The 231,319-nt window shown below is 37.6% G+C and overlaps 4 protein-coding genes across 6 annotated transcripts; 2 read left to right on the forward strand and 2 right to left on the reverse strand.

Annotated features, from left to right (window-relative positions):
* Positions 1–294: 294 nt before the first annotated feature.
* On the reverse strand, positions 295–137,078 carry LOC306878460 (RNA-binding motif, single-stranded-interacting protein 3-like). Its single transcript, XM_079430844.1, has 14 exons — positions 136,107–137,078; positions 102,371–102,528; positions 90,040–90,098; positions 86,218–86,309; positions 45,555–45,712; positions 44,184–44,263; positions 22,262–22,368; positions 20,893–20,936; positions 17,900–17,996; positions 16,029–16,079; positions 6,958–7,068; positions 5,493–5,576; positions 5,084–5,205; positions 295–3,941 (listed from the first exon to the last, which is right to left on the reverse strand). Exons 1-14 carry the CDS (start codon positions 136,179–136,181, stop codon positions 3,938–3,940), a joined length of 1,242 nt encoding a protein of 413 aa, XP_079286970.1. The 5' UTR covers positions 136,182–137,078; the 3' UTR covers positions 295–3,937.
* A 57,771-nt stretch (positions 137,079–194,849) lies between these two features.
* On the forward strand, positions 194,850–197,571 carry LOC306878335 (adenosine 5'-monophosphoramidase HINT3-like; the record flags this gene model as incomplete). Its single annotated transcript, XM_079430615.1, has 5 exons — positions 194,850–194,981; positions 196,509–196,626; positions 196,803–196,872; positions 196,982–197,108; positions 197,533–197,571. The coding sequence occupies exons 1-5, from the start codon at positions 194,853–194,855 to the stop codon at positions 197,569–197,571; spliced, it is 483 nt and encodes a 160-aa protein (XP_079286741.1). The 5' UTR covers positions 194,850–194,852.
* Positions 197,572–198,589: 1,018 nt separating this feature from the next.
* On the reverse strand, positions 198,590–200,268 carry LOC306878461 (actin-binding Rho-activating protein-like). The gene is made up of 2 exons (XM_079430845.1): positions 200,185–200,268; positions 198,590–199,331 (listed from the first exon to the last, which is right to left on the reverse strand). Exon 2 carries the CDS (start codon positions 199,283–199,285, stop codon positions 198,812–198,814), a length of 474 nt encoding a protein of 157 aa, XP_079286971.1. The 5' UTR covers positions 199,286–199,331; positions 200,185–200,268; the 3' UTR covers positions 198,590–198,811.
* A 316-nt stretch (positions 200,269–200,584) lies between these two features.
* Positions 200,585–213,579, forward strand: LOC306877927 (tRNA (guanine(10)-N(2))-methyltransferase homolog). 3 transcript variants are annotated; one of them, XM_079429974.1, is made up of 13 exons: positions 200,585–200,696; positions 200,884–200,949; positions 201,029–201,102; positions 201,639–201,720; positions 201,809–201,901; positions 202,066–202,200; positions 202,374–202,530; positions 203,862–203,942; positions 204,060–204,224; positions 204,463–204,535; positions 206,647–206,781; positions 210,018–210,138; positions 213,340–213,579. In XM_079429974.1, exons 1-13 carry the CDS (start codon positions 200,619–200,621, stop codon positions 213,478–213,480), a joined length of 1,401 nt encoding a protein of 466 aa, XP_079286100.1. In that variant the 5' UTR covers positions 200,585–200,618; the 3' UTR covers positions 213,481–213,579. The 3 variants fall into 3 exon arrangements, with proteins under 3 accessions (XP_079286100.1, XP_079286101.1, XP_079286102.1); XM_079429975.1 differs by having other exon boundaries at positions 200,609–200,696; positions 201,677–201,720; XM_079429976.1 differs by lacking the exon at positions 201,639–201,720 and having other exon boundaries at positions 200,611–200,696.
* The last annotated feature ends 17,740 nt before the right edge of the window (positions 213,580–231,319 follow it).

The following is a 231,319-nucleotide window of genomic DNA, read 5'->3' on the forward strand; positions in this document are numbered from 1 at the left end:
TAATAATTTATTTGTGAATCGGACATCATGGCTTGGCTGTGTTTGCTGTTGCATGCAGAAATCACTGGCGAGCATTTATGTTTTCCCAACTAGATTTCAAATAATTTTCCTAAATATGTATTTTATTGTCACATCTAGAGCCCTGTTAAAGAGTGAGCAATTTTTCAACATAAAATATGTCCTATCCCAGCTTAATGTGCAGCGACTGCTATAGGCCACTTATAACATTGATTAGCTCTTTCAACAAACTGCATAAAAGTCACAAAAAAGAAAGCTCAACCAGAATCAAAAAGTGGTGTGATTTTGTAGATTTTTTTTATTGAAAGCTTCATCAAAAGAAAAAATAAACAGAAGTTTAAACCTAACATCCACTGGTCTACAGACACTCTCAGGATCACAGCTCGAGCACATGGGAGGCAAGAAAGTGAAGCAACTCAAGAAATCAACGTAGCATCGTAAAACTGTCCCGCTTTCATATTTCAACTACACCTGTACAAAAAACATTTCCATAAATATTTCTCTATTTCATCTGCCAGTACGTTAGTGTCTAATTGAGGTTTTTCCGTTTGGGTTGAATTTGGTTGAACGTAGTAAGCTGTTTCCTGACAGTCCAACGAACGAACGAACGAACGAAAGAACATTCGCCATTCAATGACCTCAACCGTGACAGCCAATCAGATGTACAGATAACAATGCATGGCTTGGACCTCACATCCAATGAATGGGAGCACAGAGTTTCTAGCCAGCGAAAACCTTTGAGTGGATGAAAGGTGTTTAGCTTACTAAATTACAGTTGGGATGAGAACCCCATCTTACAGTTAGAAAAACCTTTAGCTTACTTGGACACATTTATTCACTCTTTAATGAAAAGCATGAAGGCTGCAGAGTGTATAACGCTCACGACGCCATCACACACCTCTCCTATGAGACACCAGCCCAAATTTCCTCTCTATTCCCAAAGCCCTGTCCACTTAAATACTGAATGCTTGATAGCAGCGAGCACATGATAAAAAGAACTCTCCAAAAAGACAGTGGATGACAGACACAAAACACAGTGACTTTTTTTTTTTTTTTTTTTTTACTTTTTGTTGTTGTTGTTTAAACAGGTGAAAATGAAAAGCTAGCTTGTTGTCCTTATTGAAGCAGTGCTGTCTTGGTCATTGCGAACTTGGCATCGCTTTAATCCACAGTGTCATATCTCACTGCAATGGTCATCACAGAGGATAAAGTACACCATCTTTGCTTTAATACTGTCCCCTAGTGGCTAATTGAGATCATTCCTTAGTCGTATAGAGGTCATGTTGTAGGAATACAGGGGGAAAAAAGACCAAAGCGTTCATGATGATGTTCAAAGTCTCTCGTTGGCCCTTTAATGACAGATGAATTTATTCCCAGAGCACCTCGACAACTCTAATTACCCGACTGTAAAACTAGGAGGCGTATTTATGAGCCGTATGACCATGAAGGCAGCAAAGACAGTCCATAATTCACCATGTGTATTGAAACTCTTTTGCAGATGTTTTAATATAGCGCTTTCCTATCAGATTGCATCAAAATAACATCTACTTCATGGTAAATAAAGGACAGCAGCCTTGTTTTTATATTAAAGTATAGTCTGTCCAAAAATGAAAATTTTGTCATTTACTCATGTTGTTCCAAACATGACTTACTTTCTTCTGCGGAATATAAAAGAAAACAGTGCAAGTCAATGGGAACCGAAAATGTTTGGTTAACATTGTTCCTCATTTTGACAGAATTTTTATTTTTGGATGGACTATCCCATTCATTTTTTGAAATGTTTCCCCTCTCTACCCTTCTGTTTGCTAGTTTCCCCCCTCTGGAATGGGCAGCCTGATAAAAAGAAAGCAGATTTCAGATATGGAAGGTCGAAATGTCACGCGTGATATTTCTAACCCTAATTCCGAGCTGTGAAGGCACCTGAGCAACCGCCGAATCCCACGATGATGGGAACCTTAGGCTCTGTCCCAAATGTGTCTTCGCGATGGTCATCCTGCATCCATGAGACCTTAATGTGTCGCGTTTGAGATTTTAGGATTACTAACTGGAATTATGCCACCAAAATGTGGCCTCAACCGCATGGGCTTTGGGACAGAGCCTTTGTTTTTCAAGTAAAGACCGTCATTATCATGAGAGATTTCCTATGGCATCCGGTTGATTAAGGAAACCTTGCATATAATATGAGGCATTTCGATCGACGCGACTGCAAATACGGACGGGAGTGCTCAGAACATGTTATGCTAATGCTGCTAATTGCGAACGTTTCTCAGCGCCCCTGAAGCAAAGCTTGTGTTTCATGACCTGCAACACATTCTCCTGTGTTTCCTCATGGTAAAATTGCTTTCGATGAGGTAGTGATCTGTACACAGAGTTTAAATACACACTAGTGAGTGCTCTGATTCCTTCCTGTTGAGCTGAAATGATGAAAACGGCCTGGAACTGGACAGACGTGCGACGTGTTTAATAGCGACCGACCGTTGGTCGGCGACCGAGAAGGTGCTGCGATAGAGGTATAGTTCATTCAGCCGGGCAGACGGGAGATGATTGATGATTCTGCCGCTCTCAGACGCTCTCTGCTGGGGAGATCACACTCATGAGAATCAGTGATGGTGGTTTTCTGCCTCTCAACTGAACGATTGACATAGATTCTGCAACAGTGGAAGGAAGTTTAAACCCTAAAGTACCAATTTGGCCATCAAGGTCCAATGGATACTTCTGAAACCAAACGATTACGCCAAAAAATCTCAAATAGAAAAAAAGAAACGAAAAAAATCGATCCACTCCACTGTCTTGAGGGGGGTTTCTTCATCTTTGGTATAAAATATGCCATCCATGGGCTGCATTTGATCCACAGCTAAGAAAGACTAAAGAAATTGTCAACAATTTCCTATTACTATTGCTTTTTGCACACATTTGCTTTTTTTTTTCGTTTTGATTTAATCCATAAGCTCTTATCTATTTAGATTTGCACTGCCATTTTTTTGACTGTTTTAGTTTTTTTTTTTTTTTTTCCGCAATGAAACAAGCAAAGCAGGCTAAAAACACCTTAAAGCTCATAAAAAATATTGCAGATAAAAACAATAATGCCATTAAAAATGATCTGCACTACACAATAAACTGCATTTCCCATGATGCAGTGGATTAACATTTTTTTCCTCTGTTTCTAAAAAATTCAACTCTCTTTAATCATCATCATCATGACCACAATATTTTTTTTTGTCTGTCCTCTCTTTTAAACAAAAACGTCACCACTGATAATTTAAAACGTCTCCAGGAGACCTCTCTCTCTCTTTCTTTCTATGCTTTATACAGGTAATTTCCATTCTTTGTCAGGTAATTTTCACTGCATTCGTAAATCTGTTCAGTTCAAACAGGAAAAAGTCATAGATGTTTCTTGAAATTAAGGCAACAAAGATGAAAAACATTGATATTCTCTAGAAAACTAAAATCTAACTCATAAAAAAAGAAATGTAATAGTAGCTTAGAATCCGAGGAAGACTTCTTTTGCTCCTTCTCTCATTGTTTTACAAGAACGTGCTTCCTCGTCTAATAGAAAAACCCACTGTTTCTGAAAACCTACCTGCACATTCAAAAAAAGAATAGGAAAACTTGTACTTGTTTGAATTCGTTCACTTCATGAAGGTAAAGTTTTTCGGGTAGCCGATTAACAGTAGGTTCGATCTCCCAGACTGCATTTCTCTCGTTTCCGGTCTGGTTGTGAGTTCTCCAAAGGTCCTCCGGTGTGGGCCAGGTGTTAAATAAATTGTTTGTTTGTTGTAGTTGTTTTTTTTAGATGCTTGTGCAAAAGTAGACACAAATGTGTTTTCCTATCTCTTGCGCTCTGTCTTCAATGTTCCCTCGTTGCAGTCCCCCAGTCTCAAGGCAACGTAGTCACCTCAACGCCCCCCTCCTCCTCTGGTTATCTGAACCAATGAGAAAGTCAGTTTGAAAAGCATATTATATGGATCATGCATTTTCACTTACTCCTGTTGGCCCATTGCATTTTTTGAGCTAAATATAATGCCATGAATATATCCTGAATTCTGCTTGCCCCGAGTTAGCACAGCTAACAAACAATACAAAAGATGTGCATTTTTTAGTATTTTTATAATGTTGCAGAATACTGTTATGAAGTTGCTAGCATTGAAACATATTAGGAACCTCGCGACTGAGCTGTGGCCTGGTTGTGTTCTGGTGTTTTCACTTCATCTAATTCAAATGTACAGATTACGTTATTTTTATGTTATTTTATATATATATATATATATATAAAAAAGTAGTAGATATGGATGTTTTGTGTTTTTACAACATTTCTAAAATGTTTATTTTGTTAGTATAAAATAAAATTTTATACTAATATATTTCATATTTATATTCAAATTCAATCTTTTTGAACAAAGTCTCACTAAGGCAGCATTTATTTGATCAAATATACAGTAAAAAAAGTAATACTGTGAAATATTATTAGAATTTTAAATGACAGTTTTCTATTTTAGTATATATTAAAATACAATATATTCATGTGATGGCAAAGCTGAATTTTCAGAAGCAATTACTCCAGTCTTCAGTGTCATATGATCCTTTAGAATTCATTCATTTGGTACTCAAAAAACATTTATTATTATGACCGTTGAAAATAGTCATGCAGCTTAATATTTTTGTATAAACTGTGATACATTTTTTAGAAAGTTTAAAAGCAAAGCATTCATTTGAAAAGTATTTCAGAAATAAATTAACTAACAATTTAATGTATTACCTTACTGAATAGCAGTATTTATTTCTTCTTAAAAACTGGAATTAGTTGTTTTTGGCCATTTACTGCAAAAACAAACAAACTGCACGTCCAGTTTGCACATTTAAATGATTTACAATCATTTTTGTTCATATAGATATATATATTTTATACATATGCTTTCGTTTCAATATGTTGCACTGCAACATTTCACCTAACTGCAACCAAAATGCAATGCTGTAAAAACGTTGTGTACTTGCGTAGTCGTGCATGAGAAAACAAGACGCATTGTCTCCATTTGTCTTATCAATGTGAAGTGTTTCTCAAACTCACTTAGCGGGCTGAAAAGTGTAGGTGGACGCGTGATCGCTGGTGTTGTCCACGCCCAGAGGTTGTTGCTGACCATCCTGCGATGAGGGTGGAACGCTCTGTGGAGAAGCCTCCGTCACCACTCCCTAGAAGGATATGATGTCATAATTACAGGATGTCCCCTCACACAAAACAGAAATACATTTTAACCTCCTTCAAAAAGAGGCCTTAGGGCTGCATTTGGTACTCAGACCAGAATGAACTTAAAGACATGCTCCAGACTGGAGTCAGGCCTTTAAAGCTGAAATAAACGGCACTAAGGAAGTTGTGGGTGGAGTTTGACCCGAGGCGACTGATCTCCACATTTTCAATTAGCAGGGCTCATCTAATCAGTTGGACCAGTGAATGGATTTGCAGTCACCCAGAAACTCACCTCCACTGAGACAGCTGAGGCAGGCACCGCAGTGTACTGGGGAATGTAGGTCCCCTGCATAGGAGCAGCAGCCGCAGTCATATACTGCAACGAAACGGACACACTTTATTCACATATAGCAAACTAAACTATGCATAGTATGGAATTTAAATTGTGACCAAATGTCGGCCGAGCTGCTGCTGCATCTTACAGTGCAATTGGAGGCACAAAAACATCAAAAGCTATTTTGCTAAGTGACCACTACAGAAATACAGAGCCCCTAGAGGGACATGGGAGAACAAAATGATATATTTCCATGCATTTGCGCACAAAAGACTTGCATTTTTGCAGAGAAACTTTTGTTGACTGGAGATGGAAATAATATGAGATGTAATGCTTATGATAAGGAGGGGGAACTCAAAACTTTTTCAAGTGAACACAAAAGCATTGAAGTATAATTTATCCTCCCATCTCATATTTTTTTCCCATCATCATGTCCCTTTAAGGGCTCCATACAGGAAGAAGAATCTTTTCCTTCAATTTAGGCACTGCTAGAAATGAATGATTGTACTTTTACTTTAATGATTTACAAGTTCATTTGGACCTTAAAAAAAAATATAGAGTACATATTTCACTACTCATAATGATGTAACTCTATCCTCTTATTAAACATTTATATATTTATAAACATTTAAATTTCTACAACTTGCCATGAAAACACAATAGTGACTAAACCTAAAATATATATATATTTTTTTATTTTATTAAAAAACAATGATGAATAAAAGATTGAGTGCAAACAGGTTCAGTAATCAGTTTACAAACTAGTGGCATTTTAGTATTTATAGAATTTATAGTTCTATACTATACAGGAAATATTTTGAATTTAGTTTTAATTTTAATTTTAGTTTGAGTTTATGCCATATCTATTCAGCTGTAATTTATTGTTATTTCAGTTTTAGTCATTTTAGTACTTCAACTTGAACTTGTTTCAGTTGGTTACTGACTCAATAGTTCGAATTTTCATTATATCTAATATTTTAGTTTTAGTTTTAACACTGCTACAAACAACTGTATTCAAAAGACCAACAGCTATTAAATCAAATTGGGCAGTGTCAGGTAAAAGGTTTCAGGATATTTAGTTCTTTTAATTAAGTTCACAGAATAAAAGTTTCACCTTTTTAAATTACATTTTACTTTTAAATACCTAAGTACAAATCAATGTGCAAGCTTTGTTTACTTTCACTCAGGTATTTGGTATTTTTGGCTAGATGCAGTACTTTTAATTGAGTACAATACTGACACAGTATCCATATTTTATTTCCCAGTCCTTTTACACCCCTGAGTAGAGCTAAACTTCTTTATTCTTTTTCCATAACAGTTTGCAAACTTTTAATTAGCATGTAAATTTCTTCTTCGGCTCCTCTGCGATTCAGACCACCAGAAGGTGAACAGGCTGTGTGATGAAGGCAGCGGACACACTCACAGTGCCAGAGGTACCCATGGACAGGTGGTTCATCTGCTGGGTGAGGGGTCCCATCATGTTAGAGGGCTGCATGGAGATGGTGTGGTCCATGGCTGGCGTTATCACAGCACCCTACACACGTGTACAAACACAAACACACACCGTTACAGGTCAAACCGCATGAAGGACGGGAGAGGAAATGAGCTACCATTCAACAATACATCTGGATGACTTCATTAGAGTCAATGTCCTGATCACACAGCCATGCTCTCCACAAAAAACCCTCTCCTTCTTTTAATCATATCATTGGCCCGTACAGCCGCAGCTGGGCCCTATTATGAGGGCCAGACGTGAGCTGTTCCACTTCAACAAGTGAAATAATGTGATCCAAATGCGAGTCATGCATACTTCTGCAGAGATGGTGCATCGCTCACTTAACAGCAGAGCTGCTCCACACCGCAGGTGTGTTTACGTTTCAGGCACACTGGGATGAGAGTGCTAACACATGTGAGGTACAGACAAAAGAGAGAGAGAAGTCTGCAATTTGCAACCGCTGACCTGAGCTATCATCTGATGCCGTCACATGACCACTTCCACAGAACTAGGCCAGAAATGTACGCACACGCTCATTCTCACATGCCAGCTTGATTAGGATTAATCTTTCCGAGGAGACCCTCCGTCAAACAGTTTGTCAGAAAGTTCAATTCTTCTCAGATGGTTTGGCTGAGGCCAGGATGATGAGAAACCATTGTGCCGTGTACAACTCTGCTTACAGTTTATGAGGGACTCTTTAGTTTAAGACTTATCGGTATAAGTAGTGATTGTCTCACGGCAGTTTGAATTCATCTATCCTGACTGCAGAGTTACTTTAAGTCAACATGAAATCAAAATGAACCCATTTACTTTCCCAACGCACATTCTTGACCTTTTTGCGAATGATTCATTAGAACACAATGTCCTACATTAAATGTTTGTCTTCAGGATTTTCATTTTAATTCACTTTTGTCCAACAAGGATACATTAAACTGACCAATAGTGACTAAAGAGATTTAGTTACAAACATTTCCATTTCAAATAAATGCTGTTCTTTTGAATTTTGTAATCAGAATCCTGAAAAAATATCTAAAATATATTAAGCAACACAGCTATTTCAACATTGCAATAACAATAAGAAATGTTTCTTAAGCAGCAAATCAGTGTATTAAAATGATTTCTGAAGCATCATGTGACACTGAAGACTGGCGTAAAGGCTGCTGAAATGCGGTGCAATCACAAGAACATATGACAATGCATTAAAATAGAAAACAGTTATTTTAAATTCTAATAACATTTCACAATATTACTGTTTTTATTGTACTTTTGATCAAATGAAGTCTTGGTGAACATAAGAGACTCCAAACTTCTAATCTGCATCACTTTAGCCAAGTGACCTGTTGAAGATGGTTTTAACAAACTTTAAGGCTTTATTATGGTATGTAACACCACCTTTTTACCATACACTGCAATCAATATTATATGAATAAAATCGGATTCTATCCTACATTTTTTTCTCATTCAATATACTTTGAAACCTGGAAACATGGCATATCATGCAATTAAAATGGGTTGCAAATGGCAAACCATGTTAACTTAAGCCCATTGCTTTTCAAGATTTCAATCTATCTGTGGTCATTATCTACTCTAGATATTGGTTTATCAGTGTGTGAATAAAATTCATGATTTTATAATTATTCTTTTTGCAGAAGTATATATTTATGACTAAATGTCTGAAAACCTTGTCTTCCCACTGGCACTTCAGTGTCTCACACTGCTATAGTGCTCTTCTTCTCACTCTGTGTCTCATCGTTGTCATGACAATCAGTGTGTCTTCAGAGTTTTTCAGCTGTGGAAGAGCATCAGCTTTCAAGCATGTGACACTTGTGTTGAGACTCCTGACTAAGTGAATTTATGCAGCACAGAAAACCTGGGACTCAAAATCTAAATAAAACCTGAAAATGAGCAGTTTAAGAATGTGACATTATGATGTAACATGGATAAGCAATTTTATAATAAGGATTCTGCATTATTTCCACTCTAGGTCCCTAATCAAACAAGTCATTGTTCATGTGACCTTTGCACAATCTAGTCACATATTCTTGTTCCTCTGAAATCATGCCGGTTTTGCACAAATGACACGCTACGATGATACACCAGTATTGCATGCAAACTCTTGATTGTTCGTCATTCGAGCATTCGTCAATGTACCAGTTTCTGAAGAACTCTGAAAGAGACATTCTCTCTGAGTGCGCCAACAGTAGAAAAAATGCATTTACACACACAAACATGCAAGCTTCAGTCTGTCTCTCAGCTAGCACAGCTTGGTGCTGTTGGTTCTTGCCTGCGCTTGAAGAATAAACTGTACAGGCACTTGGTGTCAGAAGAACTCTGTCTCTATTCAAGCTTTCAGAGGTAAACGGTTCAGCCACCACGTCTTAGCTTTCAGACGCGAAAGCCTCGAGCTAACAGTTCCCCCGCCCCGCGACAAGCTTTCATAATGAGCGAAGGAAAAAAGAAATCCATGCTGAATAATTCTCCACTCTAATTTACAGCCGTATCAGTGTGAGACTTAGACAGATGATTAAAGCCGCACTTGTGTGTATGTGTGCACGCGTGTGTTTTTTTCCTTCATTTCCCTGAGGGGAAGTATTCGGAAAGCAAGTAACATTCTGAGAGGGATTTCTGAGACAGCCAATGACATTTCCCTCTTCAGCAGCCTGTATACTAATTTCCAACCTAGACCAAATATACATTCATCTAAAGCCAGAGATTTCCGACGTAAACTAGACAAGCAGAAATCTCCCGTGACATCAGAGGAAGGAAAGTTTTTTGCCAAGACATCTAAGTTTAAATAGAGACAGGAAAAGGAAGTCTATCTTTTTGTCTCTCTCAGGTACCGGTGCTTTAAAAAAAGCAGGCTGCCAGGGAGGATGTTTGATATTAATCTTAAACGAAATGTGCCAAGGCATAACCACCGATTCCCACCAAACACACTTAAGAAAAACATATACCATGCATTTTTCTTTCTCACGCACACACACAACACCCTGCCAATTCCCACCGTTCAAACAGAGCACTGTGATGGGGTCGAGATAAACTCAAATCTTTACTCAAACATGGGCTTCTTTGTTTCTGCAAATGGCCATGACTAGTAGGGGCTTAGAGAAGCGTTTCATTTCTTTTCTCTCCTCTTGCGTGGCGGTACCTCTTTAAGCGGCTTTGCCGTAATGCACTGCGGTCTTGATTCATTAATGTTCATTTCCAGGATGTGATTTGGTTAGGGTGGCTGGGGATTCTTCTCTGCACTAAGATGGAAAGTAACAGGTACAGTTGAGTGATGGTCCCCTGGGTGGTGCATTGTGGGTAAGTGTGTGCTTGCTGGTTGGTGTGTGTGTGCCCTGCTGACAACATCTGTGCAGTTACCCTGCTGAAAAGACTACACCAGCATGAATTTCAACGCTGGTTTATTCTAGTTAATAAACTGGCTTTTATTTCTGAAGATGGTTGATCAAGATAGGCTACTGTTGATAATTATGCTATACTGAAAAAATATAATTTTTGTCATGTTATATAGTAATACATAAAACAACAAATACAGACATCAAACATAAAGATAAAACAAATAACATTTATTTGAGAAAGTACTATTAATTTGAAGCTAAATTAGTGGATGCATTTCAGATGAGTGAATTTTAGTTTTCATATGAAAACAGAATTGATTTCACAAAAATAATAAAATATAAAAAACTGGAAAACTAAACTTTTATGCATAATTTACTGTTTTTATAATAGTACCCATAACGTGTAACAAGGACACCTTTAAAAAAAAAAAAAGTGTTAACGAATAAACAAACATACTACATGAAGCAGGCTGAAATTGATCTATTCTTGGCCATTTTGTTGCTGTGCTGAACTAATGAAACTCCTTTGTTGTGTGACGTGAACTGGAATTTCTTTTGAATTGCATTTCAGTAAATTTCTCTTCCTGTCATTCCAATTTAAATTCCAATTCAGCATCCTGGGGTCAATTCAAATTTGTGATTTGAAAGGAAGCCAATTTCTAATTTCTGAATTTTACTCAACCTTTATAAGTACACACACACACACACACACACAGCGGTCATCTGGCTAGGATAGTAATGCATAAGTCAGCTTTATGGCCAACAAAAGGTCACGATAGCAGGTGCACTTAAGGTACTGATGTATACTAAAACACACACACACACACTGCACTGCGGAGAGGGAGCTCAGAGCGCTTCCATTGTCTGCTGATCTGCTTAAACCCTCATCGCCGGCTCTGGTCGCTATGGTCACGTGTCTCCACGGTAACAAGGTGCCAAATGCAGCGGCGTTCTCCAATAACAATGCTTCCCTTTCTCAGTGACTTTTAATTGCTTGCCTTCTCTCTTCGCAGGACACATGAAAAAAAGAAAACCACATGATTTCTTCCGCCTTTGTTTTCTTTCCAGGATTTTCAAATTAGGCAGAGATCAGCTCACAGACTCCCACTGCCCCTCTCTCTCTCTCTCTCCCAGGCAGCTGAGGTCTTTTTTGATGGGTTGCCAGATCATTAGATATGAGGGTTTGGTTTCAAACACATTTACACAACATAATCATGATCATCAAACCTCCCATCCGACTACACATGCACACATGCACTCACACAACAAGTCTGGAATATAATTATCTAGACAGACAGACATCTGTCTCCTTTTCTATAACCCCGTTTCACTTCTCGAGTTGCTTAGGATCGTATGAAGCCCTGCTGCGGATCTGGAAACAGCTGACTGAAGCCTTTTTTCAGGCGCTGCCAAAGAAAAAGCCCTGATCCCAGACTACCTTTGGCCATTTCCACGGTGGAATGCAGACCCCTGGCTTACAGTAAATCCAAGTTCAGGTGAGAGCCAAAGAGATGGCGTGCAGACCTTCAGACAGCGGCCAAGGGGTTACTTTCTTATACAAGACTTCAGAAAAAGAACACAAAAGAGGTAGTTTGTACCTGTGTATTTGTGCAATGAGACAGAGAAAGAGAAAAAAAAAGTGTCTCCAGGTTGACAAAGTTGTGTCGATGGAGCTCAGACAAGGGATCTATTTATCTGATCCAGACTGCGGACTGACTGGAGGAACAGATCATTGAGTCGTCTGCCCTTAAAGGAACAGTTCACCCAAAAATGACAATTCAGTCATCATTTGCTTATACACATGTGGTTCCAAAGCCCTATAACTTATTTTTCTAAAAAAAACAAAAAAACATATAGTTAAAAAAAAAAATCTGAGACGTCGAGCTCCAAAATGACAAAAAGCACCATAACGGTTTCATAAAAGAGGTCAGAGGTTTTAGACCTGGGGAACTGCAAGAATGTGCTAGGAGGTTTGCAGGAGAGTTCAAAGAAAAAGAAGTGTAAAATGTAATAAAAATATAAATAATAATAAAAAAAATAAATAAAATAAATTATATATATATATATATATATATATATATATATATATATATATATATATATATATATATATATACACACACACGGAAGAGGATTAGGGCCAAGCAATAATAAAAAAAATAAAACCATCCCGAGATTAAAGTCGTTAGATTTCGAGAAAAAAACTCGTTAAGCAATTGATTTCCACTTTTCCGATGTGATATGTGATGAGAAAAGAAAGATTTGCAAGTTTGGCAGAAAAGACAGACTCGAACCCAGTCAACTGTATCCCACGCTACTCCCCAGCGCATTACTCTCCAACCCACCCCACTGTAGACGCTGGATAACACTGTCCAAAGAGATGAAATGAACATGACACAAGTGTGTTATTCTCAAATTTTAAATTTTTTTATTTAACAACATTTTTCTCATGATTTAACAAGTTTATTTTCAACATTTTATTTAGACTTTTTTCTTGAAATTTAATGACTTTTTTCTTGAAATTTATTCAACATTTTATTTATTTTGTTAACAACTGTTTATTAAGTTTTATTTATCAAAAAGGTGAGAGAGAGGGGCACTCCCAGAAAAAAAGCCAAAACGTGCCTAAAACTCCTTGGGAACAGAGATTACGCGTAGGAGAAGATGACAGATTCATATAAAAACGTTTCACTGGAGTCAAGTAAACCCTATGCAGCAATTTTCAATGAATCATTTGGTCATTAGGGTTTTTAGAAGACAATTTAAACATACCCCATACCTGATCAGAAAATATAACATGCACATCCTCATTAAGATCCTTAGCCCAAACAGTTGCAATAGATAAAGGTTTGTATGAATGCTCAAGAAGAAAGAGATAGATGACTGAAGCAGAGGAGGGAGATTCCTCAGAAGGAATGATTAGTTTGCGCAAAGGGTGAACAGGCATTTGAGAGATCCAAGGCACCCCATACGCCCGTAGGGCCGATCCAATGCGCAAATACATAAAAAAGGAGGTGCCTGGCAGATTATATTGAGCTTTAAGAGTATTTTAAACCACTATCATCATAGATATCTCCCAGAGTGTTTACTTTATTATGAGTCCATTGCGGACAATGAAATGGAGTACTGCCTGACAAAAGGTTATTATTGTGGAAAATAGGCGAATGCCTATGCCATTTTGTAACTAGTTGTGAATGTCTTTCAACATCCCTCCATGTGGGAGGGATTTACAAACCGAGATTTACACTGCCTAAGCGGAAGATTTATATGGATAAACAATAGATTCCTCAATTGCTCTCCAAGACACAGAAGCGTCAGGATCAAACCAAACTGCTAAAGGGCGGAGGGAGAAGGCTTGAGCATACAGTCTAAAATTAGGGAAAGAAAGTATCCATGTAATCTACATCGTTGTAAGGTAGTCAGTTTAATACGAGGACGTTTCCCATCCCATATATACCGTGAAGCACACGCATCTAGTTTATTCCAGTAGCCAACCGGTGGAGCGAGAGGAATCATGGAAGAAAATAAATTAATATGTGGGAGAACATTAATTTTAATTACCGATATACAGGCCTGAAAAGAAGTAGGAAGACGAGACCAATTTTCCAAACCTGAGGATACTTTGGCTAGAATACCATTATAGTTTTTTTAGATGATTTCCTGCAGGGAAGGAGAAACATCTATCCCCAAGTACTTAAAGTTTTGAACCAATGGAATAGATATAGAAAGGGACATGGAATCAATTTTAGAATATATATATATATATATATATATATATATATATATTCATTAGGGATGTAACAGTATTATCAATTTTATGGTATCGCGATAGCAAAATTGTCTCCATATCATCGTGGTCACATGATGGTATGAAACGATAGGTCTTCTGGACAAAAAGTGTAGTTTTTTCAAATATATTTAAACTTCTTATTCTAACATAAAAGGTCTTTAAAGTTGTGTTTTGGGCCATTATGCTTTGGCAAAGTATCTGTCAAACAAACTAAACTGAAAGCACAATCCCTTCATCTGCGTGTTTCAAAGTAAAGCACGCACTTCGTTCAGGCGATCAGCTCATGATCCAGTGTTTTAATTGCCTCAGAACGGCTCAGTTCACAGTAAATGCAGTGAACTCGCTTATTGCATGTGCTGTGAGTTCAGCTCGCGTTTGGGAACACAACGGCCACCAGTTATACTTTTTTTTCACATTCGTGGAATTCCCAACATTTTATTGGGGAGATGATTACAGCATTTCACTACAGATTTGTAGTGAGACACATTTTTGGAGGACTGTTTTCACTGAATCGGAGTTTTCTGTCAAAATAAGAGCAAACATAATAAGAACAAAATATTTTCCATATAACATTTGTATTTTTAACAGTAATAAAGTTATTAATCAGTTTAAAGGGGTCATATGATGTTGTTAAAAAGAACAAGGTGTGCTCTGATTGGCCAGCATTGTAATTGGCAGAATACCTCAAGCGTGTGACAGAAATGTTACGCCCCCATGTTGTGATGCTGTGTCCTGGCCTTTTTACAGTCTATGGTCCCGGCGTGACGAGACTAAAACAATAAAACCCGCTATAAACGAGACATTTGTTGCATTCAGTGAGGACATAATTACTGATTATAATGACTCATATGGTCTTGTTTCGCGTTGCGCTGCGCCATGTAAACATTACACAATGTCTGCATTTGTGATCATAGAAACGCCAAACAAGCACTGACTATTCAAAACTCGCGTTTGAATAGTCAGTAGCAAATTCTTTAAATATCGAAAAATACTTAATTGGCTGTGAGTTAGAAGCACCGGACTGTCTTTGCGACGTTGGAATTGCTCCACTTTATAGTGATCACAGCCATTCATAGTGTTCACATCATAGGCTACTTTCTCCCACGATCAGGAAATAGTCCTCCGTTAAATGCGCTGCACACACTCAAATATTTGTGTTGTACTGTTCTGAAACAGTGTTGTAAATATAACTTAACCACTGATTTCTAGTTGTGTACTCATTTGGAAGCCCGAAAAAAGTACTTTCGGTTTCACAACGGAACACACAGGGTCTCCACGACATGGCGGCGGCAACAACAATACTATAGCGAGAATAAAAGTTACACCTTTCATTGCGTGTACGTTTGGGGGGTGTTATGTAAATCTTCCCACACCGTGACGTACATATGTGGGGGCATGTTTGAATGAGCCGTTTTATGAAGGAGTGGAAGAGTCTTAACTTTTATAAAGTTACATCTCTACATGAGGCAGGCAAGAAATGTTTGCAAAAAATAACAACTTAAATCCTATCTGTTATTGTAAAACACTTTTATTATGTCATTTTGGAGCCTTTTCCTTTTAAGTTCCACATACTGTAAAAACTTGATTTGGACTGACAAGAAGGTGATCAAAAATGTAAATATTTGGGTGAACTATCCTTTTGAACACAACACCAGTCCCACGCTTACTTGCTCGGCCACAAGAGGGCAATGGGGGTAAAGAGTCACTGCATTTTTTTTTTTTATATCACAGAACAGTCTTTCACAAAGATAAACGAAATCACTCTCACCTCTCCTCATTCCTCTCTATCTCTCTGTTTCCTCACTTCCCCAACACACACGCACACACACACCAAGATAAATGAACACCTCCTCAGCAGCACTTACCGTAGGTTGCATAACGTACTGTTGGTGAGGCATCCACGACGTACTCTGGACCTGTGGGCGGAAACCAGCATTTCTTAATTTCACTCCTCACCCCCCCTCCTATGCCTCCTCGAAGCCCCGGTTCCCACAGAACAGCCAAGGCAGGAGCAAGTAATACAAGTGTGATAATTACACAGAGATCAGAATTCTACAGACAGCGATATTGCCTCCTAATTACAGCGCTGCGGCAGCAATTTCATCATCTAAGGCCGACTTGGACCCCAAAAAATTTCTCCTTTCATCTCGACGCCATAGTAATTCTCGCACCAACAATTACTACATTTAGGACAGGGTTACTATAATTAACTATAACTGTAAAAACATTTACTAAAATAAAATAAAATGAACATATTTTATATTTATCAGCTAGCAGGTAACTTGGCAAGGCAGCATTTCTTCTTTTCATTTAGTTTAACTTAACAAAATAAATAAAATTAAAAACTAAACGAAATGATACTAAAATAACACTGATATAAAAATACTGGAAAAATAAAAATAAATAAATAAAAGCAACTTAAATTAAAACGAAAACAGAAAATGAGAATAATAAATGATACTAAAATAACAATGTTAAGCTCAAGTATTATTTTTACAGTACACCACGCAAACTGAGAATAAGTGGCCACTTCCTGTCTGAGAGGATGGATGTATGCATTTAGTTTCGTGAAAGTGTGTTTGAACGGCTGTAGGTGTCTACATTTATATGAGGTGTCCTTTTATGTTGTTCTAGGAAGAAAAGCCTTTGGGATTTGTTCATCACTGTGATCCGCCTCCGGCGTCTCTCTCTCTCTCTCTCTCTCTCTAAACACACTAAGTCCACTAAGATGTGTAAGCGCACACCTTGTCTCTCTCTCCCCAACTGTTAAAAGATTCATGCTCTCGCTCTCCCTCTTTCTCTCCTTCTCTCTGTCCTTTCACCGGAGAGGGAAACAGTTGTCTCTTGTTCCATTCTCGAAGTTCTAGGGGAGAAATAAAGGTAGCAGCGCATTGATTTCCCGTCAGCTTGGCTTTGAACTCATTTTGGCGAGTTCAGCGCAGTTTGCAATTTAAAATTAATTCGCCGGCCAGCAGGGCGCTTTTGCACATTTGATTAAGAGATAACCTGGCTGGCGTGCAGAATTTATCATAACAAACGTGTGGCCGAGAGCGTAAACGAAGACTAGGGCGCCGCTCCGGTCAGCGTGGGTGGTTTGTATATGTGCGCTCGTGATTGCATATGTGTGTGTCGGCGTGTTTGTGCGAGGATGAGGTTCTCGTGAGGACGGGAGGTACATGATCTCAAGGGCTTAGCTATTCTCTACGCTCAGCAATGTTTTGTTTAGTTTAGCTTAAGCCAAATCAATCAAGGATGCTCACGGTCACTGTTTGCTCACTCCGTCTGACTGCAGTGCTGGAGAACAGCACTAATAAGCTTTCCTAACATATCAGCAAACATGGAGAGTGATGGAAAACACGCTATAGTGCAACATGCTCTCCTCGTATGTGTGACACAAACTGCGTTTGCATGTAATTGTGTTTGTATAGAGTGGCCCCAAAAACATTTGGACACTCAAATTTCACTTGAAAAACCTAGACATCATTGTGTTAGATATCAAACATCTGAGGTAATTACACTTTAATTACATTATTGCAATTATTTTTAACCAGAAAGTGATAAATTAATTTAACACACAGCATTTTTGCATAACTGTGCTATCTTTCTTGCATATTTTAAATATGACATCCTGATGGTCCAAATATTTCAAAGGGCCACTGTATGAATGTAAATGTGCGAGTTGGTTTGCTTGCAGCATGTGTTTGTTCTGAATGCTGCGTATATGCTGTGATCTTACCTGATATGTGGAGACAGGAGAGGCAGCGATGAATGGAGTGATTGACGTTTGAGCGATCATGCGGTTTGTGGAGATGCTGTATGGTGAGGAGTAGAACCTGCAAGATACACAAAACACTATTAGTACCCTTTTCTGTTTGTAAAAGACAAGGGTTTTTAAACTGGGCTCAAGGAACACCCAGTTGGTCTACAGAAAATTTAAGAGGAAAAGAAAAAAGTCACACCAGCACACTGTGAAATGTGCTTCACATGTCTTTTAAACTGAATTGAAAGTTTGTACATGTAACATTAATAGTGTTAACACACTTTATACTGTCATATAAATATATATTTACTTTAGCTTTAGTTTAAAGTCAATTATAGAATATTATACAAACTTTCACATTTTAGGGTCATTAAGAATGTTCAATGTTCTTGAAATAGTTGACTTATACGCTGGCCAAGGCTGCATTTATTTAATAAACAAATATATAAAACAGTAATATTGTAAAAAAAATAAAAAAATAAAAAAATAATAATAATTAATTTAAATAAACAATTTTTTATTTTAAATAAACAATTTTTATATTAATAAAAAAATTATAATTAAAAACTGAATTTTCAGCAGCCATTACTCCAGCCTTATTAAGGATATTTTTATGTTTTAGAAATAATTTTCTTGCTCTGACCAAGGCTGCATTCATTTTATCAAAAATATAGTAAAAACAGTAATTTTGTAAAAAAAAAAATGTAATGAATTTAAATAAATTACTTTCTATTTTAATATATTATAAAATAGAATTAAAAATAAATAAAAAAGATGAATTAACAGCAGTCATAACTCCAGTCTTCAAAAATCATAATAGAAAAAATAAATAACAATGATTTAATGCTGAAGAATGGTCTCTTATTATCAGTGATGAAAACACTGAATCAAAGAATATATATATATTCTATATGTATATATATGTATATATATTCTTGCCGTAGTTCCCCGGTATATTAATGTACAAAATAAAATAAGTATTTATATATACAGATTAATACAATAATCATGTATTGTGTTTATGTGTATTGTTGTGTGCTTGTGTCACAACAGTTCATTTGTTGACTTCTCTGTGTTACCCGAGCAACAGCATTTTCCAATAGCTACAGTTCTTGGGCAGGACTTTATTTATCATTGTGTACCTACTGCGGACATGTTTCATCTGCAAGCTCCGTTGCTAGGCTTTATTGATTGGCTTGTCTGGCAGCTGAGAAATGGAGCGTGGGGAGAGAAACACTGTCTGCCCCAGAGAGCTCATGCTCCCTTATGTCACAGTCACACAAGACGACCTGAGTGAGAGCATGTTCAGGAAGAAAGTAACAAGATCTTTGAAGCAGGGCTAAAATGTGAAGCTTTAAACACTAGTTTAACGTTAGTGCACAATCCTTTTTTTAGCCTAGAACTATGCTGTTATTTATGCTGGCTATTAGCTTCAGCCCGTTGACATTGAGACGGCATGCACCATTAAACAATTAAGAAGACTGTATGAACTCAGTATATATATATATATATATATATATATATATACTAATGTGATGGAAATGAGAAAGGAAACAAATAAAGCATTTCTCTTCCGCTGCCCTTTCTAGTCGCACTATTATTTACAATTCAGAATCTGCTTCTTTTTACCCTGATTGCATATTTTTGTCATTCCTTATTTTGTTCCCTTTCCCGCAGACAGCAAGTGCTGAGTCAGGGGTGCATAAGGAGCCGGAGCTGGTAACCGAGGTACGACTATGACTGTTTCCCCAGAGTGCTGGATCAGAAACAGAGCCCTGGAGCGGACAGATAGAAAGGGTCCTATTTCCCTTAGTCCAGCACCCATCTTCCTGCCCTGCAACCAGCACCTGATGAAACACTTACACTCTTCCGTGCAACAATAGCACAAAATGCAGATTGATTATGACAGTATTTGTGTGTGTGTGTGTGTGTGTGCCAGTGTACAACACAGCTCTGTAGGGTTCAGTATTACTCACTGCAGCTCAGACGTTGTTAACACTGCTGAAAAGACCAGATTAAACCTGCATGAACCAGCTGTTTTGTCAAGGAAGTCTTTGTGGTTAAGCTAATTGACTCTTTAAAACTGTATGTCTCATTATCATGATCAATACCTTCCTAAAAAACCCTTTGTATATGATGTACCAAATGACTTCTGCCCCCTGCTGGATTATTCATATTCTTCAGGAAGTAGAAGGACTTTTTTTGGTTACCATTTTTTAAAATGTCCACCTTTGTGTTTTGTAAAATGTTTTGATTGTGTAACATTTTGTTAAATGTTTGCTACTGTTGATAAATTAACAAATTTTTAACTTTTATTTAGTTATTGATAATTGTAAATGCATATTTAAATATTTACATTATTAATAGAAAATGTTTTAATTATGAAATACCAAGCATGAACTTCAGATATATTTATATAAGATATATTTAGAGTTGGAATTCATATTTATATGTATTTTTATATATGCATCTTTACCATTATATATGCATGAATTACAATTCAAAATTTGGGGTTGGTAAGATAAAAAAAAAAAAAAATTAATACTTTTATTAGGCAAGGACTTTATTAATGATTTTTATTTCAAATAAATGCTGTTCTTTTGAACTTTCTATTTATCAAAAAATAAAAAAGAGCTGATTACCAATTCAGTATATTAGAACGATTGCTGAAGGATCATGTGACACTGAAGACTGGAGAAATAGAAAACAGCTATTTTAAATTGTAATAATATTTCACAATATTACAGCTAATATTGTATTTTTGATAAAATAAATAAAGCATTAGAGACTTTTTCAAAAAAATCAAGATATTTTATGATGTCAGACTAGCATAATAATAATAGCATCTAAAACACAAAATAATGTACTTTATGTTGTATTGCTTGGATTTCTATGCTAAAGCTAAAGCAAGTTTACCCTCGGACAACCTTAACAAGCACCGAAAACTGAAAACAACAAATGACTCTTACCCATTCTGCATTGCAGTGGGGTCATAGGTCAGCGCCATGCCACTCTGAAACACAAGACAGACAGGACAACGAATGAAAGATCGTTCTGGTGAAGCAAGTATCCTATAAAGTCTATTGAGTAATGCTGGCAATAGAACAGGGTCATCTAATAGGGGCCGGCCAAGTGCTCTTTATATCTTTAAAAGCACATGGCCGAGACTTGTAGCTGTGGATCTATTACCTCAGAGCGCTGGGCTGTAATACCAGACGGGCTCGGGTTCGATACAGCACAAAGTTATTTGGTATTTACAAGGCTGCAGAAAGCATAGCTCATGTTGACAGAGCCACACTAGCTAAGTGAATAAGGGGGGAAAGCTAGCCGCTTAGACCCGTATTGGACTGGAGCAGATAAACAACGCTCATATACTGCAGCTTGTCAGGCGCCAAGTTTTCCTCAGCGGGGGAGAAAACCTGGAGACTGGTGGGAAAACCATCGACCTAACCTACATGTGACTGGACACTCTATCTAGTTAATGTAGACCCCTGGGGTTGCATATTGAAATACGCCTTCATGAGAGAGTGCAGCCAAAGTCATGGCGGCTGCCAGCTCCCCATAATGGGCGCTCACTGTCTGGTCGGTATCTGGGCATGCTTCCCTGAACCGTCGCGTCATGCCAGCAGCTGGGGCTGCCCAGAAAATGCCAGTTGTTCACCCTGCCGCCATTTTTCCATCAGCCAACCCAGACGGAGACTTGCTTTGCGGGAATAAAAACAGGAGAGGAGAGATTAAAGGACTTGAGCGAAAGACTGGGAATTTAAACATGGCCAGATGACTCCATCAATCAAATGTTTTCTCCCGCCTCCCTTTCTTTCACTGCTTTTTTCTATCCGATGTTTGAAACAAAGGGTTTGCTTCCGACTCCTTCCCTTCTTCGGGGTTGGGTACTCTGGGAAAGGGAATGCGTGGGGAAAATGGGGTAGAAGCTGGCGTGGAAAAGGTAAGTACAAACGATCAGGTTGTGTGTGTCATTTGGAACTGAATTCAGGTTGAATTCCAATGGCTGCATTTGAAATGAATTTGAACAGATGAAGCAAACAGGATGTTAGGAAGTAGAATTAAAATATTTTAAATGTAATGAAATTAATATAAATGTAATTTTTTATTAGAAAATCCAAGTTATGAACTACCTTCTGAATAGATGAGCTTAGACAGACAGACAGACAGAAAGATAGAAAGATAGACAGATAGACAGATAGACAGATAGATAGATAGATAGATAGATAGATAGATAGATAGATAGATAGATAGATAGATAGATAGAATTTGTTTCAGAATTTTTGCAGCCGTTTCGAGGATGTTTGGTAGGTCTTTAAGGTCGCCAGCGCTCACCTCTCCTTCCCGAGGCCACGGTCGGCCGTTTTGAGGGTACTTGCTCTGACTCTGCCTCTTCTTCTGTCCTCCGTCTGCAAACTTGCACAGCAGCGGCTCCGCCGGGGCTGTGGAGGAGAGGGAACAAACACAGAAGAATATAAAAGATCAGTCAGCTAGTCAGCAGGGCGTGAGAGGGAGGAGTGGACGGATACCTCCATAGGTCAACCGCAGTACGATTGATGGAAAGGTCATGACCTCAGCAAAGAAAGTGGAGTGTGTTTTGAACAGAGAGGGAAATGTTACACCGCAGGTATCACACCCACACCGAGCCCACAGAGAAGCGGAGGAATATCCAATGACCTTTTGAAGTTCAACAGCCCTCGACTATCTCCCCTCGACTTCCTGCACGCCCCCCTCCCCCCACTTCCATTATGTCCTCGACACTCAGACCATTGGCTCCACATTTGGCGCAGGCGTCCTCTCAAATCCCCACCATCAAAACTATTTCCTTGGCAGGTCTTCAAAGCACCTTGTTTAATATTTGCACAATAATAAATTACCTGATTGCGACAGTACATAACTTAAATGCTGTTGACTGCGCCAACTGAAAAGTTTCAAAACATTGTTTGTTTGCTTTTGGTGTTCACTGAAGTGTGCATCTCGCTTACTATCTCTTACCACATAAACAAAACAAAAAAAAAACGTGGAAAGCAAAGCGAGAAGGCTCCTCCATGTCCCAGAGGGGCGGGTTCACACGAAAGGCGAGCGGAGGGTTCAAAAGAGTTCTCTTCCAAAAGTGCAAAGCAGGATGGCAGCAACACTTCAATGTTCTCGCTCAGTAATGACGGCAATATGAATTGCAGGGTGTGGAACACCTCTTTGAAGTCAACGAAATGCACTTGAGGAGCCGGAAATTTTGCTCTCCAGTTGAACAAATTCCTGTACGCCACAGCTAAGCTAAACTTAATTTGGTTTCCTCGGCAACCAGAAAAACTCATTTAAAGCAAGCGCAAACTTCTTGGATGATGGGATCTGGCAGAGAGCGATGATAGAGGCAGGAGGAGGAGTTTTGCAGACAACTATTCTGAGTAATCCTGCCCTCCGGCGATATGACTCTACAGTCACCTCTGAAAGTATGTTAGTTTGGCAGAGAAAAATGAACACTTGCTCTTCCGCACGCTCTCACCTGCACTGCTATATTTCAGCTGCTCTGTGGAACAATGGAATGCTGTTGTATCACAGACCGCAGAGGATGCTTTGTGCGTAAATAAGCGCATATATTGCATAGAACCAGATAAACAAATTCAAAACAAGCAGCTGTATAATGTATTCTGTAGCCAAATATAATATTTAATGACTGTTATTTGTTCTATTTTGTCTATTGTTTAGAATGAGACATCAAACAAGGGATCAAGTCTTCAAAACAAAGATTTCAGAATATAACAGTCATTCCGAGTCCGAGATCGTAATTATTCAGAAAAACACTGATGCCAGAGAGAAAAGATTTGATGAAAGAAGATGACAGAAAAACAAAAAACAAAACAAGAGATGAAAAGAAAAGAGACAATTGAGATAAACAGAGAAAATATGCATATACTGTATGTATGTATGTATGTGTATATATATATATATATATTGTTACGTGTTTAAAGATGTAAACGGGATGATTGCGCAACATTTACGTGAGATACTGTTGTTATGTGTGCGGGTAGAAAAAAAACAACCAGGAATACCAGACTCAACGTTCAAAACGTTTAATTATGAGTGAAGAGTTACCAGGACAAAGAAACATTATAAAGAGAAAAAGTAACAAACAAGCAAAAATAATGAAGATTCAAATACAAGAGTGTTGCCAAATCAAGGAAATAATCAAAACATAACTGCCACAGCTAGTTTACCCAAAACCTCTAAAACTAACTAATCAAAGAAAAATGTAAAAAGAAACCCGAAATCTTCAGCGGATTCGCCGCCGTAAATAAACTACTCTAACTAAAAACAAAAACACAATAGTGACAATCACTCTTCAACTAACTAACAGAAATATTCTGTCTACCGTTGGTTTTAGATATATATATATATCTATATATATATATATATATATATATATATATATATCTATATATAGATATATATATCTATATATATATATATATATATATATATATATAGATATATATATATATATATATATATATATGTACAACCTGAATTCCGAAAATGTTGGGCCTTTTTTTTTTTTTATAAAATGAAAACTAAAAGACTTTCAAATCACGTGAGCCAATATTTTATTCACAGTAGAATATAGAGAACATAGCAAATGCTTAAACTGAGAAATGTTACACTTTTGTCCACTAAATGAGCTCATTTCAAATTTGATGCCTGCTACAGCTCTCAAAAAAGTTGGCACGGGGGCAACAAAGGGCTGAAAATGCAAGACATTTTGAAAAGATTCAGCTGGGAGAACATCTAGCAACTAATTAAGTTAATTGACATCAGGTCTGTAACATGATTAGCTATAAAAGGGATGTCTTAGAGAGGCAGAGTCTCTCAGAAGTAGGCTCTCCAATCTGTGAAAGAGTGCGTAAAAAGATTGTGGAATGCTTTAAAAACAACATTCCTCAACGTCAAATTGCAAAGGCTTTGCAAATCTCATCTACAGTGCATAGCATCATCAAAATATTCAGAGAAACTGGAGAAATCTCTGTGCGTAAGGGACAAGGCCGGAAACCTTTGTTGGATACCCGTGGTCTTTGGGCCCTCAGATAACACTGCATCACTCATCGGCATGTTCTGTCATTGACATTATTAAATGGGCCCAGGAATACTTCCAGAAACCACTGTCAGTAAACACAATCTGCCGTGCCATCTGCAGATGCCAACTAAAGCTCTATCATGCAAAAAGGAGGCGCCGTCGTGTCCTGTGGGTCAAGACTAATTTAAAATGGACTGTTTCAAAGTGGAAAAGTGCTCTATGGTCAGAAGAGTCCAAATTGGACATTCTTGTTGGAAATCATGGACGCTGTGTCCTCCAGGCTAAAGAGGAGGGAGACCTTCCAGCGTGTTTTCAGCGTTCAGTTCAAAAGCCAGCATCTCTGATGGAATGGGTGTGCATATGTGCATACGGTATGGGCAGCTTGCATGTTTTGGAAGGCTCTATGAATGCTGAAAGGTATATAAAGGTTTTAGAGCAACATATGCTCCCCTTCAGACGACGTGTATTTCAGCAGGACAATGCAAAACCACATACTGCAGCTATTACAACAGCATGGCTTCGTAGTAGAAGAGTCCAGGTGCTGAATTGGCCTACCTGCAGTCCAGATCTTTCACCTATAGAGAACATTTGGTGCATCAATAAACGAAAAATACGTCAAAGATGACCACAAACTCTTCAGCAGCTGGAAACCTATATCAGGCAAAAATGGGACCAAATTCCAACACCAAAACTCCAGAAACTCATAACCTCGATGCCCAGATGTCTTCAAACTGTTTTGAAAAGAAGAGATGCTACACCATGGTAAACATGGCCCCATTCCAACTATTTTGAGACCAGTAGCAGGCATCAAATTTGAAATGAGCTAATTTTGTGCATAAAACTAAAATTTCTCAATTTAAACATTTATTATGTCATCTATGTTCTATTGTGAATAAAATATTGGCTCATGTGATTTGAAATTCTTTTAGTTTTCATTTTATTCAAATTTAAAAACATTTAAAAACCCAAACATTTCCGGAATTCAGGTTGCAAACACACACACACACACACACACACACACACACACAGACATATAATTTTCTTTAAAATATATCAAATCTTTAACCAAACCATAAATTGTTCAATTATTGTTTAGAGAGGAGGAAAAATAAGACAAGAAAAGAAAAAAGAAATAAAGAGAACAAGAGATATCAAATAGAAAGAAAAAAGAGACAAGATGAGACAAGAAAATAGAAGACATCTGAATGAGACTCCCTCTAATAAATTATTTAAAATTATTAAAAAAAAAGAAATTAAATATTGAAATATTTTAAATAAAATTCTATCTATCTATCTATCTATCTATCTATCTATCTATCTATCTATCTATCTATCTATCTATCTATCTATCTATCTATCTATCTATCTATCTATCTATCTATCTATCTGTTTGTGTAAAACAAGCTGTTCTTCATCAATACAAGCTGTTCTCAATAACACCAATTTTCTCTAAATTATATAAAATCTCTTGCCAAATCATAAATGATTCATTAAAGATTACATAAGAAAAACAAAAGGAGAAGAGAAGAGAAGAGAAGAGAAGAGAAGAGAAGAGAAGAGAAGAGAAGAGAAGAGAAGAGAAGAGAAGAGAAGAGAAGAGAAGAGAAGAGTTTTCCGGCCCCTGTGATCTCTGTGTGCTTTGAGCTGAAGTAAGGTGGGGTAAAAGTGTCTCTCCTCCACCTGCAGAGGAGGTAGGGTCTACACCTGCAGCCTTGTCATCACCCTCCTATTATACACACATGCACACGCTGGCCAGCGCTGATAACAGCAGCACAACACAAGCGGCTCCATTGTGAAGGACAGACAGAAAACCAGGCGGCAGAAAAGATCACAGCTTTTGCGGCAGACTCGAAATGTTTGAGCAAGCAGCTCTCCCTTGCCCTATCTCAAAAACAATGAGTCTGTGTGTGTGTGTGTGTGTGTGTGTGTGTGTGTGTTTCAGCTGAGACAGTGGGAAACGCCCTGCATTAAACCCCCTCAGAGTTTAGGTCGATCTCTAAAATAACAACCAGCGCCATCATAAAACAGCGAAGCCAAATAACGTTGGGAGTTTTTGTGCTGCTTTTGGAGCGTGCTGGAAAATCCATGCTGATTTTATGAGCAGACTCTGCTTGGCATTAGCTCTGTTTGTTTTGCTAGTCAGGTTGCCCTGAACTCAAAGTGCTGAATCTCACTCATGCGAGGAAAGTTTTGAGCCTTTGTTAAGAATGACTGATTTTTGATTCAGGCCCGGAATGCATCCAGGGAAATCATACTGCACGCACACAAAAACAAATACCTCCAGCAACAACCTCAATTGCCATGTGTCTACATTAGACACAATCAGATAAGACAAGCTATTGCGTATATAAATTTAACTCTTCAAACTGTAATTAATACCATTTGTGCTATGAACAAATGAAACCTGAAATCAAATCATGAGTATTTTTCATGGAATTTTAACCAGTTTAAAACTCTAATATCCTAATAAATTATGTATCTCTTTCAAATGCTTTCTGAAGGTTTCTGTCATTTGATTGTGGTGTCTAATATCAAATTACACACAGGTTTATTGTAGACACAGCTGTAGTATTTTGGTGGAAACTATGGTTACTATGATAAATTTTGGCAAGGGAGGTTTGCAGGCCGGCTTCAAACCTATCAACACAAACAGAAACATTATGCACATGTACACACACACACACACACACTAGCTGTTAAAGTATCTCAATCTGACACTTTATCACACTTAATGAGCTAAAGCATGACGCTATTCCTTAAACCAGCACCACAGGGCAAACCACAAACACTCACATAGTCTCACTCAAACATCTGCAGCACTGCACGCATGTCAGTGCACCAATATTTTAATCAGTCTCCTTGGAACTTCAAGCACCATTACAGTAAGTGTCCCAACATGACATGTGTTTTAAATGTAACACAAACTAGTGCAGGGAAAATTCATAATTCATTGACTCATTTTAATTTTTTTTCTTTCTCATGGGGCATATATGGATTATTGTTGGGCCACTTCTCATTGCTTTGGGAGTTTTCCCAAAAAAACCTCATTCTCCTTCATCTTGTAGAGAAAAACACAAAAATGAAATCGTCATTTAACGAAATACAATATGTTAATGGAACTTGTTTTGTATTGAATTATTCAATTGCATTGTATTTTGATTGTGTGTCCGTAAGTGTTTCCATAACATTTACCCAAGAAGACAGCTCTAACCACATGCATTTCCAAGCTGTTTATTAACTTTGGGTCACGGCACTGCAGATATTCAGTCAAGGAGGGAATGTGAAGGAGGGGAGGGGGGGTGCTCCGTCAATAAGATAGACATGTGTTTCTAATCCATGGCTGTCGTCTGGCGTGCCAACTCCTGCTGGGCTCCCACAGACCTCCAGTTTTCACTGTGGGCGGCAGGCATTCCTGAAGCCACACCCGAGTTTCCCACCCTCAGCCCGACGATGGCCCTCAAGTTCACAGATTTCTCCGTTACTTCACTCATACCTGCAATTCTTTAATTCCCAATGACCTCAAATTAGCTGTAGGTCCCTATTTCATCGGTTTTATTTTTTCACAAAATCTGGTTTAATTTATCCCAAAATCTGTGTTTTCTGTTAATTTGAGATAGGTTTAGATTTAATGGTATGATTCAAATAATCAAAAAAAAAAAAAAAATGCTAATCAGTTGAAATCATAAAACTTTACCAATTTAATAATTTATTAATTAAAATGAATAAATAATACATAATAGTGCTGTCAAATGACTAATTGTGATTAATCACATCCAAAATAAAAGTTTTTTTCACATAATATATATCTGTGTACTGTGTCTATTTATTATATACTGTAAATATATACTTTATGTGTTTGTATTTATATATACATAATAAATATACACAGCACACACACACATATATTATATAAACAAAAACTTATATTTTGGATGAAATTAATCACGATTAATTGTTTGACAGCACTAAATAATAATAAAAATAAATAATCACAGTCCTATATATTTATTAATTTAATTTTTTTACATCTAAGTTTTCTGGATTTTGTGTTTTATATTTAATACAAGATTGTTATCAAAAATGGTAATCAAATCAATTGATAAAATGCTTATTTAATGAATCTATTAAAATGTAATCAAATGAAATATGAATAAATCTTTCCATTTTTTGGCAAACAAAATGCTTCAAATCAAACATTTACTTTTGAGGTTTATTTAAATACTTGATGAAAAATGTAATTGCTAAATTAATATGAAAAACTGTGTGACATTTACAATGTATACTTTGTGATATATTCCTTAAGAATTAATCATTTAAATTATTTTTAAACTACTGTATTGTTACTTTACATTACTTTGAGAAGTGCATTGTACTGTACAATAGTAGTATTTTTTTTATAATTTTAAGTTAAAACTTTTATTTTGGTGGGTTGTAGCAAAGGCCTTTATATTTCTGTGTGTATATATGGTGATAGGTATATATGGTATTTATCAAATGAAATGGTGAAATGCTCATGAGGTGAACTCTCTGGTAATGAAGTATTCGTGTACTCTCACTCAATGTGAGACGGCAGATGCTGAAAACACCACGAATTTCATGTAGTATAGTAGACAAAGCTTTAATATATGGATTTCGTGATTATGATTCCACATCGTGGAAATCATACAGCCCTACAGCGAAGATGCACCAAAACTAACCATTGGGTTAGTCAGGGTTTTCTTACTCAAAGATGACGATTTAACTGGAAGATTGGTTTGACACGGATGGCCTTCAAACACATGGGCGTCCCTGTTCTAGAACACGCAGAGAGGAAAGAAAGAATGGTGTTTACCAATAGGAAGAGCACTGTTTGCCCTGGAACGGTGTGCACTGAGTGGGTAGGAGGAGCGTGTGACCCTGACAAAGCTGGTGTCTACACATCGCCCACGCTCTAATAGCAGCCTACCGCACAGATCCGTTACGCTGCCAGCTTGGCACTGTGGCTTTCAGGTCCAGGAACGACGGTGTACTCTGGTTTCACATTCAGCCACCGCTGTATGATACATACAGAGAGAAAACCGAGAAAAACACAGCCCACAGTTGAGCACTGCTGTGAGGTAAGCCCACACGCTCGGTGAGACATGAGAATTCACTGAACGCAATAACACCACAACCCTGGTATTATACATGTGGGACGTTTGTTTGCGAGATGGGAAGCCCGGCCTTTCCATGAAGCCACGGGCGCCAAGCCTTATCCTGAAGTTTTACACATAGAAAATCTCCTGCATTATACAATACAGCGCTCCTACATTAAGAAGCCTCCCAAATACGTCATTTCAATTCCCCGTAGAAACCTTGCCCGCTGTGCAGAGACACACATTCATGGTAGAAGAAGGTTTGAGCACAGAATGAAATTCTGGCTCCTCATTGCTCACCCACCTCCAACCAATTTAATAATTTTTCAAACAAAACAGACATGGAAAGAAACAATTCATTCATGTTTAAGACACATGCTACACTGTAAAAAAGATTTGTAGTTCTAAAGCAAAAAGAATGTAAAAATACTAAAGTAAAACATGTAAATAATAGAGAAAATCTCTATTACTAGATGTAACAAAACAATACGTGCAATTTCATTGTGAAATACTGTAAAAAATTACGTCACACATCATGAATTTAAAATGATCTTATAATTTATGGTGAAAATGTGACCCAAAAAAAGACAAATGTCTGGTTACAATAAAATATAAAAATTTATAAGAATGCTTGTAAGAAAAAAATTACTGTGGAAAAACACAGAGGTCTCTGTGTAATGCATTGAATTTCATGATATTATTTTAAAATGTATATTTTTTTTATTGTTATGAAGTTATGTGCATACTGTATGGTCAAAACGATTTTTTTATGTTTTTGAAAGAAGTCTCTTATGCTCACCAAAGCTGCATTTATTTGGTCAAAAATATTGTGAAACATATTTTTTACAATTTAAAATGACTATTTACTGCATCAATGTGTTTTAAAATGAAATGTATCCTCAGCAGCCATGATTTCAGTCTTCGGTGTCACATGATCCTTCAGAAATCATTCTAATATGCTGAGTTGGTGCTCAGGAAACATTTAAAATCTTAATATTTTCGCACAAACCATAATCCAAGATTCTATGAAGAACGGTATGATCAAAAGAACAGCATTTATTTAAAATATAATTTTTTTGTAATATTAGAAATACCTTTAATACATGTGTCCTTTTATGTAAAAAGAATACATAACATTTTAACCTTCATGCTAATACTAATAGTAATGACAACAAATAAAGTGTGAAACAACCGCTTCTCATCGTGATACCCTGATCTTAGATCAGTGTTGGGAGAGCAGTTTACTCTGAGCACTGGTTTGTTTGTTTTGTCTATAGCAGGTAAATATCACTGGCCTGTTTGACATCTCCCCTCAGTGGAAAGAGAACAGGAGGAAAGAGACAATTCAAGGAGACAGACAGCGAGAGAGAGACATGCACTGAGTAGAATACAAACATTGCATAATCAGCTTAGCCTCCCCACTTCCTGCCTTTTAATGGGCCTGTCTGACTTTAGTTTGGTGGATGCTGCTCTGCACAGCCCGTCCTGAGAGCAGGTAACTGGAGAGAGAGGGAGACAGACTATTGTCTCGGTTCTCTAATAAAACACTGCAGAATGCAAGGTCAGGAGCCAGTTCACTGCATGCTCGTTTAAAGGTTGAAGTTCATGTTTCATTTGGAAGAAATGTACTTGCCGCATGAAAACAGAAAATAACATTAAGTTGTCTCTCTGTGAGGTGAATTCACTAAGCAGTTGCACCACTTTTGTAAAAAATAACCACTCGCAATCCAGTTTAAGCATGGGCAGTCTGCATTATATATATTTAAATTATATAATTGCCATTTTTTTAGCGGAAACACTTTCTATGAGAATTATATCTCAATGGACAGCTACTGGAAATAAACTTGTTTGAAAGTAATCATTTCATAATTTAGTTAGATAATAAAATAATTATATATTATATATTATTTAATTTTTGTTTTTATGAATTTGGAGTTTGTAATATTTTATTTTAATATAATATGTTTTTGAGTCTTTTATGATCCTTCAGAAAGCATTCTAATATTCTGATTTGGTGCTGAAGAAACATTATCATCAACGTTGAAAACATTTGTGCAGCATAATATTTTTTGTTGAAACAGTTTTTTATCCAAAACCTTTGACGAATAGACAGTTCAAAAGAACAGCATTTATTAGTAACAGAAATCTTTTGTAACATTACAAATGTCTCATTGACACTTTTTATTAATTTAAGGGGGAAAAAAACTAAAAGCGAACATTTTCCTGTGAAGCGAACCATTTCGGGTTTATTTAGATCTAGTTTTTCTGTGCTCACGCGGAAGTGTCTCATGTGCATGTAAAAGTGTTTTGCAAACGTCTCAGGGGTTTTTTAGACTTCAGACGCGCTGTAAAATTAGGCTCGTAATAGATTTATTCACAAAAGTCAGCACTATTTGCCTGCCGCAATGAACTATTAGCACTCGTGGAAAGCAGGTGGTACACAGAACTTAGGTGAAAAAAGATGCTTATGTAGCAGTAATTTATCGTATGATACATACAGACAGCGCACGCAGATAACCCACTCCCCCGTGTTTGCTGGTTAAAAATGCAGGAAAATGTTTCCCTCATTTCAGGTAATTGAAAAGCATTTGCTTGCGTTTCTGCCTGTGTGTGTGCGTATGAAATCAAATCTGTCTGATTTGGATATGCATGACTCATCCCAGCAGCCCTAATGAATGCTTGATAAAGAAGAAGAAGGAAAAAAATACATGCAATATTGCTTCCTAATGGGCTCTCCGCTGAAATCACTAGCCCACCGTGGGTCTGACTGCTGTCCTCTCTCGGGTCAGAGGCAGACAGAGCTATTAGAGAATGCCCCAGATCAGATAGATTTCACTGAAAGATCATTTCTCCCCCTCATTAGAATTCTATCTTGTGTAAACGCGATTATCTGGGCCCGGCTTTGTTTGTGTCAGAACAGTGCTAAATCAATCACGACACCGTCGAGGATGAACAAAGCACGAATAAATCAAAATATAATGCGGTTTAGAAAATTTGGTTTGGGGAATTCTCCAGATAGCGCTGGTGTGAAATGACAGAGGTTTCGTGCACTTGCCGCAGTTTGAAGACCCGCTGGGCATGTCACCTTATTTTACTGATAATATTAGCTCCACATTTATTGATTTGTTAAGAACTGGGCATCCGATTTGGTGTTCGCATTGGCACACGGCTCTTTGACTGATGGTCAAGCTGTTCACATGTTGATATCACGCTCAAAAGCTTCATCCAAACTGAACGCATGGAAGCCAAATGCAGGTAATCTGATGCTAATTCTACTGTCACTTGGTATCGTGATGAAAGTCAATTGTTTATTTAGTCAGCGTCTAACTTGTATTAACCAAGAACATTCCTTTTTTCTGACTACACATATGTGCATATTTTTCACGTAATTCATATGCAATGGATGAAGGCATGAAAATGCAAAAGTAAGTGTAAAAATATGAATAATTTTCACTCTGTTAAGCCATAAGCAACAAGCCAAGACCTTTATAGCAGCTCCACTGAAGATATTATTTTCACACCTCAACCGCTAACACATATTCAAGCTGTTTTCCAAAACACCTGATCCCTTTACCACACCTGCGCTTGGAGACCCGGTTACCAGGTGCACACGTGTGCATGTGTCTGTGTGTGAGAGAGAACCAGAATCATTTTCCATATGGATCTAATGTCAGTCACATAACCATGAATGATTGTGAGTTGTGGGTCAAAGAGCAAAACTGGGCCAAACAGAGCATAAACGTGTTTTACGAGTGCAAAATTAATATGAATAATTTAAGATTTTGCACTATTTCTAGGTCACTAATCAAACAAGAAAATTTGTGACACTGATCATGTGCATTTATTTGCTTTATTTATATGCTGACAATGTAATTGTCATAAAGACAAAATATGAAAAAATTATGAAAAAAAAAAGATTTTGATAATGTAACGAGGAGTAATTTTTATGATTGAAAAGATTAAATTTAAAAACTTAATTTATATTGGAAGCATATGTCTGATTTTATATGTAGGCGAAATATTCACGTTTTTGAGTGAATGTTTTGCTGTTTTACACATCAATAAATCCAGAGAGTGCCTAAAGAGTCATCTTCTCCCTGGCCCTCTAAGCAGAATAAAAAAAAACTGTTATCAGATTCTGAATAAATTATACACCGAAAGCAAGCAAAGCGTCAATAATAGAATGCTCCCATCTTGCTATGATCAATAAAGCTGTCAATGCAAGTTTACACAGTATCATGAAACCTGCAGTTCAGCACATAGCTCACTGAATATTAAATCACTGCAGCCATAATCATAATTTTTTACTCCTTTAATTGTGCAGCTCAAATATATATAAAGAAATGGGAATTATTTACTATGTCAGCTCAAGTTTAGGACCCAGTGTTCTTTCGTCTTTCTCAAAAACATTACAAAGATTTAAATGCACATGCTGACATGATGGGGCACTGGAGGAATCATGAGAGCCTGTAGCATTTCCGGTATCCGAGGTTACGGGCGTCATGTTTGCATGTTTACGAGCGTTTTAAAAGCCATCCATCTGACTTAGTGTTCAGCTCTGCAGAGCAGGCCTCAACGCAGATAGTGGAGTTTTCACACTGCCCTCCACCACATTAACCACTGCCTTTCCCTCTAAAGACTACAGCTGAATCTAAACACCTTTTGTACACTAAAGCTGCGTTTAAACTTGGCATTATGCAATCACCGCGATCCGAACAAGCAGATCGGATCATTAGTCAATCAGAACACGGCATGTTCACACTTGGTAACATCAGCTGACTTCTCTATCTGGATAACCGATCGGATCTGTCTTTCCCGCGCAATATTTAAATAAATCTGCAGAGAATGGCCCTGTGCAAAGTCACCCTGAAGCGGTGGGTTTTCTTTTGAAAAGCATTTTATGTCACGGGACATTTTACAACTCAAAGATAAGTGTACGAGTCTCATTAGTGCTCCACACAGGTGTTCTCCATCTTTTTTCTGACAGTTCGCGAGAGAGGGGGCGGCGTATTGCGTGATGTCGACTTGCGAATGCAGACACGATGGCTGGATTGCGTTTACATTACACTGAGATCCTATCACAATGGGTCCTCGACTACCTCTGGAGCAGTCGCTTGTCGCGTCCCTGCAGAGAAAAATAGACAGGTTCATGCTTATTCAAAGGTTATGGGAAAAGGAAAGAAAAGGCTGAGTGAGTTTTGTGGAAGTGAAGAGCAGAGAACTGGAAATGGAGCAGTTTTTAAAATTGACGTGGACAAATGCAGGGAGTTTTTGGGAAAATGTGAGAGACAGGAAATGCCACATTTACAGTTTTAGTAGAAAATATGAGTGCTGCTTGCTTGTACAGAATTCACCACCAGTGTAGATTGGGTTTTGCTATGCAGTTACTAGGGTGTAAGTAATGAGATTTTTCCCACCAATTTTACCGTCAAAATTATCTTAAAATATGGTGACAAATATTTCTTGATGTAATTAAATATTCAAGAAACCACATACATAAAGACATAATTCAAATGATCCCTAAATGGTTTGGCACAACATTGTTCTGTACATTTAAACTAAATTACACTACTGTTAAAATTATGTCTTTTTCAAATTAATGCTGTTCTTTTTGAACTTTCTATTCATCAAAGAATCATGGTTTCCGCAAAAAAACCCCAAAAAACTACAACATTGATTATAATAAGAAATGTTTCTTGAGCGGCAAATCAGCATATTAGAATGAAGGATCTTGTGACACTGAAGACTGGAGTAATGATGCTGAAAATTCAGCTTTGCCATCACAGGAATAAATTATATTTGAACATATATGCAAACAGAAAACAGTTCATTTAATTTTTTCACAATATTACAATATACTACTATTCATTTATTTATTTATTGGATCAAATAAATGCAGTTTTGGTGAGCTTAATAGATTTCTTTCATAAACATTAAAAAAAAATATTCAAACATTTGAATTGTATTGTATTTTTTAAGTATACTGTACATAATTCAATAATTTTAAAAATTAAAATAAAAAGCTACATAACACGTTTTTATTATAAAATTAAATAAAGGATTAATGAAATAATATTTTATTAAAATCCTTAATTATTAGCCTTTATTGAAAAGATCATTTTTTGATTGAGATTGTCACCATATTTTAAGAATTATCCAACACAAAGAATGAGCAAAATAATAGCAATGCATGCCTTTGCAAGTGGCACTATATATAGAGATTGAGACAGACACATCCAGTAAAAGAGAAGAAAGAAAGGAGACAGAGAGAAAGAGGCACACAGAGAATGTGAGAGAACGATATGCGCCAGCACCTATTATGTTCACCAGTAAGTCCAGGGAAAATAAACAGCTTCATTAGCACGTCCTTTATAGAATTTCTCCCTCTCTCTCTCCCACACATAGCGTGTGAGAGCCTTGTCTGAAGCACAAACTATCCAAACATAAGACGTCAGTCAGAAGCCAGCTCAGCGCTCATTAATACATCAGAATGTTCCAGATCCCTCCACGCCTCAGCACCGTCCCGCCAAACCCTTACCTGAGACCCCTCCAGTATGACCTCACCACTGGAACACAAACACAGCAAGAACTGAACCCAAAACAGTCCAAAAATAACGTCACACCATATCATCAGATTACAGGCAGATTCATCTTGAAAGGGGGAGTGACAGCTTACATTTCATTTCGATGGTGTAGTATGTAAACAGACAGAGCGCTTCGTAACAGATTAAGGATATGTTCAAACTGTGGAACAATATGGTTCCACAATATATTGTTCCACCATCTTGAAAATAAAAATAAAAAATAAATAAAAATTAAATACAATAAAAATGAAATATATAAATAAATAAAAAATGAAAAATGTTTATTTATTTATTTCCAGATTTTTAACTAGGTCTGTCCCTTAGTGATTTCTGGCCTCTGCACATGCCCCATTCAACTCTGCAAGCAAACAAACCCTCAGAGAGTGTATTGCTCCGTGGCAGCTTGATTTCCCAGTCTCACATGCATTAACGAGTCAAGTGGAACCAAATTTGATGGGTCACCCCAATGTCGCACACACACACACACACACACATGAATACACACATCAGCCTGGCCTCACACTGACAGGCCCTATAATTTAACCTCCCCTTCCATCAGCACAGACAGTGGGGTGTAAGTACTATATCTCTCAAAAGTACTTCAGTACAGGCCCACTTTTCTCTCAGTCTCAGTTAACACACAGACACACACACACACACACACACATACAGTAATTTAACAAGTCACTTTACTAATCAGTCTGTGGGAAAACATACACACGACTCTAGTCGTAAGTACTTTTTTGGCATGGCTGAATAAAAAAATTAAATCTAAAATAAATTAAAATAAAAAAAATAGGGAATTAATTAAAAACCAAAATACAAAAAATATTTAATAATAATTATAATAATAATAATATTACAACAAAATAACATTTTATTCAATTTTAACTACAGGGCAAAAGTCCTGTCACTTTGCATAAAAGCATCTGCTAAATGAATAAATGTAAATGTATTTTTTATTTAAATAAATAATAATAAAAAGCAGACAGGAAAAAAGTAAGACCATTTCATGCTTTCAAAAGCCTTTTGAAACAAATATAGAACTGGTGAAAAATTTACTATACTACACTGAAATTTTACTGACATATAAGTTGCTTCTATATTTATATTATCACAATAAACAGCTGCTTTTGTACAGCCATCAACTGAAAAAAAAGAAAAAGAAACAGCTTTTTGGAGCAAGATTGTGTAGTTACTGCATCTACCAGCAGGGGCTCACAGGGTCAAACTAACCAACCAGACCTTGACCCCTTGCCACATATACCCATTCCCCTTTCAATTAGTTATTTTTCAGTTTTGTGTAGAGTAGTGCTTCTTTCTTGTGTCACAGTAAATAAGAAATATGCGCCTATATCTAAACCTTCTTCTCTTTACCTTCAATTACCATCAGCTAAAATGTTCCAGAATGAATGCATATGTGTGTGTGTAGTGTTATGCCTCGATTCCCAAACCCACACCATTAAGACTTCCCTCAGGCCACTTTGCTCATGAATAGGGTGAGACAGAGAGAAGAAGGGAGGGAGAAAAAAAGAAACGGATTAAGGTCGAGATCAGGATGCCGGCCAAATTGCCTGGAACGCACTCCAAGATCTAACAAAGCCCACAGGCTTGAGCTGGGCATGTAGAAAAGATCAGCAGAATGGAAGGAACACTGGACGTCCCATGACAGAGAGATTGTGCGTGATGGAGGGGTCACGGTATTACACGGTCGTCATCATTATCTACCCCAGCATCAGCAAGTTGCCTAAGAGCCTTTGTAATTATGAGAGCATGCAGGCCTGATGGCCCCGTCGTGGCCTGTTAGAAAAGCCTGAGTAAGCTGGATCAGGACAACACACGAGCAAACACACATCTACAGCAGATGGAGGCAAGAGGAGAACAACAGAGCAAGTGATAGCAAGCGCTTCATGAAAGATATACGGGTATGGAACAACATAAGGGTGAGTAAATGATGAAAGAGCTTTTATTTTAGGGTGAACTGTCCCTTTAAGAGACAAACAAGGAGGTTCTTTTCTTTCTTTTTGCTATCGAATAACATACGTGCATAGAAATTTCAACTATCAATCTGTGTAAAAAGAAAAATAGGTGCGATGCAGGTGCGTAACACTATTCTATAAAAGCATACAGCAGATTTGATCCCTTTTATATCTGATGATTTAATAACGCTACACCTGTTTGAGAGAATCTTCAGTGCACAGCAAGTTTCGAGAGGACCCACTTGTGCAAAACACAGTTATTCCACAGGCTCGTATGATCCACTTACTACATAGTAAGTACAGAGAGAGAGAGATAGAAAGATGGAATAGAGGAGGGGAGGGAGAGAAAATCGATGAGGCGCTATTTTTGAGCTTTAAACCTGGATATCAATACATGCATGGCTCCTTTTCAAGGCTGAATGCATTATCAGACGGCTGGCTAAGACTGTAGCAATATTCCTGACTTTAGAAAGCGCAATATCACCTCATTCTCACTCTCTGCCTGCCTTTCATTTCTCAGAAGAAGCTTTTTCTTTTTCAAAATGGCTTTTTAAAGGTATATGTAACCCAAAAATGAAATTTCAGTCAATTTACTTTCATTTGTGTTGCCCCAAACTTATATGCCTTTCATGGAACACAAAAAGAGAAGGTTTAAAGAATGTTCACACTGTTTTTTCTATATAGTGGATGGGGACCACTATATAAAGCAAGGAAAATTTTGTCATCATTTACTCACCCTCATGTCGTTCCAAACCTGTATACGTTTCTTTTTGTGTTGAACACAAAACAATATAATTTGAAGAATTTTGAATAGCCAAACAGTTGTTGGTCCCTATTGACTTGCATAGTAGGGAAGGAAATACTATGGAAGTCAATGGGTACCATCAACTGTTTGATTACCAGCATTCTTCAAAATATCTTCTTTTATGTTCAGCATAGGATCAGATTTGGAATGACATGATGACAAAACTATCCCTTTAAGTCTTTACTCTCCTTGGTGTGTTAGTAATATATAAAATAGCAATATACAATGTAATTTGTGATTGAGTCATTCTTTTGAGTAGAATCTTTTTGAAGCATTGATTGATTGTCTGACTCATTCTTGACTTCAACTCAGTTTATTGAGTACAGTCCTCTGAATTTCTTCTTTTGTGTTTCAAGGAAGAAAGTAAGTCATATGAGTTTTATTAGTAAGCAATGACTGTATTTTCATTTTTGAATAAACTGTTTCCTCAAGCATCAATCTGTAATTTGTTTATCCATACTTACAGCAAAAATGCCATGTCTGACATGTAAAATACACTATCATTTAAAAGTTTAGGTTCGGTAAGATTTTTTCCATTCCTTTTTGAAAGAAATAAATATTTTTATTCAATCAAATTCAATGAAATTACGTGACCAGAAAAGTGATATTACAAAATATTTCGATTTCAAATAAATGCTGCTCTTTTGAACTTTCTAAGAATCCTGAAAATGTACACAAAAATAGTAAGCAGCACATCTGTTTTTTAAAAATTGATAATAATAAGCACTAAATCAGAATATTAGAATGATTTCTGAAGGAAATTATGTGACACTAAAAAACTGCTGACAATTCAGCTTTGCATCACAAAAATGATTTACATTTAAAAATATATTCAAATAGAAAACAGTTATCCTTAATTGTAATAATATTTCACAATATTACTCTTTTGATCAAATAAATGCAGAAAATACTTTTTTCAAAAGCATTAAAAAACCCCAAACTTTTAAACGGTAGTCTATATTAATATAACATACATTATTCTATATTTTATTTAGACCAGTGAGATTTCAGTGTGGATGAGGCCAGGAAAACGCTTCAGAAATAGAAACCAAGTCACTGAAAAAAATGCTCATTGCTTGTCGCAGTCGCAGCTGGTTAGTAGCAACAACTCAGATTTACATGGAAGACATTTTTTACCACTTGTCGCTTTATCATGTCGCACCGGGTTAAGACACAGTGTGAAGGTAACAATAAAACTGAGTTGGCCAGGAGTCTGTTAGTACCGAGAAAAGAGAGAGTGAGACTTTAAAAGAGAGAGAGAGAGAGGTATAGATGAAGTCATCCATCATCCCTCTGTCTTTGGGTCTGACACCGAGCCGCACGCTACACCCCACAAATCACACAGCAACTGCCAGAGTTGCAGGTTGCCCTCTCCAATCTCTCTCTTCCTATTCTCTCTCTCTGTCTTGTCAGTTGCTTTTGCACCCCCCAAGCCCTCTTCCTATGCCTCTCTCAAACAGAAAACAGACACACACACACACACACACACACACACACACCTATTGCATCCAACAGGAATCGCATATTCTCTATCTCTCATGCACCCCTAACCTCTGCAGCTCGGTTTCTGTTGCTAGTGAAAAGCTCTGCAACAGCAGGGGAATGAACACCAAGCACATTACTGAGGAAAATACCCTGAGCTTTGCAAAACTACACCATTAAATAAAACTGTTTACACATTTGGATGTGCGTCTGTCGTTGTTACAGGCAACAGAATTTACTTCCTTAATAAATGTCTCTGGTCTTTTTAAAGCATGACTGCTGAGTGTTTGTTACTTTAAAGGATTAGTTCACTTTTAAAAAAACTTTTGCTGATACTTTACTCACCCCCATGTTATCCAAGATGTCCATGTCTTTCTTTCTTCAGTCGAAAAGAAATTAAGGTTTTTGATGAAAACATTTCTCCATATAATGGACTTCATTGGGACGCAAACGGTTCAAGGTCCAAATGACAGTTTCAGTGCAGCTTCAAAGGGCTTTAAACGATACCAGACGATGAATAAGGGTCTTATCTAGCGAAACGATCGATCATTTCAAAAATAAATAAAACAGTTTAAGTTTTATAAGCACAAATGCTCGCCTTGCTCTGTTCTGTGATGCGCGTTCGTGACGTCACGTAATTGCGTATTACGTGACGTATTACGTTGACTTAGGCGGAAGTACCGAGTCAGTGTTTACAAATGTGCGGAAGGAGGACCATATACACATATTCAAATGTCTTTGTGTCAGTTTATCGTTTAAAATGCCCATTTCGTGTGCGTATCCTGGGTGTTTTAATATTAAAAAGCCTACTGACTCGGTACTTCCGCCTACCTCAACCGTGACCTTTTCAACGTCATTGCGTATTATGTGACGTCACGAACGCATTTGGGTCCCAATGAAGTCCATTATATGGAGAAATGTTTTCATCAAAACCTTAATTTCTTTTCGACTGAAGAAAGAAAGACATGGACATCTTGGATGACATGGGGGTGAGTAAATTATCAGCAAAAGTTTTTTTTAAAAGTGAACTAATCCTTTAAAGGAATGTTGTGAGTTCAATACAAGTTAAACTCAATCAGCATAATGCTGATGACAATGGGAAGTAATTTTGAATTATTTCCCACCATTTTCTTTAAAATAAGCAAAAATGGAATTACAGTCTTTACAGGCACTTACGGTGGAAGTGAATGGACAAATTTTTGGGGATATAAAGCAGAAATGCGAAGGTTTTAGTTTTATAAAAGCACTTATATTAATTCATTTTTACATTTGTTTTATTGTTTATGACATTATGTTTTCATGGAAACAAAGTTGGATTGGATTGAAATGGTTGGTAAACAAATTCTTCATCTTAAAATCATGTAAACATTCATATGGTTTATGTCTTGTGGCTATACTTATATTGTTATATTGTATATTATATCACTTACCCAGCCATTCAGAAGTTTGGGATCAGTAAGATTTTTGTTGTTTTTTAAAGTTTTTCTGAAATATTATTACAATTTAAAATAACAGTTTTCTATTTTAATATACTTTAAAATATAATTTATTCATGTGAAGCTGAATTCTCAGCATCATTACTCCAGTCTTCAGTGTAATATGATCCTTCAGAAATAATTCTAATATGCTGATTTGATTTATAATCAATGTTTGAAATAGTTGTGCTCCTTAATATTTTTTTGGGGACCTGTGATACTTTTTTTCAGGATTCTTTGATAAATAAAAAGGTAAAAACAACAGTGTTTATTCAAAATATAAAATTTGTGTTACAATATACACTACTATTCAAAAGTTTGGGGTCAGTAATTTTATGTAATTTTTTCTAAAGAAATTACTTTTATTCCACAAGGATGTGTTAAATGGATAAAAAAGTGACAGTAAACACTTATATTGTCAGAAAAGACTTCTATTTTGAATAAATGCTGTTCTTTTTCAATTTTGTATTCATCAAAGAATCAAAAGTAAAAAGTATATCACAGGTTCCAAAAAAATATTAAGCAGCACAACAGATTCAACACTGATAATAAATCAGCATATAAGAATGATTTCTGAAGGATCATGTGACACTGAAGTAATGGTTGCTGAAAATTCAGCACAGCATCACAAAAATAAATTTTATTTTAAAGCATATTAAAATAGGAAACCAATAATAGAAACTGCAATAATATTTCACAAAATTACATTTTTTTCTGTATTTTTTTAATCAAATAAATACAGCCTTGCTAAGCATTAAAAAAGATTAAAAACATTAAAAATCTACTGATCCCAAAGTTTTGAACAGCAGTGTATATTGTAACTTAAATTTTTACTTTTTTTAAGATAAGGAGAGACAAGTGGAACTTGATTTCTGTTGTAATCAGCAAAATGCCACAAATGCCCTCATTTAAGATTATAATCACAATTTTCCTTTAAAGAAAAATCTATCAGCAAAATCTAATAACACATTTGGCCTTTGAAATAATTTTGGAACAAGGCCAAAAAATAATGCCAACCAATAATATCACAACCCGCGTCTTCCAATCCAATTTAATACATATTGATAAAATTAAGTCCCATCCTACATCATATCTCACTAATATTCCTTTTCGCTCTGAAATACATCACGTAATGTAAGTTAAATGCGTTCTAAATGCATGTAAATGTTCTTCAGTATAAATGTTTGTCTCTAGTATATGCAGCACATTCTGCTGCCCTCTGGGAACTGTTTTCCTCAGGCACACCAGGCTTAAATTAAACCTTAATCAACCTATAAATCAGATCCTGTCATATGAAGCTGATGAGCAGAGCGACTCAAAGTGGGGGACGTGTGCTTCCTCACACGAGAGCTTTGGATCACACTGAGCTTAGGGGTTTCGTATATATATAAACCTTGACATAGTGAGCAATAAAGGTGTAATATTGATGTCAAAATCAGCAAATCAAGAGCATATTTAATATTTAAAAGGACAGTTGATAAAAAAAGAGATTTCTGTCATCATTTACTCACAAAAACATATGGCTTTGGAACAACACGAGAGTGAGTAAGGGACGACAGAACTGTCATTTTTGGCTGAACTATTCCTTTAATATACAGCTATACGGAGAGGGCCTTCATAGCAATGAGATTTTACCGTGGACAGAGCTGTGAAAATAGACAACAAAATGTCAAGTTGATTGTCACTTTATCGCTTTGCACCTGGTTAGGACGCAATATTGTTAGAACACACTGTGTTGTTGACACTTGCCTGGTACTCCTGGTGGGGTTTTGAGGAACTTTCCGTTGAAATGTTGAATTACCACGTCACATTTCTCGGTGGACTCCATTCTGTGACAGAAAGAGAAGCGAAGAGAAACACACAGCATGAGGCAATCAGAATTAAAGCAATCGGTCATGACTGCAGTGAAAACACATTGCAAACTGAACACATTTAGCTTTTTAAAACGTCACTTTATGGCTGTTTCTTCAGCTATTTCTTCAAATATTTTTGTCCCTGTGGACTTGCCGAAAATGAACTCTATTAAAACACACTTTTTATACATTCACTAGTTTAATTGGTTTACAACAATGTCCAACAGTGGATATAAATTCATCACAGCCTCAACAAATGCAATTTCCACCATATTTAAAATAATGTGTTTTAATTTGGTTTGATAACATTATGCCGTTGAAATGAAATAATTGACTCCTTTAGGAGGCTAATCTCATAGCTAGCATTTTATGCATAATAAATTTGAATAAAGTGAAAAATGCACAGCGACAACATTATTAGAAATTATGCAAAATAACAACAATCAACAATCAAATCCACATATTTCATATAAACCTGCTCTTCACTGACACATCTCTTTAAATAAATAAATAAATATTATTTAAGCTTATTTCACTATGTTTATGTTTTAAACTATATAAAATTCTATATTATTTTAAATCAATGATTCATAATTTTCTATAGGATTTTTTTTTTTCTATTATGATTGCAAATCTGTGTCTAGGTTCAAGGGTAAAGCAATTAAAACTGAATAAATTGATACATAAATCTAATTTTAAAAGGAGCCAAAATAAATGATGAAGGCATGACAAAAAGTTCCCAGTTCGAATGTGTTCTTCATATACCAAAAATAAGTTGAAATCTATTAGTTTTAACCTCTGGGACATTAAAGTTCCTGTAATTGAAGAAACATCCTTATATGTTAATTTAGAGAATGAGAGGAGAGGGGAAGAGAGAGCGTAAGAGGGAAAATAAAAAGCGGCAGGGGTGTTATATGTTTGTTTTCGGGCTGCTGGGAGTCTTGATTTAGTCTGTGCTCTCTGGAGTGGCTCCTCTCCTTTGTGCGGCCCCATTCAGCTCTGCTCACCCAATCATGGCTGAACGGCTAATTGCCTGGCTGGCACACTTGTACACACACACACACACACACACACAGCCTCTGCTTGGATCTCTTACACAGCCAGTGACCCTGAAAACCAGCCAACCCACCCCACACGCGCCACACGAGAGAGGGGGAGAAAAGCAAGAAAAGAAAGAAACTAAGGGAAGTTTTTATAGGTGCCCTCCAGAACAAACGCTCCGGCTAGTCTTGCATGGTCCAAAAAGAGTGTCGGGTGTCAAGGTTACCTGGCAAAGCCGACCCCTCGGCTGACCCCGTTGGCGTCTCGGAGTATCCGTGTGGAGATAACATGTCCGAAGGGCTTCAGCATGTTCTCCAGCTCTTGTTCATCCATTGAAACCGGGAGGTTCGAGATATACAGGTTAGTGGGGTCCTGCTCCTGTTGCTGTGAGAGAACACACACAGTCGAACATCAGAAATGTCAATCATCATGTAGTCACACATATTTAGACTTCAAATGATCTGTATAATCTCTGTTTGCAAAAAAACACCCATTTAGATGGGACATGGCCTTCTGAGTGATATAGAAACTGACCAGGAGTGTGCAAGACTCACAGCCAGGTGAGGATACCTTGTTTACAAAGAGTCTCAGACAAAACTTTCTGAGATTACAACCGTCTTAGGGGTATTTTGGTCTGATCTTCCATGCTGCTTTTGCGATTGGCAACATGAGAAACCCAGGATGGACAGGAGACTGAAAGAGTGAGTTGTTAAAGTTGAAAGCTGTGTAAATGAAGACTACCAAATACTGGAGGGCCTTAGCTTGGTACATCTCTACCTGTCTCTCATTCACGCACTGGTGGAATCCATTGTTGTGTTAATGGTGTCTTCTAGAGACACTGTGAGGCTGGCTAATGGGGGTCTGAGAGCATAGCGCACACGATACAGACACTGTATGCTGGTTGTTGAAGGGGTTTAGATGTGTGTGTGCAAAGACCAAAATGAGCAGCATTATAGCACTGCACACTAAGAGAATATACTGCATCTGTCTCTTTGAAGCCCAGGTTAAAATACACAGAGGAAAAGCATACACTGTAAAGCAAAAAAATGTTTCATGTTTGTTTTCTACAACGACAATTTTAATTTTTATAAATGTTTATATTTTTATAAAATCTCAAATAATGTTTGATAGCATTATGTGGTGGAAATGGCATTCAAAACATTTCTGGAACAAAACTGGAAACTTTTGCAAAGAAAAACTTCACACCAAATTTTTGCATAAATTTACTAAATTAAAGCTTGAAATAAAAATGTAATGTCTTAAATTTGATCACAAACTTGTAAAACGTTTGATATTTCAATACACGTTGATATAATTTTAAGTATTATATTATTTGATATAAGGATATTTTAGACAGCACATTATGAATCAAAAGTGATCTATTTCAAATAAATGCAATTCTTTTAATACAGTAAGCATTTTGTTTATTACAGTTCTTTTAATACAGTACAATAAGTGCAATTCTTAGCACAGTTTGTACAAAAATATTAAGCAGTTTTAACTGGTTTTAACACTGATAATAATAAGCATTTTTGGGGCACCAAATCTGCAAATTCGAATGCTTTCTGAAGGATCATGTGACACTAAAGACTGGTTCAGCTTTTCCATCACAGGAATAAATTACATTCTGAAATATATTAAAATAGAAATCAATAAATAAGTAATTTGTCATTATTAGCTAATATGCATTTAATTAAACAAGCAAACATTCTATGAATAAGACATTTTTAAAGGTGTACTATCCACTGCATCGGCTGGGCTTTGAATTTCTAACAGAAACAGAGTGAGAGAAATAGAAGTGAAAACTGAAAGTGTTGGTGGGCTAGCTGAGAATGATGGCGACCTGCTGGTGAGTAACGGAATTATCTGACAAGTGTGCGTGTGTGCAAATATACCATTTGTGATGTGTGAGGCCTGACCCTGCAGGAGACCATCACTCTTTTATTAAGTGAAAGTGATTAAAAGTGTAGCTGCTTTATGATATCTCCTCACACACCAGATGTTCTCTACGCTCTCATTCACTGGCTGAGATCCAAACGGGTTATTGAACACCCCACGCAGGGCAATTCAAGTGGCAAAATCATCAAACGCTGTTTGTAAGGATGTTCTTAAAGCTGCTTAAAATGACAGCTATATAAAACTGGCTTTAAATTAATTATTTAAAAAATAAGAAGAAATAATAAAATATTTAATCATAAAAAAGTTTAAACAAACAACAGCATATAAAGCCCTATTCAGAAGGTAATTGCTTCTCAGGGTGACATCCATAAAAGAACAATTTGTAAGGCTCCTCTGTGATAAAACTCATGCATTTGGATGACTATCATGCAGGGGACAGGTACAGAAACATTTGCAGGTATTTGTATGAAAGCGCACACTTGTGTTTTTAACATGTAGATAGACTTGAAATCAATAACCTGTGATGCAAACGTTCTGGTTCAATTTCTTTCTTCCTTTTTGAAAATTAACACTTTTATACAGTAAAGATGCATTAAATTGATCAAAAGTGAACTTTCTGTTCATCAACCAATCTTGAAAAAGAAAAAATTTAAGCAACTGTTTTATACCTGTTACATTTGTAATGAAAATGTTCCTTGACCAAATCAGCATATTAGAATGATTTCTGAAGGATCGTGTGACACTGAAGACTGGAGTAATTATGCTCAAAATGTAGCTTTGCATCACAGGAATGAATTAATTTAAAACAAAATAGTTATTTTAAATAGTAACAGTATTTCACAATATTACTGTTTTTACTGTATCTGCAGTACTTGAGACAGTTTTTTGAGACATACCCCAAACTCTCCATTAAAATGTAAAAAACAAAAAGCAAAAAAACACCTACGAATATTAAAATGACAAAACTTTGGAATCAGCCTATAATTTTCTCCTGGGAAAAAAAAAATATTGACATTTCCATTTCAATTGTCAATAAAATGACAGAGTAACACCAGTACATGTTGAAATGACCTCACATCTCTATGTAAAGCACTTACAGTTTAATTAAGGTTTCTAAATTAAATTCTAAAAACAAGTTTAATCTGGAAATCCCTTCAGTGCCGCCACTTTAAAGGGGCTGCCCGCTTCCCAGAGGCCGAGGGGTTAACATTTCAGTTTGGACTCCACCCTCATTCTCAATCTGAAACATCTATTTAATTGTATTAGAGAGCCGAAGCCTCAGAAATACAAAAGAATAAGAGCTCAGTGAAAATATCTCATAAATGTGTCACTCTCGTCAAAGTTGAGAGCTAGGAAAGACTGACAGGCAGGGGGATTACGTTTGTGATGTGGATGGGAAAACACATTTGGAATCTCAATATAAAGACGAGGGGCTGATTTTCTAAAGGACGGACGTGGTGAGATGTATGAATGATTTATGAATATGAAATGAAAACACCAGCCCTTCCTTCGGGCCCCTGAACAAGACTGAAAACAGAGTTGGGTGTGTGTGTGATATATACCTTGAAGTATCAGTATGCTTCCAAAATGATTCAGTGTGGAGGACAAGGCCATGTTTTTGTTCCTCGGGTTGTGTTTTGAAACGTTAGATGAACATATGAATGAACATATGTCATAACCTGAGGACACAATGTCTCCAGTGCTTTTTTTCTCTCTATGTAAGCTCTTATGCCTTTCACCTTACAGTATATGAAAAGTGGTTTGTCTAGGCCATGGAGAAGAGGGCAACTGAATTGATCAAATTATGCTCTTTAGAGTCTGCCTTTGAAATCCAAAATGAGACCATTTACTGGTTGTGGATGATGGGCAACAACAAATTAAAGATTTGATTTCAAAAACAGTATCATAGCTATTAAACTATTTCTTGTTATGATTTTAAATCTGTATTTAACCTCAGAATGATTTTAAAGTAAGTCTGATTTTGTGGTGGCTGTGTTTCAAAGGGGACATCGGATGCCCATTTTCCATAAGTTGGTATGATTCTTTAGGGTATTCTTGAAACGGTCTCAGTGGTCACGTAAAACACCCTTTTTACCTTGACAAAAACAGCTCTGTTCACAGCGTCTCGTTTCGGTGCATATCTCTTTACATGCTAATGAGCTCTGCTCACCCCGCCCCTCTCTTCTGTGGAAGAGCAAACGCGATTCGCAAATAATCATAAAAAATAAAAAGTTAAACTTACTTCTTCTGGAGGAGCAGCTGGATCATGAACACCCATTGTTCATGATCCAGCTGCTCCTCCAGAAGAAGTAAGTTTAACTTTCCATCCTTGAGTTTTAACTTTTTAACAAAACCTGCCTTGAATTGTCCCTCATTGAATGAATGAATGAATGAATGATGCATTTATATAGCGCTTTATTGTGTATTGCTGTACACCCAAAGCGCTTTACAATCATTCAGAAAGCATGATTTGCGCAGCCAGACATAAACGAATTTAGTGAAAGTGACGTGTGGCCAAGTATGGTAACCCTTACTCGGAATTTGTGCTCTGCGTTTAGCCTATCCAAGTGCACACACACAGCAGTGAACACACACACACACACACACACCGTAAACACACACCCGGCGCAGTGGGTAGCATATATTGCTGTGGCGCCCGGGGAACAATTGGGGGTTTGGTGCCTTGCTCAAGGGTCTCACCTCAGTCATGGTATTGAAAAAAAAAAAATTCATCATTGTAGGGTGGTTGTGTCCACACACTGCTAAGACACATTTATATGCAAATGAAGATATTTTACATCCAATGTCTCCTTTAAAATTTTAATATTATAATCTTAATTCAAGTGATGAAGGATTTCGAAGTCTGACAGTTATCAGTGTTGAGTACTACTGTAAGGTTGAAAACATTAGAAATTTAGAAAAGCAATCAGAAAGTAATCAAATGTAATCAGTTACATTACTTTAATAAAGTAATTGAAAAGTTACACAACTTATTACATTTTAAGTAGGGTAACTTGTAATCTGTAGTAACCTTCCCAACACTTCTGGTGTGTACTATAAGTATTTGATTCACTCTAATGAGTCAAATCACAGACCTAGTTCTCCGTTTCTAGCACTTATGTTTAGGCATCATAATGATTTCATTGTTATTTAAAAAAAGTGTGTGTATAAACACACACACAAATAAAAACAATATATATATATATATATATATATAGTGACAATTTATATATTTATTATTATTATTTATAAATATTTATAAATGTATTATGTATAAACTACATTATTATTATTTTGTACTAGTTTTATAATATATACAAATATATAATGTTTTTTATTTTTATTATATGAAAATATACATTTATATTTTTATTATTATCATTTATAAATTATGTTATTATTTTAATTTATTTATTTTTATATAAAACCTGTTCTGAATAAGACCCAGTTCTCAGTTTCTGGCTATGTTTAGGCATCGTGTAAAGGCATCATTTCAAGAGAGGGAATAAGATGGAAATTGATCACCTGGCTGGTTTAGTGACGAATGACTCTTTATATGGCCCCATGGTGTTAATCGAAAGATGGTATCGATTTTATCATTCGTTTTTAAACAACCGTCATTGTAACATCCTAATGGTTCTTCTAGGCCTTATATTCTTTCCCAACCCTCCCTTTGGCCTTCGCTGGCAGAGCTCCAACTAGAGCACTCTGTCCCTATGGGCTAATCAGCTGAGCACAGGCCCGTTGGCTGGGCTGTTAGTTCTGGTTGTAATGCAGGCGGTGGGAATGTGTGTGCGCTTCCCAGCCCTGTTTAATCTCTCCTCTCTGGAATGCTGAAACTCTGAAGTGCTGCTTCAGCAACACGGACCATTCCAAGCACAGAAATATTGAGAGTAGAGCATCAACAGCACGGGGAACCTTGGACACCTGTCTCAGATGTACTATAGACAGTCCAGGCAGATGTATTAGTTTGCATGAAAGGTTCCGCCCTTGACTTCGCTTCTCCTGCAGATAAAGTTCGTAACGAGACTCCTGGGCTCCAAATGGTTTAGATATTATTAAATATTTATGTTACGTTCATTAAGCATTTAAAAACTATTTATAGGTCCATCAGCGAGAGTGGCATGTTCCTCTGTCAGTAGCTGTGAGAATGTAGCGTGGTCTTTTTTCGATGAGCTCCTGTTAGAGAGAATTAAACAGAGCGTGCTGACTGCTTCGTGACGTTTTGAGCGGGGCCAGAGCTGTCCGAAAGGAGACACAGAGGTCTAGGTGAGATGTGGATTGGTATGACATTCACAGATGCTTGCTGAAATCCCCATCGCTCAGTTCTGGGAAAGACGGCAACGGACAGAACGAACAATAGCGTTCGTACATCTTTCACTACAAAACTGCCCTACACCACATGCACCACAAAAGCCAGCATGTCAAATGACGGCCACCCTACAGCAACCTACTCTCTATTCTCTGACCAATCAGAGTAATTTGCAGGCCTGAGTGACAGGCTTCTGTCACCATTGGGTGGCTAACAGGGCTGGTAAAAGATGAAACCTCACTAATGCTATAGATTGCCACTAAATTGATGCCTGCAGTCTTAATTGGAGTTGCCATCAACAGCTGTTGCAATTTAGAGTTAATCACCGCATCAGGGCTGCTGCTCCTCATTTTAAGAGGATGGAGAGAAAAAAAAATGGGCAGCGATAATTGCATCTGCAAGTGGAAATTATGAGTTTTTACCAGAAGAAGAGACAAGAGCGGATTTTAAGTGGGCACATCCTTCAACATGCATAGATATGGATTAAAAAAAGCATGTGTGTGCGCCAGGTGAGGTCTTATTGTTCCTGAAGGTGCAAAGGTGCTGAGACTGTCAGTGTCTTCAGTGCAAACGCAGCTGAATCCCAAAATGGAAAACGCAAGTCTCCTCTAGCATCGTAGTCGCTGCGGTGGGATATCACACTTTCCAGCCTTGTTATTCTCCGTCTCCTGCTGTTTTTCTGGCAGGGTTTTTTTTTTTATTCCCTCACTCTCAAAGGTCTCTCCACAGCTAAATGACCACCATAAAGATTAGCAGTCCATGACCTGAAAACATGTGTATGACTCAATGTCGGTACAATCATCCACAATATAGTACTTCAAGCGCCGTTTTAAACCCTAGTGAGCTGCCTACTGCCTATATAGACAGCTGCCTTATAAGGCAGCAGTCTAAATGAAACTGAAGCCTTATAAGTGATTTGGAACGCTCTAAATAGGCAACATCTGTTAGAAAATAGCACTTCATAAGCGGAGTGCACAGAAAACTCAATGCAGTAAGAGGAATGGTGCAATAATCTGAAAAGCATAATTATATTAATCAAAAATTTGTCAGTTTTATACATGCTCTATAAACTAGTCAGGATAAAACGGTCATTTTTATGGATTCATTTCTGTATTAAATGAGTAAAAATAATCAATTTATTTTGCTTTGTCTGCCATATTGGATATTTTTCCTGGGCTCATTGCAATGCATTTTGGGATTGATTTAATCACATACTGACTTACTGTGGCGGAAACAAAAAAGGTATGTCCCATTTTGCACACTTCTGCACTTTTGATGCCATTTGGACTTAGTTCACACTGTGTCTTAACGTCTTAATGCTCAGATTTTTTTGCGCTGTTGTTCACATTGTCATTTAAATGAGACTGCTATCAGTCTCATGTGTGAACCGTATACGGCCCTGAAGTGACCCGCATGCGCAGAAGAAGACGTGACGTCAGATGCAGCGCAAGGTGTTTGTGGAAATAAAAATGGATCCTGCTCGTGTTGGCGTGTGTTTAGCAATTTTTAAGTTAATGTGCAATCGGAGCCTAAATAATGAAGTCTGCCATTGTGATTTTAATTTTCCCGCCTCCTCCAGCGCAGAATTGTGACGTCTGTCACATTTCAATGCCGTAAAAATCGCATGAAATGCGACATGGCTCAAGTCTCATTGCAAAATATAGGATATGTTTCCGATTTAGGACCACATAAGAAAGTGGCCTGGGGCTGATTTGAAAAAAATGGATTTGTGCTGTTCAGACTGTCATAAGAAAATTAGATATGGGTCACATTTGGGCAAAAAAATTTGGGCCGAATTTGGGCCACTTTAGCCTGCAGTGTAAACTAAACCTTTGAAGGGGCTAAATGTGCTAAAGCTAGCGCCAGCCACAGTTATTATTGTTAAAACTATTAAACACATATTTCTTAACTGAAATAAAGCTGAAATAAAACTATTATATGAAAATCTTTAAAAAAAAAGAAACATATAAATGTTTCTTTATCAACTATAAGAAAGTTTATTTAAAAAAAAAATACGAACTGGAAATAAACACTAAAACTGAAATAAAAATAAATTAAACCTAAATGGTATTACTTAAAAAATAAAAATGACAAAAGCACAAAAATAAATTTCTAAAAATTAAACTAAAATGAAATAAATGCTATTATTTAACCATAAAAAAAAATAAAATTGTATAACAAAATTACAAAATTAAAAAAGTGAAAATATAAAATGATTCCAAATTTGAAATGATTGAATACTATAATATTATAGAAATACAACAAATAAATTTAAAACATTATTTCTTTCAACTGGAAAACAGCAAGTGCTTCCATGTAGTAAAAATAAAACAGTTAACATACTATATAGGCTAGAACAGTACGTCGTTTCAAACACAGTGAAGATATCTTATAAGGCAGCATAATTAAGTTCCCTACCTACCAGAACAGACTTTGCGTCAGGAATGCGCCTACGGTGCCCTAAAAAGCTTCTTAGGTTTAGGAACAGAGCGGCAGTCTGTCTTTCACACATACACACACTGCGGCTCAGGAGCTCGTGGCTCTCCTCCCCGTGGCACCCATCCATCACTCTCATTTTTCAACAATGTTTACTGGTAGCCAAATGAATTTATGATGCATTACCTTGTTAAAGAGGCCCAACCAGAGGGGCCACATTTGTTGTTTGTGTGACTCACTGTGTATTTGTGTGATGAATTTGTGCATGTAATTTGGTGTATAATGTTTATAAAAGATTAGGTGTGTTGTGCTCCGTGCATGTTTGTGTGTTTAACCTGCGTCACAAAAATTGGTTAACAATTCAAAAGGGTTGTGTGTGTGCGTCTTTAGCGATGCATTTAGTCTGGAGTAATCCATCACAGAGCTATAGCAGCCGATCCAGAGCAGTGCTGTCTGTCATGAGGTAGAGCAGTGAATTATGGGTAGCACCAAACACAGGCTGCCAGCAAAGCTTGAATCAATCTCAAAGAACTCAATCTCGAAAAAACAAAACAAAACCAAAACAAAGAGAAAGAACAGTCAAACCAGCAAGATACAACGTCAGATATTTGGTGTCTTTGTAACCATATGGTTTAGTGTCTGACTGGACAGCGATGTTAAACGCTCTGTTCAAAAAACCCGTGAGCTGCCTCTGTAAGCAGTGTTTTAACACATCAAAGGAGCAATCCTGATGTGAAGGGCATTTCAAAACGTAAGCTAATTTTTCTTAGCTTTTGTCCTGTCTCTTGTTTTCGCCAAAGTCATCATCTCAGGTATCCTTTGCAGAGAATGCCATCTCAGAATGCACTCCAATGAGCAACAATACGGATAATAAAACAGGACAAATTGCTTTAAATAAAAGCAAAAAAATTATAATAAAAATTATTTAAAAAATCTATTAATTTAATACTGAAAAGTACAATTTATTTACAAAAAAATACTATGGAAGTCAATGGCAACCAGCAAATGTCTGATTACAAACATTCTTCAAAATATCTTCTTTTGTGTTCAACAGAAACAAAATAAATGTATACAGGTTTGGAACAACATGAGGGTGAGTGAATGATGACAGCATTTTTAGGTAAGCTATCCCTTAAATAATTTAAGTCATTTTAACAAGATTAAATAAATTGACATCATATTTAATATATTCATATATTAATAGCCATAATACCCCCCCCCCCCACACACACACATTATTTTTAATAATTAATGATTATAATAAAATAAACATAAATACAAATTTAAAATAAATTAATTACAAACCAAAGGCTATAATCTATTGCCATTTATTATAATTATTATGATTTTATTCTTATTCTTTCAACCTTAATAATTAAATAATGTAATTTCATTTAAGTTAGGATGCTGCTGTAGAAGGCAGCTGCTTGTGTAGGCAGTAAAGGCTCACTAGGTTTTGGAACAGACTTCAGGTCTGAAACCCCTGATATAAAATGGTAAGAAAGAACAGATTTGAATGCGGGGTGGCTATTTTATGAGCTACCAGCAAGAAGTGGTTCTACATAACGCGCATATGACTATGTTTGACCCTATACTGAACCGCAGCATGGATAAGGCTCAGCATTAAAAATATGCCCTAAATGTTTCCAGAAAAATAAAAAAAGAGAGTAGTAGAGATAGAGGGGAGAGCGAGAACAGGCAGAAATCATTCTGACAGCTCTGGGTGAGGGACTGCATCAGAAAGCGGCTTTAGCAGCGGCATCTTGGCGAACAGATGTGGGAACATTTAAAAAACGAGACCCTGGGAACCCGTTTATTTGATGTATTACTGGGACACCGGCAAGAAAAAAAGCAATGCTTGTTCAGGAGAACTAAATGAAATGATTTCCTAAAGCGAATCATAGGTTTTTCTTACAGAAAGGATTATTTTTGGGAATTGTGCTATTGAGATTTTTCTATTTTCTCAGTTTCTGACTGTGAAAGTCTCCAGAGCCACTGTGAAAAAAACATACGGGATTGTGTGTGTGTGTGGAAATGCCCCCCCCCCACACACACAAGGATAGTAAAACCTGAAAATCACCAACAGCAGCTAATGGCCCCCGCGAGGAAAGCAGCTTAATAAACATACTAAATAATGTCTTAATGAAAATCTAAAAATGCAAAAAGAATAGGATGCAGGTAGATGCTAACCTGTAGAAAGTAGAATTATCTCTGAATAAACAATAGACAATAGAATAGTGGTACTGTCGTGAAGTCTGACGTGGAAGAGAAGAAAGTTTTGAATAAATTATTTTTGTATTTTTTCCCCTGTTATTTTTGTAAAATTAAGATTAAACCATTGATGTCACGTGGACTATTTTATCAATGTTCTTACTACATTTCTAGGCATTGAACGTGTCAGTTTCTTTGCTGTCTATGCGAAAGCTCTCGGATTTAATCAAAAATATCTTCATTTGTCTTCCAAAGATGGACGAAGGTCTTATGAGTTTGGAACGACATTAAAGTAAGTCATTAATGACAGCATTTTCATTTTTGGGTGAACTATTCCTTTAAAATAATGCAACTACAGTATGTCATTGATATCTGATTCATACCCAATAAAATAAATATATAAATAAAAATAAATAAAATAAAGTGTTTATTAATTATTTATATTATAAAATACTCAAATAATGTTAGATAGATAGATAGATATTAATAAATTGCAATAAAATACAATATTATTAATACAACTGTTCTTATTGATGATGAACTTTTTTTTTTTTATTTCACCCTCACTTCTCCCATGTGTGGTGCCGGGTTCCACTCTGATCTCATACTGTCTCATGTGGCTTTGAAATTACTACACATGACATCACAAGCTCATAATACGATATTATTTCCTATCCCAGCATCCCAAAAAGTTGCCAAAAAGCGAAACGGTGTCTTTAAAGGTTTTGTTATGGTTGTTGTGAGCTCATACAGCTAGTGAACCTGTCACCACTGCTCTGACTCACAACTTCTACTACACATACTCACGACATCCCAAACACCCCCCTCCTCCTCGTCTCTGGGCTGTGATCAAGTCTAATGGAAGTCAGCTGGGTCTGGATGTAATTGGGCAGGAATGCAGACTGGGCCGTGAGGCGACAGGACTTTTCCACACCACATCAGCTGGTGGGAGGAGTGGAAGAGGCAGCCTGGCTCGGACCGGGGCAAGGAGGGCGTCTGCTGGGGAACCGCACTCTCTGCGGACCCTTCTTATCCGATCCGTGACTGAAACAACATGAGAGAAGCATCTGGCCGGACGCCTTGTTCCAAGCATGCTTCGCAAATAACGTAAAGCCTTGGCGAACTCTGTTCAAGTTATAGATAGTGTAACAGTGACTGAATTGCCTTTGGCACTTCGAAATAAAGGTCAGCAGCCTCTGAAGAGCTATTCAGATCACAGAACCGACAGAAACCAAGCAATTATGAGAACAGTTCTCACATTCAGAGAAAGCTACACTGTAAAAACCCTATTTCAAGTATAGTCTTGGCTGCTAGGTGCCATACTTATGTTTTTATAGTAGTACAATATATCCCAATTAAATGGCGACTGCATACAGTGTCTGGAACATATGCCAGCAAAATTTTTTTTTTAAATGCAACTGGTCTCAGATCAGCCTTAAATGATTCTAATTACACAAAGATTGACTCAAGTCAATTTCCCAGTGTTCTCCCTGTGATCGACAGAGTAACAGAGCGCCAAATCCCTTGAGCCCCACACCTTTAGAGGCTTAGTAAATGAGCGGCTGATTTTATCTGTAAATGTAATACAGCAGGAAGCAAAGGCTCTTAAAGTGAAGGCGCGTGGCTAAGCAAAACAGGAACGTACACCTGAGGATGTGTTAGTGTCGGATGCAATGTGATGTGATGCGATTCAGTATTTTTACTGCAATTGTATGTACACCAATTCATAAGTTTTTTAAAATGAACTGAACTGAACTTGTCAACTTTATCCAGCAATTAAGTCAACTTTGTCAAACTGTTGAGTTTTAAAGACCAAAAAATAAAAACACAACTCTGTTACTACATAACACTCCACTACAAAAAACTCTAAAATAGTGACACAAAAATTGGCATACAATTTCAGACCACATTAGCATGGTTTTAGAATATTTAAATAATTGAATCAAATTTTTACATAAATTGTAAGACGAAAATAATCTAATATATATATTTATTAGGTACACCTTGCTAGTTCCGGGTTGGACCCCCTTTTGCCTTCAAAACTGCCTTAATTATTCGTGGCATAGATTCAACAAGGTGTTGGAAACATTCCTCAGAGATTTAGGTCCATATTGACATGATAGCATCACTCAGTTGCTGCAGATTTGTCGGCTGCACATCCATGATGCCAATCTCCCGTTCCACCACATCCCAAAGGTGCTCTATTGGATTGAGATCTGGTGACTGTGGAGGCCATTTGAGTACAGTGAACTCATTGTCATGTTCAAGAAACCAGTCTGAGATGATTTGAGCTTTGTGACATGGTGCATTATCCTGCTGGAAGTAGTCATCAGAAGATGGGTACACTGTAGTCATAAAGGGATGGACATGGTCAGCAACAATACTCAGGTAGGCTGTGGCGTTGAAACGATGCTCAATTGGTACTAAGGGGCCCAAAGTGTGCCAAGAACTTATTCCCCACACCATTACACCACCACCACCAGCCTGAACCGTTGAGACAAGGCAGGATCCATGCTTTCATGTTCTTTACGCCAAATTCTGACCCTACCATCTGAATATCGCAGCAGAAATCGAGACTCATCAGACCAGGCAACGTTTTTCCAATCTTCTTTTGTCCAATTTTGGTGAGCTTGTGCGAATTGTAGCCTCCCTGTTCTTAGCTGACAGGAGCGGCACCCAGTGTGGTCTTCTGCTGCTGTAGTCCATCTGCTTCAGGGTTCGACGTGTTGTGCGTTCAGAGATGGTATTCTGCATACCTTGGTTGTAACGAGTGGTTATTTGAGTTACTGTTGCCTTTCTATCATCTCTAACCAGTCTGCCCATTCTTCTCTAACCTCTGATGTCAACAAGGCATTTTTATCCACACAACTGCCGCTCACTGGATATTCTCTGTAAACCCTAGAGATGGTTGTGCATGAAAATCCCAGTAGATCAGCAGTTTTTGAAATACTCAGACCAGCCCGTCTGGCACAAACAACCATTCCACGTTCGTCACTTAAATCCCCTTTCTTCCCCGTTCTGATGCTCGGTTTGAACTTCAGCAAGTCGTCTTCACCACATCTAGATGCCTAAATGCATTGAGTTGCTACCTTGTGATTGGCTGATTAGCAATTTGTGTTACCAAGCAATTGAACAGATGCACCTAATAAAGTGGCCGGTGAGTGTATATATATATATATTCATAAATAGTAAATACTAGTAAATATCTTGATGTCAATGAAGCACCTTCATTCACTGACCATTTGTTAAAAAAATAGTACCTACTTTTTTAGAAAGGGCCATATATTCCAGCAGGATGGAGGACAAAAGGCCCCTTCAACATCAATTATTATTGTCAAATAAATATTCCAGCAGGATGGAGGACAAAAGGCCCCTTCAACATCAATTATTATTGTCAAATAAAGTTTTTGAAAAACATCAATATATGAAAAATTATTTTCTCTTTGTTCTTCATTTCTAAACTCAAACGTACACAAATCCACTTAAAAGTTGCAGAATTACAGTTCTGTAATTGAAAAGAAAAAGTAATTTTCCTTTAATCTCAGGTAAAGTTTGTAAATCGTTGCTAACTCGCCAACAGCACAAGGGACTTTCAGGGAAAGAAAGGGCCACTCGAGCGGCGAGCCTGACACCTGGACACAAGCCGAGACTCTGCTTGCCCGGGACGTTAAATGATTCATGCTGTCTAGGTAAAAGAGGAGAGCTGTCTCTATCTCGGGGTCTCTGGCACTGCCAGCATCTGCAGGTAGCCTTGTTATGCTAATGTCTTGGGAGGCTCTTTGAAGCCTCAATCATCTCCAAGATGGCTGATGAGAGAACCTTTTTATGCCTGTCCAGAGGGACTCATTAGTGGAGAGATGGTGGGGGGGTGGCTGGCACCCTGAAAGGGAGGGAGGGAAGGAGTAAGCGAGCGAACGAGCAAGGACTCAGAAAGAACAGCGGAGATCACTTCACGCGGACAGATTGCTATCATACGACATACTGGCACGTATACAGACCGAGTTGAAGATGTCTGTTCTCAGCGGACCGCCGATGCTCTCGTGATGTGGGGCCAAGAATAAGATGAAATGAGATTCTCAGAGATCGCTCCCTAAAACAGCACCATTAGCACACGCTAGCGGACTAAATGTTGCCAGCCATTGACTGCGTTGTTTGTTCTAGTATTCAATAAGGTCACTTCAGGTGAAGGATTTTTGTAGTCAAACTCAAAGACCCTTGGATCGTGCCGGAGCGCAGAGGATATATTTTCTTTCACTCGCAGGAAGCGAAGTTCTCTGATTGGTCTGCGATTCGGGACTTGGCGAGGGAGGAAAGTGGGGGGAGAAAAAAAAAAACAAAGGGAGAGAGAAAGATCTGTGTGAAATCGCCTCAATCTCTGCTGCTTTAATAAGAAGCCCAGAGCCAAAGGAACACAGCCTCAAGTTCCACTCCATCGCTACACTTAATAACTTCGGCCTCCACCGTGGACGGTGAAAAGAATTCACTATCCTCCTTATTCCTGTCTCTTTCTGTCTCTCTCTTATATAAACACACACATACCCACATGAGCACACTCTCGGTAACTCTGTGTCTTCCAGGGCGCCTGTATTTTTTCATTAAATAAATGCAATAACCAAAGAGTCTGGTGGATTATGACTGAAAAGCACTTTTTGAGATATGAGGGTAAAAATTAATAATGAACGTTTTTTGAGAAGGAAAGAGGGAACGACATGAGTGAGAAAGAACATGATAGAGTGAGGTGGAGAGAAAAAGACAATCGCAGTCAATGCATTTCCAGCCAATGGAGTCTCGAGTCTGCTACGACATCTCTACAGGTTTGGAAGTTACCCGTGAAAAACTCAATAAAAGAGGTGTCGAGTTCGCATCGGACTGCAGACTGTCCCAGAAGACTGTATGGCTTGCTTGTATAAACATCATGCTCTGGATACGGTGGTCTTTTCAAAAGATGTAACTGTGAGATAGTAATTTAGATGTGAAGACCAATGAAACATACATTATGTCTTAAAGTATGGAATATTCCTCACATGTACAATGAATTCTTAAGCTTAAAGCTCATATGGACATATGGATAATAGCATCATTGAGCTTGCACAAGCAATGTCAACAATAGCTACATATGAATAACCATTTATCTGTGTCTGTTCATAACGCTTATTGCATTTAGGTTCCTCTGAATGCAAAACATATTCAGACTCTTGTGAGGAGTAGTTTAAACATCTGTAGGGCTCAGCCATATAAACATCATGCTCTGGGTTGGATGAGATGTGTTCAGAATCACAAAGTACATCACTGTTTACAACACACTACGAAGTTCGGTTGATTTGGAAATGCCTATAACATCTTCAAATACACATAAAAACTGAATCGATTCATTCAGAAACACCAAATAATTTAAGAATGAAACTAGTTACTCTTTAGAAGTCACTGAATCTCTAACATTTCCTTGAATATTCCTTGTGTGTTTAAAAAGCCTATCTACTGCAAATCACACTCAAAACTCACATGACATCCACAAGCTCATATAGCCATATGGATAATGGCGTCATCAAGATTGTTCACTGTTGTTGGCTACATAAGAACGGCCATTTGCCTAGAGGTAAATTCATAAAGTTTATGGCACTTGTGTGTGCTGTTACGCTAGCATATGCAGAACACATCCGGCCTCTGAAAGCCTAGCGATCAGGGCGGGGAGAGGGTTACTGCCCATGGGAGACATTGTTCTGAAGTGCGTCCTGTGGGACGTGAGGGGTTTTCACAAACACAGGGGTGTCCTACCTCTACTTTCTATTCACTACATGTTGCCTTTCATGGGTTCCTGTTAAAATGCCAAGGTCAAGGGTGTCGGTGTGCGTTTTTGTGTGTGTGTGTATGTGTGTGCTGTGTCTCATTAATGACCAGAGAGGTTAAGGGAGAAAAGAATACCTGCCTCCACTCTAGTCTGATCAATTATCCGTCGGGTGATGCTCCGCAAAAAGATAACCTGTTGCCATGGTTATTTCTGTGTGCAAACCGGAAGGATTAACCTCAGCAGAGAGAAAGGGCTCTTACTCTCTCTGTGGCAAGGTGATCAAAGCAGGGGGGGAAGAGAGAGCGTGAGAGAGGAACAGTGAGGGAGAAAGAGAGAGGCCAGTGCAATGTTCTGTCCTTCCATTTAAACTCAAATCTTGTTTGCATGTGATGTTCACACTTTTCTAGAAAATTCAATGCACATTTTATTGTTAGTAAAACTAGAACACGGAAATTTTATCTGGTTCTTTTACTGTGGTATGCTATAAAAGTGCAGTCACATTTTAGGAATATTTTGTTCGGGCAAAAGATTCCCCATGCAGATTTCACAACAGGTTCAAATTGGTCATATGACACACTGACCAAAAGAAAGCTGCTTATTTTGAAATTGACTTTAGTGTGATCTGTACGGTGGCTCAGTAGTGCACAACACAACGAAATCTCCACAACACAATGAAATCGCCACAACACAACAAAACTGCCACAACACAATACATAGGCCTAATTTCATTGTGCTGTGGAGATTTTGTTGTGTTGTGCACTACTTGTTTCTGTTGTGTTGTGCTAATTTTGTTGCATTGCGGTTTGTTTCCACTGTGTTGTACTAATTTTGTTGTGTTTTGGCTTGTTTCCGTTGTGTTGTGCTAATTTTGTTGCATTGCGGTTTGTTTCCTCTGTGTTGTACTAATTTTGTTGTGTTATGACTTGTTTCCATTGTGTTGCAGCTTGTTTCCATTGTTTTGTGCTAAATTTGTTGCGTTGTGCCTTGTTTCCATTGTGTTGTGCTAATTTTGTTGTGTTGTGGCTTGTTTCCATTGTGTCACATATTGTTTTCATTGTGTTAATTTCATTGCATTGTGGCTAATTGCTGTTGTGTTGTGGGTTGTTTCCACTGTGTTGTACTAATTTTGTTGTGTTTTGGCTTGTTTCCATTGTGTTGTGCTAATATTGTTGCATTGTGGTTTGGTTCCACTGTGTTGTGCTAAGTTTGTTTTGTTATGGCTTGTTTCCATTGTGTTATGCTAATTTAGTTGCGTTGCGGCTTGTTTCTGTTGTGTTGTGCTAATTTTGTTGTGTTGTGGCTTATATCCAATTTGTTGTGGTAATTTCGTTGAGTTGCGGTTTGTTTCCACTGTGTTGTGGAGATTTCGTTAACTTAAGGCTCTTTGCAAAAACTTAAACATTTTGGCAAAAGGTCTAAAACTATAATGAAATCAAAAACCCCAAATTCCCAAAGCTAAAAATAAGAAAATCTGTCAGCCAATCATAATAATACTGAATAATAATAATAATGATCATTATTACAACTACTACTATTAAGTAGAGGAGAATACAGACCGAAAATAGCCCCAGCTCACACACCACATTCAGATTATAATTATTTAGCACAAGACCATATCTTGATTTAGAGTTTATTTGTATTTAATAGCTCAGCTCAGCTCAGACAGGCAAGACAGAATGAGAGAATAATAGATAGAATTCAAGAATGATGAAAAGATAGATAGATAGATAGATAGATAGATAGATAGATAGATAGATAGATAGATAGATAGATAGATAGATAGATAGATAGATAGATAGATATTACAGTTTTTTACAATCATTTTTGCACCAATAACAGAACCTTCATGTCATTTTTCAAAACTCTAGATACATAATTCACAACTGAAGATCAAAATGCAATCTTTTTTTGAAAACACTTAACACGTTTTCCAAATGCTTGGATACAATACACATAAACCAAAGATCTTTTGTTCATTGAACTAAAACCACTGGTTCAAAATGACACAGCTTCACATCAAAGTATTACTATTTCAAAATGTAACTCACTTATTACATCTGAATTGAGTGTCTATTCATTTCATTACAATGATCTAACTATCAATTGCTACAACTGATCAAAATGCTACATTACTGTTGCATTACTCTTGAAGCATAGTTTTATGGAAAATTATGAACAACATTACGAAAATGAAGCAACTGAGGACTGAGTATGTTCAGGTATGATCAGTTTCAAGATGCCTGTTGTTGGAAGAATATATATATTTTTTAATTCTATATCAGTGTTATCAGTATTTGTTTTTCCTACAGTAATTGTCTTTTTATAGGGTGATAGAGCTGGAAGCTGATGAAAACGAATCATATTTTTAGATGAGGCAGGCTTTAACCCTGCCAAGAGATGGAGGAGAGGTTGAGAGCCCAGCGGGCCCAGAACGATGTTCTCTGTGGGGCCCGACCACCCCCCACACTGAATGTGATTTTAAGGGGCCCCATAGCAAAATCAGTGCAATGGGCCCAGAATTGCCTAACAACAGCACTGAGAGCAATCATGGTTTCAGGCCCATCCACAGTTTATAACCTTGTATTTACCCCCATACTCCCCTTTCCTTACTGTAACCAGACTGAGGAGTTTTTCTCCACATGGAGGTAGAAGGTTTACAATTAATAGTTTTCAGTCACGTGACCAGCTCGAAGACTTGGAGGGCAAAAGATCCATAGAACTGCAGCACAAGCCTGTCAATTTTCCATCTGTTTCCCAGCCACAAATATTTAGATCACCTCTCAAAAGAATAAAACAAAGGTATTTATGAACAAAATGCAAGTTTTGGCCATTTGCCATCCATATTAAGCACCCGTGGCAATATTTCAATCATAAACAGTGTGACAAAATGTTGTAAAAACACTTAAAGTGCCTTAATATATATTAAAACAGTAATATTAAAATATCAAATTCAGTAATCACCATATTAATGATGCATAGTTTACATAGGCAAGCAGTTGAGGCCGGAATTTGAATGCAGTCAGTGTTTTCCTTCTAATGGTTTTCTATGGGAAGCAATTTAATGTGAAACTTTGCACATTGCGTTTATATTCTGGCTTCATCTTCTTGCCTGTACAAAATATACATCATCAATAAGTTGTCCACTGAATCTCGCCTTTTAATATCTGCGTTTTGCCCGCCAGGTGGGCGTTCCTATAAGGGCGTGACATCACGTGAAAACTATCAATAGGCTCCTCACAAACAAGTCACTCTTCTCCAGGCCATGGATGATGCGTGCAATGACATCACAGGAGGAGAGCAATGTCAGGCCTGGATTTGCCATGCCAGAATTTTTTTTTTCCATAATGAAAACATCCATTATGATGTGGATGAGAACCTGTGGCCAAATCCACAAAACAGGGTTGATAAAAACATAGAAGAGCAGTGAGGAACTGTGACTTTTCTAATCAATTTTTTTCTTATTAAATTTTTTTTTTAACCTGTTGTGAGTTGATTATTTCATCAATAATTTTCAAATGTTTAATGATTCCAGTGTCTGTACTTTTCTCTCTAGTCTATTACAATGATATATGAATTTGCAGAACCATAATGAAAGCTGCATCATGTGTTTTGAACAACTATATTTAATGATTGTACTAACAACTAAACAATGACACAATGGGTAATGTTCCTATGATATTTCATAATAAATGAGTATTTTTAACCAATGCTTCTGCAAATGCAAGGCTTCTTTAAAGATATGAACACAATATGTAAAGTTTTGAACATTGGACAGCTTGTGTTACAAATAATGACGGTTTTGAGTTTTGTGTCTAGAGTTTTGAAAAATGACATGAAGGTTCTGTTATTAGTGCAAAAATGATTGTAAAAAACTGTAAAAATGAAACAAGAACAGTTAGGCTTAATTTACATAGAATCAGAATCAATGACCGATGACTCTGTAAGAATAATGGTATTCACTGAGAATTGCTACATGTGTAGACATAGATTGCTATCTATGTATGTACAGGAATGTAGTATGTACTTGTCTCTTCTTGTACGTTTGTGCACACAAACTGTGTGTTTTTGTCCCTGTGTGTTCCTGACTGTGTTTGCAGTCTCTCTCTCTCCCTTTCTCTCTCTGGTCCTGTGTTTCTCAGCAGGGCTGGTAAGGGTTCGACAGCACAAGGTTATTTAGAAGTTCTTTTGAGAGGTGAGGCTGAGCGAGTCAGCGAAAAGCGGACGGCACCGCCGCCAAATGGACTCAGATCACCACAGAGCCCAATGAATTCAGCCTCATTACCATCCACCCCACACCCCATTCAACACCCTGTCCAAGGACAACACATGCTAATACAACTCCCCTAACACATACAATAAAAATGCCCAACAAACTCAGGCAAGCACACTCACACACACGAATGCAAACACATCAACCACTCCACATATGCTCAAGTGCACACATTTAAGCTCATAAACTCATCCAACATCCTTCAATGTCACCTGAATATATCAATATACACTCAAAAAACACTTTATTATGAAGGCATGCCATGCTTTTCAAGGCAAATCAAAGTAGACCCTCTTTACTTCATTAACAAATGGCCCTACTTTTATTGTGTATGATGCATTACTGCAGGTTATTCTGAAGATAAATGTTTTTATAATCTTTCATTAAAATGTAAAAGCTTTCTCCGCCTCTGAAACAACATTTTTGCTGACGCAACCAAGGCTGCATGGCAGGAAGAAATAATATTATCCAGTAATATCATCGCCTAGCCTTTCAGGTCCTGCCCTACATTATTTATTGATAAATATTACAACGTACAAGCCTAACATTAGGGAAATTCATTGGGTTGCTGTTGTACAAAGAAAATTATAATCACTAAAGGTTAACCCAGTCCCTAAGAAACTTGTACTATCTTTAGACAAATAAAATAAAATAAAACAAATCAAAATACAAAATAAAATAAAAAGGTTGTTATATTTGGCTGTGTGTTTTGATCTTAAAATATCACTCATATGTGAAGATGCTTTCTCTTTTGTAGCTTCTTACATTTCAGCTCTCCTGATAATTCTACTTTAATTTCTTTATTGGCCAGCCATCTACTGTTTATGTAACTATATATTAACTTACCACTGCATTCATACATAAAATGATCACATTTTTCCATTTTTAAATATACATTTTTAAAGATTCTTCATTCATTTGTAATTATAATTAATATTTAAAACATATTGCGTCCAAGCAATGTTGGAGGCTTCCAGTGTCATGTGCCAGCATCTTAAGTATGTGTTTAGCTGGTCCTCTGTGGGCAGCTTCAGGTGTGTCAGGTTAAAACTGGGGTGTGAACGTTCATCTGCTTCAGCTTTGTATGAAGCACATTTATTCTAATCAGCCACTGGCAGCTGAAGCATATCCATTAACACACATTTATTCTAATGGATGCAGAGGAGCGGTTAGCCGCCATGCTAATGGGGGTGTGTGTGACAGCGCAGTGCGCCGAGAGGCCAGCGGGGACTCGTGTGTGTCAGAGTGTGTGTCAGCTCTGTCTCACTATCAAGGCCACCATCACAAGTTATAAATGTTAATGCATTCTCCCTCAGATTGACACAAATGGGCGCAGATGCGCGCTCACGCATACACACACACACACATTGATCTGAGCTTAACAGGCCAGTTTTATCTCGGCAGCGTCGGGTGGGTGGGATGAGAGAAGGAAAGCTGTGAGAGAGTGTGAATTCAATGATCCTCAGCTTGTCTTGAAAAACATGTAAAATGACTCTCAAATTTATGACCGAAACAACCCCCACCAGCACCAACCCACCCACCACGCTATACGCCACGAGACACCTGCGCTGGCAGAGACATGATGTCCACATGTCTCCAACTTCGCTTGCAGCTCAAGGACAAATGGAGGTCTGCTTTAAAGACCACATCAAAAACTTGCCAAAAGCATTCTGTCTTTCAACCCAAAACAGCGTTGAGGGTACTAGTAATCGAAACACCATTCTACACCATTCACCATTCACAGAGGTGTCACAGGACCTCACAAACATAGTAGTGGGAATCTTTCATCTCAGTTTTTGCATCAGCATAGGGGTACAAGAGATTATTAAGATATAAATACTTTTATTCAGCATGTATTAAATTGAATTAAATTGATCAAAAGTGACAATAAAGAAAAATATATAAGTATATAAAATATATAAATAGATAATTTATATACGTTTTTACTTATTTTATTTATGTAATGAAATAATCCTTAATATATATATATATATATATATATATTTCCACAAAAACATTAAGCAGCACAACAGTTTTCAACATTGGTTATATGAACTGTTACTTTAGCACCAAATCAGTATATAGTAATGATTTCCAGCCCACCTAACTGTATTTTTGATCAAATACATTTTTATAATAATAATAATAATAATAAATCTAGCCTTGGTGAGCTAGAGGACATCTTTACTAACCTAGGCCCTATGATTTTTGCGATACGGAAAATGCAGATGGAATCGCAGAATTTAATGAATAATGCGGAAAGCCACAGAAATTGCCAAAATTTGAATGAACAAATCAAAAGTAGGTCATTACACTTAAATCAAAATGCAATATTGACTTGTGTCTGTGAATATTAAGCTACAAAAAGATTGTTCTGCAGAAACAGAAATTCTGCATGTTTTGCAGAAGAAAATAAATGAATATAAATTAATAAATTAACTAATTTTTATAAAATGAATTAGAGATGCTTTTGATTATTAAATCGAATTAAACCATTAGAATGGAATCCAGAAAGCTAAAATGGAAAACACAGAATCTGGTAAAAATAAACTTTAATATGTGAAACATAAAATGTATATAATAGGGCCCTACATTTTTTTTTGTTAAACTTTGAATAAATTGCTGTTAAATTGTATGAGTTTCATGATTTCTATAGACATGCTTTTTGATTTATCAAACTTGATTTAAGTCCAGAAAAAAATTGAAGTGCAAAAAAAAAAACAATATTAATAATTAATATTAATTAATGAATTAATAATAATTACAATTAATTATAAACATTTCAGTCATTGATATGACAGCTAGTACATACTAAAAACTGTTTAAAATGATCAACTTAGTAGCTTTTGGAACTGACCTATATCATTCATCGCATCAATGCAGGTTGGTTATTTTCAAATAACCAGGATTACTAATATATTTAATATATAAATACTATGATTATTTTTTGTGGATTTTTGTGGAGAAAGTAGAAAGCCATCAAAAAGCACACCTCCAAAAGAGAGCGAAAGATGTGTTCAGAGTCACTCCAGCACTGAACCACAACTTGTTACAGCAAAACCTAATCACAAAACATAACAGCAACTGCCGAGTCTCAGGGGAACACCGGCCCTGTTACCACAGAGAGAGGCTGAGGGTGTAAGAAATTACAGATGAACAGAGCAGAATCTTTATTTATCGCCACAAGACCAAGACTGATTTATTACCACGACTTTCCCACAATGTTGACACATAAGGGACAATACAGGGACAACTGCCGTGGAAGAGAGGCTGAAACAAGAGCTAATATGGCTCAGAGGAATATTTCTTCCCTTAAAGGGATAGCTCACCCAAAAATGAAAATATTTCTATAATCATTCATTCACTGCATGCTGCTCCAAATCTAATGACTGTCTCAAGTCCCTGCTTGCTTATATTATATAGAAGTGAGTGAATGCAATGAATGCGAATGGCAACTGAGGCAGTCTTTCTGTGTTCCAAATTAAAGGAAGGAAGGAAGGAAGGAAGAAAAATAAAATAAATGGTCTTCTTCCTATAAGGATCAAACCATCCACCTTCCAGATCCCAGGACCAAGTGAACAACAGCAAACTTTCGCATTGATTTGAGCATGCTGATCGCTTTTTTCTTCTTTCTCTCTCCCTCTATGTCAGCTTGTCCACTTTAGCCCTCACTCTTTGATCAACGGCTCTAGCTTCTTCCCGTAAATCCTCCCACCGTCATCCAATCAGCACAGCCGGGCCTGACGTCTCCATAAAACACCTCTTCCTCAACACTCCACAGATGATCCCAATCAAATGAAAGAGAAGAACACTCCTGTGGCCGATCTGTGGAGTTACGCTAATCTGTCCGCTTTCAGTCGGGGACACCGTGTTTGATGGCTAAACACAAGCGGACGTTTGTTGCCATTTCACTCTTGATGAAAGCCTGTTATTACCAGAGGCATTATAGAGCTGGTGGTGTTGTAGCGTCTCTGCTTTCATCTTCACTCGCCGTGGCCTCTTCATCTTGATTGGGATAAAGGGTAGACTATTGAGCTCCGGAGAAATGAACCTCCTTTCCTTTATCACACTTACACAAACACAAACACACACATACACCTGACAACAAGTAGACACTTGCAATCTTGCAAGAGATGTTTTCTCTAAATTTCAACAAGAGTGCTCTGATATTTCTCAATTATTGGACTGATAGAGTGGGATTTTTTTTTTTTTGGATAAGCTACACACACACAAAGCTGCCCACACACACACACATTGTGTACCACTGTGCCACCTGGAGGCTTATCTGTCATGACCTCGGATTTAGTGGCAATAGAAAATGATAAAGGATAGGACAGGCACTCTGAGAGGCAGTGAGGGATCACACTGATGCCACTGAACCATGTCACCAGCGGCGACACACACACCGACGAGTGATCAAATAGGCAGTGCTAAAAATGTTGACACTTACAGCTCTTACTGTGAAGACCTAGGGTGAAAATGGCACGGAGATAAGAGATTACATGAGAAAAAATGAGAGAGCGACGGCCAGTATCTTATCTTGAATGTAGGCCTATTGGTCTCAAGCAACAATTTTTCACAATACATTTGAAGTTCAATTCAGGCATTAGATTTTAAGCTTAACTGACAATAAAAATGATTTAGAAAATAATTGAAAATAGAATCATTTTGAGTCACCCTTTAATAAAAAACTGTTACAATAAGGCACTTACAGAACAACGGACATAAAACACACGCTTTTAAGACTTAAAAGAATAGTTAACCCAAAAATGAACATTTTGTCATCATTTCTCACCCTCATGTCGTTCCAAACCCGTTTAAGTTTTTTTCATGTGTTGAACACAAAAGAAGATATTTTGAAGAATTTTGAAGAACCAAACATTTGTTGGTCCCCACTGACTTCCATAGTTGGGAAAGAAATACTATGGAAGGCAATGGGGACCATCAACTGCAAAATATCTTCTTTTATGTTCAAAATAAAAAAGAAACTCATACCGGTTTGGAACGACATGAGGGTGAGTCAATGATGACAAAATTTTCATTTTTGGGTGAACTATCCCTTTAAATATTAAACACGATAAAGGAATATTCTGGACAAGTTCAATACAAGGAAAGTCTAATCAGTAGCATTTGTATCATAATGTTGATTATCATGTTGATTTAACGTTACAATAATAAGCATAGCTAACAGGCACAAATTAAATCCAATTTTACAACGTGTGTGTTGTCATGACATTGTAATGGCTAAAACCCTAAAATGTCCATAAAAATGATGATAAACTGCTTTGAAGCTCAAATAATTAGTAACACTTTACAATAAGGTCCATTAGTTAACATTAGTGAACATTAACTACAATATATTTTGTTACAGTATTAATTAATCTTAAAAGTGATTTTAATCATTAATTACCATTAACTAAGATCCAGTTGTGCTTTTTTGTGGTAATCAACATTATTCCACAAATGCTGCTGACTTCTAACATACTGAACATACTGTGATAGAATCACTTACTCATCTTTTCTGTGTAAAGTTATATTCAACTTTGTCATGAAAACTTCAAATGGTAAAGCTTGTTAACCAGATAACTTTTACACAATGTCTGCACAAGGATACCCAGAAGGCAGGTGACATAACTTCCTTGTTTACATGGAGCTCAGCAAGCGGTTTGCCAGACTGTTGTCTCGAAACAGCAGAAGAGCATAAACATCTCCTTCCTGTTGTATGCATACACTCCAAATGTCTGACGTTGAAATCCAGCCAGAAACAGCATAAACAAAAAAGTGTCTACTACATCTTTACCTGAGGCCAGGTGTGTGACAACACCATTAATATACATATAATATAATATTGAACAATTGTAATTAATATTATTTATTAGCAATGAAAAAAAAAAATTTGATTAATAAAATGTTTTATCATATCATATTAGAAAATAATACAGTGAGGCCAATGTGGCCATTATTCACAGATGACGGGCATAAAAAGATCTGTGCCTTGCTTAATCTGAACAGTTTATTCTAGTAAGGCATGGGAAAGCGATTAACTGCTACAGCTCATTTAACACACTGCCAAAACTTAATTAAAAAGCTAAAAAAAAAAAAAAATGAGACATTCTAATGTGGAATTTAGTCACAATACAAGACACAAACAAATAATGTCTCATAATGGAACAAATCAGATAGCCATAACATTACAGTCCCATTTTCACATACATGGGTATTTAAGAGCCTTAATGTGCTGAATTTATTTGTTAATACAGTGAGAGTTCCTCCAGTAGGGCCATTATGCTACGGACATAATGTCCATCACAGGGCAAACGATGTAATTTTTGCTCTGTCATAAACACACAGACTCTCAACACATAAACACACACTGAGCTCATGTGATCCAAAGCCTGTAATATTGCCCAACGTAGCCTATCACGCCTCAAGACTTGCCAAGACCAAGAAACAGTGAGCTCATCTATATTGTAGCCAAGAGCATCATTTGCCCTGTGGTAATGTCTACAACTAGCGGTGTGTCAAGAAACCAATATATAACAAGCCCTTTGTGTACTGTGCATATGTTTGTGTGTGTTTGATTGGTGTTGTTGGTCATTTGATCATGAAAGAGTCTTCATCTTAATGATAGTTTAAAAAATGAAAATTATGACATCATTTGCTCACCCTCAAGTCATTCCAAACCTGTATGACTTTCTTTTTTACATGGAACACAAAAGAAGATATCAGACAGAGTGTTTACACCAGTATTGTGCACTATTCAGAATTTAACTGAGAATGTCTTTTAATTTGCAATTCAGTTCTTGAATTTAAAATGAGGCAGCAAACTGGATGAAGTCTGAACTTAAATATAAGGAAAGCGAATTTAAAATAAGTTGAAATTCAAAATTATTCACACATCTGCAATTTCTAAATTGGAAAGCAACATTTTATTGATAAAGATAAACAGATAAAACGATGGATATAATGATAGGTAGAACGATACAAAAATAGACAGAATGATAGAGAGGATGATAGAACGAACAAATGAAACAGAACAAAAAAACAGACAGCTAGATAAAACCTTAAGACAGTTAGAATAAACAATCAAACGATAGATAGATAGATAGATAGATAGATAGATAGATAGATAGATAGATAGATAGATAGATAGATAGATAGATAGATAGATAGATAGATAGTGTGTAGATGTGTGATGCTGTTCATTAAAGATACCTACTTTTGTTTATGCCTTCGTCAAGCGCCTTTTCATCCACAACCATAGACCGTTACAGATAGATATATTGAAAGAAATATTGGTAGCCAAACAGTTGACAGTAACCGGTCTTAATAGTCTTAAAAATGTCTTCTTTTGTGTTTAACAGAAGAAAGAAACACATACAAGTTTGGAACAGTAAAGGATGACAGAACTTTAATTTTTGGGTGAACTATCCCTTTAATTCACAAATTTAAATTCAGACTCTTGAATGAGCTCTCAGTTTTACACAACCCTGGCACATATTCAGACTTTAAAATCACTGGTTATTGCATGGCATGTAACTGATTGCATGGCATGTAACCTGCCAAATAGTGATATGCAAAAAATGCAAATGACTTTAAAACATTATGCTGTTTTTCTGTGGAAATTGAGACTTTCTTTCTGCTGTCAGTCTAATATAAAAACAGTAAGAACGGTATGTAGTAATTAGCATGGAGTGCAGTATATCTGCAGCTAGAATAGAAGCAGCACAGTTCTGTGTATTACGTTATCAAACGGTATTGGATGGATCTGTTGCACTTACAGCTCTATGATGCATTACAAATGGTTCTCCAGCGCTCTGTCAGGCCGTAACGATAGTTAACTGGCGAGCGCTTCAGTGAGCTCATATCTGCCTGACATTACAACAGCAGCTGCAGCTTAAGTCTCTGTGATGAGGTCATCTTTACATGACATCTGGGTCCAAGACAGCTGTGTTTTGGCACGTATAGCGCCCGTTCTGACGTAGCTGCCCATACCGCGCCCATGACGGCTGGGTCAGCGCCACATCGGTGCATGAACTTGGCCAAGATTTCTGGAGCATATCCTCTCAGACGCCATCATTCCCACTATCCATCAATCATTCGCTCATATCAAAATGATCAGCATAATCTGCGCCTCAGGTTCTTAAACCCCTGTGTTGTTTTTGCATCTATGAGAGCTAGATCAAATGTAAAGAGAAGCATTATTCACTCAGTGCTGGCCTTCTTGCAGCTGGCCTGCTCATCCGGCAGGAGATTTTTATGAATTATATAACTTTGATTTATTGCATGTCAAGAAATCAGGTCTATTGTTTGTTTTTTATTATTATTCTTTTACAGCTCAAGAACAGGTCAGCGTTAGTTCCTCTTGTGCTATACATCCCGAGGGCGAGGATTGCAGGCAGTGAGATTCTTTTGAGAGGTGGAGTGAGAGGAAGTGAGGATCATTCATTTGTCTTTGTTTAGAGTGAGCTGCTCTTTGGAGCCAATCGATTTTGATTCCTGGCTAAGATTCTGCTCTAGCGCTGGCGTAGACCGAGGGAAGGCTTGCATGCACCGGCGAGGGTGAGAAACATGTGACGCACACGCAGATGCTGGCCGTCTTTCTGAGTTAGCTCATCAAAGCAGACGTTTCCACGAGATGGCCAGTGCAACAGACAGGAAGTAGGGTCAATCTGGTTATGTGATATAGTCAAATCTTCCAGACTACCCAGGAACTCCCTTCTCTTGCATTCTCAGTCTGTTTCTCTCTCTAACTCAGTCTTTTCAGCCCAAGGAACATGCTGTTCTGCCAGTAACAGCTGTTTGCACAACTCAATCCCATATGGAAAGATAACCACTTTATAGTTCAATAGTCTTATGTATTGAATATAAATCAGTCCTATTTACAACATAATCTTTATTCAAATGAATATACAATCAATTAGCTATTAAATATAAGAATATTTCTATAATTAAATAAGATATAGCTAAAAATAATTTGAAAACTGCAAGGCACTTTGATTTTGGCACAACATATATCAATTTAAATATATTTTTTATTAAAAATATGAAATAATGTATGCTTTATAATACATATTATGTTATATATTATTTCATAAATATATTTAAGAACATAAAACAGATACATATAATTCAAAATAAACTTTTTATAAAAAAACTAAAAAGAATGAAATTCATAATATTTATTATATATTATATTTGTATGTAACTGTATTACATTTACATCATATTTAAGAACTATGATTTATATTGCAGCGTAAATATATTTAATAACATGATAAATGTATTTAAAAATTATTTATATTTAAAAAAAAATAAATAAAAAATGGTTTTGCATATTGCATAAATGCACTTTGACTATGACAATAAAAATACAACCAAGCCACCAAAAAACACATGTAAACAAAAAACAAATATAAACTAAAAGTCAGTCTGGAAAGTTCATGTGCAATGCTTTCAAACCTTTTGAAATATCTGGGTGACAAATCTACGATAAATCTCCCAAGTTAAGCAGCGCTTGTGAATCAACTATTAAGCAGATGGAGTTATTATAAGAGTGCTGAAAGAAGTGGAAGATTTATTCGCTGTGGAAATGACAGTCAGATCGAGCTCTCATGAGAACGACACGTCTCCGTAATGGACGAGAACATCAGCGGCCATATCAGCTGTTACTACAACTCACTGCCAGAGATGGCGGAGATATGTAGACAGATCTCAGGCACTAGTGAGGAATAACAACATCTCTGGAGTGAGACGGGGCTACATGTGTACGACAGGGACAGAGGAGACACGGCAGCATCCGGAAGTGTCTGTCTGTGTGCTTTCTGCTCTCTCTCTCTCTCAAATCCTTTCATTTGTGAAATGAGACATTTGTGATTGTGTTTCTAGTGCTGCCTGATCAGTGGTCTAAATGAAGTACAGCCCTGTGAGTTCTGGCGAATGGTTTGAAGCATGTGTACTACACCTTTCCTCTGGTCTTTGTGTGCCCTCATCTAGAGAATAGAGCTTGCACGCACATGCATCTTGCAAATGCACATTAGCATCATTATAAACAACAACAACAACTGCAACTCCTTGAGCTCTCGGCTTTCTTTTTACTTTCTGTCTGGAGCCCAGCCCTACAGATCCTGAGTGCTCCCACTAAAAGCCCTTTCCTTCCTCGCACAGCTGCTAATGCACAGATAATGAGATTGGTGAGAGGCTGATAGAGGCTCAGAGATACTAACATTCTGACTACATCACCCATAATTCAATTGGGCCAGCTTGGCCGTTTTCCTTTTGTTAGCGAGCATGAAGGTTTTAAGGCCACACCACTCCCATATCCATATCCTTGTTTCTGGCTGTGTTTGGACTGGTATACTACCATGCAACGGCGTCATGCAACTGTTTTCTTAAGTTTAACCAGTTGCAATTCTGGCCAAATTTGTGCCTTAAGTGAGAAAGAAAAGCATTTTAACAACTTAAATTATTGTATACTTGTATACTAGCCATAAAAATATGAGAAAGCACATTCTCCTCAGTGTAAATGAGTGTAAATTTCACATGACCTGCTACATTTTCCAAAATGCGCTGTATAAAACCAGAACATAATAAATGGGATAACATATCCCATAATGGACTTCTTCTGACTTCACATTCCATACCAAGTGTGACAAATTAATGTGAAGCAATATATACTGTGATTCTGAAAACTTCTTTTAATTCATTATATTTCCTTAAATAAACAAAAGTAGATATACATGTAACTTTTCACAGATGAGGCAAATGAATGAAGCCTTGGTCAACAAAAGAACCTAAATATGCTACAGCAAGTCATGTAGTATAAGTAACAATAGTATTCTAACTCAAAACTGGTAAACAGCAGATAGAAAACACTATTGAGAACAACAAAGTAGATGCAGACCACAGATTAGGGATGTTAGGATAGATCATTATGGTTTAATCAACCCATTAGAACAAACAAAAAAAAGTGGTTAAAAATAAAGACAACCCAAACAGGGAGAGTTCCTCTGAAACAAAGAGTCCAGGTCCCAGATAACCCCTTATAAACGAGTAAAGCTTTGAATTACAAAACCCAAACCCAGAGAACAAGACATTGGCAACAGACCTTCATGGCTCAATTTCATATTGGACTCTACCGGCGTGCCTGTTTTTTTATTTATTTATTTTCTCTCGACGCAGTATTGTAGGCAAGAGGAAGGCGCATTATGTTATACAAATCATCTGTGAGTGAAAGGGAGTGAGAAGCCACCATTTTATATAACCGGAATGCGCCTGGTGCTTATTGCTTCCCGAGCCCATTTCATTGTGTCGCAATAGATCTCGTTTATGCTTTCGCTGTCCTGTGTTCTGCTTTGTCCATTACTTTCCCCGGCGAGACAACTACAAAAAAACAAGGCATCTGTTTTCAATCACTGTGGGCCCACACCAAAACCGAACGGCAACAACACAACACACACCACGCACACACACAGAGAGAGAGATGGTGAGCCCGTGGAGAGGGAAACACACTTCACAGAACATTTAGGAAATGGGAATTTGATGTCAATGGTGGAAGACAAAGCGCAATCACATCTTTCCTTTCTCTTTCTTCCCCCACTCTTTCCGGCCCCATAACGAGAAGAATAATCTCGAAGCGATGGTGGTTGGATTTTTAAACACGATATGGTGTTGGATTTCAGTGGTTTGCCTTTATTACACATAAAGTATGTACACTTAGGGAGAAGAGGAAGATTATATTTCTCAGCTCGTCCATTTTTAGCTTGGCTGAGTGACTTGTACTAAGAACAGTTAGGAACAGTTAGGAAGTTCTGTGTTATGATTTGCTAAGCAACTACAAAAGGTAATTCGCTTGCATAAAGACTTAATACAACTTCTTTGTCTTTGGCTTAGAGTTCTATATCCCCTGAGAATGGTGAATGCTAACAAATAAAAAGAGCGTTCCCATAGCAAACTAAATAAATATGAATGACTCAGAACTAATGTTAGAACCAACAAATGCACGTATGAAAGATTTCACATTCTACAGAATTTTAAAAGACAAGCAGCATCATAACTACTGCTCATATGTAGAGTAAGAGTTGTTTCCTCAAGTACTATTTAAAAAAAAATATATTTCGAATTTTTTTAATAGTTTGTCAAAGAAATGTGTGCTTTTACTTTCCTTAGCAATCAAACTTACAATTTCCATCAGGTGAATGATAAAATAGGGAAAAGCACTGAATGACAGTATATTATTGAGAGTATTTGTGTGTGTGTGTGTGTGTGTGTGTGTGTGTGTGTTTATATAAATATATTTCCAAATGGAAATGCGCTAAAAATTGTGCTGTCAAATGATTAATCGCATCCAAAATAAAAGTTTGTGTTTACATAATATATGTATGTGTACTGTGTTTATTTATGTATATATATAAATAAATACACACACATACAATATATATTTTGGAAATATTTACATGTATATACATTTATATATTTATTTTATTAGACTTTATATTATAGATAAACATTTAATATATAAACATAACTTAATTTTCTTAAATATATACATGCATGTGTTTGTATTTATATATACATAATAAATATACACAGTACACAAACAAAAACTTTTTTATTTTGGATGTGATTAATCGTTTGACTGCACTAATATATATATATATATATATATATATATATATATATATATATATATATATATATACACTATATTGCCAAAAGTATTGGGTCACCCCCTTCTAATGAACAGGTTTGACTACTTTAGTAATTTCCATGAGTACAAATCTTATTGTTTAAGCATATAAAGATATTCTACTCAAAAAACTCATCACCAAACACCAATGACTTGTATATGGGTACATTCATTTTAGACACTTTCAAAGCTGTTGCAAGACAGATGGAAATACAGTTTTTAAATATGTGAATTATGCTTCCATCTTTGTTGCCACAGTTTTGGAAGTGCCTTCTTCTGTTCTAAAGAAGGGGGTGTCCCAATACTTTTGTCCATATAGTGTATGTACAAATCATTGGTGTTTGGTGATGAGTTTTCGGCTCAGGGTCTGCATTTAAAGTCACACCAGAGTTGTTCAGCTGAGATTAGGACCTTACTTTATGCAGACCAGTCAAGTTCTTCCACACTGACTGACTGAAACAATAATTTCTTTTTTACCTTGTTTTATACACAGAGGCACTGTCATGTTAGAATAGAAAAGGGTCCTGTCCAAACTGTTGCAATAAAAATAGAAGCACACAATTCCCTAGAATCTATTTATATGCTTAAACATTAAGATTTGTACTCATGGAAATTACTAAAGTAGTCAAACCTGTTCATTAGAAGGGGGTGACCCAATACTTTTGGCAATATAGTGTATGTATATATATATATATATATATATATATATACACATATATATTCAGATGTATACATATACAGGAAATATACAGAAACTTTAATCAAAACTAATAATTGAATAACAAAATTTCCATTTTCCAAACTGTATATAATGCTGCCTTCATTTTCATTTTTACATTTAAAATGGTAATTTTAATCATGAAAATTACCATTATTATTAATCTTAACATACAGGAAACCCTAGTAAACCCCACAACACCTTAGCAGCCTAATTGCAACACAACCAACCTGGCATCATGGCAGTGTCTTTTCCCTGGGTGAGCACCATGCATTTTTTTCAGAAAATAATAAAAATCTAGTTTAATAGAGTAGCTGGATAAAAAAGAAAGAAAGCCGGATTAAGGCAATTCAGATAAACTAGTGTGCTCCAAGGTTCCTAACACTCAGGCTAGACATAAATTTGTCTGTGCGTGAGTGTGTTTGTGTGTGGAAGACCTGCCAGTCACCCAGCAGTAGGAATCTTTGTGACAGGTGCAGCTCAGACTCCCACAGCGTAATTCACGTCTGGGCTTAAGGTGTGATGGGACTGGCAAACACGTACACACACACACACACACACACACACTCTAATTACTAGCCTGACCTTGGTTAGGTTATTACGAGTACTTTCTACTGCAGGGAATGCTTTTTCCTGCAACTTTTCGGGCCAAATGAAAACATGAATGGGGAAAGCACTGAGGTTATGTGAAGGAATGATAAGTCCGCTAACAGCAGACAGAAAGGGGAAACAATTTAACTTCAATTTGAAGTTGTTGCACTGGTTTATTCATACGAGTTGTCCGTGAGGATGGAAAGGCCCTCTTCTTTAAGGAGCAATTATTCACCCTCATTTAGCGCTACCGGAACGCCGTGACACACGCAAAATTGAGAACGGAGAAGAATGAGAGCATTTTCCACACTTCCACTCATATAATACCCCGAGGGAATTTTTCCGCCTCCTGCTATACGGGTATATTAAAAACAAAACCATTTTTAAGCATGAGAATATGCTTCAAGAAAGCAATGCTACTAAGTCATAAAGGTAATACAATTACAGTTCGCAACGACATGTAAATACACAGTCGTGCACACAATGCAAATCTCTATGTAGGCATAAAAATAAAAGACCTTCACCCGCGCACACACACACACATCCTCACAATATTATCTGAGTGTTCACAGTTCTTCAGACGGCCCGGGGAAAGAAATCATAATGGAAGCCAAAGGTGCAGCAAAACCTGTAATATTACCACTTTGCTGCTCCTCATAAAACGCCAAGGACCAACTGGACTTACACACACACACACACATTCAGACAGACTAGTTTAATCCAACAGTTACATAATGTAATTCTAATGAGGACATTTAAACATGTCTGGCCATCTAAGGCTGTTAAATTACAGAAAGATGACTGCGATATCAATAAAAGATTACTAACATTACATTTTAAAATGCTAATGGCTAACGTTTCAAGTATTGATTCGACTCAAGAGTGAATTTTCATTTACATTTTTATAGCCTCATCACACAACACCAAAAGTCTATTCTTGGATTTACATATTCAAAGCTTTGACGCGGGCCTCAGGATAACCGTTGAAACAGCACTCCTACAGGTCTACGTTCCCTCCCGTCTACGGGAGTCAATGCCGCCAGGTGGTTCCATCAAATCAAGGCGTAAATCTTTTTTTCCTTCACTCGCTTGCTTTGGAAAAAAGAGCTGCTGCCCGACCTCAGCTAGATCTACTGGGTCCATTACAGCCTTTAAAGATGGCTAAAGATGAACTGAGGCGCCAACTTCTGTTCTATCCCTGTTTAAAAAAACAGCATATGCTGGTTAGGTATGTTTTGAAGCATGGCGGCTGGTTTAAGCTGGTCATTAGTTGGTCCTGAGCTGGTTATAAACTGGTTATGAGCTGAACATGTGCTGGTCCTAAGCAACTCCTGCTCAGGAACAGCTCAGAACCAGCTTATAACCAGCTCAGGACCAGCTTAAACCAGCTGCCTTGCACCTAACCAGCATTTGCTGTTTGTTTTTTTTCAACAGGGTTCTTTTCTCTCTGTTCTGCTTTTGTACTTCTGTGCTAATTTCTGTAATTTACTCTTGCATGGTGAATCAGCAAATATTCTATTCAGACAGGACTTGTTTTTTTTCCATGGGAAAAATCAGCTAAGTTTGTGTTCCACAGAGACGTACTTTGTGATTTTAATCCTGTCCTTTTTAAGCAAATCTGTGTTTTGCTCATACAAAAATTATAAGAATTAAAAAGGAAATTACCAGCAGTTTTTCCACTAACTCCTCTGAGAAACCGAATCCCATCCAGACAGAAATGTCTGTGTTTATGGTATATTATTTTCACAATGATTCTCCTCATTATCTTGACATTAGTTGAAGACAGTGGAATTTCTCATTGCACTACCTGGTGCACCAACTTCATTATGGATTTTTACAAACTTTCTCGATGAAATTGGTGGTTCATGTACTGCTGTCATCCCATCTGATGTAAATAAGAAAATTAAATCAAGAAGAAACTGCTAAGAATGGCCACATCCGGTACAAGTATAAAATTATTTTCTTTTATTCATCACATAAATAATGTTATAATTAAAAAAGGTCTTATTTAAATGGGTTTTATAATGCAATCCCAATCCTGTTGCCAAGAGAATTTAATCCTTTCCAAACTGTGCTATACGCATACAAAAATAACAAAAACAACACAGGCTTTCTGTTATCCAGGTGCAATCTGTCTAAATGGCAACTCTGATTTTTTCCCCCCAGTAATGACAAAGTAGGCCACACAATGTCTTTGATCTTTTCTTTTCTTTTCTTTTCTTTCATTTGTTCCTTGTCTATCACGGAAAGAAGAAATTTCAGAAAACAATACGACACACCAATAGCATTCAAACAAAGAGACTCTGAGAACATTTGACATTTTACATGATGATTCTATTCCATTCGCCGATGTAGAAAGATTCCGGCAAAAATGAGTTTGCACAGTGTGGAAACTCAAATCCAAAGTCCTCTCCTGGGAAATACACACACACAAACACAGACATCAATGCACACATAAACATGCATCACCAGCAGGCATGTCGATCCACAAAGAGTGTGTGGAGATGTTCAGATGTGAAGGACATGTCTGCAGGCAACTACTCGAATAATTCACACACGCACACTCTTTCTCTACTTCCCTTGTACCAATTATACAGTTAACGTATGTGTAACAATTTACATAAATACTGCCTCATGAATAATTCATCTTCTCACAATTACAGTATTCCATACTAGCATCTCATTATGGCATCATTCCTGCCAAACAAATTCCCTGCTTGATGCAAACTAGTTTTGTTTGTTTAAACGTGAGAATTAAAAGTCTTACTTTTCAGGAAAGACTTTATTGTCTGTTTAAGTGGTAACAGAGGTTGTTTGAAGTTAATTTCGAGAAAATCAGACACAATAAGAATGTCACAGCAGGACTAGCACAACAAACAAGCACAGAAAGGACTGGAAGTTTGAATAACATCCACATAATGAGGTTATGAAATCCAAAACAAAAGCTTTCTTAAAAACCCACAACAACTCGACAGTAAATGTTCATTGAACTGAGTTCTGACATCAGACTACACACACACTTACGTATGTCATGTATATGGGGCCATGTTTCTTCTTACACCATTTCAATTCGCATTACTCTGAGGCATGTTCGGTCCCATAAATATTTCAACACCTCTGAGGTACATTTCATTGCGAAATATTACATTTGAAATATTCTTTGAATATCTAAAGGTGAACATGAATCATGGTTTCTCATGAATATGTCCTTTCTACAACAAACATGGGTCAAATTTTGACCCACAATCTAAACTGAATGTCTGCCATGTAGACATTCTCCATAATAAGCAGTAACCACCACAGGAGAAGCTTGATACACTGGCGAAATAAGTTTAAGAGGCTAGTTTTGTTGCTCAGAGGCACTGTTAAAGTGAGCGAATTCTTAATGAAAACAGGTTTAATAGGGCAGAGGGAAACTCTGCGATTGCACTCCTGTTTAATTTAATGAGCCTTAAGCCAAGCGATTTAGTTCTTTTAATTGCCCTTCTCTCATTGTTAAAAAGACGTATGTGGCCGTCTTCCACAGAGTAAATTCCTCTGAATAACAGTTTAGTTTCTACAGTATGTTTCTTCCACCCAGGAAGGACTCAACCGTTCTGTTCCTCTTGAATTCCACTAAAACCACCACAGCACGGTGAAAATTCAATTTGAAATAACTTCAGATGTTTAGATCACACAGCTATTTGTGTGAAATTCATATTCAGACAGAGAAAGTAAATTGAGCATCAGCTCTGACTGTTTTAATGAAGCAGGTACTGGTGGGCGAGAACCTTGCTGATTGGCTCATGCTCAACACACTCAACACTCACACTCAACACTCAACACTTTCAAATGTTTAGCTCAGAAAAGCTACTGAAATGAGACTGAAATAATAGCCAGCCTACCAACAAAAAAGTTTCTTAATTAGTATTTTGTCTTGTTTTCCAGGAAAAAAAATCTAATAAAAACTGCATTTAATTCAGAAGCAAATTCACAAAAGTTACTAAAATATACATTTAAAAAGCCTAACAAAATTTAGTGAGGTTTTTGCTTAAAAAAAAGAATCAAACTACAATTCTGTATATATACATATATATATATATATATATATATATATATATATATATATATATAAATATAAATGTTTTTATTATTTGTATGAATATATTTTGATTAACATTTTTAGTTATGTCTGACTCGACTCAACAATTGATTTCAATAGTTTGGCACTAGAATATTTTTAACAATGCAAAGCTCTTGAAAGCTTTTATTGTAAATACACTACTGTTTGGGTGTAACGGTAATGCCAACCCAGGAAGACAAAGGACTCAGGATAAGTAGGTTATTTAATAATATAAATAAAGCCAATGGCACATTAGACAGTATAAACCAAATATTACTTTAAGACACGACAAAGGTAACAACAGAACTGAAGGCTTATAAAGAAGCCAAACTAATGAGCAAACGAGCTGATTAACACAAAACAGGTGGAAGGACTAAAGGATGATTAACTAATGACAGGAACTACCAAATAAGGGCAAAACAGAACTAAACGGAAACTGATGCGTGACATTGGGGTTGGTAAGATTTTTTTTTTTTTTTTAATGTTTTTGAAAGAAGACTCTTATACTCACAAATGATGCATTTATTTGATTATAATATTATAAATTAGTATCATCATCATTCTAATATGCTGATTTGATGCTCAAGAAACATTTCTTATTATTATCATTGTTGAAAACAGCTGTGCTGCTTAATATCTTTGTGGAAACCATATTTTTTAATGAATAGACATTTCAAACCAGCATTTATTTGAAATAGTAATCTTTTGTAACATTATCATTTAATGTGTCTTTGCTGAATAATAAGACATTCTTATTCATATATAAATAAATATATATAAATACACATATATATATATATATATATATATATATATATATATATATATATATATATATATATATATATATTTTAAAATCTTACTGGCACCAAACTTTTAATGGTAGTGTAAATTAAATAAAAATACAATACTGGGTCAAATTTTTCTCATTAGATTTAACTACTTCAACTTGATATTGAAGGAAATTTAAATATATATTTATAATTAACATTTCATTAATCAATATTTTTACGACATTATTATGCATTCTGGGACTGCCTCATATGTGAAGGCTTCTGGCCCATGAAAGAAAGCATCTTAGAAGGCAGGAGTTCTCTAGTTTTGGAACAGGGACTATGAATAGCTTTCCAAAATGATTAACTGCTCTTCTTACCAATTAGATGCAGTTTGGAAAACAATTTCAGTCAGAAAGCTGAGCACACTGAAGCAATGTCCAGGGTTCAATGTAAGTTAAACTCAATCAACAGCATTTGTAGCATAAATGTGTTGAACTAACTTTGAATTTGGCCTTTATTACAAAAACCTAAGGTCGAAGCTATTTTCTTAGGTAATCGACATTATGCAACAGAGGCTGTCGATTGAGCTTAATTTAAATGGTAAATTCTATTACTCGGACCACAGAAAACATGCAAACAAGAGCGAAACTCTTTCTCTCTCTCTGGCTCCCGCCTCCATCTCCTCCTCTCTGTAAGATGACCTGTCTGTTTCATACGAGGCCTGCTGCGTTGCAGAGAGATCTGACAGGCATGCATTTAAATGGGATTTCAGATACACAAACCATCTGCATCCTGACAGCCTGTAAGCTTATGAATATTAGAGGACAGATGCTTTAAACAACTGTGCGTGAGTCTGAATGCACACACTGGACATCGAGCTACATGAGTGCATTTCCACCACTTCCAGAAAATCATACGTATACGTCCTCTACAGATGTTTACCACCACAGCCGTCATCATCAACATCTTCCCTATAATCATTATCACCATCAGGGACACCATACTTAGAAATAGCAGCAAAATAATTGGTATCCTCATCCTGTTCTGCTAAAAAAAAAAAAAAAAAACGGGTTTAGACACGGTGTAAACCTAGCTTACCTTTGCCATCTGTGCCTGCACTCCACTGGCCTTCAGGGACGCTACAGCTTTCTGTGCCGCCGCCGGACTGTCGAAATCCACAAAGCCATATCCTACACACACACATGTACAGAGTAAGAGTGAGATAAGAGTTATTTATACACACTATAACACGCATATCTTAGTGTTTTTGCCAAAAACTGATGAATTCTTTATCGGACATTAATCAGACATTATCGGACACATTTATCAGATTTAAAATTCAAGGGTCAAAACAAGGCCACTCCGTTGTTTGTCTTATCATGCTGATCGTGGCGACACAAGAGAGTCTGCATGTTTGAGCACAGCCGCTTGTGTCTGTGTGTGGGTTTGTGTGTGTGTGCTTGGGGAGACAGGAAACGGCCATTTTGTTCAAGGCTCATGCTTGTCAACTATTTCCTCAGTAACAGGACAGAGACGGATTCAGCCTGACCTCACCCCTGCTGGAAAATCCAGCTTAAAGGAAGAGTTCAGCCAAAAATGAACGTTCTGTTATTATTTACTCACCCTTATTCCATTCCATTGGAACTCCTTCTTGGAACGGTGCAAAGGTGCATTTTTGACATACACTATATGCTGGCCCCTCTCTTTATAGTGCATGAATTATAGTTTTTCTCTTTATACATACATAAGTACATACATATGCATGTTTAAAGAGGCAAACTATAATTCATTCACTATATTCCAAGTCTTCAAATCAGCTAATAGACATAGACAGCTAATGAACATCAAAATTGTGGTTTATTTACTGCTCTTATTACCATGTTCATGAGAGAAGTAATGTTGAACAATTCATGAATGAATCATTCTTTTGAGTTTCAGATCTATCTTTTTGAAATCTGTTGATCCAGTGCACAAAAATGGACTGAATGAGTTGTTCTCAAATGAAACTGATGCTGAACTCACTAATTCAATGATCAGGTTGCAGCAGATAGCAGTTAACTGGATGGGGAAATTATGTTATTAAGTAATGACTCAAAATTTACTTTAATCCTCACACAAAGCTACTGTGTGAATTCAAAGGATTTGGCATATAGAGCACAAGTAGTATGGATTACTTTTGAGATACTATTTTGATTACTTGACACTTTTACATCCTTATTGATGCATGCAATTATAAATTTGAGGGGAAAAAAATTTAATTCCACAGAAGAAATAGACAAATTTGAAACATTTTAAGGGTTAAGTAATTTTTACTTATTATATATTTTTAGTTATGATGATGATGATGATTATCTATATTTGGGACTAATCCTTTTGGCAGGTTCCAGAGGAGTTTACATGGAAAGATTTAAGTTTTTCTATGATAAACAAACAGAAATCATGACTTTAAAAAAATAATAATAATAATATAATTATAATGGAGCCCAAGAAGGGTATTTAAATCAAAAAGTTAAGATTAATATTATATTATATTGTTTATATTATATTATATTAAATATTGTGCCTGCTAATAGGCAGCTTAAATCATTAAGAAAGCAGTTACCATGTTTCAAGTTTCAAAACACAGCTACAATTCCAGCAGGGTCCATTCCGCCACCCAGCTCTTTAACCAAACATTTCTTTGGCAGCAAGCGAGAGAGAAGATCCACGACTTCCTTTACGATGCATCGCAATAAAAACTGCAGTGGAGGAGGTTCTTAAAGACCCTCAGTACATTTGAGGCACATTTGAGGCAGTGTGTCTTCATTCGGCGGAGGCATTCTCACCATAAGCCTTTCTAAACTCTAAACACACACACTCTCAAAGCCTGACTGACATTCGAAACCACAGATGGCAGAACGCAGAGCGTTGGAGAGGCCGCGAACGGTTGAAGCCAACAGCTCTATATGCCAGACATATGTGTTCATTTACGCACACACACACACCTTACATATAGAACAACACGCCATCCGCTTTGAAGCCTCCCGGTAAACATGGAAGCGAGAAGGAGGGGGACAAAAATCTCTACAGCGGCGAACTGAGCGGTCCAGATGTTCCAAAGACTGCAGATGTTTCATAAGCCTAAGAAAACAGAGCATGTGCGTGAAAAAGGATTTTTAGTAGACTGTTGTTGATCCAGAGAGAGGAACACTTCTGGTTTGAGAGATCACTGCGAGCATTCCTGAGGTCACTGACCAAAAGAGCTAAACAGCAGCCATCAGGAAGTGGGCTGAGAAAGAGGTTTCAAGCTGAAGAATGCAGGGATCGATTCCTATTAACAATGTGACGCCCAGAACCGGAACAGGCCTGAAAAGGAGCTCAACAGAGAGGTAAAAAGGATAAAAAGCATGTGTTTGTGTATAGACATCACGCATATGAGGTTTTGGAAGCCTTACATAATTAAATCCATAAATACAAATACGCCTCAAATGAATGTGCGTATTCTCTCCCTTTCATTTTTCCCTCTCTGTCTTTTTTGCTCGGATGTCAAAACTGGAAAAAAGAGTGTGTACACTGTCTCCTCTTCCTCTGTGCTTAATTCCAATTAGAAAAGGAAAGCGAGGTAGTGAAAGAGAGAGCTTGTTGGCGTGCTAGTGTGTTGTACGACACAAATATTTACGTTCACTCCGTTTAATGAGAAGCTCGTGATTGAGTCAAAGAGAAAATCAAACACACCCTCAATGCTGCCCACAACCCCCACCGCTGTCACCCTCTCCATCTGTCATAGTGGACAAGGGGAAAAAACAGCTGTCTGAAATTGAAAATGTGTCTTTCTTTTGCACAAACAAGTTCGCAATTACAGAGTCTAGCTGCCTAATGCAAAACACACAAAGTAAACATATGATTAAACCATGTGTGTTTAACGAACGGCCAACAATCCATGTAAGAAGAGTGATTAAAAACGTTGCAGAGCTTGATAACTTACGAGTGATCTTCAGAAGCAAACGGACCTAACAAACTTGATTGTAAACAGCCCTCGATGGCTTACTCTACCATACGGGGTTAATCTATAGAAGATAGGCCTGTAATTGCGATCCAACGACACATCTTTGAAATGAATAGTGCATATCCTGTGCAAAAAAAAAAAAAAATAAATAAAAGGATGGCGTGGAAGCAAGCAGGACAAACATATGCAGATTCAGCGAAGCCGTGAATGAAGCGAATCCATCTTTTTGTTCGTTTCCTGTCTGATATCCTTGGCTCCCATAAGTCCTGGCTGGAAGCCCATCAGGGTGGAGAAGCCTGGCAGAGTAGGAGGGCTGTTAACTCCAGGAAGTGGAAGTCCTCTAAAGCCTGGAGTGATTTCCTCTGCTTTCCAAAAACACCCTCTCTCTCCTGCTCTCATGTGGGCATTAATACTCATCTTTGGACATATTAGATGTGCCCTAAGAGAGAACACATGACAAAGAGAAAGACGCACACATGCATACACACAAGACAGGAGAAAAACCTGCAGGACCCAGTTTGGCAGATTGTGTACGAAGCCAGGCTGTTTATTTACAGGATTGGCTGAGTGTTTCCTGAAAAGAGGCTGTCTGCTAAATCATCAATTTCACCCGGATGCTTCCCTTGCCCCTATGGCTATTTTTAAACCACCACAACAAGGCCCGGATTTTTCAAATCAACACAGGAGGAACCCTGTGCTTTTGCTCGCCGCGGCTAACCCTGTTAGTCACGCTAACGTCTTATCCGGTTGTAAAGACTTCACCCACAATCACGCAAACGCATTTCCTCCTCTAAAGATCATGCAGACAATCTCCAGACTAATCAGAGTCTTTCAAAAGCTGTCATTTTACAAGGATTATTGATTATTTTAAGTGAGACTGTGAATGCTCACTGAACGTGTTTTTAATGCAAGCCGATATTGACTGCGGTACTCACCTTTGCACTGGTTGGTGTTTTTGTCCAGGATTGCCTTTGTTGACACTATTTTTCCATACCTGCAAAGGACAAAGAGAACAACAGGATCAGCTCAAATGAAAGCAAGCTAGTTAAAATACATTTCAATCTATTGCATGAAACTCAGTTTTAGACTGAGTGTCATGCTATTATACACACCTAAATACACACTATTGAATTATATCTTTACACTTTTTTCATAATTTGACAAAATAACAGTAAATGTATTCATTTAAACACAACAATATTCATTTATTAACACATAAGATGCATACATTTAAAAATCTGACATTTATTTTAAAATATTATAAACAGTGTTAATATTTGCTGACGCTTTTTGTAATAATTTAGTTTAAAGCTGTAATACTGTAAAAATGTAATATCTGTATTTTAAAGTTGCAATGAAATGGATGGAATTACAAATCCTTTCTTCATTGTGACTTACATCCAAGTTAAAAGATTATCAAACAAGAAAGAAACAAAAAAAAAAACTTAAATAACTTAAATAAACCTGTAAATGGACGACTCATTCACAATAAGATTTATAACATGCATTTATTAAATATATTTTCATTGAGGACTGGGACAAAAATCTATACATGAAAGATCAAAAATGACCAATTTTAAATCCAAAAATGACACATTTTAATGTGACCTTCATATAAGAAAAAGAAAAAAGTTAAAATCAGTTTAATAAAAGTCAACCCCTGGGACATACAAGTGTCCAAACTTGAAGAAAAACCCAAGTGTAATGTTTGCTCCGAACTTAGTTAATTAAAAAGTTTGAACCTAACTCAAAGAGTACGTTTAATATAGATTTAGCTTAGCTTCATTAAAACCTTGACGAAGGGATGTTTATTGATACATCAATACCTTCCTTAACAGGACACAGTAAACAAGGGGAGGTTGATTTTGGGTTTCAGGATGTGAGTCTCAAATCCCAGTGATTTAATTAAACGCTGGAAGCATCACAGAGCCCCAATCTACACCACAAAAATCCCTGACCTCGTTTTCACTTTTTCACATCAACTCACAGCACTGAGTACTCTTGTATTCTTCTAATAATCTTTCTCTTTTTTCTGTCTCTGCCCCACAAAACCCCTATTCACATAGCGAAATCAGTCTCATCGCAGAATCACGAAAGCGTCTGCACAACAGATGAATCTCTTTCCTCTCTGCAGTCCCTCTTTTCCCTTATTCCTCCCCTACCGCCTTCCTTCCATCCACGATGGAGGTAATAAAGTTACTTATCGCTTCCGTCTCCGCCTGAAGACCGGGAAGACTGATATAAGCGCTCCTGATGTGACTTTTAATTAATATTTAATGCGGCTCCCACCTCCAGGTAAAAGCGGGAGACTATATTACCCACCTTTATAAGGATGGAGGCGTTTAATAAGGGAAAGATCATTTCACTGTCACCGTGAAAAGCGGCGTCCCATGGAGACATTGTACCGCTGATGTCTGGAAAATGGCAGCTAATTCATCTCATATCCCGTATAAGCCAGCAAACGGCAAAGCTTCATAGAAGAAATACAAATAAATATCATAAGCCGCTGTAGAATGCTGCGAGGTTGAAAGAACAACCGTCGTACAAGGTTTCATGTGAATTTATCAACAAAGTCTTCTGCAATTCACACCATCGCACAATGAGTAAGTGTGGGTGGTTGTTTTTTGCGAAAACGGATAATCACAATTCTGGGATCGCAGAGACTCATTATAGAAACAATACTGGTTTTGTTAGATTTTTTTTTTCTTCAGTCAATATGGTTTGTCAGTAAACAAAGTAAAAGCCTGGGGGACGAGAGCAACCACATAACAGAGAGTAGAAGACATGAAAATGAGGAGCTCTGTTGGAGAAAGCATGTAGCGGACCAAAGTGAAGGAAACATATGAGAACTATTTGACTCGAATGCTTGATTTGCTGCCATTTCATCTTGCAAAACAAGTGGTTGGACAAACACAGGCGTCTCAGATGAGTGACTGGGTCAGGGGTGGAGCTGAGGGAGGAATGTAGTCAACATAATTGGCAACGTTTCCGCAAACCAGTGCCATGCTGCGGTCATGCACACGGATGCCTCGCTAACCCGAAACTTACGAACAGGACGGTTTCCTCACAAACAGTTCTCTTGCAGCCAATAAGGGGGTGCAGGGAGCGAAATGTCCCAGTAATCATATGCCTGTCTTGTTTTGTTTGTTTAGATGCTGATAAATGAAGCATTGCGAACTTCACGCTCAAACTCCACAACGAACTTCAGGTTAGTTTTAAGTTGATGGAGAGCAGCAGTGCTGGTTCATTATGGAATGTTGTCCTCTCTATCACCACCTGTGGCTGAAAGACAAAACTTTCAAAGTCGTTTAATTTAGAAAATGGATTGGGGTAAGAGCAGTTTTGAACACTGATGTACTTCGATAATGTAATTGTTTTTGACATTTTAACTAGTAAAATCTTCTATAATGAACCTCTATTGGCATAAATACGGAATCATTTATACACCCTCATGTTGCTTCAAACCCTCATTTATTTATGCAATAACTACATATTTTTACTAGAATATAACTAAATAAATAACATACGTAATAGCTATATGTAACCCTGGACCACAAAACCAGTCTTAAGTCACATGGGTATATTTGTAGCAATAGCCAACAATATATTGTATGGGTCAAAATTATAGATTTTTCTTTATGCCAAAAATCAATAGGATATTAAGTAAAGATCATGCTCCATGAATATATTTAGTAAATTTCCTACCGTAAATACATCAATGCTTAATTTTTGATTAGTAATATGCATTGCTAAGAACTTCATTTGGACAACTTTAAAGGTGATTTTCTCAATATTTAGATTTTTTTGCACCCTCAGATTAGTTGTATCTCGGCCAAATATTGTCCTATACTTACAAATCACACATCAATGGAAAGCTTATTTATTCAGAAACTGTATAAAGCTCAATTTCAAATTGACCCTTATGTCTGGTTTTATGGTCCAGGATCACATATGGATTTAAAATGAGGGTGAGTAAATAATGACAGAAGTCTAATTTTGCGATGAACAATTTCTTTAATGTGGTCTTAATGTCGTCAGCACCCAAAGACACATTAGCTTTACTAATTAGCACTGCATTCATTTCATTTCAGCGTGCACATATGTAAAATTCATGCTGGCAAATCTCAAGTGTTATAAGTCACACTAATGAAGTGCCGAACCCTTGTTTTTAATTAAACAGAAGCAAGAATGTTTTTCTGGAATGCATATCAATAGAACTGTTTTGATGATTGCGTATCAGGGTTACAGCCGATCATCTTAAAACTGTTTCTATGGATTCTGACATTTGATTAAGAACAAGATTCAAGTGTGTTTACTAGTTGAAAACTTTCAGAACCTCAAGCATGGAGTTCCCCTCGTGGATGGCTGGAGTGCCAAGAATTCGACCTTAAATAACATCAAGCCAAAGAGTCAAATGGTTTACAGTGAGAGAAGTTGCATGCTACAATATTAGTAAACCATCTACTCTATGATATATGATGATTATGATATACAGCAATACTATAAACACAAGAACAAAAATAGCATATTAAATTATGTCCCAGTGATTCCAAACACAACAGAGCTGCAAATGAAAAATCATTCAAATCTAATTCATATTAGCTTGACTTCATGTTGCAATAAATTGCTGTCCTACATTTTAAAATGCTATTTCACTTATGTCACATATAGTGTGCCCAAAACATCAGGAAGGCTTTAAAAAACATTTAATTAACACATCAAACATGATCTAAAATATAAATATATAACAATTAATAATAATTTAACGAAGATGCATTAAATTGATAAAAAGTGACAGGTCATTCTATTTTGTTTTTTAAATCATAAAATATTATGTTTTATAACATATTTTGTGTTTTTTACAAATATATTACATATTTTGTGGTTTATTTTTTGACATATTTTCTGGTTTCTACAAAAAGATTAAATATTTTGTGGTTTATTTTATAACATATTTTGTGATTTCTACAAAAATATATACAACACAACTGTTTTCAACATTGATAATAATAAGAAATGTTTCTTGATCACAAAATCAACATATCTAAAGGATCACGTGACACTGACGACTAGAGTAATAATGCTGAAAAATCACAGATGATATATATACACTCACCTAAAGGATTATTAGGAACACCTGTTCAATTTCTCATTAATGCAATTATCTAATCAACCAATCACATGGCAGTTGCTTCAATGCATTTAGGGGTGTGGTCCTGGTCAAGACAATCTCCTGAACTCCAAACTGAATGTCAGAATGGGAAAGAAAGGTGATTTAAGCAATTTTGAGCGTGGCATGGTTGTTGGTGCCAGACGGGCCGGTCTGAGTATTTCACAATCTGCTCAGTTACTGGGATTTTCACACACAACCATTTCTAGGGTTTACAAAGAATGGTGTGAAAAGGGAAAAACATCCAGTATGCGGCAGTCCTGTGGGCGAAAATGCCTTGTTGATGCTAGAGGTCAGAGGAGAATGGGCCGACTGATTCAAGCTGATAGAAGAGCAACTTTGACTGAAATAACCACTCGTTACAACCGAGGTATGCAGCAAAGAATTTGTGAAGCCACAACACGCACAACCTTGAGGCGGATGGGCTACAACAGCAGAAGACCCCACCGGGTACCACTCATCTCCACTACAAATAGGAAAAAGAGGCTACAATTTGCACGAGCTCACCAAAATTGGACCGTTGAAGACTGGAAAAATGTTGCCTGGTCTGATGAGTCTCGATTTCTGTTGAGACATTCAGATGGTAGAGTCAGAATTTGGCGTAAACAGAATAAGAACATGGATCCATCATGCCTTGTTACCACTGTGCAGGCTGGTGGTGGTGGTGTAATGGTGTGGGGGATGTTTTCTTGGCACACTTTAGGCCCCTTAGTGCCAATTGGGCATCGTTTAAATGCCACGGCCTACCTGAGCATTGTTTCTGACCATGTCCATCCCTTTATGACCACCATGTACCCATCCTCTGATGGCTACTTCCAGCAGGATAATGCATCATGTCACAAAGCTCGAATCATTTCAAATTGGTTTCTTGAACATGACAATGAGTTCACTGTACTAAAATGGCCCCACAGTCACCAGATCTCAACCCAATAGAGCATCTTTGGGATGTGGTGGAACGGGAGCTTCGTGCCCTGGATGTGCATCCCACAAATCTCCATCAACTGCAAGATGCTATCCTATCAATATGGGCCAACATTTCTAAAAAATGCTTTCAGCACCTTGTTGAATCAATGCCACGTAGAATTAAGGCAGTTCTGAAGGCGAAAGGGGGTCAAACACAGTATTAGTATGGTGTTCCTAATAATCCTTTAGGTGAGTGTATATACATGTGTGTGTGTTTATTGTATTTGATTAAATAATTTTTTCAAAAGCATGGACTGGAGAAACTTACTGGAGTCTTTAGGGGCCAATAAGAGTAGATTTATGGAGTTATGTTAGATACATTTCTATGCCTCAAACCTTGGTGAAGAAATTCACAACTATTAATATCACTTGAAGGCAAGTTGGCTGTGACAGACAGAATCAAAGAAAGAAAGGAGGCAACAACGCCCTTACAATAACAGATACTCAGAGAGATTTAATTAGACAGCTGATACCACACACACCAAAACCTCCTGTCAAATATCACTGCTCAGCCAGAACGTGGGATCACAATGTTCTAACTCCGGTCATCTGGATGAAAGAACCATCTCTCCACACTGACCAGAGCAGAACAAGTCTAAAAGAGATGCCCACAAATGCGACACACAGGCCACCACCCATTTCAACACAGCACACACTGAACCCTCTGAGCACTTTAGTCAACCCACAAGCACACAAAATCAAATCAACATGAACACGAAAAACTGTAAACACCACATGAGGTTAACCAAAACGCCTAGAACGACTTTCAATGAAGATAAATATATTTCGAGATCCACACGCGCACTTTTGAAAGATCGTGACACGGCTCGACGTGCTGTGACAGCCCAAGCTGGGAGCAGATCCCAGCTGATTTGATCACCGTCAAGACAACGCGTCTTGTGTACAAAGCTTTCAGCTGCAGTGTGTGAAGTGCTAATGACAGTTCTCAAAGGGCCGTCACACACTCTGATCTGTGTTTTTATTTTCCCCAGAGCGCCGGCAGCCACGGATGCCGGACTGTTTGATGTCTCGTGCTGAGAGATGTTAACCAGCATTCTTTCAACTTCTATCCAGGTGGGTGTGTAGGATCTCTTAATTGGCTACCAATGCAGCTGTCTCGTCTGACACGCTGCTCGACACTTCTGTGACTTGAGTTACACGCATCTGATGTTTGTTTGTACGCTCGCTTGCGCCGCTGGATTCGAGAAAGAGGCCCTGTGACTTTGCAAAAGGAGGATTCGCTTTCCTAAAGAGCTATGACTTTGATTTACTGAATATTTGCATGTATAAAGCCTTGACAAAAGGATACAAAGCACAAAAAATGTCTAAGCTGAGACATGACTCAACATACAAGCAAAAACTTGTGTAAAAAGTATTCATAATACAGTATTTCTGCTCACCACATAAAGTGAAATTTACAGCAAAAAAATGGCAGCTGTTGTTGCCGAAACAGTAGCAACATTTTAGGTATTATATTATAATATTTTTTTTATATAGTACAAAAGAGTTTATTTCATTATCTGATATAATTAGGGCCCTATGATTTCCACGATGCGGAAAACGTGAACAGAATCGCGGAATCCAGTCATCGAAATGGAATTTACTGTATAACTTGGAATGTCACAGAATTGATCAAATTTTGGATGAATTATTCAAAAGTAGGTCATATTTTTTTCACAGAAAAAAAACAGAATTTGGAAAATATTAAACGGAATTTGGGAAAAAATTAAATGGATTTCATAGGGCCTTGGATATAATGTATTATATATATATATATATATATATACACAAAAACAAACAAAAACAGGAGAAATATAATTACAAAAATAGTTATAACTATTTAGAAACATAATTATATTAATAATAGTGGGAATAATAGTGGGAATGTCAGTTTACAGTTTTTCACTGTAAATTATAAAACTGTTAAATGTTTACTTAAAATGTATATTTAACTGTAAAATGTCCCATTAGATCTTAGTTTTTTATTATATATAGTAAGGGACATTACTCTTAACCAAATAACAGTTTTTTTTATTATTAAATTAACATTAACTTAAATTTACAAAACAAAATTATAATGTGTGATTATATCACATATTTAAATTATATGATAAATAAACGATGTGCCATCAATATTTAGGGGGAAAATGCAGTGGCAGAAATTGTAAAATTTCTGTATTTTGCCTAAACATTTCTGCAGGGCTGTTCCCATCTTTTGTTGTTAGCTTAAAATTTTGTCATCCCCTGAAATCCAGATCAAGTATGAGCAGGAGTCACCTTGCACAGCAACTAAAAATGTAGCATTAGACTAACACTTAAACAAGTGAATTGTCTTGCCGAGTGTCCTATTATTCAGTGAGAGCCAAGAGAGAGCGACATGACTAACATTTGGTGAAGTTACCAAATGCAAAACTCTTCTTTAAATACAGGTGTGACCAACTTATTTGCAAATGTGGATATGCGCAGTTACTCTTAGTTAAATCACCCGGAATAAGCCTACAGACACGCACGCAATCTGTAGATTGTACTATCAAATTAGTATCCTTTTGTCGGGTACCTTACATCATTAGTGCACTTTATTTATTATTCATAGTAAATCTAGGTCTGTGTGTCCAAAACGGAACAGGAGCTGTGCTAACAGGACAAGGCTTGCATTGCTTTTTTTTCCTTGGTAGAAGGGATTGGCAAGTGTGTCTGTGGTTTGAACAGTTAAGTAGAATTCAAAAAGATGATTGACACGTTCTTTCTGCCTTAGAAGTCGGGGAGGCACTAGACAGAGCTGATATCAATAAAACAGTCAAATCCAGTCTAAAAGACCTTTATCCCGAGTGTTTAGGCACTTTTTGACTAAGCTTCCCACTTCCTCTTCCTCTCCCACCTCACACATATTGACAAGAGCTATGAGATACTGAGTGAGACAGAGAGATTGAGTTTACAAAGACTTCAAGACGACTCTTTATGGCTAGGGGCTTTTTGGCCCTCATACGCTCTTCTGAACATACCCAGGGCAGTTGAGCTTCAAGAGGAGTCGGCCACTCATCTGACCTCAGGTTAGGTATGAATGCTGGAGACATGTTGCTGCTTTTAGGTTTAAAAAAATAACAGCAGTGAGAAATAACCACAGATATTTGCAGAGAAGTCTCATAAGGGAAAAGACATTAGAGACTTTTATCCTGCATGAATACATACTGTAAAACCATTGAAGTGGGTCTAACTGCAATAATTGTTTTCTTCAGGACGCACTTTTCACATTGGCCATCAAGTGATGACCAAACACTGTATTAATATTACAAAAGTAAGCAAAAAATCCTTAAAATTCAAACAATTATATTAATAATGTATCATGTGAAATTTAAGATTAGAGTAATGGCTGCTGAAAATTCAACTTTGCATCACAGGAACAAATTACATTTTAAAATATATTTAAATACTGTTTTCTTCTAAATTGTTAAAATATTTCACTGCAGGTTTGATCACATAAATGCAGCTTTGGTGAGCATAAGAGAATTATCGACCACTACTGAACAGTAGTGTACAATCACAATAATCAATTAAACATCACAAAAAAAAAAAAAAACTTTTTTTTTGAAGTTTGAAGTTTTTTGAAGCCATAGCATTCAGTAAAGAACATACTATACCAAGATAGCAAAATACTATAGATTTAAATTGTTGTTTTGGTGAAACTAGATAAAAGTCGCTGGAGAGACATTTACTTTTGAGAGTGCACTGGATACAGAGTTGATTCCGGCACACTCTCTGAATGCTTTTTGTACCGTACCCTCTTTAGCACTACAGCAGCATCATGAATAAAACTTGAGTTAAAAAATATGAATTATGAACCAGTCTTCAAATCATTAGAAATACAAGCCTGATTTTCTCCCTGTGATTAGACATTTCTACAGCGGTGAAAAGGAGACATAAATCATAAGAGTAGAAAAAGAAGACGACAAATGTACTGTAAGAAAGCAACACTTTGAAATAAAAACCATGACCTGATACTAGCCTTGTCACTGGCTCAGAAATGGTTTTGCATGCTCTGGATGCCTGAGTTATTCGAGCCCAGGGGGGGTTCTGCCGACTGAAAATGAGATCCTACCCCAGAGGCCCCCCTAGATATGGCAGCCCTGTACACAAGGGCAATTCCTCCACTGCCTCAGTTAGTCAATCAGGCTGAGAGACAAAGAACTGGGGGGGGGGGGGGGGGGCATTTTTGGGCAGCAAGCCTTAGATGCTTTTCAGTGAATATACAATATATAAGCTAATTTATATATATAGGAGAGGAGTATAGAATAAAACCAGGAAAATGAGAACCGCTGAATGCCAAGAAACCACTGGAAGCAATATAATGACTTTCTGATCTTACTCACACACACACACACACACACACAGGAAAGAAAACATATAGAGGGGGGGGGGGGGGGGGGGCATTTTTGGGCAGCAAGCCTTAGATGCTTTTCAGTGAATATACAATATATAAGCTAATTTATATATATAGGAGAGGAGTATAGAATAAAACCAGGAAAATGAGAACCGCTGAATGCCAAGAAACCACTGGAAGCAATATAATGACTTTCTGATCTTACTCACACACACACACACACACACACAGGAAAGAAAAACACAAATGAGATCAATTTTATTTCTCAGTTGTTTGTCCTAGACAGCAATGAGATTAAATGGAAAGCAAATGAAATCTCCTGCTCCCTAGATTTTGCTTAAAAAAATCATTTTAGTAATCTTGTATCTGTCTCTTCTAGGGTTTTAAATTCAGAATCAAAAGTCAAAAGTTTTCAACATGAACCAAAACATTTCTCATTAAATAAAAGGCAAGATGAAAATGAAATTAAATAAAAAAATAGAAAAGCTATTTTCCATAGGTTTATACTATCGCTGTGTTTCATTCGTCTGCATTTTTTATTTCTCCTTAAGGAATTTTACTCTGCAGCTTTTTATTTTATTTTATTGTATTTATTTATTTTTTGCATTTTACCTACTGATGTTGGAAAATCTGTGAAATACTGCAAAATGAACTTAAAAATGACAAAAACATATAGAGTCCTACTTCCTATTTGTAGATAAAACACAATCAAACTAGTCAAGATATTAATAGGTAAAACACAACAGTTAGGGTATGTACAGCACATTTCTTTGTGCATAGGTTTCGTTTTCATCTGAAAAAGGTCAATAAAAACGTTTAACGGTGCACATATACTAAGAGACAAATTGGCAAAAAACATACAGAACTTAGCTGGAATGAAATTCCTAATTCATCCCTTAAAACCTTGCTCCAAGTGTGTGCAGAATTGAGTTGGATTGTATTCACTTTCTCTCTGTAGCATTAGATTACAATCAGAGGCATAATGAGGGGCTCTGAAATGCAATTATTTTAAATGGTATTGTAAAATGCTGTGTCCTGAGGTTAATACTCCATGATATCGAATCATGGAAAGGAAAAGTAATGAACTGGCTCACAGACATGACTCTCCGCCCTCTGGTTTCCACCAACACACATACATACATACACACACAATTGCAGATGCATAATGAAAGCACATAAACATGATGACGATGTGTTCACCTAAGGCCTTCATTAATAATTCATGATTCATATTCAGGCCTTTTCTGAAAACACCCTGGTACATTTTCAGTATTTTTGTCTCAGTAAATGCAACACTCCTCCAATCTGACCTTTTTACCTCTTCTAATGCAACATAACTGAGACGTTAAAATCTGGATATTTGTTTTAAGTCGCAGACATTCTGCATCTGCATCTTGACAACGTGCCATTCCTCAATTATCAGCTAATCTAATTAAAAAAACTGTGAGCACGGCAAGCTAAAAACTAGAAGGGCTCATTTTCATGGCTGAGGTTTGAGATTCTGCTGAGGCCACATTTTCTCCTTTAGAGTCTAACCCCATTGTACCTTCAGCCTCAAAACCCTGCCAATCTTCCGCGGGGAATCACACAAGAAGATCTCCGAAATGTCAGCCTGACAGAAGCACTTTTCACTGCCCTTCCCGCCGCTGCAGCAGAGCCACTGGAGGACGGAAAAGGGTCACTAACTGTGTGTACATGTGCACAAAATGTGTGCGTATGCTGTAAGCTTAAGATCGCGACACTAGGGTGCCAGATATGCATGCAAGGCATCTAAATCACTGTGGTGTTATGTAAAAAAAAATGCAAAGTGTGTTTGTGGACACTCTTTTTTCTGCTGAGCTCTGGAAGTGAGCCCCAAGGCGAACCCCTTTGACCTTTCCAAAATGTTACTGCCCATTGGCACGGCAGCCGCAGCTAATAAAACTTTTATAATCATGAATTTTTTATTCCAATCCCGCTTCAGGCCTTGGGCTAACCTGGACCATGGTAGCCCGAGACCCTGAGAGAGGCTGTGGCTTGAGGTTTCATCATTCTACCCCCTGAGTTTTGACATGTTAACATTTGGAGCATTATAAGTGGCATGCATTTCAGTTTTTTTTATCAAAATAATGTTTCTTTTCTTGCCTCTTCCCTCTGAAAAAAAAATTTAAATACTAAAAACAATCACAATGAATTCTGGGAGCTATAGCTGCAGCCCGGTAATAGCAGTCATCTGCGTAGGGTACATAAGACAAAGCAGTCCTTGGTTTAAACGTTGCTTAGAAACTGCTGACCCCATATCCATATTTTCATGGTCAACTATGTATGAGTGAAATTAGGAAATTCAGAAAAATTCACAGAAGGTCATGGTGCCAGAGTAAATGTCTTAGGTTTTAAGGCAGAAAGCCCCCACACAGGATTTACATCTGCATGAGTCATCAGAGAAGAAGATTATGCAAGCTGCCCCCTGGTTCTTGTACAGCGTTTCATAATGACCTCCCTACACTCTAATGATGCTGACTTACCATCGCCATTTATGGGCCATATTCTTCTCTGTAACCAAGCGCGGTGACTTTTTTCTTTTTTTGTTTCCCTGACCTTCTGTGCGTGCATTTACATGATTGCATGAGTTCTTGTATGTGGGTACCTGTGTCTTTGCAACTATAAATAGGTATAGAGTGACTGCTCATGTAGGTGTATAGAATGACAATCCTGACAGAGAGACAGAGGATAACAGGCAGTGACAGATAGGGGACATCTGGGAAAAGATACTTACGGTTGGCAGAGTTTGATGAGGTCCTGGTCGGTGGTGCCAGGCGGAAGGCCCCGGATGTACAGGTTGGTTTTACTGAGCTGCTCCGCTGCACTGTGGCTGCTGCTATTGGTGCTGGGGCTGGGCGGAGCCATGGGAGGAGGGGGCGGGGCATATGACTGCTGCAAGACAGAGAAAGGCATGGGTTGTTATTAAAAATTGATATGATTTATATTAGATCTCTGTACTGTTGCACTTTGAAACAGTAAGATCTCATGACTTAGAAAGAAGATAACACAAATGAATCTCTAATGGGCATCTCTAGCCACTGTGAGCTTAAACACATGCCTTTAGGTGAAGAGTTTATGAGTCAATGAACTTTAGTGAGTGCCGACACCATATTTAATAAATAGATTGTACAATCGTAATTTCTAACACCTTATCTAGAATGAACTGGACTTTTAATCTGGTTTCCAACCACATAAATGCAGTTAGTAATATTGTAGCAATATTATAAAAGACAATAAGCAGTACTAATGTCATGAATAAAATGTACTTTACTATTCAGTAATAGCCCATTTTAAGTATATTTGCTATGCTTAATTTTATTTTCCATAAAGACAGGTAATAATTTAAACGTTAACAAGCCTAATTTGCAAATGATCTTACTCCATTCCATGTATTTGCAAAATGTTTTAAAGTATAGAGTTCCGGTCCTGGTTTCTGAATTGTCAGTTATAACATCACAAAAACAGATTAGTCTATAATAAATGGTCTTTGGTCGTTATTTAGTTTAAATAACTCCTTCAAGCTCTAGTAAACTGCTATCTTCTTGAAAATGCACTGTCTGTGACTGTTCTCATGTTTCCGCTTGCGTTCGCGTTCGGCAGAAGAAGAATATATCATACGCCATCTGGAAACAGCAAAGTTCATTCTTACGTATATTATATTATACTATTTTCGATACTTTGCCAGCTGAATCATCGTCAGCAAGGTACTTTACAACTGATTCTACTTATATCCATCACAGTTTATTTTAATTTGCGTAAGTTTAAATATGGCTTCTACCCTAACTAGGATTCAGTGAGGCTTTTGAACCGCATACACACTGAGCGATCAATATTTTCTGACAGACACGGCACTCAGATATAGAAACATCACTGTGACAGTTAGACTGTGGCATGAGAGCTCTTATTTATGTGTGTGTGTGTGTGTCTGTGCGCGCTTTCCTAGTGATGTCTATGTAATGGACTGCGTGTGTGTGTGTGTGTGTGTCTGGCCTGCACTTTCTCTGTGTTTGCGATAATCATTGGCTGTCAGTTGGGCTGTACACTGGCAAGTCTCCCCTGGCATTAATCTATTACCTGCACTTCCCCACAGCCTGCAATTTCCTCCAGACAGACGTTAAGACAGACAGACAGACAGACAGACAGATGGGCCTATCGCAGCTAGAATAGATTCTGCATTCATATAATTCACACACCCCTGTCCCTCAGGCTACAGTAATGAATGAACCCATTGAATTCTCAGGAATACAACACACAGACAGGGAATAGAAGACGAAGAACTGCCATTAAAACACACTGTGCGCATGTGCATAGAGGGAAATATAAACCTCATGTTCCAAATGAAAAAGTAGGGGATTTTATATGAATATGAGAAGGTTGGGGCCTAAACACACTGCATGAACAATTACATACATACCAGCAGTGTTGTTAGTAGGTAACTAAAAGTAGCGCCACTACTTAACTTAATTTTCCTTCGCATGACAGTTCTTCAGGTGTTGTAGCGTTTCAGTAACAAGCTTTTTCCAACTTGTAGTAACCAAACGCTACGAGTCCAAAGACTGAACAAACACACACTCCTAAACGGTTGTGAATGTGTAAGCTAGGCCTGGAAAGTCATTAGTGAATTGGTTCATTGTAAATCGTACCCTGATCCCACCCACCCTCCAAACCATATTGAAAGTCAGAATTGTTCTAGCAAATCAGTTCGCCTTCAACATTCCACTCTTTCATGTAATTAGTTTGAGAATTTGTTCTAGTAAATAAATTTGTTCTAAACAGTCTCGTATGTAGCGATATAAAGTCTGATTCATTATAATAAATCAATTTGTTAGATCAATTTGATGAATCGATTGGATTGTTTATCTAAGTGAACCGATTCAAATAATGATTCGCAGCGCAGTAACCTAATAAATGAACATGTATTCTAGTGTTTATTTGTATTTAACATGCATTTATTTGTTCAGTTTTGATTACCCTTATTGCGATCCATAAAATCTTCCTTTTTTTGTTGCAGAAAAATATGATTACATGAATGAATGATAAAAATAAATGGAAATATAATATACTTCGTCAAAAGTAATGCAGAAGTAACTTAAAGTGTTATTTTGCCCAAAACAAACCAAAAAAATGCGGTGATGCAATTGTTTATTTTTTTATAATATGTAATATTGTATAGCATTACTTTTAAACCCAATGTTCCCCAGCACTGATGCATTAATAACTGTGTGCCAGAACCCTACATGAAATCTGGATATAATAAATACACCCAATTCCCAGAAACTGTACACACACCATATGCGTGTCTGACATGCCTGACATGGCTTCAGGCAGTCATGGACACACGCATGATTTGACTGCACAAAAAGCTTCCTGTGTGAGTGGAAGCTTATCAAACCCACCCAGCCCGGTTCTCCTCAGCAAATCGGGGGCCTGGACTCTGCAACACGACACCGGGATGGAGACAGACCGAGCACAAGAGAGCAAAAGCTCAGCTGATCAAAGTGCTCGCCACAGACACCTCTTTCAGCCAATTTGTGCAGCTGTCAGGGGCACGACGATAGCGCGTCAGGGTGTGTAGTGTGTCAGGAGTCATGATGGGGGATGCCTTTGAAACGTCAAAGGCGTTCACTTCGCCGTCAGACGGGCTGGGATTAGAGGGAAAGGGAGAGATGATGTTGCTTTTACAATGGACTCCAGCAGGAATCACACACATACTCATACTCTTGGCGTCTCTGTAGCCACACACACTAACAAATCCCATTCATTCGTACAGCTTTAGCAGAGCCACTTAAGTCAAGCGAGGAGACCCTGGGAGACAAATTGTCTGATGATAGATGGGCTATTAGGTTACACATATGTTGTCTGAAAAGCATTAGCACATATAACGTTTACATTTGTGATGTGATATCAGTTGACAACTGTTTGTCTTGGGTTTTGCTTTGGTAAGAAGTATTTATTCAGTATACTTTATAGTTGTGGCCTAGTGGTGTGTGTATAAATGTTACTTGGGATGAAATTTTTTTGAGTTAATTCAACTATTATTTTTGTCTAAATGATGTCACTGCAACCGGAGTTTTTGAAAATCTTCACCCTGGCACCAGTTTTCAAAAATGTTTGGTTTCAGTTACCTGGTGCTGCGTTTGCATGTGGACGAAAGGCCAAATCGCATAGAAAAAGCTGCAGTTTTGAAAATACGGGCGTTCATGTGGACAGGGCCTCAGGGTCATGACACAAGAAACAAAACTGACCTAATGGCAAAGTCCTTAAGACACGTAATGGCCAGAAGAAGTGACTTAAAATCATTGCATATGATTAATTTCTTTTAACTGTAAAAACTGTTAAATGGTTATCAGTACTGTGTCCTGTGTGTCATGTGTTTCCCTCGTGTCTATATTTGGTTTGTTTCCTGTCCTCGTTTAGTGTGATTATTAGTTATTCTTGTCCAGCTGTATTTTGTAATTAGCCTGTGTATTTAAGTTCCTTTCTGTTCAGTTAGTTTTCCGTCTGGTCTACTCGTTACTCCCGGTGTTCCTGTGTGTCTGCCCTGCCTTGTCTTGCCCTGCGTTGTTTGAATTAAAGACTGTTATTTTGAGTTTATCCTCATGTCATGTTCCTCGTTCCTCCCCGTTGTGTGCACCGTGACAACTGTAAGTTCCACTACTATATACAGTGAAAAACTGTAATAGACATTTCATGTAATTTTACGGTAATATGCCGTTTTTGGAAGTGGAAAATGTATAATTTACAGTGAAAAACCATAAATTGACATTTCCAGAATTCCCTATGTTGTATTTCAAATATAAGTTGCATTTTCAAATATTAGTATTAGTCTTCTCAGCTTGTGGAAAAGCTGCTTGTGGCAAGCTTTGGCTCATTGTGTGACTTTCCCATCCCTGGTTTTGGTAGTTATCAGTGTATTACAAAAGTTACAAAACGGATTTCAGAAATTCAATAGGTTGGTATATTAACATTATATCAGTTAATTACATACGGTTTTTAATTTAATTTAAGTTAAATCCATAAACCCTAAAATATTGCTACCAGATTTTTTTACGGTAAAATTCTGGCAACCACAGCTGCAAGTTTTTTTTACAGTACATTTTACAGATTGTTTTTTACAGTGTAAGTACAGCCCAGCCCTAGCTAGTAATTGGTCGATGTTGTTTAGCTTTGGTGCTTATACAGTCTGCATTAGCTTGCGTCATTTGTTCCATTCCTCACCCATCATTTCAAGTCATCTCTATTCTGTAGCTTTCAATCAAAGCGGCAAAAAGACTGAACCCTTCCAGAGAAGAGGAAACCAGTTATTGTCTCCTAATTAAACAATTCCTGCCTTTCTTCTCCTTGTCTTTTGCTCTCTCTCATCCTTGTCTTCTACCACTCTAATGACTGTAATCTGGCAATTCAGCCCCCCTCTTCTTCCGCAGCCTGGCTTCTGTAAACCATCTCCTCCTCTCCCCCACCCCCTCCTCTACTATAGATAAATCCATCCATCCCTCCCTCCCTCCTGCTTCCCCTCCTTCCCTCCGTATCCCAGGGTTGGTCAGTGCGTAGCCGGGCTCTGCTCTTTATTAAAGGGTGAGTGATGTGCACACACATTATCTCCTCGCTGCATGCCCAGATAGCCTTCATTTCCCTAAAGAGTACTCCAGTCACCAAACAATTAGTACTTCCTGGAGAGCCCTCGAAAATGGGTTTCGAATGGTTACCTCTTCTCTCCTCCAACCCCTCTCCCTCCCTCTGTCTGTCCGTCTACCTTTCCCTCTCTCTCTCTCTCTCTCTCTCTCTCTTTCTCTCTCTCTCTCTCTCTCTCTCTCTCTCATTATTTCTCCTCTGCTGTTCTTCGCAGAGAGAGAGATTGACCTCTATCAGGTCAGCTTTCTTGCGCTGCCTGCTGAGTATGTGGAGTTAACCCCTGCCTCCACCAACTGTGATTATGCTTAGGCTATGGAAATGTACATGTGTGCGCTAACTGCATATGCATGCATTTAAAATATTCCTTGTATTCACATATTGATGCATTACTGCATGTGATATGGGTCAATGATTTATAACACTGTCCATAATAAAAAAAATAAAAAAATCCAGGTTAAAACTGAATTGTACTTGTATTCATGTTGATTTTATATGATTTGACAGCAAAAAAAAGAAAAGAAAAAAAGAAAAGAAAATTATTAGTTCAAATGTAATGTAAAGTAGTGTTATGATCAAGTTTAATGTAAAAATATATTTTATTTTCCTCCTTTTGAAAACATGTGAGTGTATGTATATTAGTCATTAAATGTTTTTAAGGTCAAAATTTAATGGGAAAAGTTTATTTTTCTTTACAAATATTTATTAATGTTACATTTTGTAGGGAGTAACGTCATCACTGACAATTTTTACAATCTGAGCTAACTTTGCTTTGTCATAAAAATGTTAAAATATCTTACCTAAAGTATTTTAAGAGACTTGACAAACACAATTAGAGCCCTGCACGGGCCTCAAATTTAGGCCCTAGCCCGGCCCTGGCCCGAGATGCTCAGGCCCTAGTCCGGCCCGTGTCCGATAGCTTATCAGAATTACCGGCCCGAGTCCGACCCAAGCCTGTCTTTTTTTCCCCCTTCTCCCAAAACGGCTCATGTTTCAGCTATTAAAATAGTTATGTTTTGTATGTAATGGCAAAGTGATTATAATTCGTTTTTTTTTTTTTTTATATAATTTAGAAAATCGTTTGGAGCATTTTTTTTTTCGTTAAACAATTTTTTTCTTTCTTAAAATAACATCCAAGTAGCCAGCGGCAGCATGTTTGATCAATTTAGCCTTCTCAAATCATCACGACTTGCCTAAAATAACATCTATAGATATACTAAAACAGTTCAAGCATATAACAATGTTTAAACGTTAAACCTAGATAAATGTGCGCTGTATCCAATAGTTTGTGCAGAGAGTGGAAGCTAAAGCGCAGGACATGGAGGCACCAGCGCAATCAATTGCATTTTTTTCAATGGAAACAACTTAAAATAGGCCTACACCGTAATTTTTGCTCATAAAGGTAAGAGTAATACATCATTCGGAACTGTAAAGGGCCTACTTTTATTTGTGTGCACTCACAATATCAACAAAATGTTCTTTGATTAAAAAAAAAAAGAAAAAAAGAAAGAAAGAAAATGATGCGCTTGAATTCACAAAAATGAACCTAAAGCGAATACATGCCTCACAGACATGATAAATATATCTATAGAAAGCTTTAAATTACTACTTAAAATAAATCCAATCGAAAACAAAAACTCTTTCATAATAATCATAATCCGCGAAGATGCACTTCTCTCGAAAGGCGCATCTAATGAGGAGATGGCGAGTCAGGATCATCATCTTCATCTTTGCGTCACTGACACAGAAAACACTAGTTTATTAGTAAATAATTCAAATATCTCCTTACTATTTCCCCCGGACACATTCATGGTAATTACTTTTGCCGGGGCTTTACGGCAAGCTTTGTTGCGTGTATTTGAATGCAGAACTCTTCAGCTCCGCTGACGGCACGGTCTGCTGCTGCTGCCGAACACTGAACACCGTCGAGCCGCTCTTGGCAGTCGCGGTAGCACGGATTCGCATTGTTTCCACCAGGGCGGCAATTTTTTTCATCACTAATTGATGGATGTCTAAAATATAAAAATAAGGAGAAGCCTAAAATAGGCCCGAGGCCCGTCCCGCATCTGAACTATGACGTGAAAATTGGCCCGAAGCCCGGCCTTAGGGACGTAAAAAAGTCAGGGCCCATTGGGCCCGGGCCGAAATGCAAGGCTCTGAACACAATCATGACTTTGATTTGTTGTACTTTTTCAAATATTAATAGTGAAGCAGTTGTGTAAAATGTTTAAATAATAATAATAATAACAACAGACAATTATGCCAAACTCTTAAGAATGTTATTTTAATGAGTTTTTTTTTTTCTTCATTATGATTTCAGTTGTATCACCCTGACATTTCAGACTTTATGTAAAATATCAAAGTTAATTTTTATTACAGAAATTAAAAACTTGCTCATTATAGAAGAGTTGTATTCAGGCAGTGTAAATGTATTTTTAATGTATTTTTAAATACATAATGGATAGAACAAAGAAAAGAGCATGATGTCATTGACCCGTATGCCATGGGTTTTGCCACTATCTTTTTCCAAATGTGGAGGAAAAGTCTCGTAGCTTATCCATAACAATTTGGATTCTTCTGCAGACAGCGTTCGCAACACACACACATGCACTCGGCTTCGCTACTGATGGTAGTGATCGATAGTACACGCCATGACCCTGCTGTCGCAGGGACCAGAGCAGGACACGGCGAGCATTGCTCTCCTTCCCTCAACTCTCCTCCCAGGGTCCCTTGGGGCGAGGGAAAGAATGCCGGCTATTTAGGGAAAGGGTTTGAGATCCCTTGCATCCGGACAGCGGAGGCCCAAGGAAGCCCCAAAGATTACACTGACCACTCTGCACACACACACTCAACGCACATAAACACATGACTCTATCTAACCCAGAAATATATTACCACATGCATTGGCCCATTAGGCTCTCAAGAAGAGCTATATGTTAGAGTTACTGCAGCAAAGGTAGGAGGGAGACTTCTTGCAGAGAAAGAGAGCGAGTGAGCGAGCTTTAAGCCTTCTGTGCAAGCGGGCATTGAGTGCTCTCTGCCATTAAAGCTCATAGTCGATAAAATGCTGCATTAGAACCTCTTTGAATTGCAGAATTTCGAATGAAATAAAGAGATGGTCTTCTTCTACAGCTTTGTTTTGTGCTGGAGACATAGAAAAGCGATCATTACTGATGAAATGATAAACATTTGCCTTTGCCGGCATGACATTGAGCCTGTCATTGGCTTGTGACTCAACAAAGGACACTTGAAGGAAGTGAGCATGTCAATAATCAGTGTCATGAATCATGAAAATGTCATGTCCGTGCCATCCATCATGGGCCTTTTCCCAGAAATCATGTCTGCTTATGCTGTCTAATTATCCTGTAAATATTGAATCTTAAAATATTAAATGAAATAACAATGTTTAAGATCAGATAATGATTCAGAGGGAGGCAATGTCTCTTTTCCCCTCGCTTGAGTTAAGCTCAGTATCATTTGATCCTTAAACACAGCGTGAATGTGTAGGAGTAACTGCAAGAAAGAGGCTAAAAGTCATGTGACGAGGTAATGCCTCTTTAGCACTATGATTGGCTGTGAATGGGATAATGCCCGCCTGTTATATTCGCAACTGCTCCACTAATTGGCCTGAATGGGTAAAACTGGTGGAAATAGAAGGACTAATTGACCCTTCACTACCTTAGCAACTATTGCCATTGGCCATTTTCTCAAGATTTTGCTCTTTTTTAATGTATGTCTATGGGTGTTTTTGGATAACACAGATTTATTGACGTTATCCAAGGTTACTGAGGCTCTTATAATAGTGGCACAAGGTACCCAGAGATGTTTTTTTTTTTCTGTTTCTAAATCTTTAAATTAATATTGAGAAGTGCTTGAGGATTTGGCCCTCAATCCCAAATGAACACGTATAACATCAGTAAGAACAACTAAATTTGCTCTCAAGTATATTAATGCAACTTCTCTGCAGTTTTTAATCAAGTTACAGGCTAATTTAAAAATTATTTACAGAACAAAGGTAGATAAAATGCTTTACAATGGCTCAATTCTGTATGGCCCATGTAAGAATAATATCAAATGAGCATGTTTACTGAATCTCTAGTTCTTTGCTTTTGGATATTGTGTAAAGTTTGTCTAAGTTAGCAACAGTAACCAAGGGGTGCAGAGCATAGGGAAGGGTCAGTGTTGACATGGCCATATTTGGTCACATCCAGAATGTTTAAAAAAAAAATCTGTAAAGGAGATGGCACTCCATTTGGATAAATAAAGCTGAACTTTGCCATTCCTATCCCAGTTTGAGTCATCTGAAAAGTTCAAATAATGTTGCTCTCTGATGCTTTCAGAACTGTTTATTTTGGCATCACATGACACAGCAACAATGGCTCAACCAATAGTATGAGTGTGGAGGCGGGATTAATGGCAGACAGCTAGAGTGCTAGGGAAACCTGTTTGAAAACATTCATTATTTTTGAAGTTAAGTTGTCTGAAATGAACGAAGATGTTCACTTCCCTCCCAGAGACTTTTTTTTTTACCCACATCGTTCACATGTTTGACCCTTTGAGAAACTACAAAGCGTAATGGACCACACGCAGACTAAACAGGTACCAGAGCACCGGTCTGTACCTTTCATAATTCTTTCTGTCAGCAGGAATGTCAGGACAAATAAACTGGCTTAAATTTAGAAGAAACACGCTGCTCCAGACACTCAACCACACTCCAGCTTGTTAACGTCAGGCCCACGCACCGTTAATGTCATGAATGAGTTACACAAACATTCGCCCAGACAGCACTAACAACATCTTCCTCACCGGCCTCTCTCACGACAGCACAGCAAGCAAAGGTTCACACTCAGTTTGCAATCAAACTCATCCGCCTACGCAACATATGACAATCCGTGCCTCATTCCGCACAGAATCGGCTCACATCTGTGGCTCCGCTGTGATGACACTAAAGGATTATTCACCACAATTGTTCGACCTCTCGAGTATTTGCGACGCATGAATAATCATCACCACCTCCTTATTATGCAGATATATGCTAATTTCTCTTAAATATATTCAAAATGCACCCCGCCTCTTTCTTCGCTGAGGTCAAGGTTTAACTAAGTTGGCATGTGTGGAAACAGGCTTAGGTTTTAATTGTTCGTTTTTTTCAGAAAAGGCGGAAAATTTGAAATAAAGTTTGCGTGGATTTAAACGCATCTGGAATTTAGGCCAAATTCCGAGTTAATTCATACACTACATTAGCGGATGTCTCTCTATTTAAATACCCCTTCCTTCGTGACCCGCAAAATCCCCAGCCCCTCAGGGGCAAGCGCAGCACATTCAAATACGAGGAAACAATCAGAGTGTGCTTATTTGCATATGAACGGGAGATGGAAGCCCGCAAATCCGCGGCAGTTCATTTTAATCTGAGAATGACTTCCTCTTGTATTGTTACGAGAAATAGTCTGATAGCATTCTCTCTTCTCGTCTCCCAATCTTCCTGTTGAAATTAACATCCGAATGTGCTGCTCGCTTCGGACCAGACTGCTCGGAGAGCCGTGCAGACGGTAGCAGTCCGCCAACCTCTGTTGCCCCGGCAACAAAGTGGAGGACATGGTGAGGTCTTATCAATCAATTAGAAACGTCTCTGTTCACTAGAAGCATTGAGCCACTGGGTCATGATTTCTCCACAGTTTGTCAAATTCATTAGGGCCCTTGCCAGAGCTGCATCGCTGTTCCAACAAAGTTCTTTTTAACATCTGTCGCCTCAGTCAGCAGGTTAAATTTTTTTAAATGTTATTTTTATAGACTAATCATAATTCTACAGTCCCAATATAATTAAACTCCTTTTAAGTTTATAAAGCACAGTGTTCAAATTAAAACAGTTTCCTTTAGGAGAAGGCAGGATGCACAGAGAAAATCAGAGGAAGTCAATGAGCATTTTTTGGTCAAGAGTCATACACAATTCATTTAGCTCGAGAAGATCTCACTTCCTGTGCCTTCGTTAAAATTCCTTCGTCAGGTTTGCTTTTGCAGCAGGGCTTCCAAGAACTCCGGACTAGACCCATTCAAGGGAATTCCTGTCTCCAGAATCCTTTTTTTCATTCCCAGAAGCTGTCTGAGGAACAGCCACTGTTAATTGGCATCACATGACAGCTGGGCGGGTTTAGGGGTCACATCCATGTTACAGTAATTTGATGGAGGGAGGCTAAATTAAATCATTACTTTATTCAGCACTGACAGTGATGTGCACATGGTGTATTTTGCTAAATTAATTATTTAATTTAGCAAAATTATTTAGCAGTAATTTTGAAAAAAAAAAAGTATACTGTATATATATATATATATATATATATATATATATACATACAGTATGTATACTTTTTTTTCAAAATTACTGATAATATAATGTGCAATGAAAAATATATTCAATTAGTACAATGTCTGCATTTCACTGCTGGTTATACTCTGTATAATTGTGTATGTGACAAATAAAACTCTTGAAATGCAAAATAGAAGCATTTTCACTAGTGGTCTCAAACCTTTGGACCCCACTGTGTAATATAATTCTATACCTTATGCTGCTATAGAAAGCCATAGCTCTTTGTGAATGAAATTGTGCACTGCAGTTCTTGGCCTCTCTCTACAGCTGCTGTACCAGAACGCACATGCACGCACGCACGCACGCACACACACAGATGATAAAGAGTCTTACATGCCGTGTGTTCTTGTGCCTCCCTCCACATTGAGTCATCAGCTCTGCACTCCATTAATCACACATCATCAAATGTTGTCACATCATGTTAGTAAGTGTGTGTTTGCGTGTGTGTGTGTGGTCTCCAAATGTGATCTATATATTGTGGCCCCCATACAGCCTTGCACTTCCACTTGCTTTCAGACGTAAATAAATAAATAAATGATAAAAAGGCGCAGATCCATGTCTCAATGTCACCCTCTCTGGGTGTTACAGAAACCTCAGCTAAGCTCGATGCTGACATTGAGATGGAGAGAGATAGCCAGTCCGTGGACAGAGTATTATATTCCCTCAAATGGTCACTGAATACGAGTGACATTGAAGCAGCCATTAATCAATTTTCATACCTAGTCCTTCATCAGTTCACTAAATGCTGGAGCCTGATTTGATCGATAACAGAGGAAGAGGGGAACAAAACAGACGGTGGCCGTGCAGATGATGATCAAGACATAGTCTGTGCTGGAAATGATTTAAAAGCCATATCAAATTACCATGAAAGGTTAATATTTTTTTCTTTCTTATATTGAAGTAGATGAGAGATGCTTTAGGCTAAATGCTATACAACCTTTCTCTGTGTTGAAATTCGATGCACAGGCATGTACAGTGTTGAAGCGTTCCATTTTTCTTAGTTTAGACGAGCAAAAATAAGCAATTACTTCTAAATGCTTATAATGCAATGTTTGCATGCTACAGTGAATATATTTTATACACATTTAATAGATTAAAATGTATTAAATTAAATATTACATTTTAATTATTTTTAAATTAAATATGCATATACATTTAATTAAATTTAAACATATTTTTTATATATTAAATGTTTATAAATATACATATTCATAATTAAATGTTACTTAAAAGTCGTGGGGAAAAAAACAAATATCCATCAATGCAAAAAGATGCTTTTTGCCCCAGTTGGTGTAATTACAAGATCTACCAGCAAGGGCTTGCAGGGTCATGCTAACCATCCAAACCTAGACCTCACGGATTTGAGCATCCCGACCAGCCTGACACCCATTAGAGTGACCATTATTGTTCGTATATTTCTACTGATGATTTTAGATTTTAAACAAGGCTACATTAGAGTCCAGCCTCATATATGAATGTCCTGCGGCTGTGTGGTGTGATGAATGTAGTGTTGCGTGGGTGTGCGGCCACTGACGGGAGATCCACAAGGGTGCTGCAGTGTCAAAGCGTGCACTCAAGGACGTGGCTGTGGTCCAGGCGTAGGACGTGAGCAAGCTAAGATAATCTCTTAGCCCATGTGGAGTCCATGCATTGAACACTTGTACAACAGATGCATAATATGAAGCGGACAGGATGTCATGTGCATGGTTATTAGATTTCTGAATACAAATAATTAGCTGCACCTCCACCTTCCTGTCCTTGTCTAATTCTTGTCATAATGCCAGATAACCTGATTTATATGGCACCACACATGAGCTGTTGTGTGTCTAGGAGATTTTGTAAACAATGCATAATTAGAGTCTTAAAGGTAGGCCTATAGTTCATTCAAAAATTATATTCTGTCAGTTTATTTTGAAATGCTATTAACCATCATGTAATTCCAAACTATTTTTCTGTCTTATATTCTTGCTTGCTTTCCTTCTCTCTCAAATGGCGAAAATGGATCATAAAATTGGTCTGTATGATTTCTGCACTACATTTGAAGTCATCTGTATATGTTAAGTATTCTTACGACAACTTTCTGTGAAGAACAGTCTGGTTTAATTATTCTCTGAAAGTCTGCTCTAGTGTTTTGTGCTATTTAGCTTTAGATCCTTAAATGAATCAGTTGATCCAGTTCACAGAACCCTTCTGAATGATTCATTTGATTTATTAACTCCCTGATTCAGCTAATTGGTTGCAACAGTTAACAGCCTACTGGAGAATATTCACTGAGACCATGACTTAATTTTCAGTCTGTTTGTCATACAAAATATATCCCTTTAGAAGACTTGTAATATAGTGCAGAATTTGTATGGATCACTTTTAGGAGACGATATATGTATCGTCTTTGTAGCTCCACAGCTCCAGTCCACATTTACTTTCATTATATTGAAAACCATGGCCAGGACACTTCTTTTGTGTTCCACAGTAGAAAGAAAGCCATGCAGGTTTGACCTGTCATGAGGGTGAGTAAATAATGCCAGATTTTTATTTTTTTACCACTTGTGGTTTTTCAACCTATGAACACAGTCTAATGTGGGACAGACAGTGTTTTTTCTGTTTTCAATTCCGTGTTGTTTGTCCACCCACTCAATGTAATTATCTCTTGAGATATTTGTGTTTGCCGGACACAATGTGATCATTCATACAAATAATCAGGGTTGAGTCTCGGTGTAATGTCAACGTGGCATGTCTGCTTTAAACGCTTGATGGAAAAGTGTGGGAGTGAAGGGAATAGAATGACACAAAAAAAAGAAAAATCCAATTATTCGTGCATAATAACAATCGTGCGGTATACGCGGACGATTGCCAGCACGTACTAACCCGGCCCTCGCTGTCTCTCCTACTGTCTAAGTGCCAATTATGGTACAGGCGGCGGACATCCGCTTGAGCCAGGCCTCTTTCCACTAGACCCATTAGGAGTTGCGCCGAGCATGATAGTGCTGTTTAGTCGAACACTGCACCATAAGAGCCGTATACTGCTCCAGTGCACCAACTCGCAGTACACACACACACACACATGCATGCTTGCGCTGATCAGGTTACCGAAGTAGATGGCACGCTGTTCCCTTGCAACATCATTAAAGCAAGGGTGGGGATTTTCCTAGAGCTCTGCGTGTCTAGCACAATGCGGTCGTATCACTGTCCTCTTCTGGAATGCAGCAGTGTTACCTGAGAAAAGCCTGCGTGCGGTAAGTAGGCAGGGTGGAGAGAGGGAGGGATGCATAAACGATTCGGAGCGGTGACGGAGTGAAAGAAAGAGGGATAAAGGACCCAAAAAGGGCATGACGGAGAGAGAGAGAGAGTACATGAGAAGCAGGCCCCTGTGAAGTACCTCTTGTTTTTAATAACTGATTCTTTGAAAAGACTGTGCAGTTTAATTGGTGGTAAGGGGTGATCCTGGCACACACACACCTCTGGGAGTCTCTCTTCAGCTGGTTTCCAGTAACGCAGGCTCAACGTGAGGGCGAGAGAGCAGCGCTCCACTCGAGAGAGAGAAAGAATGCATTTGAAATTGAAACCTACCTGGAACGACTCGAGCAGTGTCTGCAGTCTGCAAGGAATTCACTCCAAAGCGCTGGAAAGTATACACCTTTGCATGTCAGACAGCTCTCATACTGTTGTACCTGAACCAAAGGCCACGACCCGCATGATTTGCTTTGATGACAACTGCAGCTGCATTTCATTTTGTAAAGCATAAATGGAGTCATTTAGACTGAAATGAAAATTATGTCATTATTTACTCACTCGAATGTTGTTCCAAACCAGTATGACTGAGTTAGATCCTTACAGCAGTGTTTCATAGTGATCCGACTGCAAAAAAATCTTATTCTTAATAAAAGAAGGTATTTTCAGTTATAATATCTTAGAATCCTTGAAATAAAATTTATATATTTTAAAGCCAACACTGCATAAGATATTAAGAGTAGTTTTCCAAGAATGTATCTTCAAAGAATGTATCTTAAGTATATTTTGTCCTACTGCACTAGCAGAATTTTTTATTTGTTTATAAACAAGTGAAAAAATATGCCAATGAACTAAGTCACATAGTGATATGAAAACTTTCATCTCATAGAAGATCTATGAAAACAAGTATCTTGTGCAGTCTTGCTTCTCAAGTAAATGTATCTTATTTATATTGTTACTGTAAATAAGAATTTGTATTGTGTTTTTAAGGTCATTCTTACTGGAAAACTTGAGTAAAATTTTTTTTTATTATTATTTATTTATTTATTTTTGAATAGATGGCTATTAAGCTTCAACCATTGGAATGGACGATTATTAATAAATAAGGGAATAAGTCTCTGCCTTCACATAAATCTATCATGTGGTTTCAGAAGAGCACAAGCTATATAGACTAATTTTTATGATGCTCTTTTGTCTTTTTGGGTCTTTTTGTGAGGATTGTGGGGTTCGATGTGGTCACTATGAACATTCTTCATTTCTGGACAACAAGCATACAGGTTTGGAATGAAATGAGTTTTCTTTTTAGGTGATCTGTTTCTTTAAGAAAATTTGAGATTATTATTCTCATTTTGACTGATACAAAAAGCTGCAGCCCCACAAAATCTGTTCTGTACAGTGTCCTCTACACAATCTGACCTTCTCATATTGGATTAATTCCTAAGTCAATGTTCAACACAAACCAGCGCCACAATGGAAACAGTGAGGTATTTACAACAGACACCCGCCATATATTCAAAAAGGAACAGACTCTTGACAAAGACCAGAGCCAATTTGACCAGATAACATCTGTGGAGACCAAGGAAGCTTTTCCTTTTGTGCAAAAACCAGAGCTGCCGCCTGTGAGAACTCTCGGCTTTGAAGATTCTCTGTCCTATTACGCTAAAACCTGCTCTGGAGACTAGATTTGCCTCAGGTAACTCAGGTTCTTTCCTATAATCAACAGCAGTACCGCATCCTCCATTAGGATCTTTAATAAAATTCTCTGGAAAAAAATTGTGTAACGATCCTTTCGCAAAGCTGAGATAAAATTGAATTGCTTGAAAAGCTAAAAGGCAGCGGAAAAAAGGATTGGCAGTGTGCTACGAGATGACAGAATATCAAGCCGGTATGACAGAGAATCAAGTCAAACAGCGCGTCGGTGTGGTTTGAAAAGTTTCAAAACTGACTGAAAGCTGTATGAAATCTAAAGTGTGGCCCAGAACAGACCTAATTGCTGTAATTTGTGTGCACAGTTTGTGAATAGCACTTTCAGTGGCTATAAAAGGACATAATCAATACAGAAGATACAGACATGGCAATATACTGTGTGAGCGCTTATCTTTTCATCTCTAGTCTAGCTCTCATGTGCCTTTGTGCTGTTAGCCATGATAATCTGTAGATCTGGATTTGCACACCCTGCTGAATTATGCAAACCCAGCTCAGCTCAGGCGTGAGGAGTTTAACTGGGCTGGCAGTTGGGAGATAGACAGCTTGTGGTCTTTCTTTTAAAGGAAAGAGGAGAGCTTATGTTATATCCCTCTGTTTTAATCTGTCTTTGACCAATCTATGTATCTATCTACCTGTCTGTCTATCTGTCTGTCTTTGTGTATGCATGTGTGTGTGCATGCCATGGTTTTCTGGACAAGTACCATGAATTTTGTGTGATAGTACTGTGAAAGAATCCTTTGAAATTCTTTGAAGGACCATTTTTAAGGCAATGGTACATTTTGATAATCATTTAGTACTTGAAATTGTGATTGTGTATATCAGAGTACCATGTTATTTGTAATTTTGTAGAGGCACTGTATTCCTGGTATACAGCAACTTTGTGTAATGAACATGCCAAATTCTTAGGCATTATTGATGCCAGTGAGATGTTAACCATTGGAACTGGATCAAGGTTAGTGAGCTGAACTTGAGAACCAGATCAGTGCAATTCAGTAACAAATTACAGGTCCTTTTCAAAAAATTAGCATATTGTGATAAAGTTCATTATTTTCTGTAATGTACTGATAAACATTAGACTTTCATATATTTTAGATTCATTACAACACAACTGAAGTAGTTCAAGCCTTTTATTGTTTTAATATTGATGATTTTGGCATACAGCTCATGAAAACCCAAAATTCCTATCTCAAAAAATTAGCATATTTCATCCGACCAATAAAAGAAAAGTGTTTTTAATACAAAAAAAAAAAAGTCAACCTTCAAATAATTATGTTCAGTTATGCACTCAATACTTGGTCGGGAATCCTTTTGCAGAAATGACTGCTTCAATGCGGCGTGGCATGGAGGCAATCAGCCTGTGGCACTGCTGAGGTGTTATGGAGGCCCAGGATGCTTCGATAGCGGCCTTAAGCTCATCCAGAGTGTTGGGTCTTGCGTCGCTCAACTTTCTCTTCACAATATCCCACAGATTCTCTATGGGGTTCAGGTCAGGAGAGCTGGCAGGCCAATTGAGCACATTAATACCATGGTCAGTAAACCATTTACCAGTGGTTTTGGCACTGTGAGCAGGTGCCAGGTCGTGCTGAAAAATGAAATCTTCATCTCCATAAAGCTTTTCAGCAGATGGAAGCATGAAGTGCTCCAAAATCTCCTGATAGCTAGCTGCATTGACCCTGCCCTTGATAAAACACAGTGGACCAACACCAGCATCACTGACTGTGGGTACTTGACACTGGACTTCAGGCATTTTGGCATTTCCCTCTCCCCAGTCTTCCTCCAGACTCTGGCACCTTGATTTCCGAATGACATGCAAAATTTGCTTTCATCCGAAAAAAGTACTTTGGACCACTGAGCAACAGTCCAGTGCTGCTTCTCTGTAGCCCAGGTCAGGCGCTTCTGCCGCTGTTTCTGGTTCAAAAGTGGCTTGACCTGGGGAATGCGGCACCTGTAGCCCATTTCCTGCACACGCCTGTACACGGTGGCTCTGGATGTTTCTACTCCAGACTCAGTCCACTGCTTCCGCAGGTCCCCCAAGGTCTGGAATCGGTCCTTCTCCACAATCTTCCTCAGGGTCCGGTCACCTCTTCTCGTTGTGCTGCGTTTTCTGCCACACTTTTTCCTTCCCACAGACTTCCCACTGAGGTGCCTTGATACAGCACTCTGGGAACAGCCTATTCGTTCAGAAATGTCTTTCTGTGTCTTACCCTCTTGCTTGAGGGTGTCAACGATGGCCTTCTGGACAGCAGTCAGGTCGGCAGTCTTACCCATGATTGCGGTTTTGAGTAATGAACCAGGCTGGGAGTTTTTTAAAGCCTCAGGAATCTTTTGCAGGTGTTTAGAGTTAATTAGTTGATTCAGATGATTAGGTTAATAGCTCGTTTAGAGAACCTTTTCATGATATGCTAATTTTTTGAGATAGGAATTTTGGGTTTTCATGAGCTGTATGCCAAAATCATCAATATTAAAACAATAAAAGGCTTGAACTACTTCAGTTGTGTTGTAATGAATCTAAAATATATGAAAGTCTAATGTTTATCAGTACATTACAGAAAATAATGAACTTTATCACAATATGCTAATTTTTTGAAAAGGACCTGTATTTGGACCAGATTTGTGAACTGGATCAAATGATTCAGATCCTGAAAGATCCAAATCAAACAAATGATTCATGATATTTTTGAATCTCCATTACTTGGTTTCACAAAACCATCATCAATCTTTTTAGTCCTGAATTGGTTCATTCAGTTCACAAAAGCAGAATGAATGATGGATCTCAAGTTTTTAATCACTGCTTCTCTGAATGCATTAAAGAGAAAAGATGTCAAAATTGACAATCACCTATGTTTTGGTATGATCTTCACACAAAGCTGTCATATGGATTGTATGGACTAAATTTATGATACTTTTATGATGCTTTTTCATCAGTGTTAATCTTGGTAGCCCATGTACTCATTCACTTTGACCTGGCCAGGATATTTAGAAATTCACCTTTTCTCTTCCACTACAGCCATTCATATTTAGAATGACTCAAGGATGATTAAATTATATCAGAATTCTCATTTTTAGTGATCTCTTTAGATTTTCTCTTATATATATATATATATATATATATATATACAGTTCCCTCCATAAGTATTGGAACAGTAAAGACAAAATTGCTCTGTTGGCTGTGGAGTCAAGACATTTGCAAATATGATTAAAAGATGAATATGAAACAAAACTACAGAATGTCACATTTTATTATTAGCCGTTTCAACACGTACATGTTTTACCAAATAAAAAGAACAGCACTTTTAGAGTTCATCCCACTCATTGATGTGAGCATAGGTATTGGGACAGTTGAACATAAGGCAGATATAAAAGAATAAAAGCTATTATTTAGTTGCAGATCCCTTGCGCACAATCACAGCAGTGAGTCTGTGACCCATAGACATCACCAGACACTTGGTCTCATCCTTTGAAATGCTTTTCCCAGCCTTTAATGCAGCCAATTCCAATTGTTGCTTGTTTTGGGGAGTTTCTGCCTTTACTCTCCTCTCCAGTTGGTGAAATTCATGTTCAATTGGATTTAAATCTGGAGATTGACTTTCTATTTCTTTGCCCTTATAAATTCCTTGACTGAACTGGCAGGGTGTTTTGGGTCATTGTCCTGATGCAATATGAAGCACTTCCCAATGAATCTGGTGGCATTTTCTTGAATATTGGTAGGAAATATGGTTTTGTACCCTTCCAAATTGATTCTGCTACTGTCATCATACATTAAGTCAATAGTAAAGTTGAGAGGGCCTGTTCCAGAGGCAGCCATGCATGCCTATGCCATGACACCACCTCCACCATGCTTTACAGATGAGGCTGTATGCTTGGGATCATTTGCAGTTCCCTTTTTTTCTCCACATTTTTGCTTTCCCATCACTTAGATAAACACATTTCCAAAACTCTTCTGGCTCACCTTTGTGCTTTTTTGCAAACTCTAATCTTGCCTTTCTATTTTTGGTGCTGGTCAGAGGTTTGCATCTTGCTGTGTAGCATCTGTAATTCTGTGTCAAAGTCTCCTGAGGACAGTAGATTGTCAGAGCATCACCCCAGCTTTCTGGAAGTTGTTGGTGATTTTACAGACACGTCTTTTAGGATTCATTTTCACAGCTTTTATGATTTGTCTGTCATTAACCACTGTTGTTTTCTCAGCCGATAAGGTCGTTGCTGGTGCCGCTGGTGGTTTCCAATCTCTTGATTTCTCCATGCCCTTTGTTTTTGCTAGAGATCTAACTGACTTCCTCTTTTCTTTTAGCATCCAAATTGCTTGCTTTTCTCTCAAAGTCAGCTCCCTCGTCTTCATCCTGGTTTGTGCGTGTCATCATCGAATGCAAGATTCAGAATGCAGAAGTAATGGATATAACTGATACGACACATTCCCTGCTTTTAATATCTGAAGAATTAATGCAACAGGACACAGCTGATCACTTAGAAAGATCTCTGAGGCAACTGTTCCAATACTTATGCTCACATCAGATAGAGGGATCAAACTCTAAAAGTGCTGAACTTCTTAGCTGGTAAAACATCTGTGTTGAATCACCCAATAATAAAATGTGACATTCTGTAGTTTTGTCTCATATTCATCTTTTAATCATATTTGGAAATGTCTTTGACTCCACAGCCAACAGAGCAACTTTGTCTTTACTGTTCAAATACTTTTGGAGGGCACTGTATATATATATATATATATATATTAGGGCCGGGACTCGATTAAAAAAATTAATCTAATTAATTAGAGGCTTTGTAATTAATTAATCGAAATTAATCGCATTTTAATCGCATATAAATATTTGACCTGAGAACAGTGAGAAGTAAGTTTTTTTATATGGATTTTTAAATTTCCCATCCACAGGGCCAACCAAAGCGGTCTCATCAGCTTCTTTGTCCATGTTCACTGTGGTTTGTCTTTGGCTGTTTCTCAATATGCGTTCTTCAGCGATCTTGCGTCCTTGTGTTCTCGTTCTACGTCATCATTAACCGTCGAAGTTCAGTTCCAATTCTCAAGAATGCAAGTATAGAGGATGCATGAAAGTGCCCGGATATGTTCTTGAAACTGAGGATGCATCGAGTGCAGACTTGAGAGAATCGAGCCGTTAGAAATCCCAGAAAACGCTGTGGGTGGCCGGTGTACGGAAGCCTGTAAGCTTTAAAGTCGCTCTCACAAATACTTAACGTCTCTTCAAGTTGAAAGTAAACATTTATCGTTTTGTTTTGGTTAATTTTAATAAAGTTATAAGAGCCGGAGAAAGTCAGCATTTTTATTGGCATATTAAAATTAATCTTAACAGTAAAACATATAACGCTGTAAAATAAAACGCAATACAATTATATGAAAGTTAGATCTATAATAGTATGAAATGTTTTAATAAGTTATGACATTTTGTAATATTGATTGTTCATTGGCCGTTTCTTATGCTGAGACTATGCGGACAGTTAAGCAGGAACGCAGTAATTCAATTCTCATAAGTGTGCGTTCTGTGTTCTCGTGTCCTTCCGAGTTCGTTCTTCCAAGGAAGCTCTCTCTCGCGCACTCTCCCCGTGTTCGCTTGACTTTTGTCCAGCCCGGCGCCTCATAGGCAAGACCGGTCTCCACGAGAACGCAAGTCCGTTCTTTGCGTCTTTTGTCTGAACGCTAGTAGGTGCTCCAGTATAATCGGTCCGCCGAAACTCATCCAGGGAGAAACGTTCCGCGGTGCAAAAATAAGTGCGATTAAAATGCGTTAAAAAAATTTAACGCGTTATTTTTGTGTAATTAATTAATCTAAATTAACGCGTTAAAGTCCCGGCCCTAATATATATATATATATCCGTTATCTGACCTGTTCATTCCTGTTCTGTGTAATGACAAGGTTGAGCTGCAGACACTGGTCTTCAGTTAATTCCTCTATACCATCTGCAGCACTCAATGGTTTGAACTCAATGGTTTGAGAGTGTCGTGCATCAGGGAGGAGAGGCCAGTAAGTGAGCAGGCCCATTAGTCTACATGTGTGTGTGTGTGTGTGTGTGTGAGAGAGAGAGATATGAGATGCTGCTATTAGACAGTGATAGGCTCATTAGTAGGGCTAGCATTCGAGTGTGTGTGTGTGTTTGTTTGCGTGCACGTTTGCAGTCAAATTAGCATCAGACAGTTAGAGTGACTGTGACCCAAGACTCTCTCCGACCTCTCATTCTGAACTGCCTGCCGGCGTCCGCAAGTTCAATCCGAACCCCACAAAACACACGGTCATTCAAAGAGACACGCAAACACCCACACAAAAGAGAAAGACATCCCTTCATGAATGTCAATACGCTCTCTAATTGGCTTGTACGTGCATCCCTGTTTTCTTTAAACAAATGTCGGCCATTAAGCCGTGAGTGAGATGATTAGTGTGAAGTTGGTGTGTGGTGCACCGATACACACGGCCTCTTATGGAATGTGTCCGCAGAGCCATTAGCACGCAGTCCCTGACATGCCCCGTGTCCTCTCTCCTCTCACACCTATTTGTCAAAGCGGCCCACTGTTTCTTACGGAAATAATGACACCCCAATCAGAGACTGCAACTGGTGTGCGTCTAACCTTATTTTTTAAAGTGCAATATGGTTTCTTGACAGAAAAGGAACCTGATGGAAGTCAGACAGACTGTAGCGGAATATAGATGCGGGCACCGGAAAGTTTAAAAGACATTTTAAAGTTTAACATCCTCCCCCAAAAGGCCCTTCTGCTTTCTGGCTACCACAGTGCAAGATGAAAGCGCTTGTGCTTCTACAAAAGACTTATTTTTTGTGCCTAGCACCACTTTAGCCAGCTAAATGCATCTCATCCCGGCGACCAGCATTGGGAAATGCAATCTCGGTGCAGAGGGAAAAGTCTGGGCCAGCATTTCAAACAAAGGCATGCTAGCACAAAAGGACGAGAAGGGTAAAACCCTGGGACGCTGGGCAGTGTAGGCCCGTAGGGGCCCATTGTTTTCGAGAGTACATTATGAAGAGATACACATGCATAGAAAAAGCGGTTCACACAAAGGAGCTTAATCATTCATAAAACTGTAGAGGCTAATAAAATATGCAGCACATGAATGTGGTAAAGTGCTCCGGTGCTGCCTAAACTTTTAAAAAGACACATCGAATCAGCTATTGTGTGTGTGTAGGCCGATTAGTTTGCTGGGGCTGAAAGGATGAGGTCACGTTGTTTGTAGCATCTCTAGGGCGGATCCTGTCAGGACTGCGTCCTCTACTTCCTGTCTTCTGCACTTCTTTATGCATTTGTCTTGTTCGTTCTCTGGCTTTCCCTGTGCGCATTTTGCTACTTTACTAATAAGGATGGTGAGAGAGGAGACAGGAAATGACAAGGGAAAAAGGGAGGGCGCCACAGGAAGTAACAATCACAAATGAGATTTCTAATAACATCACCATTGTTTTCCTGGCAATGAGAATATATATACATCAAACAGAGACTTCCTTCTCAGATGTTTCTCCTGAGAAAAGACTGTAATCTTGCAGCTTTCTCCTCTGGAGTTGTAGAAGAGATCTCAAATATATTTTAAACTGGACTGAAGGATCAAAAATTCTACAATCTAAAGTTAGATATTTGATTATAATATCTAGAATTTAGTTTAGGGTCTTTAAGTTGTGCTGAAAGAAATAATACTTTTATTCAGAATGTATACGCATTATATTGAACAAATGTGACAGTAAAGATATTTATACTGTTACAGAAGATTTACATTTCAAACTCATTTCTGAACACTTGATTTATCAAAGAATCCAAAAGAAATGTATCACAGTTTTTACCAAAATATTAAATATCATAACTGTCAACATTGATAAAAAGAAATCTTTCTTGATCAACAAATTAGCATATTGGAATGATTTCTGAAGGATCCTGTGACAGCGAACACTGTAGTAACGATGCTGAAAATTCAGCTTTGCCATCACAGGAATAAATTATATTCTAAAATATGTTCAAATATTACAAACTTCTTTTCAAAAAAAAAAAAAAAAAAAACCTTACCGACCCCATAAATTTGATCATTGGTGTAGCTGTATTGGTGTAGGAGCAGTCGTGGCCTACTGGATAGAGAGTTGGACTTGTAACCTGAAGGTCGTGGGTTCGAGTCTCAGGTCCGGCAGGGATTGTAGATATACCCTCAATACCACGACTGAGGTGAGACCCTTGAGCAAGGCACTGAACCCCCAACTGCTCCCTGGGCGCCGCAGCATTGGCTGCCCACTGCTCTGGGTGTGTGTTCACTACTGTGTGTGTGCACGTTGGATGGGTTAAATGCAGAGCACAAATTCCGAGTATGGGTCACTATACTTGGCCACACACCACTTCCCTTTCCCTGTATACTGTAATACTCCCCCTCATCTAAGACAAAGTTGACACTTCTATGACAAATATCTGAGAAATTTCCTAAATCATAAAAAAGCAATAATTTAAGACTCGAACTTCAGTTGCCCAGAGCTTGTGCATTAACCCCTAAGCTAGCCTGACCTCTCTGTCCTTCTTTCTCTCATTATGCTTCTCACAGAAGTTTGAGGGAGCATTAGAAGTTGCAATCAAGGGTGCTGTTGTGTGACAGATAGTTCAGCTAATAAGTCCAGGCTTGGTTTCTCCACCACCTAGCACCTCTAGCATCCATGCACTCAAGTGAACTGAACCATCAAAGGCAGAGGCTCCTGCCTTCAAGCTTACCATGGCTAACAAGCACAGCTGTTCACTGAACCCACCACAGACCAGCTGAGGATATATTAGTCATGTAAACAAATGGATAAATGAGAGCATAGAGTAATCATCATCATTTTTACAAAAGACTTCACCTCAGGTGGACATTTTATTTTGGAATTTAACAGGGTTGTGAATTAAATCGCATTCAGAATTGAACTGAGAATGTGTTTCAAATTTCAGTTCAGATTTAAGTTGAATTGTATTAGATAAGGTAGCAGATAAGATGCAGAACTGCAATTTAATATTCAATTTGAAAGACGTTCAATAATCACAAACTGAAATTCAAGCAAAGCCTTGTCTAAAAACTTGAAGGTTTTATAAGTCTTAGCTACACATCTATAGGAATGTGTACTTTATGTTTTTACTAGAAAAATAGTAATTTTTGCAATGAATATATGTTTCTAAAGACCCTTGAAACAACTGTACAAGATATTAAGACTTGTTTTCATATAATGCATTTTTAATACAAGTGTAATTTTTGCACTTATGTATTTAAATATTTAATGTTTAAATATTTATTTAAATTTATCCCGTTTCAAGGATTTTAAAATATTTTTCATGAAAACAAGTCAAATAATTATTAAAAATTCCTAAAGTGTATTCCTAGTGTACAAATTAATGAAAAAAGAAGATAAAAAGTGTGTGTGTGTGTGTGTGGGGGGGGGGGGGGGGGGGGGGGGGGGTTGTATATGCTTCTTTATATTTATTACATTTATGCACTTCATTTCCCAGAATGCAAATTGTTTGTATCTCTGAATTGAAATTGAGTAAATTCTACATCCTGTAATTCTATTTGAACTTCATGTGAGATATGGCCAATTTAATTCAATATCACCCTCTTAATTTTAAAGGGCACAGATTCTTCAATTCAGAATTTTTGCACCTCCCTGGTTTGCATTAAAGCTGTAATTCACCTTGACATTCAACAGGAAATATATGACCTCAGCGGTCAAATTTAGCATGATGGGAAGTCTGGAAAAAGGGTACGCCACACGTTTGAGTGTCATTACTAGCTCTGTATTTAGCCTGGGGATATGTTTGGACAAGTCTTTGAGTGTCTGCCGCACAAATTATCCTGATAAAAGCACATGGGGCGAGCAAATTAATTCAACCGAAACCCAACAAAAGCACTGTTTACATAAACTAATCCTAGGCAGCGTACTAGCCGCCATGCCAACCCCGAGCAGCCTCCGCAGGCTGGGGAAATCTTTATTGAATCATCACCCGCTCCCTGGGCATTTTCGAGACCCCAAAGTGTCTTTCTCCAAATGGGGAAGTGAAGGGAGTAACGGGTCCTTCCAGATGGCATCTTTACGGTCTTCAGTGGTTTGAAATCGAGGCCAAAACAAATGGCCTTTCCAAGAGTGGTCTTTAATCTACCTTTTTGGGGCCTGATTTTCAGCCAGACCGTGGAGAATTGGATACAGTTATGGTGGGTTAGAATCGCTGTAGCTGTATATTATTATAAGAGGCTCTTTTGACACTCGAAAGGTGTGTGCATAGTCCTCGCGTGGACTTTTCATGACACGGAAAAGGTTGGAGCGGGAGATGAGGGCTTGGGGGTGGGGTCCGTGGAACGAGTAGCACGTTCTCAAGGATTTATGACAACTTATGTCGCCTTACTGTCCTTGGTTGCTTTCAGGGGGAAACGCTTTCCAATGAGTCTCTAGATGAAAACGCAGGGGAGGGGCGGAAGAAAAGAAGACAGGAGCAGCTGAAAGGCACTACACAGTGAAGGAGGAGCAGGCTGCCACCAACATCCCTTCTCTTTTTCTTGAAATTGAGTGGTTATCGTTTGTGACTGAAGCCAAGCTGCACAGGCTGTTCCTCTGCACTCGCTGTGTGAATTCATAGCAAAAGCAGATTTCCTAACCGCTAATTACAACTCGAAGCTCATTAAACCACCAGATTTATACGCATGCACATGCATGCGCGACCGCTGACGGTGGCGTCATGCGTTACCCTTTACATCTAGACGATTGATCCGTTCCAAAATCCAAAATCAAACACATCCCTGCTCCCCGAGAAAACACCATCCTCTTCCAGAATCCACACCAAATCTATATTTACCGCTAAACACTCAGCCTCTAACTAAAATCATGTTTATCTCAAAGATGCAACGAGGCAAAGTCCAGAAGCGACAGCACCAATGAGGAACTGGATCGGATGCCGTCGGTAAAACGTTGATGAGTCCCTGTGTTGCCGCAACCTTCCACGGCTTCGGCTCATTCCTCCTCGACCATTTATCCCTGAACACAGGCTCTGTCGAGCACTTATGCCAGTGGCCTAAAAGCAAGCTGTGTGTAAAAAAGAAATGGCAGGGCCCTTAAAAGTGGAGAATCCATCAGGCTCGGGTTGTTACAAAGTGGTCCTCTATTAAAAATGCAGCAGGGCCATTACCTCAGGACGGGTGCCTTTCTCCTCTGGCTCTCTCAAGCCCACAGAAACCAACTAGCTAGCTCAGATCGCCCCATTACAGCCTGGACCACACAAGAGTGCTGGTCATGGATGAATACTGGAAGTGCTTGCAGTTAGTTCCAAATAAAGGTGACAGTGACCAGATACACATGCAGAAAATACTTTTTATATAACAGTATTGCACCTCATAGTGTCATTTATAAATCTGTCTCTGTTCCACACACTCAGAAAATGACTTTTTGCTACTTGTTCAATTTGCTTAAAGGAATATTTCACCCAAAATGAAAGTTTTGTCATCCTTTACTCACCCTCATGTCATTCCAAACCTGTATAAGTTCTTATGTTGAACACGAAAGAAGATATTTTGAAGAATTTTGAAGAACCAAATAGTTGTTGCTCCCCATTGACTTCCGTAGTAGGGAAAGAAATACTATGGAAGTCAATGGAGATCATCAACTGTTTGATTACCAGCATTTTTCAAAGTATCATATTTATGTTCAACATAAGGAAGAAACTCATACAGATTTGGAACGACACAAGGGTGAGTAAATGATGACATATCCTGAATAACTTTCTGTATAACTTTCTTATTTTAGGGAACACAGATGAAGATATTTTGAAAATTGTGGTTGTTTGTTTGCCCATACCATGAAAGTCAATGGGGGCTGTAGTTTTAGACATCACTGACTATCATTGTATGGACAAATACAGTTCAAGCCTTTTTAAAAGGATGAGCATATGATAGAATTTTCATTTTTGAGTGAACTATCCCTTATATTCAAATGAGCAAATAATTCTTGAACATTGCCACAACTTAATTTAATTACTTTCAATTCACTTAAATTTGTAAAGTGGAAGTTAGCGTAATCATTCAGGGTTAAAACTACATTAATCACTTTTTGTTGGCATTACCTAAAACTTAACACTAAGTTCCCAGCATGCTGTGCAAGAGACTCGTGAAAATGAACTATTTTATGTGCTTTTGATTAAAGAAAAAGGCATGCTTGTGGTAAATGTGCAGTTTGCTTAGTGATTTAGAAGAGTATATGTCATGGAGTTTTTGTGGTTACCCTTGTGGAGCTTAGATTGTGGGCAGCCACATGAAGGCGTTGGTGTGTGTTTTGTCACTCAATGAGAAATAGCTGTGCTAATGCAGTGATGAGTCTCTCTCTCTCTCTCTTTCTGTCTCCTATACGTTACATTTTGTAAAAATTGTTATACATAGCATGTGAACATGCCCTGTGCTTACTTTTTTTAACTGTAGAAGTTAGTTATATAGAGTGGATAGTTCACCCAAAAATGAAAAATTTACTCACCCTCATGTCATTCCAAACCCAGAAGACCTTCGTTCATCTTTGGAACACAAATTAAGATATTTTTGATGAAATCCGAGAGCTTTTTGGCCCTGCACAGACAGCAACGCAACTACCACGTTCAAGGCCCAGATAGGTAGCAAAGACATCGTTAAAATAGTCCATGTGACATCAGTGGTTCAACGGTAATATCATGAAGCTAGCTACGACAATACTGTACACAAATAAAACAAAACTACTTCTTCTCTTCCGTGTCAGTCTTCGATGTGCGTTTACGTGAGTACAATGACGCACGCGTGTGCATTCCTCTGCTTGCAAATCCTTACTCTATATGACTACAAAGTTCATGGAATAGGGAAATTCATTGGTCCAAATAAAACATGAAAACTTCAATAGGCATCTGGAGCTATGAATGAGCCACTTTTTTTCCCCCTAATAGTTTGGTGCGTTAATATAGAATGGAAATGAAGTGTGGTCTTTTGTCTGTTTATTAATGTCTCATCGGATCAGATTTTACAGCCAGAACTATCATTTTTATTTATCAGTGCTATTGTACAAGTACTTTAACTCAGCAGGGTTTGAGTGACAACGAAAGTTTCTTCTTGCATATTCTCATATTGGTTTTGTGTGACTGGATGCGCCTGAGAGTTATTACTCTCTGATGCAAGATGTGAAAATCTAGAACACATTTCACCTTCAGAACGGGCCAGAAAATATTGAACTACTACTACGAGCAGCTCTTTTGTGCGCTTTGTATTCTTTTCTTTTCATGTTCGTGACTAATGCAAAGCATTTCACCCCTGAAATGAGGACAATCTTGGGCATAACATTTTATCCACCTATGAGGGTGTGTTTGCCAAGTATGTTCCTCTTTTCAGAGTGAACCCCACCCCTCTGAACAGATGGTTGGTGAGAATGCCCAGGCCACAGTAGGAGAGGGAGAGAGAGAGAGGAAAAGGGAGGGAAGATGAGAGAAAGACAGGGAGGAAAAGAGAAGAACATTGGACTAAAAATATGAATGTTTGCATTTAAAACCATTTCTCTTGTGACTATTAGGCCGCATAGTGATGTAGTTTAACATGCTTTCCAACTAAATGAAGTCATGTGACACTATATTTGTGTTCTCTGAACTTACTGATGTTCAACATTAAATAGAAACCTCAGAGTTAAAAGACATTCACAACCTCACAAAGCAGAGACTAAATAAATAGACTCTAACCCTAACATGGACTGTAAGAGTTTCTTCAAATGTAGGGCCCTAAAATTGCATCGATGTGGAAAATGTGGATGCAATTGTAGAATGCAGCCATAAAAACGGAATTTACTCTATACAGCAAAATGTGAACAAATTTGGCAAAATTTTGATGAATAAGTGGAATAAAAGTACCCTACAGTATGGGGGGGGGGGGGGGGGGGGGTAATAGGACAATATTATTGTTAAGAAAGTAATACTTTTTAGAAGTTTTATGAATTCAGTTTATTTGACATCTATTTAGATTATTAAAATTTCATTGAACCAATAAAACAGAATCCAGAAAAATGAAAACAGACAACATGAAGGTTGGGAAAAAATAAAACTGAATTCATAGGGCCCTATTTGTGGCTTAGATGCACACTCCAATGCTAACAGAAAAATTACACACGGACAAGCATAATTTAGCACTCTAGGCAGATCTGACATCCCCAACTCGATGGTTACAGGCAGAAGGCACTTACAGCAAGCATTTTACAGTACAGGCTTTCCCGACGGAAGTGTTTACATGTATAATTCACACACGCATACAAAGCCTGCACTCTTGTAAGTTCATGTTTCTGCGTATGTCATTATGGATCACTTCCAACAGCAACTCTGAAGAAAAACTCAAATAGCAAAAAAAGCATTAGAGTAAAAAAAAAACAAATATTTGATTTTTTTAGAAACAGTATTATAGCCTAACATCATGTAATGCTATAACAAGTAATGTTATTGTACTCTCAAAGGGAAAACGCTGGACTGGGTAAGTGATTAGGAGTAAGGCTTTGTCTTCCAATGATATCTGATGGACCGAATAACCACATTTTTAAAAATAACAACCAGACAATTCTTCAAAATTTTAAGCATATTTTAGGGCTAAATTACTCAATTTGTTGCAGTCAGTAATTTGTGTGTGAAACGGCTTGAAACGGTGTGCTTGTGGATTTTAATCTATCCTTTCACCTGTTTAATTACAGCGTTGGTAATGAATACCAAAAATCAAATTGTCGTTGATACCTGAAAATTGCTTGTCCATTAACGAGTTTAATTATTCAGATGAAGGTTGTTTGGAGGAGGGGAGATGAGAGCATTTGCACCCGTGTGCTAAAAAATAGGTGCCGCTAGAGGAAAATGAAGCATCAGTCTGGTAATTATCCACAAGCGGAGTAAATATCACAACGTAATAATCCTAAATGACATTGAGAGCAGCAGAAATATAATGAGCCACATATATGCACCATTCCCATAATGCAGCAGGAACGTTGCTGGCAAGCTGCATGTCACCTCACTGCAGGGCAGTTAGCGTGCACTCCCACTGAGAAGAGAGGTTTAAACGGCCGACTGGATGTTATTTCTACTGTACATAAAGCTGACCCCACAGAGTGTTACCGAACACCAGCACACACACACACTTGCTCGTATAGGCAATCTCATGGCTCTGGATTTGAGTGCTCGCTCTGGCTGTCTTCCCCTTTTCCTTCTTTCGAAACATCAATGCGCACACACACCATAAAGCTCTGACTTCTAGCCGCTGATTGAATGGAAGATGGGGCACCACTGGCCTCTGTTGACACAATACCAGGGGGGAATTACCTCCCTTAAATTCTATTTTATATCCCACTGGTGTATGACTGCTGTCAAGGATACCTCAGCTCACACACTCACATTTATACATCCACCCATGTTCAGCTAAACCCTGCAAGAGGAAAGGAAAGGGGTGGTGTGATATTGGTACTGTAGGTATCCGCATGAGGAGACTACAGTTAGATTGTGAATCCATTGATTTGGGATGTGTGCCATTTGGAATTGAACTGAATTGAGAATTTGTATTTATTTATTTATTTTTTTATTCCAATGCAGCTCTTGTCTTTGAATTGAGGTACAATAGGGATAAAGAATTGCAAATCGAATTTGATTGTAAGGAAGTAAAATGACAAATTAATCGAAATGTTTAAAATTTATTTAATTAAGTTTTATATAAGTATTTATATTATTTTATTAAGTTATATTGTTTTAAGGTTTAGATAGATAGAGAGAGAGAGAGAGAGAGAGAGAGAGAGAGAGATTTGTAATCTGTTCACGTTGTATAACAAATCTTGCTGTAAGGCTTGATATTGTTTGCACCTAATTTCATGTTCAGTGATATCTATGACCCATATTATAAAACAATGGATGGATTTCAAGCCACATTTCATTTTCTTTTGAACCTACTTCAATGAAAGTAAGTCATTTACATGTAATTGATACAGGGTCTTTATAATAATTTAACCGAATTACAGATTCTCGACTTTAACAGCTTACTGTCGCATTATAATTTCCCCTGCTTAACATTTGCCTCTCATTGAGCACAGAGCGTTATTGGGGCAGAGAGGGAAAGAGAGAGAGCGAGGGCAGTAATTGTGTGTCAGTTGCCCCTCTTCCCCCTCATGATTGATTTCCCCCCGAGGAATGCCTCCACTCAGAGAGCACGCTAGAATCAAGATTAATAACAGGCCATTTACATCCACAATCACGCACACACGCAATCGCACTCACGCTGACCCGTGCTCACATGAGGTCCCCCATCCTTCACAGGCAAGACCGAATATTTGAAATCTGAAACTCCGTCCCAGTGCCAAAAAACCTCCTCCATCTCCTTTAATAATCTACAGATCAATAATTATTCCCAGACTGGCCCATTTGACCATTACCCATGATGCTCCAGTGTTCGCCATAGTGCTCCATTATGATAAGGATCACCAACATACTTTGCACATTTCTGAACCTTTTGAATATGCATGCATTCATTTTGACAAGCCCTGTTTAGCAAGGTGAGGTATTGTTGTGAGGACTTTTGGTTGCGGCGAAAGAGAAGGATAAATGCATGATGCTGTGGACAAGCCCTCATATCCCTCCGAGATACTCTGAGAAACTCATTAGACAGCAGAAGTGGGTAAGATCCAATTTGACGTGACCTTGAAGGCAGCTACAAGGAGTGAGGAGTGTATGTGTGTTGATGGGTAAAACGGTGCCTGTTGCTAGTGTCACTTACAGACTAACGATGAAGGGCGTCAATCAAGTTGTTTCTACAAGCTCCTCTGAGATTTTGAAGGCTGAGATTGGCCAAGCGCTTACTAAATTCTGGTAGTGTAACACGGGTAGAAGGAGGAAAAGAGAGAGGTCGTAAACACTTGCTGATGGAGAGCGACTTGGCCACTGCTGTTTATAATGTGTCTTTTGGGAACGCTTGCATTTTTGTCCAACGTTGAGCAAGCAACTCCTCCAAAAGCCTTTCCATAAATTTTCTTCCCTCACATTCGTCTTTTGCACTTTATAATTTACCCACCCCAAGTTGATCAGGAAAATGCATCTTCACGCCCTTTGTTCTGACAGCCATTTTTTTTTTGCTCTGATCCAATCATAGCCCTCTCTCCAATTTCATTCACCCAAACATGTTACACAAGTGCCTCTTATGGGGTGCGCCGCATTAAAAACATTCATGAATCACAGAGGGAGGCCGAGATCACCAGACCCCCATTTCAGCACTATTGATCAGCCCATGGTAATCAATTCTCCACGTCCGGGTGGTGTAGGGGCTTAGAGAGATGGATGCAATTATTCAAGTCCCTTCACCACAGGCTACACAGCTGAGAGGACAGAATCTGGAGATCTTGCGTGCAAGAGTGTATGCATGCATTCTGGATAAACAGGAACTTTTGCGCCTCCAGAGATCGGCCCATGTCAAATATCGGTTATGTTGTTTGTGTGTCAGAAATCTGTCAGAACTGCGCGGATGCAAGGAAGCATGTGAGGCAGACAATCAATACATCACAAAACCAGATAACCAAGGTGCCTTACCTTAGTCTGAAGGTAGTGAGGGTAATAGTAAGTGTACTGGGGGTACATTGGTTGCTGTTCCAAGCGTTTGCCCATGTAGCTGGAATCCTTCTGGCTGTGGCTGGATACAGAGACTCGCGTGTGGGATCCAACAACTCAAAAAGCCTCCGCTTGTGGTTCCACGGCTAGAGGCTAGATCCGCGTGAGGGACGGAGCCAGAGGAAGGACGGAGAGAGAGAATGAGATGATACGGCACACGGGCAAGTGTGCGTGTGCCGTGCCTCTCCTCTTCACGCTGTCTTCGGGAGCAGGAGAGGAGGAGGTGATGGAAGGAGAGCAGAGGTACGAGGATGGGATAGCAGCGGAGGTGTGCTCGAAGAAAGAAGGAGCAGCAGCACAGGAGAGAGGAGAAAAGGAAGGAAGGAGGTGAGGGAAGAGGAGGGGGCACTGTGGTGATCACTTCTCCGGAAAACCGGCTTCTACTCTCCTGCTCATGCCCTGACTTTGACTGTCTCTCTTTCTATCTATCTTGCTCCTTCTTTCTCACTCTCTCTCTCTTTCTCTCTGACAGTCAGTGCAGCGTTGGTTCCCAGAGGAGCTTGTCAGATATCCCAGTCGCACACTTTGTTCCCGTCTGGCGGATGCACAAAGCGGCAATGTAGACAGTCGTCGGATTTGGATCTCTGCACGCGCAGCTGACAGGACTCAAACCCTCCGCAGGAAGGACCAGACGTGAGCCGTGAGGTTACGAGGCAAACAGGAAACGGCACAAACTCCAGACAGACTGCAGTATCCGAAAAGTCCAGGTGCAGCAATGCTGTTTTTCCTCTGTGATGTTCTTTAGTATATTACCGCCTCCCTCAACTGCCTGCTTTGTTGCACGCGTGAGTGTGTGTGCGAGAGTGAGTGTGAGTGTGTGTGGCTGTGTGAGAGTGTGTGAGTGTGTGTGCGCGCTGCCGGCTGCTCCACACTGTGGGGAAGATTGAAGGGATCAGCTAGGGCAGCGCCGTGTTCCTCCTCCTCCTCAGCCTGGTGGGTGGGGCTAAGGGCTGGCTGCACCACTCCCAGCCAGGGGAGTGTTTTAAGCAGCCTATCTCTGTTTGTCCTCATGGGAGAACTGCCGCCCACTTCATGGCTTCACTGGATGCTGAAGGGGACGACTTACTCCTACTCTCACACTCTGGGGGAGGAGACTGAGGACGACACAGCAAGGAGCCGAGGCCCCCTACTGGTCAACCGCAGACTGTACCTCACCTGAACTCCTTTTTTTCAAGCTTTTTCTTTTTCTTTTTGCCCTCTGAGTGTATTTTTTACTTCACTTTCTTCAATAAATAAAACATGAATGACCGTAAGATGTTTCTTTGCTCTTGTCTGACACATGCTGGTAACTTTGCATTGGCTGATACACTGACATACTGACACACTGACATGCATACAAGTACATAAGTGCAGTGCAGAAATGGCCATGAAATCTTCTATAAGGCTTAAGTACTGTTGATTATTCCAAAAAAACAATCCAGGAAGTGAAATGCTGTGCTGGGAAAGAGTGTAGTTTCTTAACAGATGCTTTTTTTTCCACAACCTCTGCAATAATATTTGTTGCCGTGGCCAATTATTTGCTGCAGAAAAATTGGACTCAAAAAGAAAGTAACTGAAAAATCTCTCCCTAATCATTCCTATACGCTCTGTCTTTGACTTTGCACTTTGTTCATTGTTTTGACATTGTCAAGGTATTTTTTCCCGATGATTCCCAGTGCGTTGACAAATTAGCGCTAAAAGAAAAAGTAGGCTTTAAGTGTTTGCAGACCGACAGCGGTAATTATGAGAGCTATGGCATTTTTTTTGCCCAAAGACTGCAGTAAAGTGAAAGGAATGTGAGACCTAATAAACAAACAGCGATTGGGAAAGACAACAATACATTTTCATTAGGACAGGCTATAGACGTCTGCAGTGCAGGAGGAGAGAGAGAGGTGTATGAGTCTAGCTCTCTCATCACTATGATTGGAATGCTGAGGCACAGAGGGAGGAAGGGAGAGAGAGAGAGAGAGAGATATGAGAAGCTGGTGGAAGGGGTTCAAATAATCAAGTGCATGGCCACTAAAAGTCAAAGCAGTTAACAGCAATGGAAACACAAATGGAGCTGCTTTTCAAGAGATGACAATGGAAATGCTGTTAAAGGGGTCATTTCGTACATTTTTTATTTAACCCCCCCCCAATTTTTTGCTGTTGTTGCTGTGCCTTTAAGGCTTGCTTATGCACAAGATGCAGGTTTGCTGTTAAGGCCCATATAGTTTTTTTTAACTGCCCATCCTTCATTAACACCCTTTTTAAAGTCTGCATTATATTTTGTGGCAGGATCACAAAACAGCTCATGCAGAAATATGACGCACAAACTGTTAGATCAGATTGAAAGGTCAGAAAATCAGAACAAGCTGTTTTTTGCAGCTTAGTTTTCTGTGGTCATTTTGGTCTAGGGAGATTGGAGTAACAGTGCGTTTTCATAGTACATCAAACTCTTTTATCTAATTTGGATCAAGGCAAATTGGATTCCTTATGATGATACATTCATTGCTTGATACCATGTGACAGAATATATTTGTCTTTGAAAATATAAAAGTATATTTCTTATTTTTAATATTCTAATTATTTTTACATATTTACAGATCAATTAAAATATGAGCTTGTAAAAATACTGTATATTAAATAATATATAATGGCATAGATCCAATCAAGATCTGTTTTTGTGATGCATGTTAATTCCATATTACTGCACAAAGTTGTATGTATTGGTTTGAAGGGTAGTCAGATGTTTTTGAAATTAATAGCCTTTTTATTTCCTTACTTTGCATGATGTTTTGGGGCTTTTCTGGAATGATTGTGCAGTGTTAGCGTGAGTACACGCTCACAGAACGAGGCCGGTGCCATGACGCCATAATTGTTCTTGCTATGGTCTTCAAAGAACTCTGCAAATGGAGCTGGACACGCTACCATTCTCAAAAAGCCAAAGAAGAAAAAATGCTCTCGTCTGGACTGCTGCACAGCTGGGAAAATAGAGTCGGTTGCACTCATTTGTGGGACGTCAGTAAAAACATGGGATAATTGTGTCCCTTGGATGGAAGCAGGGATGTAATACTGTTGTGTCAGTCGTGCGCCTGTTTAATACGTAAAAAGAGAAACAGACCTCTACTGTTTGCTTAAAGTGTTAAGTTTTGGTTTAGTATTCAATATTGAACACAAGAGTCTGTGTCATGGAGAATATCACTATATTAAGAGCATATTAAGGTAGACATTCTTTTCCAGTAGATGGAAATACGTAAATCTACCACTAATGTGCTATTCCATTACACCAGTCTCTAGCTAACACATTTAATATTAAAGTATAATGCTTATACAAATAAAACGGTGTATTAGTTTAGATGATGGCTTGAAGGTGGGCAACCAGCCACAACACTCTAGTATTGTGGTGCCATGTTTTGCACAGACAAGCACCACTCATTTTCCTCAAACAATGTGAAAATGTAGTTTTGCATGTACCATCCACACTTCAGCACAGCCACATTGGCCATGATCCCGCCACCCGAGGGTTTATCCCAACTGGCTCCGGCCCAGCCAATCTGCTGTCTGAGTGGTGCTAGCAAACACCTTTCTCGTCCAGTGACAGTCGGGCTAGATAAGTAACAGCACAGGCTTACCTGAGATAAAAGCTGCAATGCCATCAATCATGAAGAGGGGGAGGGAGGGTGAAAAAGAGAGTGTTAGAAACAAAGCATGCGAGAACACGAACGAGAAACAGATAGAAATAGAGCGCATCCAACATGCATGCATAATCAATTTGCGATCAGACCTCAAAGACACAATTTATCACAGCAATCTTTGACTATATTAATATTAATTTCTTATCTATAGCTCATTGTTTGCAAACAATGGAATGGAAACAATTTAAAGTTGGGAATCTAGATACAATCTGATCATGTGGGGTGAATCATAGTACCAGGCACGTAGAAGAAGTGCATTCCTGTGCTCTACCATTGGCCTGCTACTTTTGGGACAGGTTCTTCCATGCCTTTTCCATTTAAAGATCTAGCAGTTACGGGGTCAGATTGACCTTGCATAGCAAATCACATCTCAAGAAATGCAATTTGACTGATCATGGCTGATTGTGTGTAAGAGACATGGTAAGAATGAAAGGATTTTAAAAGCACAAAAAGTTCAAAAAAATCTATCACTGGGGTGGTAGCTTTTCAAAAGCTACACTTTTGTACCTTGTTTACCCCTAAAGGGGGCATACATAAAGTGTACATATTAGTACCTAAATGGTATATATTAGTATATTTTGAAAGAGTACTGACCCAGTGGCAGCATTGGAATTTTATTTATTTATTTTTATTTTTTGTATTGTGGCCACACAACCTCACTACTTCTGTGCATGTCAGTAGTGTCCAGTTCCAATCTTAGTATTTATTTATATAATTTCTTCTTTTTTTCAGTAACACTTTATTTTGATGGTCCCTTTTGAGCATTCTGTTGACAATAAGTAATGCTGCACCAACATGTATTAGTAGACTGTCTGCTTCATATATGCTAACTCTTTGTGATGCTCTCCCTGCAGACATTCGACTGACTATAAGTAACGACGGGTCAACTTATTCTAACCCCAACCCTGTCAGTCAACTAATACTCTACTAACACTCTAGTAGAGTTTGTAGACATTTAGGTGCAATTAATTATAGTCAACAAAATGTGTTAAACGGACCATCAAAATAAAGTGAAACCTTTTTTTTTTTTTTTTTTTGCATTTTAAATTGAGATTTGTATCCAAATTTGAGCTGGGAGATTTAATATGTTAATGTCCTGGGATTAATATGGTCTGTTTAACACTTAAAAAAACATATTCAATGCAACATCCAGTTTTAGCTTCCTAAACCTATACTAATATTTACCTAATACTGATATTTACTAATATTCACTTAGTGCTATTAGTGCTACATGCTCTCATGTCAGCATTTTCTCCAGGCCCTGCAAGCCATGGTTTCCTAGACAAGAATGGCTGTATGTCCCACAAGTGGATGTATGCCCCATGAGGGACACCATACCTTGTTTATCCACCAGTAACGTATGCTTGTCTAAATACATGCACACAGACATTATAGTAAATTACTATTAATTGCAGAAAACAAATATTAGTTAAATGTTTTTAATATGCAGCCCTAGTAAAACTGTAACATTTGGCAGTCCAATCAACTAATCAATAAATGAATAGCTACAGTATGTTCAGAATAGCATACTAGATTATTTCTGCAATAAAGTGTATATACATATGGCAGAAATCGTATGCTATAGTATGCAATTCTCACAAAAAAAAAAAACACAGCTGATACTACTCCCGTTTCATCCATCACACTGGAAATGAAAGGTCAAATTGAACATGCATTGTGGAATACAATACCATGCAGCATGTACTGTTGTATACTGCTCTCTTCAGGTATTCTGTTCATACAGGAAATTTGCATACAGTGCACAGTATGCATATTGGATACTAAAGCAATAATACAAGCGATTCCGAACATAACCTGTGTTAACTGGGTCAAAATAACCCACAACTGTAACACAGAAGGGTTAAAAGGCACTCTTTAGTAAAAACTTTTGAAATGACAGACACATAATACCAGCAATATCTCAACTTCCTCCCAAAGCAGTGCTCAAATGGGTGAGAAAACATGATATGTTTTGAAATATCGGTGAAGTACTGTAGGTGGGCTCGAAACCAACCCACCCATCTCCAAGAAAACGTCCCAGTGTGTTTTATCACTCATGAGCGCCTTGTTATGTCCCGGGGTAGTTGAGGTTCATTTCACACAGCTTTGTTCCCCGCACTTTGACTTGAAGCCATAAAGTTTAATAGAGTTCCTCTAATCTCACACTGGACGAGCCACAGCACAGCAGCGCACTTATTAGATCCTCTGCCGGCAAAGAGCGGCCACAGATTCACACCAGACACACGCCGCGGCAAGAAGCGCAATCTTCTGCTCTTCAAATGACTGATTTCATCCTACGTTTCTTTAAGTGTGTCATTTGAGTAACTGGCGGTACTGCAGTGAGCTGGCTAGAAGAGGAGGGTGTGAGAATGGGTTTTAAATGCTTTAGAAGAATGAGAATGAAATGAGAACGAGCTGGGTGGGGAGAGGAAAAAGGAAAACAACCTGAAAAAAAAAATCAAATGTAAGCCAATGTGGTTCCCAAATTGTGTGACTTTCTTTCTTTGGTGGAAAGAACTGTCCATGTAATGAATGTTAATGGGGTACAAAACATCACTGGACCCCTTTACTTTCATTGTAAGAACAAAAGCAGTTGACATTTTCAAAAAGGCAGTTTTTGGGTGGACTTTCTTTTTAAAACTCATTCTTGGTCTTATTGCGCATGTTATTCCAAGGAAATATATAGCGTATTTGTCTGCGTAATTTCCCACCCTACATTTTTATCTCGTTGAACATCCTGCTTCGCTCGGAAATACATCAAATTGCCGAAGTAAAATGGGTTGCAAATGCCCTTTCATGTTGAAACGGGTGGATATTAAACTAGTTCCTGTTTTTCCATTTGGCGTATACCCTGATAAACAAGTGATGGAGAGGCTTTTCTCAGAAAATCACACCAAGCAGAGATTATGGGTGACAAGTTTGCATTAATACGCCGCCGTAGAGCTGGAGAAATGGCAATAAAAATACCATTTCATTTTAATCTCTACAAAAGCGGCAATGGATAAATTATTATTCCGTTAATAGAGCCGAAATGTAGCGCTTTCTGCCATGTTGCATTCATTCAGCTAAAAGCTAACCAAGCTCAACTGATCTGTGTCCGTAATTAGAGAGTCGTGGTGGCATCGTATGAACATTCAACAGATTGGCTTCATTAACCAACCACAGATTAATGAAAGTCGCTGCCTTTTCTAGAAAAACAACAAAAAAGAGCAAAACAATTTGGCTTTCTGTCTGGAATTCCATCATGAATGAAATTATTGGCCAGAAAATAAGTGTTTTATGGGTCTCCCTCTCTCTGTCTCTCAGCAGGTGGAGGTGTCTCTAATGGAGGTAGTTGAGACTGGTCTAGCGTGACTGACGCATGAAGCTCCGGTGGAAGGTAATTAATTTCTGTAAACGACTGCCATGTCTGTCAGCTTTTATAAACGAGCGTTTATGTGTTATGGACGATTTAACCAACTCCATTGAGGGGAGCTGACAGAGACGAGTGGAACAGAGACAGGGAGAGAAAGAGGGAGAGAAATTAACGCAAACCGCTGACCATGTGAATAGACCCGCGCTTGCAGTTTGAAATGAGCTCCCATCTCATGATATGGCCACCGTTCAGCTGTCACACAAGCGTTATAAATCATGCTGAGAATCTCGCATACCCCAGCGCCACAAGCCGTGTGTGGAAAGTGACATTTGTGAGTTTCTTTTGTGACTTTATATGGCAGTCAAGCGGAAGGTGAGCCCCAGTCTGCCATAACTCTACTCTTGAATGTTTGCACATTGTACAGAAGTACAGGAAACATCATATAAATGATTAACTTCCCTCAAAGCACTCTGGGACAGTCAAGAAATCATTTTGTGCATATGTAATGCATATATTGAATTTCAGGCTGAGGCAACATTTTTGTGATTCTGTTTAACCAGTTACTCTGTGGGTGACACCATTGGAAAGCTACTTTGAAACTGAAGCTTGTTAAACTGCAGGCGACTCCTACTTTACATTCAAGCTAGACTTTTGAGAACATAGTTAGCTACACTACTCGCTACTAAAAAAGTAGTTAATTGTATTGAGGCAATCGAAGGAGTAATAGTTTTTTAAATATTAAATAAGTAATTTATTTAATTTTACAACAATTATGGTCCTTAAATCTGATTGGCAGATTGCGCAGCACTCCAATAGTGTTGTAGATATAACAGTCCAGTGACAGTGTTTGTGTATTACAGACAGACTAGTCTGTGCATTAAGGCTGGGACAATAAATCGAATTTTTGAATGCATCGCAATTCTCCTTTGAATCGATTCTGAGCATAGTGGCACTGAATGCTTTAGAAACAACTGTAGTCTGCTTACTTTCAATTCCTTACAAACACCACTTGAACTTAAAATAATCATTCATAAAGTTTTAAAAGGTTGAAGCAAGTTACAAGGGTGTTGTGGGCTATCTTTACATTAAACTCACATCATAAAAGTGGAGGTGCAAGTACATTTAACCACTTACTGTACATGTCTCAGCACGTACTTCGTGAGCATTTGAGTATGTGGTTAAAAACTTGCCTAGAATGCCATCTGCTGTTAAAAATTAAGCTCAGAATCGATTCCAGAGAGAATCACAACGTATTTGGAAAATCTCAGAATCAATCCATGAATTGCGATGTATCAATTTATTTTCCCAGCCCTACTGTGCATTGGTGGGAATGTTACAGTGGCTCTCTCTGCAGGTTACATTGTTACACCAGTAGGTGGCGACAAGTGACTGTCTTTTTGAGTGAGTTATTCATTCATTCATTTAGCCCATTTGCTCAAAAGCACATATCTATTCATGAAAATTCATGAAACACATGGCTGTCTAAATGAGTGAGTTGTTTTTAAACAAATGATTCAATGACTCTCAAAAAGACAGTCACTTGTTTAATGTCTGAATCAAGCAGTATTTTAAAACAATCTGTAATTCACCGATTCATTCTGACATGAAAAAAAAGTTAGGCATTGACTGATTCTTTAAAAAAAAAATCCGGAATCCATACTGCACATTATAGCATTTTGATTCTTGCATTGACTCATAGCATTTAAAACGATTGAGTTGTGTTTTTTTATTTTTTTTATTTTATTATTACTTATTTAAATAAAATAGTATCGATTTTAATAAACCATAGCATGAAAATAATATCTGTGCATTGCTTATTATTTGCATTTAGCATTTTTCTCATATATTGTCCATGAAAATATACTTTGGGAACAATGACTTTGGGACCATGGGAACTGATAATAGACTTTCAAAGAGTTTGGACCTGTTTTTGGGTCACAACAAGTTGACAACCACTAGAAAAAAGCTAAGCTGCTGCTACACTATTGAAAAATGTAGTTAATTTAGCAGTTACGCTACTTTGAGTTTGTTAACCCCTCAGCACTGGTGGCTAAGCAGTCACGTTTGGCACCAAAAGCTTGTGAAAGGATGTGTGCAGTATCTAAGAATGTGTGTTGAAAACATGTGCGTGTGCCCTGGAATTAATGTTCCCTCCTCTAAGCTCCACATCCACTAGGTCGTAATCATCTCCACTAATGTCATTCCTCACGCCGGTCCCATGCAGAAATAATTACAAAATGGAGGTGCAATTTTCAGACTGCGATACTGAGAAAAGTGGCACACAAGGCCTCGGAAATGAAAACAAGTTAGACTGTAGATTCCAACGAGGACTCGTTGCCATTTTCCAGATCCCAAATTGTATTTCTCTAACAAAAACAGTTTTTGGTTGTTAAAGCTTAACTTGAAAGCCATCCACCGGGCCTGTCGAACAGCAGGCGAGAGACACAGAGAGAATTTTCGAATGTCATCACCACCGAAGGGACATGTTACCCTCCCACTCACCATGTTACCATGAACCCTAGAGGTCCAAAGCCTTTTTCCCAGCCCTCTCACCCCTGCTGGAGAGAGAGCTTTGATGAAGGGCTCACATATCAGCTGGTTTTAAGCGTGAGTGTGTAATGCAGACTCCAGGTCCTGTCTCTGTAGTTGTGCAGATGCCCTGGGTAATCAGGCCCATGAAATGTGTTTTCACTGCTGATTACAGAGCAGCGGAGTGCAGATGGCCTACACGCCACTGGAAAAGACCCCCCAACTCCTGGTCAGTGAGACAAATACGGATAAAGACTGTATACAGTAACACTGCTTACTGCCAGAATGAGTTATTTCAGAACATATAGACCTTGAGAGCTTAAACCACCCCATTATTTCTCTGCATTAACCAGACAAAGGGTTGTGAGAGGATGGAAGGAGGATAAAACAGACGTCTTTCTTTCTAAAAATAAACCTCTGAATGAAAATGGCCCTTTGATGGGGAACACTGGCTGAGTGCCATCATACAACTATATGCTGTTCAGTCTATCTTAGGAAGCTGGAGTAAAGGCTAATGGATTCTTTTTTTTTTTCTTTATTTCTTTTTTTGATGCTGCATTAACAATTAATAAAGCGTACACAAGCTTTTATAATAGATTCTTATTTATTTTATTTGTTTAACTACACATTTATTTATATTGTCTGCTTATTTTATAGTTTTAAAATAAATTATATAATATAAAAATTTCAATTTGTTATATATACATAAAAAACAATCATAAACTAAACGTTATTTGTATATACATTTACATTTATGCATTTAGCAGACGCTTTTATCCAAAGCAACTTACATTGCATTCAAGTTACAGTTTTTACATTTTTTATCAGCACTTGTATATATTGTTGTCATTTAATAAATTATTTTCAATAATAAATTATTATTTGTTAATATGACATAACAGTTATATATATATATATATATATATACACATATACACACACAGTCATGGACAAAAATAATGTCTCCCTTGGTAAATATGATCAAAGAAGGCTGTGAAAATTAATCAGCATCGTTAATCCTTTTGATCTTTTATTTTAAAAAATCTAACCTTTCATTGGATAATACGAATTTAAAATGGGGGGGGAAATATCCTTGTAAAATAAATGTTTTGTCTGTAATACACATTGGCCACAATTAACGACACCCTTTTATTCAATATTTTTTTGAAACCTCCATTTGCCAGTTTAACAGGTCTAAATTTTCTCCTATAATACCTGATGAGATTAGAAAACACCTGACAAGAGATCAGAGACCATTCCTTCATCCAGAATGGCCAATGGCCACTGAGTTTTGTGCTCAGTGACCAATTTTTAAATAAAGCCCGGTCAAATGTGAACGAGGGACTGAGAGAAGAAATTGACTAGACGACCGAATAGATCTAGAGGTGTAATGCGGAAATTACAAATATACTGGGGAGCATAACCACGTAAAGCTATAAAAACAAAGAGCAAAATCTTAAAATTAACACGGAACTTAACCGGGAGCCAGTGTAGAGAGGTGAGAACCGGGGTAATGGGCTCACGTTTTCTGGTGCCAGTCAATAATCTGGCTGCCGCATTTTGCATCAATTGCAATCGGTTCAGAGATGATTTAGGCAAACCCAGATCAAGTGAGTTACAGTAAATCCAACCTTGAAGTTATAAACGCATGAAATACAGTTTGAAGGTCCTTCATGGAAAGCATCTTCTTGATTCTAGCAATTGATCTTAATTGAAAGAAACTGCTTTTCACAACAGTACTAATCTGCTTATCAAAAGACAACGCCAAGGTTTCTAACACAATCACGTACATTTGATGACAGATGGCCAAGCTGCTTGACAATGCCAGAGGACACAGCTGTTAGACCAAAAAAACATTTCAGTTTTTTTATTTAACTGTAAAAAATTCAAGTCCATCCAGCATTTAATGTCCTGAAGACATGCAAACAGCGTAGACATAGAACAGTTATTGTTTTTAACAGGAAAATAAAATTGAGTGTCGTCGGCATAGAGATTATATGATAATTTATGTTTCTGAAAAATATAACCGAGTGGAAGCATATATAAGGAGAAAATGAGAGGACCCAGAATAGAGCCATGTGGAACACCGTAGGAAATTTGATCTATTGTATCAAATGCTGCACTTAAATCAAGCATGGTTAAGATACAAAACCAGAGTCAAGGGAAAGTAAAATATCATTAGTAACCTTCAACAGGGCAGATTCAGTATTATGAAATTCTCTCAACCCAGACTGAAATGTGTCAAAAATCTTAAAAGTACTCAAGTAAGATGAAATCTGAGAATAAACAACTTTTTCCGAACCTTTTTCTTAAAACCACTTCACTAATTTGTGAAGCTCAATTATCTTTTGCTGAACATCAGAAATATATTCTTTGGATTTTCTCATTGTGATGGATGATTAAGGGAATTTGGGCTTTGTTTTCCCTCCCATTTATATTTCTGTGAAACAGGAAGCCATGGATGGATAATTTCATGCTCATAATCACCCTGGAGTGCTCAAAATTGTGAATATGAATGGGAATATACGAGAGATATTTTACTCATAATTAATAGGGGTGCCAATAATTGTGTCCAACGTGTATTTGAGAAAAACATTAATTTCATAATGATATTTCCCCCCAGTTGAAATTCTTATTATCCAATGAAAGGTTAGATTGCTGTGATTTTTTTTAAATAAAAGATCATATATATATGACAAAAATATCGGCACCCATGATAATATGGTCAAAGAAGGCTGTGAAAATTAATCTGCACTGTTAATCCTTTTGATAGTTTATTAAAAAAAAAAAAAAAAAAACAGCAATCACATATATATATATATATATATATATATATATATATATATATATATATATATATATATATATATATATATATATATATAAATAAAAGTCACGGTGCACACAGCAGGGAAGACACAGGAAACACGGAAACGAGGATGTAACTCAAATAATATACTTTACTGACAACATCAAGACATGGCAGGACAAGGCAAGGCTGACACAGACAGGAACACCAGGGAGTAACGAGTAGACCAGACGAAGTCAAACTGAACAGACAGGACTATAAATAAACAGGTAAATCATAGATAATGAGACGAACACGGCTGGACAAGAATTAACTAATGATAACATTTAACAAGGACAGGAAACAAACCAAATATGGAAACATGAGGCGGGAACACATGACACACACGACAGATGACTGACATATATATATATATATATATACATATACATTCCATTTTCCATCCATAAACCACTGTACTGGGCAAAATAACCTAATAAAACAAACACAAACAATACATTAACTTTTTGTAATGTCTGTTCAATGTAATATTTTATCTTCATTTTATGCTTTATTTAAATATATATATATATGATTTAATTTATCATATCATTTAATTAATCATTTGGCAGCTCTAGTAAACATACAATTATTAGAATGTAACTGGCAATCTGTTATCAATTGGATGTCCTAATGTTGTGTTTTCTTACACAGTTGTTCTATCAGGTGTTATATTAGGAAGATGGCCGTTTAGAGGATTGTCTCCCTGGAAGCAGCTGCGAAAAGCTCTTTGCCGTGATGGTTTCTGTTTTTCCACTTGGTGAGTTTAATGACAGGAGAGACTCCAGAGTGCAGCAGATCAGGGAACAGGGGAACGAGCTGCTCCCGTAAAGGATGCCATGAACTTAAACATCCTTGTCCTGCAATAACATTAAATTGTCTTGTTTACATAATCCACAGCTCCTGCTCAAGCACTCTCTGTTCTCTGACTCAGCATAGTTGCGGAGATGCATAAAATAGCACCCATCCTGAAAACAATCTTATTGTCAATTTACATGTAAATAAAATTGCTGATCCTGTAAAGGGCACGTCGACATTATTTTATAGATTCAAATAACCGATTCAGCACGTACCCCGCCAGTCATTTGCAAGTTAGCAGCTTGCTTTTCAGAATATGTAACAATGGTGTTGCTTTTTTGGGATCTTTCAGAATACATTTTCCAGTTAGAGAAGGAAGGTTTAAGATTATCATCAGCACCACCTACCCATGATGCTTTGTTTTGTGGGAATTTGACAGCTCCCCTAGGGACTTTCATGCCATATTAATGGTAAGAAATATGGTGACTTCCACTGTAATTACAAAAGCACTGCAGGCAGACATGGTGTGTCGTAATTCACCCACTTCCCTTCATGTTTGCACTGCAGGGCGGAGAATGGCACAATCTAGTTCATCAATGTCTTAATCCTTATCTTTCTCATTAAACATGTGCTGCACATTGCGGCTAGGCCGGTCCACCGATGAAAACTGAACTGGGAATCAAACTTGTGTTCACCTGTAAGCAATTACTTTCCATTAAAGGGACAATTTGATGGTAAAGTTTTACACTATAAATGCCATAAAAACAACCCTGTTAAATTTATAACTCTCTGGCAAACTGTGGTTGCCAGAAAGTCACCGTAATAAAAATACCTACACTGGAATTAATGTTTTTAAAAGAAGTTTCTTTTGCTTTCCAAGGCTGCATTTGTTTGATAAAAAATTCAATAAAACCGTAATATAGTGAAATAGTATTACAATTTAAAATAATACTTTTATTATCTCATCATTTGATTTTTTTTTTTTTTATGTGATTTATTCCCGCGATGGAGATGCTGTGGCATGACCTTAAAAAGGCGGTTCATGCTCGAAAACCCTCCAATGTGGCTGAATTACAGCAATTCTGCCAAGATGAGTGGGCCAAAATTCCTCCACAGCGCTGTAACAGACTCATTGCAAGTTATCGCAAACGCTTGATTGCAGTTGTTGCTGCTAAGGGTGGCCCAACCAGTTATTAGGTTTAGGGGGCAAGCACTTTTTCACACAGGGCCATGTGGGTTTGGATTTTGTTTTCCCTTCATAATAAAAAACTTCATTCAAAAATTGCATGTTGTGTTTACTTGTGTTATCTTTGATTAATATTTCAATTAGTTTGATGATCTGAAACATTAAAGTGTGACAAACATGCAAAAAATAAAAAAATCAGGAAGGGGCCAACACTTTTTCACACCACTGTATATATTTATATATAAAAAGATGGTAGATTTTTACTTTTTTTTTTTTTTAAAGTGCTTCACATTATTAAAACATCAAACATTTAAATATTTTACTTCAAAACTTAATGTATTGTCTTGTTGAATGTTTTAACCATAAACAATATATTTTACTTCCAAAAAACGAACTTTTGTAACCATAATATTTAACTATATATGGTAAACCAACTTAACATTGGCTATTTAACAGGTTTTTACTGTAATACATCCTTACCTTCTGTTTCTGTAAAGATTATTGACTCTTTTTACAGCGAGAGCTTTGGGAATTGGATCATCAGTGTGAGCGGTTACTGTCTGAGTTCCCTGTGTTGTCTGACAGTGCAAATCCACAGAATACGCTCTGGATTTAAGGAAAAACCACAGTTCTCCGAAGTAATAGAACAAAGTTTCAGGTTGAGATGGATGGAAAGTACTTATTCAGCACAAGTTTCATTTTGCCTTACAATATATAACATCCTCTTCCCACACACTCTCTCTATCCAATTGTTCCTCTCCAATCTATATATAGATCAGTATCCTAACTTTCCACACTGTTTGGGTAAAGGAATAGCTCAGATAATAATGGAAATTTTGTCATAATTCCGTCATTCAAATCTTTTGTTCTTGCATATGTTCAGATTTGCTGCATTAAACTGCAATGTCGGTGATGTTTAAATACGTGGAAATGCAGTGATTAAGGGAACAATTTCTAATGACTAATGCCTTAAAATTTCTGTTTCTTGTGTGAAGTTGCGATATCAGAAGTCTTGCATTGTATGAATTGTTTTATGTTAATTTTTTGTTCTTTTTGGCGCTTGACAGATCATCGGTGATATTTCCTTTTGTTTTCCACGGAAGTGTTTGTAACGACATGAGGGTGAGTAAATGACAGAATTTTCATTTTTGGCTGAACTGTTCCTAACTTCTCCATTTCTGCTTTAGCTAAACAGTTGTCCTTTTGATGAAGACACTAGCAGCACTGAAGTACACAATCAGAGCTGCTTCCGGTCTCATTTCCATCTCAAAACACAGTGTGACCAAACCTCTGGGGAGAAAACTCATTGCAATGATGTCTTTCATGTTCCAAGCCCGAGGATTCTCATTTTCTTCTGGATCTGTTTTGAGAAACAGGCAGGAATGTGTAAAGAAGGTTAGGCTTTTTTTCAGCAAATATTCACTGATCTGTTTACATCCAGCAGGTCTCGTTTGCTTTGAAGTGACAGGGGAAAAAATGGCTCACAGCTCTTAGGTTTAAAATGTGGTGAATGTTGAAATAATTATTAATTACATTGGCATCAGGTGAACCATTTGTCATATCATTTATTTTGTTTATACATTTAATGACTCTTGTTTTGTGCCCTTGTAAAAAGGTAACTTTTTGTGAGCTTTGTAAATGCCAAAAGCAGCAGGCTGACATCAGCTCCAGAAGACTCATAAAATGTCAAACCTTGATTAAAACAGTGTTTCTGATATAAAACACAATAGCCACACCACAAAACTAAAATAACAGCTTTTAAGTACAAGTAACACCAGACTTTTGAAGTTGGTCCAATATTTTTTGCCCCTGTAAACCTACAACAATTATTATATTAATTATATATTATTATCTTGTTGTATTTATATATACTTTATATATTTTTCTCTTATTTAATGACTGTATAATGTAGATGTTACAGCATTTTGTATCTAAGAGTAGTTAAGCTCAATAAACCCTGCTGAAATTCTTAGAGGGATAGTTCACCCAAAAATGATTTTTTCAATGAATCGTCGAATAGAGTCATTATTTTTGTTTTCTTTGCGCACAAAAAGTATCCTCGTAGCTTTGTAAAATTATGGTTGAACCACTGATGTCACATGTATTATTTTAACGATGTCCTTGCTACGTTTCTGGACCTTGATTGGTCCAGAAACGTTGATAAGGAGAAGTCGTGGCCTAATGGTTAGAGAGTCGGACTCGTAATCCAAAGGTTGCGGGTTCGAGTCTCGGGCCGGCAGGGATTGTAGGTGGGGGGAGTGAATGTCCAGCGCTCTCTCCACCCTCAATACCACGACTGAGGTGCCCTTGAGCAAGGCACTGAATCCCCAACTGCTCCCCGGGCGCCGCAGCATAAATGGCTGCCCACTGCTCCGGGTGTGTGTTCACGGTGTGTGTGTGTTCACTGCTGTGTGTGTGCACGATGGATGGGTTAAATGCAGAGCACGAATTCCGAGTATGGGTCACCATACTTGGCAGTATGTCACTTCACTTTCACTTGATTGTGGTAGAATCCTTGCTGTCTATGGGAGGGTCAGAGAGCTCTCGGAATTCATCAAAAATATCTTAATTTGTGTTCCGAAGATGAACGGAGGTCTTACAGGTTTGAAACGTTATGAGGGTGAGAAATTAATTTTTTTTGGGTGAACTGTCCCTTTAAACCGGCCTACACTGGTTTGCTGGTTTTATTTGGTCTCCCAGCCCGATCAAGCTAGTCTATTGATGATGGCAGTATTACTCAAATAGTTCTGTTCTAAAAGCTAGTGAGCTTCCTTGCTGTCTGCTGCCTACATAGGCAGCTCCCTTCTAAGGTAACATCCTAACCATCTGTACCCATATAAGTGAGTAATACTCTACATATGCAGCTACTTCGTACATCATACAAATAGAGCTCCGTATATCTCGCAATTGACCCTTTCCAAAGACATGCCCCCCTTCGTTACTGTTGTGTGTCCAACAAACCGTGCCACTCTCACACCACACAAAATGTTCTCAGTGAAATATACATTGCGGGAAAAAGGGGCACACTGAAAACGTGCCGATTGACAAGAAAACGCAGGTTTTATTGAAAAATTAATTTTCACAATTTCTTAAAGGTTACTTTTGGCATGAAATACAGTCTCAGCTTTCAAATGTTGTAATGTTTTTTAAAAGAAATCAAAACAATAAATACTGTTTTGTGGCTCTTTAATGAGTCGTGATAGATTGCTTTATCAACCGATGTTGATGCCATGTGAACCAATCTTCTCTTCCTATTTTCTAGTTATATAACAAACTAAACACGAATGAACATCAGAAGTGATCTTGTTTCAACCGTAGAAAGATATACACACCAATACACACCATTTTTTCAAGTTGAAGTCCACCAACAATAATCTACTGTACTCTCCTGTATGGTTTGTTTGTCAAATAAAATGGCAGATTCTGCAATATGATTGGTTAGATTGCCTGTCAACCAAACTCCCTGCGAAGGGTCAACTGATTGCAGTAGAGTTTTACACTGGTGTGATAAGATAATAAGCACTATATGTACTAAGTGCACAAAGTGCACACATACAGGTCCTTTTCAAAAAATTTGCATATTGTGATAAAGTTCATTATTTTCTGTAATGTACTGATAAACATTAGGCTTTCATATATTTTAGATTCATTACAACACAACTGAAGTAGTTCAAGCCTTTTATTGTTTTAATATTGATGATTTTGGCATACAGCTCATGAAAACCCAAAATTCCTATCTCAAAAAATTAGCATATCATGAAAAGGTTCTCTAAACGAGCTATTAACCTAATCATCTGAATCAACTAATTAACTATAAACACCTGCAAAAGATTCCTGAGGCTTTTAAAAACTCCCAGCCTGGTTCATTACTCAAAACCGCAATCATGGGTAAGACTGCCGACCTGACTGCTGTCCAGAAGGCCATCATTGACACCCTCAAGCAAGAGGGTAAGACACAGAAAGAAATTTCTGAACGAATAGGCTGTTCCCAGAGTGCTGTATCAAGGCACCTCAGTGGGAAGTCTGTGGGAAGGAAAAAGTGTGGCAGAAAACGCAGCACAACGAGAAGAGGTGACCGGACCCTGAGGAAGATTGTGGAGAAGGACCGATTCCAGACCTTGGGGGACCTGCGGAAACAGTGGACTGAGTCTGGAGTAGAAACATCCAGAGCCACCGTGTACAGGCGTGTGCAGGAAATGGGCTACAGGTGCCGCATTCCCCAGGTCAAGCCACTTTTGAACAGAGAAGCAGCACTGGACTGTTGCTCAGTGGTCCAAAGTACTTTTTTCGGATGAAAGCAAATTTTGCACGTCATTCGGAAATCAAGGTGCCAGAGTCTGGAGGAAGACTGGGGAGAGGGAAATGCCAAAATGCCTGAAGTCCAGTGTCAAGTACCCACAGTCAGTGATGGTCTGGGGTGCCATGTCAGCTGCTGGTGTTGGTCCACTGTGTTTTATCAAGGGCAGGGTCAATGCAGCTAGCTATCAGGAGATTTTGGAGCACTTCATGCTTCCATCTGCTGAAAAGCTTTATGGAGATGAAGATTTAATTTTTCAGCACGACCTGGCACCTGCTCACAGTGCCAAAACCACTGGTAAATGGTTTACTGACCATGGTATTACTGTGCTCAATTGGCCTGCCTGACCTGAACCCCATAGAGAATATGTGGGATATTGTGAAGAGAAAGTTGAGAGACGCAAGACCCAACACTCTGGATGAGCTTAAGGCCGCTATCGAAGCATCCTGGGCCTCCATAACACCTCAGCAGTGCCACAGGCTGATTGCCTCCATGCCACGCCGCATTGAAGCAGTCATTTCTGCAAAAGGATTCCCGACCAAGTATTGAGTGCATAACTGAACATAATTATTTGAAGGTTGACTTTTTTTTTTTTTTTTTTTGTATTAAAAACACTTTTCTTTTATTGGTCGGCTGAAATATGCTAATTTTTTGAGATAGGAATTTTGGGTTTTCATGAGCTGTATGCCAAAATCATCAATATTAAAACAATAAAAGGCTTGAACTACTTCAGTTGTGTTGTAATGAATCTAAAATGTATGAAAGTCTAATGTTTATCAGTACATTACAGAAAATAATGAACTTTATCACAATATGCGAACTTTTTGAAAAGGACCTGTATATATTCATTGATACATTCAATGATGTTTTAGACTTTGGCCGATAGGTATTTTAGGATAGTGGAGAGCATAATTAAGCATAGTTTTCAACAGCCTTCACATTGTGGAACGCTTGCGATGCCTTAAAATGCTGCCTACATAGGCAGCTCACTAGGTTTTAGAACAAAGCAAAAGACTTGCCATGCAGTAGGTAATGAAGCACAATTTATGCAGAGTACTTCCCAGTTGCTAAAAAAAAACTAAGTCAACAAAGCATATTTCTGAAGTGACTCAGAGTGTGTCTCATCTAATTTGTATGTTTATCCTTAGTCTTATAATTCGCAGCCCTCATCAATGCAGTTCCAAGGTAGGATTCATGTCTTATTTTGTGAGCCACCCAACAATAGCTTTTCGCTAGCTTTCACTTTTTACTGCAAGGCTGAAAAATAACCCTGACACACACTTTAAAGCTCAACATCTAAACTTAGGACTAAAGGATAGATGTAAAAACCACAAAGAACAAAGACGTGCGTGGAAGTCTTTTTACTTTTATTAGGTAAGATTTTTAACAGCACAAGCGACATTAAACTCGGCTAGCTCAGTCCTGAAGGCATAAAAGCCAGTTTTGGAGAAATGCGAAAAGAGTGATGAACGGATGGAAAGATGTACTGGCAGGGGAAGGATGAAGAGATAAAAGGAAGTAGAGAGAGATTTAGGTGCACTTCAGGAATGTCAAGCACAATGAATGTCATGGGAGCCGCTGCCGTCCCTCACAGCGTCTCTACAATTGCTCTATCATGGCGCAGAAACCGTAGTCGCCATTTACATGCTAGTTTAGCTCTGCCAATTCAATCATGCCATGATGAACATGAGAACGGAGCCCTGTCGGGATCCATTACATGAGGATGGTTGAAAACCGGGCCGAGTTAAGCAGGGTCCTGGGTTTTGCATCACAATTGTGGCTGATATGGCAAATCTGCGGTTCCTCTGGTCTGGTTGCTCACACAGGAAGGAGTGGACCAGATGTATAAATCAGAATTCAAAGGAAGCGGGCTGGGGGAGGATGCTGGCAGCCAGACTGAAGAGGGGCCCAAAAAAGTCCTTCTGTCAGGCAGCTCATTCATCAAACGCAGAGAGGGTGGCCTCACCCTGAGGCCCAGCCGGCCTGTCCTCCTCTCCAATGTTGGGAAACACTTTGGCCTGGGCTCATTTTAGCTAGAGAAGGTGTTAATTAAACTACCCAGAACAGTCTGAATGTGAGAGAGGCGAGCATAGAAGCCGTGAATCTTGCTGGGCTTCTCTCGAAGCCCCCGCTGTGTGTTGGACGTGTGATCCTGGCACTGCGCAATCCTCTCAGCCTAAAGTTGTTTGATGGCCCACACCTGCCACCTCAGCCATGCTGATCTTGGGCAGTTTAATCTGTTTATCGTGGCATTAGAGACTTGTTAGTGACTCATAGCTTTACTCACTAAATGCTTCAACTTTTGTTCAAAGACATTTTATAGTGTGTTAAAGAAACAGTTCACCCAAAAATGAAAATTCAGTCATCATTTATTCACTCTCATGTCATTCCAAACCTGTATGCCTGACTTTTTTCTGTGCAATACCAAAAGTGAATTCTGTAATATTTCCAAATATAATGAGAACTGGTCCATAGTACTGTGTGAGTACTCTTTTTTACTGAAAATCTGGACATCCATTCTAGGTTTGCTTGATATGTTAAAGAGAAATTAAACTAATCTAATTTTCTTGAGTCACAAACTATAGGCCATACTGAATATAATGCACACTCATATGGACTTTTTTTTTTTTTAACTGTGTAATCACACACCATTCAAACACATTTTTTATGTTAAAATGCAGTTTTAAAGCATGCTGGGGAAAGGCCAGTGGTGCTTTTATGGTGCTTTTGTGTCCTTTTTGAAGGTTGAAAGTGTCAGTCCCCATTTATTGTAGTGATTGCATGGAAAATAATGAGCAGTACATTTTTAAGACAAAAGGCATCTTTTTAGCTCCACAGAAGACATGAAACAACATGAGGGTGAGTGTGTTACACAATTCTCATTTCTGGATGAAATGCATATGAAAACTATTTTAGTTAATTTATGTTCAACTGAAAAGTGACAATAAGATAATTGGTTTAAGAGTAACATTTAATTTCTCTTAAAATGAATGACATGATGTTTTTGCTTGAGGGGGAAAGTAAAGAATGGGGCCATTCATGGGTAAAAGGTCTGAATGGATTTTTTCCCTCACTTTTTGGAGCCCTGGTCTCTGTTAGATGCAAAAAAAAAATTTATAAAACCAAAGAAACAGCAATAGCATTTTAGCAACTAAGCTATGGAGAAAATGATCCAAATCACTCTACCTGTGAAGTGAGACAGGACAAAGTTGAAAGCTACATATTCATTTCCTAATCTAAACAATTCTTGTAAGTGGAGGTAATGTTCTCTTTTATACCGAGATAGAAATTGATATGAAAATATATGACATCAGCATCAAAGAGTCTGATGCAATCCTGAGTAACACAGACAGCCTATGTCTTCTTGTCCACCATATTTGGTTCCAAATACACAGATCAAGCTCCCAGATGAGACTGCAGATTTGCCCCTGCCGCCTTTGTTGAAGTTTTACGATAAATTTGAAGCGACAGCTCCAGTGCAGGGATAAATAATGTAACCGCATTTCGGTACATCATTAAGAGTAATGTTTCACTCTCAGTCTCCTCAAATCCCTTTCACACATTTAAATAATAAACGGTTTTGTGGATTAATCTGAAAGTTCAACCTGAAGTCAAACCTGAGCTGTTTCCACCGCTCAGATTAAAACTCGAGACCTGCCGCAGGATGAACGCGCGTCGAGACCATTTTTCACTCGTTAAGCAGTTTCGGCTTCTCCTCTTCTTCCCCGCCGCGAACGGGAGAGGTTTAAGCGCCGTGCAAAATAAAACACATGATGAATTAGAGGACCACTGTCCTTGTGTGACAGATTAAACTGCAGCGAGGAGCACATGTGTGAGAGCGTGTCCTCCAGCGTCTCTCCTCCCGCTCTGCCCTGGCACGAGGCTGACAGATCACCTGTCTGCCGGTGCGCTGGAGGGGTCTCTTCCTGACCGACACAAGGTCGTTCAGTCACTCAGAGAGTTTGGACGGGCTGCCTGCCGCATTAGTCAGCACTTTCCCGCCACTCCCCATTCTCCTTGACTAATTTGCGCTTTATAAATGGAACGAGCTCCCAGCACATTGAGACATAAACATGATCATTACTTTGAAGTATGAGCAGTCAAACGGACAGACCCCCATGCTGTATTCATTGTCAGTGAGTCTGCGGCGTTGTCCTGCACCAGTAGCGACTCGCGTTTAGTGATTCATTTTACTGAATCAGTTCGTTCGAGCGGTTCATACTAATGAAGCGGTTCAAAATGATTCACTAGGTCATTGAATCCCTGCAAAAGGCATTGAAATTTTCAGTTAAATGCTTGAGTGTCACTACATTTTTGACTTGTATATTCGAGTGTTTTTGTGGTGTTATAGTATTGGCTCTGTAAAATCTGTTCAAGTTTAATGCTATCTAAAGATGGCCAAATCAACCAGTAGACCACTGATTCTTTTGATATCTTGTCCAGTAGTAGGCCTATTATCAAATTAAAATATCTTTTGGATTTTATCAAATAATCTCATAGTGATTATTTATTTAGCATGAAAATGAATGTGAACTCTAAAATGTAAAAAAGAAAACTGTACACATCTGAAAATTTAATGCTGAAAAATGTTATTATGTGTAAAAAAAAAATTATTTATGAACTGCATAAATAAGTGTATCATATTAGTTAATATTAACTAGTAATATAAATTATAATGTTATGCATTTTATCGGTTATATGATGAAAATATTTATAACTCATAAATATCATAATTTTTTTAACTTAATATTTATCATAATATGTGGAAAGTTTATTTACGAACAAAATAAATAAGTTTATTATATAAGTTTATATATTAACTGATAATATTTATAACTGCTTAAATTCAATGTTAGTCACTTTGGATAAAAGCACCTACCAAGTGCATAAATGTAAATATTGTAGGTCATGATAGATGGATGGATGGATGGATGGATGGATGGATGGATGGATGGTACAATATCATGCAAACTTTATAAATCTGACTGAATATAAATACATACATATACACATGTATAATGTGATACTTGTTTATTAAAATTACATTGTTGGAGTAAATAGCTTCAGTATTTTTAGCTGTATTTTAATAGCTACTTGTTGACTGTAGCTGAACTACTCTACCTTATGAGTGGCTTGTAGCTTTGCAGGCTTCAGTTTTAAAATAACTGCCTCAACACTGTGTCATGCTTCATAGTAATAAAACTGTTCCATGACCTGCAGGGTTTTTAGCAGACACAGTCCAGCTGCCGGAAGAGTCAACAGGGCTTCCGCAGGGTAAGGCAACTCCTCTTCCCCTGCTTCCTGTTGAGCTGGCCAATTTCCGCTAACTGCGCCTAGATTATTCTCTGTTAATATTGGCAGAGCCTCAAACAAATCAAGTATTCTCTCACTACTGGATGTCAGTAAAGCTACTGGGTGAAGTTATTTACAGAGCCATCCACAGCAGCTTCTGTATCAAGCCAGACAGGAAGTTTTATCTGCAAAGGGAAGGGAGATGCACTTTTACGCCTCAGAGGGCAGCACGTTTCCACAAAATGTTTTGGGAGTTGGTCGTAAATGTCAGACATTATTATAGAGAGCTACAATTAACTCGGACCAAACATACAGGTCTGAGCTAATCATGATTCATATGCTGATCATATTTTAGTTAATGACATTAGATTTTAAAGAACAAGGCCGTCACTTGTACTTTTGGGCCAGTACTGCATTTCTACTGAAAATCTTACATCTTGTACATCAACGCTTGGTTTTCTGTGATTAATTCTACATTGTTGTTGTAAATTCTGCTGATTTGTCACCATGATAATGTAATCTACACTGTAAAAAGTGATAAGTTGACTTAACTTAAAAAAATTGAGGAAACCCCTTACCTTAAAATTATTAAGTAAATAAAAAAAAAAATAATAATAATAAAAAAAAAAAATATATATATATATATATTATTTACTTAATATATGTATACCTAAAGACTGTAATTCATCAAAGGCTGAGAAGTTAGTTTTGTATCCAACTCAATGCTATGAATGTACAGGAATTTAGACAGCCTATGTGTTAGCTGTTTCTTTGCAACACAAATGGAATGAAAAGCATTCCTTGTAGTAAATGAAGAGTCGCATGAATCGTGCATAGAGCACATATTGATTTAGTGATGCTGAGGAAAATTGCTGTCATGCACATGCACCCACAGGGGACTAATGGAGGGTGGTTACTGATCTGGCATGCTGGCTGAAAGATGAAGGATGTGATGTCAGGGCTGTATCTGATCCAGGAACTGTGGCATCACAAAGGTCACAATCTTGCCCTGCCCTACAGTAAGTAAAATGTCTCCAGGGGGATTGGCCCGGTTAAAATGACAATTGTGGAATTGTGGGAAGATTTCATTTTTCCTTTCATCTTCTTCACTTGTTTCCCTCTGCCTCCCTCACTTTCTCTGTCTTGGTCAGTATTGCGGTGGCTTTAAATTCCTCAGGGTGAATCATCTTTTACCCCATGTCTTTCTGAATATTGTCTTCCCGAAATGTCCCTGCTGCTCAGAGCATTTTTGGCTTTCCATGAAAGTGTGAATGTGCAATGCCTTACTCACTTCCTGAAGAGTCACACAGCATGAAATGACCCAACTACTCCAGTGATAATTTCCCATGAAGCGCTGCACACACTGAAAAATATTTGGTGGAGAAATAACTTTTACTCAGAAATTGCTAGTAAATTTCACAAATGATTAGAAATGGTCAATAACACATTCAATTAAACATGAAATTCTAGAAAGACTGAAATAGTGTTTTCTTGTAAAAAAAAACGTACTCCAGAAATGTGTTCGTTTTATTTTCAAAATTACAATGCATGCTTACGCCTTGAAGCACTTGAGAACAGGACTATTATAGTTAACCAAAACTAAAACCACAAGAAAAAGTGTTTCAGTTTCATTGTATTGTATTGTTACGCAAATATTAACTGAAATTTAAAAATAAATAAATGATTTCATGTATTATTTCACTTCATTTCATTCCATTCATAATTTCAGTTTTACTTCATAATGCCAAAAATAAATTAAACTACAAAACTAAATAAAAAAAAATATGTGAAAATATATACTGAAAATAAAAAAATATATAAAAATATTAAAAGCTCAAGTCAAATGGCTTGGTTCCCCCTTTAGGATTTTATACCCGTGTTATTGTCTGGCAGGCAAAATTCGTTCATTTACTGAAAAAAAAATAATAGAGCAATTTAATTTATGCCCATAGCAAAATATATGGGCTGAGTCACCTGCAGAAGTTTAAAAGAAATGTTATAGTACTAATAATGTGATGCTTACCTAACAAACCTAGTTTGAGAATTAGCCAGCTCGTAAAATACATACAAATTGCCGTGAGATAGTGTTGAGCATTCAGGTTATTACTGCTATTATAAATGCTTCAGAAACTTGAACTGCAATGTTTCTTGTTATTGTTACATGCTGTGCAGGACATTTAACAAAGTGTGTCAGAGCACAATGAAGGACTTTATACCGGCACATCTATCTCTGCCAGTTACTCTATAGCAACACTATCCTTGAGGATGAATTTTACTGGCAAAGTCTTTATTCTCCTTACATTGTGTTGCCCTTCACAGTTTATGTCCTTCTGCTCTTTTTTTCCTCAGCTTTGATCTATCGAAAAGCATCGCACCAAGTTCTTCAAAGCCTGACCAAACTGATGAAAATAGTAAGTAAATCCATATAATTCTCTGTCCTCACTCTAATACATTGCTCAATGTGAAAAGCACTAGATTGTGTCATTCAAATTCAAGTTTCAGTGCCCCTTTTAAGACTCTCTATACTCACATACTTTTCTGTCATGTCATTGTTAGGAAAATTAACAGTCACTTGGTGAGAGTGATGGCCAAAAACACACTACAGTGAATCATAAGCGCTGTAGCACAACAGTGGCTCCAACCTGCTCTTTGCGTCAAATGTGATTCAACACAAATTACATGTTCTAGTATTTTATTTCATAGAGCAGTTATCCAGAACATTCCAGACGCCCCATTCCCATTCACTTTTTGGAATGGACAAGGACTATAAACTTCAGACGTGACTGTAAACCATAAACTACAGATGTGAATTGATTAGAAAAAAATCACATTATTGTGGCTTATGAAAGCATTAAATCAAGCCAATATATATAATTATTATATATAATTAAATAATTAATCCTTATTACGTATTATATACTGTGAGTGTGTGTGTGTGTGTGTGTAAACAGGTGCTTGGGAATGATTAATGATGTTAAGAATTTTTGAAAATCATTATTAATAAGTAATTAATAAGTAGCATTGGATTAACAGCCTTGCTATAAATACAAAGGACTCAAGAATTTCTCTGACAAGTAGATATTTCAGAGAATGTTCTGGAACAAAATGATCTGGCAAATATGAGCAGCGCTGCAGTTGATTCCTTCCAAATTGCTTCTCTGTGACTTTTACACAGACTTTTAAAACTAATCTGATCCACTTAAAAGCATTGCCAGCATTTGTCTAAATATCACATTCACTCCCAAGTTGATAGAGGGTGGAGACTATACTTTTTAACCACAGCTGAAAGGTCATGTTAGAGATATAATCTCACTATCAGGAGAAAAAAAACAGCAGGGAGACTGGTATATTTTGAGTTCACTCTGCCAAACAATTGCTATCTTTGCCACAAGGATCTCCAGCCCACTTGGATGAGAGTCAGGTATTTGAGTTATGCAGGGCAAGGGGAAAATAACACTCCTGCAGACTTGGTGTAATGAACCAATATGAAAAACGTCAAAGTAAAGCCACAGGTCAGAGGAAAGTGCATGGAGACCATTAAATGGGAGGCTGTGAGACCGGCAGAGGAGGAGGGCACAGTCTAAAAGGTCACAGTCACCCTGAATTGCAGCTCTTGTCAGTTTCTCTTAAAGACCTGCGCCGCCCACCAGAAGACTCTAATAGGATTTGAGCTAAGAGCACAAAATGACAGAGACGCCTTAAAGCAATAGTTTACCCAATAATGAATATTCTATCATAATTGCCTCATTTTGTTCCAAACCCGCATACAAGGAGAGATTTTTAATCATTTGTTGAGCACTCTTCTCACAGCCAATGTCAATGGAGCTTTTAAAGCTTTTGCATCCTTTTTAAAGGGATGTAAAGGCAATAGTTTACCAAAAAATGAAAATTTGAAGATTTAAATACCATTACATCACTTACTAATGTATCCTTTGCAGTGAATGGGTGCCGTCAGAATCAGAGCCCAAACAGCTGATAAAAACATCATAATAATTCACAAGTAATTCATACAGCTGTTGTTCACTCACATCAAAATCCACAAATGTATTTGTTTAGAACTGTTTTAGATTTGTGAACAGTGCTTGCACTGTGCATATTTCTCTCCTGATTCAGTGATGGTGAGTCTTTCACTGTATAAAGCAAACTTGCTGTATAGCTCGAGGACTCGCATTTGACCCAGAAGCAACAATGTTTATTACATAAACTTGTGGATTACTTGTGGATTGTGATGCTTTTATCAGCTGACTAAACCATCATTCTGATGGCACCCATTCACCGCAGAGGATCCATTGGTGAGCATGTGATGCAATGCTAAATTTCTCAAAATCTGTTCTGATGAAGAAACAAACTTAACTACATCTTACATTCCCTGAGGGTGAGTACATATAGCAAATTGACAAATAGTTATTCTAAATGATTAAACTCAAATGAATGATTTATTCATGAATCAGATACTCCATTTATCATGATCTTGCAAAGAAAAGCTCAATAGGCTAATGTGAAAATCACATAAGATCAGCTTATTTACGATGCTTTTGTGACAGGATATTCCTAGTAAATCGCCTTTTTGTTCAGTGAAATTGATAAAAAATCATAAGGATTTGGTAAAACATGATGAGGGTGAGTACATGACGAAATCATTTATTTTGGGGTGAAATACTCCTTTAAAGTTTTAAACAAGGGAAGACGGGAGGAGAGGTTAAAAGGAAAGAGATGGAGAAAAAAAGGTAGGGGGGAAATCAATAATGAACAGCTCTGCAACACGAACATAATCAGAATGGCAGGGCGATGCATTACTCTGGATTAATATAGGCATTGGTGAGGTCGATTTAATTTACTGGGAAAAGCAAGAAAATAAATAAAACATGGAAAACAAACAGAGTTCTCATTCAAATTCATTATAGGTTTTTGCTAGGTGTCGAATGGAATTTTCCCTTTTAAGTACAAGTAGGCCTACATGACAAATTTTGGACACTAACTTTGAGTGACAGCCCAAATTGGGTTCATAATTGCTGTATTTATTTTAATATTCATTTGTTAAACAATATGGTTATAAAAAAGTGTTTTTTTCTTTCACTACATTGTGAATGGCAAAAGGGTGATTTGTGAGCATGCAGTGTTACAACCAAAAAGGTTAGTAGCTTATGTTTTGATCTCACAACCAATCAGTTCCTGTACTTACATTTAATTGTTAGTGAGGCGTTCCGAGTGTTGATATCTCTCGCTCCAATTGTCTGTTTGGTTTTCCAGTGACTGTTTCTGCATGTTGCGTTGTTGCACCACTATGGCAACAAGTGGCTTTCTTTTTAAACGTGTCGATGAATCATTCAACCTATTCGTTTAAACGCACTGATTCATTCAGGATCTTAATGAGTGAATCATTGAATCATTTTCTTACTAAACTGATTTGCTCAAAAAAATGATTGAGGAAAGCGGCTGCAGCACTATAATTCATCTATGGCTTTGTTTGGCACTTTTGATTGTTTTGAGGCATTTAGGCAATAATTAATGTTATAAATCTGACAAAGTGTTGTTATATTTTGCTTTTTAAAAATGCACTGTATACTTTGTGTTATTTTATCCTGGAATTAAATACAAAAACTGGTAAACACTACTGTAGGGATGTTTCTAATACAGCTGCTAAGAGATCCTGTCTTCTGACAACAGTAATCTTGTTCCAGTTTTTAATATATATATATATATTTTTCATTTGCAGAACAATAACACACAAAGTGACTTAAACTGCAACCCAGGCTCAAAAGAAACTTGCCCGTGGCAACATTTCCGCAAAATGATATTATGGTGCTTTTTGCACATTTCGCAACACTTTTTAATTTGAAATGTCCAGTGAGTAGCACTAAAAGTATAGGATTAACTTTGTCCCAATTAAAATGAATGTAATTTTTCAATTAAATTTTTCAAGAAACGGATGAAAATATAAACTGAAACCGAATAAAATATCTTTGAACCTGAAAAAAATAAATAATTGCATGCAAAATTTTTGACTTGGTTTTTTTAATACACTGCATGTTTTGCGACTGTTTTCTCCTCTTTCATTCGTTGATCTGTACTTACAAATACACTTCCAGAGTTTTCATTTATGCTTCTCAAGTTTTCGTCTACGATTCTTGACGTTTTCGTTCTCGTAGGATATTTGTTTATTGCTCATGATACTTTTGCATTGTAGGGTCTAATTAGGTTGAGCTGATTTGAAAGATACTATCATATATATGTGTGATATATTCAGACGTCAAGAAAGATTCACTCCAGCCAGGCAATCAAGCTCATTTCATTACATATTCCACACAAAAGCTGCCAATTGTTTTTATCATGCTGATCATTTTGTTTAGTTATTTTATTAACATTTAAAATTGGAAATACATTTTTAACAATCATCAACTCTTTCAAGTGTGACTTTTATAAACCTGTTGAATGAATGTAAATGAAGTATGAAATTTACATGAAACTGACTCGACATAAAAGAACTTTGTTAATAATGTTTTGCTTTGAAAACATCCACATTTCAGTTATTCTGAACATTTACAAGTGAAAATAAATCCCAGAAAGACCACACACATGTGACACTGGCTTTTTTTTTACAGATGGCTGGGATTAATAGCCAGGCACAGCAGCCCAGTACCTGAACATTTGGAGTTGAAACTCACACCCTGCCACCCCCTGACCGCATTACTCACCCACAGCCAAGCAAATAAATCAGAATAATGATAATAGTCAAATTTCAAATCAGCCAGAGGAAACGCTCCATGAAAGCACCAGCGATGACGTGCGCATTTGGCTGTGTTGTCTGCAGCGGGCGATTTTCACGACAGTGTTTAAATAGGTGCGGTCCCACTCTTCCTCACAGAGCTCAGCGCCTGGATTACTTCATAATCCACACCATATCACACTAATTGAAAGATAAATGAGTTTATTTGTGTTAAATCCATCACCGTGACACGAACCCAGAAGAGAGTATGGGGGATGGGGGATGAGAGCGCAAAGGAAAGCTACAGACATTTGACTTGCGCCTTTGTATTAGCCAGCTGGATCAGAAGTAACGTCAGAGGCAAAATTTATACACGGCATAGCAGGTGATTAAGGATGTGAGAGCAGGAAGCCATTATATCCAAGGCTTATTTTCTTGCAGAAACTTTGAAGATCATTTTTGCTTGTTTCTACCAGCTTATTTTTTTGCAGGGGCAGGGTGTGCAACAGCCAAAGAGGGGTTAGTGGTGTCTGAGTGCAGACGTAATGGCTAGATGTGCCACAGTCAGACACTGTTCACATTTTCCACTTTGTACGCTGTCTCTTATTAACAAGTGAAATGTGTAGAGCTAGCCTTACCACCAGCATGTGTGTAAGTGTGTGACCAATCAAATCTCCTTCATGGAAATATGTGAATGTAAATAGGAACAAAACTCTGGGTTTAAGAGCCACAGGCAGACGGGCAGATAAAGCAACGCTGAAATCAGTCCCTAAATATAACTGCTGAACTTGTGAACTACAGAGTCCGGTACAAAACTTGAACTTTTGAGGTGAAAGGAGAACAGAAGTGGCGTGGTTTTCTCACGCTTTTAAAGACACAGATGGAGTTTTTCAAAGTAGGCTACGTGACTCGTCCTACATCATAAATTCGCATGCACGGCATCTGGCTCTACTCCTGCCAAATGCTGAAACCACAGGTGCATTTTTCAGAGAAGAGTGAAATATTTCTACATCTAATAGTCCACAAGCATAGACCTGATTTCAATACAGCAGCAATACATGCAGCAATAAAATCAAAATACAGTCCATGAAGTTGAATACATTTTGTACAAAATATTTTCATAATTTAGATGCATTTAAAGTTATTTATACACTTTTTTGTGATTTATTAACATTCCATTGTTGTGTCTTCAGCCCCCCTGTGGATTACAAGGTCTTCAGGAAGTAGAAAGACTGGATCATTTCCAGGCCGCCTCTATGTTGGCTAGGACATCTTTGCTGATTTAAAAGGCAAGAATGGTACAAAAGATTACAATGTCAAATAAATGCTTTCCTTTTGATTTTGTATTCATAAAAGAAAAAAATTATTTCCACACTTTTCCAGTCTTGCTTTACCTTTATATATGGTTTCAACAATTGTCGCAATATCACATATATACTGATTCATGATATAAGATTCAAATATGGTAATGCACACCCTTTAGAATTCATTCTTAACATGTATATTTTTTCTTACCTACAAATGCATATTAAAATATTGGTATAATGCCTACTGTAACATAAAAAAATATTTGTGATGCATAATATATATTGCTGTCAATATATTGTTTCACCAGAAAACATGCTACTTTTGAATGCCCGTCAGTAGAGAAACATGCCTTTTATAGCCTGAAGGTGTAGTAATGGCATTTACTAAATGGGGTCATGCTAACCACTGGGCTAGGACACCGGCAAAGGATATAAGTATCGCTTTTTATTTTTATTTTTTCCTTTATATGTTTACTATTGAAATGTTGTTGTTGTATGCATTTGTCAATTTTATTTAATTTCTGTATTTTCTTAAATGGGTGTGTATAGAGTATTTACAGAGTGTTAACTTTTAGTTTGTTACTTTTTCTTATTTGTAAGTCGCTTTGGATAAAAGCGTCTGCTAAATGACTAAAAGTAAAAGTAAAGTAAGTAAAGTAACCAGCAAAACCCTGATTCCTTGGCTGTAGCTCCGTTTTAGATGTGTAAGCCTTCTGAAACATCCCATATGTTAAGGCAACCCCATCAACCTGCCCACAGCCTCTTAGCAAAAGGAGATTAAAAAAGTGATTTGATTCTTCTCCTCCCCCAGCAACTTCTCTACGTTAATTGCAATTAAGGTTTCAAAGTACGGCCCGGCTCGCACTATTGTATTTATGTGTGCAGAACCAGAGAGACTTGTGAAAGAATGAACTTCACAATTATATCCGATGTCTAAGTGATTTTGAAAAGGCTGTCGGTCTGCAATTTTTCTCAATTAGATGGCTAAGACACCGCTCTCTTCTAGACCAGAGACCTTCCATGAGCTGACAATCAACAGGGAACATTTTCATTCTTTTTGTCTTGTTTTCCACTTCTGACATCTTTCAGTTTAACACAGCTTTGGCATATGAAACAATAGCACTGTCAAAGACATAAAGAGAGTTTATTTATTGTTTAGTGTGTTTTGAAAGAACGCCTGAGGCTTTTTCATCAGAGCTTTCGCCCCCTTTTAGACTGACAATAAATGCAAACAACAGTATGTTATCTTCTTCATGAAGTCCTTGAGATGGAGTGCATAAACACTGAAGTCCTTTATCGGAGTAGAGGAAGGGCGAAGCATCCGTTTTATCCACTGGTTCTCCAGATGCTCACAAAGAGACAAACTATACTCTGAATGCATTTATATTTGCAGACACTTTTGGACCAAAGTGATTTCCAATAAAGTGTATATATTGTGTAAATGTAACAAGCAATTATCAAAGTGGCCAAGGAAATCCTGAGAACTGGCCTTTTAAAACTATTTAAAAATGACTGGTACACGGCAACTGAGCCCAGCGCAATTAGATTTGAATATAGAAAGTGACCACTCAACCATGACATTTTTGTTTTTCTATAAGAAAACAGCCAACATCCCATTGAGTTTATCTCAGCTTTGTAGAGAAATTGACAAATATATAAAACATGAATGTACTGCATGTGTCCAGTTTAAAGGGAGTGTATATGTTCCATTTCAAAGGGCATTAAAGTGTGCGAGACATGAATTTATATTGTATTTATTTACAGAGGTATTTTATTATATCACACTTCACATTTAGTAAGTTTTGTCTGTATGTGAAGACGCTGCAGGCCGGGCATAGTGCAAAACCGTGAATGAATGTTCCGAAGTGAAGTAAACTTCAACAGATTTCCTGTGCTTAGGGAGTAGGGAGCAAAGAACACTGTGTAGGGACCATGTCAATCAGAACACAGGTCTCTTCAAACAAGCTGGCAATCTAAATCAGCCGTGTTAAATAAGAGAGACATACAATATATGCAGAGTGGTGTTACACGAGGACTGGAATTGAGAAACACTGTTCCAGAGAATACATCTTCTGCATCCCAATTTACCTACTTATTTTATGCTAAAAACTATGTACTCTTTTGAGTGTGTAGCAGTGTGGTTACATGCATTCTGTCGCTGTAAACCAGCCTGTCAATCACAGTTGGCATCCTCAAAATTAAATTTACACTCCTTCTTTTACAATTCTTCCTACCGTTTTGGAGAAAACAAGTAGCAAGTGGATCTGCCAGTCATGGGTCTTTCATGCAAAGAACAGGTTTTTTTTTTTTTTGCATGATGATGCATTTAACAGTTAATGGACAAAATTATTTCACTGTTGTGCTGTTCGCATTTTTCTATAAGTTCACAATGTTGTTCCAGATGAAATATAACACAGATAACATGAAATACTGTATATATATATATATATATATATATATATATATATATATATATATATATATATATATGTATGTATGTATATATATATTTTTTTTTTATATATACTGTATATATAATGTTAGCTAATAGTAATGTAATCCCAAATCTGATAACCACCAGTCTCACTAACATCTGCCATGTTTGTCGTTTTTTTATTTGTGCTTGTAGTTCTAAACTGAAAATAGTGGATCATCCAGGGACTTTTGCCATAGTCAATGTATTATGCTTATGTGACAAAGTTATTCTAAACTCATGTATTATTTAGGATGAATATTATGCATACTGGGATGCAGGCATTCGCTATGAGTGTCATGCCAAATTAATTTCTGTGTCCACTGCACTACCAGTGCACTGAGTGTCCTGTGCGTTCACTTATTTTCACTTATTCAACAGGCACAATATTGAGGAGGATTTTAGTATTAATTCAGTTTGTCTTCAGATTGTTTTGCATATTGGATGTTTCAGGATTCTAAAATAATTTCAATTCTCCACATATTTATTTATTAGGTATCAATATTGAACATCTGACTGTACATTATTTCTTACAGATAACATAAATGTAACACTTAGTGCACCTCCCACACAGTATTCTATAGGGAAAGCGCTGTATCCTTTGGGTTTCTTCAAGTTCAAGTTTAAGATCAAGTAGAGCTTTATTGTCATTCTGCTATATGTGGGGACATACAGTGGAACGAAATGTCGTACCTCGCAGTACCACGGTGCTACATAAATACAGACATACAACAATGAAGTAAAAAACACTATAAACCTATACACAACTAACCTACTGACAGATTTTAACTATAAGTATACTATATATATAAGTATTTACCCTATACAAACTAAAAAATAAAAGATAAAAAATACAAACTATACGAATGCTTCACATAAATATGTACCCTATACAAACTAAAAAATAAAAGCTAAAAAAAATACAAGCTATACGAATGCTTCACAAATACTGTACATGGTCAAAGAGAAACATTTTGAGTCAAGCAGCTGGTTGGGGAACAGAGCAGGATGATTTGTAGTGTATGAGCATGTAAACATACATATATTGCTGAGTTTTTGTGGGATTGTGTACACGCAGCAGTGTGTGTGAAGTGTCTAGTGCACATAAAGGAGAGTGTGTTACTACAGATGGTTTGTACAGGCCCACTCACCTGTGTGTAGCACACTTCGAATTGCACAAAAAAAAGTTCTTTTTTTTTTTCTTTTTTCTTTGGTGTGGTAAGGTTTGGGGTGGGGGTGGTCCATGTTTCAGGAGGTAGGGGTTTGTATGCGGTTTCAGAGGGGGGCGGGGTGGTTTGAGTTCAGGGCTCTCACAGCCTGGGGGAAAAAGCTGTTGAGCAGTCTGGCGGAGCGGGCTCTGATGCTCCGGTACCATCTTCCTGATGGTAGGAGCTGGAAGAGACTGTGGGAGGGATGGGTGGAGTCCTTCACGATGCTGTTGGTTTTGCTGGAGCATCGTGTAAGGAAAATGTTCAGGATGGAGGGGAGAGGGGCACCGATGATCTTTGCAGCTGTGTTCACTGTCCACTGGAGGGTCCTGCGGTCAGCAGCACTGCAGTTCCCGTACCAGACAGTGATGCAGCTGGTCAGCACACTCTCAATGGTGCCTCTGTAGAATGTGGTGAGGATGGGTGGGGGGAGACTTGCTCTTTTCAGCCGGCGGAGAAAGTGTAGACGCTGTTGTGCCTTTTTGGAGAGTGACATGGTGTTGGTGGTCCAGGTGAGATCCTCTGTGATGTGCACACCCAGGAATTTAGTGCTGCTGACTCTCTCCACAGTCGAGCTGTCGATGGTCAGTGGGGGGTGGTCAACGGAGTTTCTTCTGAAGTCCATCACAACCGCCTTTGTCTGCTCCACATTGAGGGACAGATTGTTAGTGCCACACCATTCAGCCAGCTGTGCCACTTCCTCTCTGTAGTGCGTTTCATCGTTGTTGCTGATAAGACCTACCACTGTTGTGTCATCCGCAAACTTGATGATGTGGTTGGAGCTGAACTTAGCAGTCGTGGGTCAGCAGTGTGAAGAGCAGCGTGCTGAGCACACAGCCTTGTGGGGCACCTGTGCTCAGTGTGGTAGTGCTCGATGCGTTGTGGCCGACACAGACTCACTGAGGTCTTCCGGTTAGAAAGTCCAGGATCCAATTACAAAGGGAATTGTTAAGGCCCAGCAGGTTTAGTTTATTTATGAGCTGTTGTGGGATTATTGTGTTGAATGCCGAGCTGAAGTCAATGAACAGCATTCTAACATAGGAGTCTTTATTTTCTAGGTGGGTAAGAGCCATGTGGAGGGTGGAGGAAATTGCATCGTCCGTAGAGCGGTTTGGACGGTATGCAAACTGGAGCGGTTCGAGTGTGTTGGGGAGGCTGGTTTTGATGTTGTGCATGACTAGACTCTCAAAGCACTTCATCATGATTGGAGTCAGTGCTATGGGACGGTAGTCATTTAGACAGGACACAGGTGATTTCTTTGGTACCGGTATGATTGTTGTGGATTTCTTCATTTTCTCCATTAATTTGCGCAACAGCTCTTTCATAATAGATATTTGTGCAATGACACGATGGCAAGCTGGGAAGAAAATTTAATGACAGGCAGAGAACAGAGAATAATGTTTTGCCGCAGCTGAATGAATAAGTTCGAATTTCCCAAAGGTGGATGTTGTTGTAACAGAAAATGCCACGTAATTAATGCACAGTCGTCAAGGAGCACAAAATGAAATTCTCATTAAGGTTCATTTTCTCACACTTATACATCTAAGAACTGGAAGGCCATAGAGAAAGCGTAAGAGAGAGAGGTTCACGAGAGTGAAAAGTCAGGCCAGAGGTAAGCACGAGAAAAAGTTAAAAGGTTAAAAAAGAGCAGAGGGGTGGAAGACAAAATATACTTTGCAAATGCGAAGCAGGTGTCTCCCCTAAGTGTAACACAATGAGTGATCAGGAGTGAGTTAATTAAATTGACTCTCCATCTCTCCTCCTTACCTCTGTTTCGTTCCATCGTGCAACAGACTCTCCATGGGAAAGGAAGGGGGGTGAGCAGCTGTCACAGTTTTTCTCTTCAGATGGGATCTAACGCAACTTTGAAAAGGCGTTGAGCAGCTAGCGATTCTGAAGCGAAGAGCAGCAAAGATTAAGTCACCATCGTCGCAGATGTCACAATCAAAACCTGAATAATACACAATCTCTGCCACAATCTCTCGCCTCATAGACCAGCTTCCTGCTCCGCTTGCCTTTTCAGCGGCAGCAGCTCTCAGCAATTTTGTTCCATATGTGTGAGAGAGTGTGTGAGTGCGTGTGTGTGTGTGTGTGTGTGTGTGAAAAAGACCCCTGCAGCTGGTCCTCAGAATCCAAACTAATTTGTCCCAATCACAGCTTTCGTCTTGGGAGTCCCCTTCCATTTACCTCTCTACTTTCTCTCCGATCATACTGTCACTTGAAAGATCACTCCCCTCTAAAAAATGCTTCACCACAATTCCTGTCTGATTTGTCACCATGTGGTCTATGTCTTGCCCACATCTGTCTCTGAAGTTGTCATCTGTCTCTTAATTGCAGACTAGAGCACTCTCAAGAAAAGAGACAAAAAAACTGAATCTCCCACAATGCCTTAAAACATTGTTATTATAGTAGCGGTTTAAAACATATATACTCTGTATATATTTAAATAATATAATTCCATAATGTATTTAGTAGGATTTTGTTTATTACAGAAATGCAGCTTTTCGCTTCACAAGATGTTAATTGATGGACTGGAGTCGTGTATTACTTGTGGATTATTATGATGTTTTTTGTCAGCTGTTTGGACTCTCATTCTGACGGCACCCATTCACTGCAGAGGATACATTGATGAGCAAGTGATGTAATGCTAAATTTCTCCAAATCTGTTCTGATGAAGAGACAAACTCATCTACATCTTGGACAGCGTTAGTGAGTTAATTTTCAATACATTTTCATTTTGGGGTCAACTATTCCTATATCATTTTTACACACCCCCTCAGAATTACTTTAGAAGAAGTTAATTTAATGAGTGTATTTTAGGCTGCTCATTATCAAGATTTCTTGATGACTTACCAAACATTTTAAAATCCCCAAAGAGCTCAAAATCCTTTAAAATGTATGATATGAATCAGCCATGCATATCAGTGGTTATGAGTTATTGGCAGGTTTCATTTAAACTGCTTCATGCATTATTGGGTTCTATTTTAAAAGAAGGTGGAGTGTCATACAGCATAAAGTGATGTACTGTATTGTAAAGGAGAGAGAGAGAAAATTTTGTCTGTTTCATTTCTCAAAGATATTGTGTGGCAATTAACTTTTTGAGAAGTCTCCCTCTGCGTGCCAAGGTGTGTGTTTTTGTTTGTTCATACATGTGTGTGTTTGAGAATTTAAGCCTTTCAGGTTCTACAATCATTTGCACTCATCTGGGTTAAATCATGACAGCTTTGTGAGAAGATGTGGTGGATGTTACAAATACAAACTGAAAGATCTGTATTACCTTCAGCAGGCACACATCATTTCCAAAATGAATATAAAATGGCATCAGTCTGTCTAGTCTATTTATAGCCAACTACTGTTAACATAATAGTAACAGTAGGATGGCATGTTTGCAGTTCTATCGCAACTTAATTGTCTCTCTCTGATCGTGATGGGAATGTTGAAATGATTTTAATCTTGATTGGAATGTTGAATTTTTTTTTTTTTGGTAAATTTTTTCCATTATGTCTGCTCATAATGGCTCACCTCTGCAGTGAATGTGTGCCATCAGAATAAGAGTTCAAACAGCTGATAAAAACATCACAACAATCCACAAGTAATCCACACAAACAGCTCCTTCAATTAATGTTGTGTGAAGCAAAATCACACATGTTTGTAATAACAAATAAAAAACAAATCCATCACTAGGTCGTTTTAAACTTCACCCATGCCTTTACCAGTGAAAAGGGCTTGTCTGAATCAAGAGAGAAATATGTTAAAGTTAAAACACTTAAACTGTTTGACAGGGAAAATATGTCAGTATTTTGATGTGAGATGACAAGAGTGGACAGAATTTTTCACTAGAGGAAGTGCTATTATGAATTATGAACTGGATTGTGGATATTTTTTCCACTTTTGTTTTTGCCCCCATTTTTCATGAGCTGAACTGTGTACACAAAAGGCGTATTTCTCTCAAATATTGTTCACAAATTTGTCTAAATCTGTGTTAGTGAGCACTTCTCCTTTGCCGTGATAATCCATCCACCTCACAGGTGTGGCATATCAAGATGCTGATTAGACAGCATGATTATTGCACAGGTGTGCCTTAGGCTGGCCACAATAAAAGGCCATACTAAAATGTGCAGTTTTATCACACAGCACAATGCCACAGATTGCGCAAGTTTTGAGGGAGCGTGCTATTGGCATGTTGACTGCAGGAATATCCACCAGAGCTGTTGCCCGTGAATTGAATGATCATTTCTCTACCATAAGCCGTGTCCAAAGGCATTTCAGAGAATTTGGCAGTACATCCAACCGGCCTCACAACCCGCAGACCACGTGTAACCACACCAGCCCAGGACCTCCACATCCAGCATCTTCACCTCCAAGATCGTCTGAGACCAGCCACCCGGAGAGCTGCTGCAACAATCGGTTTGCATAGCCAAAGAATTTCCGCACAAACTGTCAGAAACCATCTCAGGGAAGCTCATCTGCATGCTCGTCGTCCTCATTGGGGTCTCGATCTGACTGCAGTTCGACGTCGTAACCGACTTGAGTGGGCAACTGCTCACATTCGATGGCGTCTGGCACTTTGGAGAGGTGTTCTCTTCACGGATGGAGTGGCCCATGGTGGCAGTAGGGTTATGGTATGGGCAGGCATATGTTATGGACAACGAACACAGGTGCATTATATTGATGACAATCACCTCATGTTGCAGCATGATAATGCAATGCCCCATGTTGCAAGGATCTGTACACAATTCCTGGAAGCTGAAAACATCCCAGTTCTTGCATGGCCAGCATACTCACCGGACATGTCACCCAATGAGCATGTTTGGGATGCTCTGGATCGGCGTATACCACAGCGTGTTCCAGTTCCTGCCAATATCCAGCAACTTCACACAGCCATTGAAGAGGAGTGGACAACCTGATCAACTCTATGCGAAGGAGAAGTGTTGCACTGTGTGAGGAAAATGGTGGTCCCACCAGATACTGACTGGTTTTCGGACCCCCCTAATACAGTAAAACTGCACATTTTAGAGTGGCCTTTTATTGTGGTCAGCCTAAGGCACACCTGTGCAATAATCATGCTGTCTAATCAGCATCTTGATATGCCACACCTCCTGTGAGGTGGATGGATTATCTCAGCAAAGGAGAAGTGCTCACTAACAAAGATTTAGACAGATTTGTGAACAATATTTGAGAGAAATAGGCCTTTTGTGTACACAGAAAAAGTCTTAGATCTTGGAGTTCAGCTCATGAAAAATAGGGGCAAAAACAAAAGTGTTGCATTTATCATTTTGTTCAGTGTACAAACAAGAGTTGTGTGGATTATTGTGATGTTTTTATCAGCTGTTTGAACACTCATTCTGATAGCATTGTCTACATTTGTCTGCATTGTCTACATTTTTAGCATATTTTCATTTTTGGGGGAATTATTCTTTTAATATAATTTAGGTGTAATTCTACAGTAGTTCTGCAGGTGACTGCATGAGTCTGTCTCCCTAAAATGTACATTGTGTTCTAAGATTACCTTGGTAGAAGTTTAATTTACATTTGGAAAATAGCCCAAAATCCTTAGCATTTTTATTTTCTGCAGATACTTACTTGATGATACTCAGATATGCTGCCGCTGAGATTTGATCAGAACATCACCGCATTATTGTCCAGAACTTCATTAAATATTTCTCCTCGACAGATAACAACACATGTCTGGAGTTCTGTTGTATGAATGCTGCCAGAAAACAGCGCACTACGGGCAGACAAAGACCAGCCTTGGCTTCAGGCTCCAGCCCAAAACCTACCTCCTCTCGGCAGCCAACAGCTATCGTTTCCCTCATAAGTCTTCATTAAAGAATACCAGGGCCCTCAGCTCAATCACAAACCTGAACGTACTGCCAAGACAAGTCCCTGAGACAATTAGCTCATGTCGTAAAATAACACACCACGTCATTGTAGTCTGAGAGACTCAGGATGGGGAAGAGCTCTGTTGAAGAATCTGAAGATGTTTATAATAAGCTGTTCAGTGTTTTAGCACTGATTCTCAAGCTGCTTTGGAGAATGTTTTGCTTATTGCCTCATTACTTCTCATAGCTGATTTGTGAGTCCTTGATTAATGAACTTACTTAAGGGTGCTGATGCTTTCTTGGTAATTTATGGAAAAACATGAGGGATAACTGGACTCTCTTCGATCACAACATTTGCATTTTGCACCACTTTGTTGTTATGGTGACTCACTGCAGTGAGTTTATGATAAGCATACTGCATTGCATGTATGAAAGGCTATTGTTAGCGCTTTATGAATATTGCTTATGCACCTACAGAGAGTTTGCTCGAGATGAATAATGAAGCATTGTCTTAACACCTTCAGGGTCTAGACATGGTAGACAGATCATTTGAAGGTTTTCCCCTACATATGTTAACCAAACAGACATACAGATAGACAGGTAATTCTTTGGTCTGCTGATCGAGAGAGAGAGACTTTTGGTCACACTGTATTTTAGTACTAATAACCAGCCAATATTTTAATAATAAGCATGCTAATAAGCAACTAGTTAATAGTGGGAATTGGTCTCTATACTAAAGTGTTACCATAATTTCTTTCATATATATATATATATATATATATATATATATACACATACACATATACTGTATTCATATTCACAGGAATTAATCAAATTTAAAAATATATAAAAACAGAAAAAGGTTATTTTAAATGGTATAATATTTCACAATATTACTGTTTTTACTGTATTTTTGAACAAACAAGTGAAGCCTTAGTGAGCGTATGAGACATGAAAAACATGAAAAAGAGACCGAGAAAATCCAAGTACCAGGTGAGACTGTACAACTATAAACACCACACACTGTCAGTCTGTTATAATGGTTTGCTATATGGATGGGAAAATCCACCTTCAAGCTTCATTTGATGCCAAGAGTCGGGTGAGACTGATGCGTGTTAACATTCTGATGACAAGGAAAATCAAACAATACTCCAGCAGCCATCTGGGACAAGGCTCTGGTGCTGAAGACATTTAACGTGCCGTATGTTAGTGCTCGCTCTTCGTCTGAGGCTCTTGAGTGGTGTGTGGGATGCAGAGAACTGCACAAGTTCAACAATGTGGGTTGGAGATGGACGAGACTAAACAAGCAGAGCTGTGACATGTGATACATTCTTGAGATTAGCTTTAGGTTTGGCCCCTATGTTGTATCTCTCTCTGGGTCAGGTGACCTAGGAAAACAAGTTTCAAGAAGCAACTTGCCTATAAAGTCACTGTCTGTAGTGAATCACAATTCGTGGCTTACTATTTCCTACTGTATGAGGCATGTTAGCCAGGCATTTCGATGCATTTTGAGCCATTATTCTCCATGCACAGTTTTAGACAGGAAGATCTGGTTTGGGACAGTAAGCTACCACCTAGCAATGCCCTAACAACCAACCAGAATAGCAACATGCAGAGCTGCAACATGCTTTGATCTCGCCGCCACGCGGTCACATGGTTCATGGAGTTCTCAATAGTTCCAAACAACTCCGCGCCGTCAATATGTTTGAATGCAGTTTCACTATATTTGCAGTATAAACAGGTGCATCTCAAAAAATTAGAATGTTGTGAAAGTAATTTTTTTTGTAATTTATTTCAAAAAGAGAAACTTTCATATATTCTAGATTCATTACATGTAAAATAAAACATTTCAAAAGTTATTTTGTTTTAATTTTGATGATTAGAGCTTACAGCTCATGAAAGTCAAAAATCCAGTATCTCAAAATATTAGAATATTTACATTTGAATTTCATTAAATGGCCATCCCTACAGTTTAAATTCGGGGTGTCTCTTGTTCTTTGAAACCGCAATAATGGGGAATACTGCTGACTTGGCAATGGTCCAGAAGACAATCATTGTCACCCTCCACAAAGAGATTAAGTCACAGAAGGCTATTACTGAAAGGGGTGGATGTTCACAGAGTGCTGTATCAAAGCATATTAAATGCAAAGTTGAATGGAAGGAAGAAATTGGGTAGGAAAAGGTGCAAAGCGACAGGGATGACCGCAAGCTTGAGAATACTGTCAAGCAAAGCTGATTCAAACACTTGGGAGAGCTTTACCAGGAGTGGACTGAAGCTGGAGTGCATCAAGAGTCACCACGCTCAAACGTCTTCAGGAAAAGGGCTACCAAGCCACTTCTAAAACAGAAACAATGTCAGAAGCACCTTACCTGGGCTAAGGAGAAAAAGAACTGGACTGTTGCTCAGTGGTCCAAAGTCCTCTTTTCAGATAAAAGTACATTTTGCATTTCATTTGGAAATCAAGGTCTGGAGTCTGGAGGAAGAGTGGAGAGGCACAGAATCCAAGCTGCTTGAAGTCCAGTGTGAAGTTTCCGAAGTCATTGATGATTTGGGGTGCCGTGACGTCTGCTGGTGTTGGTCCATTATGAGAAAGATGAGAAAGAGTCGATCCAACAATACAGACGAGCTGAAGGATCAATAGTGCCTCAGCAGTGCCACAGGCTAATCGCTTCCATGCCATTCCTCACTGATGCTGGAATTTGTGCTAAATGAACATACTTTAAAGAACTTGAACTTTTCTGTTTTGCAAATCCTTTTTTTGATTGATCTTAGGAAATATGCTAATATTTTGAGATACTGGATTTTTCACTTTCGTGAGCTGTAAGCTCTAATCATCAAAATTAAAACAAAAAAACCTTTTGAAATGTTTTACTTTACATGTAATGAATGAATGAATGACTTTTTCCCCAATATTCAATTTTTTTTTTAGATGCACTTGTATGCACACACACAACAGTTCTTTCTGATCCTCGAATCTGATTTGCTGATAAAACTGCGGCATTAGAGTGATAAAAGAGCTCCTCCAACCTTTTCTCTGTTTGTATCACTCGGCTTGCTGTATTTCTCACAGCGAGTGTCATGGCAGATGCCCAAATCCACTAAAAGTTTAAAATAATATTGTTTTGTGTCACGGAATGTTGTTTTAAGAATTTTTAGACAATAATGTACTTTAGACTATAAATATTCAGTTTGTTAATAAAGATGACGTCTATTTGAAAATTTGCTTCGAAGTTTAAAGACATTTGAGCTCCAGGGTGTCAGCAACCATTCAGCGCTCATGAACCCTCCGAGAGCAGTCTTACCTCGACCAGATCTTCTGGAATTTGCCGCTGGCTCTGATGTCTCTATAGAGGTTAAACATGTGATTTAATTTGTTTTGGGTAATCTTGCAGCTCTACTATCAAGCATCCAGAATACCCAGCAATAGCCTAGCAACAACTCAGAATATCTAACAACTCCGCTTTTAGTTTAAAAAAAACATTACTGTTATGTGAAATCATCTTACATTTCACAAATTAAGAAACCAGAGGTTAAGTGTCAAGGGCACGATGGTGATCATTGCTAGATCATTATACCTCCGAACTTCATACCAACCATTATTATCTCACGTTATGCTGCACTGGCGGTTTTACCCTGAATGTGATGCTAATTTAGCTGTTATCCGAGCACTTAGTGCAGCAACTGATCCCAGTTCAGGGTGACTGTGTGTGTCTGTATGGTTGGTTATGCAGTAGGCACAGTGTGGCCTAACTGAACAGCAGACTGGTTATGCAGCAGATTTCAGGTGAGAGAATCAGGGGGTTGTCAGGTGTGGACAGCTGCACCCAGCCCAGCACCGGTGCCTAATGACGGCTCTTTTAATGAGCGCTGATACATGATGAATGCAGCCATATGGTCAGACAGCCTGCCGAAGTCAAGCGCACAATTTTCTTTTAGCATTTAGCAGAGGTAAAGAAGCGATTGCGAGGCGTAGGTTTGTGAACAGTGGGAAGAGAATTTGACCTTCATCCACCCTGCAAAGATTCTGTATTTTGAGCTGTGCAGTTCAGGAAGTGTTCTTATGAACTGTCATGCTCTTTTCTTTACATTACCTACAAATTAGTGAGTGTTATGCAGCCTAATTAGCTTTCAAGCTATTCTGTTCACGTCTTTTCATTGCACTGCTGGATCATTTCCTGTGGAAAGCCCAGTAGTCAGTGTGAAATCTAGGAGATAACAAATGGCTGACAGTCCCATGAGGCATTACAGTATGGCAATACATGGAATAAATTTCAGAATATGAGCGTCTGGGAGATTATATTATGAATCTGAAATGCATGATATTACTGCCTCTGTGCTTCAGAACTTAGAACAGTCAAATATTTGGCCACACATATTCAATCTTTATCTTACTATTTTACATATTTTAGAATAATATTGAAGTCATCAAAATGATAATATAACACAAATGTAAGGATTGAGAAGTATGCAATGACCAAAAAATGTTAAATAGCTCATAACGATTTTAGATTTTGCCTTTTTCTTTTAGATTACAGCTATGCTCACATTGGACATTTTAAATTTTTGATGTTGCATTTTAGTTCATGCTTATTAGCTCTATATGATAATTTTCTCCTAAAAATGTTCTCATTATACACTCAAGTAACTCTTGTTATGACAGATTTGAAATGCTCCCTATAATGAGAATCTCCCTAATACTACAAAATATAAAATCATGGTTCATGAATGTTACGTAACTAAAACTTATTGGCAATTTATGAAAAAATGACAAGCCTTCAGTATGTCCCACCCAAACTTCCTGTTTCAACAGGAAATACATCAACCCAGCAAAACCCCTCTTTTTAACCCCTCAAAAAGGTTTTTATTTAGGTTAATTATTTGTTGATAATTAAACCAAACAATTATTTTAAATAATTGTATTATTATTTTTAGCATAGCTTTTTTTTAATGTAGCCACAATTTTATATTTGTCTAGAAAATGAATGTAAAACATTTAAGCATAGGTTTTTAACATTATAAGAAACACGAATTCACTCAAGTGTGTCCAAACCTTTGATTAGTAGTGTAGTATTCAGCGCATAGACTCCAGATGAATCCCATCGGATACTTCAGTATGGCTCTAACAGTTTGCAGTTTGTCGTATAAAGAATGATTTGTTCACTCAGCCGTGAGTGACCGAATCAGCACATCGACAGCGGTCACGTCACATGGATAACGGTTTACCTTTTTCATCCAATTTGCGATTGATTCCTAAATTACCGATCTGATCAAATTACCCAGCTAGCTGCGCATGTTTAACGCCACTCTGCTCCGACAAATTGATAACAGAGAAAAGACAGACTGCGAGTTTGTAGGGAAGAGAGCCTGAGGTCTAATCAGGGCAAAGCCTCTCTATGCTATAGCCTAATTACACAAATAACCGAGCAGAGTCACTCATATTTCAAATTCATACCCGCTCGTTTAATTTCAGTGCAGTCGCTGAATGAAAATTAAAGTCTGGTATTGCAGTCAGTGCTTGCCATTGCATATATATCATGCATCTGTATTTTTTCATGCTCTTTTTTTTTATTTTATTTTTTTAAGAATTTACTATGATATGCCAGTTAATGAAGCACTGACCACTACAAGTTTCATATAATAGTGGAGGTTTTCGAAAATCAATCAACATAAGTCATATATATATATATGTGTGTGACTTATGTTTTTTGATTTTCGTAAGCCTCCACTATTATATGAAACTATATATATGTATGAGTACTGTCAACAGTACTCAGGTTTGATTGATTGATATACATTCCAACATCACTGGAATGCTTATCCATTTGCAATGTGGAAATTTCCTTACAAACTTTGTGTAGGTTACATTCATACACCAGTAGGTGGCGACAAGTGACTGTCTTTATAAATAAGCCATTGAAAATACTCAACGATTTGTTCAAATGCACCAATTCATTCAGAATCAAAGGTTACTGTCATTGAATCATTCGCTGATTTATTCAAAACAAAACCAGTGTTTTTAACAAAACCAGTGACAAAGCATTGCACTTCTTGTAGCAATTTTTCCTTTTTTACACAACAGTGTAAGATAAATCTCAGAATTCTGACTCTTGCAATCCTGATTTCTCAGAATCTCTCAATTCTGACTTTTTTCTCGGGTCTCACAATTCTTTCTATTTTTCATCATTAAATAGACTTTTCTTTTTAGAATTGTGAGTTTATATCCTGCAATTCTGAGTTTATATCTCGCAATCATGAGTTTATATCTCATAATTGTGAGTTTATATCTCATAATTCTGTCTTTATATCTCACAATTCTGAATTGTGAGAACGTCCATTGGAACATGTTTCTCAACCATTTTTATTTCCATCCTCATCGGTTAAATACCGCACCGAGCGTTTGGTTCCATTAAAACCTCCATGTCCTCCCACATTCGTAAAACTAAACAGCATTTCAATCTGATCTTTACTATCCTCCATCATCTCTCCATGCCCCTCTCAAATCTCCCAGTAATCCTGTTTAGTCAGGCTGTGTGCGTTTATGTGAGGTGTATGTGTGCGCATTCAGAGATAGAAAGATGTAAAGAGTGTGAGCGAGAGAATTGGAGAGCGAGCGAGAGTGTGCGAGCAAAAGAGAAAGTCATTCAGCTGTATCAGAGTAGCTGAAGCCATATGCTATGCCTACTCCAGTTTCCCAGCATGCCTGCTCAAGCCCTCGCCGCTTCAGGGAGGGACACTCACTTAGGGGATGTGAACGGAGTCGCATTGTCCTCTTGCACCAGATGTTATCACGCTCACTAATTGGCTCAGCAAAAACAAAGCAAGAGGATGGAATGCCCCGGCCCACAGGAGCAGTACACAGCCTTCAGCCCAGAGCACCAATAACGATCATACAGACCTCACTGACAGGCCTCTGCAGCAATTAGCAGTCGAGACATATGACTTCCTCTGGCGCTGCCTGCTCCGACACAACATGTCCGTTTTTTTATTATTCGCAGTGAAGTTGTAATACAAAAAAAACATGAATAGTCTTCAAACAAGCCTTCGCTTTCCTCAAGCGGTTGGCAATGCCGATACGAGCGGCTGAACCGAGCTCGGTTTTCAACATGGTGGATTTCCCCACTGTCCTCAGATTTCTTGTTATTGTAAGAATTAAGGTGTTTTCACAGCCATCCTGTGCAGACACAACTGCTAGAGCCATTAGCCGATTTTACAGCCAAAAAAACAGAGAGAAGGAGAGAAGAAAGTATGAAGCTTCTTGCATGTATCCTTAAAAAAATGATGGTCCCAACAGCAATATTATAGTTTGATTGTTTTTTTTAGTCAAGCTATGATCACAAATGTCTATAATAATTTTTTTTATTAATACTTTTTCAACAAGGACGCATAAAATGTATTAAAAGTGACAGTAAAGAACTTAAATACAGAAGATTATTCTATTACAAAAGTTATTTTAGTTCAAATACAGTGCGGCAAATAAGTATTTGATACACTGCTGATTTTTCAAGTTTGCTCACTTACAAAGAATGGAGAGATCTGTAATTTTCATCGTAGGTACACCTCAACTGTGAGAGAATATAAAATAAAAACAATCCAGAAAATCACATTGTATGACTTTTGAATAATTAATTTCCATTTTATTGCATGAAATAAGCATTTGATACAATAGACAAATAGAACTTAATATTTGGTACAGAAACCTTTGTTTACAATTACAGAGGTCAGACGTTTCCTGTAGTTCTTGACCAGGTTTGCACACACTGCAGCAGGGATTTTGGCCCACTCCTCCATACAGGTCTTCTCCAGATCTTTCAGGTTTTGGGGCTGTCGCTGGGCAACACAGAGTTTCAGCTCCCTCCATAGATTTTCTATTGGGTTCAGGTCTGGAGACTGGCTAGGCCACTTCAGGACCTTGAAATGCTTCTTACGGAGCCACTCCTTAGTTGTCCTTGCTGTGTGTTTGGGGTCATTGTCATGCTGGAAGACCCAGCCACGACCTATCTTCAATGCTCTTACTGAGGGAAGGAGGTTGTTGCCCAAAATCTCGCGATACATGGCCCCATCCATCCTCCCCTCAATATGGTGCTGTCGTCCTGTCCTCTTTGCAGAAAAGTACCCCCAAAGCATAATGTTTCCACCCCCATGCTTCACGGTTGGGATGGTGTTCTTGGGTTTGTACTCATCCTTCTTCCTCCAAACACGGCAAGTGGAGTTTATACCAAAATGTAATATTTTGGTCTCATCTGACCACATGACCTTCTCCCATGCCTCCTCGGGATCATCCAAATGGTCTTTGGCAAACTTCAGACGGGCCTGGACATGTGCTGGTTTGAGCAGGGGGACCTTGCACACGCTGCAGGATTTTAATCCATGACGGTATAGTGTGTTACTAATGGTAACCGTTGAGACTGTGGTCCCAGCTCTCTTCAGGTCATTGAGCAGGTCCTCCCATGTAGTTCTAGGCTGATCCCTCACCTTTCTCAGGATCATTGATACTCCACGAGGCGAGATCTTGCATGGAGCCCCAGTCCGAGGGAGATTGACAGTCATCTTGAATTTCTTCCATTTTCTAATAATTGCGCCAACAGTTGTTGCTTTCTCACCAAGCTGGTTGCCTATTGTCCTGTAGCCCATCCCAGCCTTGTGCAGGTCTACAATTTTGTCCCTAGTGTCCTTAGACAACTCTTTGGTCTCGCCCATAGTGGAGAGGTTGGAGTCTGATTGATTGAGTGTGTGAACAGGTGTCTTTTATACAGGTAACGAGTTCAAACAGATGCAATTAATACAGGTAATGAGTGGAGAATAGGAGGGCTTCTTAAAGACAAACTAACAGGTCTGTGAGAGCCAGAATTCTTGCTGGTTGGTAGGTGATCAAATACTTATTTCACGGTTGAGGTGTACCTACGATGAAAATTACAGATCTCGCCATTCTTTGTAAGTGGGAAAACTTGAAAAATCGGCAGTGTATCAAATACTTATTTGCCCCACTGTAAATGCTGTTCTTTTAAACTTTATATTCATCGAAAAATCCTGAAAAAATGATCACAGTTTCCACAAAAATATTGAGCAGCACAAATGTTTACAACATTGATAAGAAATATTTATTGAGCACCAAATCAGCATATTAGAAACATTTCTGAAGGATCATATGACAGTAAGACTGGAGTAATGATGCTGAAAATTCAGCTTTGCCACCACAGGAATAAAATTCATATACTAAAAGAGAAAACAGCTGTAAATTGTAATAGTATTTTACAATATTATTGTTTTTACTGTAATTTTGATCAAATAAATGCAGCATTGCCGACAATGGCGAACTTAAGACATTAAAAAGTTTAGCGCCTTCAAACTTTTAAATAGTATTTATTTATATATTTATATATTTATTTATTAAAGTAATCATAGGGCAGACTAATTAAAAAAAAAAAAATTAAATAGTATAGTCTTTATTTTTTTGTACTTTTTATATTTGTTCATGAAAATCTAATAAAAATATGCAATTTAAATATTTATAAATTACACCATTTTGACACTTAGGTTACCCCTTCAACTAATGATTTATTTAATAATGTTAACCAACCACAAGTCAGTCATTATTTTAGCAAACTCGCATTCAGTCAGGCTCTGTTCCTATTGATTCAAATCAAGCCCTGCCCTACATTTATCTTATTAAATACTCATAAATGTATTAAAATACTTACTATTCACATTTCACCTTGAAGTTCTGTTCGGTTGTGTTCTCTTGTTTAATTTCAAGTTCTAGTAGTGCTGCTCCTCTAAGTGGCAGCAGATGTCTTGTGTGTGTGATCCAGGTTTGGCACTGTTAGCTTGAATGGTCCAGGTCTATTTCAAGGGGATTCACTTTGATTGAGAATGTGAGAATTTCACTGTGATGTGTGATAACCTTGAACAGTGTGAAGAGAAGCAGCACTCTGTACGTCCTACATCATTCTTAGTGCTGTTCTACAGCCTGTGAACTTGGTAAACTAATTTTACTCCGTGCGATCCTGCAGCATAACCAAAAGTTATTGAACAAACTGATTTGCATATAAACATGCTCATCGGTCTTCATACAGCAGACATAATAAGTGTGTATGTGTTCAATTTATTTTAATCTAAGGTTACGTTTGTGAAGCACGATATGACTCTGTATCATCCTGAATCCTGGATATTACTCACAAAACAAAACATTTTTGTCTGCATCCATTTCATTTGTCACAATTTCTACTCAAGTTTCACAATTTTCTACATATGCAATTAAATTCAAAGTGGTCGAAACGCATTATAAACTCATCACTGCTGGTTGTAATTTTAAGGCATCTGAATTTAAAGCAGCAAATGTATATTTTCAATTGTATTGCGTTAAAATATTTTAGCAGAAGATATTATGTGTAAATCATTTATAAAAGCATTCGTATGTAATTGTCCCATTGAATTTAGGTAAGAATGGCTTTATATACAATGAATGCAGAAATTTCTTCTGTAGTGCTCGTATTTCATGAAGAAGTCCCAGTAAAACTGGGAAAGAGTAACAGTTTTTAATTACAATTCTAGATAAGAGGCTTTTCTTTCATTGCAACAGTGTTGGAATAACTCCAGGTCAATATTATGCATTCATTTTCTGTTTGGTGCTATAATGGAATTATATATAGGCTGATATCTGGCCATGTGACTGAAATCCATACCCTATAAATGGTTATATTTCAATTCTATGAGGCAAATCAAAGGGTTTTTCCCCTGCTGGTAGATACACAATTCTGCAGGTGTGTGTTTCTGCAGGTGTCACAATTCTGTAGACACACAAATGCTTCTGTTTTTTTAGGTTATTAGATCAAAAGTGTATAACTGAATAAAGAATAAATGAATAAAGACTGCACAAGTTAATCGCATTACTACAGTCGAGATGAGCGGGAAATGCTAATGGCTTCACTTTCTCCACCTGATTCATGCCTACACGTGAGTCAAACACATTCATGAGACTTTATGACAGACAGACAGACAGATGTCATTCTATTATTTCATGGATGTCAGCAGCTGGCAGACATCATTACTTGGAAAATATAAGTGGCAATCAACCAATCAAAAGAAAGCAACGATTAAGGGAGTGTTTACACTTGTAGTCTGTTCTTTTGGTTATTTTGGTCCCGGACTAAAAGGGAAAATGATAGTTTGCTTAGCATTCACACTGTCAATTTTAACACTGAACCTAAAGATACAAAACAAAAGGCATACGAATACAGTCACAACCTGATTGGACAGCTTTTATTACATATATTTTGCAAACTTACAGAACATTCAAAAGTGCGGTTTGCACTGAATGCACTCATTGTGTACACATGGTGGAATTTTTGCCCAGTGATAACTCACTAGAGCTTTTAAAATGAGCAAAGGAGTCAAAACAGCAGCAGGAATTTCACCATTGTGCTCTGCTAATCAATCTGGTAATCGACAAGCTTCGATGCCTGTACCGAACTGTAACATCCAAGTAAAGAACCAGGCCTGCATTCAGCCCCGACAAAATGGTGCAAAATGTTTATTAAACGGAAACGGTAGTGCATTGAACACTGTGTTGTGATGACGCAAGAGTTGCTACTATGGCAGCTGAGAAGGCCATTCTTTGTGTTCTTTTGCAAGAATTTTCAGAGCCTGATGAAATCGGTATAAATACGTGTTTAATACTGTAAAATATTCTCGATGTTACAGTCACTACTCTTGCTGTCCAGAATAAAAGAGAACATCCCAAACGAGTGAAGGGATTTGTGGAAACTTGTGGTTCCTAATTATTGCGATCCAACATTTGCCTCGCATTTCAGGATGAAAAGACAAACATTTCAGGTGAAGGATAATCCACTTCTTACCTCCGAGACTGTTTTATGATCTATATGACCTTATTATTTTTATTGTGATTATTAGGCTTACCATTATTGCTGATCACTGTTGTTGTGGAATGATATTGTAATATTTACCATTATATAATCAGAGAAGCATAGAAAGGTTTATGAAAGTGTCACCCCACAATACAATAGCAAAATATATAAATATGTGTAGTATTTTTATGTTACATTAATCAGTGTTTAGCACACCTTCCTAAGGAAAGGGTATGGACCAGAAGACTACATGATATTTATACAGACTTAAAGAAGTTCCAGATCTATACTTGTGCTCTTATTATTTCAGTTATTTTGCCTTTAATGTAAATAAACATGTGCAAACAATATACTTGCTCTTGTGAATTTATTTTGATGTTAATTACATTTACTTACAAATTCATCATCATGTTGATATTCTATACATACTATAAAACTCTTAATATCTTCAATTGTTGCCTATACTGAGCTGCAGTGGACACAAGAGCTGTCTCTTTAATACCGCGTGGTTTTTATACATGTCGCTGCTGATTGAGCTGACATTTTTGACACACCCACCAAACAAGAGAAAACGTATCTCAAACCCTGTTGCACACCGTTTCCAGGAAACATGTCGTTCAACCCGGAAACCGTAGCAAAACGTTGTTCACCGGTGTGAGCCTGAACGTGCCCCAGGTATGCTTGGGCATTCTGTCCTTTTAAGGGTCACGCCTTGTGGCATCATGTCCTGTTTTTGTCCAGTTTGATACAGGTGTCAGAACCACCGTCTCCTTGCAGCAGATCTCCATGTGTGCAATTGAGGAATTCCTGACTTCTGTTTTGGCTCCTTTACACATTTAATAAGCTCTTTGTTGTAAAAAATACAACCATATGTACACACATCCAATGAGAGCATTTAGCCCAGCACACAGCATTATTTTGGATGTTCGGAAAGGTCACCAAATATACATCAGAACCGTTGTCCCATCAGGTTATGACCGTATCATTTTGCCTTTTGTTTAGCATCTTTAGGTTTGTGTGAAAAAAGGGAAATTTTGAATGCTAAGTGAACCAAAACCAAACATAATTTTCTCTTTTGGTCCAGACCAAAACATTCAATCGAAGTGAGCTACAAGTGTGAACACATCCTAAGTCGAACAAGTGGACCCGCATGTCTCACCAAGGAACGGATGGCAGCGTTCCCACTTATTCAAATGAACCGCACTCACAGTTACCACATACCAAATGTGAAAACCCCTTAATTCAGGGGAAAACACTGAATCTGAAGGAAAGAGGAGAGGGAAATGAACACCAGGTGCATTGCAAACCCACAGTAAATGGACTGTGCAGAAAGGTACAAGAATGAAGGAGAGAATGTCTAGAGAGTGACAGACAGCTGAGTAAACAGAGAGTTTCACGGTACCTGCTCTCTTTAGTTACGCTAACATTTCCATGATACGTCTGGATTAAACTAGACACTGATGAGACTACTTGCAAGAATCAACAGTGCATTAATATATGAGATATGTAAATACAGTTTATGCATTAATATCTACTTCCATAATGCGCTACTGTTGCTGCTGCTTAAAAGTACGTTGTGACCTCAGCTGTGGGTCTAGTACAGTACATCTACCATGGTTTATCTGACACGCATACTTGACCAAGAGAATTAGAAGTGCAGATGTTTGAAAAAAACCAACACAATGAAACAGCTGAGAGTAAAACACTGTTCACACTTCAAAGGTTGTGTTGAAGGATGTCATAACACTGTCTCCTGCTGGTAGAATGTGGAAATACTGACCTAACTCAACCTTCAGGTCATTTTTTAAAAGTGTCAGGTTAATGTGCAGAAATCACAGTAAATAAGCTATTTGTTAATTTGGTATTTCGATTAAAAACACTGTGGAGCTATCAGAATAATACCTGGAGAAAGTGTCATGTTAGCAGTTGCTCAGCTGGTGCATGATCATCTGGAAATACGTGATTCTGCCATCTTTCTTCATGGGCTTTCAGTTCTGTATAAAAATTGTTTTGCGCTAATAACTTTAGCCATAAATGCCAACTGAGTCACTCTAGAGCCACAGGAAAACTGCATCCTGACAACACTAATTGGCTGATGGCACCACAAGAATATAGAGAATTAAAAAAATAGGGTTTTCCAGCATCTTTTGCATATTTGAGTTGAGTTTTGAGAGTTTTGGAATTACAGTACCAATTAGTGCTGAAAGTCAGATTGAAATAAAATATCCCCCTGTTTACTTTTGTAGTGGAGTTGTGAATATGCTCACCAAGGCTGCATTCCTTTAATCAGTAATAGCAGTAATATAATTAAATATTATTACAATTACTTATTAAAATTAAAATTTTCTATTTTAAAATGAACTTCAGCAGCCTTTACTAACAGTTTGTAACTTTATAAATGTCTTTATTTTTTAATCGACTTAACCCACCCTAAAAGTATTAATTTCTTTAAAAAAATCTTACTGAGCCCAAACTTTTAAACTATGCACATGCACACATACAATATAATAAACCGATAATGTTAGCCATACAGTTTGTTTTAGCAAACTCACATTTACTTCATATCTTGTTTAAAATGTGTGTGAAGTGACATTCAGCCAAGTATCTTGACCCATACTCGGAATTCATGCTCTGCATTTAACCCATCCAACGTGCACACACACAGCAGTGAACACACACACACACCGTGAACACACACCCGGAGCAGTTTAACATCTTGTTTCGCTCCTGTTTGCTATGTGTGAAATTACGGAAGTAAAAGTTTGCAAATATCAATTCACAGTGACTATACATATCAGCAGAAACGAGCTGAAAAGTCAAAAAAGCATTTCTCTTAAAAATGCCTCTTAACCTCTCAACCATGTTGTCTGTAAAGGCAAAGCCATTTAATTTCATAAAAATACATAGGCTAATTTCAGATTCATAGCCAAGTGGGACGATGACCAGTGGCAATGGCAATCGTCTCTGTGGGATGTAGCTCTCTCTCTCTCTCTCTCTCTCTCTTTCTCTCTCTCTCTCTCTCTCTCGCTCTCCAGAGATTCATGAGTTGCAGTTTTCGCCACCCCCCAACTTCCTCCATTTTAATCAACAGGATCTATTTACAAAGCCGATGCCTCATGAATAATTCTACAACCTCTTCAGGACAAAACATTGACTTCCTCAATGCTGGAGTTGATATTTTGGTCATGAATCATTTAGAGACGCATGAGATCCATTGTTTGTTGCCAGTGCTTAACTTCATACTTTCCCAGTTATTTCTAAGGCATTTGTATTTTCTATTCACATCACGACCATCTTCTATGTCCCACATTTGCTAGTCCTCTTGTTTTTCTTTACAATCCTTTGCATTCCTTCAATACCACAGCAGACTGTAATTGCATACAGTCATGTTCTGGCACATTATTTATCATATGGAGCCGCAGAACAAGAGATAGCATAATAGCTTTGGCCAGCTGACAACCTCCAATACAGTGGTTGCAAATTGCTGATTGTCACATAAATTATTTTCACATTCATAATATAAATAGGGGAGGGTGTACAAGGAGAGTAAATTTGATGTCTTGAGTCATTATTATTTTTGTAATTTGTAATAATGAATCTCTGGATTGTTGGGAGTGCAAATGAGCTCTTAATTTAGAGACTAAACATGAACATGCATTTTAATGACATCATTTGCATATATTAAGGCGGTAAATGTGGCACCCTGGCATATTGGAGTGTTCAGGATTAATTGCTCGGTTGACCTGCTAAACAGAGCAGTTTAACATAGTGTGTTGTCACTCACTTATCCTTTCTGCCTCTCTTGATTAGTAACCTTTAACCGGTCGGGAGCTCCGTCTGAGTGATTCTGCAGGGAGATTTTGCTCAAATTCTGCTGCGCTGGCTGCTTGCACACACTGAATAGTATTCCTTAGACATAGGCGGTAAATAAAGAATAAAACAGCTGTGTCTTATTCACTGCTGTTGGAGATGCTCAACTAATCAAATTCAAAAGGGGCTTGAATATATATCATTTAAAGCAGTGGTTCCTGACCCAGGGGTCATAACCCACACTATAGGGGTCACTAAAAATTTACAAGGGGTTGCCAAGCTCATTCTAGATTGAGGGTTACAAGTAGTGATGAAATAGTTCCCACACTGTTAATAAACCAGGATTCATATTTTAATTATCGTTAAAACTGTAGTGTTAGTTACTACAGAAATTAATTTGACTTCTCAAATTTGATTTACATTGTTAATTTCTTCTTCTTTTTGGTGGGACTAATATTTTAGGTTTTAGTGTTGTGTTTATACTAAATACAAGAATAAGAAAGATCATGTGACTTTTTTTTTTTTGCGCTCTCTCCACCCTCAATACCACGACTGAGGTGCCCTTGAGCAAGGCACCGAACCCCCAACTTCTACCTGAGCGCCACAGCATAAATGGCTGCCCACTGCTCCAGGTGTGTGTTCACGGTGTGTGTGTTCACTGCTGTGTGTGTGCACGTTGGATGGGTTAAATGCAGAGCATGAATTCCGAGTATGGGTCACCATACTTGGCAGTATGTCACTTCACTTCACTTCACTAAATTGCTAGAAGCTTAGAAATGTGTAATATTTCACACAGCTGAATGGAAAATGTTTCCTATTAATCATCTTATGAGCATGAAATTATATTTGAAGTGTGACTAGATTTTTCTTCAGAATTTCACAATCTGAATAAATTTGATTTAAAATCTGGACGTCTATAAATGAAGTAACAGTAAATATAGCACACCAAATATATGACACATTCAACATTACATCATGGAAAATGTTACAACAAGATTACAAAATATGTTTAACATGCCTGTGATTTTTTGAAAATCTTTTTTTTTTTAATAATAAAAAATATTAATAATTGTATTTATATAAGTCTTTCATTTCTTGCAGCATACATTCAAGAATAATTTGTATTGTATTTTTTAGGATGCTCTGCCACTGTCATTTTACTACTCACTGGTTATAAAACCGCTTTTAAACAATATTTCTAATTTAATATTATATTTTGTGTATAATATTGGATTAAAATATTAAAAATACAAAAAAGAAATGAATATAATAATAATAAAAACTATGTTTATGTAATATATTAATAAACTGATTAGGATTTAGTTCAAAGGACTTATAAAATCCAATCATATATTCTGGAGAACAACTTGTCTTAATAATATCATGCATAATTTTGGAGCTTTAGACATTACAATATGTACAAGCATATATATTAACTCGGGTTCTCTCACAAAGGGATCATCATATTTGGGATTTCTTGGCTTTGAAAAGCCCTGACTCTGTTCACGTTTTGAAGATGGCAGCCGCCGTAAACACACCGACACCTGAGATCGGTACAACGAACCAGACTGATGATGGATATGACAAAAAATGCATTTTCTGTAAAATCGTGAAGGGAGAAATGGGAACTGAGCTCCTGCATAACGTGAGTGTGCTGTCAGTGCTTTATTTACGATATCATAACTCATGCAGAGGCGATAATGATAAAGAGGCTAAAGATCACAATACAATGCATGTTTCATGAAAGTAATAGACCGACGTGTCCTAACATTTATTATTTCCTTGCATCTTTTCCTTTGCAAAACGTCAAGTTAGTTTCTGAATGAAGTTTTAATAGGTAATGTGATGATTACTCGGCCATCGTCATCAAAAATAAAGTAGGCTAATAAATGAAAACATAAATAAATAAAAAAAGAGTTACGTATTTTGAAATATCGTGTATTTTGTAAAATAATTTTAATTATGTTTTACAATAGGAGCTCTTCATGTTCATTAAGTCACATTATTTATTACACAATTTGCAATGTATTTGAGCACATTTAAAAACATCAGAATTTATAGTGCTGTCAAAGTAATTAAGAAAAATTAAAACAAAAATTAAAATATACAGTGCTGCTGGAAAGTTTGTGAACCCCTTACAGTTAAACTGAGCACTGTTCTTCAGAAAAAAATCCTCCATCTTCTGCAGATTCCAGCATCTTTTGCATATTTCAACCCATTCCAGCAGTGACTGTATGATTTTGAGATCCATCTTTTCACACTGAGGACAATTGAGGGACTCAAACACAACTATTAAAAAAGGTTCAAACATTCACTGATGTTCCAGATGGAAACACGATACATTAAGAGCCAGGGAGGGGGGATGAAAACTTTTGAACAGGATCAAGATGTCCAAATTTTTCTTATTTTGTAGAAATATATATATATTTTCCATTTAGTACTCCCTTCGGAAGCAACAGAAGATACTTTCATGTTTCCCGGAAGACAAATTAAGTACAATTTACCTTGATCTTCAAATTCAAAAAGTTTTCACCCCCCGGATCGTAATGCATCGTATTTCCTACAAGAGCATCAGTGAATGTTTGAATCTAGTTTAATAGTTGTGTTTGAGTCCCTCAGTTGTCCTCAGTGAGAAAAGAGATCTCAAAATCATACAGTCACTGCTGCAACGGGTTCAAATATGCAAAAGATGCTGGAAAACTGAAGATTCTGCAGGACATGGAGGATTTTTTTCTGAAGAACAGTGCTCAGTTTAACTGTTCAGAACAAACACGGGACTCATGAACAACCATCACAAAACAAAAAACAGTCGTGGATCATCCAGGTAACCACACACAGTATTAAGAACCAAAGGTTCCCAAACTTTTGAATGGGGTTATTTGAATAATTTAAGCATTTTGTTTTTGTCTTGTGGACTAAATGTAAACATCTTTAATGTAAAATATCTTACTCAGGACAGTACTAAATAAAAAATAACATGCATTTTGTATGATCTCTCTTATTTTGTTAAAATTACTCACAAGATTCTGCAAGGGGTTCACAAACTTTAAAGCAGCACTGTATAAATGAAGCACAATATAAATATAACACAAATGAATTAGAATAAATCAAGTATTGTAATTGTTCTTATTTTTAGTTACCCATTTATATTACTTAAAACCCTGTTTTTCAGGATGGCACCGTGTCCTGTTTCAGAGATATCCACCCTGGAGCTCCTCATCGCTATCCGGTTGTACCAAGTAAACATGTGGGCAATTGTAAATCTCTTGGCAAAGAGCATGTACGATTAGGTAAGCACGCTGTGAGTTATTCAAGACCGGTGTAAATGTTTAGACATTTCTGACAGTAGCTACTCTGGAGCCTTTCTACAGTAACGTTTACAAGTAGTCAGACTTCCCAGCTTAGTTATTCATAGCATGCTTTACTAAGGATTCATCTGTGCAAACTCCATTTTTATGTTTTTTAGAGGAGAAGTTGGTGGAGATGGGGAAAGAGATACTTCAGAAGAACGATGTGACTGATTTAAATGATGTTAGGTAATGAAAAACATCTGCCACTTACACGAAAATCAAGTCCTTGTTTATGAAGCATGCAGAACATTGTGAGTTATGTTCTGATGCATCGCATGCCAATTATATTTCCAAGGTTTGGGTTCCATTGGCCTCCATTCTGTTCTGTTACACATCTGCATCTCCATGTTCTCGCACCCGTCAGTCAGATGGGCTTCATGTCCCACTTGATTTACAGGCTAAACTCGTATTATTTCATAACGGTAAGCAATCAAATTAACAAACCAACAATGCAATCCACTATTCACTATAATTTAGTTCACAACTAAATTACATCCACTAAAACTAATAATCATATTCCCTTGGAGCGGGTTATTGATGCATTAACGAACAAAATGTTTTCTGAGCGTAGCAAGATGTTGCCAGTTATTACATCTGTTGAATGAGACCTTTTGTCGAGTAATTGGAGCAAGCAAATTGGATTAAATAAAAATGGACAAGCTACAGTGGCAGGGGGAATGAAAACCTTTTTTTGTTTTTGTCAGCTCAAATGGATCTGTGTGGAGAAATATTTTAGTCTTACCAACTCTACTCCTATAAATGTTTTCTTTGTTTTAAATTGTAGGATTTGACTTGCTTTGGAGTGTGCAAATGTGTGGCTAACCCTTGTATGTCTTTATTTTGCAGGCTGACCAGTTACTCCAAAGGCTGAACTCTATGAGCTGAATGTACAGGAAGTTATATGTTTGTTAAAATACTTTAATGTTTGAGATGCCCAGAGCCGCAGGGGGAAGAATATTAATGACATTGATCAATTTGACAGAATCATTAATCTTTCACAGAGAAGAGTTGGGATTCTTCCAGTTTTACTAAAGTAATATGATTTTTTAGGATACATAGCTGTGACAAAGAGTTTGTAAATATGAATGAGCTAAAAATGATAATTAATCTCAATAATTAGCCTTGACCTTTAACCTCACACTAGCTGAATGATTTTGGCATCAGAATACATGGCAGTGTTTTTGTTATTCTGTACTGCAACACTGATGCAAGAGCAGTTATGTTTTTCTTCCTTCATATGACACTAAATGAAGTTTTAACTCTGTTTATGCCATGACATAGATTGTACTATATTGCCTCAGATGTATTTAATTTAGTGATGTAAGGTCGCATGATATGTATAAGCATGTAAACAAAATAAATAATATCCTGCATAAGTGTTATCTGCTTTTTAATAGTTTTGTGTTTCCAAAACTATCACATTTTCATGACTATAAATATATTTTTATATTAATTATATTTAGAATAATTTCAAAGCAACTCAATACAGAACAGTTAACATGTATTTTCTAGTCAATACACTCTGACGGCACCCATTCACTGCAAAGGATTCATCAGTGAGCAAGGGATGTAATACTACATTTCTCCAAATGTGTTCTGGTGAAGAAACAAACTCATCTACATCTTGGATGGCCTGAGGAAATTTTCATTTCTAGGTGAACTATTTCTTTGAAGTACCTCTAAAACCAGTAAACAGATCAGCCTAAATAGGCTGGTAGACCAACTAAGACCAGCAAACCATTTTCAGACTGGTTTAAGATATTTTTAAGCAGGAACACTTGAAAAGTGTAAGCATTGTTGCTCTGTTTTTTAGCAGCCCCTAAAAGCAACATTGACTTAACAAATGGTATGACAGGGGGCAGGGCTACCTATCTGGTCGACCAATGACAGACAAGACTGTTTTGAATCCTGTTTGAAATCATTATTTTTCCAATTCTGTTTGGTAGTACTTAAAAATAACAGAATATACCAGTTTGCTACATTTAAATTCAATACACTCAGTTTAAATCTCATTAGCATAAGTTTCTTTGGCTGACAACTGACTCCTAACCCATGTTCAAGTAAAACGGATGTCTATAAATCAAAGTTGGACAGGCAGGCACATGGTGTCCAGCACTGCTGTAAATCACTGTAACAAGCTGATGAACACTCCATCATCTCTCCCCTGCCACAGCATCTCTCCTTCAAAGTGCACCAGCCCTTGCTTGCGTGCTCGCAGCAGAACTCCCACTAGTTTATTAGAGATAGTGACGTATCTCTCAAACAGCGTTCCGAACCTCACAGACACCCTGCCGTCGTCCCCGCTCTCTCCGATCTCCCTAATGACCTGATAGAGCTCTGTGACCTCTCTGCTGATGTGAGAGTGGGCGTCTTTTCCTCTCTGCTCTGTTTTGGAGCCCTCTAAGGGCCTGCCGTAGCCCTCCTGTCCTCGCTGGATCTGCAGGGGAATCACCTTGCCGTTGCTGAAGGGATTGTGTTTCTGATACTCGCAGTGGTCGTTGGACCATTTCTGCCAGTTCTCTGTCAGACCTTTGACGGATACGGTGCAGGTCTCCGCCCTGTCGTCATTAGGGTGCTCAGGTGCTTCATCTGTCTCCATGGTGACCTTTGGCTCACAAGACAGCTTTAGTTTTCAGCATGCTTCACTGTTGGCACAACACAGGCTGCGAGTGAGAAGATTGCATGTCGCACAGCCTTTAAATAACTTAAAGCTTCATGAAGTCTACAAGTAAGACTGACCCAATTTAATCAATACTAGCCAGGGCACTTAAGCTAATCTATATCATATTCATTCTAGGAAAAAATTAATTGTTAACTAAAACTAAAACAGGATTATAAAACTATAAAAAATAAATAAATATATTTTGTAGTGTGTGTTTAAGGTTTCACACTGTTTATGTTATTTGGCTCAAATTTGAAAGACTTTGGGGAAAATAATGCTTACAAGAAAAAATGATGATGATCAGGAGAAATGTAGCATATAATTTAAATTCACATTTTTATAGGTGAGATTTCAGATACTGATGATTATATTCAACTACATGTATCAGTAATATTAACTCTTTATGGAAATATCCCATATTCATACTGAAAAATGAAATTATTATATTCATTATATTATTAAAATTGCACACAATACAGCTTCTTTTAATTGTATTATTTTAATAATTCTTCTTCAAATTTGAAGTACAGTTCTATATTCATCAACCTCAGTTCCAGTTCAATTCAAATTGACGTTATTCTCAATAATAGGCTAATTCATTCTCAAAATACAGAACAATTGGGACATTATTCTCAATTCTATTCTGAAGGTTGCAAAGCATGCATGAAACGGCACTATATATAATACACATATACAACTATATACAGAACACTGTAGTTTATAAGATTATTAGTGACAATCATTGACAGCTTACTCGATGTAATCAACTTTACAAATATTTATTTGACATCGAAATATACGTATCACACGTTAGATGTAGTATAATAAAACCTTACCGCCTTTGTTTGGCTTCTTGAGGATGGAAGTGGATACAAGTTGAGCAGTAGATACTTTTCTGACCTCTGGTGAGAGTGATTGACGTGCAAACCAACCAATCAGAGCACGAGAATCATGATGATCACCCAATGATGGGGAAGATTTTAGCCTCTTAAGAAATTAATGAGCGTGTCGATAAGATTAAAAGATATCCTCAGGTTTATTTCCAAAAAGGACTATATACATAAAAGCATAAGAAAAAATCATTCGGCTTTCACGAACACACAATTGTTCCGACCCCAAAGGCAATTTACTTATTTTTCTCATGGGTATGAGTTACAGTAGTTAAAACAGGTACTTTCTCTTAGGCGATTTACGCACGGGGATGCCAAATAGGAACTGTTGTTACGAGCACGATTTACTCGTCGGAGGATGTTGAATGTAGCACACAAACATGGCTCTCCACTGTGGTCGAGCGTGCAGACAATATTTACTTCATCTTGCACATGATAACGTCGATTTTAGATTACCGGTACAAACTATAAACCTTCAGTTCACCCAGACCTTCGTGTCTAAATGCTAGAATTAATCTGTCAGAGTGTACTTTGTATTAGAGAACTCAGTACTCACCGTTCAATTCAGTTTTTTAGAGTAATTAATTTAAATCTAAAATCGAATTGTGTTTGGTAGATATTCACTCTCTGAATTATTGTTTACAGGAAATAAAAGCATTGCTGTCTCTAAGGAACCGTCCATTTGATACATCAGAAACATTCAGCGAAAAGGTGATCCCCAATTGTTTTGCACTTGGCTTAAGTAATTATGTTATTTATTGTCTTACAACTCTAACTTTTTTCTCATAAGTCTCCCTTTTGGCAACTGAATGGCTTATCGGAAGATGATATACGGAGTGTCATGTCCAGAACGGTTTGTGGAAAGTAGGTTGTAGTATTTTATTACACTTACATAACATGTAAAATTCTAAAGGTGACAAACTATTATAAATATTATTCTAATTGCATTTACTGGGCGACATTTACTTTGTAAATATAATATTATTTTGCTAAATATATTCTGTGACCCTATGACCAACCAAGACTCTGCATGTGTTTGAATATAGTTAATGATTGGCTTAAAACCAGAATATTTCATGGGTGAAACCTTTAAATTGTTTATATTAGTTAATTACATGAGTTAACATGAACCAGCAATGAACAATATTTCTACATCATAATGTTAATTTCAGCATTTACAATTTCAAAACCAAAAGTACTGTGAATTGAAATGAACAAACAGTGAAAGTATTTTTAACAAGATTAATAAATGCTGTAAAAATATATATTGCTCATTGTTAGTTTGTTAATTGACACTAACAAGCAAAAGATCTTATTGTAAAGCCTTAATTGAACAAAACAAAAAACAGTAATCGTTTTTTAATTGCTGCATTTATGTAAAGTTTAATATTGATCTCAAGGTCTGCTTTTGAACTTTGGGGTCATGGAACAACAACAGACGAGCTTAGGATGTCGTTGTTGGAGTATCCAGCTGAAAACATGGTTTGTTCATGTTCTCCTTTTAATAAATACAATGTGGTTTACAGAAATCATCTCTGAATAAACTGTCTCTTGTATTACTTCTTCACAGGCTCCATATCTACAACACAATTCAACTTATAAGATCAATGTTTACACTTTCAACAAAACATTAGTGTTTAAGGACAGCATCAAAAAGATTGATGTAAGTATTTGGCTGTATTTACATGTTTGTACATTTTGAATACCTGATTCTGTGAAATACAATCTATAATTGGTGTTCATTTAGCAACAGCCTTAACGGCAAGTTTGAATGTCTTCTGTTATGGACAGTGAAAATCATAAATATAAAATGCATTTTTGCCACAGGCTCTAGACTTCTTGCCATTTAAAGGGACAGTCAATCTAAAGGATCCAGAATATATTTTCTGTTTGCTGGAGGATTATGGCTCTGATCCCAATGACATCCCAGAGGAGCCTTTCCATATATACTTTGGGAGATGGGTGAGCAGCTCTTTCCATATACATAACGGTTCAGAATCAGGACATTAATGCTGTAGTTTTTGGATTTGTAAAATGCTTAATTTGTGCCCTAGAAAGCAAACCTGAATGATGTCATTGAAATAAAAGGTAACATACTGTATTAATTCTTAAATATTAAACTCTTTTCTCTTCAGATTGCAGATGGTCAGAGAGAATTAATTCGCTCTTACAGTGTGAAGAAGAGACATTTCATTGGGAACACTAGTATGGATGCTGGCCTCTCCTTCATCATGGCCAATCATGCCAAAGTAAAGGCTGATGATTTGGTTTACGATCCTTTTGTTGGAACAGGTGAGGAAATGTCTGAGGGCATAGAAGGCTTTTAAATACAACCATTCATGTCTCTTGACATAAATTCAGACTCTAATATCTGATTGGATGAGCCACATTTGAAGCCGTCGTAAAAGAGCCATCATATACACTGTTGTTCAAAGGTTCGGGGTCGATAATACTTTTAAATGTTTTAGAAAGAAGTATCTTATGCTCAGCAAGGCTGCATTTATTTGATCAAAAATACAGTAATATTGTAAATATTATTAAAAATTAAAATGATTGTTTTCTATTGTAATATTATTGATTCTCATGATGGCTAAGCTGAATTTTCAGCAGCCATTACTCCAGTCTTCAGAAATCATTCTAATATGCTGATTTGCTGCTCAAGAAATATTTATTATTATTATTATCAATACTGAAAACAGTTGTGGTGCTTAATATTTTTGTGGAATTATTTTTTTAGTATTTAGTAGTATTTATTTGAAATGGTAATTTTTTGTAGTATTGCATTTGATCAGTTTCCCCCAATTCATTTGTGTTCATTTAATAATTATTGGAATTTGAAACATTATATTGGTGTTTCTTCAACAACTAGTATTAAAAAGTCAGTTTTAGTATAAAAAGTCATTCAGCAAAGTCATTGTATAAGTTTCTCATCCAACACACTTATGTTGTCAGATATCTTTATTCTGCAAATTAATTCATTTAGTCTTGCAAAATGGATTTGTTTGGCACGTTGTTAATCAGAACATTTTAGATGCTTCATTTTGGGCCAAACTGAAGCAGGTGTTTGTGTTTGTTTCTCGTTCTGAGTGAAATCACATCTGACAGCTTGTCTGGGTGATTGAAGATATGTGCCATCATCTTCTGTTTCTTATTTGTGACTAACACGAACCAGGAGCAGATCTCCATTTCATTATTTTTTTTTTGTGATGGCTCAGAAATTCTCACTTTTCAATCTCAGATGGCCCACTTTTCCTCTTTCTTTTGACTTTGAAAAGACACCTTCGAGTGTCATCAGTCAAATGAAGGATTGCTGGCTTTCTAAACAGCATGGGGCTGCATTTCTCTCTCAGTCTCTTTCCCAAAGCGTGGCTTATTGTGAGTTTGTAGCGTGCCATGATGTTGCCAGGACTTTATCAAAAGTCTGTTGTCACCACATGTGCTGAGATCTGCAGACCAGATGTGCTAACTTAGTTGAACGCTCTCTAGTTGCCTGGAAATCCTCATAGGCCATACTTTTAAAGTGTCAAGCAGATATAAAGATCTACAGATATATTTCAGAGATTACTTGTATTATTATCTTAAATTCTGTAATGATAATTTTCTTACTATGTTTTGTTTTTCAGGTAGTCTTCTGGTAGCATGTTCACACTTTGGGGCTTATGTATGTGGAACAGACATTGATTATAACACTATCCATGGAATAGGTATGTTTTTTTTCTTAAAGCCTTTAAATAATTTTCTCCTTCAGTTTTCCACACAATGTAGGTTTAGTCATACTTTTGGAGTGAGTACACACCTGTGAGCATTTAAAACTGTTGCAGGAAAAGCCAGCAGGAAGAATCAGAAATGGAGAGGACCGGATGAGAACATCCGAGCAAACCTGCGGCAGTATGGGACTGAGAGTCTCTATGTGGACGTCATGGTGTCTGATGCTTCCAAACCCGTTTGGAGAAAAAATGCACCATTTGATGCCATTGTTACAGACCGTACGTTCCTATAAACTTAAGGTCTTCAAAGGTTAAGGGTGTACTATTTATTTTTATGTTAAGATACTATAGCACACCTGATTGGACTAGCTAAAAACAAGCTGCTCCAAGCTAGATTTTCAGTTGCATGGGAGTACTGTTTGTAAACATTGTTCAATTATGTTTAGTGGCTCATAAATTACACGCTTCACTTTTTTGCGTTTTGAAGCTTCAAGTGTTTTTCTTTTCCCTTGTGCAGCTCCATATGGTATTCGTGAGTCCACAAGGAGAACGGGATCTCATAAAGATATCATCAAACCTCCTGAGGACTTGTAAGCCTATCACTTTTATCCACCTGCATTTTTAATGGATCCACTTGAAACACTCTTTAGATATGAGCCAGTCATCCAGTAATCCTTTGCCTCACCTCTAACACAACAAATGGTGCAAGACTATACAGTTACACTAGCATTCAAAGGCTTTTTAAAATGAAGTATCACCTGCATTTTTTTATCAATAATACAGTAAAAAGATTAGTATTGAGAAATAATATTATAATTTAAAATACCTTTATTTTTTTATATATATTTATAAATGTAGTTTATTCCTGTGATGGTAAAGCTGAATTTTATGCAGCCATTACTTCAGTCTTCAGTGTCACATGATCCTTCAGAAATCATTCTGATTCATAGCACTTTAGTGCAGGAACCAATTCTCACTATTAACTAGTTGCTTATTAGCATGTCTATTATTACTATATTGGCTGTTTATTAGTGCTTATAAAGCACATATTCTGCATGACCATATTCTACATTCCTAATCCTAACCCAATACTTAAACTTAACAACTACCTTACTAACTATTAATAAGCAGCAATTTAGGAGTTTGAGGCAAAAGTCATAGTTAATGGTTTGGACCTTAAAATAAAGTGTGACCCAAATTTTATTTTTATTATCAGTACTGAAAAATCTTTATATATTTTAGGGATGCACCGAATCCAGATTTTTGGGGTTCGGCCGAATACCGAATCCACTGTTTAAGATTCGGCCGAATCCGAATACCGAATCCTACTCGCATCCTTAGTTTTAACATCGGCGATGTTGTGTACTGCTTAGGGTCCTTGCCACTAGAGGGCTGCATTGGGATTGGGACCCGCCGGGTCCCGCGGGACCCAACGCAAATCTCGCGGGAGCGGGCGGTTTGAACTTTGCTGCGGGCGGGAATGGGCGGCTAAAAAAAAACACTGCGGGATCGGGAGGTAACCTAGCGACATGATGTCATTGTCAACAAAATCAAAGTACTTGAAGTCTAAAGAAACGCGCGGTAGCCTAAGCGTTTTAGATGTCCCCGATAGCCCAGGCTATATTCATCTTCCCTACCAGTGCGTCAGAATACATGCAGGTCAGGGAAAGGAACAAACATGAATCTCTTTAATAATAGCAATACAATACGTTTTTTTTTTCCTGCGGGACGGGAGAAGACACCAAATCAATGCATCTCTATTATCGTGCGGGAATAAATTCTCAGAGTTTTGCGGGTGCGGGCGGGAGTGGACATACACGTTGCGGGAGCGGGCGGTAATGGTCAGAAATTCGGCGGGCGCGGGATGAAGAAAACAGTCCCGCGCAGGGCTCTACTTGCCACCACGAGACAAATTGGCATTGCAAATTGAACATAAAGCTCGACTTGAATCGCCTTCTTTTGGTTGAAAGTACTGCCAAACAAAACTTTTTTTGCTTACGAGTTCCATTTTCAGATTCTTACAGCCTACTACATTCGAACGGGTCCTATGTAAACACCTTCACGTAATCAACGGCCGTGTGACGTCGTAGCGCAAGTCTAGGGTTCGGTGGAAAATAAATCTAAGGTTCGGCCGAAACCGAACCCCGTCAAAAAGCCCAGGATTCGGCCGAATCCGAATCCTGGATTCGGTGCATCCCTAATATATTTATATACTAGTTACTAATGTTTATTCAGGCCTGAGAAAATAATAATATTTAATAATAATGTCTTGAAGACTGTATCAGATTTTGATGTTCACTTGATCATGTATAGGAAACCGATTCTTGTGCTTAATGAAACAGTTCACCCCAAAAATGAAAATTGTCATTTACTCGCACTCATGTTGTTTCAAAACACTTACGGCTTTCTTTTCCCCATGGAATAATGTTGTGTATAGTGTATTAGTCACCCTTTTCCATGCAGTTACAATGCTACAAAAAGCAAAATTTTGAATTGATTTGTTCATAAGACAATTTGTGATTGGCGAATGAGACAATCTTTTGCACATTCAAAATTTTTTACAATTTCTTCACTTCTGCTCCATTGGAACAACTTGAGGGCAGGTAAATGATGACAGACTTTCCTTTTTTTGGGGGTGCCCTATGTCTCATGAGATTCTGAGTTGATTATATTTTCTTATGTTTCATCGTTTATGTTGCAGCTCTGGAGAGAGTCATGTACCTGTTTCAATGGCGTATCACCTGAGTGATATCTTTGCCGACCTCTTGAATTTTGCAGCCCACCATTTGGTTTTAGGTGGATGTCTCGTCTATTGGCTGCCAATCTACAGACCAGAGTAAGTACATCTAATCAGACTGCTTGATAACATTCACTAATTTTATCGGATGCAGCATATTCCTCTAGCATATGTACTGAATCAGTCACTAGGGGGCTATGTTGTACCTTCCTATGCCTGTGGATAGGAGCTCAAATCACATCAGTAGCTCAAGCCCCCTGTTGAGGTGGTGTATGTTAAACCTGCTCAGGCTTGTTGACCTGCGGTCAGCCCAGCATAGGAGCAGGTGTGAAGCCGTGGGGTATTTCCCACTGACCACAAACAGCAGTGTCCACAGATCACGCTATCCACTGATTACAGGGACCGGGAAGAGCTGTGACTCAAAGGAGGGGCCCGCGCTTGATCTATCTCCGTCTTGCTTGTAGACAGATTTTAGACAGATCATATAGTTACGGGATTCACTCCCACAAGATTGCTGATGGCAACAATAATGAATTTAGCTTGCGTTGTCTTGATTTAATACATGAATGAAGTGCTTTCCAAGTAGGGATATGCAGGTACAGTCACATATCACAGTTATTTTTCTCATATTTCTCATTCATATAATATCCTACAGATTTATTAATGCCGTACAATATCCAGCTCTAATTCAAAGTGTGTCTGGTACAATATTAACAAAATGCTAGTATGATAGTGGAAGTTAAAGACCTGTATTGTACAATCCGTTCAACTTTTATTCAGCAAATACACATTAAAAGAACTGATCAAAAGCTATTTAAAAATACAAGAGATTTCTATTTCAAATAAATGCTGATCTTGAACGTTCTATTCAGCAGGAATTCTGAATTAAAAATATATCACATAAAAATAATAATATAAGTAGAAATCAGCATATTAGAATGAGTTAATGGCTACTTAATATTTTGCCATCACAGGAGTAAATTAAATTTTAAAATAGTGTGCACTTATTTTAAATTTTAATATTATTTCACAATAGTACTGTATTTGTGATCCAATAAATGCAGCCTTGGTGAGCATAAGAGACGTTTTGCAAAAACGTAAAAAATAATCTTCATGACCCCAAACTTTGAACTGTACTGTGTATCTTTATCACTAAGTGCAGCAGAGAGTCAGAACAAAACTGCACACAACTGAACTCCAGTATATCCGGCCGACGGGTCAGAAGTGTATCTGGTGAATGTGTTGGGGTCTACAGACAGGAAGGATTTAACTAGGAAACAAGCAAAGCTGTCAGTGACATCACCACAAGGAGGCGCTGGCGTCAGTAGCTCTATGACCGCATCTTCAGACTGAGCCGGCGTTAGTATAGCAACACTTGTGTTTATAAACTTTGGTGTCAAAGGAGCAGATGACTACTGCTGGAATCTGGGGCTTCGACGCTGATTACCCTTGTAACAGTTAGAAGTGGAAACAGCCCTCAGTGTCCAATTCATCTACTTTGTCCTGAGGAGAAAGTTCACAATCGAGCCCTAGACCAAAATAAAAACACTTCTTCTATAGTAAACATCAAAATTTCTGGTGACGCAGCGGGTCACATGTTACAAACAAAACCAAATGAAGTATAACAGAGAAAAATACCCAAACATATTTTAATAATGTCCGCGATGATCTAGACATCAACATAACGCTAAAAAGTGAGTCTTTTGATTCAGTTGACACATCTTTGACCTTTATGTTAATTGTTTTGGTACCACTGTGTATTGTTGCAAATAGAAGAATATAATCTCTCTTACGGGACATGGACGTCATGAAGTGAAGGCAGAGATGAGTGTGAGCCACATGGGATGTTAGTCAGTCATTAGTTCCCCATAATGCACTAGTCTGTTCTGACTCATTGCCCTATATTCAGAAATGTGATTCTGTCATGTGATTTCTGTGGACTGGGTTCTCCAGAGTGCCCTTCCTGGAAAGCTGACATTTGTTAGACATTTCTCCAAGGTGACAGGAGTAGCTCCGTGTAAACAGTGCGATGGAGAATATGTATGCTTCGTATGCCTCCTTGTTTTGCTTTGTCAGGTCCGTTGAAAAGAGGGCACATAATTTATGATTTGTTTGAAACGCAGCTAACTGCGTGTGCGCAGTGGTTTGTGGATCACTGGCTTTGTGTGGATGAGGTTCAGCTAGAGCTAGCAGCCCTCGAACCATTTTTTTCATTGATTTCAGGCGCTAGCCATTTTTACGTAAAAAAATGAAAGGAGTCGATGCGTGTGAACGCGTCTGTCAGCGCTTGAATGTTAACAGCCCACCAGCTCAACTCCCTGCTGAGTTAATGTCCCTACTAAATGTCTTCACTGCCTCTGGGAACAACGAATAGTTTGGATATTCTCAGTGGTTCTGGTTAGATGGGCTCTTATGGTTGTGGCAGGGCTTCAGATTGCGATTTAAAATGGTCACAAATGCGAAAAATTGCTGTTTTCAGAAGTTATTTTGTAAAATCGGTCTTTAGAGCATGATATATCAATAAATCTGTGCTACAACAAACACAGGGAAAGCTGTATAGTCCAATTCGAAGACAAGGAATTTTATGAGCTGATTATTTTTAATGCGTCAGCCAGAAAAATTCAGGACACTTGCTGTGTCTCAATCCGCATAAAATCCATTCTAAGTAGTATTTGAAATTAGAATTAGCTTGTCCTAAAGCTTAGTATGTTGAAATTAGTATCCTTAAGGATCTAATGGCTAATATTGCCAACAAATCATTGCGCTTTGAAGGAGGATTTGGTTCAGAACTATAAACACAATTAAAAAGAGTAGGCAAAAATTGCAGCGACTGCTTTGAATTTGCTTGTGAGTTAGTTTGAATCAGACTCGCTATTTATTATTGAATCGTACATACTGATTATGTAATCACCACAGACCAATGGCGATTCAAAGGTGTTTTTTCGAACTCCCGAAACAAACTTTGTTTTGGCCTGGTTTTGTTCTACATCATTGTAGTTCATTCTTAGTTTTTGCTTAGTGCTTTTAGGCCTTGAAGTATATTAGGGCTTTTAGCTTTAGGCCATTTTAGGGCTTATCGACTACATTCATGCATTGCTTCTGTTGTTTTGGTGACCTTCTTGTTGCCTGGAAAATAATTGGCAGGCAGTCTATGAAAAATGTCAGTTCAGTATCACCCCTTTTCCATTGCTATGCAGTGCATGTGACGCACACAAGTGAGCAGTGCCACAATTCAGCAACAACAGCTGATAGTTGTGACATCCCCTACCACTATCAAGGTGTTTCGTTTGGTAAGCATGCAGCTGACTGATCTGAAACTGCACTGTGGTCTGCAGGTACTGTGAGGAGATGGTGCCTCTTCACCCCTGTTTGACTCTCATCAGCAACTGCGAACAAACTCTGTCCAGCCACACATCACGAAGACTCATCACCATGGAGAAGACCAAGGAGCCTGAGGTATGTGAGGCTTTTTTGGGTGGAGACCCCTTGGTCTAAAGATGAGCTTCATATATGCGAACTGTCCAGAACATGTTTTATACTGTTACGTCTTTTATGGCGCCAATCTGAAAATAATCCTGCCATCTGGCTGTGATTGACTCTGTTTTTACGCCGCTTTAATGACTTAATCACACATTGTATGGAAAACAATCCATCTTTGGATTTGACAACCACTTCACTTCAAAAAACCCAAATTGTTCCCATAAAAGCTTTCCTGAAACAGACTCGCATCACGAATATTTACCCAGACTGGCATGTGTCTCCACCAATTTATGCTCCAAACCTGGAACGTATATGTTATCTGTAGATGTCATGTCCTTGTCTTCCTCCTGAACTTGTTTCAATCCCCAAAGCCAAAAAAAATGACTATCAAATCAGTCTCTTCTGTGAAAAACTGGCTCATTTCCCAAAGCTCAAGTAGCTCTGATGTGATCTTGGCATGGGATCCGTCAATAGAATTGTGGAGATCTCTGCAAAACTTCTCCTCATGTCCAGCAGTAGCTAAAAAAAACCCCATCTGAATAGTGTCCGTCGCTCATTGTTTATGGATGTTTATTTTAATATCCTTGATCGCTCTGTTAGACTGTTCTACAATTCTTTTCAGATCAATTATAATATTAGGTTTAGAGTTCTGTTGCTTTTGTTTGAGAACAGTCTTGTTGCGTTATGGGATAAATATTACCAAGTGTAGCTTATTTTTAGAACAGAACGCAGGACTTTTAGGAGCTTAGCAGATCTAGCATTAGTCCATAGCTGTCAAACAACTCTGAGTCAAGATGAGGCCCTGTTTCTGCCTTGTCTCATTCTCTTTCTCTCTGTTTCCATCTCTCTCATTCGCATAGATTCTGTGTGTCCTCATGTCCCCTGCTGAAGTACCTACACCAAACATCTGTTTTTCTTCTTGTGTAAATCTTACAAAGAAATGTCTGGGTCGCAAACCAAAACTTTTGAATTATGTATAGCATTAAAAAAAAATAAGACCTTTTACACTGTGACCTTTTTCTGACAATTTGTTACATTTTTGTAAAGCACTAAAGTTAATGATGGACACAATAAATATATATTTAAATAAATTATTGGATTAATATTTAAAATCTAACTTAAAATTAAAATAATTATATAAAAAACACAAATAAAATAATTATATATTGAAGTGGTGAATAGTTACCAATTGCACTTTATAATTGTACTTGTATGTATCCATCTGTACACACACACACACACACACACACACATATATGTGTGTGTGTGTGTGTGTGTGCATGCGTGTTGCATTTATTTGATCAAAAATACAGTAAAAATTATAATGTTGTGAAATATTATATTAACATTTTAAATAACTGTTTTTTATTTCAATGTATTTTAAATTTTTTAATTAGAAATTTCAAAAGAAGGACATTTATTTTGATCTTTTTGTGAAAATATAGAAGTACTTACTGACATTTAATAAATTTGATGCACCCTTACTGAGTAAATGTATTAATTTTTTAAAAACTTAACTTACTGACCATAGACTTTTGGTACTATATATATTTGCATTAGTCGCAAGAGAATATTTCTCATACAGTATAGTATACAGTAGGCTTCTGAGAATTGAGAGTTGAGGATAAATGTGCGTAATTGTCATGAAAATAATGCAAAAGAAAAAATAGATGTCATTTTCTTCATGCAAAAATGTACTTACTTTTTTTTGTTGTTGCTGTTTTTGGAGGGAAATATGACTTTGGACATTTCATGACGGTTTTCATTAGATTCCCAGTGCTTTTCATTTTCATTTGTTTATCCTGTAAGTCTAATTGACATTACAGCCCACTTAGGCCACCACAGACACTAGGGTCTGTTCCTGAGGCTTGTGTGGTCTGTGTGGTCTGCATAAGTTGCATTGTAAACTAAGGTCCCGGCACGTGTGACCTGAATGGAGTCCTTGCTGACTGGCAGAAGGGAGTGTGTTGTAGAAGGTGCCGTTGATGGTTTGCAGGCCCATCACTTTCATCTCACAGTCTTCCTGCCACCTCGTTAGCCTGCGGCGCAGTGTGATTCCCTCCTGCCCTCCTCCAGCAGGTCCTGCTTAAGATCCTGGCTTCCGAAAATCTGAGGAACTTAACACTCTGCTGTCTGTCATTAGGCACTTGACTGTGAGCTTGTGAAGGGAAGACATAAAAGTGTGCTGTGCTCAGCCAAACATTCAAACCTGTTTCTGCCATTTTGCTTTAGTGCGCCTTTGTTTTTTGTGAGGTTTTGTTGAAATATTAAAGTACATTTAAACTGATAACAATGTAAAAGTACACTGTTCACTACTTGTTTTTCATTGCATTGTCATTTCAAACCTTCACTACCTGTCAAACGTTTGGTTAATGTTTGTGAAAGAACTTTTATGCTCAACAAGGCTGCATTTATTTAAAAAAAAAAATACAATATTGTGAAAAAATTTACAATTTAGAATAAAAAAAAAATTATATTAATTTTAAAATCTAAATTATTCCTTTGATGGCAAAGCTGAATGTTCAGTGCCACATGATCCTTCAGAAATCATTCTAATGTGCAGCTGATTTGTTGCTCAGTTATTATCAGTTTTTGCTGTTTTTCTGTTTAATATTTTTGTGGAAACGGTGATGCGTTTTTTCAGGATGCTTTAAAAAGCAGAACATTCAACGAACAGCATTTATTTGAAAAAGAAGTATTTTGAAATTACAAATGTCTTCACTATCATCAATTTAATGCATCTTTGCTCCATAAAATCAGTATATTAGAATGATTTCTCAAGGATCATGTGACACTGAAGACTGGAGTAATCTGGGGTCTACTGAAAATTAAGTTTTGCCATCACAGGAATAAATAACGTAAATACTTCTGATTTTACTGTATTATGGTTAAATCAATGCAGCCTTGGAGGGCATTAATGATTAAAGAAAAAAAAAAAAAACATTATTAATTGTTCTAAACTTTTTACCAGTAATGCATATGACTTAAAATAAGAAAATAACCAGCTCCACTTGAATGTAGGCTATTGGCAATATAAAAACAATCCAGTACTGAACCAATTTGCCTTTTGAAGTTGACTGTTGATCATAAATGTTAAAGAGAAAAATGCTAATTAAATTGAACCCTCCACCACTTCGGATGTTCTTTATTTAAGCTGTTTAATATGCTTTCTTGCAGGATTCGGACAAACTGGTGCACATTGCTGATCCTCGCTTCACTCCGTACCAGGGTCACAACTCTTTCAGAGAGAAATACTTTAGTGGTCTCACCAAGAAGAACGGAAAGGATGCCAAAGCCACCCCAAGAAATAAAGAATAAAACAAGAATGGTTTAAGTTATATTTTTATTTCTATATTAATTTTTTTTATAGCCTCATTGTATTTTAAATGTTTTTTCAATAAAAACCCTTGTTTTATCAGTTGTCTCCTCTTCTTTTTATCTGCCCCCTCTCTAAAGCGAGCCCTACAGACGCGATTGAATTTATTGCAGCATTACAAATATGTGTTTAAGATAAATTGGCGACAGGGATTAGTGTAATACTTGTTTCTCTGAGTGCTTGCAAAGTAAAAAGATGTAGGGGTGTAATGTAATGTGCCTACTGGACATTTGCAGAGAAAGATGGAGCGCTGGGCTTGCTATCTAAACTCCCTTAAGAGTTTATACCAGGTCAGGTAGACATCTGACTAATGAATCTGTCTAAGACTTAAACTCACCTCAAAGAGAGCCGTCTAGTTTAACGTAAATAAGATCTCCTATGAAAATAAGGAGAGATCTTAGAGGGATTTGAGCAGAGATTTAACATGTTATGTCATAAAATGGTAGATGTATGCATTTCTCTTAGGATAGATCTAATTTTTGCTTTATTAAATCCTGAAGCAGATCCCAAACATTATAAAATGGTGGTGATTTTTTTTCTTGCACAATTCCTATTTTAGTTTTTTCTGTCTCTCTTCCCATTCAGGCAATCTTTAGAGCAAGCAGAAATGAAATGGATCATTGTTCATCTCCCGCAAGCAGATAAGCTTCCTTCCATTCCTAAACTCTCCCCTGTAGAGAACAGATGAAGTGAAAAGCCACAGAACTGTCCACGCAGACTTCAACTGTTCCAGGCTGAAACCCACTTCCCATTACAAGATGAGCTCACATTTGTTTCTTTTTACATAAAGGGAAATTAATGAAAGGGAGTGTTCACCTACAAATGAGCATTCTTTTGTCATTTACTCACCCTCAAGGTGATCAAAAACACAAAAGAAGATATTTTGAAGAATGTTGGTAACCAAACAGTTGACAGTAACCATTCATTTCCATACCGGTTCGGTTACCAACATTCTAAACATATCTTCTGAAAATCTTTTGTAAAACATTTTTTGGGTGAAATTCCCTTCAATGTCAGATGAGATTCTATCATATGCCCCCCCCCCCCCCCCCAGGCATTCATTAGTTGAATGATATTGGGATTCCATTTATTTCTGTAAAACATGAAACATGAGGATATTGCTTCAAGGATGTTGGACATTACCTCCACTGGTGCTCTTAGAAGAAGGGAAAACAGCCTATCAAACTAGAAATCCAAGGCACTCACATGGGGTATAATACAAAAATAACATTTCTTGTTTATCTGGTTGTGTTTTGTAATCTTATACCCCTATTTTAAGCACTTTTTAATATCAAGGGGCCTTGGATTCTTTGTTTCATTAAACAAAATTTCCATTCAGACAAAATGTCAGTTAGTCAGATGGTTTATTCTTATTTAGTATAGGGAGTTCTTAGCAAAATAAGCTGCAAAGGAACCCCCCTTTTCAAAAAAAAAAAAAAAAAAAAGTTAAGTTTGCAAATGTCTCTAAAGATGTATGTATAAACTACTGTTCAAAAGTTTGGGACTTGTAAAATCTTTAAATGCTTTTGAAAAAGTATCTTATATATTTATTATTTAAAATGTAATTTATTCCTGTGATGGCAAAGCAAAATTTTCAGCAGCCATTACTCCAGTGCCACATGAATGTTGAAAGTTGATATTAGTTGTGCTAATTGATATTTTTGTGGAAAATGTAAAACATTTTTTAAAAGAACTCTTTGCTGTCACTTTTGATAAATATATGTTCTTGCTTAATATATGTATTGAAAATTTTACTGACCCCAAACTTTTGAATGGCGGTGGGTATCATGGTCAGGGATTTCTGAAAACATGCCGTAGAATTGGAGGAGCATCACAAATGCGAGTATTCCAATTTGTATATATTTTTAAATAGATGCCACTATTTCCTAATTAAATGACTGAAACACAAAGAGCACACATGGGACATGTTTCTGTCTTAAACAATGAGTGCTTTAATGTTATTTATCCTAGTTTGAGGGCTAAATGTTTTCAATTTCAAGTGCTTAAAAACATCTAAATTGACTGTAATTCCCAACATTTCCCTTTTGTTTTCAAATGAGCTGTGCAGTTTAAATGGGGTGCTCACGAACAGCCAATAAAACTAATAACCAGCAAAAACAATAACCACAAGCGCTCTCACCATGCAGCTCAGAGTCTTAAGAGAAGCTTTGAGACAGTCTTATTAGCTTCACATGGCAGCAAAACAAATATGTTCACCCTTACACACCAAAAAAATGTATAGGAAAAAGAGGATGCGAATAACAATCAACAATTCTTCATAGTTAGCTTTTAGCTTTTGTGTGTTCAAATGGTTTACATGTGCTTACATCATTGATTATCAACACTTTTTGGTTTTGTGTGGTATCTGGATCAACCTACAGAGCAGAGAGCAAATGGCATTGTTGTGTGCTTATTCTATGTAATTTGTGTTATTTCAGGTTTCTTGTGATGATCTACTTGAGTTAAAAGCTCCCCCTCAACTCCGTCACCCCCTCAGCTTCTCTGGCCTGCACAAACAAACCCTTCAGAGAAACAGATGAGCAGTCTAAGCTTGCTGTGTTTCATTCATTTCTCTGTGGAACTCAGCCATTTTGTGGCTCCTGAATGTGTACTCACAAACCGAGGTGTTAGGAGTTTGTTATTCTGGCTTTATGATTCTGTACATTTCCGGCGGTCTTGTTAAGCTGTGTTGTGATTCGCACCCTCTCGGACTAAATGGCAAAGTTTTTAATGACTGGACCATTTGTATGAGACATAATATTTAAGTTAACTTGACCTGCTGTTTTCAACCCATTTTGCTTTTCATAGTAACACAGCATGTTCAACAAGAAGTGTAAGGAAGGTTTTAAAGGAATAGTTCACACAAAAATGACTCACCATCAGGCCATCCAGGAGAATTGTTTTTTGGGTTTTTTTTTTCCATCTGAACAGATTTGGAGAAATTTTGCATTACATCACTTGCTCACCAATGGATCCTCTGCAATGAATGGGTGCCGTCAGAATGAGAGTCCAAGCAGCTGATAAAAACATCACAATAATCCACAAGTAATCCACACAACTCCAGTCCCATCAGTTAATGTTGTGTGAAGTGAAAAACTGCATGTCGGTAAGAAATAAATCCATCATTAAGACATTTTAACTTTAAAAAGTTGGTTCTGGCTAAAACATGAACCGTCTTTCCTCTATCCAAGCCATCTCATCAAGTTGAGATGACTTGGGACATCACAAAAATCCCCCAAGTCATTTTGGGGGATTTTTGTGATGTTTTTATCAGCTGTTTGGACTCTCATTCTGACGGCACCCATTCACTGCAGAGGATCCATTGGTGAGCAAGTGCTAAATTTTTCCAAATCTGTTGATGAAGAAACAAACTCATCTACGTCTGTAATCTTTGGGTAATCTATTCCGTCAATTTTATCCTTCAGCAATTGATTGGGTATTGAAAGGGGATCTTGAATTCATTTTAATTTCAAGTTCATTTTTAAAGCTCATTTTCTATTAATATTATACAATACAGCATGGGCTCATGAAAATAAATTAGGATATGTTGTGATGTTACAAAAGGCTATAATTCATATTTTGCAACCAGATGTTGTAGTCCCAAAATCTATCAGCAAGTTCTAAAAATGCAAACCTTGACCTATTGAGTGCAAAAGTGGTTGCTTTGACTTTGAAAGCTAAGAGGAGCCTCTACAAGAGATAGCAATGGTCAATGACTCTTAAACTTTTCATGCATTTCCATAAATACATGACAAAAAAAATCTTTACTACTTCAGTATAGGCTGTTCTGTTTTGACCGCGAGGAAGGGTCTACTCATTCCAGCCGCTTAAATTATTATCTCACTTCCTCCCACTGGACATTCCACTACTGTGCCGACCTTTTCTCACTTCAGTGGAGTGGCTTGGATGCAATAAACCCACTTTGATTATGACTTACTTCATCTTGAGAAAACCCAGACGAGTCCAGAACGCACGCCATGCTTTGAAAAAGTGGAAATCGAAAGTCGGTGACCGGCCTGTCACCGAATCTCATCCTTTATCGCGTCCGTTTCCTGGTGACCTGGCATGACCCTACAACTTACATAAGCCTTGCATTCTAAGTTTGTTAAAAACAAAAATCTGTTTTCAACCTGTCGGTCAAACCGCTTTTTATTAGTGCGACAGTTTCAGAGGTATGCCATAAACTTCCCTTTCACCCCATTCTAAGGCGAAGTTGACAAACACTGAAAAACATGTGTAGCTGACTTTTATTTATCGAGTAGAAAGTCCCTAAAACATCTGTGGGGGAATTTAGTGGAAAAAATGGCTTAACGATAGGCCGACATAATTATCCTCAATGAGGGTAGCCTCTAACGGATTCATCCCGACACATTTTAATGACTCATGGGTGCCAAGTGGCAAATGTGGTTACCATGACACCATCCTCTGCTTGTTGCTCTTTCCATTCCAATGGGCATAAACGAGTCTGATGAGTTTCAACAGTAGGGTAGAGGTTTCATATTGGAAACCTTTGGGTAATTCGTTTCATTGCTGTTTTTAAAGATTCAATATATTAAATGTTGGACCACACAAAAATTCTACCCCAAAAAAAAAAAAAAAAAAAAAAAAAAATATATATATATATATATAATTATAAATTCATATATAAATATATGTACTTATAAATTTATATGTACGTTTTTTTTATTTTATTTTTAAATTAAATTAAATTATATTATAGTATATTAATTTACAGTGAATTTTCTTCTTAATCTTGATTTAAACATGTTTAAACATTGTTATTAAAATTAAATCATATAAATGAATAATACAATTATTTATACACTATGCATAGCATACAATATAGCTTTAGAAATTTTTTAAGGAAAGATGCATTAAATTGATCAAAATTGACAGAAATTACATTTATAGTGTTACAAAAAGATTGTATTCATTAAAAATACCGAAAAATGTATCACAGTTTTAACAAAAAATATTAAGCAGCAAAAATTGATTAAACATTTGTAATAATTAGAACAATTATTTGTAATTAGGCACTAATAATAATTCATAAACCGAGAAACAAAATCAGAAAATGTTAATAATTTCTGAAGGATCATGTGATACAGCAGACTGCAGAGTAATGACTGCAAAAAATTTACATGAATTAATTATATTTTAAAATATATTAAAATGGAAAACAGCTATTTTAAACTGTAATAATATTTCACAATAATACTGTTTATCTGTATTTTTGACCAAATAAATGCAGTCTTGGTGAGCATAAGAGACTTCTTTCAAAAACATTATAAAAAGCTGTCTTGCCGTATAGGTTTAATTTATTGTCAGTATTTGATCAGTTAATCACCACATGTATCATTTTGTTTTTGTTTTTCTGAAAAAATACCAAATTAACATGTACTGTTTAGGGTAACAATGTAATTTAAGAATTCAGTTTTATTTCTCTGGATCATTGGGTTTGAATTTCTGTGAAATGCTTAAGTGCACACAGGGAGGATGTGAGTGCAGCGTGAGGGTGTGTAATTGGGGGTGTCGAGCTGCCAACACCAGGCTCTCATGTCTGACTTGCACCGTGGAATGCACTGTATATATGGGTCTACGTTAACCGAGGCCAGGAAATACACAAGAGACTGAATTCTTGATTTCATGATTCCTCAAAGACCATCACCCCTATCAAGGCAGACATATTTGTGCAGGTAAACATGACCCCTGGAGGCTCACCTTGACTGAGGCAGACCTGCCTATGGCCCACAGGTGAAGGAGCTAAACAGGCCTCAGCCCAGAGCACCCAGGCTCCTGAAAACCCCAGTCAGGAAAGATCCTGTTCTCTGTGAACCCTGTGTTGTGCTGGGCGCACAAGACAAGATGTGTTTTAGATCTGAAGAACATCAGTAAAAGAAGAGCCCTAATGCAGCTGGGGATCTTGGGTAATGTAGTGTAACTTGGGTAATGTAATGTATTATATGTATGTTGTGTGGATGTGAACAAACTCGAAAATGCAGTATTTGTTCAACACCAGGTATCTATCGATCTAAGAATGAGCTTAATTTACATATATAAAATGTATTAAGATAAAATGTTTACATTATATTTGACTATTATTTTATTTATATTTATCACTTACAGAATAAGTGTTGTAATCGGTGTATTGTTTTAAAAAAGGGTTATAAAAAGTTGTTTGACTGACGTAAAATGGCCAATGACACTTTCTTTTCTATGACATTTAGGGGTGAACTACTGAGAACTCTGAGAGCAAAGCAGAATGTACAGGTGAGAAAAATTACATTTTATTTGCTTACTATGAGACTTGCTGTGTTAAAACATTTGAATAATTTTCATCCATTAAGTTGATCCATTAGGTTGTAGAAAGGATCTGAAAATTTATAAACACGATTTTATACCCAGATTAAAAACTCCAGCTAATCAGATAGAAGCTTGTCACTTTAAAGGGATAGTTCACCCAAAAACTTGAAATTTGGTCAACATTTACTCACCCTTATGTTGTTCCAAACCTGTATGAGTTTCTTTCTTATGTTGACCATAAAAGAAGATATTTTGAAGAATGCTGGTAATCAAACAGTTGATGGTCCCCGTTGACTTCTATAGTATTTCTTTCCCTACTAACAGTGGGGACCAACAAATATTTGGTTCTTCAAAATATCTTCTTTTGTGTTCAACATAAGAAAGAAACTTCTACAGATTTGGAATGACATGGGGGTGAGTAAAAGATGACAAAATGTTCATTTTTGGGTGAACTATTCCTTTAAGTAATATATGATTTTAATAATGATATTATGTCTGAGGATGAAAGAAAGATGGATGTACCCTGCTTACCATCCTATTTTTGATTAATGCAATTGTAAAGGTTGATAATTGCACATTTTAATTGTGCTTGTTTTAGATTCACTGTAGCTAAACGTTGTTGCCATGAGGCTTTTTTTTATTATTATTAATCCTGCAGCTGCAAATAAACCGCAGAACAGTACAGCTTGGTCACCAAAGCTCAAGAATCCAATTGCTCAGTAAGACAAAATTACACTCAGATCTGTTTCTCTCATGGGGGTTATTTGATTTGGAAATGATTAGTGGGTTTTGCATGCTGGTTAATGCCAGATATGGAACTGGTTGCATGAATGAATGTGTGATAGCATTCAGTTTTTTTATGATACAATAAATAGCACAACATGTTCTGTATTTAGGGGGTTTGTGTGCGGGCAGAATGCAGTTATGGGTTTGATGTACGATTTCCATGTTTGTTACCAATATTTCTAGACCGTGATGTTTGTAGGCCTGAGATCAAAAGTTTATTTTGATTATGGTCATAGAAATATGCATGATACAGCCTTTAGACCATCAAGTAACCATTAATCAATGTGCATTTTATCTTAAGTTTTTCCATGTGTCATATCCACAAGAAGAGAGACTTGTATACACACAATGGGCTTCAGAAGTCTGAGACTAAGTTGAAAATCCAAGCCAGACTTTCATAGGTAGGCTAAAACATGTCAGAAGTCATTGTTGTTGTCTCCAGGAAAACAGGAGGAAAATAAATGATTCAGGAACATTTAAAATATGACATAAAATGCAATAAAAGTATAGCATGTGGCTTAACTTGGCAAGGTGTATGTTTCTTGGTTGCTAGCACCATAGTGATGGAAAGAGAAACCTAATTTCTCTAGGTGTGCTGTTCACACTCATGCAGAGTTATGCCATCAGGGGACAACATCACAGGCTTTTCCATTCTGTTTCCTTTTGAAAGTTATTGAACCTCGGCTTTATTGAATTTGGCTTCCTGTAATGCACTTTATTTCCTCATCTGTAGAGAAAAGGTCCAACAGGTACCATTTTCTAAACAATTATTTTATAGCGATTCTTACACCTTTAGTGTACTAAATCCTCAGGTCTTAAATGCTTTCAAAGTTCCACCTTGTAGAATTACGATGAACAGAGGGCAAATTATTACAGTTTGGGGAATACGTTTACAGGAACTTTTCACCCAAAACACGTTTGTGAAGAATTGTTATACAGCGTTTGCCATATGGCAATTCATACACGAATTTGAATTTTCATCCAGCCCGTATGCTGTGTTCAGACCATTATAGCCTATAAAATCTATAATCATTTATGATTTTGACTAATCTCTTTTCTTAAAAAATGGTTTAAAGGCTGAAATGTGATTTTTCTCATTTCATAAAACCTTTTGTTTTTGTCAAACTTTATAATATTTGAACTGTAAAGTTGTTTAAATTGTTCTTTTTTGTGGAATCATTTAAAGAGAAGTCAAGAGTATTATTAGTTGATCTCCCTTCTTCATACAACCTTCAGGTATGAAAATATAACATAATATATAGCATTTTAATGTTGTTTTTTTTGGCATGTGGGTAAACCGAGAATACACTAGAACAAAATTGGTATAGAATTTTTTTTACTCATATTGCTACTAAATTTCACAAATAATTACAAAGAATCAATATGTGACCCTAGACCACAAAACCAGACATAAGTTGCACGGGTATATTTGTTGCAATAGCCAACAATACATTGTATGGGTCAAAATTATTGATTTTTCTTTAATGCCAAAAATCATTAAAATATTAATTAAAGATCATATTCCATGAAGATATTTTGTGAATGGCCTACCGTAAATATATCAAAACTTATTTTTTTTATTAGTAATATGCATTGTTTTAACTTTAAAGGCGATTTTCTCAATATTTGGATTTTTTTGCATCCTCAGATTCCAGATTTTCAAATAGTTGCATCTCGGCCAAATATTGTCCTATCATAACAAACCATACATCAATGGAAATCTTATTTATTCTGCTTTCAGGTGAGGCATAAATCTCAATTTCCAAAAATTGACCCTTCTGACTGGTTTTGTGGTCCAGGGTCACATATAAGCAAATAATGCATTATATTAAATGTAAAATTGTATTTACTCCAGTAATCCTTGTTTTATTCCCAGTAATCCATCTGATTCTGATTCTGATTAAACATCAGTGCATGCAGTATAATTATTTAAGCCGCTGTTAGCTCAAGGTTTTTGAAAGCTAAAGAATGAAAGAACCCTCACCTGATTTAGAGAGTGTTGATCTGCCTTTATGACACACTTAGCACCTCATCATACTTCCCCAGATGCAGCTGTAAAGATCTAGAGCTTTGCCCGCCACACTTGGAACAGCGCTGATATTTACACAACAGGTTACAGCCTGCTGTTTCCCACACCACACTATACTGAAGTGGTAGCGTCACTTTTAAAATTAACACGGTACGGTATTTCATTACTTCTAGTTAATGTAACTAATAACGTTACATTGTTCATTTGTATCTACAGTAATATGTTACTTTTTTCCATTAAAGTCCAGAGCATTTCTAGCCCTTCATCAGCACTTAGACACAGGCCTTCAAAAAAGTGTGCATATTTTGATAGGATATAACCCTTACAAAAATTAACCAGGATTTTACTACAAATAAAACCAAAAAACCATGGTTATTATACTTAAACCATGGTAACCAAAAATTAACCATGGTTTTGCAACACTAAGCATAGTTTAACCATGGTATTTGTAGTAAAACTGTGGTTATAACTATTTTGAATGAATCAAACTGAATTGTGAACCATTTCAGACCTTTTTGCAAACCCTCTCGACTGATTAGATCAAAAGAGTGATTCTTTCACCAATCTGACATCGTAAATTCTGATTCTAAACAGCTGATATAAAAAAACATGACTTGATTGCTGAAATATTATCAGAGAAAATGATTATCGGGTCATTATACATCAATCTAATCGACATTTATTTATAAGTAATATTTTACTCTCTGTATGTATTTGATTCACTAAAATGAGCTGATTCATTAGACTCATTCATTCATTTGGGAATCTGACTATATTGTTTGTGCAGTATGCTTTTGATTCACTTAAAAGAATCGGTTCAAAAGAGTCATTATTCTGAAATCAGTTTAATCAGTGTTTAATAACTTTTTCTGAAATTTTGATCGTGAATTTGTGCGTTACATTAACAGAACCGAACATTCCCAGCCAGTATGTTCTTGTAAGAAAAAAAAAGGATGTATAAAAGTTGGTCTTTCCAAAAGTTATCAGCAATATTTAATGTCCAAACAACAACAGTGTGGCTGATATGGACAGGAAAATATGATTACCCTGTAATAAGAAGCAGGTGCTGTAACATACCCTTCCCTTGATGCCGTTAACAAGACTGAAATATGAACGAATTAATTGCAAATATGCAAATACCCAGCACTATATAATGCTGGAACACATGACTGAATCTACAAACAATGCACTGTACAGTATGATTGGGTGTTGAAATCCCTGTACATCATGCATTATACTGAATAGGTCAAGAATGCCGTCACACACTATCTAAGGATCAAACGCAGGGTGTTGAATGCTCAATGATGTCAGGAGTTTGGAAACATGGCAGAAACTCTGCATCATTTTCAGCACCTACTTCAGATGACGTGTAAGCATGAGACCAAGCTTGCAAAAATATGATTATTTATCAATGTCTATGAGTCAGAATTGAAAACTTTAATCACCTGCACTAAACTGAAACTCATCTCCAAGCATTATTTCACCTATGACTTCTTGGTCTTTATGTCCAGCTCCAAATGTGCATTGACAGATGTTCTGCTTGTTAGCTGAGATCTTTGTGCTCTGGTCTGAACTTCGGAGTGCTGGACGAGCTTTGGCTTACTGGCCTGAGTATAAAGAAAAGTGGCAATTATTCTTTTGGACATTATACTATAGTCCATAAAATGTCAAAGGTATGAAATCTGACATTTTTAACGACAATGTCTGTTGAATATAAAAGCGATTGTTGGTTTCACTGTTTTCATTGAGATTTAGTTTCTGCAGAAATTCAGTTAGACACAACAGAAATAGGCTTCACATGAATCTTGATGCTGCACAAGAACATTGTAGTTATTTTGAAATCAGGGCCCACGTTAGCCTCCAAACATCTGATCCGGTAGTAGTTTGGTGAGCAGGTATGAAGTTTCTGCAGAAAGGGCAGATTGCTCGAAGTAGCAAAATACACTAAACTACGTACAGTTGCTTTAATAAGCAGCCAATGTGCAATGTAAACACCAAAACTTGTTTTCAAATTTCAAAACCTCTTGCAAATATTATAAGCAAACCCCAACATTAATTTTGCTCATTTAATTAGGTTATTCAATGCACATGTGTGATTGCATTTTGACATCAAGAGTGTAGAAGAATTTGCATTGACTTGTTTATTTGCAATATTTGTATTTTAATCTTATTTATTCATTTATTTATTTTTAAAATGTTGTGAGATTAAAATGATGACAAAAACATGCAAATAACAAATTTCACACACTTATTTTTTATTTTATTTTTTTATTAATATTATATGTATTTTTGGAGAGGCCAAAAAATATATAGCACTGTTAAAAACAGTTTTTGCTGCTTAATATTTTTGATACCGTGATACACTACTGTAAGGTTTTTTTTTTTTTTTTTTTTTTTTAGAAATTAACACTTTTTTTGTAAGGGCACATTAAATTCATCAGTAAATATATTTATAATGTTTAACAAAAGAGAAACATTATATAAAGTTTATACAAATATTTCTATTTGTATAGTTTCCCTAAAATATTCGTAAACATAAGAACCATTATTAACAAGCATCAATAATAACTGAGAACCAGTGATTTCTGAAGGATCATGTGACACTGCATCCTGAAAATTCAGCTTTTCCATTGCAGGAATAAATTACATTTCAAAATACTGTATATTAAAATAGAAATCAGTTATATATACATTATAACATTATATATATATATATATATATATATATATATATATTTGTGTGTGTGTATCTATATATATATATATATATATATATAATTGATTTGTTTTATATATTTCAACCTTTTGACCGCTAGTGTATTGCAATTTTATTGCTATATGCTCTTATGCTAAAGTCGTTTGTGTGCCAGAAGATGTATTACTGCTCTGAAGCTCCACTTCTCTGCACTTGTTCTCGAAGCATCTGTATCCATTTGTCACAGCCAAATGAAATGATCCCATCATATCCTTATACATGCCAGTCACTCAGCTGAGGGGTGAGCCCTTTGGAAGAACCCCATTGTTTGATTTGACAGAGTACATTTAAGAGCTCTTCCTCTGAGTTGCAGCTGTTGGCCCGAGCGGACGGGAGCGAGACCACGGACTGCAGGTATGTGGAGGTGAGCAATGACAGGCTTTTTAAGCCTCCTCTTTGATGTTCTGCCCCCCTCTGGGAGCTAAAAGGGTAATGTGAGACGTCAGGGAGCACAATGACTCTCTCACCTGCACCCTTTGAAGATCCAAGCATGCCTAGGACATCTCCATCAGAGGATCCACAGACGTTTATGGGCCCTTTTTCTTTCTTTCTTGTTTTGAGTGCACTATTCAAACTACTCCCCAAGTCTTTGTGGCCATGTGTTTCTCAGCGCTCTGGTTACAGCGGCTCTTGTTCAGGATGAGAGCGGTGTCAACCTGCTCCGCGGCCCGATCAGCATCAATCGCTCAGCCTCTGTACGTCAGTGAACCTTGAGGGTGACCTCCTGCGCTGACCAATTCTCCAGCCAGATTCTCTTTCCAGGATGGTTTCTCACAACGTACCTCTGCAACTGTGACCTGTGACCTTTTTTCTATAAAATAATGTTGCTTCTCAAGACTTGTTGTGACCTGTGACCTTTTTTCTATAAAATAATGTTGCTTCTCAAGACTTGTTGTAGGTATAGACTTGCAGAAATGAGCTCAGGTTTGCTATTCTTCCTAGACAGAAGTCACTGTTATCTGAACACAAAATTTGAAAAAATTCAAATTAAAGAAGTGTGTTATTTCTGCACCTCTAGTGTTATAATTTAGAGCCATGGTTCTCAAAACGCTAATGTAAAAAAAAATTAACAAATAAAATAATTATAATACTTCACCATTTACAAATGTTGCAATGTGTTTAAGAAAATACTATTTCAGATTTCAGTTTTGTACTTCAGAATTTCATGTTTAATTCAATGTATTACTTGCTATTTCTTTCTAATTAAATGTCACATTTACTAGTAATTTCTGAGTGAAAATTGTATCTATGCCATTTTTTCACAGTAGGGAAAAACCATAAATTAAGTAAATTACCAAGTGAAAATTGTAAGTCTGACTACTTGGAAAAAGTATCATGATTTGATGACCTGAGAAAAATTTTATTGAATAAAAATATTAATAATTTGTGTGTATAATAAACTTTAACAATAAGCAAAATGAAGCCATATCCATATTTTCTCATTCTTATTTGCCCTATGTGTACTTGTCAACATGAATACATTTTCAATGTTCAGTTTATAAAGTATTTGAAAAAAAAAAAAGTTTTCTAATGAGGCAGTCATCTCTCACCCTGACATGGCCACAGGAGGGAGTTGGAGGGTCAAGAACATTTTCTAGCATTGTTATTATAAACAGGTCTGTCTCTAAATATTGCTGTACTAATGGGTACTCTTGTTGTAGGATGCTCTAGAGCCGGACCAGAGAAGCCAGTGTGAATCAAAGCAACTAAAGCCAATGGCAACGGTTTGTGTGCCGACAGGTGAAAAAGATACTTCTGTAGGTCAGTGCAAGGTCATCATGCAGAAGACGGATAAGTAACTCTGCATGAGGTAATACCACATCAACCACACACACCTATTTGGCTTGGCAAAGGGAGCTCTTTGTTAGTGCAGAGAAGTGCTGATGGCTTCTGTCCCCCTCTGGTAGGGTCACAGGGGCCCTTTTCTGAAACAAAATAGGCCATGCACCTGACAAAGAGCCAACATCATCAAATATTGATCTATATTTACACTAGCAGTCAAAGGTTTGGACACACTGAATCAGTTTGTTTTAAATCTTTTGATCTTTTCATATATGCTTGAAATTAGATTTGTAGACAAATTGTGCCCATGTATTTATTTATTTTTTTTGCAAATTTTAAATTTGACATTGTTTGAAAAGTGTTTAAAAGTTAGTGTTTAAAAAAGCAGACAAGACACCCTGTAAATAATCTGTGAAAATAGAGCACCACGTACTGTACTAATACCTTTTTTTTTTTTTTTTTTTTTTTTACAGGTGTTTTACCCATCTTTTGAATTTTGATCTTCATTGTGTTGTGTTTGTAGGGTTTATGAACCTTCCTGTAAAATTAATGGATAATGTCCTGGCAGGAAATTACCAAAATAAAATGTAAATACAAGATTTAAAACATTTTATTTACATTAAGTGTAATTTGAAATTAGATTTGTAGACAGGCAATTGTGCCTATACATTTCTTTACAAAACTAAAATTTGAATTAAACATGATTTAAATAAATGAGTTGAAGTGTAAGAAAAGCTGACTACCATACATAATAAAATATTTTATTTTAATTATTTTTAAATTCAATTTAATCTTTAACTTAATTTAATTTTGATAATTCCCTTACTTCCAGTATTTATTTATACGTTTCAATGACTTTATTTTCATAAAATGTGGTATATGTGCGTGTCGGGTTGTGTATATTTATGGCAAATGCTAAAGCTAAACATGAGCTATATCTTCTATTTAGAGGTAGAGTGGGGTAACGTGTCACCCACTTAATCTAACAAACTGTGCAAAGTGATAACATTTTATTCTTTCTCCTCACAGTCACTCTCAGCATCCTATCTCCATCTGGAATTAACGACCACATTAATCTGGTCTCTCTGTTACTCATCACCCATAATTCCCTGCTGTGACCTCTATGACCCTCACCTCCTCTTGCGTCTGTCCTCTTCTCCTCCTCATCCTCTTTTCCAGTAGCTTTCACCTCTGAATGACTCGAGGCTCTGGCAGGGTGACAGCCCCTGTCTGTCTCTCCCGGACCAGCCTGAACCAACACCAGACTAATCCCCGGGATCACCTTTCCCCCATGGGGACACAAGTGTGGATCAGTGGGACAGAGCTCCAGGAATCTCCTCTTTTAATTTGGGTACAGAACCACACCGCACCATACATGAAACATCTTTATTAGTACAGTTGTTTTATTTTGAGCCCCGTTTAATGAAAGTTGAAACAGGCAGGTGTGTGCTTAAAGGGAGAGTTCACCCAAAAATGAAAATTCTGTCATTATTCACTTACCTGAAGCTATATGAAAGCTTTGTGTGAGGAAAAGACTGAAATTTAACCTATTATTTAAATTTTCTCCTTTGCTGCAGATCTCAAATCTCATACACATTCTCACTTACAGTTGGGCAAAAAAGTTTTGTACCAATTGTGCAAGTTCTCCCACTTAAAAAGATGAGAGAGGCCTGTAATTTTCATCATAGGTACACTTCAACTATGAGAGACAGAATGGGGGGAAAGAATCCAGGAAATCACATTGTCTGATTTTTAATGACTTAATTGGTAAATTCCTCTGTAAAATAAGTATTTGGTTACCTACAAACAAGCAAGATTTCTGGCTCTCACAGACCTGTAACAACTTCTTTAAGAGGCTCCTCTGTCCTCCACTCGTTACCTGTATTAATGGCATCTGTTTGAACTCGTTATCAGTATAAAAGACACCTGTCCACAACCTCAAACAGTCACACTCCAAACTCCACTATGGCCAAGACCAAAGAGCTGTCGAAGGACACCAGAAACAAAATTGTAGACCTGCACCACGCTGGGAAGACTGAATCTGCAATAGGCAAGCAGCTTGGTGTGAAGAAATCAACTATGAGAGCAATTATTAGAAAATGGAAGACATACAAGACCACTGATAATCTCCCTCGATCTGGGGCTCCACGCAAGATCTCACCCCGTGGGGTCAAAATGATCACAAGAACGGTGAGCAAAAATCCCAGAACCACACGGGGGGACCTAGTGAATGACCTGCAGAGAGCTGGGACCAAAGTAACAAAGGCTACCATCAGTAACATACTACGCCGCCAGGGACTCAAATCCTGCAGTGCCAGACATGTCCCTCTGCTTAAACCAGTACATGTCCGGGCCCGTCTGAAGTTTGCTAGAGGGCATTTGGATGATCCAGAAGAGGCTTGGGAGAATGTCATATGGTCAGATGAAACCAAAATAGAACTTTTTGGTAAAAACTCAACGCGTCGTGTTTGGAGGAGAAAGAATGCTGAGTTGCATCCAAAGAACACCATACCTACTGTGAAGCATGGGGGTGGAAACATCATGCTTTGGGGCTGTTTTTCTGTAAAGGGACCAGGACGACTGATACGTGTAAAGGAAAGAATGAATGGGGCCATGTATCGTGAGATTTTGAGTGAAAACCTCCTTCCATCAGCAAGGGCATTGAAGATGAAACGTGGCTGGGTCTTTCAGCATGACAATGATCCCAAACACACCGCCCGGGCAACGAAGGAGTGGCTTCGTAAGAAGCATTTCAAGGTCCTGGAGTGGCCTAGCCAGTCTCCAGATCTCAACCCCATAGAAAGTCTTTAGAGGGGGTTGAAAGTCTGTGTTGCCCAGCGACAGACCCAAAATATCACTGCTCTAGAGGAGATCTGCATGGAGGAATGGGCCAAAATACCAGCAACAGTGTGTGAAAACCTTGTGAAGACTTACAGAAAACGTTTGACCTCTGTCATTGCCAACAAAGGGTATATAACAAAGTATTGAGATGAACTTTTGTTATTGACCAAATACTTATTTTCCACCATAATTTGCAAATAAATTCTTAAAAAATCAGACAATGTGATTTCCTGGATTCTTTCCCCCCATTCTGTCTCTCATAGTTGAAGTGTACCTATGAGGAAAATTACAGGCCTCTCTCATCTTTTTAAGTGGGAGAACTTGCACAATTGGTGGCTGACTAAATACTTTTTTGCCCAACTGTATATTCAGATACAGTATGGTGTATTAAAACATATCATTCCAGTGATGGATCATAATCTGTTATATTTTGTCTTGAGCCTGATCATAATGTCAAATTTAAATATGCATATAATCAAATCCCACAAATAAGATTTAAGAGCTGTGGAGAAGGGCGATTTTTCAGTATATACACTACAGTCAAAAAGTTTGCATCAGTAATTTGAAAGCTGAATTTGCATAAATCATTCCAATATGCTAATATATCTGGTGCTCGTGAAACATTTCTTATTATTGTCAATGTTGAAAACACTTGTGCTGCTTAATATTTTTGTGGAAACTTTGATACTTTTTTTCAGGATACTTTGATGCACAGAAAAAATTGAATTATTTTGTGAGAATGTAAAAGTCACATATGATCAATTTAATGCATCCTTGCTGAACAAAAATATTGGGATTTTTTTTTTCTCAAAACAAAGCAAACCAAAGCATAAAAATTACTACCTCCAACCATTTGAGTCTTAAATTCTCAGGCAATATTGTGTCTTAAGTAACTTTATTTTGTTTTAAGATTCAGATATTTTCAATAAAAACAACACAAAATATTAATATTAATTAATTTACTAAATAAATAGCAGGTTTATCATCTGATATGGTACTTAATTATTGCTATATTAATTATACCATGATATTTGCATGATACAAAATGGAAACCATGAAATTATTATTCTACATATCCAATCAATCAATCAATCTGTGTCCAAAACACATTTGTATTACCTTTTGCTACATGTAAGATGAAAGCAGAAAAGGTTCTGATGCGGTTCTAATTCAGTTTCTTTGATGAGTTTAATAAAATCTGCTTGAATTGTAGTGAGGGGATGTTTCTTGCTTGGTATTTTAAAGAATTTTGCTCTGCATAGCTGACAAGGGCTCATCCAGATAT

This window comes from Barbus barbus (assembly GCF_936440315.1).
Source record: "Barbus barbus genome assembly, chromosome: 12".
Classification (NCBI taxonomy): Eukaryota; Metazoa; Chordata; class Actinopteri; order Cypriniformes; family Cyprinidae; genus Barbus; species Barbus barbus.

What these genes read in the sequence shown, in the direction of transcription:
- LOC306878460 (XM_079430844.1), bottom strand. Translation starts at nt 136,181, where the DNA reads ATGGGCAAACGCTTGGAACAGCAACCAATGTACCCCCAGTACACTTAC. An exon ending in CTCATCAAACTCTGCCAACC is followed by an intron (nt 90,099 to 102,370) that starts GTAAGTATCTTT and finishes TGTCCTTTGCAG; the next exon opens with GTATGGAAAAATAGTGTCAA. An exon ending in AACCCCACCAGGAGTACCAG is followed by an intron (nt 22,369 to 44,183) that starts GCAAGTGTCAAC and finishes TCTCCTCCACAG; the next exon opens with CCCCGGCGGAGCCGCTGCTG.
- LOC306878461 (XM_079430845.1), bottom strand. Translation starts at nt 199,285, where the DNA reads ATGGAGACAGATGAAGCACCTGAGCACCCTAATGACGACAGGGCGGAG.
- LOC306877927 (XM_079429974.1), top strand. Translation starts at nt 200,619, where the DNA reads ATGGCTCTCCACTGTGGTCGAGCGTGCAGACAATATTTACTTCATCTT. An exon ending in CGATCCTTTTGTTGGAACAG is followed by an intron (nt 202,531 to 203,861) that starts GTGAGGAAATGT and finishes TTTGTTTTTCAG; the next exon opens with GTAGTCTTCTGGTAGCATGT. An exon ending in ATCAAACCTCCTGAGGACTT is followed by an intron (nt 204,536 to 206,646) that starts GTAAGCCTATCA and finishes TTTATGTTGCAG; the next exon opens with CTCTGGAGAGAGTCATGTAC.